Source organism: Erpetoichthys calabaricus, chromosome 1 (genome assembly GCF_900747795.2).
Source record: "Erpetoichthys calabaricus chromosome 1, fErpCal1.3, whole genome shotgun sequence".
NCBI classification, from domain to species: Eukaryota; Metazoa; Chordata; class Cladistia; order Polypteriformes; family Polypteridae; genus Erpetoichthys; species Erpetoichthys calabaricus.
Window position 1 is genome coordinate 103130171 of NC_041394.2, and position 288358 is coordinate 103418528.

The 288358-nt window shown below is 37.9% G+C and overlaps 3 protein-coding genes and 1 long non-coding RNA gene across 4 annotated transcripts; 3 read left to right on the forward strand and 1 right to left on the reverse strand.

Annotated features, from left to right (window-relative positions):
* Positions 1 to 1195: 1195 nt before the first annotated feature.
* On the forward strand, positions 1196 to 38600 carry stard7 (StAR-related lipid transfer (START) domain containing 7). Its single transcript, XM_028804548.2, has 8 exons — positions 1196 to 2462; positions 11190 to 11395; positions 22367 to 22416; positions 28805 to 28915; positions 29400 to 29482; positions 33300 to 33399; positions 34035 to 34119; positions 35960 to 38600. The coding sequence occupies exons 1-8, from the start codon at positions 2047 to 2049 to the stop codon at positions 36130 to 36132; spliced, it is 1224 nt and encodes a 407-aa protein (XP_028660381.1). The 5' UTR covers positions 1196 to 2046; the 3' UTR covers positions 36133 to 38600.
* A 46587-nt stretch (positions 38601 to 85187) lies between these two features.
* ggcx (gamma-glutamyl carboxylase) lies at positions 85188 to 152498 on the forward strand. Its single transcript, XM_051930466.1, has 15 exons — positions 85188 to 85352; positions 89356 to 89586; positions 101731 to 101889; positions 102040 to 102205; positions 107077 to 107155; positions 111630 to 111736; positions 113074 to 113237; positions 121071 to 121375; positions 121608 to 121739; positions 122507 to 122658; positions 123344 to 123513; positions 135091 to 135221; positions 144345 to 144492; positions 149028 to 149223; positions 151657 to 152498. Exons 1-15 carry the CDS (start codon positions 85322 to 85324, stop codon positions 151826 to 151828), a joined length of 2343 nt encoding a protein of 780 aa, XP_051786426.1. The 5' UTR covers positions 85188 to 85321; the 3' UTR covers positions 151829 to 152498.
* Positions 152499 to 156837: 4339 nt separating this feature from the next.
* On the reverse strand, positions 156838 to 227868 carry LOC114654146 (aldo-keto reductase family 1 member D1-like). The gene is made up of 9 exons (XM_028804562.2): positions 227704 to 227868; positions 202710 to 202877; positions 198548 to 198664; positions 185046 to 185123; positions 183470 to 183592; positions 178759 to 178865; positions 171437 to 171602; positions 164221 to 164303; positions 156838 to 157814 (listed from the first exon to the last, which is right to left on the reverse strand). Exons 1-9 carry the CDS (start codon positions 227794 to 227796, stop codon positions 157772 to 157774), a joined length of 978 nt encoding a protein of 325 aa, XP_028660395.1. The 5' UTR covers positions 227797 to 227868; the 3' UTR covers positions 156838 to 157771.
* LOC114654157 (uncharacterized) lies at positions 215474 to 217870 on the forward strand. The gene is made up of 3 exons (XR_003716662.2): positions 215474 to 215825; positions 215917 to 215978; positions 217773 to 217870. It is a non-coding gene; the product is annotated as an uncharacterized LOC114654157 (long non-coding RNA).
* Positions 227869 to 288358: the final 60490 nt, after the last annotated feature.

Below are 288358 nucleotides of genomic sequence, written 5' to 3' on the forward strand. Positions count from 1 at the left end.
ACAGTTTTCTATACTGTATTCAGGTGTTCAAGTGATGATGCCACTCCATGCAAATGGGGTGGCAGAGCGCCATTTACAGCTTCTCCTAAAGCAGGAAAAATGCTAGAGCTGGACGATCTAAGTGTTATCAGACATTGCGTGGATTAGAGATGCTATAACCTACATCTGGGCCCAGGACTGAGTGTTGTGGGTAGCCAAGCACGTGGTGGCCTGGTTTCCCAAATAGACAGACTCTCAAGAGTTACATGGAGATACTATTAGGTAAATGGTGGAGGTTAGTAGCAATCCCAGTGGGAGACAGATTCTTGAAAAAAGGCAAAAAATCCTCATTTGCCTTAATACCGTTGAAACGTTTAATTTTATTGAACTGCTTCCATTAACACTGCCGTGTTTTTATAGTGTTTCTGACCAGTAACTTACATGTCCCTTGTCGGGTTTGGCTAGCTTTAAACGGCAGCCGTTTGAATTCCACCACCGTTCTTTAGGTAGACTTAATTGACAGGCACAGATGGCAACTTGCAGGCTAGCTCCTGGAGCTCCTCGTAAGTACTTGAAGAATAGAACTTACAATTAAACAAGTTTTAGGGATATACTGACAACAAACTGTGGGAATGACACAGCTGACACTGTGATTCAGAGATCCAGGCAAAATAGAAGTGTAACCTGCATGGTTAACCAACGTGTCTAGTATATTATCACAATGACAACTCTGACTCCAACTGCCCTTCTGACAGTATGGTTTCGTAATATTTAATAATGCGTTTTTGCATCCTGTCAAAAGGATAAAAAAAAGGCGTGCAGGTAGGTGCATGTTACAGTGCTTATTAAGTCAAGATAAACATGCACTTGCCAGTGGGTACGCACATTGACCGCTTTTATCAAAAGTAAAGTAACGAAGAAGAGGATAAATCATGATATTCTGATAATCGGAAAACATACAAACATTTCTACAATACAGCTACGTAGAAGTCTTATTGCAGGCAAACGTCCAGACAGACTCTCCTTGACAGATAAGACTTTAACGCCACGTGACGTACTCAAAGCGAAGCGACGCCATAAGCCTCAGCTGAACTTGTGTCTCAGAGAGAGGCGGGCTATAGAAGCATACTGACCAATCACCTGACGATATGGTGTGAAAGGGGATGGACATCCGGGACCTTATAGCCTTTCCTTGGCCGCGAAACAGGGTGTGGGGCGTGTCTTTGGGTCGGTTGTAGCTGCAAGGGACATGTGGGTCCTGTAGCCAGAGAAAGGGAAGTTGTGAGGGAGACTTGGGGGTCAGGGCAACGTATGGGACTGTTTTAGGGGGAGGAAAGTCAGAATTTTGGTTTAGCATAGCACTAAGGGAAACGGTGTGGCAAGAACCGCTTCTTTAAAACTTTTGGTTTTTGCAGTAGGTGACAGGAAGTAGAAGACTGTGATATTAACCATGATATATTTTAGGGAAATGATCAACTGTGCTTAAAGGTGAAGCTTGGCACTGTACTTGCACATTTTGATTTCATCGTTTTGTTGTGCATATGCTGGGCATTAAGTTTTTAGTCGTGCGTTGCGGTTGTGACGCTGTCACCATTGGAGATAAGTAGCGTAAAATTTCATTTGTATTCCTCTCATTTTCGCCCAACGGTGGAGAGATAGAGATTGAGCTAATGATTGCTCGTCCTTGGCACCTTGACGAGTGGCGGGAACGACTGGCAAAGGGAGCAAGCAAGCATAGTGTGAAGTGTAATGTGACAGGGTGCGATCAAGAGCTATTAAGCTCCTTACAGCATTAGCGTCTGTTAATCACTGTTCTTCGCATTGACAGAAATACCACTAACCGTTTATTTGCAAGGAATGCCGAAGACAACGGCAGGATTCTTCCCGTAACCTTGTTATATTAAAGGGTGAACATTTATTATTTACAAGTGGTTAGTTGTACTGTGCGTGATGGTTGTCTAACACCAAATTCAGATTTGGGTGAACTGGTTTTGGCAATTTTTCCATTTGGTTGAATACTTGTTTAAAGGTGTTGTATAATTTGGAAAGCCAAATAAATTTAAAAAGATGATGCAGTGTTTGCAGAGAAAACCTATGCCAGGGCTGTATTCTTGCTTCAGCTCGGTCCGCTTGGCCAGTGGCTTTCCTCCTATAAGGGTAGAGGGTGGGTGGTTGGGCAAAAAGATGGAGACTGCTCTTTTTTGGTTGAAGAAAGGCTTAGGAGTTGGGAGCGAAAAACGAAAGGGAATGGTATCAATCCTAGCCAGTCAGTGTAGTTATGTTACTGGGCAAAGAGTACGACGTGCTTACCAGATCTGCGAACTCTACAGCAGCTTGTACTCTGAGCGCTCAAGGCGTAGTCTAGTGAGTAGTCTGTGGAGAAAATTTCAGAACAGGCATTCCAGGACCTGCAAGCTTGTGGCAGCTTTGGCTGGCGTCTTTATGTGGGAAGAAGAAAGAATCCAGGATGAAGAACTGCAGAGGTAGGGCATTAAAATAAGCGTTTTATTATGTAGAAAATTGTAGAGCCATTGAACTAGTTATCCCAGTTGCGTAGGTTTCAAATACTGTTAAGTCTATCTTTTTGCAATTACTAGATGCAAAGAGGGGGATGAGTTGTGTTGAACTGCAAAAAATTATTTTATTTTTTACTATGATACTACATATCGGGTTTAATTAATATTTTTACTTTCATCAAGCATGCCTAAATACACTGCATATTTTATATTTTATTATTTTAGATACATAATCATAAGGAGTAAAATTTTATTTTATTTTTAATGGATCCTGTCCAAGGATAGTTCCTGCCTTAGCACCAGCTTCCCTACCATCCTGCTCAAAATATAGTGAGCTAAGTAGATGGATGGATAATATTTTATTTCTGTTTTTAGTATTTAAGAAACATAAATCTGTAAAAGGAGAGGAGACCATTCAGTCCATCTACTCCTCTTGTTTAGCTAATAGCTAAGCTGCCCCAGTATCTCATCGAGATTCTTCTTAAAGGTTGTCAAGGTTTATTCTTCAACTACATGTTTCAGTATTTTTTTTCAGAGTCCCACAACTCTATGTGTAATGTGTGCTTCCTGGCTTCAGTCTTAAATGCACTTCCCCTTAATTTCCATTGTTGTCCTTGTATCTGCTTTATCAGTGCCTTTGAGGATTTTAAAAACCTGGATAAAGTTCCCACGAAGTCCCTTCTGCTTGAGACAAATAGTTATAATTCTCTTGAGTCTGTGAGAGTAGGACATATCCTTAAGTAATGGGATACACTTTGTTGCTCTCCTCTGCACAACTTCAAGCTCTGTTATGTGGTGACTAGAACTGCACACAATACCCCAGATCCAGTCTTAGTAGTGCTTTATAAAGTTTGCTCATAACATCCCTTGACTTAAATTCAACAGTTTTTAATGATATTACCTAACATTTTACATGTCTCTTTAATTGCTTCTGTACATTGCTTATTAAATGAAAATGATATATTTACAGTATCATATCTTTGTGTGTTAGAGGAGTGTACACTATTTACATATTCTAATGAGCTTCCTCAATGTCAGGACAAAATTGAATATGTTATAGTGTTAATGTTAGATAGCTCTCATTTCTTGTATATTTCAGAGTAGCGCTTGTTTTCATTGAATAGACCCTTTTGACATTTTGGTTTACTGCTTGTCGATATCACATTCTGCTCGTGAATTTTCTTTTTATGTCAGTGCTATATACAGTACATTCCCTAGACTTCATAGTGCTGAAGTTACTCTCTATACATCTATTTATTTTCTTTATCTGTTTATCCAATGAGGGTCAATTGGTGTGGGACAAAACTTCAGTCAATTGTAGAGCACACTCATAAATGTGCATGAACACTTACTTTATTCATCCAAATTTGTGCAGCCAGCTAACCTAACACACGTCTTAGGGATGTGCTGTTGAACGAAGAGTATCCTTAGAAAAACTTGCACTTACACAGCTCTTTAAGGTGTGTGTTTAATAATTGTTTTTAATTCGTATATGTAATGACTAAAATATTGACCTTTTATGCATTTGCATTTAACTACATTTTTGCTTAACTGATGTTCATGTTGTAAATGTGGAGCTGTATTCATAAATAGGGTTTTTGTGTTTAGTCATGATAGGAATCATGTTTGAATATGTCTTGCTATAGACTGCAGGGGTACCATGTTAGACTGGGTAAACTAAACTTTCTTTTCTCTAGCTTATTTTTTTAAATACTTGGATGCTTCTGAATCAACTGAGAAGTTTAAACCTTCTTGTTAAATTTACTTTCCATGCTTTAAGTTTGAGAGTGTTTAAAGGTACATGCTTATTTCTTCAACTTGGAGCATATTGGGTTGGTGCACAGTTTTAATAATAACCCTGTGTCTGAACTTGAACAGTTTAAGTTTGTCATGTTTACAGAGTGACAGGGTCCTTACTGGGCTCAAATCAGTAGGGTAGGTCTCTATAATAACTTAAAACAGTCAACAAAAAAAATCTCTCATTCATTAAGAAAAGTATAGAAAATTATTTTCAGTGATCAGTAAATTGGTGGCAAGTCTGGGAAGGTCCAGGGGTACTTTCTGAGGAGCAGTCAAGCATGAACCAACATACAAACTTGAAGATAAGGCTTAACTTAAAAAGAACCCTACCAGGGATCTCCACAAAACAATACATTTTTTTATACTCTTTAAAAAGGTTCTGCATATTGTTTTTATGAACAGATGTTTCTGCTAGTAGGAGGCATTGGTAAGTGAAAACAGTTCTGAAGGTGGTGTATATAGAAGTATGCTCATACCGCTCTACTCCATCTTGTGAATGTAAAAGATGTTTCAGTGCAAGTTCTTCTTCTTTCGGCTGCTCCTGTTAGGGGTTGCCACAGTGGATCATTTTCTTCCATATCTTTCTGTCCTCTGCATCTTGCTCTGTTACACCCATCACCTGCATGTCCTCTCTCACCACATCCATAAACCTTCGCTTAGGCCTTCCTCTTTTCCTCTTCCCTAGCAGCTCTATCCTTAGCATCCTTCTCCCAATTTACTCAGCATCTCTCCTCTGCACATGCCCAAACCAATGCAATCTTGCCTCTCTGACTTTGTCTCCCAACCGTCCAACTTGAGCTGACCCTCTAATGTACTCATTTCTAATGCTATCCATCCTCGTCACACCCAGTGCAAATCTTAGCATCTAACTCTGCTACCTCCAGCTCTGTCTCCTGCTTTCTGGTCAGTGCCACCATCTCCAACCCATATAACATAGCTGGTCTCACTACCGTCCTGTAGACCTTCCCTTTCACTCTTGCTGATACCCGTCTGTTACAAATTACTCCTGACACTCTTCTCCACACATTCCACCCTGCCTGCACTCTTTTTCACCTCTCTTCCACAATCCCCATTACTCTGTACTATTGATCCCAAGTATTTAAACACCTCCACCTTCGCCAACTCTGCTCCCTGCATCCTCACAATTCCACTGACCTCCCTCTTATTTACACACATGTATTCTGTCTTGTTCCTACTGACCTTCATTCCTCTCCTCTCCAGAGCATATCTCCACCTCTCCAGGGTCTCCTCAACCTGCTGCCTACTATCGCTACAGATCACAATGTCATCAGCAAACATCATAGTCCACGGGGACTCCTGTCTAATCTCGTCTGTCAACCTGTTTATCACCATTGCAAATAAGAAAGGGCTCTGCTCAGAGCCAATCCCTGATGTAATCCCACCTCCACGTTGAATGCATCTGTCGCTCCTACCACAGACCTCACCACTGTCACACTTCCCTTGTAATATCCTGTACAACTCTTACATACTTCTCTGCCACTCCCGACTTCCTCATACAATACCACAGCTCCTCTCGAGGCACCCTGTCATATGCTTTCTCCAGGTCCACAAAGACACAATGCACCTCCTTCTGGCCACCTATAAACTTCTCCATCAACATCCTCAGAGCAAACATTGCATCTGTGGTGCTCTTTTTTGGCATGAAACCATACTGCTGCTCACTAATGATCACCTCACTTCTTAACCTAGCTTCCACTACTCTTTCCCATAACTTCATGCTGTGGCTCATCAATTTTATTCCCCTGTAATTACTGCAGTCCTGCACATCCCCCTTATTCTTGAATATTGGCACCAGTACACTTCTTCTCCACTCCTCAGGCATCCTCTCACTTTCCAAGATTCCAATAAACAATCTGGTTAAAAACTCCACTGCCATCTCTCCTAAACACCTCCATGCTTCCATAGTTATGTCATCTGGACCAACGACATTTCCATTCTTCATCCTCTTCATAACTGTCCTTACTTCCTCCTTGCTAATCTGTTGCACTTCCTGATTCACTATCTCCACATCATCCAACCTCTTCTCTCTCTCGTTCTCTTCATTCATTAGCCTCTCAAAGTACTCTTTCCATCTGCTCAACACACTTTCCTCGCTTGTGAGTACATTTCCATCTTTATCCTTTATCACCCTAACCTTCTGCACATCTTTCCCAGCTCGGTCCCTCTGTCTAGCCAATCGGTACAGATCCTTTTATCCCTCCTTAGTGTCCAACCTCTCACACAACTCATCATACGCCTTTTCTTTAGCCTTCGCCACCTCTCTCTTCACCTTGCACCTTATCTCCTTGTACTCTTGTCTACTTTCTGCATTTCTCTGACTATCCCACTTCATCTTCACCATTCTCTTCCTCTGTATACTCTCCTGTACTTCCCCATTCCACCACCAGGTATCCTTTTCCTCCTTCCTCTGTCCGGATGTCACACCAAGCACCCTTCTTGCTGTCACCCTTACTACATCTGCTGTAGTTTCCCAACTGTCTGGTAACTCTTTACTGCCACTCAGTGCCTGTCTCACCTCCTCCCTAAACTCAGCCTTGCAGTCTTCCTTTTTCAACTTCCACCATTTGGTCCTTGGCTCTGCCCTCGCTCTCTTCCTCTTCTTGATCTCCAACATCATCCTACAGACCACCATCCTATGCTGCTTAACTACACTTTCCCCTGCCACCACTTTGCAGTCTTCAATCTCCTTCAGATCCTTTCAGTGCAAGTTAAATATATATAAAAAAATGCTATGATTGGAGAACTGCACCTGTGACCCTCCTTGGAACTGTATGTTCCAAGTCACCTCACAGTGGGGCGTGCTAGATACGCCTTTGAAAGGCAAGCAGATTGTTTACTCATCAGATTCTCAAAGCACTAGAGGTGCTGCTTCTTATCTGAAACAGCAATGACTCTAGTTTGATCACTTCCCAAGTGGTCCATCATTTAGAATTCATACTGCAATTCAGAAGCCTGCATCCATTTATCTATGATATTGTTTTGGGTACCCAAAGCTTGTGATCATTGGTGATGAAAGGTACAATAGGTAATTCAAGAGCTTCATTTAAGGACTGCACCACAATATCCACCATCTTTATACTTAAAGAAGATTCTAATGTTTTTAACTCTGTGCCTAGGGTAGTATCCACTGCTTTATTTTTAGTGGGTAAGTTTTCAGGATGAAAGCTTTAATCTGTTATTTGTAAATGCTGGCTTTCATTTTATCCACACTGAATTTGGCTATGAACTTCTGTAGTGAGTGTGGAAGCTCATTGAAATCAAAATAATAAACTCTCCATTCACAAGAGGTACAATGGCCAGATATGTTGACTAAATATAGGTTTAGAGGGTTGTTGTCATCATGTGTACACAGTACAGTGATATTTCTGTTTGCATGTACTAATCAACTTTCTGCCACTACGATTAGTGAGTATAACTACCTTACCTCAGAACTTGTTCTTCTTGCCTTAAATAGCTACAGTACATTTCTTCAAAACCTTTGTTTTCCTTATCTGAAAAATCCCATATACTGGCTAATCTCTACACAGGTTGTTGAGGAACTTGCACAAAATGACTTATCAACCTAAACTTACTAAGTGCACACATGTATACTAAATTGCAAAAGGAAAAGTGGTAGTGGAGGCGAAAAACAAAAACAACGGTGTAACTCAAATTTTACAGAAAATAAAATCTTCAGACCTTTATGAAAATGACAAGATGTAGTAACAACACACAGTTCAATATGTTTTAAATACACTTTTAATGGATTCAACTCAATGAACATGAACAGAACTCTCAATTTTCAAATACAGAGATCAGTCAGTAAGAATAACCCCGAAATCAGGTGCCTTTGGTTCAGCCTGTTAACAGTAGCCTAGGTAAACACCATAAGCCCTATTTAGGACCAGCCAAACTGTAGAAACATATTTGTTTTATTTTTTGGTTTATTTTTGGGGAAGACTGTGAATGATAACTGTGTATGGTGAAATTGCAGCAAAATAAAAAATCCTGATCCTTTAGTTAAAGCATCTTGGGAATTAGGATTTGCATCACTGTTTGACTGTCCCTTCTTTCAGCTTAATTTATCAAGGGAAACCTTGCTGCTTGTGCCAAGGTCTTTACATAAATGCATGATTAATTTAGTAGTATTCATTTGTGGTAGTAGTACTGTTTATATCATGCAGTGCAGTGACTTAAATTTTATTCAGAAAAGACATTAAACAAGTTAATTGGCTGGTGAGACTATTTTAAAATGGGAGTTTACAGCGCCTTTGTCCTAGTCCATTAGCAGATGCTTCCACTAACTAATCAGATAAGAGGTAAAGTAATTCTTTCCTAATCTGATAAGCAGTGCACAAGCACTCTGGAAGATTCTTTTTTTCTGTGTTGAGGGGCCTAGCTTGCATTATTTGGAATCTTTAAAAGAAGTCCTTGTACATAGTCATCATGTGTGGTGTCTACTAGCTTTATTTCTTCGTTACATATAAAGTGTTGCATATGTATTAGTCAGAAAAATTTTCTTAGGGATTCCAACTGTGATTATATATTTCTGTCAGTTAAAAATAATTGGTTTGTATGTTTATAAAGTATCTGTTAGTGGAGTAATATACACAAGAGAAAATATCACCCACTTCACCTTTTATTTTCATAGCAGACAATGGTATATGAAGGATATCTATACACACACAAAACTGTGTGCATACATTTTTGTTTGTAAAAAAAAAAAACCAAAAAAAAAACCAGCATGCCTTTTACCTTTTTAGGTGTGTTTCCATGTAGTGTTCAACACACACAGTACTAGGATCAATATTTGTGCCAGTAGGCATAATACAATTTAGGTCCCAGTGCACTAGTTTTGTTGAAATTTGGCACAGTTATTCTTTAAGTTTTTTTTACATTTCAAAATCTCCCATTGAAAAGCTTTGTCACATTTTTCAAACTTGTCTATCCTAAAACAGAGAAACATTCTGGTCAATTACAGATTATTTAGTGTTTGAAATTTACTTTGAGAGAATTCACTACAACTTATATATTTTGTATATTTTCCTTTTACTCATCCAACAGCTGCTTCTGATGGCAAAAAGGATCCACGAGACGAGGTAGTCAAACACCAGGCTTGGTGTGCATGAACCTCTGCTACACAAGCTCATTCCTCCTTCTGCATGACGTGAACAGTTATGTACACATTATTTACATTGTTACATTAAAAACATCCACAAATCTGCATATTATAAAGATTCAATATTTCTCTGATACTGTAACTTATGGGCAAAACTCCAGACCTGCTCTCCATAGTGGACTGCAGCAGCCATCAATTTTACCTTGACACTTTAACATATTTTAACTGTTCTTTGGGCACATCTTTCAAAAATGTATTTAAAAACAACAAAATAAACTACAGTTAGTCACAGACCCTTCATCACCAACCTCTAACAATAGGATATCAATCAATGCCATTTCTGCATCACTTGAATTGCAGTCTGCTATCTGTGAAAGCTGTTGAGCCACCACAAGCCTATTTGGGCTCCATTTTTAACTACACGATATTGTAAAATTACTGTTAAAACTTACTATATTTTTAATGTAGTCTACTAATGCATGTAATTGCATTCTGTTTTCACCTTTGTATTTGAATATGACTTTCTGTTACAAAAAATTAATAAACAAAAATATAACTGTTTATATACGGTTTCAACTTTCAAATCAGTTAACCAAGACTCCACATGTACTTGAATGTTACCACATACATACATTTTCTAACATCTTAATTTTCTAAATGGATCATAGGACTGGTTTACAGGAAAATATCAGGCATGACAGAAGCATGTTACTCATATGCATTCCTGTATGCTTGCTATTTTGGCATGAATTTCTGAGATAAGACTGAAGGTTAGTTTAATGATGCTTTCACAATGCATACCTGTTGCTGTACTGGAAGGTGCTTGCTTGTTCAAAGGCTGTTTAATATCTAGTGCCTGCTTGACCTCACAGTATTCTATTAGCCGGTTTAAATATTTTTAGCTGATAGAAGGACGTACTAGTTACTAAGAGACTGAAACACCGATGTGTAAAGCCATACAAATTGTACAGACTACTGTAGTTTTTTGTTTATACTATAAAACTGCCTCGCATCACAAAAGTCACTTCAGCATTTAACTCAAAGGTGACTTTAGTTACTGAGGTCTTAGTTAGCAGATGGAAAACTAGTGAGCAGCCTTGTTCTTACTGTATTTTACCCATCCATTTTCAAACCTGTTTAACCCAGTTCACAGTCATGAAATTCTGGGGCTGCTCGAAAATATAAATAAGGTAAGCTGCATAACTTTTCATATTTGTCACCTTGGGATTGTATTCTTACTTTAGCTTGCTTTTGATTTCAGTTAGTTCATCCATATCTATGAATAAATGCATCATAAGCCTACAAACAAGGCACAATGAATTATTTTAATGAACAATAGCAGTTTGGGTATTTTAATTTTTTTTTAGTTGCTTTTATTGGTTCATGAGTACACAACAGATTGACAGCTTTACTGCTTTCCAGAATTGGTTGGAGGCCATTTTTCTACTGTTTGTTTGTTCTGTATAATTACTGAAGCAGGCACTTGATTGAGAGCTGATAATCTACCTGGAAGAAGGTGCCAGTTCATTTAGTCCTGGTGCCTAACTCCTCCACAGGACCTGAGTTAACTCTTAGCTTGATTGCTATATGTATGGAGTTTCCACTTTGCTTGTATGTGCTTATTGTAAAATGTTAGACAATACTTTTAATGTCTATAGGTAAATTGTTGTTGCTTAAGTCCTTTTTGATTGTGAAATTACCTCCTAACCTTTTGTTGTATAAGCTGTAACACTTTGTTTTGATTTTTTTTTTTTTTTTTTTTTTTTTTTAAACAGATGTATGAGAGACATGAAAAACATTGAGCGGTTGAACAAGCTTATGAAGACTGGCCAGCAAGTTCTGGAAATGCCTGACCAACCTAAGTGTGGAGAGTGCAACTCTAGCCTACCTGTGGAGCAACCGTGGGAGATTGTTATGAATCGAAGAAACTTCCTTGTGTGGAGGAGGCCAATCACAGGTAGTCATCTGTATGAATATCGAGGTAAGGTTCTTACTGGCATTGATCTTTTCCCCATAGTTAACTATGAATAGTAATGAGTGAAACAGGCAAGTTTCGATTCACAAAGCTGACACTATGATTCATTTCACAGATGAATTTGCAATCATGAAAATTGCTAAAAAGCTTTTTGGGATTTTAAAGTGTTTTTTTTGCGCTCTGTGAAGCCTCATTCACACTTCCATGTTTACCTGTGTTCTTTGCTGCTGCTGTTTAAAGTATATATCTTGTACCACACCGGTAAAATCAATTTTGTTTGTGCCTCTTGTTGATATCAAAGTGGTATGTTTTTCAAAACTGTGACATACTGAATATATTCTATATGAAAACACAGTAAAACACACTGTCATGCTGCACATAACTATGTTTTACTCAAAGGAAAACTCAATATACGGAAAGTTGCTACAGCCAAAACACTTTTCTATACTGAAAACTAGACACTGACTTATCCTAGTGAAGGATAGTCTCGCTGAGCCAGACATATTACATATACATCTGGAGACAACCATGAGTGAATTCTGCTTGAAACTTGGTGGGAACAATTATTCACTCCCAACTTTTTAATGGGTTGTCCCTAGACTTGTATTCTTTTTTGAGAACCCTGTCTGGACATACAAGACTAAGTTAAGGATATATATATATATATATATTTTTTTTTTTTAAACTAAAGATCTTTATTTAAATACTAATTGATAGGCAGACACGTTGATTTAATGCAGGAAAACACTTCCAAGACAGCAACTAAATGCCTTTCTTCTGGTATGTCAATGGCATGAATTTCTCTGGAAACAAAATGCAATTTTTTTGTGAAGTGAAACAGAGTTTTGCTATGAATTTTTTCACTCATCACTACCTGGGATAGATTACTTTTTCTTATAGGATTTAGCTTTCTGAGTATTAATTATTTTCTATTTCCGGGACATAAACAAATAAGCAAAGAATCATCAGCAGTTCTTAGCATTTTTGGTAAAGGCTGATTAACACTGAGGAAAAATTATTTTTTAGTATTTTATGCTGAGGCTGCTATTAAAATTGCACAATGAAACATGAAGAGAAATATCTTGTTTTGTTCATTCAGCTGCATACTTAATGTGCAATTTTTACTTGTATATTTCTAACTCTTCACTTTGTACAGTGAAGAAAATTATGCTTACATAGTAATACTTAAATTACATTTGTCTAATTTTTATCTGTAAGTTACTAAAGAAGGTTGTTTATTGCAGTGCTTTTTTTAATCCTAAACAGTATTTTGACATGAAACATTTTTGCAGTCTTGGAGCCTTTTGTATCATATTGATGATTTACATTTTGCTTTGTTTTTTTAAATGTGACGTTCCATCTCTGCTTCATTTTTTTTTCTTTCATCAAATATTTGTTTCTGGAGCTTTTCTTGGACATAGCCATATTTATTAGGTACAGCTTGTCCTTCTTTTTCTTTTGGCTGCTCCTGCTAGGGGTCAGCACAGCAGATCATCTTTTCCATATCCTGTCCTCTTGCTCCGTTACACCCACCACCTGCATGTCCTCTCTCACCACATTCATAAACCTCCTCTTGGGTCTTTCTCTTTTCCTCTTTCCTGGCAGCTCCATCCTTAGCATCCTTCTCCCAATATACCCAGCATCTCTCCTCTACACATGTCCAACCCAACACAATACAATCTTGCCTCTCTGACTTTTTCTCCCAACCGTCCTACCTGAGCTGACCCCTCTAATGAACTCTTATTAGTCCTGTCCATCCTTGTCCCACCCAATGCAAATCTTTACATCTTTAACTCTGCCACCTCTAGCTCTGTCTCTTGTTTTTTGGTCAGTGCCACCGTCTCCAACCCATATATCATAGTTATATGGTCTCACTACCGTCTTGTAGACCTTCTCCAGTCTTGCTGGTACCCGTCTGTCAAAAATCACTCCTGACACACTTCTCCACCCACTCCACTCCCCCTGCACTCTCTTCTTCACCTCTCTTCCACACTCCCCGTTACTCTGTACTGTTGATTCCAAGTATTTAAACTCATCCACCTTTGCCAACTTTACTCCCTGCATCATCACCATTCTTCTTACCTCCCTCTCATTCACACACATGTATTCTGTCTTGTTCCTACTGACCTTCATTCCTCTCCTCTCTAGTGCATATCTCCACCTCTCCAGGATCTCCTTGACCTGCTCCCTACTCTCGCTACAGATCACAATGTCATCCATAAACATCATAGTCCACGGGGACTCCTGTCTAATCTAGTCTGTCAACCAATCCATCACCATCAAATAAGAAAGGGCTCAGAGCCGATCCCTGATGTAATCCCACTTCCACCTTGAATGAATCCGTATCTCCTACAGCAGACCTCACCACTGTCACACTTCCCTCGTACATATCCTGTACAACTCTTACTTTCTTCTCTGCCACTCCCGACTTCCTCATACAATACAACAACTCCTCTCTAGGCACCTTGTAACCTGTATGTGTGTGTGCTAAACCATAAATTATGTTGTCTGTTAGGCTTTTTCTCTGAATTCACTGTCGTAATCTTCTTTTTTTATTTATCTGGTTTGTACAACGCTATATACTGTATACCCTGCTGTTCTTTATTATATTCTGTAAGTGCCTTGAGCATGGGAAAGGCGCTATATAAATAAAATATATTATTATTAATGTGCTTTCTCCAGGTCCACAAAGACGCTATGCAACACCTTCTGGCCTTCTCTATACTTCTCAATCAACACTCTCAGACCAAACATTGCATCGGTGGTGCTCTTTCCTGGCATGACCACTGTGCTGCTGTTCGCTAATCATCACCTCCCTTCTTAACCTAGCTTCCACTATTCTTGCCCATAACTTCATGCTTTATCCCTCTGTAGTTACTACAGCTCGGCACATCCCCTTTATTGTTAAAAATCAGTACCACTACACTTATTCTCAAATCCTCGGGCATCCTCTCACTTTCCAAGATTGCATTAAACAATCTGGTTAACAACTCCACTGCCATCTCTCCTAAACACCTCCATGCTTCTACAGGTGTGTCATCTGGACCAGTGACCTTTCCATTCTTCATCCTCTTCATAGCTGTCCTTATTTCCTCTTTGTTAATCTGTTGTATTTCTGATTCATTATCTCCATATCATCCAACCTTCTCTCTCTGTCATTCTCTTCATTCATCAGCCTCTCAGAGTACTCTTTCCATCCGCTCAACACACTCTCCTTGCTTGCAAGTACATTTCCATCTTTATCCTTTATCACCCTAACATGCTGCACATCTTTCCCAGCTCGGTTCTTCTGTCTAGCCAATCGGTACAGGTCCTTTTCTCCCTCCTTAGTGTCCAACCTCTCATACAACTTATCATATGCCTTTTCTTTAGCATTCGCCACCTCTCTCTTCACCTTACGCCTGAACTCCTTGTACTCCTGAGTAATTTCTGCATCTCTCTGACTATCTCAGTTCTTCTTCCCCAGCCTCTTCCTCTATATACTCTCCTGTACTTCCCCATTCCTCCACCAGGTTTCCTTTTCCTCCTTCCTCTGTCCAGATATCACACCAAGTCTGCTTCTTGTTGTCGGATATAGTTGCCCAGCTGTCTGGTAACTCTTCACTGCCACCCAGTGCCTGTCTCACCTCCTCCCTAAACTCAACCTTGCAGCCCTCCTTTTTTCAACTCCCACCATTTGATCCTGGGCTCTGCCCTCACTCTCCTCCTCTTCTTGATCTCCAACGTCATCCTACAGACCACCATCCTATGCTGCCTAACTACGCTTTGGCCTGTCACCACTTTGAAATGTACAATCTCCTTTAGACTGACCCTCGCAATGGATGTAATCTACCTGTGTGCATCTTCCTCCACTCTTGTACGTCACCCTGTGTTCCTCTTTCTTCTTAAAATATGTATTCTCCACAGCCATGCCCATCCTTTTCACAAAATCCACTATCATCTGACTTTCTGCATTCCCCTCCTTGACACTTTACTTACCCATCACCTCCTCATTTCCTCTGTTCTCTTCATCAACATGTCCACTAAAATCAACTCCAATCACTACTCTCTCTCCTTTGGGTGCACTGTCCACCACTTCATCAAACTCACTCCAGAAATCTTCTTTCTCATCCATTGCACACCCAACTTGCATATGCACCAACAGCAGTCATCATTACACCTTCAGTTTCCAGGTTCATAATCATCACTCTGTCCGACACTCTTTTCACCTCCAAAACACTCTTAACATAGTGTTCCTTTAGGATAACCCCTACTCCATTTCTCTTCCCATCCACACCATGGTAAAACAATTTGAACCCACCTCCGATACACCAGGCCTTGCTCCCCTTCCATCTGGTCTCTTGCACACAAAATATATCAACTTTCCTTCTCTCCATCATATCTGCTAACTCTCTCCCTTTACCAATCATACTGCCAACATTCAGGGTTCCAACCCTCACTTCCACTCTCTTTACCTTCCTCCTCTCCTCCTGTCTCCGGACACACCTTCCCTCAATTTCCGCCAGCACCCTGTTGGTTAACAATACTGGTGGTGGCCATTGTTAACCCAGGCCTCAACCGATCCGGAATGGAAATCTGTATTGTTGTCCACATATTGAACTGGCAAAATTTTACACCGGATGCCCTTCCTGACATAACCCTTCCCATTTATCTGGGCTTGAGACCAGCATGAAGAAACACACTGGTTTGTGCATCCCCTGTGGTTGGATTTGGGTTCAGCTTATCCAAGTTGTTTAATCTTCAGTTATACAGATCTGATTGGTTGTTGGCAGTTCTGATAGCTGGTGGTAAGTAAGGACATTATGAGCTAGAGAGGTTTGATGTGTTTTGGTGCAAAATGTGGAAGTTCTGAAAGTTACTGTATTTTTTAAAGGTAGGCATCTTCACAAGCCAGTTTATCCCTTAAGTGTGACACAGATAATCCAGTGCTAATTAAATATATTTATATGTATCCATACCCAAATATGAAACATTTTAAAATCTTAAAATCCACAGATAACTAATGGTAGAAAACTGCATATTGAAATGTATAATGTTTGACACGAGGTTCTTCACACATAGAGTGGTTCCATTAGACAATTTAGTCAGGTCAAAATTACACAACAAAATTGTTGTGGTTCCTGCATTTTTTAAATTAAGTTGTGTTTTGGCATACAAGGTGACTGAGAAGAGTTGAGGAACTTGGTTTTATGAAATACCACCTGCCGGCTGTTGATGAGTATGTCAGTGGCCTTGTGTGTTGTCGCTTGTCTGAGCAGACGATTCTTTATATGGAAATTGATATTGCTAATGGTGACATATAATAATGTATATGTGTGTGTATGCATGTATGTATATTGTTGTCTTACTGGAAAACACATCTTATCCTGAGGTTTCTTGCAGACGGCATTAGGTTTTCCTCAGAATTTTCTGTATTTCGTTGCATTTATTTTATCCTCTACCCTTATAAGACTTCTAAGGCCTGCTGCATAGAAGTATCTCATAGCATGATGCTGCAACTACCATGTTTCACGGTGGAGATGATATGTTGTTGTTAATGCGCAGTGTTTCTCTTACACTAAACATGCTATTTAGTGTGATGGACAAAAAACTTAATTTTGGTCTCGTCTCACCATAAAATCTTCTGACTTCAGAGTCTCCCATATGCCTTTTTGCACACACTAGCTGAGATGTCATGTAACAACATGACATCCTCAATTTATGTAACAACAACTTTATCTTTTCCAATCATCCATAATGTTGTGACAGGTGAAGCACCTAGACAACAGTTGTATGCACAGTCTCTTCATCCTTATCCACTGTAGCATGTAACTCCTTCAGAATTCTCATAAGTCTCTTGGTGGTCTGCTGTACATACTAGCCTAACCTATACGTAGTCTAGCTATGTCATATTAAAGGGGGTGAATACTTAAATGTGTTTTATATACTGTATGTATTTAACATAGACCACTTTACAGAGATCTGTTTTCACTTTGACATTAATGATTTTTTTTTCTTGTTGTTCAGTGTCAAAATAACTCACTGCCATATAGCAATATGTGAAATCTGTTTACAGGCAAGGTATATTTTGACAGAATCAGTAATTATGTTGTGTGTATTAAAACATACATGTTCAGAAGACTGAGGTAATATTATAGTAGATTATAGTAGTTATTGTGATTGAATGGAACTGGATTGTGTAACAGTGTTGGGCAATATGGAAATATGCCTATATCATATGTTATAACATTATTGTCATAAATAGTTTCATAGTTATTTATTTTACATCAGTCCTAAACATAAGGAGAAGTTACTGTACAATGGGGATCTATTAACATGCACAATTGTTCAATATGTGCATGGGTGCAGGTAATGCATACATGCTTTAAATATGTCTTCAAGGTGAAAGGTCTCTGGCATGTTATTTTTAACCGCCAACTCACTAAATATTCCCCATGCCAGGAGAAATCTGAACAATTTTCGTTTTTTTACTTTACATTTATTCAAGCAGTATTTACCTGCTGAAATACCTGCTGAAATGTTTCAAATAAATGGTCAATCAAAGGACGTAGTTTGAACAAATGGTCACGGTTTGGATCTTTCATATCTGGCTCAGATAACGGGCAGCAGTCCAGTTGAGATGCTGGGGATACACCCACTCATCGCCATCATCCGATGCGTCGTCATTCACAGTATCATGCAGCACACGTTGCTGATCATCATTGTCGCTAAAATCTTCTTCAGAACTGCTACAATCATGATCAGAATTATTGTCCAAAATCGCCTGCAAAACCTCACTTTAAGTCAGTTTACGTTTCGCCATATTCACAGCTTTCACTTTCGAATCACATCACGTGATCGGCCAATACAAGTGCAGAGTTGTCGAAATACAACGTAGTAATAATACCCACGCCAAACTGTCAGTTATACTACGCGCCAGGCATTCACATAACCACAGGCAAATGTGCCGGATAATTCCGGCAGTAAGGCGTCAGCAATAAAGCTACGATGCCGGATATATCCGGCAGAGAGCGGTTAAGGCGGTATGTAAGGGAATTTTGGAATTCACGTTCTTAATGACTTGATGTACCTTAGACCCCTCTGTATGAATTACCCAAAATATGAATAGAGAGAGAAATATAAATAAACAACCACACCACAGAAAAAATGCATGTAAAAATTGCTGCTGTTTAAGTGTGTTTTGTTTTTCAGCCATTCATGCCCGCAGTTGTATAGCTTAATTTTTTTTATAGCTAGCCTGTGATTCTTTTTCATGATACATCATTCATCTCTATTCTTTGGAACCTAATTATGTTAAAATAGACCGCATTGGAGGTAATGCTCTGATTAAATTGACAAAAGTTTACTAAGCATCAACTAAATGTGAATTCAGTCTGTCTTTGGCTGTCTCCACACTTACTACATTTTTCTTTAAAAACACAGACATTTGTTTCTGTTTTTGCCTTTTGTCGACACTATCCTGGCATTTCTAACCCCGAAAACGCTCTTGAGAGATGTATACTTATAAAAACGCTGGCTTGGCACTGCATTACAGTGTGGTGGGGAAAAATGTAATTTTGAAAACATATTCTCTAATCATGTTTTTATTGGTTTGTGCTTATTTCGTGGGTCTTTCCCAATTAGATCCTGGTCATTACAACTTCTTATTTCCTGACTGGTCGCCCTTCACAGAAGAAAACCTTACTTCAACATAGAGGATTTGCTTTCCATGGTACTTGTGTCGCTTATCTGTATGCTTTTAAATTGTATTTTGTAGATTGATTTCTGTATGCTGTCCATTTATGAAAGGTAAATAATTTACTGGTTGCTAGAGTTTTGTGATAATTCCTGTGGCTGTTGGCATTACCGTATCCAAGATTTTTGTTGCGATACACGGATGGCTGCTGTAGGTGAATGTCTGCATCAGATGTGTTTTCAATCTGTTTAGTATGGGGTAGAGATACTTTCGTAAATGATGTGAAAATGCTAGTGTGGAAGGAGATTATTCTTGTTTAAAAACACAGTTTTAAATGACAATGTAGTAGTATGGACATAGCATTAATTACCTTTTTAACATATATGAAAGCAGTAACAGTGTTCTCAGACATTCATCTAAGAGTTTCATTGTACCCTGTACACAACAATTCTACTACTTTTTCACACATAGTTGCAACATTATGGATATTTTTGTTATTGAATAAAAGGTGAGTAACATGTGTTTTGTATGGCAAGCAAGGTTGGATTTATATAATTATAGGACTTGGTAATTACTAATATAATTATATATAATTAATTAATAATATAATTATTGGGGGGGGGGGGGTAAACATTAACATTATACAAGTATTGTCTATTATACCTGCCTTGCACTCTCCACCTTGCTTTTTTTTTTTTTTTTTTTTTTTAAACTTGCACTGTGTTTTTATTGCTCTTTAATATTGTTTATCAGTATGCTGCTGCTGGAGTATGTGAATTTCCCCTTGGGGCTTAATCTATCTACTGTGTGTGTGTGTGTATATAATATGCAGTGGAACCTCGGTTTGTGAGCATTATTTGTTCCGGAAATGTGCTCGCAGTCCAAAGCACTCGTATATCAAAGTCAATTTCCCCATAAAAAATAATGGAAACTCAGATGATTAGTTCCACAACCCAAAACTATTCATATAAAAATGATTAATACAAAATATAAAGTAAGAATACATAAAACAAATTAACCTGCACTTTAACTTTGAAAAGAATCATGGCTGGTGTGAGTGAGTTTCTAAACTCTTGTGGGATTCCACCCAACGGGACGACACGCAGAAGAGCGTCCCAAAACAATCGCAGTCTCCCAGCGCTGTAGCAGTTCGCCGTAAAAGCGAATACGAAAAGATCGCGGACATGCTATAAGCACCTGCCGTTGATGGGTGGTACAAGGAACAAGGAACATTATAAATGCACAGGGCACAGTACTACTTGGCCACGGCCCTGCCTGACTGCTGTGTCTGTGTATAGGAGAGTGGCAGATCCCACTACAATAAATAACCACGCTGTTGCTGTTTCAAGCTGAATAAAGCTGGTGTTGCTAAAGTACTGAGACTCAGCTTCGTGTTTTGGGGTGCAAGACAGGGACTCGCACGTCAACGCACACACACACACAGTCACAATGCTGTAGTAAACAGTATACACTCGTACGGATGTTGACTATATGAGTGAGGCACGCCGACTCAGACGGAGAATAGGAGACGATTGCCCACAATCCCATAGCGAGAGAGAAGAACCATCAGCTCAGTTGTGATCACATGATGCTCAGTAGACAAAGCGTATACATACTACTCGTATTGCAAGACCTCGCTTGTTTATCAAGTCAAAATTTATTAAAAATTTTAGCTCATCTTGCAAAACACTTGTAAACCAAGTTACTTGCAAACCGAGGTTCCACTCTATCTATCATATATATATATATAAAATTATTAGATATATCCTGATATGTAAAACCATGGAATTTAAAGAGCGGGATTTACTTATTCATACCTTTATAAATGCAATTGGTGATCAATATGTAATGGATGCATAAGGAATTATAATAAAACTACAATTTAATTTTAACAGCTTTTGTTTTAACGTCTCCACATTTCATCAAGCCATCCATTTTCCATATCCGCTTTTTCCACTACATGTTTTCAGCAGCTAAGTACAGCATTGAGCATTTGGCCGGAATCCACACTAAATGAAAGGCCAGTCTATTACCGGCTACTTAAGCACGTGCATACAACAGTCACTGTTACGGAGACAATTTTGAGGCTACAGTTAACCTCCCATATCTTTCAGAGGAACTGGAAGTCGAGATTTACAATACAGAAAGAATATACAACACACTATATGGGCAGTAGCTGGCTATGCTGGAAATCAAACCCAGGTGTCTGGGACTGTGAAAAGCAGTGCAGTGCCAACCCCTACACCACTTGCAGTTGCAGATGTTGTGAAGTAAACAACATTGTTAATTTAGTAGATGTGAGAACCTGTTATGGACTTTGGACATAACTGTGTATTGTTCTACATGGTGTATGCATAATAGTGAATACTGAGAGTGAATAATGTTTTGATTTCCAAATGTAGATGTGATTATATTTATAAATCACCTACTAAATTGGTTGCAATTTGATAATTTCAGTTTTCTGTATTAAGGGGGAATACAATATAAAATTATCAGGTTCTAACTGTTTATTTAGATTTGGTTAACTCCTGAAAGCAATTAAACCAAACAGAATATTAACCTCTTCTTCTGTTCACTTGTAATTCAGAATATTGAAAAATTTTCCTAGAGTACATTATCCTGTGTTTATACATGTGTTTGATACTACATTACAGCTTAAATGAACACCACGAGATAGGTTGAATATGTTGTTGCTTAGGAGTTTTCCACATGTAGGTAAAAATAGGTAAGCCAGTAAACTAGTGCCAGAACCTAAGTACATTTCTTTATTTTTATTAGTTTCATTCCACTGGACAGAAAACTCATTATAGTATAGATGTCTGTGATTCATTTACAGTAGATTTAAAGGGAAATACTGTAAGGCAGTACGGGCAAACAAATGCACATTTACGGTAGATGCATAATTTTCTTCTTGTGCATTCAAGTGGAGTGTCTTTAACGTTGTGTTGTTTGAATTACCAGAAGATCTAAAAAGGGAAGATAACTATAATATGTTGTTATTTAAAAAAAAAAAAAAGAAAAAAAGAACATTGTTTTGATTCTTGGGCTTGCACGAAGGGTCCACATGAAAATTACAATGCTTCTACAATTAAAATACTGTATATGTAGAATTACACTTGCACAGTTACCTTAATCTTCTAAGGAGAATTGTTTCACTTTCTTGTAAAAATAATATCTTGTGAATAGTTGAAGGGAAATGCTCATTATCATAAAGTTTAGAGATATTTAACATGGAAAATGTGCTATATTTTTGTTCTAGATATGAAAATATAAAAAAAAATCTTTATTCTCTTTTTTTTCAGTTTTAGGATCATATACAGATGTCACGCCCAGACAATTCTTTAATGTGCAGGTAAATTAACATTTTTGTGCCTAGTTAAGGAGGGTGTTTTTGGGAGAGTACATGTAATAGTTTTTTTTATGTTTTTCACAGAAATACATTTTTAGTTCTTGTGAGTACATCAGATTGTTCAAGCAGTTTTGTGCCCAAACTACAACATAGTTGTTGTAGTATGTAATATTACCCTTGTTGTAGGTGTAGGGTGAACATTCCTAAAATTGAAAGGCGCCATCCTTCTCAATCATGAGAGAAGTAGTTAAAACTGTGCATTGTCATGTATTGCTGTGTTTCATAATGTGCAGCATATACATTTTGCTTTTAATATTTTGTAGCATGCTGCATAAGCAGCGTTAAACGAAAAAATATTCATATAATAGAAGATTACTGACAAAGTAGTTCCTTGGGCATTGCAGCATAAAAAAAAGTTGCATCTCTATGTATTCCATTCTTCAATTGCACTATCCAAGGGAGCAATGATGGCGATGTGGCTTCTGTCCACAAAGCTGGCACCTTTAAGGAATCCTTACTTTGCCAGCCAGCTGTCAATGATCTTTTTTTAAGCAATCGGCTTTTGGCATCTTGATGCACTTGGCCTTCACGACATTAAACAGTATGGTGCACACTTCTTGGACTGATTCCCATACATTTGATTTATCTACATCAAATGATTTAGTGACTTGTAACAGGCTGTTGTTGATGGTTACCACACTGTCACGGTTACTTAATTCTGAAATCAGACTGTCCTCTGCAGTCATGCTTTAGAGCAGCTAATCAGATGTTTTCCGTATGGATATCCCGCAAATGTTTTATTGCCACCCAGTGCTAACATATTTTGAAGAACCTCAATTACAATTAATTTGTCATAAAAATACTTTTAACTCATGCTTGAAGAGAAAAGTAGCATGTCATAAAGCACCCACAACTGGGTCAATGTTGCACATTTTTTAGAATAAAATATATCTGACCACCTCCATCATGCTAAAATAGAACACAGATTCACTCAAATAACATGAAATGTGTCTGTAAAGGACTGGGCAAAATTACTGAACTTGAATTTTTAAACGATTTTCCCACCCATTGCCATGTGTTCCAATGGCCAGTTTCCCCCACCTACCACATCAACTGGAATAGCCTGTGATGAATCCACCTATGACCACCAGTATGGGCTGTCCATATCTGAAGGCCAATTAAGGAGAAAACTAAGGAGGTTACACACAGGAAAACCTGCAGGACCAGATGCAGTCATTCCTCAAGTTCTTAAGGGCCTTAGCTGGCCAACTTCGTGGAATCCTCTGTCACCTATTCAGTCTTTTCCTAAGGCTCCAGAAAGTTCAGCAGCTGTGGAAAACATGCTGCAATTTGCCTGTTCCAAATAAGGCAGCCACCTTTTTATCTAATGACTGCAGACTCCAATGTCTCTCATCATGAAAACCTTTGAGAGGGCTGTCCTGGAATATATGAGCCCTCCTGTGGAGACCAACTTTACCCACTGTAGTTTTTCTATTGGGCAAAAATTAGACTGGAGGATGCAATTATCTGTCTTCAGATGTTTCTGCACTTGAGGGGTGTATTAATAACAGTGATGAGACAGAGTATAGGAGTCCAGTGGAAAACTTTATTTCTTGGTGCAGAAAAAAATCATCTGCATGTTTTTTGACTTTCCCCTCACCAAAGAGGCTCTTGGGTCCAGTCACTGTGCAGGGAATGAATTTAGAGGTATTGTACTCCTACAAATACTTGGGGGTCCACATAAATGACATTTTTTTTTCCTTAGGAAGCTACACTCCTTTTAATGTGGGTAGTTACATCCCTATGCTGAGCTGTTCTGGACTGATAATATCACTTCAAGACATGCTTACTGAATCAAATCTAATTAAAAGGGCAGACTCGGTTATGGGACGCACTGTGGACCCCCTGGAGATAGTAAAGGAGGAGAGATTTAAATATAACTGAGTGCCATTACGAACAATGCTACACATCCTCTCTGACACACTAGTACTGTGTGCATTCAGCCAACAAATTGTTTAGCATAAGTCTGTCAAAAAAAGACTACTGGAGCTTCTTTATACCAATGGTAGTACGTCTGCATAATGTGTCACTGTGACTGCCAAGTCAGAAATTTTCTTTCTTTTTAATTTTCTTGTTTTTTAGTCATTCTGGGGTGTGTTCAGACCTGTGTTTTAGTGTGTATCCATCTATCAATGATGTGTAATCATTCAGGTTTTATTCATGAGTATGATGACTGATTACTTACTCTGCACTTTAACGAATTTGTTTACAATAGTCATTCACACCAAGCTGTCTGTACAGCTTTTTGTGATTTTATTGACCGTGCATATTTGGCTGTTTCTTTAATTTACGACTAAAGTGTTTTATATATATATATATATATATATATATATGGTGGGTTGAGAAATATCTTTTTTGATGCACACAGATATGATGCTGTAGAATTAGTTGTGAGTGTGAGCAGTTGCATTAAATTGCTACAGAGAGGACTGTGTGTTGTAAAGTGGAGGGATAGCATGTGCAACTAATGAGAGCAAAAACAATTGTGGATTTGAACCAAAAGTTTTATCGTAATAGGCTAGGTTATTTTTAGGGGAAAACGTTTTCAATGTTTTCTGAAGAGCATGCATGTTTAACACAAGTGGGTCTTCTTTAAATGAAGAGACATGCAAAAACAACATGTCATCAATACATTGATCCTTTTATTGTTTAGCATTTTACATTTCTTGCAGCTGAAGGCAGAAATGAAGCAGCTAAATAAGCAAGTAAATTAATTAGTTAAATACAAAAAATGGTTGGAAAGAAAGTAAGCAGTTATAGAGGGGCCTCAGTCATTGATTTGATCAAAACATTCTGAGCATCCATATTATTAAAACAAAAAATCACAATGCTGCAAACAGGACACAATCCTTTAATTGCATGTTTGGCAAATGTGGTTCAACTTTAATTCTGTGATGATTTTCTGGATTTTATATTTGGCGATGCATAACACGTTTCGCTAATTAGTTATTTATAGTTTGTGTTTTGAAATATTCTGTCCCTCCACGTGTTACACTTAATTTTGAATTTAAGTTCTTGTCTATACTGTGTTAGCTTGTTATTGTGTTTAGCCATCATTCTCTTCTGACTGACTGGGAAAAAGCAGAATGAAAAATATTCGTTATTCTTGACTGATATGTCTACATAATTTAAAGGCTATCCTTTAGAAACCCCATCCAGTAATTAGGCAAACATCCCGTCTTTACCCTGAACACAGAATATTTTTCAGTACAAGTACTGGTATTGTCCATCCATTGTCTCCCGCTTATCCGAGGTCGGGTCGCGGGGGCAGCAGCTTGAGCAGAGATGCCCAGACTTCCCTCTCCCCGGCCACTTCTTCTAGCTCTTCCGGGAGAATCCCAAGGCGTTCCCAGGCCAGTCGAGAGACATAGTCCCTCCAACGTGTCCTGGGTCTTCCCTGGGGCCTCCTCCCGGTTGGACGTGCCCGGAACACCTCACCAGGGAGGCGTCCAGGAGGCATCCTGATCAGATGCCCAAGCCACCTCATCTGACTCCTCTCGATGCGGAGGAGCAGCGGCTCTACTCTGAGCCCCTCCCGGATGACTGAGCTTCTCACCCTATCTTTAAGGGAAAGCCCAGACACCCTGCGGAGGAAACTCATTTCAGCCGCTTGTATTCGCGATCTCGTTCTTTCGGTCACTACCCATAGTTCATGACCATAGGTGAGGGTAGGAACATAGATCGACTGGTAAATTGAGAGCTTTGCCTTGCGGTTCAGCTCCTTTTTCACCACGACAGACCGATGCAGCGCCCGCATTACTGCGGATGCCGCACCGATCCGCCTGTCGATCTCACGCTCCATTCTTCCCTCACTCGTGAACAAGATCCTGAGATACTTGAACTCCTCCACTTGAGGCAGGATCTCGCTACCAACCCTGAGAGGGCACTCCACCCTTTTCCGGCTGAGGACCATGGTCTCGGATTTGGAGGTGCTGATTCTCATCCCAGCTGCTTCACACTCAGCTGCGAACCGATCCAGAGAGAGCTGAAGATCACGGCCTGATGAAGCAAACAGGACAACATCATCTGCAAAAAGCAGCGACCCAATCCTGAGCCCACCAAACCGGACCCCCTCAACGCTCTGGCTGCGCCTAGAAATTCTGTCCATAAAAGTTATGAACAGAATCGGTGACAAAGGGCAGCCCTGGCGGAGTCCAACTCTCACTGGAAACGTACTGGTATTGTATATAATATAATATAATATAATAATACAACCCCAAATCAGAAAAAGTTGGGACAGTGTGGAAAATGTGAATAATAAAAAAAAAAAAAAAAGCAAGTTATAAATTCTCCTCAAATTTTATTTCATTGCAGACAGTATGAACACAAAATAATTCATGTTTTTTTTTGTCAACATCATTTGATTTGTAAATAAATATCCATTCTTGCCATTCAGGCTTGCAACACATTTCAAAAAAAGTTGGGACAGTACAGCATTTACCACTTTGTACAGTTCCCCTGTCTTTTAACAACACTTAAAAGACGTTTAGGCATTGAAGAAATCAAGTGACTAAGTGTTGCAGGTGTTAGTTTGTCCCATTCTTCCTGCAAACAACGTTTTAGGTACGCAACAGTACGGGTCTTCGTTGACGCATTTTTCGTTTCAAAATGCGCCAAACATTCTCTATAGGAGACAAATCAGGGCTGCAGGCAGGCCAGTCAAGCATCCGCACCCTCTTCTTACGCAGCCATGCCTTTGTTATGCACGCAGTATGTGGTTTGGCATTGTCTTGCTGAAATAAGCATGGGCGTCCCTGGAAAAGACGTCGTCTTGAAGGCAGCATTTGTTCCTCCAAAACTGAGATACACTTCTCAGCATTGATGGTGCCATCGCAGAAGTGCAAGTTACCTTTGCCGAAGGCACTGACACAACCCCATACCATGATAGACCCTGGCTTTTGGACTTGTATCTGGTAACAGTCTGGATGGTCCTTTTCCTCTTTGGTCCGCAGCACACGGCGTCCATTTCTTCCAAAAAAGATGTTAAAAACCGATTCGTCTGACCACAATACACGTTTCCACTGCACAGTACAGTTTTAGCTGGCATTTCCTAATGTAACTACGTACTGTAGTGCTTGAGAGTGACTTCCTGAAGTAGTCCTGAGCCCACGCAGTTATATCATTTATTGATGAATGACGGTTTTTAATGCAGTGCCGTCTGAGGGCTCGGGGATCACGGCCATTCAGTTTAGGCTTGCGCCCTTGGCCTTTGCGCACGGTAATTTCTCCAGATTCCCTGATTCATTTTACTATGTTATGCACTGTAGAGGGTGAAATGCCCAAATCTCTTCTTATCTGTCTTTGACAAACGTTTTTCTTCATCATTTCAAAGATTTTTGCTCGCACTTGGTGGCAAACTGGCGATCCTCTGCCCATCTTTGCTCCTAAAGGAGTAGGCCTTTCCTTGATGCTGCTTTTGTACCGAATCATGATTGCAATCACCTGTTAACATCACCAGTTTCAAATCACATCATTATTTAGTTATTATACCTCATTACTACCCCTTAATTGCCCCCATCCCAACTTTTTTTGGAATGTGTTGCAAGCCTGAATGGCAAGAATGGATATTTATTTACAAATCAAATGATGTTGACAAAAAAAACATGAATTATTTTGTGTTCATACTGTCTGCAATGAAATAAAATTTGAGAAGAATTTATAACTTGCTTTTTTCTTTTTTTATTCACATTTTCCACACTGTCTCAACTTTTTCTGATTTGGGGTTGTATATATACTAGCTGAAATACCCAGTGTTGCCCAGGAGGAAAATATAAAGTGGTTTTTAATTGTTTGTGAAAAATATAATTTAAAAAAAAAAAAAACACAACTTTAAAAATAAAAATCATGAAGACTCACTAATGTACTTGTCTTGTGGTCTTGAATGCATGTTATCATCCAGTTGACACTCTGAACCAGCCAACACTATTTAATTTCAAAAGCAACAGGCGGGCGTGGTGGTGCTCAAACATAAAGAATGCTGACAGTCACCTCCAGTTCGCCCACTGGTGGTTGTTCCGAGTGTCAACTGGATGATAATTTGCATACAAGACCGCAAGATCTCCCCCCACCCTACCAAGAAGGGGGTGGGTTAAGGTTGATTTCACCCTACAGTATTTTTAGTCGAATGAGAAACGTGTACCAAGTTTCATGAAAATCGCTCCAGCTGTTCAGAAGTGATATTGGAACATACATACATACACATATATTGACATATATATATATATTTCTGCAAGTTTTATAATTACTGCATTTATAATTTTGTAGAAATTGTTTTTCTTGTTGTAAGTCGTCTATTAAAGTTTTGTCTTTTTCCTGATTTCTCTTTATATAGCTAGATACAGAATACAGAAAAAAATGGGATTCCCTAGTCATTAAACTGGAAGTGGTTGAGCATGATGATGTCACTGGGTCAGAAGTCTTACATTGGGTCACGCATTTTCCTGTAAGATTTTGTTCTTCATTTAACTGTAAAAATCACTGAACTATGGTAGTTTTCAGTTGTGTATTGATAGCACAGTAAAGTAGTTGTACTACAGTTACTATGTTTAAGATTCTGTATTTAAGAAAACTTCTTTAAGAATATTGGTTTCTTATACTGATAAAAGCATACATTATTTATTTGTGTACTATCAGTGGAAAGAAAGTTAAAAGTGGCGAAAGTTAATATAACCTTTGTCTGTAATGCATGACTTGAGCCTTGTTCTGTTTTTCACAAACAGGAACTCTGTTTTGCATTAATGATAACACACATTGTTCCTTTGTGTAAAGTGGGGAATTAATGCTGAAATGTAGTTTTATGACTTTGTAATACAGTAGACCTACAGACACCTATAAGACGTTTTGTCTCTCTACCCCATAGATTAGACAAGGACTCTATAATATTTATTTATTTTTGTCTTTTTTTACTGTTTATTTTGTATTTGTAGTATCCAATGTATTCTCGGGACTATGTCTATGTTCGAAGATACCAGGTAGACTATGAAAACAACTTAATGGTTCTTATATCAAGGTGAGAAGCAATGAAATGTTGATGTTGTCTTTTCAAACCATATACCAGACTTACGTACTTAAAGGGCAAGTTTAATTGTTTGAGATATGAACTCGTGTCAGAATTTGAGTCAGTTTTGTTGCTTGAGTTTTTGTGATTTGTATTTCACCAAAAAAATTTAAAATCAATGTGATGTGAAATGCAGCGATTAATATTATAGATTTTTTTGTGTTATTAACACTTTATTATATGTTAGCATTACATTTTAAACAAAATTTAAAAGCTTTAAAAAAGTTTATGTGGGTTTTTTTTTTGTTTTGTTTTTTTCCTCTTTTATACTCCTGACAGGTGGAATTATGCAATGTCTTTTACAATTTATTTTGAAGAAATGACATTAAAAAATTAGAAATAAGTAACATGTTGCAATTTAATTATCAAATAACATACTCATACTGGAAGTGATGCACTGATAATTATGTAACTTTTCTACATTTCAAGTTCAAATCTGTCCATAATACATTAACATGCAACATGTTGCCAGTCTGCAGCTTTATCACCACCAGGTGTATCATAAAACATAACAGTTGAAAATGTGAGTTCATTTTGAACTAGTAAAGTACTTTGAATGCAAAAATCTTCCTTTCTACATCTACAAAATTATGAAGGACAGTCTTACAATGCTATGAATTTTGTAAAACGCCCCACATAATAAGGAACTGGTAAGAGACATTAAAGAGTGTTTTTTTTTTCTTTTTCAAAGTCATATTTGTACCTATGACTTGAAACACATGGAGACATGAAAATAATCAGTTGTGATATTGAGTCTGCAAAATGATAATAGAGTGAATTTTGAGTCACGTACAGTATAAAGCTCACTAAAAATATTTTTAAAGAGCAAGAAATATAAATCACAAAGAATATAGAAATTGTAACTATATACAGTATTAAAGGGATTCCAGGGTAGGTTAAGCTAAACAACATATTTTTTTCTAATACTATTCTAGTAAGGAAGGTTCAGTTCAATTTTATTTTTATGTGTCCATAGTACAGTGAAATTGTTCATTGCAGGACTACTCATGATTCAAGATTCATTTTATTCATCACATACAGTATTGTACATGTACAATGTGCATTAGAGAAATGATATAAGTAATATATAATGTAGATACAGGTACATAAATAGAGAATATGAATAGGGCATTATATCAATTAGTGATGGCTGAGCAGCAGTGGCATGTCCTGATTAAGAAGTCTTAAGGTCTATGGGTAGAAACTCCTTTTAAATCTCTGTTTTGGGCAAAAGACTGTGGAGACGTCTGCCTGATTTCAGTTGGTTCATGGGGTGTGAAGGATCTTTAATAATTTTGATCGCTCTAGTTCTGTATCTCCTATAGTAAATGTCCTATAGGGGGGCAGAGCACAACTGGTGGGACCCTTTGCTGTTTTAATCACTTTCTGCAGGGCATTACAGTCTTATACAGAGCAGCTGCCATACCAGGATGTGATGCTTTGGATTAGTATGCTTTCTATTGCCCCTGTATATAAAGTATTAAGCAATTAATGGTGACAGTAATAAAATAGGATTTAATGCATTTCAGGTAAAATACACTTTATAAACCTTCAAGAGAGGTAATGGAAAATTAACCAGAAATAGTAAATGAGTAAAATTAAATAAATGGGATGTCTCAAGAAAAAGTGAAAATTATAAATATTGTGTGTTAATGGCACTGTGCCCATTAAAGACTGTCCAAATCTCTTCAATAGTGGTCCCATCAATGTTGGCTGATACAGCTCTGGAGGATGTCACACTGGCCTTGCAAACCACTATAAGGTGTTGGTATTAAAAAAAAAAAATTATCCTAAACCAGCCGAATTATCTATATATATAAAATCCCTTTGTGCGTCCAGGTGTCCGTGTGTGGGTGTCTTTTGGTGAAGTGCGCATGTGCGGGGCACGGTGCGATGCGCGATATTACTGTCAGAGAAAGTTAGAGGCGCTTTACGGAAATGCAACCCAGTATTACTGCGAGAGGAAATTAAAGGTACACAATACAGTGACGCATATTTCAGCCACATACAAGCCAGTATTACTGTCAGAGGAGATTAAAGGCGACGCATATTTCAGCCACATACAAGCCAGTATTACTGTCAGAGGAGATTAAAGGCATATTACCGATGCGCACGCCTGTATTACCGCCAGAGAAAATTAAAGGTATATTACGGACGTACAAGCCAGCAGACGTACAAGCCAGCGGACGTACAAGACGGTATCCTTCAATAAGGGCGCGCACAAAAAGGCGAGCCTCAAAAGGGCGACCTCAATTGGGCGCAGCGAATAAAGGCACGCGTAAATAAAGATCTGCACCATTGTTGCTCTTCACATATTCCAGAGCCATTTGAACTAAATTATCTACGAACGCCTTTATTCACCGCGCTCAATTGAGGTCACCCTTTTGAAGCTCGCCTTTTTGTGTGCGCCCTTATTGAATAGAGCCGTACAAGACAGTATTACTGTCACAGAAAATTAAAGACACACAATACACGGCGGCAGCCCACGAAGAACGGTCAGCTCAGCAAGTAAACATCAACAAAAGAAAGGCTGAAAGAAAGAAAAATACGACCGACAAAAAGAATGAGGTCAAAGTCCCTTGCCATTTAATATAGACTGTTCCTACTAATGTTTATGCACTACTGTTCTAGCGCCCGTTATTGTAACGGGCTAAATGACTAGTCAGTAAATAATTTGATGAAACGCAGCACATTTGCTTTGGAGAAATTCGCTGATCAACACAATAAATATACTAAAATAGCTTAAATAAAGCAAAGAACTTGTTTGTAAGCATTTAGGAAGCCTATTCCAGCAATCTCATTAAGTATCTAGAAACTTCAAATGTGACTTGAGTCTCCCAAAAGGCAAATAAAATGCTTCCTATAAATTATTGGCTAACAAAACTTACCTGAATTGGCTAACAAAATTTTATCTGAATCCTGTGAAAAGTTTTGGAAACTCTATTTTATTTCTGTTTATAAAGGTATTGTTTCTAAGTGACAGCCAGCATGTATTTAGAAGGTGAAATCCTCTAAAACAAACAAGTTGCTGTACCAGCATGATTAAAGTGATCCACAAGGTGATGTTTAAATTGCTTGGATATATTATATTCTTTTATATATATACTATATGGGTTATTTTGTATCACTAGCTGAATTCCTAGAATTGAAATACAAATCCAGCAATGTTATGCTTGCATGTTAGCGTTTTTTCAGATTACTACATGTAGAAAAAACAATACAATAATTGTACTGGAGAATTTACGCTAATATGTGTTACTCGTTCCAGATCACTTTGAGTACCTCTGTTCTAAAGTAAACACATATAACAATTAAAAATGTAGTATTGCTACTGTGCCAAATTTTCAAGGCCTGTCAGTTATTACAGTTAAACTAGTAAAACATGTACAATTGTCCACTCTTAACCATGACATAATATCCCAGTTTCACATTATCTTTATTTTACTCTTAACAATTAAATGAGTTAGCATTTAAATATTACCAAAATGTAAATAAGCACTAGTTTCTCCACCAATGCATCTATGGAAATGTGATTGCAGCAGACTTTATGCTTCATACAGGATTCTTGCCATATCCTAAACAATGTAAAAAAGAGTATTAAATTTGCTTTTATTTTCTTCCTTTTAGTTTTGACTTTTAGCTGCATTCATTATTTTTTTCATCTCCAAGCTTCATGATACACAAGTAAAGTTGCTTGCAACTTTCTATTTAATTATACTTGTCTGTGGCCTTTTGTCTGTACATTTAATTTCTTTCCTACTGCTTGCAGGGCTGTGGAACATCCTGGCTTACCAGAAAGTTCAGAATTTGTACGGGTGAGGTCTTACCAGTCTAAAATGATCATTAGACCACATGCATCCTTTGATGAGGTAAGGGCAGTTTTATTTCTATTAAAGTCACAATTACTGCTTGATTTATAATTATGGTGTTGGTTGTGCAGAGTGTTTTTAAATACTCTGCAGCACAAACATTGATTATAACAGCATTGATTAGTGTTGATGAATAGCTCCAAATAAGTTTGTTTTCAAGATCTCAAAAAAAAAAAAAAAAAATCTGTACGGGGGAAAATAGAACACTCAGTCACGATTTTAGCTTTGCTGTTCAGAAATACATTTGTCTTTGTTGTATATTAATAAGGATTGCCATCTTCCCATGAATTTTGAAAGTTCCCAAGACATGAAACCATATTCTGACTGAAATCCATATAAATGTTGCCCCTCAGGCTGTTTTTCATGCTTAGGCAACCCTAGGATTTATTGGTATATTTAGAAACACTAACATATCCACTCTTGTGAATTTGCATCTTTAGTTTGAAATATTTTCAAAGCCCGGACTTTCATCTTCTTTCATATCCATTAATCATTCAAAGCATAACGATGCTCACTAAAATAAAAGCTTGCTGGCTGCTATATAATTGTAAATCTTATTATTTGTGTTTGACTATTATTTTCTGTAAAGCTTTATTTCTGTAGTTTATAGTAATCTTCTATATTTTATTTCACAGAATGGGTTTGACTATTTGTTAACCTACAGTGATGACCCTCAGACTGTATTTCCACGCTACTGTGTCAGCTGGATGGTTTCTAGTGGTAAATTCAAATATATTCTACTAAAAGATTTTACTAAGTCAAAAAGAAATGCAATTCTTTTTTAACTAATGCATGATCAGCTCTCAGTCTTAAGTTTTCATGCCTGTTTGATTATCTAAAGGTTATTTGAAAGTGCTATTTTTCATTAAAACATTTTGTTGGGAGCATATTTATTAGAGGGTTTTAAATGTAAAGTGTTCATCTTGTAAATATAAGTGTTAAAAGTATTAAATATTCTGTGTTGCTAATAATATTTAGTGAATTTCAGTTTGCAAACAATTTCATTATTAAATCAAGCAATGGTTGTACCAAAATAAGTACTTTATCAGTTACATTATTTTAACTTTATCCTCAAATTAGGAAATAAGGTTTTAAAAACGATTCCTAAAATGGTTAAGTGCATGGCAATTTGTGTTGGCCCTTGCAGCAAATTTTTATCACAATTTCTTTAGTTTTTACTTATAAATTTCCCCATGTGAGTGTAGATGTGTGCAAGTGTGCAAAATAATTGGGTGGTTCCCTGTCCAAAGTACTTCTGTTTTTAGATTATCTCCCAATAATTGTTTGTTGCATACTCATTAATGTAAGCACTTATGATGGCAACAAACAGAGTTTCTGGCCCTGTACTGTTTGGCAGAAGGGAGGAGTGAAGTCTTTAATTGTACTGTTAGCTTTTATAAGACATTGTTCTGTTGTATATGTCCTGAATAGAAGGCAGCTGGGTGTTGGAAAAAATATGTCACATTCTCCATCATCTCCAGTGCTTTACTATTTTGAACCAAATAAGTGCCGCACCAGGGTGTTATGCAGCCAGTGAGGATGGACTCCACTTTATAACTGTAAAAGTCTTGTCATGCAGATGGAGAAATGGGAACTTTCCTCAGATGTCAGAGGAAGTAGAGATGCTGGTGAGCTTTTATAACGAGAGCCAAAATTAGTTGTACCCACTTCAATTTGTCAGGATAGGCACTCCCAAGAAATTTAAAGGTACTTACACTCTGAACAGTATTCCTTCAAATGTAGATGGTACTGTGGTCTACCTTCTGCTTCATGAAGTCTATGATCAGCTTCTTGGTTTTGCTAACATTAAGGATGAGATTGTTGTACTAGCACAACTGAGTCAGAAGGAAGACCTACTCTCTGCAAGCCCTGTCATCAGTGTTGGTGATTAGTCTCATGATGGTGGTGTCATTGGCAAATATAATGATTGAGTTAATAGGAGTGTGGGAGGAGGATCAGCATACTATGCTGTGGAGTGCTGGTGTTGAGAGTTAGAGTGGAGGATGTGATGTTGCCAATCTGCACATGCAGATGTCTCTTTGGAAGTCAAAAATCTACGTGCAAAGGTTGGCCTATTGAGGAGATAGTTGGTCAGCTCTAATGGTACAACAGAATTTCATGCTGAGATGTAATACATAAATAGATAACAAATCTTTTCAGAAACAGCCTGTTTTAAATAGTTTCAGGCACAAAATGTATACATAGGGTCAAAAATTTGGCTTTAGTGTACTTTTTCTAACTGTAAATGGTCATTAAAACAAATTGTAGTGTTTCAAAAGAAAGCAGCCCGTTTTAAAAAGGGAACAAAACTTAGTTCTTTTTTTTTTTCTTTTCCCAACAGCTTACAAACACACAATTTAACACAAACACACTTTGACATTTTCATCATGCTAGACTGTAAAGTGAATGAAAATAATTTTGGTGTATCCCTCATTTTTTGTTGTTTGTTTGAGTCTCCTTGTGTAAGATCTAGACTTACAGTACATACATACATTTTGTGTTTCATTGTGGGTGTGTGTATTTTAATGATGTATTTATTAAAACCTATGATTTTTTTTAGGAATGCCAGACTTTCTAGAGAAGCTTCACACTGCTGCTTTGCGTGCCAAGAACATGGAGATTGAATTGAGAGACTATATTTCAATGAAGCCTGTGGAAAACAAAATGGCATCCAGTGCAGAGCGCATGACTGAGAAGAGTCGTGCAGGTCAGCAGCAAATGGAGTATGCCTAAGAAAGTTTGGAAGAAAATGTATAAAGAAACATGTTAGAGCTACTGCAAGCAAAAAAGAATTCTAAGCCAAAAAAGCAACAATTTTGTGGGAATTTTCCCAATATGTTTGCATAATGCCTTCTTTTTATTGCTGGGAGAAATCGGTGTAGTTTGTAAAGAACTTCTAATGACTACTAATGCTGATTTAACAAACTAAGCAAAGAACTGAGCTCTGACTCCCTTTTCATCTTTTTCTTATTACAAATATGGAACTCTAGATAATGATAATCATAGGATGCTTTCCTCTTCTTTTGCAGTCACCAGCATAGTAAATATTTTTTCCATATGACTGTATGGTAATAACTGTCACATTTTAGAGCTGCATTGGTTATAAATTTCAGATTTTAGTCCTGCCTTAAATCTACATTCCTGTGGCGGCTAGGTTGGAAAAAAAGAAGAAAACCACATGATTGTTGATCATAATGTTACAAATCTGTCCTTAGATTTCTACAGTTATGATAATGTGCACCAGTCCAAACTATTAGAAAAGTCCAAGACATAGATTCCTATTTCTGTTTTTTTTTTTGTTTTTTTTTTTAATGGAATTACTTTTTAAATTTGGTTATTGGTGTCATGTTTTCATTTTATTTGTTCTGTGTAGTTTGAAAAGGAACATATTTGAAACTGAAGTCTTTTTCTGGGAAAAATTCATTAGGATTGTGACTTCAGAAGTGCCATGATTTCACTGGTGCCTACATAATACAATCAAATGCTGTGATGTCTGCAGAATTTGTAAATAAGTATGCAGTCCTGACATTTTGGATTGCAGTGTTTGTAGTGATACTTACTCAGGCTTATTTATATCAAATACAAATATACAGAAGCTTAATGTACCTTTAAATTATATGCACTTCCATTTCTTCTCCTGTTTCACCATGCTGTTAATTCACATGACACCGCAGAGGATGTAGCCAATGTTTACAAAATTTAATTTTCATGACCTGTCATTTAAAAATTGAGTTGCAACTTTCAAACATATGAAATTGTATCTCGGTGTTTAATTCTTCTTTCTCTCACTGTTTATCACATTCTCATTGTCTCAATTTCAATTACTTATTCCCTGTCTTTCTTCTGTTTTTTATTGCTTTTATTCCCCAAGACTTTGCATTGATATCTATTACACATCTGTGTCTCCAATGTTGTTAAAAAAAATACACAATCCTATGATGTATTTCTGTGTTTAAGCTGTCATCATCTACGTTAAAACTATTTTTTTCAGTTTTTAAAAACCTTTTTAGTTAATCAATGATGACCACCTTTTGAACAAAACATTATTTTTTACTTAATCAGTGTTGGCCTGGGGGGTGGGGGGTGGGGGTAGGAAATAAACAGATTGTTAATGTAAAAATAGTTAATTGTATTGTTTGTGTATGCTGTGTAATTTAGCATGGAATGTGGAGTTTAAACTCCTCAGAATCAAGATTGATATTTTTTTACTTTGTCGGACCTCTCGAAATAACAGAAGCTTTTTAACACTGACAGAATGGTCAAACTAGTGATTTCAAACCAGAGCTAATCTTTAAATTAATGTGAGCAACTGTATGCAAATGAAGCAAGTATTTCTTTGTAGTTCGTTAATGCACCTATCATGTGACAATGACTGACTGTTATCTCTCACATTCTATTATACAAAATTAGGAAATGATTCCACAGAACTGAAAACTGTTACATAGTACAATAATTACATGCCTGGCCTTTCTGAAATATTAAAGGTTTATGTGGCCATGCACTTCATAAGTGTTATTTTGTTGTTAAAAAGGGGGGGATTTAGAAACTAAATTGTGTGGATATGCAGCTGTACTGCTTCAGAGAAAAAAATTAATGAGCACAGCTTTCCAGTTTACTTCATAAGTCTAAGCTTGTAGCTCCTGAAGAGGAAATTTTGTAAAAGAATTATGTTTGCACTGTTTTCTGTCCTAAGTGTATGTCAAATTGAACAAGCTATTTGCTAGGTACAGAATTATTGCAGAGTTTGATTTTGTTGCCCTGTTAACACTGACTGTGAACTCTTGCAGCTGACCTGTTTTTGCACTGGAAATGACCGTGTCAGTTAATCTGTGGCAAATTCGAGCCTTTTATATTTTAGATCCATGTAACATTATAGTTGTTTTTGAAAAAGTGTAGACAGTTTATAAAAGGACAGCGATGTGACTGCCTTGTCGTGTTATGTGTAAGTTGGTTTATTGTGAAAGCATTTTTTTACCTCTTTCTTTGATGTAAAAAGATAAGTTAAATTGAGAGGGGTTGTTTATTGTGCTTGTTGCCCAGACTCTCTCTTTATTTGCTCTATCTGAAGTTTGTTTCTTAAGATTGCCTATCCTGCTGCACTATTAGAAGGGTATGATTGTATATTTATTTAAGAAACTGGAATACTGATGGTATGAAGTACAATATGTGCAAATAGTAACAAATAAAGTGAGTGTGTTTTAGATTTTGCTTGTTTTATCATCTTCAAACATGGAAACATCTTGATGTTCAGTATTTTTTTTAATGTAGCACAAGTAAGAAAAGGAAAAAATGTACTACAAGAGAAGGTGACCAAAAAAAAAAACCTGTAATCATGTTTTCCAAACCTTACTATATCAGCTTATTCAGGTTGTTCCAAAGGTTACCAAGTACAAATTTACTGTTTTATGCATAAAGAAACCTACTGGGTCTACTTTAGATCTAATTGTCTCCTTTAAAAAAAGCAACAGAAAACTCAGTACATCCACATTTCATTCATGCTTATGTTGTTGTTTTTAGCACAATTTTAATAAAAACAGAGATTTAACAATGATAGCAGCTGCTGTCTTGGTCATCTATATGTATATAAGTAAATCCAGAAATGTTTTTTTCTACTGGGTGGTTAAATTAATATCCTTTGATTACAAATTGGGAGACACAGAAGACATTCAAACAAGCAGGTCTGTAAAGTGATTATACTTGGAAGCCATTGAAGCATATGGGCCTTAGACTGTGTCCGTATGAAGAAAGGTGAGACTTGGTAGATGATAGCTGTTCTGGGGACTGGCACAGCATCTCACCACCTTAAATTTGGTTCTTCATTTGATTAGAAACTGTGCTTGTAATAGTTTAGATAAGTATGCAAAATTATTTGTTTTTGTATGTATATTGTATGCACTTAATGTATCTGCATATGTTAATGTATACATACATCAAGAAAATTTCTAAAAGTCACTGAAAGAAATCAAAAAAGTGGCTGATACAGATGTTTCTGTCTTAGCTTCTCTTACCTTGTGATATATGAATATGCTATAGTTAATCTTTGAGGTTTCACAGTGATCTTGCTTTGCTAATATAATTGTTCTGAAATTTTTCATGTAGGAAGGCAGAAGTTTCAAGGCAAGATTGTTTTAATCATTTATCATGGCACAGGAGAGTGGCAATATGTTGATAAGCACATTCAGGTAAGAATTTCACTGTAGTCTGTACACATGACCATAGTAAACGTTTAAAACTTTGATGCAAAGAATTAACCCTCTGAAAGAGTATAAAAGTGCTGATTCAGGTTGTAAAACAAGGAAGGCATATAACCTTGTATATGTTGAACTACATATCCATGATGACAGACACCGTGACAATAGTTTAAAAAAAAAAAAAAAAAATCTTAAGTTACATATAGTTTTGTTACGTTTCTTATTGTTTAAAGCTTTTAAAGACTGGCTTGTCAAAGTTAGGGAAGCTTTACTGTCTTGTAGTATATTGTCTGAGTATATTCATGCTGAGGCATTTTGTCTTGTCAACCCCTATTTCTAAAAATTACCACATCATAACAGACTTAATTGTGTAAGGTCTGAATTGGATATTCCTGATTGGAACAGCCAACAGTTTTTATGAGAGTCATTGCTATTTGAATTTATATCCCTTTTGTGGTTTTGATCGTCCACTAGACATGCTGTTCAGTTAAATCTGCAGTTAGTTTGTCCACAGCAAAAACTACAGACTATATATCTTGTCCAGTTACTAAATAGAAGGTGTTTGTTTTCTGCTACTATAACGAACACTGTTTGGTTTTCGTTTAGTTTACATGCTTGCCCAAGATTTGGATTCTTAGTTAAATAGCAAGCAACTTTGAGATACAAATTAAAAGGAAATTTGGCAGCTAAATGCTTCACTTGTGGATAGTGTTATAATATATCTCTGGTCAGTTTTGAATAATAGTCATGTTTCTTTCAAAATATAACAAGTACTAATGTGCTCTGGTCCACGAAAGTTTCAGCAATGTTTTTAAAAAAGGACAATCTACGTCAGGTTGAGGAGCATGAACTGATACAGTGTGTTGCTGCACTCACCACATAAAAAAACAGCTTGAGATCCTAGTTGGCACACCCAGGCAGACACACAGTCCAGTCCCCTCCCAAGAGAAATGACCATCTGCCGCAGCCAGGTGTTACTTGGGTGTCCCCATAGCTTGGTCCAGCCGCTCAGGTTCTCAACAATAAGGATCCTGTGAGCCAGATAACCGTCGGGGAATCGCGTCACATGGCTGTAGTGCCATAACTGATGCTTCCTCACAGTGCGGTTAATATGCCTCATTTGGGACTCTGTGAGCAATCGCTCATTGGACACAAAGTCAAACCAATGGTACCCAAGGATTCTTTGAAGAGAAACAGTACCGAAGGAGTCCAGTCTTTGTCTTAGGTCACTGGATAGCACCGATGTCTCACAACCATATAGGAAAACAGGAAGCACCAGGACTCTAAAGACTTGGACCTTCATCTTTTTGCAAAGATGAAGATAGGAGGATCACACACCCCTTTCCAGTGACCTGACGACCAACCCATGCTCTCCCAGTCCGTCTTCTGACTTCTCACCGGAGACATGAATGTTGCTGCCAAGGTAAGTAAACCTCTTGATGAGGTCGACATTCTCTCTGCAGACAGACACACTGCCAATGGCTGTGCCCAAGAGGCCATTGAAGCCCTGGACCTTAGTTTTCATCCAGGACACTTGCAAGCCCAGACACTCAGACTCCTCACTCACTCTCTTGAGAGCCCTTATCAGAGCCTCCATTGACTCAGTGAAGATCAAAGCATCGTCGGCAAATTCAACAGCAGTGAATCTTTCTTCACCAACAGATGCCCCACAGCAGCTGGCACCCACGACCCTGCCCAACACCCAGTCCATGCAAGCATTGAACAGAGTAGGAACAAGAATTCACCCCTGACGAACTCCAGAGTCAACTGGGAAAAATGCAGAGGATCTGCCTCCACTCTGCACAGCATTCACAGTACCAGTGTACAGGCTGGTCATGATATCCAGCAACTTTGGGGGTATCCAGCAAAATCTCAGGATGGCTTACAGGACAGCTTGATCAGTGGAGTCAAAATGCTTTAAGAAAATCGACAAAGGCTGCAAAAAAACTGCCAATATTCACATCTGTGCTCTCTGAGAACACTCCGTTTCAGAATGTGGTCAATGGTAGACTTCTTGGGCGTAAAACTAGACAGCTCCAGTCAATGGTAGGTGAGCAAGTGATTACAGATCCCATTGAGGATGACCCTAGCAAAAACCTTACCCAGCACTGAGAGCAGCGCTATTCCCCAGTAGTTGCAGCAATCCAGGTGATCACCCTTTGCTATCCAGATAGGGATGACAAGTCTCGTTTTCCAGTCAGTTGGGATGATATCCATTTCACAAATGGAAGCAAAGATTGAAAACATCTCTAGTGTAGATCTGTACATTTCATTTCTTCATTATTTACTCAGTTACTTTAATAAACTGTTAATTTATAATGAACTCACAAAGGTACAAATTGGGCCCAATTACCAGGTGTGTTGTTGGTTTTCTTCTTATTAGTGCCTGATTGTTAATGGGAAGCTAACTAACAAAACAAGAACTGATCAAAACTGGTAGTGCAGCTGTCCAGGAGTTAGGGTAACTGACAATTTGAAATTGGCTCTGTGTGAATGTGAGAGTGGGCCCTGCGATAGACTGGCATCCTGTCTACGATAGCCTTGCACCCTATCTTGTGACAGTGAAGTTGCTTAAGCTTTCATGTGAATGTATTTAGGGATATATGTTTGAATTGTAATTATAGGCATAAACTGGGTCCTAGTTAAGAAAACTGAAAGCTACCAAGATGGATGATCCCTTCTCAAGTCCATTGTGGTTAGAGTTCATGACCAGCATGCATTCTGTGATCCTTTGTTAATTTTGCTGTCCTCCTTGCCTTCGTTCTCCTTATTCCCTTTTGTCTGCTGTCATTTACTTTAATAACCGGCAGTTAAAACATTAAAGCTTACTGGATTTTTCCTCCCTCCTCTCATTCCCATAAATCTCTGATGACTCCACTGGAAGGCAAGCCATGTAGAGGTTTTCAGGACGTCCGTGACTGCGACAAGGGGGGGAGGGGAGGGGAGGGGGGGGGGGGGTTATTGTAGGGGGTGTGCGGGTGTGGAAGAAGCAGTTTGGTAACAAAAGAAGCTAATGATAAATGAAGTTGTGCTGCCCCCTCTGTTCACCTGTATCGTAAATATCTCTCACAAGGGGCGCATGACTCATGCCAGCTGACTGCACAATGGAAGCAGCAGTGCAGCCCTTTGCACCACACTTATAAAGGCAGAATGAATGCTCAATGAAAGTGGGAGCGGAAATGTTTAGCATAGAATTTTTGACTGAATTTGCCTGCTGTCTGATGGGAGTCCTGACATTAAGGATATTTTGTGCTTAAGCCAATCTTTGGCATGCAGGGAACAAGCCACACCCCTAGGCCCGCTGTGACAAAGAAACAGTCTTGACCAAAAACTAACTTAGTTTTCATGAAGATGACAAACAGAACTGGTGGCATATTGGGGGAGAAAAATGTAACAAAGCAACAGTTGGAAGACTACATATACAAGTTTTTATTATTGGATAAAACTAGCATGGATGGTAATGCAAATAGCTATATGTCGTGGCATGGAATCATATAGATGCTGAATAATGTCTGGTGGCATGCCCACCCAGTCACTTTGCATCTACCCCTCCATAGAGGCAGTGGACCTTGTAGGATGTTCTGCACTGTTCTGTTGGAGTGATGTATCCAGTGTTCATATCATATAGGCGTTTCTGCTTAACTACTGGGTCAAGGTCATAGGATAGTGACAAGAACCTTGAATCAAACTCCCCTTGACAAGGAGCATTGGCAGTCCCTCTCCACACTTTGATGCATTCTCTTCTAGTAGTATGCTATTTAATAATGATAAGTTATTTATATAGTGCCTTTCCCATGCTCATGCATGTAGTGGACATCAGCCGCACAGGAGAAATGGGGCTCATTGTCTGAAACTAGTCCAAGCACAGTAAGGAATGGCAAACAGTGTGCAGTCCAGTATTTGCTCTGTATGTTGATCTATGAAGAATGCTGTGGTGTGATGCAAATATAAAGTGCAATATAAATAAAATTTATTATTATTATTATTATTATTGACATAGACACTACAATGGTGTGTCAGATCTGTAAAGGCGATGCTACAGGTCCATCCCAATGAATGCAACATCATTCTATGGCCAATATGCTGGGCTGACTGACCCTTCAGCTTCATACAGACACAACTGTTTCCTTTTAGAACCCTTCAGTTGTTCTTACAGCTGACAAAGCCATTAGCGGTGCATTTTCAGTGAGGTACAGAGACAGTCCAGTCATCCTATGGTCACTGTGATCCCACTCGTCTGGTAATCTTCTTTTGAGGAGGAATGTGATGTTGGAACCCATTAGTAAAAGTTATGAGCATAACAGACACGAATACATTAATTTTTATATTCTCATAAACTGAACCAGGTCTTCTGGGTCCAACTGTTTTTTTTTCCTTCCTCTACCACCCCACATTATATATAGGTACCCTCTCTCTTAGCAAATAACATGTCCGTACAACTCTAAGGCGAGCACTGTCAGTGCATTTATTAAAACTAAAGCCCTAACAATATGAACCGTCATGTTACAGACCATCCTTTTATCAACAAATTTTCCCCATCATTGCACAGATTTTAACAAGGGTAGCATTTTATGGCTGTTCGCAAAATAACTGCCTTTTATTGAAGCAAATGACAGTCTGTTAGAGGAGGATCTGAACTCCATGCTATTTCTTGTGTCTCGGGAGTGAAGGCAGCATTGTGGTGAAGGGTATTGCCAAGCAGTACAGTAGCGTTTGTAGCAGTTGTCTTTGGTTTTGTCATCCTTTTGTTTGTACCATTCAAAAGTGTTTGATTTTTCTGAATGACAGCAAGTAGAGTGCTTATGCTTTCTACCAAATAGTAGACCTAGTTTCGTTTTCCCCTGAAAGTTTGAAAAAGTTTATGCATGTTCAATAGCAGAATGAAGCCTGTAAAACAGTTCACTTATGCATTGAAGTATCAATTTGTTCTATTAATTTTAACAAATGGTGAGTACTTTATATGCAGAAGGATACATTATAAATTATATGTGCATTTATTTCCCAAATTTGCTTATGCAGTTCATGGTTGCTTAGAGCTGTAGCCCATTCTGGTAATAAAGGACACAGTTCATTATGTTGCACATTGATTCACAGACAGTAGGACCAATTTAGCCTTACAAATAAATGAAACCTGCATGTGTGTGGGAAATGGGAGGAATAACCGCAGATACACAGGGAAAACATTCAAACTCTAAATAGATAGTGTTCAGTGATTTGAATCAAGTCTCCTGGAGCTGTTAATATACTCCATGCAGTATATTAAATAAAATGAGTATTCATAAAGCCCTTAAGCACACCATATATTTTTAAGCATATTTATCAACATTAAAGCTGTTTTTATCACACTTTACGTATTTTTTATTATGTAAGAGAGTGAAGAAAATAGTACTTACTGTTCATCATCCAAACAAAATTTACAATCGGGTCAAGTTATGTTCAAGACTTTGAAGATCAATTTATTTTCCCAATCAATAATTTTTTCAGTGGCAATCAAATTCTTTTTGTTTATTTATTGAAGCACACTGTGCTTGTAAAGCTCTGTACTTTTTATCAACCCCACCCATCCACCTTCTTTTTTTCATTTTTCAGTCTAGACATATGCAGAACACTGAATAAAAGCTGCCGCAGTGCTCTATGAAAATACAATATGTCTTCTGCCAGTCAGCCATTTAATTAAATGCACTGCATTGGAGAACTGCATTTCCACTGGCAGGGTTATACTGATGGTAAATGGCTTCTCCTGCAGCTCTCCCTTCTCTTTTGTTCGTTTTCAGGCCGGTCAGTCACTTTGGTCTGACCTAATAAGGCATGTTTTATTTTATTGCAGTGCTCTTTCAGATTGTTGGCAGAGAGAGGACGATGGTAATACAGCAAGAATAGGAACACAGATTCATTACAGTAACTGTATTTATTGGTGGTATGTTACAAGGAATCCTAAGAAAGTGAAAGAGTTTGACTCTCTAGGAGAGGGAAAGGTGAAATTCCATCTGAATGGAAGAAACATTATGACTCCATGGAGCTCAAAAAAACAGTTGGTAATTGACGTTAACAGTAGTGCCTCTGTGAACAAAATTATTTGGTATGAGCATATCCAACTATGGCAGGCATGATGAAAACATTGGACACCTGCCTGCATAAGCCTTTAACTCTCTTCATACTAATTATATTTGGACCGGAATGTCACACCTTATTGTGAATCAAATTTCAGCTGGTAGGCATGATAGCTGACCGTAGAAGTCTATGCATCACTCTCGCTCTGATTCTCAGCTCCCAGGAGTTGGGCTTTGATTATGACATTTAAAGTCAGACTTGGGATTAGTACTATTAACCCCCAATTTAAAGGAGAAACTCCAAACTATGTTGGAATTCTTTCTTAGTCTAACATGTCTTTTTTTGAACAAAGAGGAGTTTTACTGTATACATCATATTAACAAACCTCAAAAGGGAAAAAAAAAAAGTTGTTTTTGAAGGACTGTACCTTACTACTGTCTTTTAGCATCTTTTCTTCATGTCGTAGGATAAACCACAGAAGAAGTCTGAATTAGTGTAAACCACCCTGAATTAGGGTGTTCGTAAGAAATGTACTGATTTACTTCATAAGGTAGAAGTACATAATAAGCAAGGATAGTTAAAATATTTGAAATATTAAAAGGTGCTTTTCAATTTAAATGTTTAAAATTTAAATATTCTTGATTGTAAAAGACATTTATTTTTCACCCTGTGATAGAGGGCTAGATCGCCAGTAAAGGATAAAAAAAATATATTCGTAAATACTGACCTAAAATGACACCCCACATGCTTATGTTTGTAAATTGACAATTTTAACCATCTAGGAGTGGCTCTTTGAGGACTAGGATCACCGGTAAAGAATCAAATATCAAAAATATTAGATTTGTTATCGGCAAACTTGCAATTACATAACATGACATTCCACATGTTTATATTACCAATACCCATTCTCTTTTTTTTTAGCTTTTTGAAAAGTGCCATTTCGACTCCTCATATGTCACTGGGGTTGGTTGATGTGGCACACACAACTTCAAGTCATTCTGATAATTTTTGCCCAGGACACCCTATTGGTTTACTCTTTATCAAAAGGGTGTAATTTCCTGTACAAAATATGGTCCAAAAGTGGTGTAAAAATAAGGGTTTGTTGGGTCTAGAGGTCCAAAAATTGGGGACAACCCCAAAAACTTTGATGTCTTGTATAATTAGATATACAGTGGGGAAAAACATTATTGAATACGTCAACATTTTTCTCAATAAATATATTTCTAATGGGGCTATTGGCACGAAATTTTCACCAAGACGTCAGTAACAACCCAAGTAATCCATACATACAAAGAAATCAAAACACATAAGTCCATAAATTATTTGTAATAAAGTGGAATGACACAGGAATATGCATTGAACACATGTACTGAAATTTATTTCATACTTAGTAGAAAAGGCTTTGTTGGTAATGACGGCTTCAAGACACCTCTTGTATGGAGAAACTAGTCGCACGCATTGCTCAGGTGTGATTTTTGGCCCATTCTTCCACACAAGCCGTCTTCAAATCTTGAAAGGTTCTGGGGGCCTCTTCTGTGAACTCTGATCTTCAGTTCTTTCCATAGACTTTCAATTGGATTCAAGTCGGGTGATTGACTGGGCCATTCTAGCAGCTTTATGTTCTTTCTCTGAAACCAATTGAGAGTTTCCTTGGCTGTGTGTTTGGGATCCTTGTCTTGCTGAAATGTTCACCCTCGTTTCATCTTCAGCATCCTGATAGATGGCAGCAGATTTTTATCAAGAATGTCCCAGTACATTTCTCCATTCATCCTTCTTTCAATTATATGAAGTCTGCCAGTACAGTGGAACCTCGGGTCACAACCGTAATTCGTTCCAAAACTCTGGTCGCAGCCTGATTTGGTCGTGACCCGAAGCAATTTCCCCCCCATAGGATTGTATGTAAATACAATTAATCTGTTCCAGACCATACAAGCTGAATGTAAATATATTTTTTTAAAGATTTTTAAGCACAAAAATAGTTAATTATACCATAGAATGCACAGTGTAATAGTAAACTAAATGTAAAATAATTGAATAACACTGAGAAAACCTTGAACAGAGAAAACTAACCTTGTAAGAGTTCACGCTAATAGCCTTACAGACCGATTGCTGTAAACACTTTTTTTAATGAGTTTTAAACAGGGAAAAAAAAGGAACATTTGAACAAATCCGAACTTTAATAAAAACCAACCATAAACAACCAAGAAAGTAACATTGCAGGAGTTCACGCTAATAGCCTTATGAACCGATCGCTGTAAACACTTTTTTTTTTTTTTTAATGAGTTTTAAGCACAGGGAAAAAAATGAACATTTGAAAAGTCTGTAATTTATACAAAAACTAACCTTGCATGAGTCGAGTTCTGGCATGAAGGAAGTGAGGAGGAACTGGGTGGAGTGGAGATTACAGTTTTTAGGTAAAGTCCCTCTTTACCGGTGCACGTCTGACCGAGAACAATGTACTGTACCGGGTACAGGGAGAGACTGAAGATGTGCGTAAATCACGGGCGCGTACAAACCGGAAGGGAAACGAAATATAGTACAAAGAGTTCACAGCGAATGCACAGGGAGAGTCTGAACATGTGCGGAAATCATTGGCGCGTACGAACCGGAAGGGAAACTGGCTTGTTCGTGACCCGAGTGTGTGGTCGTGAACAGATGCAAAAGTTTGGCAAACTTTTTGGTCATAATCCGATTTTGTACATGTTCAGAGATGTTCGTGACCTGAGGTTCCACTGTTTTTGGGGTGTTGTGCAGTACCATTTCTCCTCCAAACATGGTGTGTGCAATGACATCCAAATTGTTCAATTTTGCTCTCATCTGACCAAACTCTATTCTCCCAGTATTTCACGGGCTTGTCCAAATATTGTGCAGCAAACTTTCAGTGAGCTTCAACATGTTTTTTCTTCAGCGGTGGAGTCTTGTACGGTGAGTGCGCATAGGAGCCATGGCAGTTGAGTGCATTACTTATTGTTGTCTTTGAAATAACTGGACCTGCTAATTCCAGGTCTTTCTGAAGCTCTCTGCGAGTGGTCCTTGGCTCTTGGACAACTGTTCTGATTATTCTTTTGACTCTGTGAGAAATTTTGCGAAGAGCACCTGGTCATGGCCAGTTGATGGTGAAATGATGTTCTTTCCACTTCCGGATTACGGCCCCAGTGGTGTTCACTGGAACATTCAGAAGTTTAGAAATATGTCTGTCACTAATGCCGTTCAGTATGTTTTGCCACAATAAGGTTGTGAAGGTGTTGAGAGAGCTCTTTGCTTTTACCCATCATGAGATGCTTCTTCTGTGACACCCTGGTAATGAGAAACCTTTTTATAGGCCATCAATTCGGACTAAACCAGCTGATATTCATTTGCACTGATAGGGGGCTATCAGGATTGCTTTCTACTGACAGACGTCAGCTGGTTTCTTGGCTTTCAATGCAAAATGTGTTTAATAATTTTTCCCTGTGTCTTTCCACTTTATTACACATAATTTATGGACTTATTTGTTTTGATTTCTTTGTATGTGTGGATTACTTGGGTTGTTGCCAACATTTGGTGAAAATTTCATGTCAATAGCCCCTTTAGAAATATATTTACTGAGAAAAACGTTGACGCATTCAATACTTATTTTCCCCGCTGTAAATACCAGTCAAACAGTATATATATACAGTACAGCAGCTACAACTGGAACATCTGTGGCAATCGAAAGGGGTTGGCGCTGCTACAAGGAATGCAGCTCAGCTGTACCAAAGACTGTGAATGGACCACCGTGCTACAGTGTCTTATTACATTAAAATGAACTGGCCGCTCTGTAAGCATTTGTTTCCAGGGCAGAAAACTGGCACATAAACCACTGTCAAGATATTTTTGCCTTGTTTTCATGTAAAACTGGAACTGATGATTAATTTATTTCAAGCAAAGAAGAAGTAGGTGAAAGATTCCGATATTTCATGTAGATATTTCCGTGAATGATGCATACCAAAATTCAGAAAGGCATTTTTATTGGTGCACAAATTAGCACATTATAAGTGACAAGCAGTTATGCTAGTGGGGCTGGAAGAAATCGCATGGGAGGCATTCAGAGAACTTGTTGAGAATTTTCTTGGCAACTACAAAGCACCAAAACGTAAGCCCAACTGGTTGACAGCATAATTCAAACACACAAAACCAGTTATTGCGACATGTCAGTAAAGATTTATTTTCTGCATTCACACCTGGACTTCATCTCTTTTAATGATGGTGAAGTGTGTGATAAATATAGTGACCGATGTAACACTTCACAACAATGGAAAAAAAAGCCGTATCAGGGCAAAAGGAATCCATCACTGCTAGCAGACTATTGTTGGACACTGAAGCAAACAATATCACATCCCGAGTACAAATAAGAATCGACAGCAAAGTGCTTTAAGGTCCGTTGAATTAATGCAATATCTTATCGTCATTAACACACTAAATTCAATTAAAGTTAAAAATACTACATGATAGAGACAATGTAAAATTATACATGTCTAGCTTGAAACTGCCTATCATAATCACCAATGATTTTTCGGGAAGTAAAAACCAGAGTCTATTCTGATATTATTCAATACAAGTCAGCAATGAATGGGACACCTAAGACACCCATGCACCCATGTTCATGTTTACCAGTCTAATTTAAAATCGCCAACTAACTGAACAGGCATGCCTTTGAGATATCAGAGTGTATTGGGGTTGAAAAAATTGGTGCTTTTTACAATTTGTTAAATAAAACCCATAATAGAATTCCAGGCTTAAATTGGCCACTAATAAAAAAAAAGAACCTCAGCAGGCTAAAGCGCCTTTCATGGACCCCTTAAGGATAAAACGCTTGGCGTAGTTGGTTGAATTCTATATTTTATCCTGAATGTGTCCATGGAAAATAAATGCTAGCACTACCCCACTAAGCTTTACAAAGCCATCTTTTTACATGGTTTTATTCACATAAAAGCTGCATCTTGTCTAAATAATTCTAACATAAATATGAATATTTAACAACCTGTAAAAAGCAAAAATTCTTCACAGAGAGGAAGATGTTATGTATATAAATCTACATGGACACAGTTTTGTGCTAGAGGTGTTGGATATCCAAAAGGTAGATGAACCAGGAGATAGCTTTTGCTAGTTTTTTGGTTTAGGGATTCTAACAGGAGGTCAAAACTAGAAAGAAATAAGCTCTTGCAACACAGCCTAATGTGTTAACAAAACCAAAAGCTTATAGAAATATCCAATAAATTGTTAACCATCCATCCATTTTCCAACCCGCTATATCCTAACACAGGGTCACCAAGAAAAACAAAAAAAGGCATTCGCAAAAATCGTTTAGAAATCTATCCACCAACCTGAATAATAGCCGACTTGCAGTGAATATCGTGCTGATCAAAGGATGTGTCCTTGATGAACACAAAATGACGGTGCCCACTAAAAAGAAAATAGTGTTCTGGTTAATCACAACTAAAACAATAAACTAAAGCAATTAGTCACCAAAAAAAATGAAAATGTAACTGAAATCAGCACAGTTGGATACCAAAGAAACAATTCAAAATCCCAAAGAAAAACTTATTGAACCAATTAAATAGAAACAAAGTTATAGAGTTAATGGTCTCATAGGAAGATTGTTAAAACACTAAAGAGAGTGATCAAGAAAGAACTTCAACTGAAACCATGATGGACATTCCACAGTAGGGATTGTTCAATACAAGCAGAACTCTGACACCTAGGAAGGGAAGCTGTGGAGTTTGTTTCAGTTTGCAAAGAAAAAACGCATAACCAGCCTCACATCTTGCACTAAAAATAGCAAGCAACAAAATATGAGGTGTAGTTTTTATCATGTGCTGTGTCAGTCACAACATTTTTACAGAACCAAATGATGTTACAGATATTAATAATGCCTCACTTTCAGAATTTTCATTGCCAATGTTTACTTGTTAAGATTTACAATGCCAGCCCAACAATTACTTTTTTATATTGACTTTCTTGTTATGGATTTGCTGTGAAAGGAATAGCATCATAACAGAGAAAACATTTTGTTTTAGCTCAACAAGCTAAGTTGATCACATGTCACTCATGTCATGCATATAAATATCACTTGTGACCTGCATAATCAATGGCGTCATTCTCGACAGACCAATTTCAAGGAATTACTCTTGTGAATCTCAATAACCTTATGCATTTGTCAAACTGATTTTCTAATGAAGAATCCTTACACTAATTTTAATTCTTAATTTCTAACTCCATTGTCTTGATCTCAGTTCTTTACCCAATAAATTAATCACATTTAATTCGACTTTTGATAATGATGACGATGGGTACGTCAAGAGTGACATCTGCGGATGCAGACTGCACTCAGACCCTTCTCCATTCTTCAGCTCCAGAGGAAATCACAAGCATTTAACAATGATGAAGATGGTGCTGAGGCCAAATTATTTTTCTTCACCCGTCACATATAAAATGAGGAGTATATCCTGACACAGTTGAAATTGTCAGAGTTCACATGCACAGTCAAACGTATGTGCCCCATCTCAGTTCTTAGAAGAAAAGTGGAGCATGCTGGAAAATGTCCAAAGTTCTGTTCACTGGAGCTAAAAAACGTAACTTCTTCAGGAGTTATCTTGAGTCAGCTGCAGGCATGCGTAGAGTATAAAGATGGATGGAATTGCATTTTACTTTGACAGAACATAGAAATGTAAATATATGGGAACAAATCTGAAACTAAATGCTTACAAGTAAAATATGATAAAAAAAACAGAGTGAGAGAGAGTGATTGAAAGGAACTGAAAAGGAAAACAGTGCACACCGATCCAAAGCGGTTTAAGAAACTAACATTTTTTTTTTATAAAAAAGGGTTTATTACACAGAGACAGGCTATAAACAAAGTATACAAAATCAATAATTATGGAGGAAAAAAAAAGCATACATACCGCAGAATAATCACATGACTGCTAAGATAAAAGACAACTGAATTTCACACCCACTTCCTGCTCACAGAGTGAGAGCCACCATTTGTCATTTGGGGTGATGAAATGAACAGCTCTGTTGGCAAGCATCACAAAGTTTACAGTCATGGGGCTGTTATGAACCGTGTGTGGTGTTTTGTAAAATCTTCTCCATTTCTACTCTGCCATTCAAACAATGAATATGTACATGCACCATGGGGGGGGGGGGAGAGTATGATTTGTAAAATGTTATTTTTAAAATCTTTTAAATTTAATTTTCCACCCTTTTCCAATCTGCCGGACACATTTTCTTTAGCAGCTGTCACTTACCAGACATCTTGTCCCAGGATGGGTTATAAGCTGGTAAAAAATACAGTAGATATTGATGCAACTCAGTCAAGCAACAACTGCTTTTGTGACCAAAACAATACCTAACTAATGAGCTAACTGATTTATTATTTTGAGTAATCTTGAATTATGCAATTTCTGCCATTTTTGTCTTTAATGAGCTGTGTGTTAACCAGTTAAAGCATAATGTAAGCTAAAGGTATTCCACCCCATTGAACATGTGCACATTTCATTGTTCAACAAAATTAAATCTTATTGTGTCTCTTAAGGATGTTATTTCAGTATTCAGAACAAGCAAATTTTGCAGTTCTGAATTAACTTTATTATAAAAAAAACATATATTTTAGAATTCATCCCCATGAAGTCATAATTTGTACACCTACTGTATGGTGTAAACTACAGCTATAAGTTGCTGATTTGGACACTGTAGTTTTTGCCTACTTATTTTTGTGCAGCTGATCAAGTTCCTTAAAGGCATATGAAGAATGTTGGTCATTGGCAATTTAAACTCTGCTGCATAGAGATCACATCATGTGAATTTCCCATTGGGATTAATAAAGTATCTATCTATCTATCTATCTATCTATCTATCTATCTATCTATCTATCTATCTATCTATCTATCTATCTCTATCTATCTATCATTGATATTGTCCCCGTATACAAAAATTGAAATGAGGAATAACCATTTTAAATTTTTGGGTAGTCTTTAACATTTTCGTTAATCACTTTTAATATTTCACCCTTACAGAATTATTAGGACAACTGGTTGCCAGGTATGTCTTCTTGGTCAGGTTTTGTTTTACTGTATCAATAGAAAAAAACAATGTGTATTTTGGGTTTAACCATTGCTTTTCCCTGCCTTTGGAGTTAGAAAATGTAAGCCAACACAAAGAGACCTTTGCATGGAAGAAGTTATGAAGAGAGATTGAAGGAGCTGAAACTTTTCAGTTCAAGCAAATGTTGATTAAAAGCTGACATGATAGAAGTGTTTTAAAATCATGAAGAGATTTAGTACAGTGGATCCCAGCTGTTACTTTAAAATAAATTCTTCAACAAGAACACAGGGGCATGGTTGGAAAGTGAAGGCCAGTTTTTGCACAAATGTTAGAACGTTTTCCTTTACACACAGAGCAACAGACCCATGGAATCAGTTACCAAGTAGGGAGCTTCAAATCGACATGATGTTATTTTGGACAATATGTATATGCACAGGAGCGATGAGCTTGTTAGGCAAAATAACCTGCCCTCATCACAATTGTTTTAAAACAGCAAAACATTTGGAATCCAAAACCTAAGAAAATAAGAACCTAACACAGAAAATAGTACCCAGAAACAGATGCAAGTGTTGAGGGTTTTAATAAATTATATGTTTAGCTAATGCCTTTTGCATTGACTCAAGACGAGACAGTGAGAAATCTGAAAATTCAGACTTCAACTTTTAAACTGTTGCAAATTTTGCAAAATCCAAGTGAAATTCATAATCCTCTGGTTTCAGAACCCCACAATCTATGTAAAACATGTACCCAACAACCATCAAGGGAGCACAAGAAAGTTAAGTGACTTTCTAAGTTGGAGTCGGAGGTGGAGATTTAACCAGAAACCTATACTACAAGTGAAGGAGAATGATGCATTAGACTGGGAAAACTAAAAACCCTGAATCCTTAATGCTATACTATAGAAGCCAACAGAAGGGCACAAACTGCTGATGATCCAAAGAATACCAAAACTATGCAAAAATGTTCAAATTGATCAGGCCATGCTGTATAATCTTTGTCTAACTCCACTTGGTCTCAGTCTCTCCCTAAATACTTGCTGGCAAACTGTACTGAAGAGGTGAAGTGAGATTTTTCACAAATTTCTTTTACTTTGCTACACTCTCATGCTGCACACATTTTATAAGCATGGTGCCTGTACATCTTCTATAATCTTAGCTGTGGAAAACCAAAATTCCTTTACAGTTCTTACAATTTATTTATTGGCTTCTCTCACTAATGGCCCACTTACCTAAAAAGTGAGGTTTTTAGGCAAGCCTTTTTCTCTTTTTTGTAATAGACTTTTAAAATCCTGTAAAACATGACAGTGTTTTTCAACTTTTGTAATAAACTTCTTCAGGATTTTGCCTTGTATAAAATTATAATGTATTGATATCTTCATAATGTAGTTTTAGTTAAAAGCTGTACAGACAAACAGTAATTTGTTAGCAGTAAACGCCTTAATGGCATATACATTAACTGGACTCCATTCAGATGAATATCAGAATTTTAAGATCACGCCTGCACAAGAGCCTATTTAATGTGGCACAACAAAGAGGTGTAAACTTGCAGAATCAGTCATTAACTGGTTTACATTTATAATTTAGAGAATTCTGTGTTTTTATTATAAAACTTACTTTTTAAAGATCAAAAAAAAAAAAAAACCTCAAATGAAAAACATTGTATCCTGCAATAAAATAAAATGTGAAAAAGTCAAAGGGTTTGATTACTGTTTATATAATTTATTAATAGAATATAATAAAACAACATTGTTAGTTTATTGTTTTACTCAGGGTCACGGTGGCGGGGTCTTTCTCTGTCTGCAGCTTTGGTTGCAAAGCAGGGACCCATCTATCACAGGGCACACACATACATGCTACCAGTTTACATATCACCGTTTTCCATACAACATTCAGTTTGAGATGTGGAAAGAAAACTAGCATATTGTTGAAAAGCAACACAGGCACAATAACAGAGCATGATTTGAACCCAGGACACAAGGTCCTTGACGCATTTGTGTTACTAAAATACCCTTCAGTAAATATCCTCCAGTAATTACTGCAGTAGTGCCACAGGATATGAATATAGAAACAAAAAAAAAATTGGACAACAAGTATTAAGTTCATTTGTTTAGCTAATAGCTAAGCTGCCCCAGTATCTCATCCAGATACTTCTTAAAGGTGTCAGAGTTTCTGTTTGTCTCGGTAGTTTGTTCCAATTCCTACAACTCTTTGTGTAAAGAATTGCTTCCTTGCTTTAGTCCCAAATGCATCTGTTAAGCTGAAAGAATTTTGCTGGATCTGCTTTTTCAATGCCTTTGAGAATTCTGAAGACCTGGATTAGGTCCCCACACATGCAGTCTCCTCTGCTCGAGAATAAACAGGTTTAATTTTCCGAGTCTGTCAGAATTGGACAAGTCCTTAAGTCCTGGGATGCACTTGGTTGCTCTCCTCCGCACAGCTTCAGGTGTGTTTAAGTCTTTCTTGTACTGTGGTGACCAGAACTGCACACAGTAATCTCACTAATGTATTATAAAATCTGACCAGACCTATCTGAAAGCATGTTTTTACTTTATGGATTACTGAGTGCGGATTGAAGGGAAAAAGTGGCAAATTTATCTATATTAAATTAAATCTACAACACAATAAAGTATGCTGAAAATACTTTCTGAACCTATTGCATGGCAGACGTATAGACCAAGACCAAATATCTAGGACATTTAACTGGACTGAATAATTTTTTGTGTGTGTAAAATTTTGTAAGTTCTTATTTCTTCACTACATTTTACGTACATTTAATTTTTCCAGAAGATAGATGAAACATTACTAATATATGTTACATTTGCAATTTCAATAAGCAACAATTCTGCTAGATTGGGATGCAGTAGTCTCAAATCCAGAAACCCGCTTGCAATATTCCATTTTTCCCCTTTAAATTTACTTGCGTTCCTTTAATCTATAGAAAATTACTGTTTCTTAAAAGTCATAAATTGCAGCAAAATGGTGCACATGCTCTTAAAAAAAAAGAGAAACTACAGAAGACCTGAAATGCTGCTTTCTTTACAGCAGCTTATTAGGAAAGCAACGTTGCGTCATGTTTTTGAGCAGGCCCTCGACTTAATTGATTTTTTTTTTTTTTTTTTTAAATATCTTGGGTTTTTCTCCTAATTGACTATGAGTCTGTAAAAGGATGGACTGTTTTGTCATTCTACTGCAGAATAAATTATTGATTTTCTTTTGCCTTCACTGCTTTAGAATTGATATTCTACATTATAAAAAAAAGTAAATGTTTCAGTACTTCTCTGCCAAGAAGTTATGCCACAGTGGTTTTCAGGAGGCTAGAAAGCAAAACTTTGGAATATATGTACCACATATTACAGTTTAGAATCAATGAATGTGATTACAGTTAAATATATAAACCCTAAAGCTTCCTCAAAAAGATGACACTTCCTGATCTACAACATAGGACTTTGCTTACATGTTAGACCATCGTCTTTAGAAACAAGAATAAGAGACTGGTTTGTTATACCATGTTTCATTCTGTTCTTTTTAGTTTTCACTGCTTATCATGTTTTCTTTTTTTGGATGGCATGCTTTGTCACAGCACAAGGGACACAGTGTTCATCCCTGTCCCACTTCACACTGTTTTTTTTTTTTTTTTGTGTTCATCCAAGTCTTCTCCAACATTTGGATTTTCTTCCCTATTCTAGAGATTGGCCTTGTGGTAAGAGCTCGGAAGTGTGTGAATGGATCCTGTTAAGGGATGGTACTTTCTTTACTCTTAATGTTGTTGTGGTGTGTTCCAGATGTTTGCAACCATGTAATGAAAAAGGGTTCAGAAAATGGGTTGACGATGGATGATATGATTGGTAGTTCTTTTTGTAAATTTGTTTGAAGCTTTGCTGCTTTTGTTACATTAAGCATATGAGAAGGTTGTGCAAAAGATGGACAGATAAAGACTCCGAAAAAAGTTAAATATTGTATATATTACAGTAGCTACCAGTGGCTATGCAGTTTCCTGCATACTGTAAGCATTGCCTTCTTTACAAAAAAAAAAAGCAAGAATGTAACTACAAACATGCAAACCGCTGGTCTTTCCAAAATCAAGGTTCTAGCCCCAGTAGTTTGCAAGCTACCAGCAGGTTGCTGCGCTGCACTTGCTCAACTCTTAGTGCATGCCATAGCTGCCATTCTTCTTTTTCCTACCATGTAATCTGCTTCTGTAATTTGCTTTATGTTCAGAGGAAGTCACTGCTCTTTATTTTCTTTCTGCTGTATTACCTTTTCAAACTGTTTCCTTATGTAGTCTGAAGTAGGAAAGACACAAATCCCAATAACTTTGGAGAAGTTACTGGCAGCCACATTTTCTGATTCACCAATGCATATCACATCATAAGCTCTCGATAAAGACGATGATCAAGATTCTAGCCCAAGTAGTTTGTGAGTTATCATGTTACAGACTGACATAACCCTTAGTTTTTTCTGTATATATATATATATATATATATATATATATATATATATATATAGACCAAACCAAAAACTAATACCATTCTGTCAAATCAAAGATCAAACCAAGTACAGTATATAAACAGGCCAGTTTCAACGTTAGTGTAGGTTTTCAGATTTTTGTAAGCAGTGTTTGAATAGTGTTTTGCAATTATAAATTTGTATCAAAGGGCATGACATAAGAAAATGGAGATGAAGCCTACTGCAATGATTGATAGTGAATGAGAGCATGCTATGGACTGCCACCAGTACTCTCATTTTACTGGCTTCAGTACACATAGAACATCTTAAGCTTGGATAAGTTGCACCGAATGTTAACATTCACAGTATACAATCCTTTTCTGAACCCTCATCCTCCATGACAGAGTTACAGAGATTAAGGCAGGCAAAACCCCTGATAGAATGTCAAGGCACAGTCATGTAAACACTCCTATTCACTCACAATGGATAGGGAGATGCCAAGTAATATGACGTGTCTTTGGGCGAAGAAACAGGAATAAACAGAAAAAACCCAAGACGTCACAGTGAGAATGTGCAGATTCCACAAATACATTGATCAGGCCAAAAAATGAATCCACTGAGCAGAAGCAATATGGCAGCAGTGCTTACCACTGTACTGTTGTGCTTCCCATTTTTAGTTTTGCAATTTTCTTTAAAAAAGCAAAAAAAAAAAAACACTTCTATCAAAATTGCTTCCTAGTATTCTTGGAGGAATGCTTGAGATGCTATGGCTGGCCATGCAGATAAAGCCTGAAGAAATACAATTCATCATTAAATAACACCGGAGAAACTCAAATGCAATTGGCTAACTAAAACAGTCACTAATTCAGCAATTAGCTAAAAGCCTAAGGCAGCTGCTTCAACACAATGTATAGATTTATTGATGTAAAAAAAAGGCATTTGTAGAATCTGATCTCTGGGTAATGAACCATCCATTTTTTTGCTGAAGTCTCGACCCACACCAGTACTTTTGTGTGCTATCCTTCAAAACTCACCTAAGGACATACCTTCAGGCTGTAATTTTCATTGAAAATTAATGGATTTTTAACTTCGCAAAATGTAAAGAAGGAAAACTGATTGGTTGTGTTATGATTTGAATATATTATTTTCCTTGGTTGTGTTATGATTTGAATATGATATGTTAATTTCTATTTTAATTTGACCATATAAGGTATGCTTATTAGCACATGGAAATAAGAATCTGTACTTTGTACTTGTGACAGTAAAGATAGATTGATAGATTATAATTTATTTGTGCCCAAGGAGAAATTACAATTTTGTAGGACCTCCAAAAATAAATGTTCCTATGTAAACCTTTATTTATATATTAATCATCATTAATTTTTACAATATTACCCAACTAAGAGGTGTAATATGAGTAGTACATAAGTTAGTGCTGCTTCCTCACAGGCATAGACGACTTGGTAATCTGAGTGGAGTTTGCATGTTTCTCTGTTTATGTTAGTTTATAATTTGGCTTCTCTTGTTTTCTTCCAGCATCCATAGGATTTGCATGTTAGGTCAAGTGGAGATTCTAAATATAAATGTGTATGGGTGTGTATGTACTGTATATGCTGTGACAGAACTGGTGGGGTCCTTCCATACTGCTAGAATAACCTCTGGCACCTCACAATTTGAAATGGAATAAGTAGAACAGAAAATGGATGGGTGCATTTATGATAACTGACTTAACAGCTTTCCGCTGGTTTTTACCATGAGTGGTGATATACCAAAGGGTGATTGACATATTGAAAAACGAAGACTAAACTGCAATTCATGTTACCTATGTGGGTTCACCAACATCTATGAGTGAGCCTTCACAAATCTAGATTAACCTTCTTGTCACTTTCACACTGTGAAGGGTTAGATCTCACATTCAAAATCTCATGTGAAAGAGCTTTATATATTACACTTACAAATAGTACCTGACAGCCAGACTTGCATGCCGGCGCCCAGGGCCAACATACTGCTCATTTTTTTTACTAGTCTTTATTTCTTTACTTTTTCTAAAGAGATTTTAATGGCATAAGATCAACGATCCTGTCCCATGTTTCCAGAGAGATTGTTTTTTTTTGTATAACCAAGGATAAATCACTCAGATTTATGAATATTGGGCAGACTGTAAAAACGTCCTGTAAAAGAAACTGGTCTTTCTTTCTACTGACATTAGCTGGTAGACTGTAAAATGATAGACCATTTTTACTACTTGTCAATGCTTTAGGCAATTTTATTTTTTTAATTCAAAAACACTATTAAGTAACTGTTTGCCACCAGTATCAAAATTAATATTTTAATAATGTGCAGATAATCATTACTACATTTGCTTTCAACTGCTTTGAAATCCTAGCTCGATTGCTGTCTGTGTGAAGTTTGCATGTTCCCTTTTCTCTTTGTGTTCACATAGGGTTTCTCCAGGTGCTCCAGGTTGGTGTTTTTGTTTTTTTTTTCTTTGTAATCCTGAGTGATGTACTTGGGTGTCTAGATTGGATTTTTGGGAGTGATTATATTTGTGTGCATGAATGTGCCCTGTGATGGGGAATGAATGGAATGTGGTACCCAGGGTGCCAGGGTAGCCTTCAGTTGTACATCACATTAAAACTGGACTAAGGAGGGTAAGAAAATTAGTGAATAGAACTGATTTAATGATAATAATAATAATTTAACAGATTCATTTTAGATGTACTGTGGCGGGCTGGTGCCCTTCCCGGGGTTTGTTTCCTGCCTTGTGCCCTGTGTTGGCTGGGATTGGCTCCAGCAGACCCCCGTGACCCTGTAGTTAGAATTTACTGTAGCAGGTTGGCTAATGGATGGATGGATTTTAGATGTACTTAACTTACAATTCAACCCAATTTTTATTGTTAAGTTTACTGAATAGAGATATTACACGTTGCTATTAGTAAACTTGGAAACTTGTCAGATAATGAGTTCCTCTCTCAAAAATAAATTGAAGATTAATATGATACAAGGAAATATACCATCTACTCTGTAATAAAACACGAAGGTCTGTGTGTCTGATTGGTCAATTTGGCTTTGGTGGGGAACTGGAGGAAAGAGGAAGTGCGAGACACACAAGAAGGAGTAAGGGCATAGGAAGCATGCCGAGAGAGTCACCTTCAAAGACGGAAAGTATAAAACGTTGAAAATACTGAGAAGCAGCCTTTACAGGAACGGGTGCACAAGAAGAAGTGTTGGTAAAGATAATTTAGTTAAGGTGGCACGCTAAGAGAGTTACCTTCAAAGACAAAAAGTATAAAACTGGACAGGAGATGAGAAAGGCACCTTGAAAATAATGACCGAGTTTGACAAGCAGGCTTTGCAGGAATGCATTCAAAATAGGTAAAGAGAGGTGTAGACACAAGAGATAGCAAACATTTTTAAATTAACTACTTGTCTTTAAAGCTAGTTTTGATTAACTCAGTATATAATCTACTGTGTAGATATTGAACATGGCAGGCAGTCAAATATTGTAACAGGGTTCACCCAACAGCAGAGGGCATATAATACTGAACATAGGGCTATGAACTTCAAGGTGTGTAACTGGAGGCTGTTACAGGGTGGCACTTTGCTCTCATTTGCTGTGTTATATTGTGCTAGAAGCACAGAAGAGGTGTGTCACTCTCATTAGTACCAATGACTAGGTATAAAAAGGGGACTGGATAGTTTGCTAAATCATAGCACTTGTACTGAGGTATGCCAAGTTTAACTTCCTTGCACAGCAGTGCAGGGGCAGTGAGATGAGATTTAGTGGAGTCCCTCCGTGAAAACGGCAATTAAGTTAAAGGGTGCGGTGATGGCTGTAACCACACACTGAAGGTTTAAGGGTCTTTTGGAATCATCAATGATTCTAGTCAGTAGCTTGCAACCAGACATGACCCTTAGGAAGTGGCCACAGGGCCTTAAATTATAAAGTATGAAAGGCAGGTATGTACCTGTCCGAAAAACAAAAGACTGTGGTCAGCCATAAATAGAGATTGACGCAAGAGTAATGTGAGGATCATTGTCATTAGAAACATTCAAACAACCCAGAAAAAATGGAATATTCGCAAACTCAACATTGTTACTATTTAAAAATATGAGCAGAAACGGACTCAATTTAAGAAATTCTTTATTTTCTGTGTATGATTAACCAATTTAATTAATTTAATTTAAAGGATTTCGGGAACTGCCTACTAATTCAGTTTTAATACAGTCTGAAAACATTTAGACCAGACAAATTAGATTTACCCAGATTATCAGCGTTCAAGGCAATAACACAATAAAATATTTATAATTTACAGCACATAATAATGTCTCCAACATATTTAAAAAATACAGCAAATGATTTTTAATTGTAATTACTCAACAGTTTTTAAAAAAAAATGGATAGTGTGGTTTTCAGTGGTGTTCTGACATAAAACCAAACCAGAATTTTTATGCATGTGTACAGACTTCTCTAATGTAAGTATTAACTTACTTAACTAATAATATCAATCCCTCATTTGCTAATGACCAGTGAAACATGCAAATTCATGCATCTTTCATGTCACAAAAAATGTTTAAACAATAGGATGTGGGTGCTTGGTGTGTCTCAACTGGCATCAGATCATTGTGATACTCACTGACATTGTCATAATCTGACAAAATACAGTCATATAGATTTAAATGTTAAGTAAGCTGAGAGCCTCACAACTGTCTGCTGTTCAGGAAAATGTATTAGCAATGAACTGCATAAATTGAAACAACAACACATCAAGTTTAGAATCAAACAGCTCTGAAGTGAAAAAGGACAAGCCACAGTAAAGAAAGAACACACAGACTATACACATACACTGCATGGCCAGGTGTTCTGGTTGGCACAAGGCCATCAAACAATTGAAAAAGCAAATTCTATATATAGTACATACTGTACCTGTTCCATCTGCACCAGGATTCTTCACTTCTTTGAAACAAGAGCATCATATTGCAGGCTTCTGTTTCATGAAATGTCAGGACCACACACAGGTTTCCTTGGTGTCTTTTTCAGATTCAGGGGTGGATGAACGTAAAACACGCAGTGAACAATGCATTCTTGACATTAGTCTCCTTTTTTTTTTTAATTACTCTGGATACTTTTAAGGGTGCAAATGGTATTGGACTTTTTACACCTCTTTGCTGCATGACCACAACTAGGAAAAGCTTGAACTGGCAGTGCAAATGTATTATTAAAAAAAAAACACAACAATAGGTTGTTCTCATTTTAATGCGGATGATGGCCTTATTGTAATTGCAGTTAACCTGTTGCAAAACTGGAAAGTCGCAGTTGCACCTGTCACACAACCCCAGTGGTATAGAGGACACTGCAGGGCCAATTGGTACAGCCCCATCAGCTAGAAACATGCTTGCAACACCAGGTACGAGGAAAATGTTTCTCCATAATTACATTGAGCATATTATAGAAAATGAAAAATCTTTAACAAGACAAGGCTGAGATTTGATATAAACAGTTTAATAATACATTAAATTAGTGAAGGAAGATCAATAATTATTTTGCACAATATCTGGTGGGGCTTTGCTCCACTGGACCTTAATTCAGAAATGTCACTAGTGGTTTTTAAAAACAAAAGCTATTATTCAACTTTCATGGCTTTTGTTTTCGTTGTCCCCAGTCATTCAAGAGAATACAATCCTCATAATTTTATTATTACGGTACTTGACTTTTCATTGTTTCCTTTTAAGCTCTTATTGCTTTATCTGTTTTTTGCTTTTTGTCTGTTGGTAAAAAGATATTTTCACTGTAAGGCAATAGAATTCTTTCATTGTAATTCATTTTACTACAGTTAGGTCCATAAATATTTGGACAGACAACTTTTTTCTAATTTTAGTTCTGTACATTACCAGAATGAATTTTAAATGAAACAACTCAGATGCAGTTGAAGTGCAGACTTTCAGCTTTAATTCAGTGGGGTGAACAAAACGATTGCATAAAAATGTGAGGCAACTAAAGCATTTTTTTTAACACAATCCCTTCATTTCAGGGGCTCAAAAGTAATTGGACAAATTAAATAACTGGAAATAAAATGTTCATTTCTAATACTTGGTTGAAAACCCTTTGCTGGCAATGACAGCCTGAAGTTGAACTCATGGACATCACCAGATGCTGGGTTTCCTCCATTTTAATGCTCTGCCAGGCCTTTACTGCAGCGGCTTTGTTTTGTTTGAGGGCCTTTCTGTCTGTATGTTTAGTCTTCAACAAGTGAAATGCATGCTCAATTGGGTTAAGATCAGGTGACTGACTTGGCCATTCAAGAATTTTCCACTTCTTTGCTTTAATAAACTCCTGGGTTGCTTTGGCTGTATGTTTTGGGTCATTGTCCATCTGTATCATGAAATGCCGCCCAATCAATTTGACTGCATTTAACTGGATTTGAGCAGACAGTATGTCTCTGAACACCTCAGAATTCATTCGGCTGCTTCTGCCCTGTGTCACATCATTAATAAACACTAGTGTCCCAGTGCCACTGGCAGCCATGCACGCCCAAGCCATCACACTGCCTCCACCGTGTTTTACAGATGATGTGGTATGCTTTGGATAATGAGCTGTTCCACGCCTTCTCCATACTTTTTTCTTGCTTTTTGATCTTGGTTTCATCTGTCCAAAGAATGTTTTTCCAGAACTGTGCTGGCTTTTTTAGATGTTCTTTAGCAAAGTCCAATCTAGCCTTTCTATTCATGAGGCTTATGAGTGGCTTGCACCTTGCAGTGCACCCTCTGTATTTACTTTCATGCAGTCTTCTCTTTATGGTAGACTTGGATATCGATACGCCTACCCCCTGGAGAGTGTTGTTCACTTGGTTGGCTGTTGTGAAGGGGTTTCTCTTCACCATGGAAATGATTCTGCGATCATCCACCACTGTTGTCTTCCGTGGAAGTCCAGGTCTTTTTGCGTTGCTGAGTTCACCAGTGCTTGCTTTCTTTCTCAGGATGTACCAAACTGTAGATTTTGCCACTCGTAATATTGTAGCAATTTCTCGGATGGGTTTTTTCTGTTTTCGCAGCTTAAGGATGGCTTCTTTCACCTGCATGGAGAGCTCCTTTGACTGCATGTTGTCTGTTCACAGCAAAATCTTCCACATGCAAGCACCACACCTCAAATCAACTACAGGCTTTTTATCTGTTTAATTGATAATGACATAACAACGTACTTGCCCACACCTGCCCATGAAATAGCCTTTGAGTCAATTGTCCAATTACTTTTGAGCCCCTGAAATGAAGGGATTGTGTTTAAAAAAAAATGCTTTAGTTGCCTCACATTTTTATGCAATCGTTTTGTTCACCCCACTGAATTAAAGCTGAAAGTCTGCACTTCAACTGCATCGGAGTTGTTTCATTTAAAATTCATTGTGGTAATGTACAGAACCAAAATTAGAAAAAAGTTGTCTCTGTCCAAATATTTATGGACCTAACTGTATGTAGCATACTCTATAACTTAAAGCTTCAAATAAACTTCTTTTTCAGTAGGTAATTTTAATGTATTTGTTTATCTTCACCAACAGACCTGAAAAAAATTTTAAATATCGTAACTCAAAAGGTGCAACAACATAGTCCATCATCTGTGTAGAATTTGCTTCTTCTCTCAATATCTGCAGGGTTATTCTGTAAGTACTCACCTTTTTCTTTAACAATAGCAATATGTTGTTCTTCTTTTGAAAAATACATACATGTTGAGGCCTATGAACCCCGAAAAGCCCCACGTTTCATACAAGAGACCTTTTGGATTGGGCACCCAGGGGTACACATTTGTTTACACAATTATTTTTAGACACGATTGTGCCCAAAAACCATGGTTCAAAGTAATCTCAGGTTTATTGGATGAATTTGGTACCAATACAAATAGGCGGTAAGGGGTATACTGAGACACTTCATCCTTGGGCAAGGGGTACGTTATTTGTCACAACCTTTTTATTATATATTGTAATTATCACATTGGATAAGGTGAGATCCTTATCACTAGCATTATTTAATTGTACACTGGGATTGGTAATATGGTGAATCATGCGCCTGTTGGTTTATGTGACTATGAATGTAACTACTATATGGGTGGTGCTATTCTGGTTCCTAATATTCTGTATTTAACAATTATTAACGAATTGTTAAGGAATTATTATTATTATTAATTGTCTTATATTTTATTGATTTAATGCACTCTATAAACGACCACGAGGACACCCCCAAACTACATGGAGAAGAACTTTCGTGCAAGACCTGAAGGCACTGAACACCACAATGGATGATGCTGAAGTACTCGCCCAAGACTGGAACCACTGGAGAACACTTGCTGCCCAATATTCCACATAGCATGGGAGGATCTAAGTCTAAGTAAGTAATACACTGTCAAGGAGTCATCCAACTTTTAACTAGTGGTGTGTCCATATTTTGAGATTTAAGGTAATTCATATCAAGAGGTGTTAGTTTGATATGAAATGCATGGGATTGTCCACATTGTACTGTGACGTGGGGCACTCTGCTTTTCCTTCTATATTCCCAAAGATGACAGATTAAGTTAATTCATATGCTTTCCTGTGTGTGTGTGTGTGTGTTGTGGTGGTGTTTGGGGGGGTTGGGGGCTGCAGTGGATTGGTGTACAGGTCTATTTCCTGCCTTGTGCTCAGTGCTGCTAGGATATGCCCAGCTGTCTGTGACTCAAAAATAGGTTAAAGGGGTTTGGAATGAGACAAGAGCTGAGATGATATAATATAGAGGTTGCACAGTTCTGCAGTAGTTAGTGCTGTTGGACCATAGGTCTTTGTCTTTATGAAGTTGTTATCCTTGTGTCTGTTTGTGTTATCTCTGGGTACTCTGGTTGCTCTACCATATCCTTAAAGATGTGTGGGTTAGGTTATTTGGTGATTCCAAATTCGCTTCATGTGTAATATACAGTGCATCCAGAAAGTATTCACAGCGCATCACTTTTTCCACATTTTGTTATGTTACAGCCTTATTCCAAAATGGATTAAATTCATTTTTTTCCTCAGAATTCTACACACAATACCCCATAATGACAACATGAAAAAAGTTTACTTGAGGTTTTTGCAAATTTATTAAAAATAAAAAAATTGAGAAAGCTACATGTACATAAGTATTCACAGCCTTTGCCGTGAAACTCGAAATTGAGCTCAGGTGCATCCTGTTTCCCCTGATCATCCTTGAGATGTTTCTGCAGCTTAATTGGAGTCCACCTGTGGTAAATTCAGTTGACTGGGCATGATTTGGAAAGAGCACACACCTGTCTATATAAGGTCCCACAGTTGACAGTTCATGTCAGAGCACAAACCAAGCATGAAGTCAAAGGAATTGTCAGTAGATCTCCGAGACAGGATTGTCTCGAGGCACATATCTGGGGAAGGTTACAGAAAAATTTCTGCTGCTTTGAAGGTCCCAATGAGCACAGTGGCCTCCATCATCCGTAAGTGGAAGAAGTTCGAAACCACCAGGACTCTTCCTAGAGCTGGCCGGCCATCTAAACTGAGCTATCGAGGGAGAAGGGCCTTAGTCAGGGAGGTGACCAAGAACCCGATGGTCACTCTGTCAGAGCTCCAGAGGTTCTCTGTGGAGAGAGGAGAACCTTCCAGAAGAACAACCATCTCTGCAGCAATCCACCAATCAGGCCTGTATGGTAGAGTGGCCAGACGGAAGCCACTCCTTAGTAAAAGGCACATGGCAGCCCGCCTGGAGTTTGCCAAAAGGCACCTGAAGGACTCTCAGACCATGAGAAAGAAAATTCTCTGGTCTGATGAGACAAAGATTGAACTCTTTGGTGTGAATGCCAGGCATCACGTTTGGAGGAAACCTGGCACCATCTCTACAGTGAAGCATGGTGGTGGCAGCATCATGCTGTGGGGATGGTTTTCAGCGGCAGGAACTGGCAGACTAGTCAGGATAAAGGGAAAAATGACTGCAGCAATGTACAGAGACATCCTGGATGAAAACCTTCTCCAGAGCGCTCTTGACCTCAGACTGGGGCGACGGTTCATCTTTCAGCAGGACAACGACCCTAAGCACACAGCCAAGATATCAAAGGAGTGGCTTCAGGACAACTCTGTGAATGTCCCTGAGTAGCCCAGCCAGAGCCAGGCTTGAATCTGATTGAACACCTCTGGAGAGATCTTAAAATGGCGGTGCACCGACGCTTCCCATCCAACCTGATGGAGCTTGAGAGGTGCTGCAAAGAGGAATGGGCGAAACTGGCCAAGGATAGGTGTGCCAAGCTTGTGGCATCATATTCAACAAGACTTGAGGCTGTAATTGCTGCCAAAGGTACATCGACAAAGTATTGAGCAAAGGCTGTGAATACTTATGTACATGTGATTTCTCAGTTTTTTTATTTTTAATAAATTTGCAAAAACCTCAAGTAAACTTTTTTTCACATTGTCATTATGGGGTGTTGTGTGCAGAATTCTGAGGAAAAAAATTAATTTAATCCATTTTGGAATAAGGCTGTAACATAACAAAATGTGGAAAAAGTGATGCGCTGTGAATACTTTCTGGATGCACTGTATGTGGGAGAGCCCTGTGGTTGACTGGTGGCTTCTCCAGGGCTGGTTACTGTAATGCTGTGATTGATTACATCTTTGGAGTAAGTGGACCTAAGAATGATATGATATACAGTAATATAATATAATAACCCATCATCTATGAGCTGTTTTGAGAAATAGAGATAAAGATAACAACAATCCCAGATATTGAATCTCCTTTCAAATTATTTTTAACACAGCCATGTTTGGCATTTTTGAATGAGTGTTATATAGAAGAGGGTGGCACAGTGGCTGACAGCTTAGTGTTACTGCCTCAAAACATCAGTGCAATGGGTTGAAATCCTAGCTTTCTTATTTTCCATATTGGTTTTCTCTGGGTTCTCTGCTTTCCTCCTGTATCCCTAAGATGTTCAGTTTAGAGTAAATAGTCCCTTTAAATTGGCCCAGCGCGTTCAAGTGTCCATTAGAATGTATTAGTGCTCAATCCTGGGTTAATTTTTGTCTAGTACTCAATGTTGTCAGGACATTGTGTGACTCCGAATTTGAATAGGCAAAATGAACAAATGAATATCATCTGTGAGAATGAATTATAATTAGAAAATAAGGCCCAAGATTTATAAAAATCTTGAGACCATTGCTAGAAATATGCAGGTCCAAAAAGAGATGGTAGTCTAGCAGGAATTTATAGTGCAATATAAGTAGGGATCTTTCTTTATAAACCCCAAAAAGATAGGCATCATTAAGTCTTAATAGTAACTAAATTCCTTCAGCTTACTTGTGACTGTAAGATAGCTTCAGTAATTTAGACTCCTAGCCCTGAATATACAGTAGTATGTGACTTACAAAAGAATGCAGAAATATGTATTCTTTAAAACTGGTAAGAGTCTAGAGGAGAAGTATAAAAAAAGTAATCCTTTGTCTAGTTAAAATGTTTGATGTGAATTCAGCTTAAATACGCAATCACTGAGAAGTCTCAAGTGCACCATGTAAGCAAAAAACATTCAAAGCAAATAAAAAATATGATAACTGAAAAACACCAACATAGGGAAGTATATAATAAACCAAAACTGTCCAAAGTACAATAATTTTCGCAACCATAATCAAATTTTAGAGCATCAGAACTAAGTAAGTGGATGAGATGAGAGAAACTGTCAGTACGTCAACTGTTGTTTAAGTTGGACTTTATATGAGAGAACCAAAAATAAAATACAGTGTTGCAAACATTTTCCATCAAACCATGACTATAATTTTTAAGAAAGGACATAGGAGATTCTATAATCATTTGAGACCAAAGTTGACAATTTTGGCCTCAAACCTAAGCACTAGGTTTGGCAAAAACACAGTACACCTTTTTGAGATCTTTCCTGAAATGGACGGTGATTGCAATACTGTATAATATTAGAGGGAAGCTTATTTGAATCAGAGCTTAGAATATTTGTCATATTTGTCAAGACAGTTGGAAAAATGGGTTTAATAAAGAAAAGGGATCTCCTGAAGGAAAACCTACAGCCTGCATATTTGATATAGATCAGGAAATAATGATTCTTTCATAGGGACACAAAAAGGTATCTGGACAGGCTTAAACTCCAAGAATAGCCAATGTTTTCGAAATGAAGCTAAATTAAATAAAAATATGCGTTGATGTTGAAATTTGCTGTTTAGTAGTGGCTCCCATTCAGTTAGCCTGATTATTACACATTACACCAAACATAGTAGCTCAGATGTGCAAAACTAGCAAAAACTAAAAGGTGATTTTACCAAATATTAACAACAGTGGGGTGAAAACTTCTGGAATCCATCTAGTTTGTGTTTTTATTTAGGACTTATGTAGAAAGATACCTACAATTTTATTTTCACTTTAATAATATTAAGTTTTTAATACCTAATGTCAAAACACAGAATATAAGGATGAAGAGATTTACCTAATAACAAAACACACAATATGGTATAAGGATGAAGAGATTTACTGGCGCTATATATGTTATTCATATTTTATAGCATCACAATTAGGATGCATTCTCTGTTCATTATTGTGATAATAGAAGAAGTAAGGCGTGTCCAGGGTAGTGAAATGAAATATTATTCAAATACACATATAAAATAATTAAATAAATAATAATACAGAGTCCTTGTTTGGTCGTTAGTATTTCTTGATCCTGCCTTAACACACTTTATAAAATGGGGTAATAAGAGTCGTTTAAGATTTTTTCAGCTCAAAGCAGATAGGTTATAGGAAAAACTTCAGCTAAAATGAAATGGAAATCTGTGCTTTAGTATACAAGCTGCACAGCCTGCCAAAGCCAAATATCTGCAGTCTGTCTTACGCCTATCAGTACCTACAGACATTCTGTAAGCACAGAGTAATGAGAAACATCTCTTTTCAAAGTGAACCACCCAAGTCCTTAATCTAAATGAATCAGGCCTCCCTTTCCTAACTCAGCAGTCTAGGACTTTCTAACTGCGTCACCCACACTTTCTGCCTATCTTACACCATCTCTGCTGTAAAGAGGAAGGTCCCCGCCTGCCAAGATCTCCTGTCTCCTGTAAATTATAGCAGCACTTTAACTAATGAAACAGTTTGAGGCAGACACTAATAAAAACCCATTAAGTGGATAAAGCCATTTCCCCTAATGAAATTAAAGTGTTTCTGCCATGAGCCCACAGAGACAGTGTATTAATATTTATAAAGTGCGGACCCGACTTTACCTCAGCCCCCCCAGGAAGAGAGGGTGAAAGGAGTCTGAAGGCTGAAGGCTCGATCGCTTTTACTTCAGTCCATCCAGAGCGAGGCATGGACAAGAGTCCTGGCAGCTCTGCATTGGGAAGAAATGCAGAAAGCCAAGCTTCGGAAATGCCGATGCCAAACCAGGTTCCTCATAGAAGAAGACTGTGCATGCTTTGATTTTATATATATATATATATGTATATATATATATATATATATATATATTATAGATTTATAATTTTAAAATAATTTTCTTTCTTATCTTAAATAGTGCATTCAATTATTTTTAAGCATTTTGCTCTGTGATAACGCTCTGGCTAACTGATTTCTGAAAATGGCGATCGTTAGATATCTGAACGCCTAAAAGATGGTTTCTTTTTCTGATAAAAAGTATATCATATTATTTATTATTGCTTTTTAAGAATGGGAGAGTAATCATCCTTTATGAACTGAGTTGTACAGATGATTTTTTTTGTTGAAAAAAGGCAACACGGTGAAACAAATTCTAAAGCTTCAGGTGAGTATATTTGGCGTGACTATGTTTATTTCATGGTTATTTGCAACCAAATGCGACAGTGTGATTTCACTGGTCTTGTATGAGGTTGGGTTATGAAGCCATTTCTTGGTACAGAGGTCAAGGAGAGCTAAAGGTGTAATCTGGTTTTCGTTTAATCATTGTAATCATTTGAGATGGGGTATGTTGGAGTAGCACTGTTGGATTAGCAACCATTGGCAAAAAAAGAAATTAATTGTTTCAATTTTTTCATTTCATGAAAGTAGCCTTTTTTATTTTTGTTAAAAAGTAGACATTAAGTTATTATGTGAGATCAAATCTCACTTTATAGAGCTTTGCACGGAAAAATGATTCTCTATATACCGGGGAAAAGGATCAGATATATCTTTGAAAAAGGTTGTCGGCTTCATACTTGGGGTGGGGGCGAACAGCCTTCTTAAACAAGAACAGAATGAGAAGCAGTCTTTGGTAAATGAGTAAATATTGGACATAGTTTATAGGAATAATTAGTCAAAAACTTACTGGAAGAAAATACACAAGTATCTTTTTTCATTCATTTAAATATATCTGTTTTCAAGGTAATGTTAATTATGGAGCTATATGATACTTCCATAAAAGACATTGCAGTGATTCAAAGATGAACTCAAAGAACTGGAGTCCATTATGTAGTAGAGACTAGCAGCAGAGATAGATGGATATGCTAATGAATTTACCCTCAAATATATAGCTACTTTATTTAAAAAAATCTAAGATTTGTTTCTAACATGCCATTGCATTCCAAATACAGATACATAAAAAACTTTTTTAGATACACCTACTAATTTTATAGATTATTTCAATTTTCTTGTAATCATGTTCACTATAATTAGGCAGTTCTTACCTTACTTGCCATGACTTCAAGACTGCCTTTGGCTCCCTGCTAATCTGTATTTGAAAAAAAATGGACTCAGAAAATTGGCAGATTAATTAATATATTTGTACATATATTTATTAATACTAACTACATTCCAGTGAAATTATTTCTCAGAAATTTTCATCAGCAGTCTTTCTTTGTTTATATACATTAATATCTTTGACAAAACCTTGACTTTCTCCCACTTTACTGCTGGAAGGAGAACAGTTCCTCCTTGACTAAAAATTGAATTTAAAATTTTATAACTGAATTGAAGCAATGATTTGATTAGCCTGTGGAACTGGCTCGGTATTCATCCTTTTATATATCTCTAGAGAGAACAAGAGACCCAATGTCCTGTCAAAAATAATTCAGCATTAACGTAATTGGCACAAGTATCCCAAGGGATTTTTGTGTATTTCCAATTCTTTAGCCTGAAAACTATACATTAATTGAACAAAAGTCTCTGATGTAAATGTGTGTCAAGTATCTTTTCCAGACATGGCGTCCACTCATCAAAAGTCATTTAAATAATTTGCAAGTTGAACACACAAATACAGCATTTGATAAATCTAAACGTTTCTAGATTTTATAGAGTTATATATTTTATTTCTGTATTGCTAAGTAAACTCATTATACATTTGCCAAAACAATACCTCAAGGACACATACAAAAATATCTTTCTTGAAGAACGAAATATGAATATCATTTTTGAAATTATTTCGGTCTAGGACAATTACACCAGGCTAGCAATTCTTTCAAATTTCCCTTCTTTAGAAATTTCTGTCCCACAGGTTCCACCATCAAAAGGGCGTTCCCAGCTAGCACTGCAGCAAGGGCAGCGTTTGATGCAACAAATTGCCATGCGCAAAGCAGGTCATTAGTAGGCAGTCACAATGCCCTACACAGCTCATCTAGTAGGAAAACTGGGATGTGTGGACAGTCACGCTCATATAAATTCAGATCAAAAAAGAAAATAAAGAAATTTCTTACAATAGGAGTGTAAAACATAACAGTGATTGGCCACTAACTACAAAATTAATGAAATGAAATTGAAAAACAAAATGTTAGGTACTTATCTGCCGAAGACAGTAATCTACTGTTAAGTAATGCTGAAAAGATGCTTCAGAATAAAGTAAAAAAGTCAAAAATATAATGCACTATAATTTGAACCAGGCTATTTATGATTCACAAAACAGGGTTGTGAAGTCCTAAGAAAAGTCAGAAATCTAAATCTAAAGCAGAAAAAATTAAAGTTAAAGAATTATTATAATCATGTTTTAACGTTACAGTTTTCTTCTCTGCTACATGCTCATTTTCCTTTAGAGCTGTGCATTACTTCTGTATATTTCTAAGATTAATTGGTGAACAACAAATTACAAATGTGAGGAGAAACATATGAAGATTATAAAGGAATATAGGAATACCTTTGACCTCAAAAAAGCACTGATGTAAATGTGTTTTGTCATATTAAGTTGCACTGCCTTATTCAAAGCATATTCAGGTAATTAAAAGATGCACTAAAATAAAGTCAGTAATGCTTTTCTTTAAGAATAATTCACACTTTCTCACTTCTCCAGCACCTATCACTGATTATCTGATATTAATAGTTATTTTCAATGTATCATTATAGTACTGTTGGAGAGCTAACTACTACACTTCCCTTCCCACTTGCTAGAACTGCTGATTGATACAACAGTGCAGATCATCACTTATCGTATGATTTTTTCCTGAGAAAAGGGTGTTTCAATTCTATAAAGCTTAATCAACATTTTTTAGAACAATAGATTAGCAGAAATTTATACTTGGTTTAAAATGCTTGTAGTGACTAAGAGTTGTTCAAGAAAGCTAGAGGTATCTAGAAGATGAGAGTGCTTATGATAACAATTAAGAAATTTCAGATCAATTTTCATGCAAAACAATAATCCACAAGGCATAATTTTAAATAGCATAGAATCTTCCAAGTAAGAAACCACATCCTCTTTGCCTTCTAACGAATAATAACTGAAATATTTTCAGGAGATATACTTTTGGTTGTAACATCTGTGTAGGGCATGGTGATTGTAATAGTGACTTTTTCAATGCCAAACATATTGCATCTTCAAATGTGTTTTTCTTGTTTAATGACATTTTCTTAAACCTGATGTAAACTCGTGCAAATTTTCATATTGTTGGCTTAAAGCATAAAGAATGTGAACTGACAGCTTCCCTATATTAGATAAAGCAATCATTCTTCATAGGTTTATATGAGAGCCTGATGAAGTTTTAAAAAAGCCATGTTTAAAACCTAACAGTGTATTAGTAAAGGACCCTGGTACTATACTTCACAGGCTTCCAACTGGACTCAGCATTGCCTTCTGCCGGACTCTCCATTGTGCTTGATTTAACCATGTGGTTGAATACTATAACCCATGGTTGAGTCAAGCACCTGGGAAAGCCCTTGTGCATCAGCAGCTACTTTGAACATTTACAGTGCTATAAAATCGTCTTTTTCTCTGTCTTGCTAATTTACGTATAATGCAATTTACTGATCTCTGCAAGAATGTCAGAGTGCATCAAAGTACAATGTTCTATGACTTCGAAAAGCAACACATAAAGAGCACCGACAGGGTGAACTCCATAGGGGGCGGAGTAGTGATGCGCACATTTCTGGCAAATATCCCATTATCAGACATCTGCAATGCGGCCATTGTCTATCTTCAACATTATGAGAATGAGAATTTCTTATTTTACTGGCTTTAAGTAAATTTCTCATTTAGAATTTCTTCTAATTCCTGCGACACATAATAAAAAAAAACGTTCAATTTTATGTCTGGATTTTTTTTTCATGTCTCTTCCAGTTTCACTCTGTATGATTGTGGCAGTAATATAGTTGTCACTACATCTGTCATTATGGACTGCGTTAAAAATAAGTGGTTAAATCTAAGTTAATTGAAATAACCACTAATATTTAAATTATAACTGATGAGTTTCATGAAATTAGTAAATAAGAGAAAATGTGCAGGATTAGAATATAATAAGAATGAAACACAATAATGCATTATTGCTAAATTTAGTGAATCATATACATTTTACAATGACCAATTTTGATTTTATATAGGCCTAATGCCTTTTATAATGAACATTACTTCAAGGCACTTTACAAACATATTTTTCCTTGAATATGGGGAGTTACTTGCTTAAGCTCACTTATTGTGCAAGTGGTGAGGCCATATTCTATGTCATAAATCTTCAAGTTAAGGTTTATTGTGTTATTCTTTTAGAATGTTTGATTTATAACAGAACTAATAGTAAATAGGGAGTTGGTTCTCCAATACTATTGTAGAAAAGGCTCCAAAAAAAATTACAAAGATTGTGTTGAATCATCAATGGCGTCTTATTAGGTGGAATTTTGAGCTCTTCATTTTCAGAAAACTGTACAAAATCTCTTTTTTTTCCCTCCAACCAATTTTTTTTCTCCATCTGGGCATTTCCTGTCCTCAGCCAACGTTGATTTAATGGAGAGCTAAAAGGAGTTCAGTTGTGTGGTCCTTCACAGTGCTCTCAGTAATGAGAGAGCTCTTTTCTTCACACTGCACCTACTGTTTAATACTAAATTCAGTCTCAGCACGTCTATATAAAAAGTGCAGTGCTTTGGATGGAACAGCTTGTGTTGTACCATGTGCTCAGCATACTTAAGGATTTTTTCCCTTTTTCATTTGATCTATTGTGTAACTTTTGTCATTTACAATACAGTATACCTTAGTATACAGTATACAGTATATTTGCAAAAAAAAACAGGTATCTAAACAGAACAATTTCTGTCTAAATAATTTTAAAATTGCTGCTGTACTCTTTAGAATTTAAACTATCTGATTTTGTTTGCATAAAGAGTAAGCTTATAAATCAAGCACTATGGTCCAAGCAATTATGTGAAAAGTATTATGTAAAAATGAATTACTCATTCTTTAATCCACATATTATTATGATTGTGTAAACAATGATTATTTAACATGTGCCATAAAGCATATTTGCTTTCAACCATGAAATATATGATTAAAAGGCGACATTAAAATTCATTACTCTCAAAGGACCACAGATTGCAGCTAGAGTTAAATTGGCACACATTTTAGAATCTACTTCTCTATACTATAGAAGACACATTACCTTTAACTTTTGTCAAAACAATAAACTGGAGAAGATTTAAAGACACAAAAATATAAATACACATACTCTTAAACCAGCTTAGTGTAATTTTTGGTTATTGGGGCTGAAACCTATTGAATAAAACAGCAAATAGAAAGTGGAGACATATGAGACTGAGATACACTGAAGCACTGATATCAAGCCCCATTATCTGACAGGTAGAGTGGTTAGGGGGCTGAGAGAGAGCAGATCAACATCTAAGCAAGCAAAGGGATCTCTGACCTTTTAATCTATTTAGTTTGAGTATTTGCTGCCATTTGCTATATCAGCTATGAATATTCCATTTGGCGGAGCAGCTGATTTCTAATTTTGATTACAAAATTGAACTTTACTTTGTAACAGATTTTTTTTCCGATATTTAGGAAAATTTTATCTCGTACAGACTTTGCTTTCACTCCACACATGTACAAATGTGGAGCACTTAGTTTCTATATTACATTTTTCCTCCTGAAATGAAGCTTAGCAAATACCCCTGCCCCACAAAGCCTGATTCTAATAAATAATAATAATAATAATAATAATAAATTACATTTATATAGCACTTTTCTCAGTATTCAAAGCGCTATCCACACAGGGAGGAACCGAGAAGCGAACCCACAATCTTCCACTAAACCCAAGAAAAGGGATTTTGTAGTTTCCTGCTTAAAAGGTGCAAAGAAATTAACTAAACAACTTTTTATCCTTTCAACACACAGGCGTATGCACTGAGTGGCCACTTTATTAGGTAAATTTAATGTATGCTGGGAAGGATCCCTTTATGTCTCTGGGACAGCTTGAATTTTTGAAGGCATGGATTTTGACAAGGTGCTAGAAATGTTCGAGAATTTAAGGTCCATGTTACCTTAAAAGTATCATGCAGATTTTTGGCCACATTGATGTGGCACACTCTCTTTAAACATCTTCTCAGTGGTGCTTTATTAGATTGATATCAGGGCACTGTACAGATTATTGGAGTAAGCTGAAACCATTGTTATGTTCATGGAAATAGCTTAAAACGATGGCTTGGAACATTTTGCTTATCCTTCTGGAGGTATCCATTTCAAAAAGGGTACACTGTAGCCATAAAGAAATGCACATGGTCAACAAAAATCCCTAGGTATGTAGTGTCATTCAACAGATGCTCAGTCAATATTACAAGGCCTAATGTTTGGTACAAAAGTATTTCCCACACCATCACACTACCACCACCAGTCTGTATCACTAACACTAGGCAGGACAGATTTATGTTGTTTTACACCAAACTCTGATCCTACATTATGCATATTGAAGCGGAAGTCAAGATTTGCGAGGCCAGACAAGGTTTTTCCAAAATTCAGCATTCAAGGTTAGTGTTTGCATGCTTGCTGTAGCCTTATTTTTCTGTTCTTAGCTGATATGAGTAGAACCCAGTGCATTCTTTTGCTGCTGTACCCATCCACTTCAAAATCTGACATATTGTATATTAGAAATGTACATTTACACATATTTATATATAGATTTTTTTCTTTTAGTTTGAATAAGTCTGACCTTCTCCTCTGCTTTCTCACATTAACAAGGTATTTTTGTCCACAGAACTTATTTCTGTCTACATTTTGTATGTCACACAATTCTCGTTAAACTCTAGTATTAGATTATAGTTCATGGAAATCTGAGGAAAGCAGCTGTACTTGAAATTCTGGAATCACCACATTGAGATGGGTCTGGCTACAGATATCTACTGTGAAGTTATATCCACTTAGGCACAAACCATTACACTATGGTAAAGGTTACTTGCATCACGTCTTGTAATCCTTAAATATCGCTATGACCGTGTATATATATATATTGAGTTGCAGCCATATTAGTAGCTGCTAAGAAGAGCAGGCATTTTACATTAAAAAGCATATGTAACTAATAAAGTGGCCACTAAGTTTGTATACATAGAAAACTTATCTAGTAGTATAAAACAATATAACAACTTGGGGTAGACTTCATATCTCCATTTGATGTACTTATGGACACATTAGGCTGCTGGGCATTGACAAGCTATATACCAAGTAGGACTGAATGTTTTGCTCATGCACAAAAATGTATGAAAATCTAATTAAACTGAGATGCAGGGCAACCAAAAGTTACTCCAATAATAAAATATGTAAGAGCAGAATTTGCTTTAGGGCAGAGAAGCACTGATACTCACAAAGGAGAACTTTAGATTAAGCCAGTCAGCCTGACAAAATGCTTGTGAACTGGGCATAATGATAATGGCAAACCTCCAGTAAACACAGGGACAGCGCACAAAATGCAAAGCAGAGACAGACTTGAGACCCATGTGTTATGACGCATTAATGTTGTGGCACCGTTTGTTTTCATATAAACGCTTACTTAAATATGTTAGAATTTTTTCTGCATGAAATCTTATTAGAAGTAAAACAACAATGTTAAATATGATTCATAAGACCATTATAATAAAAACAATTAAGCTTATGTTGTGCCAAGCATTTAGTTTTGTAGGACGTGCTGTGGGGTTTTTAACGTTTTTCCTTTTTTTGTCTATGTTTATTAAATTGGCGTGTGACCCACAGCAATTACTGGATAAATCTTTGTGATCAACTGAAAAGTATTCATTCAGCCCTCTCTCTCACACACACACACACTCACATTCACAACTGTAGGGAATAATGAATTATAGTGCTGCATATGTTCCAGCTGACATTAATCAATCTTTGTCTACACTATCACAATTAGCTAACTTGATTTAAAAGATTAATCTTCTAGTCAATATTAAATGTAATTCAATGTAAATGTAATACCTCAAAGTACCCAGGCACTTCATTAATGAAACTAATGGAGAAGACAACATTTATAAAAACAAAACACCCAAGAAAGTGAGAAAATAAGACATAAAAGAAAAACTGCAAACAACAGCTACAGAAACATACTGTTATTGTATCAATTAGATGACAAGAGTTAATATTTTTTGAAACAATATTAAAATGCATATAGTAATTTTATTCAATATTGTTCCATATTTTATTGAAAAGCACAAAATATATTTATGTTCAACTGATCATAAACTGAACACCACCAACACCTTCACCTTTCATTCCTTAATAGAAGCAAGAGTATAATATGATTTGTTTGGATAAGAAATTAAATGAAATGTACATTATGTGTGATTGATCACATCTTCCTAACAACAATGTTATTCCCTTAAGAACAGATTTAAACATTTTGGTGTAAGGAGAAACCTCTATGCTAAAAGTGTAGCACAATAAAGATGCTGGCCAATGTTGATTCCTTCTGTCTCATCTCACAGTTGCTTGACTTTAATAAGACCTCATGATTGGAGATCCTGCTGCATTAAGCTGAATTTGCTGTCATAATTTTGGTACTATTCCAGGACTTTTGGAGCTCTGAAGCATGGAGCATTTTCCAAGTAAAAAAAGTTAAAATGTTTATACTCCTATGAATAGATGCATGTGATCAACAACAAACCCCAGAATTTTTGTATGATTTCAGCATTGTCCTGTCTTCCTCAACAGATCCAATATGAACCACAAAAACATACACTACACTGTTATACCATCATGCATTGTTGGTGCCCCACATGATGGATCAAAGGACACATAGAGTCTCCTTTATCCCAGTTCTCTCATAATCATTAGCCAAATGAGACCGGGATTTGTCAAACTAGCTGATGATTCTATTTCTCCATTATTCAATGTTTGATTATCTTAGCTCACAGAAATTATACCATGATATGTTTTGATAAAAGCGGTGGCTTGTTGGCTTATGACAGGATACAAGTTATGTGTTCTGATGTCCCTTTCAGTACCAATGCTGTACTCGGACATTTCTTGACTAATACTCTGCAAAAACTCATGCCTATGATGTCCATATTGAGAGTTCACAGTGACAGCTTACAATTGCAAATTCCACACTTGGAATCAATTCCAGACCTTTTACCTTCTTAATAGTTAATGAAATAATGAGGGAACTGCTCCCACCTGGCTGTGGAACAGCTTTTCAGTTAAATGTCCAAATACTTTTGATCTCCTGTAAACAGGAAGACCATATATAAAAACGTCTGTCATTCCTAAACTGCTCATGCGATATTTTTGGTAAACCCCTTAGACTTTTTATACTGAAAATCTAAACCTCAATCACATAATGATTACTTTACTTCAAATCCAATGTGGTGTTGTACAGAGTCAAAATTATGAAGATTATGTCACTGTCCAAATACATATTAACCTGATTGCATATGCATGTACTGTACAGTATATACTGTACCAGAGAGACAGATGGCACCAGGAACTGGTGGGAAGTACACATTCCAGACGAAATACTCTTAACTGGCTTGGATACTAAGAAGTCACCGACTAAGGATGAACTCCATAAGAGTAATAATCTCCCAAGCCCCTAGTGAGCAGCACATTATCCCACTGCAATAGTTAAGGTTCACCCAGAGGCTCTTGGAAACTATAGACTCTGTGGGAACAGAGATCACTTGAATGTGCTTCCCAGTAGGCTGGACTGGTGCTAGAAGAATTCTTGGGCCACCACCTCTTCAGTCAGGTGAGTGTGGAGGAGCAAAGGCAAGAACTCACCTTACAGAGAGGAAGAGGAGGCCAATACAGTGATGAAAGAGAAATCTGGGAGAAAGGAGGGAGCATGCTCTAATAAAGTAGTGGGTACTTAGTTTAAAACTGTTTAGATAGGCCCAGAAGGGCATAGTGCTCATTAGTTTATTGACACTTTGCATTGTATGTTGATCTTTCCATTTTACTCACTTGTGTTTATTTGATTTGTGTATAATAAATTACCCTTTTTGAGATTGGCTGGCCTGGTGTCTTTCTGGGGTTCAGGGAACACTCCAGAACACCACCATTTTCTCACTATATACAGTATACAAAAATATATACAGTATATTATATACATTACAGGTGTATTTATTGATTGTGTAAGTTATTTGAAGATTAAGCAGTTTGCAACGTCAATAATAATAACAATATTTTTCATATCTGTGCAATTCAATTCAGTGTTGTAGGGAGCCAGAACCTAACCTGGCATCACTATTCACAGGCAGGAAAAAAACCTGGATAGTACATATCTAAGCACACACGCAACTTGGAAATTCATTGCACAAATCTACAGTTCTCTGTGTGAAGAAAGCTTTACATAATTTATGTACAATTTACCCTTGACTCGTTTCCAACTGTATCCCAGGTTCTTACAGATGAAAGCATTTCAAAGTGACTACTTGCTAGGTGTACTTATAAGTTTCACACTAATCTTATATTTATTTACATTAAATTTCATCTGAAACATACTGTATTTGCCCAAGGCTGAATTCCATCCATGTCTTTCTTAAATGATTCTGCAGACTAAAGGGTATCTGCTGTTCCACCTTGTTTGGTGCCATCTGAAAGCTTAACCAGCTTACAGTCAGTAATAATTGATCATCACCATTATCTTCTAAAATGATAAAATAATTATGATTCTTCAATTAGGGAGGAATGGGTGTAGAAGAGTGTCAGGAGTGATTTGTGACAGACGGATATCAGCAAGAGTGAAAAGGAAGGTCTACAGGACGGTAGTGAGACCAGCTATGTTATATGGGTTGGAGACGCTGGCACTGACCAGAAAGCAGGAGACAGAACTGGAGGTAGCAGAGTTGAAGATGCTAAGATTTGCACTGCGTGTGACGAGGATGGATATGGTTAGAAATGAGTATATTAGAATGGTCAGCTCAAGTTGGACGGTTGGGAGACAAAGTCACAGAGGCAAGATTGCGTTGGTTTGGACATGTGCAGAGGAGAGATGCTGAGTATATTGGGAGAAGGATGTTAAGGATAGAGCGGCCAGGCTAGAGAAAAAGAGGAAGGCCTAAGAGAAGGTTTATGGATGTGGTGAGAGAGGACATCCAGGTGATGGGTGTAACAGAACAAGATACAGAGGACAGAAAGATATGGAAGAAGATGTTCCGCTGTGGCGACCCCTAACGGGAGCAGCTGAAAGAAGAAGAAGAATTTGCACAAACTTTTTCAGTTACCTGCAGCTTTCTACAGTTTTTTTTGAAAACTCATTGCCATGCAAAATATTAGCCAAAATTTAACTGTGAGTTAATATCATAAATACAAAACTAGCAAAACCATACATTACATTAGGAACACCTAATCAGCCAATCATATGGCAGCAGCCCACTGCATAAAATCACGTAGATACAGGTTAGGAGATTTAGTTAATGTTCACATCAAACACCAAAATGTGGAATAAATGTGATTTAGAAAATGGCAGGATTATTTGTGACAGACTGTCTGATTTGTGTATTTCTGTAACTGTTAATCTCTTGGGATTTTCACGCACAACGGGATCTAGAATTTACACAGAATGATGTGAGAAACAAAAAAACATCCAGAGAGTGGCAAGTGCTGCAGAAGGCAACACCTTGTTGATGAGAGAGGTCAGAGTAGAACGGCCAGACTGGTTTGAGTTGACAAAAAGGCAACAGTAACTTAGATAACCACTCTGTGCAACTGTGGTGAGAAGAAAAGCATCATTTTAGAAAGCACAACAGGTTGAACCTTGAGTAGATGGGTTACTACAGCAGAAGACCACGTCAGATTCCACTCTTGTCAATCAAGAGCAGAAAGATGAGGCTGCAGTAGGCACAGGATCAGCAAAACTGGACAGTTGAAGACTGCAAAAACATAATGTGGTGTGATAAATCTCAATTTCTACTGAGACATACACAAATGGTAGTGTCAGAATTTGGCACCAACAACATGAATCCATGCACCCAATTTGCCTTGTGTAAACAGTCCGAGCTGGTATAATGGTGTAGGGAATGTCTTCTTGGCACACTGTGGGCCAGTTAATACCAATCAATCACTGTTTGAATGCCACTGCCTATTTGAGTATTTTTGGTGACTATTTGCATTCCTTCATGGCCACAGTTTACCCATCTTCTAATGGCTACTTTCATCATGATAATGAAACATGTCACAAAGCAAAACCCATCTTAAACTGTTTTCAAGAACATGAAAATGAGTTCAGTGTTCTACAGTGCTGTCCCCAGTCACCGGATCTGAAACCGATAGAACTCGTTTGGGATGTGGTGGAAAGGGAGGTTCACAACATAAATGAGCATTAACAAATCTGCAGAAACTGCATGACGCAATAGTGTCAACATGGTCCAGAATCTCAAAGGGAAACTTGTGGAATGCATGCCACGGAGAATCAAGGCTGTTTTGACCGCTAAAGGACGTCCTACTCAGTATAGAGTTCCTAACAATTTGCTCAGTGATGGCTACAACATTAAATGCAACAACGAAAACGACATTGTACAAGCTAAAATTGAAATGTTTTATTTATAGGTGGATGCACTATTATATGTTTAAGTAACTCTGCAGTGGTACCTGAATGCATAAGCATCCGTTAAAAACTGATTATACAAATTACACGCCTAAGACGAGCGCCCTCTTCTACGCAGTGGTGTGCTGGGGAGGCAGCATTAAGAGGAAAGACGCCTCACGCCTGGACAAACTGGTGAGGAAGGCAAGCTCTATTGTTGGCATGGAGCTGGACAGTTTAACATCTGTGGCAGAGCGAAGGGCGCTCAGCAGGCTCCTATCAATTATGGAGAATCCACTGCATCCACTTAATAGTATCATCTCCAGACAGAAGACCAGCTTCAGCGACAGACTGCTGTCACTGTCCTCCTCCACTGACAGATTGAGGAGATCGTTCCTCCCCCAAACTATGCGACTCTTTAATTCCACCCGGGGGGTAAACGTTAACATTTAACATTATACAAAGTTATTGTCTGTTTTTCACCTGCATTATTATCATTCTTTAATTTAATATTATTTATTGTATCAGTATGCTGCTGCTGAAGAATGTGAATTTCCCATTGGGATTAATAAAGTATCTATCTATCTATCTATCTATCTATCTATCTATCTATCTATCTATCTATCTATCTATCTAAGACATTTAATATATTAAAACAACTGTGTAACAAGTACGAAATATACAACACAGCCACCCAATAAGCGCGCGCTCCGCGTAGTACCGCTTGAGACACACCCACCTACTTTTCCAGTCAGCCAACCAAGAATAATAAACGCCGGCTCCCTCTTTCCTATTGTGCCTCATTTGGTTGCGTCACCTGGACGTGAAGTCCAAATCTTGTAGTCAAGGCCGTATTGCGACATTCCCCGGCTGCTTTTCGGCCTCTCCCAACTGTACATTTCCGGCAGCGGCTTTCAATTTCGGACTGTTTACGTGTCACGTTGCCAGTGTCTGCCTGTGTGTAAGAATCGGCGCGCGCCGGAGTCGAGTGGGAGGCGAAGCTTGTGAGAGGATGGAGTCCGCAGCTCGCGATAGCCCCGCAGGTGAGTACGGCAAGACTGGTAGCAGAATTCCTGTTCATTAAGTGGTGATTGTGGTGCAAATTAACGGACAACTTCATCATACAGTCCTGTCCATGTTTACGTTAATATGTGCCATGTTTGATATACTTTATTTGTGCATTGTATTCTTTATTTTTCTCGGAGGTTGCACTTCGTCCAGTGACGTTTTTAGAAAATGTGTCCAACTTTCAGTACAGTACTTTAATAAAGTACACGGTTATAAATTTCGCATATAGTGAAATTCGCCATATTTTTATGTCCTTTTTATCAGTTTAGCAATTTCTTATTTAATCGGTTGGATGCTAAACTTTCAACCTCATTCTCATAAAAGTAAATTTGCTGGGTTATACCACACGTAAATGTGTATGTTTATTATTATTATTATTATTGCGCTAAATCAGTTAAGTTTGAATTGTACTAACCTGTTATTTCCATCTACCAGTTTTCGGAAGCGTTTATTAAAAAAACATTATTCAAGTGATGCTTAAACTTTTTTTGAGTCACGGACCGCTTTAAGAATCTGATTCAAGCAATGGACCCCCTTCCCCAGAAATATTCACATAAACACAACTTTGCATGGAACGAATATAATGTAGTTTATTTATCGAGATTTGATTGTCTTATGCATATATGACATACACAATGTATTATTAAACATTAAAATAAACAGTGAAAAAAAAAACTCCTTTTTTATGCAAAAAGTGGTGGCCACTCATTATAATTATGAAATACAATCCTCTTGTGCAAATTAAAACAGATCTACTACTACTACGTTTTCAACTACCATTACTAGTACTACTACTAACTACATCTACTCTAAATCAACAGTACCGGGCTGTATAGTGAATATAAATATTAATTTTTATCAGACCCTCACGGACCCCCTGAAACCCATCCGGTCCACGGACCTCAGGTTAAGAACGCCTGCATTAGGCGCAAGGTAGCAGCCAACCCCGACTGTGGTGCCATTCATCCACAGGGCATGCACATACGTCCAGACTCATTCCCACATTTTAATATACTTAACGGTAATTTACAAAAAAAAAAAAAAAACAGAAATCGTGCGAACAACGGCTAGAACGTACCAGCAGAGCACAGACAGCGGCCGAGTCGGGAAGAGACTAGGGGTCAGTGGCATCTCCGCAAGTCCGCAAAATTTCCAGAGCCTCCCGTTGACATTTTAAATCAAATTATTAATGTTTAGCAATCAAATTACATGTCATTTTTGTAAATATGTTTTTTCTCTTGTGAATTTAAAAAATAAAAAGATAGGAACGCTTTAATCGAATTCATGGATTTCTTTTCTGACCAAGTTTCTGCGTTTATGGAGTTTTCACGTTTTCATAAACGCACTAGTTTAATTACTACTCTAAACTGTCCCGGTGTAAATGAGTTTGTATGTGTGTATATAAGTGTTTCCTGGAATTCCGGTATTTTTCCCCAGTGGAGCTGAAATAGTGTTTGTCTAGTTTTTATCCTGTAGTACAGTGGTGTTCAACCTTTAGTCCTCCAAGGTCCCCCAGAGAACCACAAGAATGTCTAATGGGCCCCTACACCGGCCATGTTATTTAACCACTTGTACTTTGGCTGCAGTCTTAAACAAAGGTGCTGTTTTGAACTTAAATTAACTAACAGAAGCAAATTTGCTGTTAAACTGTGTTTTTAAAGCATAATACAAAAATTAGATAGATACTTTATTAATCCCAAGGGAGAATTCACAGTTCACAATTAGAAGCCAATTTAAGAACAGTCTGTGCATATTTATTATAATATATAATATATATATATATATTTTTTTTTTTTTACATCTGTCCGAATTTCTTAATCATATAAAACAAGTTGCCATTTTTGGAGGATAAATAATAACCAGTAATTACCAAAATGCAGCATTTGTCATTACAGATATTTTTGATAAACTTGGCTCTAGTGTTACTTTTTAAATTATACATAGTGTTTCTGAAAATAAAAAAAAAAATTTTAAATACAAAATTACTGACTGCAGACTTCTTTTTTTCCCCATAACTTAATTACAAAGCTACTTAACTCAATTTTATTGTCATTCATTCACATACATAGTATGTGATTGAATGAAATTTCGTTTCTTACAGTCCGCACCCAGTGCTTAGGCATAACAACATATATTTAAGGATCTGTACTGGTATCTGGAAGGTTGCTGGTTCGAATCCCCATTACTATCAAAAAAGGTCCTACTCTGCTGGGCCCTTGAGCCAGTCCCTTAACCTGCAATTGCTCCAGGGGTGCTGTACAATGGCTGACCCTGTGTTCTGACCCCAAGGGGCATGCAAAAACTAACAAATTTCTAATACAAGAAATTGTATAAGGAGAAACAAAGAACTAAACAAAATGACCAAAACCAGAGTAATAATACAATATAACAGGGCAAAAGATGTAGGACTATAAAGCTTGAGCAATGCTTGATATCCGTATTAAAGTGCAAAGTGACAGTACATAATTGGTGGAATGTTATATGGACATGGTAATGGGTGACATGTAAGAGTTCGAAAATCTTGACAGCTTGGGGGAAGAAGCTGTTATAGGACCTGGCTGTGCTGGTTCTAATGCTGTGTTATGTTGTACCTGATGACAAGGGGTCAAAACAATGCATTATCATCTGCATTCAGCTACAGAGTATTTCCATTAGCATCAGTAACATATAACATAAGGAGAAATGCAAATGCATTTCTTCTCCACATACAATAATCAAGTCAACGGAGAAGGCAAAAGCATCATGTAGGGCTGCAGCAGAAGCCAAGTAAGCTGTGCAAGGACCATGACACCTGTGCAGATTTAAAAAGTGAACAGGGTGTGAATAAAGTCGATCTAGCATATCCTTTGTGAGACTGTCACACTTTTGACATCATACTAAAACACTACCTTTCTTCATAGCTGTGTGGGGCCACCTTCCTTTCACCTCTTCTTGATGGATAATTGTGAGTAGCCTGTTCCCCTTCTAACTACAGGTTAGTAGCTTCAGCGATCTGCACTATGTGGATGAACACAAGAGGACACGGGTGACTCATTTTAATAGCAGCTTGATTATATACAGATACAATCCATGAAATGATTGTTAAACTGGTCCTTTGAGAAAAGTGACAGTCTTTGCGCACTGTGTGTAGCGTTTTGTATAATGATGAAGTAGTCCACCTTAAGATAAGTTTGACACAACTACTGTAGTTTGATTTTTAGTGTTTCGAGTGCCGCATATACTCTGATATAAGTCGGGTCTTGAAACCTGAAAAATTGATAATAAAATCAGACCCCGACTTACACACCCGTTCAAAAATGTGACACTTAAATATATATATATATTTTTTATAACATCTTCTTGCTTCCTCCAATCTTGCACCAGTTTCTCAGACACATTGAATTTTGTGTTATCAGCATAGTTACCAATTTCTTTTGACACTTCAACGACTTTTAATTTAAAACCAGCTTCATATTTTCTTCTGATCGAATGCTCCATCATAGATAATGGATGCTCTTATGATAAAGGTGTATGAGGGTGTGAGATACAAAAAACACGAAACAGTGCAAACGTTGCTTAGGAATAGTTTGGGTATTACCGTGTGGTCATGTAGGCAGAATACATAGAAAAAACGGAAGTGTGCTCTGTGGTCACTTTCTCAGGTGGGCGTTAGCATGTCATAATCTCTTGGACCAATATTGTGAGTTTTCTGCATTCGACTTATATGACTGACATCATAAAATACCGGAAATTGTATGGTAAAATCAAGCGCTGACTTATCCACGGGAGAACTTAAACGCGAGTATATAGTGTATTTTGTTTTGCTGCAATATTATGATTATTTTAGTCATCCTAGGCCCCCTTCCCCCCCAAAGGGAAATTTACTGGGGCCCCAAGTGCACAATGGCTTCATGGCTGAGAAACAGTTCTGTAGTAGGCCAAGTGGATTTAAAAACATGAAAAAAGACTTACTTTGTTTTTTTTTTCCTTTTATAATAGTCAAAGAGGCATCATTAATTGATTCCACCACATGTAAGAAGCCTAGTAATAAAAAGAAGAATCCAAAAGGGAAGACCATGATGGCAGCATGGAACAGAAGTGGAGATGAGAGCAGAATGAGGAAACTGTTTGGGTTTGAACTTTGTGACTTGTCCAGCTGGGAGCGGCTCCTACGCCTCTTGAACCGACCTACTGACCCTGCGTCCTTGGGAATGTTTCGATTTCTTTTTGGTAAATACATTTGCCTTCCCTCAGTGTTTCATAATGTTTACTTGTCCCCTGTCTAACTTACTAAACTTCTGTAGGGAGTAGAACTATGTTCTCTGTGTGATGTTTGTTTTCAAGGATGAATAAAGGTATGCATTAGGACCACTTTTTATCTGTATCAGAAATGCCTGTGTAAAAATTTACAAAGGAAAGGTGATATTTAAATGGTCATTAAATACTCTTTACAGTTTTTTTATGTATTTCTTCCTGTATTGGATCCTCAGGTGTCTACCCATAAATGTCTATTTTGTGTTTTTTGCTTTGTTTTAAATCAAATGTGCATGCACAGATTCATTCATGTTCATCATCACCATACTGTAGGAACAAAATCCTGAACAGGTTTACCTTAATAGTGAAGGTTCTGGCATACTTTTTTTCTTTTCTCAATAAATAATATTGTGTAACGTAGTAAAATGACTCTTGGAAAAATAACTGTGGTTATCTATAAATAGGCAAGGAGAATGCACAGACTCTCACAAACAGTCATGTTCATGCCAGAACATTGGGTGGAGATTGTTGAATTGTAGATTATTTAGCCCAAAAATGCACATTTGAATGGACCTTGTGGTATGATTGTGGGTAGGAAGTAATAGTCACCAAATGTCTGGTGAATCTGCAACTACAGCATATCTTTTTTTAACAAGCGTATAAACATTACTTAAAATATTTGCATATTATGCAGAACTGTAGAAGCTGTACTGTGAAAAGCCAGATGAACCACATAGCTGATTCATCATCATCAGAGAATGAAATTAATATTATAAATGATTTATAAGTCTTCTCCTGTTTTAATCTCATTTATTCCTTTAGCTGATTATGTTATAGAATTTATTTTTTAATGATGAAAATTGGCTTCAGTCATTTTAAGTCTTAAGTCATTTTTTTTTTTTTTTGCAAATCGGACTTAGAGGCTAATTCTAACATGGTCAGCTTTGTACTGTGTAGGTATTTTTAAACATTCATGACTCTTACTGTTACAAATTGTGTACAGAATGAATATCTGCATAGAATGTGATAAAAAGTATTTAACAAATACACAGATTATTTAATTTTTTAAAGTGTAGTTTGTACTGAAATATACACTAGCTTTATTACTGTTCCATTCCTTGCGTATGTCAGTTGACAAAAAAAGTTGGAATTTATATCAGACTTCTTTTCTGGTCTGTGTTCACAACTGTCTTGCAAAAAACTAACAATGAAGTACATTTTAGCCTACATGAAAATAATGTGTTCAAGTAATGGTCTCTCAAAGCACTTCATTGTGATTGGAGTGAGTAGTACTGGTCTGTAGTCATTCAGGCAGTACTGAAGTAAAGTAAATGTGTGCAGAGTAAAAGGCAAATTGTAGATGATATTTGACAGAGCTAAGGAAATGTTCAATAAAAGAAAAATGCTGAAAAGCAATGGCAGAACACTTGCATAAACAAAAAAAAAACTTCATGATAAATCCTGTACGTGGTGTAAGGTACAATTTGGATAATCACTGAAATAAAGTGAATTGATAACTATGGTCAGCCATCTATTTTCTAAATGTACACTTTCTAATTCAGGATCATGAGTTATAGTTTACTGTGTCCACAATCCATAAATTAATTTAGAACGTCCAGCCAATCTAACATGCCTGTCAAAGGCAGAACATTTCCTTTACACATGTCTTAGTGAGGAAGGTGCTTCATAACATTGCTAACAATCAAGTTGTTTCCTGGAATGTATTTGGCATTATCTCATTTGATAGATATGATGTGTGCATTGTACATTTTTTTTAGCTGAATGATACCATCCTTTGCACAACATTCTTTCCACAGGATTGTTGAGATTGTAATTGTAATCTTGCTCCCAATGTTGCCTTGCTTCCTTTCCAAATTGAGGTAAGCTGGTAAATTCTGGAAATGTTGCATATATACAGTGGTGTGAAAAACTATTTGCCCCCTTCCTGATTTCTTATTCTTTTGCATGTTTGTCACACAAAATGTTTCTGATCATCAAACACATTTAACCATTAGTCAAATATAAATAACACAAGTAAACACAAAATGCAGTTTGTAAATGGTGGTTTTTATTATTTAGGGAGAAAAAAAAATCCAAACCTACATGGCCCTGTGTGAAAAAGTAATTGCCCCCTGAACCTAATAACTGGTTGGGCCACCCTTAGCAGCAATAACTGCAATCAAGCGTTTGCGATAACTTGCAATGAGTCTATTACAGCGCTCTGGAGGAATTTTGGCCCACTCATCTTTGCAAAATTGTTGTAATTCAGCTTTATTTGAGGGTTTTCTAGCATGAACCGCCTTTTTAAGGTCATGCCATAGCATCTCAATTGGATTCAGGTCAGGACTTTGACTAGGCCACTCCAAAGTCTTCATTTTGTTTTTCTTCAGCCATTCAGAGGTGGATTTGCTGGTGTGTTTTGGGTCATTGTCCTGTTGCAGCACCCAAGATCGCTTCAGCTTGAGTTGACGAACAGATGGCCGGACATTCTCCTTCAGGATTTTTTGGTAGACAGTAGAATTCATGGTTCCATCTATCACAGCAAGCCTTCCAGGTCCTGAAGCAGCAAAACAACCCCAGACCATCACACTACCACCACCATATTTTACTGTTGGTATGATGTTCTTTTTCTGAAATGCTGTGTTCCTTTTACGCCAGATGTAACGGGACATTTGCCTTCCAAAAAGTTCAACTTTTGTCTCATCAGTCCACAAGGTATTTTCCCAAAAGTCTTGGCAATCATTGAGATGTTTCTTAGCAAAATTGAGACGAGCCCTAATGTTCTTTTTGCTTAACAGTGGTTTGCGTCTTGGAAATCTGCCATGCAGGCCGTTTTTGCCCAGTCTCTTTCTTATGGTGGAGTCGTGAACACTGACCTTAATTGAGGCAAGTGAGGCCTGCAGTTCTTTAGACGTTGTCCTGGGGTCTTTTGTGACCTCTCGGATGAGTCGTCTCTGCGCTCTTGGGGTAATTTTGGTCGGCCGGCCACTCCTGGGAAGGTTCACCACTGTTCCATGTTTTTGCCATTTGTGGATAATGGCTCTCACTGTGGTTCGCTGGAGTCCCAAAGCTTTAGAAATGGCTTTATAACCTTTACCAGACTGATAGATCTCAATTACTTCTGTTCTCATTTGTTCCTGAATTTCTTTGGATCTTGGCATGATGTCTAGCTTTTGAGGTGCTTTTGGTCTATTTCTCTGTGTCAGGCAGCTCCTATTTAAGTGATTTCTTGATTGAAACAGGTGTGGCAGTAATCAGGCCTGGGGGTGGCTACGGAAATTGAACTCAGGTGTGATACACCACAGTTAGGTTATTTTTTAACAAGGGGGCAATTACTTTTTCACACAGGGCCATGTAGGTTTGGATTTTTTTTCTCCCTAAATAATAAAAACCATCATTTAAAAACTGCATTTTGTGTTTACTTGTGTTATATTTGACTAATGGTTAAATGTGTTTGATGATCAGAAACATTTTGTGTGACAAACATGCAAAAGAATAAGAAATCAGGAAGGGGGCAAATAGTTTTTCACACCACTGTAGTATCTATATATTGTATTTTAGACTTATGAGTAGAATTTAAAAGCATAAAAGAAAACGTTATTCATTTTTCTGGGCTGAGATGACTCTGCTCTTGTTTTGTCAAATTCAGTAAAATTCAAAGCCTTTTTCATCATAGCTGCTAGCCTGTAGTATGGCAGGTATACTGCTCCACGCAAAAAATCTATAAAGAAAGAAAGCCCCAGCCAGAGAAAGACTTTGTGCATTAGAGCAGCAGTCACTTATACAATATATTTCTGTAACAAATGTCTTCATAAGACTTGTTTGTTGCCTCAGCTGATGTGCCATTATTTTGATTTAAGTTAAAGAGAAAGTGTTTTTCTAGTAGTAAAAGTATCCTGTGGAAAGCAAAACCACTGCCTCTCCAAAAAATATATAGGAACATCCTAAAGCACTCCTTTTAATGCACTGAGTACATGTGGCAGTGATGATTATGGATCATTAATATTTGTTTATTTCCATATTCTACAGTGAAATATTCTGAATGTATAGTATTTATGTAGACAGAGTCATCTAGCCTGAAGTATAATAATTTAACCCATGCACCTGTGATGGGTCCAAACCCATATTAGTTCAGCACAGCAAACTGATATCCCAGTTTAGCTCTGTCAAAACCTTTTTCTTCATGCAGAGAAAGTAAGACCTTTGGAAGTTCAGAATCTGCAGGAGTATATATTCCACTAAACAATAATTAAAAGTTTTATAATAAATGTCTACTTTTAACAAATTCATTTTGAATCATGTGATATTATAGAAGGGACCACTTTTGTTTTTTTAGTTAGTAAATAATTGCAATTTGGTATCCTCATAGAGGAAAACAATATGTGTAGTAATGTAGTTTCTGCATCTGCTACAGTTAATGGTTTGAAATGCAAATTGTATTAGTAGAGCATAATGATTTGAGTTTCAGAGTAAGAGGAGTATGATGAGAGATAACAAAAGTATTATAGTTGCAAGATTTGGAAGAGAACAATAAGTTGTTGTTAAGAAAATAGTCCATTGATGGGTGATGCACTGGCAAAAAAAGAAACATAGTATCAAATATGGGTAGAGAAACCCCCTTATGCCCAACAGGTTGTAATCCTTGAAAGGAGGTGAAATTGTCAAAGTATTTTTAGATGCATATCATAGTTGCCATTGTTGATGACCTGTCTAAAGCAGGATTTAATGCAGAATCAAAAATCTCTATTTTTAGATAATTCAGAATTGAGGCAACTAAGGTTATATTTGCCTTTTTTTGCCAGTTTTTATTTTTATATTTTTTCAGGTATTAATTTTAGTTTTATTTAACCTTCATACCATATTTTTAGTTTTAGTTTAGTCTTTATTTCACAAAGACATTTTTATTTTATTTGTGTATATATTGGTTTCAGTTTTAGCAATTATGGTATGGTTAAAGAAATTTTATCAAGGTTAATTTTGTGTCACAATGAGAGAACAGTAGACTCAATAGGTTTGTAAATAACATTTATTTAATGTCAGTAGACACCTATAGGTTTGTCCTGTTAAAAACCAAACAAAAATAAAACCAGATACAGAATATGACTGACTATGGAAAACACTGCAATTCTACATGCAAAATAGCAATCCAAATTTAAATGGTATAATTGAAACAAAAATGCTGCTTTCTGTTTTGCACAATTTACTAAAGTCCTGCCATAGCAGTGATACAAATGAGAGCCTGACTGTTTGTGTAATTCAATACATCTTTCTATTAATTTCCAAGAAAACTCCAGTGCTCCAGAGAAGTGGTCATAATGTTTTGCAATCCAGATGACAACTGTCCCCAAACTGAGAATATGCCTTCAACAAATGCTTGTGAGGCATGGGCACACACAAGATCCAAAGCCACTGGAGTAGGTTTAGGATACAAACCACTCTGGCTTGCCTGAACAGAACAGATGTGCCTGTAAAAAAACCCCTGCATGACCTCCTCCTGATACTTTGCATTTCAAGTGAAGCACTTTCAGATTACCAAGGCTGGTTTTCTGGGTTTAAGCTAATTATTTTATTAGCTAAGAACTTGAATTTCTGAAGGACTGTGATATTTGCTAAAACAGCTATTGTCTGTGTAGCCTCATCTTGTTGTGCTGTTGTGGTGTAATTGTGTTTCGCTGCCTCCGTGAATATAAGTAACTCTGCTTTTCTTTTCAAAGATAGGGTCAAAGAAACACTTGGATACATTAGACAAGCTGATGCAGGCATTGGATCAGATTTGTCACTCATGGGATATAACAGACATGTAAAATGTTGGTACAAAGACTTGAGAAGAGCTTGTGCCAAATTTTTCTCTCCACTGTGTATAGCAGGGAAGGTATCACCTCTGACAGAGACTGGCTATCTGTTTGAAGCTGATCTATGTGCATGCCAAATGGCTCCAACACTTTAAGTTGGCTTTCCAACTTGACCCAGTCGCTGGTCAATAGTGCATCCATCGTGGCTTCCTCAAGAACCTCATTAAGTGTAGCTTTAGTTTCCAGAAGTCGCTTCAGCATTTTCGGCCACACTTTTAGAAACAGAGGATAATGTTATTCTAATGAGAAGGTAAGGAGTTTAGTAACATGGGTATTTTTTCTTTATATAAACAAATTAATCACTTATTCCCAGTGAATCATAGAATGACTAAATGATCATTTGGTCAAAGTCACTATTACCACTGTGGTGGAAGGATTTTGATTTGTCCAGTTTCACAGTCAGTCATTTTACCTCTGTAACCAATCTCATTTAAACAGTTTTTGAAACTTGTTTAGCATGGTGGGGAATTACAATGTTGTTATTTTTTATATTTTACTAGCTGTGTAAGCCCATTCTGTAAAAAGCCGAGGGTCCTAGAAACTGTTAAAATTGTCAGAAAAAAAAACAAATGTAGAGATGTCAGGTAATTGAAAGGAACTACTCAGGGCATCTCTCTCCTAGGAGGATTCGTTTTGTTGACGTGCTTGCATCGCTTGTGCATTAGTGGTGGGAGGAAAAGTAAAAAGGATACCATTTTGCCGATGTTAGCGGCTAAGCGACATTGTCTTTCTTCTTAGGTTTTGTTTTGCTGACATTCTGGCCTCGCTTGTGTTCTTAGTGGCTAACCGAGATTTCTGTTTCCTCAAAAATAGATCCCTTACCCCGACTCCACCTCTCACTTCCGGGCCAGACAGACACACACACTTCTACATGTAGACGTTTATATATAAGATGATGAAAGTAGTTGTTCTATTAATTTATGTGCACCCCATGATTTTAGTTAGTCACATATAACCACAAAAACTGTGGTCAAAGAATATTGTATTTTTTGCTTTTTAGTGGATTTATAACTAAAGTGAATAAAATCATTTACTTAAATTTTTTTTTATGGTATTTTTTACTTTTAAGTTTTTGAGTATTTTGCAATTTATTTTTCTTTAATCATTTTTCATGAACGGAAAGCTTCTTTAAAAGTATTACATAATATATCTTCTTTTCAGAATTATTTGAATACTAAAAAGAATTATATTTTGGTCTCTATTTTTCTGTTCAGGCTCTTATGGGATTAGTGCTCGGCCCCTGCAAAAAAAAAAGTCGACAGCAGAATGGCAAGCTTACGGCAATAATTCTTCCCCTTGATCATCAAGTCTACTCCTTTGCAAGAGTAAACAAGTAAAGTTGGCATGCATATTTACTCACTCCACTCAATGGAAGAGGCAAGTGGGGGCAATCCGATGCGTCTCTCACTTGTATCCTCCTATATCTCACTATATTATCTCTCTCCGTCATTGCTGCGTGTGCGTTAATTGCAAATGCATAACCATTAATTACGGTGAAATTTGTTATGTAATTGCATCGGTTTTGACAGATTATTGTATTGTTATCGATACTGAACACGTATGCAAAATTTGAAGAAATTTGCATTGCCAAAAGTGGCTTTAAATTAGCTGCACGATTTGACACAGACAAACAGAAGGAGGAGTCAAGTTAAATGAAATCATTTAATGAAAATAGATTACACCTCCTTCTTTACAGATATGACGATAACCGATTTATTTTTTTTTAAATGTTTTATTTCACTTAGTCTTTTAAGCTACTGTTGTAATCATTTTGCATCAGTTTAGTTTTTCATCACAATTTTTTTTTCAGTTTGCCAAAATGTTTTTTCATTAATAGTTTGTGTTCATTTTCATTTTAGTTAATGATTATAACCCTAGGCAACCACTGCAGTTTTTATCATCCAAATTTGGTGTATACACTGCTTGAATTAATTTACTTTAGTTTCTCTACAAGAATTTTTTAGTATCTGTTACCGTCTAACATCATAATCACTACAAAGGGGATTGTTTTGTCAATCAAAATTCACAATTCTCTTGTTACAGAGAAAGACTTGGTCTATTCAATCTCTTTTCAACAAAATTTAAACCTTATCGTTTAAATGAATTTCCTGTAAAACACTGTATTTTACCTCAAATAGCTGACATGTAGAACAGTGTTTCCCTCTTGAGTTCATGACTAAGATCTTTAATGTTCCAGTTCAATACTACATATTTTTTATATTTTAGGGTTCATAGTTAGTACCGCAGTACACTAATATTCAGTTGAAGCTTGGGGGTCCCCTTAAGCACCACTGCTACTGGCCCACTTCAAGCACACCCTGCAAAACCAAAGAAGCGTTACTGTGCTGCCACTTTCCTTATGTGGCACCCAAATCTCACTGCATAGGTTATATAAAATATAACCCCACGTGGATAAGGTCCATGCTGTCCATGACCCTGTCCAGAATAATAGTGTTTGGAAGATGGATGGTGAATTCCATCACACGAATGAGCAGCTTCAAGAAGCCCAAAGTTGCAAAAGAATTCCTACGCAGCCACAGTGAGCAATCATTTCAAAGATAGTGAGCTCCTTAAAAGAGAGATGTAAAGAGTGACAAACCATGGGCACTCAGTCTGAGAGCACCACAGTACCATGGTGATACAAATATACCTGTGCTCTTCCCATTCAAACTTTGTGTGTGATGCACTGATAAGGCTGCCTTTCCTTAGCTACAGTGCACTCCTGCCAAATTGACATAGCACAGAAATCTCACACATCTACGGTTGCAAATCAAATGCAAGTGCCTGGAAGCATCCTTGTGAGGCATGTGAGATTAAAATAAAAGTCACAGCTACAGTTTAGCAAGGAAATTTCTACAAATGTTTGGAGCTAATTGACAGTTTTTACTTGCAGCGATAATGTGTTCAACCAGTCTGCGATGAATGATCTCATTGACCATTGCCTCAGTCCTAAAACCACATGACTTTACGAAAAAGTGTTGAAACGACAATTGCTCTAGTGTTACCATTTGAGAAAATCTATGATTACTTAGCAACAAATTAAGCAACAATCAATAATTTAATCTACAAACAAGCAAGTATTTAAAATAAGGTTAGGTCAAACAAAAATCTGCCTTTTTCTCCAGCAAATTATTTTGTGAACCTATTTATTCTGATATTCAAATACCTTCTGGTAGGCCAGTGTCTATCTCGATAGAATGAAGCTTTCTTCTTTATCTGCAGAGAAAGAAGGAAATCTTGGAAGAAAGTTTTAACATTTGGAATTCGGACGGTGCATCCAACATTTAGTTAGAGCATTTATTGAAAAATATTAAAGTGACTTTGCATTAACTACTAGACTACACATACAAACAGTAGAATATCCAATAGAAATCTACACTGATATTGAAAGCACAAGCAACTTGGGATCACATATAGACTACCTGTAATTTTTTAATAATGTCTTCTGGATATGAATGTACTTATGCCATTTTCCTTTTGCATTTACCCTACCCCCCCCCCCCCCAACTCCTCCCATGTTTTATTCCCTGTTCTCCCCATTTTTTAAAAATAACAAATTGCTAGGAGGAACAAGATGCCAAGCAAACAAAGTACTGCTAGTAATTTGTCTCTACTTCAAGCACTGCTTGCAGGAAAATAGGATTGCAATTGTACTATATGCACAAGATCTAAAATAAACTAATTACACTATATATCAAAGAAGTACATTTTTTAAAATGCTAATGCCATTGTGCTCCAACACCAATCAACACTCATGCGCTTTTTGCAGCATGTCATTGGCATGCATGATACGAAAAGGCAAACTATGCACTATAGCCAAGCCATGGTGAAACACCATGAAGTACGATATTTTTCTATAATGCATGCTGAGTCACTTTTTTTTTTTTTTTTTCTCAGATGGTGGTAGAAAAAGGACCACTGAGGATGCCATGTTTAATTAAGTTAAAGTAATTAACCCATGTAAATTCTTTTTTCACAGTATTATCGGAAGAGCACCTAATTATTCATAATCCACAAACATTTCTCCATTTCTACCCACTAGAGGGGCAATAGTATTGCATCTTGTCCATGTTTTAAATGACAATGTGAACTTTTAAGACATTACACAACCCTATATGGTTTTGTGTTTATATACATCACAACTTGCAGTTCTAGGCAGTTTTCTGGTCTGTGAGAGGATACCGCTTTTCCTAGCTGTTTTTCCTGCAGCAAACTCTGACCTCTGACAGAATCATTTTCTGATAGTTTCTCATAATTATCTATCTCTGTATTAGTCATCATTCAGAATTTGGTAATTGACTGTATTTTTGTAGTGGCTTGTTCTTTTGTGATGCTGCTAAATGAGGGAGTATGTTTTAGTCTATTAAGTTAAAAGATTTAAAAAGAAAAGTGTTGTTTGTAATGTGTCTGTCTCTTCCTAACTCAGGCATGTGGCAAGATGGAAACAGTAGTGTGACTGATCAATAAGAAACGTTGTACTTAATATTTTAATTTCTTGAATCAAAAAGATTGTTTCAAGAATAAAATCTGAGTCGAGATGCATATGCTTCTGCTTTCTGTTCAATGCAGCACCTTAAACCAGAAACTAGAGTAAATTTGATTGCATTTATTCATGAATTTACTATACTTATTTAAATATCTTGAGACATAGCTTTACATAACATTTTTCTGTCTATTATTGTCTCCTAATCTGGATACAGTGCAGGGTGTGATAATCCAGTTTTGAAAGGCAGAATGGTGTGTCAACTGAGTTTTTAGTCTAATACAGTAGAGTCTTGCTTATCCGACATAAATGGGCCGGCAGAACGTCGAATAAGCGAAAATGTCGGATAATGGGAAGTGTTAAGAAAAAACCTATTAAACGTCAAACTATGTTATAATTTTACCCATTACGAGCCTAATACAGTGGAACCTCAGTTCAGGAACATCTCTGAACACATACAAATCGGGTTATGACCAAAAAGTTCACCAAACTTTTGCCTCTGTGCACGACCACACACTCAGTATAGGAACAAGCCAGTTTCCCTTTCGGTTTGTGCGCGCCGATGATTTCTGCATGTGTTCAGTCTCTCCCTGTGCAGCGTTAGAGAGAGAGAGCGCGAGAGAGAGACACAGACAGACACATGCACGCGCAAGAGAGAGAGACACACACACACACGCACGCACGCACATACATGAGACGCACGCATGCACACACACGCACGTACGCGAGAGACGCATGCGCACACACACACGCACGAGAAAGACACACACACACACACGCACGCCAGAGAGGGCCAGCCACATAATCCACTGTAATCATGTTTTACAACAAAACAACAGAAAAATTTAACTGAAAAAATGAACTTAGCAACAAAAAATAGACTACGGTCACGCTCGCAACTTGCAGTTCTTGTTGCCGATTGATGCGTTTTTTTGGTTTTTTTTGCGGTGGGACGTCGGATAATACAGAATGTTGGATAAGCGAGACTCTACTGTATATCTGATTTTAAGCGCAATTCTGTAATTTGTAGTTGAACTTTTCTTGCTTGTTTTAAAAGATAGACCCTGTCATTACTGGCTTAAGATTTGCATATTGGTCATCTGGAGATATTTGTTTATGGTATACATATTGTATTGCTTTTTTTGTAATATTTCTTCCCCTTTTACACTTAGATTGCATTGTGTCTTCTTGTTATGCAGAATTCCAGCGCAAAGTACTCTAAACATTCATTTGTCCAGAATAAAAAATAATTTCTTTCAAACAAGGTTGCGTCACATTGGAGCCCAAAGTACTTCTGGTTTATCTTATTTGTTTCTGGATTGTGTTTTAAGGAAGGCCATTACTTGTGGAAACAGAATGTCTGCCCACATAAATTCCATTCATTCATGGATCAATCTAACAGGGCTGGTGTAATGTGAACCTTGGGGTCCCTATTTGTTTACCACTTTGTTCCAGTCTGTCTGTTTGTGGAGAGCCATGTCTTTTTAGTTTAAAAGTACGAACATTAAAAGAGGCATGAATTGTACATTGATTTACTTCAGATATACAGTAAGTAAAAAATATGGAGGTAATTATTGCTGCTCTAATTGTTTGTTTTTTTGAAGCTCTTGAATTCCTGTCCCCTCTTTTTTAAGTTGGGTCTAATCTCAGAATCTGTGCAATTAAAATAGGACTAAACCCAGAACAACATTGCTTCAACTAGTCACTGCATTTTGATTATTCCATCCATGGCAATAAAAGTAATGGAATGGTTTTCTTTATTGTAATTTTGCTGTTATTTCACAGGAATGCTTATGGTGATTGATATTCCCCAAGAGCGAGGGATGAGCTCTTTGGATTACAAGTACTTGGATGGAATGGATGTATGTCGATTTCCATTGTTTAATTTCCTGAAGCCTCTGCCGATGGATTGGATGTACCTGCTTTATGTTGTTATGTTGTTTGGTAAGAGTGAATACTTTTTCATCAGGTATTTAGATATTGTTTGGTTATGATGTTTATTATATGTTGCAGTGTCTATTTTATAACGTGAAATTTAAATAATGAATCATCAGCAATATATTTACTTTTACAATGTTTTTCATGTTCTTCCAGGAGCACTTGGGATCATGTTGGGCTGCCTTTATCGCATATCCTGTCTGATGTTTATCAGTACCTACTGGTATGTGTTCTTCTTGGACAAAACTACTTGGAACAATCATTCTTACTTATATGGGCTCATTGGATTTCAGCTGACTATCATGGATGCCAATCGATATTGGTAATTTGCTCTTTTTCCTTTCTTTCAGTCTCTTGGTAACCATGGCTAAGCTTATACATTTTAGATAAAGCAAACTATAATTTCCATTTTAAGCTTCAAGCACTGGTATTGTGATGGACAAATATCTAACAGGAATACAGGCAATTAAGGTGTTCCGAAGTCTGCAGGGAGACACATTTCTTCTTATCCTAAGCCAGATACACTTTTATTATTACTGTTATTATTTATTTATTTTTTGAACATATCCGTTTCATTAAAGATGGTGTGTAACTGATTATAGAAAGTATTTCACTTATTCACTTGATCTAGCACCTTATGATTTCTGACTCTTCTCAACAAATAAAAACTGCCATGGATAAAATGATGATTTTAAGACATCCAGCATAATGTGACAAAGGAACTCAAGGGTATTCCAGAAACAGAGTTTGAGGTACTGAATGTTTCCAGCAGTGGCATTGTTGTCCAACTTAAATTGTCTCACCTTGTGTGTGTATGTGCATGCATTCGTGTATGATTTTATAGATAGATAATATTTATATATATATAATATCAGTGCTGGGTGGTATACTGGTTCATACCAAAAAACGTTTTTTATTTTTGTTATGATTTTTTTTTATGATTTTTCTTACACCAGTGTAAATAGCCTAAACAACGTTCATGTGGCACAGTGGGAAACTGTTTAAGGAGGGACCTTTTTCACTACTGCACCGCTAAACATGCATGCAACGGAGTACATGCGTTAGTGGAGGTATTGAACGGTGAAAATGGACAGAGAACATTCTGAAAACGAAGCTGTAATAAAGTTGACAATAAAGACAATAAAGTTGAACATGATGACACAGAACTTTTGCCGAAAAAAGGAGCAGTGTCTGTTGTCTGGAGATACTTTGGTTTTAAAAGGTCGGATGTGGACCATTATGTTCAAATGTGTGAATACTGTTTCTATACTACTGGATAATAATGCAAGCCAAGTTGTACTTGTTTTATTTTATTTTTTTTCAATACTGGGTACTGTGTAATAGTGTGACGACATGTTGAATTTATTCTCGACATTTCCACTTTAATCTCGACACTTATGATGAGAATAAAGTCGACATGTTGACTTTATTCTCGTAATTTGTCATTAAAGTAGAACATTATAAACTAAACTTCATCTTAAAATGAATATTTAATTTACTAGATTTTCTCAAACTCCGTCATAAGTTATGTAGCACATTTAAATGCTTTGTGTTAAGTGTTCCCGAGCCATGTTAATTGTTACGTGCTTCTTAAACTGACTTCCTCTTGCACTAAGAGGAGGTGCAGGCAGCAATCACCACACAGGATGAATTAATTTCCTGATATTCCTGCTCCCTGAACATTTAGAATGCTAAGATAAATACTTGATATCATTTTCATGATGAAATGCATTAAAGCATGTACTAATCATGTGGGTGCACTGCTGCGTTGCAGCAAGGGGGTCCCGGGTGTTCCCTGCCTTGAATTTGCATGTGTTTCTGGTGGGTTTACTCAGCGTGCTTCAGTTTTTTTCAAAGTCATGTAGGATTTGGGGTTTTGTTATGCTATATTGACCCTGCTAGTATATGTATTGCTCATATTCACCCTGTGATGTGCTTGCGCCCTGTTCAGGATTTGCTCCTGCCTCGCACACAATGTTTGCTGGGATGGGTGCAACCCTGAATGGATGGCATAATTAAACATGTATAACGAAGAATTTTTTTTTAAAGTTCTGAACACTCCGTGGTCTAAGTTTATAGCTAGTTTTAATTTCACAAAGACGTTTATCGTGTGGTGATTGGTTATGTGGAAAAGAAAAAGGAAAGATAGGAACTGGGGGTTTGGTACGTCAGACAGAGACAGCACGCGTGCAATAAAGAAAGCCCGCTCAGAAGAACATCCATTGAATGCTGTGTTCATGTCTCCAACCACCAGATCACGAACCCAATATTTACACAATATTTAAGTTAAACGTGAGCAATACCCATACATCCAGTTTTTTGGAGCCTCGTCACACCTGCCATAAAGTTTTCTACACTGAACGTACACCTGGGGACCCCTTACTGTGTCTGTATTTTTTCTTCTTCACCGTGGCCCTAATACGCTTCCGTAGGGTTATACGACAAATACCATTATAAATGCAAGTTGCAGTTTTATTATTTATTTATATAGCTTAGCTTGAAGCAAGGTCCATATTAATGCATTTTGCCTTAATGATGGTTCAGGTGGTAAAGATGTCATCACCAGGTTGCACTTGTTTTATTTTATTTTTATTTGGTGAATACTGTGTAATGCACCTGGGCTTGAAGTCTTGGAAGTAATAGTATTATTACTGGAAGTTGCACTATTATTTATTTTATTGTTATTATTTATCAGTTTAAATATTATGCAGTTTAGTGATGGTAAAGTTGTTTAAAAAGTCACTAACGTGTCCGTGGACAGAAATTGTTAACATTAACAAAGTGTAGTTGGTTTACAAAAAATATTTACATTTATTCCTTTTCTAAGACCTGTTCAGTGCAATACAACTTTTGACCAGCACCTCTGGATATTTTTTTTCTAAATGCCTCTTTGGATGGTTGAAAATATGCTGTCAAAATTTTAGTTTAAGTTGTTTACAAACTTTGTTCAATAAAAAGGCTCTAAATTTTGACTGCATCTGTCATGCAATGTGATTCATTCTCTTCATTAGTGCCACCCCCCTTGAAAACTATCACATTATGGGGCCATGCAAACCTGTATTAATACTTGTGTGCACATTAAAATGTTTTTTGTACAATGTACAATTCTCATGACAGTGGAATAGGTTATTCTTAGCCAATAATTGCAGTGGAAAATGTGGTTAACTTCCACTCATGCATGGGAAAAAAAATACTGTCCAATAACGTAAAACCGGTATAATTTTGAAAAATACCGTGATATAGAATTTTGGTCATACCACCCAGCACTAATCTCTATCTATCTATCTAGATATTGTAACAATAGTGCCTTCTTGCGCCTGAACAGACTCAGACGGAGACACGTATAAAAATCAAATAAATGTTTATTTTTCTTCAGCTGGAGGGCATGTCTTCCCCGTAATCCCTCCAGCCACAACACAGTCCCAAATAAAGCACTAAACACACAAAGTAACACGCCCTTCTGGCACCACCATTCCTCCCTTGAAGCCTCGTCCTCTCCTCCTGACTCTGGGCACTGAGTGGTGGTGGCTGGCCCCTTTTATAGCCCACTGGAAGTGCTCCAGGTGCTTGAGCACCTGGTTCCAATTGCACTTCCGGGTGTGGCTGAAGATTTGTCCAGCAGGGCTCCTGGACCCATGCAGCTCCCCCTGGCGCCCACCCCAGATGCCAACAGGCCTGGGAAGGACTCCATCTCCCATGGAGCCCTGCGGGAAACTGAGGCACCCTCTTCAGCCAGGGAGGCTGCCACCAAGCATCCCAGGGGAGGTATTGAGTAGTCCATGGTTGCTCCCTCGGAACATACGTTGAAGTGGCGTCCCAGCCGGTCATGGGGCCCGGCCGTCTCCCACAATATATAGATAGATAGATATAGATATATCTCTTGTATATAAACGTCTACGCGTGGAAGTGTGTGTGTGTCTGTCCGTCCCAGAAGTGAGAGGTGGAGACGAGGGCAAGGGCTCCAATTCCGAGGATACACAAGCAAGGCGAGCACGTCAGCAAAACGAAACCTCTGAGAAAGACAGTTGCTTAGCCACTAATGCGCAAACGATGCGAGCACATCGGCAAAATGATACCTAGGAGAAAGATGCCTAGAGTAGTACCTGTCATCTCTACATTTCAATTTTTTTCTGACGATTTCAATAGTTTCTACGACCCCATACTTTTTATAGCACAGGCTTACACAGCTAATAAATATCTATCTGTCTGTCTGTCTATCTATATATCTATATCTATATATATATATATATATATATATATATATATAGTGAAAAGGCGCTATATAGGCACCCGACACAGACTGGACATGGAGGCATACATAAGATAAACTTAAATTTTTCTTCGCCTGTGGGTACATGTCTTCCCCGTGTCCCACAGGCAGTACACAGTCCCAAGCTCAGCACACCAAATAAACACCAAGAAAATAACTCTTTCTTCCTCCACCACTCCTCCCAGGCAACCTCATCCTCCTCCTCTCGATTCTGGCTCGTGAGTGGTGGTCGCTGGCTCCTTTTATCAAGCACCCGGAAGTGCTCCAGGTGCTTGATTGGCGACACCCGGCTGCACTTCCGGGTGTGGCGAAATAACTGCCCTGAAGGGCCCAGCAGCTCCTGCTGCAGCACCCCCTGGCAGCTGCCTGCAGAACCCAACAGGGCTGCACCAAACTCCAACCCCCATGAAGCCCTGCGGGAGTCTGAGGCACCGTTGCAACCCAGGGAGGCTGCCATCTAGCGTCCAGGAGGAGGTATTGGGTCTCCGATCCTAGCTCCCCCAGAACATATGCTGTAGGGGCGTCCCGGCCGTAAAAATATATTTCAACCTATCTATGTAAGATTCAAAGTATTGATTATAATTAAGCAAGCACTTATGTGAATGATTGGCTCTTACAATGAGAAATACTATGATGTAGATATTTATATTGTTCTGGATACTACTGCTTTCGTTACACTGTAGCATGTACAGCTAACTGGAGCTGCTGCTGTAAACATCAATTTAGGAAAAACATTAACCGAGTCTGAAATTGAATTGTTCATTATTTTCGCTGGAAACTATTAACTGATTTACCCAGATGAATATTTTCATTTCAATTGGTGATGGAAAATAGTAAATGTATATTGGCTTGTAATCAAATTTAAAATGAGGAAGCTCTTTGTTTAAGTGCCTTTGGAAGTAATCTGCTTTTATTGCTTTCAGGTCAATAGATGGGCTCCTTAATTTAAAAAAAAAGAATGCTCATGTGCCCCTATGGAATTATACAGTACTGAGGGCCCAGGTGAGTCAATGGCTTATTTTATTCCTTCTGAATACCACTCTTTCATTAATATTATTTAGGGCATGTTCCCTTACCTGCACATGTTCTTTAAAAATAACAGGCTGTTTTTACATAATATTAACACATACAAAATCCATTTGATTATTCTTTTCAGCTTTTTTTGTTAAGAGGCTTTGTAGGTTACTTAAAACATTAAGAGGAAGTCACTAAATCTTTCATGATATGTTTTATATCCCATAGTCTAAAACACACAAAGAAGTGGGTGAAATGTTTCTTAACCAGCCATATAAAAATAAGCAGGAAATAAGTAACTTATGTGTTTCCGTTAAAGTTCTATACTTTTGGACAACAAAGTAATATTATGTTCAGCCAGATTTTGGGGGATGGCACCAATTGAAGAGCTCAGTTCCAAAATCAGCTAAGTACAAATGATAAATTTTGGAGATACTGTAAATAGGAAAATCTGGGTCCATAAGCAAATTTTGAAACTAAATCCCTAAAACTATAGCGCTACACTGTTGCAATTAGCAGGTTTTGAAGCTCAAACATATTTTCGGCACATGACCAACTGCATGAAAAGTCACAATCACGTGTTCACTAAATTTTACCAAAAGGTGTAATTAGCAGATTTTGGAACTCACGTCTTCAATTGTAAACCCACAAGAAGGTCTGCTGTCAGTTAGGAGCAGGGTAGTACATGACCCAGAACTAAATGAGAACGATGAGAAGCTCCTAGCATTTTTGGTGAGTCCCAGAAGTTAAGAGGGCACATTGAGACCCTTATATTAATTACAGTGCATCCGGAAAGTATTCACAGCGCATCACTTTTTCCACATTTTGTTATGTTACAGCCTTATTCCAAAATGGATTAAATTCATTTTTTTCCTCAGAATTTTGCACACAACACCCCATAATGACAACGTGAAAAAAGTTTACTTGAGGTTTTTGCAAATTTATTAAAAATAAAAAAACTGAGAAATCACATGTACATAAGTATTCACAGCCTTTGCTCAATACTTTGTCGATGCACCTTTGGCAGCAATTACAGCCTCAAGTCTTGTTGAATATGATGCCACAAGCTTGGCACACCTATCCTTGGCCAGTTTCGCCCATTCCTCTTTGCAGCACCTCTCAAGCTCCATCAGGTTGGATGGGAAGCGTCGGTGCACAGCCATTTTAAGATCTCTCCAGAGATGTTCAATCGGATTCAAGTCTGGGCTGTAGCTGGGCCACTCAAGGACATTCACAGAGTTGTCCTGAAGCCACTTCTTTGATACCTTGGCTGTGTGCTTAGGGTCGTTGTCCTGCTGAAAGATGAACCGTCGCCCCAGTCTGAGGTCAAGAGCACTCTGGAGCAGGTTTTCATCCAGGATGTCTCTGTACATTGCTGCAGTCATCTTTCCCTTTATCCTGACTAGTCTCCCAGTTCCTGCCGCTGAAAAACATCCCCACAGCATGATGCTGCCAAAACCATGCTTCACTGTAGGGATGGTGCCAGGTTTCCTCCAAACGTGATGCCTGGCATTCACACCAAAGAGTTCAATCTTTGTCTCATCAGACCAGAGAATTTTCTTTCTCATGGTCTGAGAGTCCTTCAGGTGGCTTTTGGCAAACTCCAGGCGGGCTGCCATGTGCCTTTTACTAAGGAGTGGCTTCCGTCTGGCCACTCTACCATACAGGCCTGATTGGTGGATTGCTGCAGAGATGGTTGTCCTTCTGGAAGGTTCTCCTCTCACCACAGAGGACATCTGGAGCTCTGATAGAGTGACCGTCGGGTTCTTGGTCACCTCTCTGACTAAGGCCCTTCTCCCTCGATCGCTCAGTTTAGATGGCCGGCCAGCTCTAGGAAGAGTCCTGGTGGTTTCGAACTTCTTCCACTGATGGAGGCCACTGTGCTCATTGGGACCTTCAAAGCAACAGAAATTTTTCTGTAACCTTCCCCAGATTTGTACCTCGAGACAATCCTGTCTCGGTGGTCTACAGACAATTCCTTTGACTTCATGCTTGGTTTGTGCTCTGACATGAACTGTCAACTGTGGGACCTTTATATAGACAGGTGTGTGCCTTTCCAAATCATGTCCAATCAACTGAATTTACCACAGGTGGACTCCAGTTAAGCTGCAGAAACATCTCAACGATGATCAGGGGAAACAGGATGCACCTGAGCTCAATTTCCAGCTTCATGGCAAAGGCTGTGAATACTTATGTACATGTGCTTTCTCAATTTTTTTATTTTTAATAAATTTGCAAAAACCTCAACTAAACTTTTTTCACGTTGTCATCATTGGGTGTTGTGTGTAGAATTCTGAGGAAAAAAATGAATTTAATCCATTTTGGAATAAGGCTGTAACATAACAAAATGTGGAAAAAGTGATGCGCTGTGAATACTTTCCAGATGCACTGTATGTGGGCTACTTGGGTATACTGGGAAGAGACGTTTATCAGAGAATGAAATTCAGCACCCTGTTGAATTAATATTGGTGCAGCATCTCAACCATACATTTCCTTAAATAAATGATAAAGCACACTGCATTTAAGCTAAGCATTACAGTAATACTTGAGTTCTTTTAAAATACCTTTTTTGTGGGGGTGGGGTTTGGGGTGTGAATCATGCATTACTAAAACTAAAGAGTTCAATTAAATGGTTCAGTTTTATGTACTCCGCAAAGAATCATTTGAGGAATGCAGATGAGTTAACTCTGTGTCAATGTAAGCACACACCTGCTGTTTGAAAAGCTACAGGAGTCTGTTAAAATAACTGCTCTTGTTCAAGACCTCATTTATATGCCTTAATGCTTTATTTTGTGACAATCTTGGGCAAACATCAACTGATTAAAGTAAAAATCTCAATGTTAAAGCGATCCTGCCTCTAAGAAAATTAAAGACATATTTCTTGTAAGATGCATTTTCATGCTTTTGAAAAAGTACACCTTGAAATGAATTTTTGTTAATTACGATTGAGGTAAACTTTAAGTTTCATATTTTGTTATACTCTCTTTTTTTTTTTTTTTTTTTTTTTTTTTTTTTTTTTTTTTTTTTTTTGGCACAGGTACGTTCAGTTGTTCTCAACACATTTATTGTTCAAAATATAAACATGGCAAAAAATACATTTGCAACATATGGTGTATTATGCATTTGTCTGTTGCAGAGAAAGAAAGAATGCCATGTTCCTTATAAATGTTAAGACTTAAAGTAACTTAATGGCCAGGGATGCCTGACTTGCTTGTTTGGAGTGTCAGGGAATGCTAGACATGAAATTGGAGGAACTCTTGGCAAAGTTGATTGTCTTAAAGTGAGTTGAGAGTGAATGGCACCTGGAACTTATGGGACTAGGCTGTCCTGTAAATCAAACAGACATTTATTAAGGGAAATAATTGCTGGTGTTGCCCAGAAGTCATCCAGCTAATCACCAGCATGGGGTTTAAAGTCATTGCATGGCAAAGGTACAATTGAGTGTAGAGTTGGGAGGAAGGTTTGGGATGCTGAGATGGAAAGGGCCAGGATCTAGAGCACTGCTTCCCAAAGTGGTCTATACGGACCCCCAGGGGTTGATTTTGACTTGCAGGGGGTCTATGTCAGTGAGAAAAAAAATTGGGGGTGCACGAGATGTAAATGGTGGTCCACGTGAGCGGACACAACATGTAAGAATTTTACTAGGTTCTGATTTGTTTCGTTCCAAATCCAAATATTTACTTGCATTTTGTGTCTTTTCAATAAAGGTATGAATAAAAATTGCACGTTTTTCTTTTTTTACAATTGTCCACTCTACAAAAAACCCTATGAAAGTAAGCAGCACTGTGTCAGTTGCCAAAAACACATTTGAAGTTAATAAGTTTAGGAAAATTCAATATTAGTCAGGCAGGGGGTCTATGAAAAACAAAAAAATTGGTAAGTGGTCTACGGGGCAAAAAAGTTTGGGAACCTCTGATCTAGAGAGTCCGAAGCTGAGGAAGAGAGTGTTTGTTGCTATTTGTCGCTATTTCTGTAGGCAAGTGGACAATGCACTTCATGTGTTGGACAATGGTGATTATTTTGTCTGTTGAGTTGCACTTTCTCCCTTGTAGTTCATATGTAATAAAGGCACTGTTTTGTGGTGTTCTGGGCTTTTCTGATAGTGTTTTGAGTACAGAGATCTGCAGTAAGAGTTGTCTTGTATCGAACAACATAAATCCAATTAATTCTTATAGTACTCCCCTATACCAAACACATTTGATTTCAAAACCACATCTATTCTGAAATCTGTTTATGTATATAAATTTACTTCCATTTTCAGTTGTGATCAATTTCCTGGCCTGTCTTTGTTGTGTTTTGCCTTGAATAATTTTATCATATGTGTGTTAATAAGCAAAATATGAATAGTCTTTGTTATTGTTCTTGCACTGTTTGCTACTTTTTTTAGTGTGCTACTCTTGCTTGACAATCTATCCTTTGAGTAATGGTGTTTCATCTTTTTGTTTTTTCCTTCAACTGATAGATTTTTATTGTCTACTTCATAGCTGGGGTCAAAAAGCTTGACGGAGACTGGGTTGGGGGATACTCAATGAACTATCTATCACAACACTGGCTTTTTGATCCTTTTAGGTAAGTATGATGTGTAAAAAAAATAATCTCTTCATATACAGTATGTGACAGGAATGTGTTGGTATATTTGTGAACGAATAATGCAGTCTCTTTTGCACAATTTCTGATTTCCTCTTCCTTTCTGTGTAAAAGTGTTATTTTTTACAAATTGAACATAGTGCATATATCTTATATAGATATTAGCGTTGGAAAGTATAGAACAATAATTGGATTAAAGACAGTGAACCAAAAGATACAGGAGTCCGTTTATTTCCATTATCCAACTTTTTTTGAACCTCATTTTTCCTGGATAGACTTTCAGACACTTAAAGATTTGTACATGCAAAAATGTATGCCTTGCACGTTTTAGGACAACATATACTAAGAATTGAGCAACCTAATCTTGACTCTGGAAACTTAGTTTAAACTGGAAAATATAAATTGACATAATCAGATTGAGAAGAGCAGAGTTAGGAAATCAACAAGCTTTGCATTGATAACCTATTCGAATCCTGTCTTTGGCTCAGATCCCCTCTTATTTGGACCTTGAGCTCTTTTGTCATAGGGGATACTTATGAACTGTGGAGACATGCAAATGACAGACTTCTCAGCAGCAGGCAAGTTTTGACTGAGAGCAGGCTTAGATGCTTCTGTCTGCAAGTACTTTCTGAAAGCCTGCTGTTGTAAGCGACTCCTGTATAGAAAGAACTTGCAACTCCACTGCAATACTGTGATTACATGTAGTAGCACTGGAGGAAGTCCATAAAAATGAGTCTTGGTAGCCAATAATGGCTCATGAGCCACTTGTCATAAACGAAAAAGTGGAACCAAAGAAAAAGTTCTCTCTGTGTAATGTACCATTGTTGTCTTGTAGTACATGGCTTTTTTACTCTACAAAGATTTTTGTCTGTACTTTACCATATACTGTATGTAATAAGAACACTGCAGTAATTAGTTGTTATCAATGTAAGACCATTGATATTCATCTTATATTTTAGTGAAGTATTATTTGAAATAATGAGACATAGACTGGTAATGCTTAGTGATACTCCAAAACAAGACTAATGTTACACATTGCAGTATTGCATATGCTTTTATTTAAGTGAAATGAAGTATTCTTTCTGTTGCATTCAATAATCTTTCTGCATTATGCTCCTACTGTCCTGAAAAAAAAGCATTAGAACAAACAGCCTGCTACTTGCTCTTCACTGATTTACACTGCTGCCACCTCCAATTAAGCACACTTTGTCAGCAAAGGATGCAGCACATTAAACACCATTTTAACCATCAGTGTCACTTCTGCATCATCCTCTGTAAGCCCCTTCCTTTCTTTATGAATTTTGAAATTAATGTTGCAGGCTGATTTTCACAGATGAGATGACTAGTCTGATTGTCGTTCATGGTGGAGGATTGATCCTTGACTTGACTGCTGGGTACCTACTTTTCTTTGATGCAACACGTCCTATTTCTATTGTCTTTGTTACCTACTTCCATTGCATGAACTCACAGTTGTTCAGTATTGGTAAGTTATATATGTTTGTTATTATGTCTGTGATAATGATTAAAAGTCTCATTCCTGAATGTCCTGTAGCTTTAAAAATAAATATCTCTTAAGAAGTTTTGTTAAATTATGCAAACTCCTGTTTAGTTGCTTAGAGCCTTGATAATATGTCTTTAAGTCATATTTGTAGTAGCACTTAAACCTACATAGAACCTTGGCTTAGGAAAAATGGGATTTGTAGTTTTATAATACATTTTATGAAGACAGGTTGATTCCTTTGAAATAGGTTATGAACATGTAGTGTATGTTCTAAAAGCACATTTTGTGACTATCTATAAAGTAACACACCATATTTATACAGATACTAGCCATGTTAACCTGTCAAAACCAGATATTTGAGTACTGAGAAAAGCGCTATATAAATGTAATGAATTATTATTATTATTAATAGGATATGTTTGACAATATTTGATATATCTTGCTCTATGTGTATTTTCAGCACCTTTCCTCTGTACCCTTGTGTGTCTGAACCTCTCTTGATCAGCACTTTCTCTCTCTCGAGCAAATTCCCATTAAAGCCTGCTTCTCAGACTTGATCATTTTTAGGGGCTTTCCTTACTTCCTGTCTGTTCTTATACTTCCTGTCATTGATGATGACTCTTAAGCATGCCTGTAATAGCTTTACTACTCCTTGTGTGTCTTACACTTGCACTTCACCAAAGCCAAACTGACCAATCACATTGCTCTAAGGCAGCGGGCACACAGGCACACACACGTAGACCTTAACATTTTATTATAAGTAGATGTGTAACACAATAAATAGAGCCCCACGTAGGTTTGACTTTTGTACTTCATCCACAATGATGAAAACCATGACACAAAATGGAAGATTTTTAACTGGTGAACTGCTTATGTGAATTAGAAAAACAGAAGCAGGGTAATAATATATATTGCATGATCCGGGGGAAATCACCTGGGGCCTTATGCACAACACTGAGCGTAGAATTCACACTAAAACATGGCTATGGACAAAAGCGGAAATATGTGTACGCACAAAAAAATCCAGATGCATAACATCCATGTTCTTACACTCCATAAATACCCGTCAGCGTGAAAAGTAACACACGTGCATGCACTTGCTGCCCCACCCCGTCTCCTCCCAGAATTACGCCTCTTTGAATATGCAAATCAATATAAATAGCCCTTAAGACTCAGCGTTCTGTGAAAAGACAATGGCAAAAGCACGGGGGGAAAATAGAAGAATTTCAGCGAATACCAAGTGGAGGCAAGGAAAAACTTACTACTATACTAAACAGTGGTATAAACAACTAAAGGAAGTTGATTGAGTGACATAGAGTGTCGGAGAAACTCGCAAGTTCAGGTTCACAGTCACACAGTGCCCAAAATAAAAAAAGAACTTGTCAGATATCAAAGTCGCCGTGGAAAGGTGACTTGTAGCCCACCGTCAGAGTGTTATATGGAACCGTATTAGGGTACAGAGAAAAGAGAAAAAAAATAGGCCCACTGTGGGGGAAAAAAAAGCTCGAAATGTTAACTTAAGTCTCAAAACTTCCTCTTTAATCATGTAGTTTATTTTGTCATTAGTAGAACATCATAAACTTCATGTTAAAATCGTTTAATTTACTAGTTTCTCAAATACCATCATAGCTAAACTAGCACATTAAATGCTTCGCATTCTATGTGTTTGTCTATGTGCTCTATGTGTGTGAATCACTACGTGCTTAAACGGGCTTTCTCTTCCTCTGACAGGACATAGAATCCATTACATTCATGATATTACAGTTCTCTGAATAATTTAAATACTGAGATGTACAGTGGTGTGAAAAACTATTTGCCCCCTTCCTGATTTCTTATTCTTTTGCATGTTTGTCACACAAAATGTTTCTGATCATCAAACACATTTAACCATTAGTCAAATATAACACAAGTAAACACAAAATGCAGTTTTTAAATGATGGTTTTTATTATTTAGGGAGAAAAAAAATCCAAACCTACATGGCCCTGTGTGAAAAAGTAATTGCCCCCTTGTTAAAAAATAACCTAACTGTGGTGTATCACACCTGAGTTCAATTTCCGTAGCCACCCCCAGGCCTGATTACTGCCACACCTGTTTCAATCAAGAAATCACTTAAATAGGAGCTGCCTGACACAGAGAAGTAGACCAAAAGCACCTCAAAAGCTAGACATCATGCCAAGATCCAAAGAAATTCAGGAACAAATGAGAACAGAAGTAATTGAGATCTATCAGTCTGGTAAAGGTTATAAAGCCATTTCTAAAGCTTTGGGACTCCAGCGAACCACAGTGAGAGCCATTATCCACAAATGGCAAAAACATGGAACAGTGATGAACCTTCCCAGGAGTGGCCGGCCGACCAAAATTACCCCAAGAGCGCAGAGACGACTCATCCGAGAGGTCACAAAAGACCCCAGGACAACGTCTAAAGAACTGCAGGCCTCGCTTGCCTCAATTAAGGTCAGTGTTCACGACTCCACCATAAGAAAGAGACTGGGCAAAAACGGCCTGCATGGCAGATTTCCAAGACGCAAACCACTGTTAAGCAAAAAGAACATTAGGGCTCGTCTCAATTTTGCTAAGAAACATCTCAATGATTGCCAAGACTTTTGGGAAAATACCTTGTGGACTGATGAGACAAAAGTTGAACTTTTTGGAAGGCAAATGTCCCGTTACATCTGGCGTAAAAGGAACACAGCATTTCAGAAAAAGAACATCATACCAACAGTAAAATATGGTGGTGGTAGTGTGATGGTCTGGGGTTGTTTTGCTGCTTCAGGACCTGGAAGGCTTGCTGTGATAGATGGAACCATGAATTCTACTGTCTACCAAAAAATCCTGAAGGAGAATGTCCGGCCATCTGTTCGTCAACTCAAGCTGAAGCGATCTTGGGTGCTGCAACAGGACAATGACCCAAAACACACCAGCAAATCCACCTCTGAATGGCTGAAGAAAAACAAAATGAAGACTTTGGAGTGGCCTAGTCAAAGTCCTGACCTGAATCCAATTGAGATGCTATGGCATGACCTTAAAAAGGCGGTTCATGCTAGAAAACCCTCAAATAAAGCTGAATTACAACAATTTTGCAAAGATGAGTGGGCCAAAATTCCTCCTGAGCGCTGTAATACACTCATTGCAAGTTATCGCAAATGCTTGATTGCAGTTATTGCTGCTAAGGGTGGCCCAACCAGTTATTAGGTTCAGGGGGCAATTACTTTTTCACACAGGGCCATGTAGGTTTGGATTTTTTTTTCTCCCTAAATAATAAAAACCACCATTTACAAACTGCATTTTGTGTTTACTTGTGTTATATTTGACTAATGGTTAAATGTGTTTGATGATCAGAAACATTTTGTGTGACAAACATGCAAAAGAATAAGAAATCAGGAAGGGGGCAAATAGTTTTTCACACCACTGTATACTTGAAATCATTTTCATGATAATAGGAATTAAAGTTTATATTAAACATGGGAACATGGTGGCGCAGTGATAGTAACGAGCTGGCGCCCCTTCCAGAGATTGTTCCTGCCTCCCGCAAGATGCTTGCTACGCTGTGCGTGACCTTCAATGAAATTATTTATTGAAGTAGTACTGTCTCTTTCAAACGTACTAATCCCCAATTCCTGTCATAACCAATCGCCACACAATCGGCTCTTTAATAAATGTCAAGCCATCGATTCTTCAAACTTTTAAGGAACATTGAATTATCTTTGTAGTACGTGTTTAATTTCTCTGTCCATCTATCCATCCACTGTCGCGCCAGCCCCTGCAAGCATACAGCGTGAGGCAGGAACAATGCCTGAACAGAACACCAGCTCATCGCTAGTGCTGCAACACTGTGTCCTCACATGTTTAATTATTAACAATATATATTTTTTTAAATGATGTTAAACGTTTATCTGTATAATCTAATAAACATACTTTGCTGCATTTCATCATAAAAATATCATCATCATACACGCTTTATAAAGTAGCTTAGGTTGTGAAATATTATAACTGAATCGCAAGTTTACAATGAGGTAATTGTACTTGTAAGTACAAACAGTTCTACAAGGAGCATTTGATGGACTGATTGTGTTTAGAGCTCTTGGGATGAAACTGTTTCTGAACCACGAAGTCCCTACAGGAAAGGCTCTGAAGCATTTGCCGTATGGTTGAAGTTCAAATAGACTGTGCGCATGGCTGAGGCAGTGTGTGCTTGATGCTGTATACCGGTAATTCTCTTTCCAATCAGCTGCTGTAGAACTGTGATTCCACACTCAGATACAATGGGATAAATACTCTTGCTATAGTATTTGGAATAGTTTGACCATTCCGTGGACCATTATATTTTTACAGGTTAATTACAATCAGATGCCTTAAACTAATAAACAATATGCGGTTAATTTCAGTGTATTTGATAAAGCTGCGTCAGGGATGTGGATCTAAAAAAGAAAGGGAAACCGCACAGGAACAATAGCACTGCTTTGATGCTGGGTGCCGCCAGTTTGCAAAAACGAGAGGAGAACTTGCTTACGCCAGGGATCGAGCTGCCGTGAAAATGTGCGTGGCTTTACACCAAGTTTAGTTTTTATATATCGTGATGTGAGCATGGAAACGGGTGTATGCACCGTTTATACATGAGGCCCATGGTCATGTTATCCTGATCTGCTTTTAATTAATTTGTGCAACAACAACAAGAACAAAACACTCTAAACAACATGTACCTGTAGCTTGATAAATTTATATAATGAACTGACTGATAAATGGTCATCATTATCACTGAAGTTTTTTTCTTTTAAACCTATTGGTCAACATATTCATCTAGAAGTCATAAGCTAAATATAAATAAAACACATATTTATTCAAATAAAAAAAGAACTGCATTAATTCTATAGCCAAATAATTAAATCTGGAATCCCCGTATTTGCAAATGGAAGCAGTTTACTTTGGGAAGCATGCATTTTTAGTATGCAATTGTCCCAAAAGGCTTTCATCTTGGTAGTAGTTATTATTGGGCCAAAAAAAAAAAACTTCTTGATGTTTCATGTGGGCAATTTTTTTGCTGGTATAGTATTACATATCTGAAAATGTATTGATTTCATACAAGTAGTATACCTGTATTTTAGAAATGGTTACTTAATTTTGGTGCCATACAGCTTTTTTGTTCGTTAAAAAGGCAGACTTAAGAGTGCTGTACAGATGGCCAAATGCAAATGTATCAGCCTTTTTACAGATTTACTAAAGAGTAAATTACTAAGTAAAGACTAAAATAGAACTTTTTTGACTTTCAAGAGAAAGAAAGCAAAAACTCCCAACATTGAATTCTGCTTAAAAATAAAAATAAACCTATAAGGGTTCTTTTTATTTCATTCATTAACTGTCTAGTAGATTGGCCACTTAACCTTGCAATTATCATTCTTATCAAAATTCACACACAGCATGGGGTGCCTGCATACTGGGAATGTGTTGTTTATAGAAATGTAGCACATACTTGAACCTGCATATATACTCCTTCAGTAACCATAGTGAAAATATTAAATAGACAAGAACCCAGACAAATATGGTACAAATTTCAACTCACTTAAGAGAGAAACATTTCTCTCAAAATATACCTTGTAGTATAATCATTTACACATACAAATCGAAGTGGAAGAGAAGCCATCGGAACATTCATTGTTCCTTTCTTCAGGGGGGAATACTTCTACTGCCCTGTCCAGCTGTCCTCGTGTAACGGCCCGTCTCTTGGTATCTCTTCCATGCTCTTGAGACCTTCTTGTGACGGCACATATGCCATCCTGGAGGAGCTGGACTACCTGTGCAACCTGAATTAGTTGTAGGTACAGCCTCATGCTATCAGTAGTGATAAGGAAACTAGAAAAACTATAGAAGAATCGGTCAGAAAGGATTAGGAGAGAGCAATTGTCTGTGGTCACCATCTGCAAAACCAGTCCCTTTTTGGGGATTGCCTTGCTGTTGCCTCTCCAGTGAACCTGTTGTCACTTTCATTTGATTTATAATTGCTTTGAATTGTCAAGAAATGCACTAATATATTTAATCTCAATGCAAATTGTGTTTGATGCAATATATGAATTTAAAATGGAAGAGGATTTTGTCTGGTACAACTTTTACATGAAAGCAACAATGATAGTATTAATTTAAAAGCTGTCTGCCATGGGTTTAATGCATTTGCTTAATGATTTTGTTTCATTCACTCAAGCTGAATCATTGAAAAATTTGTGTCGGATCAAATCTTTAGTAGAAAAATGCATTCTTATCAAATATGTGTTTTGTTTAATTCAGTCTTATCAGATAGAATAGGGAGTATCCTACATATATCTTAATAAACATCAAGTCACAAATCTGTATTAAAACAAGATTTTGAAAGTTAATGTATTTTTTCTTATAATTTCAAACAACACAGCTCTTAAGTCTAAAATATTTTTCTCATTGTTAAAGAGGTTAGAGAGTCTCAGAAATTTTCATTAGTGTATTTTTTATTTCTCTGTGAAGTTTGAAACCATGGCTATGTTAGTACATCTCTATTTATTGTCAAAATGTGGTGCTTTATGATAAATTATCCTGTTGTTGAGATTATGAACACCTGACTGTTTTATTTCCTATCCAACAGTGAGGCCACAATAATGCGCAAATGTGCATCCAATTGCTAAGATGCACGATTTGTAAATGTTTCTAATGAAGAAACTGCTTATTAAATAAAGTACTTAAAATTAAATGGAAAAAAATGAAGATTAAGAGATACTAATTGTTTTATCTTGGTAGAGTCCTATATTACTCTACTTTTCCCTTTTGTACTCTTTTTATTGTGTAGATTTTATTGGAATGCTTCAAATCCCATAGACCTAACACTGTTTATAAGGTATTGCACTTTATAACTTCTCCCTACCTTCCCCTCTACATCTCTAACCTCAGGCAATGTCATAGAGTAAAATGACAAGCAGGAGTTAAATTACAACTTTTAATAATGTATTATTGATAATAATAATAATAATGAAGCAAAGTGCATGTGAATATTGGTAAACATACAACCTGATAAATGCTAGATGTGTAGTTTCAGCCGGCACACAAACTTGTAGTTACTCAAATGGTCAAGTCTTTGTTTCTAGTCCACTTTCTTCAAGACAGGCCGCATGCCTGTCTCAATATGGCTGCCGAGTTGTGCACCTCTTGTTCTTTTCATGGCCATGGTGTGAGGGAGAGAGAGGAAGATGTAAAACGACCAACTTTATACATTTCTATCCAAATCTTTAAGCCAATAGGGCGTCATGGTACAGAATGGCCTCGGATTCAAAACCAATCCCATACAGCCATACTTTACCAATGGGTACACACACTGCCTTTTCACACCTGCCCTTAAGTAGTGGATGCCATTTATTTAGCTGAAGCTTGCCAGCTGTGTAGCTTTGTGGCCATCTTGCAGGGGTTGACTTATAAGACTGTCCTGCACAGAGTCCCTTGCCAAACCAGTTTGAGTCACCCCTTTCCACCATGCAAAAAATTTCAATTTGCTTTGTCTGACTTACAAATAAAGACATACAAAATATCACTCTACCACACTATTCCATTGTGATCCTTATTTTTTCCCAGGAATATAAATTAATCATTGGTGGAATTCTGTTGTCCACCAAGACAACAAAAAAAGGATCAAACCATCTATTTAAATGACACATATCGTAAAAGTCATTAAGTTTAAAATATTAGAACAAAAGCCTGGTATTGCACCATCACTTCACAAAGAGGGCTGCCTATGACCTGTGGTCAGTGTTCTTATTGTTCTGTTAAAGCAAATCCAAAATGTAACATTTTTTTTACCCCTCCAGGAATGTTTCCCTATGCCATGCTTGCCACATCACCACTTTTCTGCTACCCTGACTGGCCTAGACGTTTATTTGCAAAGTTTCCTATCTGCCTAAGTGGAGTACTGCCACCTGTGATGACAAATCTACAAACTAGTGTTTCTTGCCTTTACCCTGAAGTTGAACTGAAAGCGAAAGGGTTAACTGCTGAACAAAACCTGCAAGTCAAGCCCACCAGAGCAAGTCTGCGCCACAAGCTGGGGGCAGTCTTCACAATTATCTATATTGCTGAGCAGTTCTTCTTGCCTTACTCTCATTTCATCACTCAGGTATGAGGATGTGTGTCAGTCTTGCTATAATTCATACATATACACATTAAGATGTTCTTTAGTACATAGTTAAGTATTTGCTTAGAAATGTGAGAAAGTGATGATTGAATATCTCTTGCTTTAGTTAGGATTAAGACTTCAAGCATTTTTCAGTTCTTCTGATTTAACACCTCTTGAATCTCCTTTCTTTATTTTCACAACTCCCAACATTGTGTTTTGACTTTTGCTACAGGGATACAACAACTGGACCAATGGTCTGTATGGTTACTCCTGGGACATGATGGTCCATTCTCGATCTCACCAGCATGTTAAGATCACTTACCGTGATACCAAAACTGGGGATATTGGCTACCTGAACCCAGGGGTAAGCAGATTACAGCATATTTAATATACACTAAATTAAATTTCAGTATACTGTTGGTTCAGCAAAATGTCCAGTGGCCTAATGTATTCAGCGTTATCTTTTTCAGTCTTTTTTGTTTATTTCATATGAGCTGCTAATTTATCTCTCCAGTGTTTAAAATGAGTAAACAGCTGTTTTGAGAGAAGTAGAGCATATGTGGCTGTCTAGTAGTGCTGCACTTAGGTTAGGGGTTGATTGGGAGCTCAGCTGAAGTCATCAGGAAGCACATTAGTTTTACCAGCCTAGAGGCTGTTGTCAGACAGTATCGGGAGAAATTTCTCTCTTCTTCCAAGTGCCAAGGAGCTGATTCTGAAAGTGTCTGCAAATGTTGGACTGGAATTTATTGGTGAGAGTTTGCATAATTATCTTTAAAGCAGTTGTTTGCATACAGGTTGAAGAAAGAAAATGGACTGACTGTATACTTGCAGGCTACAGAAACTGGAGGGGCTTTGTCTTCACTAGGTAGAATATGTAGACTTTGGTGTATTTAAGAGAGGCGGACCATAAGCCATCTACTGTTTCCTAGGAACTGGTCATGTGTAAGCACACTTATGCTTGTATCTTTCATAGGATATATATAACATATGATAAGAAGGTGAGAAAGTTTCACATTCTGAGTTTCCTTTATGGAGGCAGCATTTATGTCAAGGAAATTTGTATCTTGTCATGTGACATTTAGATATGTTATAATCTGACTGTGTTACCCTTTTTCTAATAAAACTTCTTAGGTATTCACCCAGAGTAGACGCTGGAAGGATCATGGTGACATGCTGAAGCAGTATGCTGTATGTCTGAGCCACCAGTTGACAAAGTACAATATATCTGAACCAGAAGTCTATTTTGACATTTGGGTATCTATTAACGAGCGTTTCCAACAGAGGTAAGGCACTACCCTACTACCTGAAAATAAAAGCTTTAGTTAGAAATGGAATATTTCTTGTCTAAGTAATTGGTATTAGATTGGTAAAGTGTGCAGAGAAGACAAGAAAGACCTCACAATTGTGGCACATGTTCAGAAAAAAAACTTTTATACTCTCTAATGAGAAAAAAGGATGAATTTTTCTTGGTACCTCAAAAAAACATTTAAAATACAAGATTGGGATGTTGATTGCTACATCCTGTCATTGAAATGACACACTTTGGTAGGTGTGGATTCAATGGTAAGATTTACATCATCAAGCTTTGGTTAAGAAAAGGGGAAATAACACTTATTTACATTCGTTTTAGGTACATTTTTTTGGTATAAACTGCTAAATTTTATTTCAGTTTTCCAAAGCTGAGTAGGTTAGATTAATTGTTGATACTAAATTGTCCCTGTATTAGTTTGGGAGGGTATATGCATGAATGGGCCACACTGCAGACTGACTGTCCAGAACTGAATCCTGCCTTGTGGTCAGTTCTGCCAGGTTATGTTCTGTCCACCATGACACTGAATTGGAATAAACAAATTTGAAAATGTTAATAACCTTTTGGTAATATTAATGAAATGACCAAAAACTTGTTAGTCCTATTGACCAAATACTGTTATTCTGTTATCTTCTCTTATACAACTCTTCATGTTTTAGGATATTTGACCCTCGTGTGGATATTGTGAAGGCTGACTGGTCACCTTTCAAATCAAACCCTTGGCTTATGCCATTATTAGTTGACCTTTCACCTTGGAGAGCAAAGTTTTCAGAGGTTGAAAACGCACTGGACAATCAAACAGAAGTAGTTTTTATTGCTGACTTTCCAGGTGGGACAGTTTTCTTTGCCTATTCCCTTTGTTATTTCAAATAAAACAAAAAAATGTCAACATGTGGTGACTTATAAAAGTGTTTTGACCCTTATGGGTTAAGCATCTTATTTTAATTAGGTCTTTGTTACAGTTACACACACTAGTAGATTTGGAGAATTTCCAAATTATATGAAAGTGTATGGATCTCCCTCCAAGCAATGTTTACTTAACTCTGAGTGCTGAATATTTTATCCAAAAAACTCAGTTTTTTGAAAAGCACACAAAGCGATGGTTTCATACATACATACATCATCATAAAACATCTGTGGCTGTGTGCTGTTTCTGCTGTCAGTGCCTGTTCGGTGTCCCTGGCAGCAGAGGCTGTTTGGAGGCGAACAGGAATGTATGGTGGGCTGGCTCCCTGGCTGTGTTCATGTGGCAGGTGGGTTGCAGTGGCAGTCGCAGTTTAATGCAATCTGGTTTGTACCTCTTGTCATCGTAAGTAACAGTCTCCCCAGGCAAATGTTGCTGTAGGCGCATCAGCTACATGAACGTGTTTATCACCACAATCAGCTGGGGACCGATCAGATGATGCTGGTACTTCATTTCCATTTTCGATCTCCATCTCCAGATCACTTGCTTCAAAATCAGAGTCTGACAAGTCAGATTCCAATTCAGCGATAATACATAAAACGTCCACGGAGTATTTTGTTTTACGCATTCGCTTTGGTCTCTCACCAGATGTTGATGCCATTTTGGATATTGTTTGCTGTTCACTACTCATGCATGTACAAAGAATCGAGGTCAAATCAATGAAGCTAACCTTCCTTCTAGCAAAGGGAGTCAAACTAAAATGTAATAGTGGATTTTAAAGCAGTTTACAGGTGATTACTGTCCTCTACCCCTGAATTTCGACAAAAGTCGACATCCACCCAGAAAGAGTTAATCATCAGGGAATTGAAGCTGTTTACCACCACCTAGTCACTTCCTTCAAAAACTCTGTATCTGAACAAGAAATACACTTGAGAGAAATGCACTGAGTTGACAGCAATTACTTTGAAATACTTTCTGAGGCCAGTGGCTGAGTGAGCCTTAAAAGTCGAGTAGTCAAACATAATCAAGAGCCCTACTTAATACTGACCTTTATTGGAGGATAGCAATAAAGAAAATATAATCCTAAAGCACAAGTGCAGATTATTATATTGGTAGAAGGAATGTGATTGAATCAATGTAGTGTTGTAGATAGATGAGGGCAAGCAATTGCCCATGCTTCAAGAAGTAGTGTCCCTAAGGTGAAGTATGGTTGCAATACCATCATATCATGGGGATGCATATCATCAGCAGGAATTGGGCAGTTCATTTAAGTTCAAGAAACAATGACTGTAGCACAGCATTGGGGAAAACTGTAAGCTAATACAGACTGTCCAAAAATATTTTTTTCTTTTACTGCTCTGAAAGAAAAATTAACTGCTTGCAAGCTACTAAGGGTTAAAATCCGACAATGCTGTTTTGCTATAACAGAAGGTTATTCATACAGGCGTTTGTCATAAGACAGGGTGCAGTAAGCTGACCTAGGACAACTTCCTCTTTAGGAATGTGTCTGTTAGACATAGGAAAGATGACCCTTCCTTTTTTAGGACCCATTTGATACATACACAAAACAGAAACCGATGGCCAATTTGCGCAATATAATATGAATTGCTTAGACAAATGTAAGTAAGGGGAAGGGGAGGAAGGAAAAAAACTATAAAGCCTACTGAAAAGGGGAATCTGCGCTCTTCTGCCTTGCAACGCATGAATCAGTGTACTCGTCTGTGACTGAATAAAAGCTGATTGGTTGAACTATTCCTGTCTTCCTCGGAAGTTTCTTCCTCACTGCCAAAGACAAATAAAGGTGAAGTTTGTTAGGAACAGTAAGGGTGAACAAAATATTCAGACAGTGAAATAGTAAATGCTCCAGACTATTATTTTTCTGAAGTCTAGATGTGTGAAGAGGTCAATAACATTCAAACAGTAACAGGGACTACCAAGGATATTTGAAGAAGGAGATGTAGTGCATAGATTACAGGCTGGACCAGATGACTCTTTTAGAATATTTAAAGAGGTTAGTGAGTACATATATACTGTATACCATTAATCCTCATTTTTCAAAAATCACTGAATACAGAGGAAATTCCAAAAGATTTTAAACTAGCAAGTATTATTCCATTACAGGAAGTCTCTTACATGTGAACTTTCAAGTTACGAACTTTCAAAGATGCAAATGTGCATATCCAGTAAATTTTAAAATTATTTAAATAAGTGAAAAATGAAATATTATACCATAACTTCAAATTTCGAGGCAGTGTGTAAGTTAGTTTGCGTGTCTGCCACCAGGCGTGCAAAACCAACGCTGTTACTGCTTACATTCTCAGTCACATACATGCATCCTCTACAAGTGGTTGTTTTTTTGGCTGTATCTCTGTTTGCGTCGAGTTAACATGCTTTATTTCAATCCCAAGATGTCTGGAAGTAAGTGTGAAAGCAGTGGTGATGTACAGCTAAGAAGTGCCAGTCGATAACAATGGAAACAAAAGTGAACATAATTGAAAGAGTAGAATGAGGCAAAAAATTGGTCGACATTGCTCGTTTGTATAACATGAACTGTTCATCCATCTGCACGATTCTAAAGAACAAGGACAAGATCATGGAAAATATTTTTGCTACATATGCCAGCTCACTAGCCATAAGCAAGTCTACCGAGATCAGCTGACTGAAGACATGGAAAAAAAAGAACTTGGTTGCTTGTTGTTAAAATGCACTCTAAATCAATATAAAAATACTGTACATAAATAATATGTGGGTCACAGACTTGCACAGGAGAGAAGGTGATTCCAGATTTTTTTAAAAATACCAGCTTTATTGTAATCTCAAAGTTATCCAAATGGGAGCAGTCTCTTCAGCACTCTCAGTAACCCCAGTATGCATGCAGTGACGCTGTTATCATCTTGCAGTCGCTCCTTTCTCAGATTGACAAGTGAGAAACAGCATGTGAATATACGGCCAAGTCAGCAGCTTGTTTTAAAAGTTTCCTGAATCAACTAGTGGGCAACAGACACATTACTCAATGAGTCTCTGAACTTGCAGTTACACCGGTAGCAGACAAGCAATTCCTGCCTGCGTTAAGAGTTTCGGGGCAGAGCACAGTTGGGGGATTGTCGGGGTCTCAAAAATCTCAAATTAAAAATATTAACTTTTCAAAGCTATTTGTACTGTATGTACAGTACAAATATGTTTTTGATATGTGTTGAGGAGAGAGAGTTATGTTAGGTCTGCATACATAATCTCGTTCGCAGAGATTAGCTGATGGAAAACAATCGAAATAAAAAATAGCTTAGAGTTTGTTGTTAAAATGCACTAGAAATCTATAACAAAAAATACAAATTAACTTTTAAAAGTACTTTCTTATGTACAAATAGCTGTACATGTACATGTTTTCAATAGAAGTTGGGGGTTGCATTGTGTTTGTTGGGTGTATTATAAAAAAGACATAGCAGTGCTAGTGGAAGTCCAGAGAAGATGAACTAAGCTGGGTCCTGTAATGTGAAGTATGTTCTATGAAGAGAAATTGAATTTGCTGAACCATTTCCATTTAAGCAAATGAAGAAGGAAGTAGTGTGGTGGATTCCAGAGATTACATTACATTAAGTTCTTCAACACCATGGAGACACAGATGGGAACTTACTAAGAGTAGTGTGATGCTCTGGATGTATAGTATGTAGCTTTGCCATCTCCCTGTTCCTTGGTCAGAGATAGTTATGATATCAAGATGATCACGTGCAATTAGCTCACAAACAAGCAAGATAAATGAAAAGTGTTTAGTGCATTTTATTCCACACAGGCAGTGTCCAAATAAATATGTTCAGTACAGTACTTTAATAGTAGTATAAATAATCCACAAACGCTAGTGCTCATTATGGGATTTAAAATCAGTCAAAAAATAAATCGAAAAGTATGTTAAATTTCAAGAGTAAAACCACATTCTTCCATTAAAGTGCTTTTGTCCCAGCCACCTCACCTGCTTTCTGCTGAGACACCCAAAGCTCAACTCCATTGCCCCAACACCATTTCTTGGCCGTTATTTCTCTTGCTCACCACGGGTCCTCCTCCTGCCCACCTTACCTACCGTCAGCCTCATCAGCTCACACTTCTGATTGAATTCTTAATCCATTAATTTTTCTTCCTTTCCTTCTTTTGCAAGAGAGGTGAGTGGGTGGAGCTCTGTAAGAAATTGGGAATGAGTGTGGCAGAGTCTGAATGTTTGTGAATTTACCATTTTTTTTCCTGCTATTTTGTTATCAATTATTATCCTGCCCCTAACTATTTTCTTTGTGTTAAGTGAGGTTTATACTGAGGAAGGCCAGAATGGCCACCTCAGGGGGTGTCTGTTTTTGAAATCGTGATTCGAAAAGCTCATCCAACAACATGGATTAAAGCTATTGCTGGAAGTGTCCTGTTCTCTGTATCTCTTTATTTGTGAGTTAGGTGTCTGGAATTGTATAGGGTAAATAATATATCATTATTTATTTGGAATACATATGTTTCATGTGTGTTCCGTGACTACAATGATCTGTGTAAATGTAGGATGACAGGAAATGCGAGGCAAAAAATGTTGAACACATAACTAAAACAGAAATTTTTTTCATATTATAGTAATAATTGACAAATTGTTGACATGAAGTGTATAATGTGTGAAGACTGAAGTCCAAATAGCAAATAAACACTTTCATAAAAGGTATAACAAAACAAGTGCACTTTTGTTCAAGAATAGAAATTAAGAAAAAGAAATCATTCAATATGCATGTTACTGGCAATGTATAAAAAGTAAAGCTCAACTCCAAATCAATAGAAAGTAGACCTGTCAGCTTAGCTGGTGCAGAGGTAAGAACTGTTGTCTTATAATCAAAAGGTTGGAGTTTCGGTTCCGGATTCTCCTTACATTTACCGTTTTGAGTAGAGTGTGTTGAAGCAGGCAGACACTGCAAGGGCACCCTCACCCCCAAAGAAAGCACTCGGGAGTTTCAGGAAAGGCAGCAGAATCAGGCTTTATTGTATGGCACACATACATGCTCAACTCGGATGGAACAATGAGCATCCAGCCATAAGCACCTTTTACATTTATTACATTTCTTATCATTTAAGACATTATTTTTCCTCATCTGACTCCTAACAGTCCATTATTCTAATCCTGCCTCAAATTAATTCCACCAATAATTCTTAGTTGAGGGGGTGTCAAACCCCACTCTGTCTATCGTATCTGTTTGATAAGGACTATTCTTGCTTGTTAACATTATTTATAGCCAAAGAGTTTATATTCCCTCTCTAAGTGAGGGGGCCCATCCTTCGGCTCTCTAGCACGTCTGACCTTTGGCTTATGAAATACTGACGTTTTCTAGCTCATACAAAATAACAAAGAATATGTGGACATGAATCTTTTTAATCCTAACACTCACATGTTTAATGTTTAGTATTAAACAACACTTGCTTTTCCATGTGCTTATAATACTTTTCTATAAAAGCTGCTATTACTGTTATTAGCCTGTGTAAATTTATGGTACTTGTAAAAGTTAACACTGAAGGGATAAAAGGAAACATACAAATGCAGCTCAGTCATTTCTTGTTGGTGTCATGTTGAGCAAACACACCGCAGTGCCTATGGTGGATGTTACTTTTCCTCGCTCACGGAAATTCACATCAACATGTCATTTGAAAGATTTTTTTGATCGAAGAGTCCAAGAAGAAAACTTAATAAAAAAAAAATAGTTTAAATTCAGTTTTATTCAATAATCCAAGAATAAAACTGAATCAAAAAAATCGTTCAAATGACTTGATACGAATTTAACTCCCATGTGTGTGAGGAAAAGTAACATCCTTTACAAGTTCCTAAAAATAATACTGGCTGTTACAGACTCATATCAAATATATGTTTTTATTCAATAATAGTAACAATAAGAACAGCTCACTACTCAAAATGGTAAATCTAGGAAGGACCTGGAATCAAACCCACATCCTCTTGATTATGAGTCAGCAGTTCTTACCTCTGCACCATCCAAGCGGTCATGTCAGCATTGTACCCGAACCCAATTTCTTTTCCTTCAGTTACATTCTTGAATAAAAGCACACTTGTTTTGTTATACCTTTTGTGAAAGTGTTTATTTGATATTTGGACTGAAGTCTTGACACATTATACACTTCATGTCAAAATTTTGTCATTAGTACTACAACATGAAAAATGTGTCTGTTTTAGCTATGTGTTCAACATTTCTTGCCTCGCATTTCCTGTCATCCTACATTTACCCAGATTGTTGTAGACACGGAACACACATGAAATGCATGTGTTCCAAATAATTTATTATTTACCCTATACAATTCCAGGCATCTCACACCCAGATAAAGAGCCCTGAGCTGGGAGAAATGTTTGACCGACTTGAGCAGCAGCGGTGGGGAGGATGGGATAGCAGGCTGCTTGTGCTGATCAACACATTTGGAAAACAAAAGACATTAATGGCCGAGAAAGGGTGTGCTTTTTTAAAATGTTGTATCAGAGTGTAACCTGAATGAATGTGTGTTTTTAGGTGGGGATTTTTACATGCACCATTAATGACACCCTAGACAGAAATCATGCAGTTCCCCTCCTGCAATCTGTTAGAGAGCTGGGAGTGCTCATTGAACAATATGAGCTAAAGGAAGTGTGGAGGGCTCTGAATTGGGGCAACAAGTGGGCATAGGTACGAGGTGGCATTCTTTCCCTTACCAGGATCGATCGATTTTATACTTTTGATCATCATTTTAGCCGGTTTACATCCTGTGTCATTTTGCCCACAAGTCTTTCCGATCACACACTGATTGCATGCTTATGTCACCCTTAAAGACAAAGTTCTCACTGGGATTTTAATAGCCTTCTATGTCAGGACTCCCATTTTAAAAATTGTTCTAAATGCTTTTGGACACAGGATTAATCAGTTCTCCTCTGAGTCCTCTCTGAGTGGTGGGATGTTGGTAAAGTGCAAATTCGGCAGTTCTATCAACAGTACATGCTGAATGTCACACTGAGCTTGAATGGTTCTATGAAAGCACTAGAGGAAGACATAGCAGCATTCCAACAGGACTTTGATTCCTCTAGGGGAAGTGAACACTTTAAAATGCTGAAAATGAAAAAAACTGCCCTTACACAACTGACTGTAAAGTCCAGAGCTTGATTTCAAGAGAGAATGAGTTTGATGCTTCAGCCAAGTACTTTTTTTGGGCTGGGAAGAAAACTGGACCAAAGCAGAATGATCCATTGTTTGCCTGATCCCTCTGAAAGTGAATTAAGAAGCTCTTTTCAAATAAGGGCATTTGCTGTTGATTTTTATTCTAAACTTTTTTCATCTGAGCTGATAGACCCGGATAATACTTGTCAGAGTTTTATTAATGGCTGCTGCAGGTGCTAGGGGAAGATTTAATGGTTTTACAGGGAGGGCTTACCCTTGAATAACTCTCATAAGCGATGGCAAGCTGTCCAGTATATAAAGCTCCAGGTATTGATGGGCCTACTGTTGCATTTTACTGGTTCTTTTGCGAGTTGATGGGCCTGTACCTGCTCTCTGTTCTGCAAGAGTGCTTATATAAAAGTTTGCTCCCCCTGAGCTGTAGAAGGGCTGTTGTCACCATCATTCCAAAAAGGTGATCTGTGTAATATTAAAAACTGGAGGCTAGTAGCCTTACCTTGTACCGACTACAACATTTTTTTCTAGAGCATTGTCTATTATACTGAAGGAGGTGTTGAGGCATGTTGTTCAACCTGATCAGAGTTATGGTGTACCCAACTTGTCAATATGTGACGTTTTTTTTTTTTATTAGGGATACATTTAATTTCAGCAAACTGTTTGGATTACATGGCGGTCTAATTTTGTTGGACCAGGAGAAGGCTTTTGATTGGGTGGAGCACCAGTATCTGTGGCGATTACTAATGGGATTTGGATTACTGCCTTTCTTTGTTTCCATGATTCAGGTGCTCCATAGTGATATTCGGGGTATACCGAAAATCAATGGTGGCCTGAGTGCTCCATTTAGCGTGAATAGAGGGATTAGGCAGGGTTGCTCCATGTCAGGCAAGTTTTATGCCTTGTCTATGGAATCCCTGCTTATCAAATTAAGGAGAATAGTGGGTGGATTGTCTGTCCCTGGGTGTACAGTGCCTTTGAAGATCCTGACATATGCAGGTGATCTCATAGTGGTAGTTGCAAAGCTGTGTTGTAGATGGGCTAGTATCTGTGCTGAATGGGTTCCAGAAGGAATCCTCAGCTAAAGTAAATTGGACCAAGAGCTCTGGAGTATTATTGGGAAACTGGATGGGTCCTTTTCCATCATTGCCATCTTGACTGAAATGGATAAGAGATGGAATTACAAACCTAGGAATACATCTGGGAGGAATAAAGAGTTACTATAAGAATTAGGAGAGAGTTGCAAAAAAATGTCAGAAATCAGCTGTAATGATGGAGATGGCTACATCCCCAACTGTCATACAGAGAGTGGATGCTAATCATAAACCGTCTCATTGCATCTGCTGTCTGGCACAGGTTGGCTGCCTGCATCCTCCACATGATTTGATTACTCCAGTGCAAAGGGAGTTGGTTAATTGTTTTTGGAATGGAAAACATTGGCTGAGTCAAGGCATTTTGTACTTGCCCAGGAGTGATGGTGGACAAGGACTGGTGGACATTTGTAGTAGGAAAATGCTTTTTTAAAAGCTGCTCTATGGTCATATGGCTGTGTCCTGGAAGCCAATAGCATGTGCCCTCTTGTGCCAAGTAGGCAACCTGAAATTGGGCAAGCACTTTTCTTAATATACAGTGGTTCCTTCCCTATTGGAAATATTGCAGACATTTACCGAAGTGTGCTGAGAAATTGGAAACAGCTGGACTGACCTATTGAGGAAAGTTCTTTAAATTTATATTGGACTTTAGAATTGCCAGTCATCTCTAACATGGCAGTAGAGCCAATATCTCTGAGACAGTGCCTGATAAATGCTGGTATTTTAAAAATAAAACATATGATTCAACTGCAGCTACTTAGTAGGCTGAGCACAGAGAAGGTGGCTGCAGCTTTAGGTCTGGGCTCTTTGCGAACAGCAGAAAGGTTTTTGTGACAGATTTTTTTGAATATGCCTTCATCAGCTAAGGGCTTGTTGCAAGACTGTTCCAAAGCTACAGATTATTCAGAGCCCTTGTCTGCTTTTCAAATTTATTTTTCCATGCCAGAGAGAACATGATGACGGGGGGTGGTTGAACTGCAGGACACTGAGAAAGACTAAACATCTTCTGTTTGATTCTGCAGAAGGGAAGGTACTATATAAAGTGTGTGTCCTGGTTCGATACCAGTCCCAAATATGCAGATACCCTGATACACCCTGGTGGGATAAACTGGGAGGTGAAGCGTATGTAGGCCCTAATTTGGACAGTCTGTACTAACTAACCACCATTGAATACGAGAACTGGTGATCTGCATTGGAGAGTTGTACACGGGATTGTGACAGTTAATTCTTTTTTGTCTTTAATTAAACCAACATCTCAGAGATGTGTCTTTTTTGCCAACAAACAGAGACAGTTTTCCACTGTTTTCTTTATTGTTTTACAACACAATCTCTTATCTGTACTTGGTTGTGTTTTTAGTATTTTGAGTGTTTGTTTTAAATATCAGGTTTTTATTTATGGCATCACTAACTTGAGAGCAAAAAAGAATGTTAGCAGATTAGCAATTTTTCTTTTATTATGCCAAGCTAAGCTTGCCATTTATGTCACTAGGAATGAAAAGACTAAGAGTGAAGGAAAGTCTGACTTGGTGAGTTTCTTTAGGCCACAATTAAAATGAGATTTTTTTTTATTTAGATTACAAGTTTTATAAGATGACCCACAACTTGCAAACCTTTATACTGTAGAATAATTTTGTATAGCAAATTTAATTTGTAAAATTGTTAACAAGGATTGTGTTTTCCTATTGTGAATTAATTACCGTGAAACTATGGCATAGTACACAGTCATAGGTTACACAAGATGTTCTCTTTTTATGTTTTGATACTTTCTGTATTGATGTTTAATGATTATATAAAAGTATATGTGTGTATGCATGTTCCAGCATCACTTCCGAATGGCTGGAGCAATTTTCATGAAACTTGGTACACATGTAAATTCAACCCTAACCCCCACCCCTTAGGGTGGGGGGTGATCTTGTGGTCTTGTATGCATGTTATCATCCAGTTGACACTTGGAACGACCACCAGAGGGCAAACTGGATGTGACTGCCAGCATTCTTTGTTTGAGCACCACTGCGCATCTGTTGCTTTTGAAATTAAATAGAGTTAGCCGTGTTGGCATCCCAACTTTTGGGACTCATTCTGTCTTTGTGACTCGATCTGCTATATTATATTAAAATGTAATTTTTTTCATTTTCCCCCTGAAATTTGAAACAAATTGATTTTTGTTCAGCCTGTTGTCCTCAGTTGGTGTTCTCAAAACTTGAATGTGTAGTAGGACTTCATTATAAAACAGAATGCCTCGGTCTATATATTTTTTTTTTTTTATGAGCTTGTTAGTTTGCAGTTGCCAGCAGCAATTGAATATTTTTAAAATATCTTTTTTAATACATGGAGCCCCAAAATGTTCTCCAAACCTGTTAGGGGCCACCAATAATATACCCCGACTCATAGCAGGAGTAATGTAAGATTCAGTCTTGGACTTGAAGTGTAGAAAAGTGTGGATACTCGGGTTTGGCCACTGTGTAACCAATGGTTTTGTATGAAATATATATAGTATAGACCTACTCCTGTTCAGACACAATTGAAGAACATTTTGAATTACATTTTATTTAAGAACATTATCTTCTACAAGACTGCTGTGGCCTCAAGCAAGGCCCCTAGCATTGTACTAGGGACCACGGTCCCCCAATTTGAAATCTTGCACTAATGTATATAATGATTCAACTAAAAAAGTGTCCCATCTTTTCTCTTCCCATGCTTGCTTTCAGACAGGTTGTTGACATCTACTTTGCGTAGGTGGATAGATGGACCATTTATCATAAATAAGAAAAAGGAACAGACATTTTAAAATGCTACAGATAGTGACTTGGGTGTGGACTCAAAATCAGTCTACCCATTTTCTAAACATACTGTAACTATTCCATTATATGGCAAAATATGACACAATGCAGGAACCCACTTCGGATAAGGTGGCAAGCCTTTGTAACATTCTTGTATGAATAAACATTCAAACTAACATGGAGCCAGAGTCATTGGTTAAAGTAACATGAACATTTTGAAATACTGTAGGAAATAATACCTGATTTTTCAGGGTTTGTGAAGAAAGATTTGCAGGTATATTTACTGACGTTTTCGGAATTCAGTATTGAAGGTTTATGATACGTCCATAACCAGTGGAAGTTGTACACCCCACACTATGGCTTGATTGTAATATGGTACTGAAATATTAATGCCATACACTGTACTAACAATGTATGTTTTCTTACATACAAAAACACTACAAGGTTATTCTTCTAAATTGCTGATTTTTATTTTTTAAGGACTTTGTTTAGAAAACTTTGTGAGTGAAGATCTAGGCAACACAAGCCTGCATGTGCTTCAAGGAGAAGTAAATGTGGAGATTGTAATGGAAAAAAAGAACTATACACTTAAGAAGGATGAAAAAATGCAGGTAAAACTGTGACACCAGTACACAAATGCCAAAATGTTTGTCAACCATGAGAAGTGAATTGACTTGTCAAAGGGCAGAAAATGCATGTCTTAATATTAGAAACAAATCACCAAAAATGTCATTCTGGTCTTTGAACTCCATACTTAAATACACATATTAATAAAACTATTACAAAGTAAAGTTCATTCATCATTTACATTAATGAGACAGACTGTCATTCACAAGTCTGGTCTAGTATGTTTGTCTCATCCACAGAAAATGTGGTTAAGTTACAACATATCTGGTGAAGCTTGGCGGTGACTCTTGGAAATTCATGGAAATTGTAACAGAACTGAGAAATGACCATTTGGGTTTCAGAGTATACTTGACTTTGACATTGTTCATACACATCCTTGACATGGTGATGTAGTTTAAATTTTGGTGTGTTTTACATGATTCTTTTCCTATTTTTAAGATGTGACAATTTTTTAATAATTGGTCAACTAATGAATCATTGTACATTAACTGTCTGTTTCTGTAGCAAATCAGGGCAGTATGGAATAGAATGATTTGTTTTCCACTAGCAAGTTTTCTGATGTTTTTGTAGGTGTTAATTGCATTGAGAATGTGCAGTGAGACCTGTACAGAGCTATGACTTTCTTTGCCTGTTTACTGGTTAGTTCACTTTAATTTGTATAAAATGATTACATGCTGAAAAGGCAATGTTATAAGGCAAAAAAAAATTTACATTTTGTAAAAGAAAAAAAGAGTTAATTCCATGTGATCCCAAGATTGGATCAAGAAAATTTGGAAAGCTAATGGATGAAAATCAATTAATACATTTAATGCTTACACAGGTGCACAGTAGAATTTATAGTGCATTGTCTATAAATTTCATGGTAGCAGTTGGATGTAATATGAATTAATAAAACACCACATGAAAATGGTATACATTTTAGAACTGTTTGATAGCGTGTAACATCGTACATCTGCTTGTAGTCCCCTTTTTCTGTTCTTTATGTAAGCATATGTTTGAACTAGAGTAAAAATATACGAAAATGACAAGGAAACTTAATTAGGTTTCTGATTTAAAGCACAGATTGTTTTTGCTTTGCAAGTTGCAACTGAAGAGTTTGACCACATACAGTGGTGTGAAAAACTATTTGCCCCCTTCCTGATTTCTTATTCTTTTGCATGTTTGTCACACAAAATGTTTCTGATCATCAAACACATTTAACCATTAGTCAAATATAACACAAGTAAACACAAAATGCAGTTTGTAAATGATGGTATTTATTATTTAGGGAGAAAAAAAAATCCAAACCTACATGGTGCTGTGTGAAAAAGTAATTGCCCCCTGAACCTAATAACTGGTTGGGCCACCCTTAGCAGCAATAACTGCAATCAAGCGTTTGCGATAACTTGCAATGAGTCTTTTACAGCGCTCTGGAGGAATTTTGGCCCACTCATCTTTGCAAAATTGTTGTAATTCAGCTTTATTTGAGGGTTTTCTAGCATGAACCGCCTTTTTAAGGTCATGCCATAGCATCTCAATTGGATTCAGGTCAGGACTTTGACTAGGCCACTCCAAAGTCTTCATTTTGTTTTTCTTCAGCCATTCAGAGGTGGATTTGCTGGTGTGTTTTGGGTCATTGTCCTGTTGCAGCACCCAAGATCGCTTCAGCTTGAGTTGACGAACAGATGGCCGGACATTCTCCTTCAGGATTTTTTGGTAGACAGTAGAATTCATGGTTCCATCTATCACAGCAAGCCTTCCAGGTCCTGAAGCAGCAAAACAACCCCAGACCATCATACTACCACCACCATATTTTACTGTTGGTATGATGTTCTTTTTCTGAAATGCTGTGTTCCTTTTACGCCAGATGTAACGGGACATTTGACTTCCAAAAAGTTCAACTTTTGTCTCATCAGTCCACAAGGTATTTTCCCAAAAGTCTTGGCAATCATTGAGATGTTTCTTAGCAAAATTGAGACGAGCCCTAATGTTCTTTTTGCTTAACAGTGGTTTGCGTCTTGGAAATCTGCCATGCAGGCCGTTTTTGCCCAGTCTCTTTCTTATGGTGGAGTCGTGAACACTGACCTTAATTGAGACAAGTGAGGCCTGCAGTTCTTTAGACGTTGTCCTGGGGTCTTTTGTGACCTCTCGGATGAGTCGTCTCTGCGCTCTTGGGGTAATTTTGGTTGGCCGGCCACTCCTGGGAAGGTTCACCACTGTTCCATGTTTTTGCCATTTGTGGATAATGGCTCTCACTGTGGTTCGCTGGAGTCCCAAAGCTTTAGAAATGGCTTTATAACCTTTACCAGACTGATAGATCTCAATTACTTTTGTTCTCATTTGTTCCTAAATTTCTTTGGATCTTGGCATGATGTCTAGCTTTTGAGGTGCTTTTGGTCTACTTCTCTGTGTCAGGCAGCTCCTATTTAAGTGATTTCTTGATTGAAACAGGTGTGGCAGTAATCAGGCCTGGGGGTGGCTACGGAAATTGAACTCAGGTGTGATACACCACAGTTAGGTTATTTTTTAACAAGGGGGCAATTACATTTTCACACAGGGCCATGTAGGTTTGGATTTTTTTTCTCCCTAAATAATAAACACCATCATTTAAAAACTGCATTTTGTGTTTACTTGTGTTATATTTGACTAATGGTTAAATGTGTTTGATGATCAGAAACATTTTGTGTGACAAACATGCAAAAGAATAAGAAATCAGGAAGGGGGCAAATAGTTTTTCACACCACTGTATACAGTATATCAGTGATAACTTCAGAAACTGTATTCAGCTTTGAGTTACATACAGATATGTTTTAGACACTGGGTTATGGAAAAGTGTGCGGTTGTGCTTGCTGAATATTTACTGCCATGCATTATAATCATATGATTTGATATTGTAAACAAAGTGATTTCCTTGTGTAACAGACATGTGCAGCACACAGCAGTCATATTGTTCTCATGACAGTCAAGTGTTGTGACTTGGGGGTTAGCCAATAATGTGCCGGTATGAACAGCTGGCAGATCAAAAACTATTTTGGATTGAACATTGTCCACTTGTGATAAGGAAGCATGAGCCAAGTGGTCCACAGTGTGATGGACATCATCTAAACAAGAAGATGCTAAAATTACTTAGATACGTTACTATATAATGTATTTTAGCATTAAACATGTCTACTGTGTACACAATTAAAATTCTCATATTATTGTGGGGTGAGTGGAACTCTCCAAGTTTGCTTTTGGATTGGTGTACTCTCACACTATAAGTTTTTAGTACACACACAGAAAGATACATACATAGAGACCCTACTATCCACTAAAGCACCAATTTTGAGCAGGGCCTGCACAGCCTATAACTGCTCAGTACTCCACATAGTAACTAACTAGCTTCAACATAAACAACACACTGGTGTCCCCTAGACTGACCACCTCTCACTACACTGCTTATATTTAGCACATGTACCTGCAGCATTTCCTAAAGTTGCATAACCAGCTGGTGTATATGCAAATTACTTTGCAAGTTTGTTGAATCTTTGCAACAACAGTCTTCCTGCTTAGATGATGAATAAGTTTGGTTAAATCTATTGGTTTACCTCACTGATTTGCTCTGAAGATGAAGATTTTCCAAATCAGTGAGGTTGATTTCTTCATAGGTACCAATTTTTCCCATCTGTTTTCCTATATTAATTGAGGTGCTTTCATACCGTATCTTCTTACAATGCATGACTGTTAATAATGAGGACATCTTGTGGCCAAATTGAAACTAACAGGAATTTTAGAACAGCAATGTTGGTTTACTAATTTAAAATGTTGACGTTTAAGGGGACGTTTGATAACCTGAGAATTTTACTCATCGTCTAATTCTAGAGACCAGAGACTGTAAGTAAAATAGAGCTGTGCAGAGACTGATATGCCAAGATGAGTGGTTTGAAATGGATCCCAGCAGCAATTGGTAACCAGTGGAGTAAGTTCAACAGTAGTGTACTGTAGGAAGTATTAAAAAGTAACAAATTTACATTTCGTTTTGTTACTGTACTTGATAGACACAGCAGGAAGATCCAGGTGAAGTGGTATCAGTGACACTCTTTTTATTAAAAGAAGAGATGGCACTATACATCACTACTCACATTTCGAAGAGCTGTTCAGTATCAGGGATGTGAGACCAAACAGCTTCATTAAGTGATGTTGACTGCACCCTAAAAGCTATTATGTTACCTGCATACAAGAACTCTTCCTCAAATACAGAGTAAATAAATATGGAAGTAAGATTTTTTTTTTTAATTTGCATGGTGTACAGCATAAATTAAAAAAAATACTACAGTTAATTTCACTAAAAAATACCACAGTAAATTTCTGATAACCACTTCTTGTTATGAGTGAAGCTGTGCCCAGTTGTCAAAAAGGATAAGTTAGTTTGACAGGTGACAAAATTTTTAAAAAGGTATTTCCCTTAAGTCCTCAATGTGAGGTACATTTAGCATTTACACTGTTTCTTAAAATGTGTAGTGTGTATTGGTAAGTTGTTGATATTTAAAAATAACTTTCTGTATAAGAGAATAAGAGTGCTTGCAAAATGTTTGGTTTCAAAAAGGTGGATGCTGAGAATGATTGTGTGAGTCCATAGTGCCTGCCTTTCACAGTGCCTTAGAAATCCAAGAATTGGCTACATGAAGGGCTTAACAAAAAAAATTCGGACATGAGCATCAGTAGGCTTTGCACCCTAGGAACCAAGATACTCGAAATATTCTGTAACATTTCAGTAAGTTATTTACTGGTCTGATGCTGATCTATCTGATCATAAAATAGGTCATTATGATAGCAAGAGAAGAATTTATAATTATAGAATTATAGTATTTGAGGGTTCCTCTAAATTGCCTCTTTCTCTTGTACGACTTGGCTCAAAAACTAATCAGCAAATCATTATCTCATAACAGGCTTAAGTTTCGAGTTTATTTTTCCGTACAGCTGTTTTAGCTCTAGAACGTCCTCAAGAAACTGTTACACACAGGCACACACCCATCATTGAGATGATTGTTTTCGGTATTAGGGGAGATAGAAATCTAAAGCATTTTCCCTCCTTCCCCATAGACAATAGATTATGGTGGGGAAGACCACAAAGTAAAAAATTTGATTTGAAGTTATACTGACCACAAACTTGCGATGTACAGTGGTGTGAAAAACTATTTGCCCCCTTCCTGATTTCTTATTCTTTTGCATGTTTGTCACACAAAATGTTTCTGATCATCAAACACATTTAACCATTAGTCAAATATAACACAAGTAAACACAAAATGCAGTTTGTAAATGGTGGTTTTTATTATTTAGGGAGAAAAAAAAATCCAAACCTACATGGCCCTGTGTGAAAAAGTAATTGCCCCCTGAACCTAATAACTGGTTGGGCCACCCTTAGCAGCAATAACTGCAATCAAGCGTTTGCGATAACTTGCAATGAGTCTTATACAGTGCTCTGGAGGAATTTTGGCCCACTCATCTTTGCAAAATTGTTGTAATTCAGCTTTATTTGAGGGTTTTCTAGCATGAACCGCCTTTTTAAGGTCATGCCATAGCATCTCAATTGGATTCAGGTCAGGACTTTGACTAGGCCACTCCAAAGTCTTCATTTTGTTTTTCTTCAGCCATTCAGAGGTGGATTTGCTGGTGTGTTTTGGGTCATTGTCCTGTTGCAGCACCCAAGATCGCTTCAGCTTGAGTTGACGAACAGATGGCCGGACATTCTCCTTCAGGATTTTTTGGTAGACAGTAGAATTCATGGTTCCATCTATCACAGCAAGCCTTCCAGGTCCTGAAGCAGCAAAACAACCCCAGACCATCACACGACCACCACCATATTTTACTGTTGGTATGATGTTCTTTTTCTGAAATGCTGTGTTCCTTTTACGCCAGATGTAACGGGACATTTGCCTTCCAAAAAGTTCAACTTTTGTCTCATCAGTCCACAAGGTATTTTCCCAAAAGTCTTGGCAATCATTGAGATGTTTCTTAGCAAAATTGAGACGAGCCCTAATGTTCTTTTTGCTTAACAGTGGTTTGCGTCTTGGAAATCTGCCATGCAGGCCGTTTTTGCCCAGTCTCTTTCTTATGGTGGAGTCGTGAACACTGACCTTAATTGAGGCAAGTGAGGCCTGCAGTTCTTTAGACGTTGTCCTGGGGTCTTTTGTGACCTCTCGGATGAGTCGTCTCTGCGCTCTTGGGGTAATTTTGGTCGGCCGGCCACTCCTGGGAAGGTTCACCACTGTTCCATGTTTTTGCCATTTGTGGATAATGGCTCTCACTGTGGTTCGCTGGAGTTCCAAAGCTTTAGAAATGGCTTTATAACCTTTACCAGACTGATAGATCTCAATTACTTCTGTTCTCATTTGTTCCTGAATTTCTTTGGATCTTGGCATGATGTCTAGCTTTTGAGGTGCTTTTGGTCTACTTCTCTGTGTCAGGCAGCTCCTATTTAAGTGATTTCTTGATTGAAACAGGTGTGGCAGTAATCAGGCCTGGGGGTGGCTACGGAAATTGAACTCAGGTGTGATACACCACAGTTAGGTTATTTTTTAACAAGGGGGCAATTACTTTTTCACACAGGGCCATGTAGGTTTGGATTTTTTTTCTCCCTAAATAATAAAAACCATCATTTAAAAACTGCATTTTGTGTTTACTTGTGTTATATTTGACTAATGGTTAAATGTGTTTGATGATCAGAAACATTTTGTGTGACAAACATGCAAAAGAATAAGAAATCAGTAAGGGGGCAAATAGTTTTTCACACCACTGTATTTTAATCTCTTATTTCAACTGAACTACAATTGACAAAGTAGGTCTTACGTATTGCCTGATAACTCCTGCAATACCTACCTATATTTTTTTCCCTTTTTCAGCACTAATGTATTTAATTTTACTGTAGGTTGTCAATCAGTGTTCTTTGCCATTTAAAGATAATTAATCAACCGTGGTTTAATTTTTTAAAATTTGCTTCTTTATGCTGGTTCAATGCAGGTTGTACTTGCCTAATGTCAACATGATTCAAAAGTCTTTTGTCTGCTAATGCACTTGATTTGCAAAACTTTTTTTTTTTCTTGAGTCTGTGCTGTCTCAAATTATATTTTATAATGGTAACTACATTTTTGCATGGTCAGGCAAGTAATCAAAATCATTTCTAAATATTAGCAATCAGGCATTTGTTGTCATTTTTTTGGAGGTTACTTCACAGATGTGCATTGTTAGGGTAATAAGTTGAGGTGAGTGTGGTCAATAATGTTTTAATAACAAACTAAATAATACAGTAGCCTTATTGATTTCAAGTTCTAACTAGTATAGTGCATATGTATTATTAAAAATATGTTGACCTGTTTTCTTAAGTTTAAAACTCATTGTGACGAGAGAGAGTATGAAACACTTTGCAGATGGTAAAGGACTCTGTTTCCCACAAGTAGACAATAATAAATACAGTACAGTGTAGCAGGTAAGGTTTTTTTTACTGAGTTCATCCACAGTATATGAAAATAATTTTTGGACAAGATCTAAATAAAGAACAAAGCAGTTTTATTAAATTCATATTTTAATTATCATTGTAAACTTCTGCAAGAATAAACACATTGTCTGCTTCAATAACTTGAAATCTCATTCCAGTGGAGGGGAGTACATTGAACTTTGTGGTTGATGATGAGACACCTTTAATAGAAGTGTACTGAAATAACTACAAGTTGAAAGGAATAAGGCTGCTGTGTACTTTGTTCTGCAATTTTTTTTTTTGTATTTCATAGACATACAGGCTAATTTTTTTTAAGTAACTAAATTGAACTTTTACTTGAATACTCATTTCTGAACGTACTTTTTTACTTTTGCATGAGCAGTTTCCATATTGGATACTTTTACTTGAGTACATTTCTGGGTACATAATAATAGTTCTACTTGAGTAGATTTTTTTTAGCACTCTTTCAAACCCTGACTGTAGGCGAGGTTAGGAAGAGAATACACCACTTGCAGAAGCGAAATAGCCTGAATGAGGAGTTGATTGACATTGGTGGTAAGGCCTGTTTGGATCTTGTGGATTTTGTGAAGATTTACAAAGTAATTTGATTGAAAGAGAAGGAATCATTCAAGGTCATGCTCATGTCTGTGACCATACCCTATATGCTGTGAAGGTAATTTTATTACTGTCTCACCTTTTGCAGAAAGGTCTGTTGATTGAAGAAAAGAACACAAGTACAGGGTTAGGCTTAAAGGGATGTTTGTTTATCCACGGAAAAGATAGTAGAGAAGCAGTTAGTGATTTCGGCTAAGGCCAGTTTGTTGAAAGATTATACTCAAAGATTTGAGCATTGTCAAAATGATGGTGTTTAGAGGAGCTATTAGAAGTTTCAACATAGAACAAATGTGCCTATAGAACAGTTCCTCACACCAGACAAAAGACACTTGCGAATTGTGCATTTCAGTCCATTGCTCCAAGGTTATGGAACAGTCTTACACTGACTTTCAGATCAGCAGAATCTATTGAAATTAAAGCCATACTTACTAATTATTTTCATAACTTTTGTTTTTGTATTTGATTTTAAAATGTGTTTTAGGTACAGCAAAGAGTGGAGGATAATTAAATTTCATCAGAATGATTGAAAATATCTCAATAGAAGGAGCTGTAGATCAGTGAAACCACAGGCACCTATAGCTAACAAAACCTGGTCAAACCTCAGATCTAATGGTACAAACCATTGAACAGGCCATAGAGGTTGACACCGATATTGCTGATTTACTTGGAGAGGAAACAAGCTTTAAGTTAACTACATATTAACTTGCATATGTTTTACTTCTAAATAATCAAGTACATATGATGTAGCATGTGGTATCAACTGTATTGTGAAGTGACTACCTGATGTTTGATTTATTTTTCAAACTACGTTTTTTTTATATATATTTACATGGTCCTAAGGATCTGTCTGAAATGTTTTGCTATTCATTTGGGGTTTTTAGTTTCTTGGATTTGTGTGTTAATAATATTAATGCATAATGGAAAAAAAAACTTTGTATGTCTGTCTCATGTTTTTGGTTATGCAGCCACTTTCTGAATTTTTTTGATTACGTATGGAAATATTGCAAACGATGGTTTTATCTAAGTGAAATTCTTGCAGCTTCCAGCAGGGGAATACCACAAGGTATACACAATATCCCAGGAGCCTTCCTGTTACATGTACATATATGTCAACACAACTGATGTAGCTGTGGAGAAGAAAGTGGCAAAGCTGTTTGAACTACAGGAGCAAGTGAGAAATGGAACAGGTAAGAGAAAATTATTTAAATTAATATTTTATGCTGTCCTGTGGGCTTTTGACTTTGGAAAACAAGAGTTTTCTTCTTTCAGAGTAGCAGCATCATTTTAGTAGTGCTTTTTGGGGGAATTCTAGTCATTTCTTACTTTTATACATGGCCCGTGCAATACAAGTGCTAAGGTTACAGCATATAAAAACTGTTGCCTTTGCATATATTCAGGATATACTGTAATTTTACATTTTTTTCCTAGCGGAATGAATACCACATTATTAATTGCCAGTTTTACACTAAAGTAGTCATTTCTTATAACTTAATAATGGAATTAATGAAAGATGGTTTTATTTGGTAAGCACTGTTGACCATCATCCTATTTATTCTAGTGAATAGCAGTGCAATTTAACCTTGTTTTGCTTGTGATTAATCAAACACATTACCAACAGTCATTAATCCATTATTGTTGCTTTTAGTTCTGTTCTTCTGGTTTCTGTCAGATGCTGGGACAAGTTGGTTAGTTACAACCCAGCTTTAAAAGTTGTAGTCAAACAAAGGCAACAGTATAGATCGTTATTAGGGTTAGAACAGCTGTAGATCCAAGAGTAGAAGTGTGGTTAATAGTTGCTTCAGTCCCAAAATACTTAGACAAGCTAGAGAAACTTGTCAGGTTTATCTGAGAGCTACAGTACCTTTGTTAGTGCTGTGTTATGTCACCAACAGGAACCTCATATATTTGGTCTGTTTAAGACCTTTGTGCAAAGTTCAGCCTTAGATGTAGTAATACTGAACCTACAAAAAATGAAAAATGTAAACAATGAAGTTTTGAGAAAGAATTGATGATTCTGGGGAATAATTAACATGGAACATTTTAATAATCAAAAAAACAAACTATCTTCAACATTTTTTTATTTAACATCACTGTAAAGAACATATCAGAGTTTAGTACGTTTTTCCCCCAAAATAAATTAAGTTGATGGTCTCCTTGGCAGTGTCGTACATTTCAAACAGAAATGTATAGAATTCTCCAAAGTTTTTAACTTTTATTAAACTAATATGAAAAAAACAAATTTCAGTCATTGTTTCAGAAAACGTCTTAATACTTACACAGTCTTATGTGTTATAGAAATTTACTTTGAATTAATTAGACAAAGAAGCTAGAGGACACTATTTCTACCCTTATTTCACTATTTGTGTTTATAAAATTGACTAAATGCAACTCAGGAGCCATAAAACAGGGATAAAATGTCCATCCCAGGAATGTGACATAGCCCCGATTGGAGGGGCCTGTTTCCTCCGTGATCCTTTGAGATGTATTGTCAGGAGGCATGGAAAATGGCCAGATAAATAGGAATCCAAAATTGGAATCCCTAGATGGTTTTCAGTAACTTTTATCAAACATCACCTGGGACAAGAATGCTAGGACACTTTCCTGCAGCCAGGCCAAGTACCTGGTGACAGGGTAACCTATACAGCATAATCAGACTAGACTTAAACAAGCTTTGTGAAACAGATCAAATAATGAAAGCTGCCTCATGGGCCATGGAGCATAACTCCTCTTTTGGAGATGGTATCGTAGGTTGTGTAGGAGGCTGAAAACACTAGTCAGATGTAGTCAAACTTTCTTCTGTACACATCATTGGACTTGGAACAGAACATTTTTACTGAGAGTTTTCTCTCTTGTCTTCTCTTAAAAGAAACCATGAGTGGGTTTGAAGACACTTGCAAGCCTAGAGCTGGGTCATTTGGAGTTTGTACCAGTAAAAGAGATTGTCACCTCAATAAGACCTCAGGTTATAAGAGGAGAATATTATTTACATATCTAACAACTTTGCTGAATACTGTATTTGGTTTTCTTAGGCTTGCTTCCTACAGAGCTAGCCTTTCCTTTAAAGGCAAAATAGGCTCACTCGTTCATTCTAGTCAGGAACCATAGGCAACCATGTACCAGTAGGTCCATAAGTATTTGGACAGTGTCACAATTTTCATAGTTTTGGCATTATACACTACCACTATGAATTTGAAATTAAGCAATTATTATGTGATTGAAGTGTAGACTTTCAGCTTTAATTTATGGGTTTTACTAAAAATATTGTATGAGGTGTTTGGGAATGACAACCATTTTTCTACAAAGCCAACCCCACTTCCAGGGTCTCAAAAGTATTGGACAATTGACTGACAAGCTGTTGTATAGCAAGGTGGGAGCAGTTCACTCATGAATTCATTAAATATTAAGCTAGTAAAAGAGTCTGGAATTGATGCCAGGTGTGGAATTAGCATTTGAAAGCTGTCACTGTGAACTCTCAACATGAGGTCCTTAGAGCTGTTCATGCAAATAAAAATGGCCCAACATTCGGCTGAGAAAACAAAACAAACTCTTTACAGAGATAGAAGAAACACCAGGAGTGGTCAACTCAATCATATGGAACATTCTTAAAAAGAAGGAACACACTAGTGAACTCAGGAACACTAGAAGATCTGGAAAACCACAGAAGTCAACTGTTCTGCTTGATTGCAGAATTCTGTCCTTGGTTATGAAGAACCTCATTACAGCATTTAGCCAAACCAAGAACACTCTCCAGGACAGAAGGTACAATCTACAGTCTACAATCAAGAGATGACTCCATAAAGAGCAAACAACTGGTAAACCTCAAGCATAGGAAGGACAGATTAGACTTAGTCAGAAAACATTTTTAAATGCCAGTCCTGTTCTGGAACATTCTTCTTTGGACAAAGGAAACTAAGATGAATGTATACCAGAATATTGGAAAGAGAAATGTATGGAGAAAAGAATAAACCACTCATGATCTGATGAATACCACATTATCTGTACAACATGGTGGAAGCAAATTTACGGCATAATCATGCATGGCTGCCAATGGAACTCGGTCACTATTGTTTATTGATGATATAACTGCTGGCAAAAGTAGCAGAATGAATTCTGAAGTGTAGAGGGCTATACTGTCTGCTTAGATTCAGACAAATGCTGCACAACTGATAGGATGGAGCTTCACAGTAAAGATGGGCAGTGAGCCAAAACATATGGTGAAAGCAAACCAAGTGCTTTTCAACACAAAGCCCAAGTCAATTAACTGACTTCAACCCAAATGGACATACTCTTTTCCCTTGTTGAAGACAAAACTGATGGCAGAAAGACCAATGAACAAGCAGCAACTGAAGACAGCTGCAATAAAGGTCTGGAAAAATATTACTAGAGTGGAAATCCAGCACCTATTGATGGTCATGGGTTCCAGACTTCTGCCAGTCATTGACTGTAAAGGATTTTCAACACAATATTGAAAAATATCGTTATATTTATTATTATGTTAGTTTGTCCAAATACTTTTGAGCAACTAGAAATGGGGGGCTATGCAAAAAAATGCCTGTCTTTCATAAACAGCTCATACAATATTTTTGGTAAACCCCTTAAGTTAAGGCTAAAAGTCTACACTTCAGTCGCATAATGGTTGCGCTATTTCAGATCCACTGTGGTGGTGTACAGAGCCAAAATTATGAAAATTGTGTCACTGTCAAAATACCTATGGACCTAACTATATCTGCCCATGTAGGGAATGGTGGCATACTACTGTTCAAAATAAGGCTTGTTTGCTTCCATGTACCAGTCTGGAAAAATTGTCATGCCAATCCTCCAGGGTCTCAGTCTTTCTCTGGGTCAGAAACTCTTTAATGTAAGCTATGTTCTCTAACCAGTGGAGGATCAAACATGGTTGAGGTTCTGTTTTTTCCAGGAACCACATTAAGTTTATCATTCCATGACAGTAATTCAACTTCATACTTAAATTTAGCCTTTGACATCCTAATGTTGAAACTGTAAATATATACAAAATCTTCTTAACTTGGACACATTTCACCATGAACTGTAAATACATAGCATGATTCTTAAAGTTTGTGAAATTGTTTGTCTTTATACATACAGTCCCTGCTTTATAATGTTATAGTCTAAGAGGAGGTGATTTCCTGGAACAACCGACTTGATGTGATTCTAGGAACAACAAAACCTCATCAGTCTCTGATCCACCCCTAACCTGTAGTGCTCTAGGAAAGTAATGCAGGCTTTTTTTAAGGGTGCTTTAACCTCATACTCTATAACTGCAGCTTAGTTTTTGAAAAAGAGAAATTTTCTTCCAAGATGTACCTAAAAATGACAGGGGCTTGTTGCCACTTACTGGCCTTGTGTTTGACTTTGATATGCAGGGATGCTCTATGATTTACAGCATGAAGCTCCCTATCTTGGGGATGTCCCCACTGGTATTGACTGTTTGCCTTCTTTGTGACACTCATATCCCTGACAGTCCTTTGCATCATTTCAAGCAAATGGCAACAGTGTAATGGTGCTTCTAGGAGGAAGATACTTTGGTATTGGTATTGAAACAAACATTTCTGTCTAATATTATATAGTGACATGTTTTAATGATTCGTACAAAAAAGTCATTGGTTTTACCTGAGAGCATGTTTCCTAACCTTACTGTCAGATTATTTAGATGATATCTGCCTGTGATGCATTCAGTCTTTTTTTTATTTATTTTATATAGAAACTGAACCAATCCCTCCTGAGCTGCAAAATATATTGAATGGAACAAATGGAGATATCAATGTAACAGACCCAATTCTAAGAGTGTTTCTGCGAAGACAAAGAAGAATGGAGGAAGTTCAGAAAAGACGTAATGCTACAATATTAGAAAAACTGTATCGATTTAGCATTAAGAAATATTACCTTTTTCGGAGGAGGTGGGTGTTAATATAAATACCTCATAATCTTTGTAGCATACAATAATCTAGAAAGCATGTTTCTGTTGTTTCTAAGCTCATGGCAAAGAAAATAATTTTTAAATATTATATGTTTACAATATACATTGTGTGCAGAACCCACTGGTGCTTTCTAAAAGTTTTACGAAAAAAGTTTTAGGATTTTAGTGTATTATTTTCTATGCCCGCTTAATCCTGAGCAGGGTTGTGGTGGGTCTGGAAATCATCCCAGCAAGGCACCTTACCAGCATGTGTTTGGACTCATGCAGACATGTGGAGAACATGCAAACTCCACGCAGAGGGCACCCTAGACAAGAAGCCTGGTCTCCCTACTGTGAGGTAGCAGTACTATCACTGTGGCATCATGCCACCTTCCAGATGTATTATTACAACTAAAGTGTTATCTACTACAGGAATGGCACAGTAGTGCAGCATTATTGCTGGTTTTTCTCACTGGTCAAGAGTCCTAGACACAGTTGTTGTCAGTGTGGAGTTGGCATCTTCTTGATACCATGTGTCTATGTGGGTTTTCTGGTGGAGACTCCAGTATTCTTCCCACATCACCTAAACATGTAGGTTAGGTAAATTGTTGATTGCAAATAAGCCTATATGCATGAGTAATGGTGAACTTTTGTCCTCCCCAGAGATTCCTGCTTTATGCCTAGTGCTGCTAGGATAGGGTCTGGCCCATGCAACTGTATTTGATTAAAAAGATACGAAAATAATATGAAATAAGATGGTTAGCTGATGACTAAATAGAGTGAGAATGTGAGTGTATGTTGGATAGGCTATGGTCTTCCATGACCCTGAATTGGATTATGCAGGTTTGAGTATGTATGTATATTTCTAAATTGGCAAATAATAAGCATAAAAACAATTTTGCAGTTGTATGTTATTAAATCATATTTTAATACTGGAGTGGTTAGGTGGAAGAATTATCCTATGTGAATATGATTTAAGACCTCTTTTGCTTAAGACTAAAAAAGTTATTTTTGGTATTATGTTTTTTTCCTTTTAAATGAAAGCAGCATTGCTTTGATATCTGGTTGCTTAGAGGGAACATATAATGTATGAAAAGAAGAAATTGTTAGATTACACACACATTAATTTACTTAATGTGACTTGTATTGTTGATTAATAGCTGTGTGTTAGTGACATTTGTCACAAATTATAATTGAATGCATGAAATACATTATTCATGACTATCAAATAAAAATGAAGTTCTCCCAGCTTAAGTCTGTTTATCTTGAGTGTGAGGTGCCTGGAGTTGTATTGGGTAAATGATATATCGTTATTTGTAATACATACATTTCATGTGTGTTCCGTGTCTACAATGATCTGTGTAAATGTAGGATGACAGGAAATGCGAGGCAAGAAATGTTGAACACATAACTAAACAGAAACTTTTTCCATGTTATAGTAAAAATTAAAACTATGACGTGAAATGTATAATGTGTGAAGGCTGAAGTTCAAATATCAAATGCCTTCATAAAAGATATAACAAAACAAGTGCGCCTTTATTCAACAATATAACCAAAGAAAAAGAAATTATTCAATTTAAAACCAAAGCCCATTTATCAATTGCATGGGTGGGTTAGAGGTAAGACCGGCAGCCTCTAAATCAAGAGGTTGCGGGTTCAATCCCAGGTCTTCCTGCATTTTCCATTTTGAGTAGTGAGCTGCTAATATTATTACTATTATATAATAAAAATAAGGCTGATACAGATCACCGATTTCATGTTACTTGCTTGGCTGGTTCTGATACCAATTCCAGTAACCCCCACCAAAAAATGTTTTACACTAATCTCCTGCATAACTGCATTTTAAACAAGCTCACTGGTGTCTGTTTTAATTTAAAGGACAAAATAAAGGTCTGAATTCCTTAAAGTAGCTATTGTTGCTGTTTGTCTAGTTACACAGGACGATTTCTCCAATTATTTTTTTAGTTTATTACTCCACTTTCTTTAATGTAAAGTCTAATATACCAGTCGCCTCCCGTTAACTTGATAAAACTAGCTTCCACTTGCTGCTCTTTTTTTACACTGTGGAAAGTTTGCTGCAAAAGCAATAAAAAAAATGTGTGCTGGCTCAACTACCATAATACATTGCATAAGGGAGCATTGCCATTAAATTACTGTAAAGCTTAGAAAAGCAGGGGCTGAAAATATATCTTTTGTGATCAGCCTTTTCACAGATCACTGATCAAGGGTTTTTTTTTTTTTTTCTTTTTCAATTTCAATCTGTGGCTGATTGACTGGAGCATTCCTATTTCTTATTGTAACACAGCTAGCAGTTTTCTGGTAGGCTGCAAGTTGTTGCATTGTTTCATAGTCGGTGTTGTATCAATGTATAATTAACTATTATTTAAGTTTTTCAAAATAAATACCTTTTTATCTTTTTGTGTTTGTTTTTCAGTTTTCTGATGACCGCAATAGCAATGCGAAATCTTGTTTTTGGTTTACCACCCATGGAGCAGTTGACCCAGGAAATTGCTTATGCAAACTTGAAATACACAGATGAACAGGCACAAGGTGAAACACAGAATGTGAACATGCAGAAAACTGAAACCAGCCATGTCGAGCTTTGAAACAAATATTTGCACATGTTGTTTAAATAGGACCAATGGATACAGTTTACAGTGTTATTTGTATAGAAACGCTGCTTAAGCCAGTCTTGCCTCAATCTGTAATTTAACTACCAGTGTGCACCTCATCCTTTATTTTTCTTGACCTAGAACCTTTTTTTCATTCTCGGACATTGTTTGCTGTTCAACATATGGACTGCAATTCCTGTTTCAGGTGAAAGGTCATCTTATTCCTATCTTAATGCTAAATTCAGGAAGATTGACCTGGATTATGTAGCAGATTTTTAATATAATCTGATGAACTGTTTGGATACTCTTACCTCATCACTCGTCTTCACAAACCAGTTAACACAGTTTGGAATCCTGTCAGCATTTTATCATTGCCACAGAAGTACAGGCTGGGAAGTCTATGATGCTTGCAGACCAAACTCCAGTTCTGTGCAAGTCTCCTGATCATCTTCTTCTGAACTTTAAATATTGACACTCACATAGATATGGATTGTAGCAATACAATCCTACATTTTCATTTTGAATGGTTAAAATTATTTGAACTTTTTTTTAGCGTCTCAATCTTACTGAGAGCGTGCATTTTTGTTTTTAAGATATTCGGCAGGTTTTGACAAAATTTGCATTTGTGCTTTTTATTTTTAATAAATGTAGATAATGAACACTTCTTGAGGTCCCATCTTTCAACTTAAATTAAAGAAAATATATATTTTATCTTTGGTTTTATTGATGTTTTATGTTAGTTACTATGTGAAACTTTTATTTTTAATTGTCTTTTACCTTAATGAAATTCATATTTTCATTCAGTAAGGTTTTCTGTGTGATTTGACCAATGGAGTCTGTGAGGCATAAAAAAAAAGACTATAAATAAATATTGTGGGCAAGCCTCTCATGTGCTTCTCTGTGCAGAATGAGAAAACAAGAAACTGAACATATGTTGACTAAATTCATCATTGTTCTGCTGTAAATGTTGTGATAAGAAAAATGGGTGGTGTGGTGGTTAGTGATACTGCTTCACAGCTCCAGTGGCTGGGGTTTGAATCCAAGCCAAGGTACTGCCTATGTGGAGTTTGCATGTTCTTTCAGTGTCTACAGGGATTGTGCTTCAGGTACTCTGTCATCTTCTTGCATTTTAAAGATGTGTATGTTAGGTTGATTGGCACCCCTGAATTGGCTTAATATGGATGTGTGTGCTGGTCTAACAGCCTAATTTTCCAGTGATAGGCATCGGCTCTCCCTTGACCCAGAATTGCATAAGTTGGAAAATGGATGAATGACTACATGGAGGAAACATTAACTGGTTAATAAACACTTAAAGAAGGGTAATGTTTAATGAGCAAGTCAAATCAACTCAAATTTTGAGCATCACACACCACATATTTTTAATGTTTTAAATATTTACCTCCTTTTTTAAGATTTGTCCCAACCTTAGGGCTACCTTTTGTGAAATCAAACCTGATAAAAAATGATTAATTCCAAATTCCCATAAAATAGCCCATGTTGTGTTATTTTCAAATTGCTTCACCTAAGTGCTCAGACTTTGCTCTTGCTTGTCCTTCTATAATTATCTAAAAGTATAGAAGTTATTCATACTCTAACTGGAGACTGCATTGCATTCGTGGGAATAATCTCGTCTCTCTGTCTCACTAAACTCACTTAACTGACAGTTGATTGCTTACAACATTCTGCTCTCAAAGCACGCACAAATCACATCTTTTTAATTTAATGAAGGCAATAGTATAATTTAAGAGGCAATAATGAAAGCCCTTTTCAATCTTGAAATCATAGCAGATTTATCCTGTTTTATTAAGTTAAATCATGCAAGATTTTTAAGTGTTGGGTGCCCACCAACCCTTGCCAAAATTCAAACCCTGGAAGTGTAACAGTAACTGGGAGCTGCTCTGTCCCTCTCTGTTGCTTGCATTTGCCATTCCAGGCCTTTCCCTAAAATTGTGTTTTATTGTTGTCCACTAACACGTACAGTAATTGCACTATATTGTTGAGTATGTCCGACTTAAAATGTTTTTAATAAACAAAAATGTAAAAACTGATTCTTTGAAGAAGTAACTAAAAACACACATATTGCCCCCTGAACACACCTGAATGTTGCATCATGCAAACATTTTTAACCTTGTTTAATTTGCTGTGCACAATAAATCCAACTTTTTAAGTACTTTTAAGGGTATTATTGACCAGTGTAATGACTGACAAAAGTAATAAATGTTTAGGCTTTACAAATTACCAATATTCTGTCACATTATGTAAGAATGTATGAAAATCTCACCAATTAGCAGAACACATAGGCACTTGTCTTCCATTGTGATAATTTGGTTTAAAATAATTGTATATTACATTATTCTTCATCCCTTAACGTCCTGTGTACATTTTTGACTTTATATCAAGATGGCAAACAGGCATATCATCATGTTAAAATGAATTGACCACTGTATAGTCATGGCCAAAAGATTTGAGAATGACACAAGAATTGGGTTTCACAAAGTTTGCTGCTTTGTTTTTTAGATCTTTTTGTCAGATGTTTCAATTGTATATTGAAGTATAATTACAAGCATTTTAATAAATTTCAAAGGCTTTTATTGACAATTACATTAAGTTTATGCAAAGAGTCAATATTTGCAGTGGTGGCCCTTCTTTTTCAAGACCTCTGAAATTCACACTGACATGCTGGCAATCAATTTCTGGGCCAAATCCTGACTGATGGCAGCCCATTCTTGCATAATCAATGCTTGGAGTTTTGAGTTTTTGTTTGTCCACCAGGCTCTTGAGGATTGACCACAAGTTCTCAATGAGCTTAAGGTCTGGGGAGTTTCCTGGCCTGGGTCCCAAAATTTCGATGTTTTGTTCCCTGAGCCATTTAGTTAGCACTTTTGCCTTATGGCACAGTGCTCCATCATGCTGGAAATTGCTCTTGGAGGATGTTCTGTTTTTCTTCAACAAATTTTTTAAAAACTTGTTAGTGGGAGAAGTGTAATAAATGGGTATTGTAATTTGTTCTTTAAGATGCATTACATATTATTTTCTTTATTTACATAAACCTTTGTAAATTTATCTCGCATGTAGAATTTGGTTTGTTATACATTTCATTAAATTCGATAAACTTGATTAATCCCATGGTGAAATTCAGATCTATGCTACTGTATGTTCTGCTTTCAATGTAAGGTTGTTATACTCCCTAATCATGGCACTAGAGAGTGGCACACCCTGGGGATTGGGGTGAAAGGTCATTGCAGAAGAAAAAAAAACGTACAGACCTAGCACACTTCTTTTATAATGGCTGAACCACATAATATTTGTGGGTTTTTTTTTTTCTTCAAAAATATTTCAGTGTTTCTGAGAGTTGTTCAAAAAAAAATTTCAAGATTTTTGCCCACCAGAAGGGAAGAGAAACTGATATTTTCAGTGAATGCATGAAAATACCACTCAGACCAAAGTGGTGATTGAGCCGACTGCCTCGTAGCATCACCCCACACACCGGCCTTGCCTATGAACATATTACGTTTTGTACTCGTTCTTTTAGTTTAAGAGAAAAAGAAAGGAGGAGAAAATGAAGACCAAGGAGTAACATGTATAAATGAACTTTTCCTCTTAAAGATTATGGACTTGTTATTTATTAAAAAGTAAAATCGCCTTCTGCGCCAGTAAAAGTATGCACTCGGTCAATGAAAAAAGTGTTTTTTGTAGTGAGGTACAGCGTGTTGTTACCATTCAGGCCCGGCGTGCTGCGTCACGTACTGCTGCTTGAAGCAGGGTCTGTTTTTGCCGCAGTGGATACGCTTAATCCACATACCTTCCATATTTGCCATACAGGGCTCACGATACAGCACAACGTCGGAATGACTGGCAAAATAATAAATATATCAACTTATTTTTGGAAAAAATAAAAATGATTAACCTAAAATCGATTGAAGCGGACCGAACAGGCATTAAAAAGAAGACACACTCATGAATTCATCACCGTTTGTTTGACCCAAATATATTTCAATTGACTGCTGCTAACTGGCTATTGCTATTGGCAGCTGTGAAATTGAATACAAACCGACACGGTGCTGTTTCGCTCATCTCGTACGATTCCCTGAATACGCTGGCAGTTTTAAAAACGCGGCCTGAAAGGCGCCTTACCCACCCAGTCCAAGTAAACACGTGCATGGCACACATTCAGGGGCGTCATTATGCAGGCACTGTACTTTGTGCCCGACATCTTGCGAACATTCAGAAACACTGGCATGTCTTAATCAAAGATGAATTTTGAAGGATGGACAGCAACATTCTACGGGGGCAAGCTTTCATTGAGGAAGGTAGGTTTGGTTTTAATTGTCGTGTGTGTGTGTGTGTTGAGTGAGCGATTGTTCCTGGAGAACCACACTGACAGCTCCTGCACCTTGTGCTTCAGATTTGACAATACTAACTTGTTCATCCCCGCATATTTGCTATCCTTGTAGAGATTTCTGGGCATTTTCATATGCTCAAAGTATTAACGTTTATAATAATAACAGCCAATCTAATGTAACTTAACAATTGCAATAAAGTTTATTAAGTTTACATGTTGACATATGTATTCCCTGTTCCTTTAAATTGAGATGAATGTGTAGTTTACACGTCATTAATTGAGAGGGGGCGAGACGTTAATGAGCAATCACACAGATAAACCGAGAAAAAACATAAAACTAGATCGAGACTAGCGGCATTTTAGTTAAAATTGGCATTGCTCTTGTTCAGCTGTTCACTGATCTGAGGATCTGCAGCCAGTGCAGCACTGTCTCAGATACCCTGCCCCACAGCTGACATGACTGTGCTTTCGAATGGAGGACTGGCATTGGTCTTCCATTTAGGGTGAATGTTTTAATATTGCCAATTAATATTATTCTGCCCATCAATTTTCTGAATCAAAATTTTCTATTATAGGGATTCATATTTATAAAACCAAATATTTAAAATTGATGTGACCCTCAACAACTTAACATTCATTTACAAAGCTTTTTAAACACAAATTAGTAATAGAAACTCATTTTCTTTATTCAGTATTACAGTCCTGTGCCACAGGTGGAGCCAGAGCTCTTCCTAGCATTAAGTGGGATGCCAGCTCATCTAATCACAAGAAAATGGCACCAGATATGGGGTAAAAAATAATGAGCACTTTAAAAATAAAACAGAATTTGAAAAATGACAGCACAAGAAATTGTCAGTTTTTCTGCTTTTAATTGATTTTCCAAGAAAATATTCAACAATGTTCTGTCCTACACATCTGAGAAGGTTAGAAAAGCACTATATAAATGAAATTATTCTTCTAATTCAATTGAGTTGCTTGCTTTTTATTATTTGCTGACTTGAGTCTGTACAATAAGCATGTTCTATTTAGATATTGCAGTTTTTGCACTTGCTTATTTTAAAGTGAATGTAGGTGACAGAGTACTTAACTAAACTTGGCTATTTAATGGAGAATAATCATTACTAAAATGTCTACATATGTAATGTTTATGGGTTAAAAGGGCTTATTGTTTTCTGATATTTACATTAAATTATAAGGCTGCACAGTAGGCAGAGGCATAATGATGTCACACTTCTAAATCAAGAAATATGGAAAGGCATTTTGTCAAGATAATTTAAACTTAAAAATGTGTTCTAAGATTAAAAATGAAGTATAAATGCATAGTGTATACAGGTTCAGAAAATGTAATAAATGGCTGTATGACAGTGAGATATTACCACATTCACAGTATTCTGCTCTCTAATGATGTGCTGTGAACAAAATCTTTATGAAGCTGACTAGCGTCCTTTGTACATTGTTGATATGATAAAAGTATCATACATGTATACAGAGCATAACATTAATGCACTGCATCTTTTATGTTGTACTTTACTTATCATGGACATGGACAATAAAAATTTTTTCTGTTTTCAAAAGCCTTGTATAAGAAGAAGCTGTTAGAATTCTTCATTAAATGGATATTCCGGGTGATCCTTCCACCTATGGATTGAAAGAATAAAGAAAGAAATTTTAACAATGTACACTGATCATTGATAACGTCGGCTACAGCAGAATATTTAATGAGCACAGATGTAATTGAACCTTAAAAGGAAAACGAACAAAGGGCAATGTGGTAATGGTAAAATGCCAACATTTCAATCAGCAAAATAAACCTTACCAAGTTGACATATTCTCTGGTGCGTCTGATAGACTAACTGAGTAAATTGCTGTTATTTCTAGTGTGGCTTTTGAAAGCTGTGTTCTGAAGAGTATTTTCAGGTAGCTCTATTGATTCTGAGAGGTTCACTGACTTGGCTTATGCAGTCAGGTTGCTCTGAGGCTTCTGAATAATCCATTAAATTCAAATTTTAATTAGCAAATGTAATAGTCAAGAAAACACTTGTAATCCCTAACTGTTATAAAGATAAGTTATCATCACTTTAGCAGGTTGTGTTGATGCTTTGGCTGGAGTGTTGGTTACAGCTGATTTAATAACCTTGCATTTCTCTCACAGATAGTTTATACTTCCACACATCCATTTTTAGACTTGATTTTATCCGTTACAGGTTGCAGGAAGATGTAGCCTGTCCCAGGAATATGTGTAAAGCAGGGACCCATTTTGGATAGAAATATACCCAATTGCAAACACATGCACACTTAGCAACACATTTTACCATATAGAAAAAGAGAACAGATCTAGAAGAACACTGAGAGAGTGTCAAAATCCAGTATCAAACTCAACAGCATTAGTCACTGTACTGCCATGCTGCCCTTGTTGTAAATATAAAATAGGTTTTAATTAGAAAGGAGAAGATCTATGCATTTTAAGTTATGTTTGATCATGATGATCAAACCAGGAACCTATCATGGCAGCATCTGGAGTAAAGCAGGAACCCTGGACAAGATGTCCACATAACCCACCATGATAGTCAAAGAAGATGACTTTTTTTATTATTTGAACATTTTTTTCATAGCATAGTTTTCATTTTAGTTTACACTTAATTTGTCAATGCTGTACCAAATAGGACTTAGAGATTTGGAGTTTGTGAGGGTTGTGACTTTTTCTAGTTCACCGTAGTGGGCTATGGAAATGGAAGAGTTAGCCATCTAACTATATGAGTTTTTTTGCATAAAATGTTAAATGTATTGTAATTTTTAGGTATATTTTCCCTCCTACATAATAATGTAATAAGATGCAAAAATATAAAACAAACATTGACAAAAAATTAATGTAAAAGCACCAGAGATCCAGAGGTCAAATGTGTTCAAACACCACAAAAATAAAGTACTGTACAAATGTCTTAGGCACTTTAGATAGCTCACAGAAATATTTGTCATAGATGGTTACTTAATGTCTTCTGGATTAGCATGCCAATAGAAAATAGCTTATTTTAGAGTTCTAGACATTTCTTTGCAAAAAGTGAAACAATACAATAATATCTGAATGTACTCGAGGAAAGACGCTAACATACTAATAAAGCACTTTACAATTGCGAAATATGAAATCTTCACCTACAAAGCCCAGGGCTTGATTATTCAGATATGACAAACAGATTCTAATGATCAATGACATAATGTGTAGGCTGAACCAGTGATTAACTGAAAGAGAAGCAACTGTGTAGAGGAGATAAAACTGGGCAAGTTGAGGTTACAGTAGATGTAGTGGTTTAACCATCACATCTGGCACAATAAATAAGGTGGTCATCCTGTATCATCAAGGTCTGTCCCAAGCAGAAATTTTGTAAGAGACAGGTGCTTCCAGATGGGCTGTGAAAGCTCTACTGCGGAAGCACAAACAAATGGGCATTGATGAGAACTGGAAGCACAGTGGTTGGCCATGACAACTGAGTGCAGCAAATGACGGATACATCAAGCTTACTTCCCTTCAAAATCAGAAGATGTTCAGCACCACCATCGGCCAAGAACTGACAGAAACTACTAGGACTCTGGTACACCCATCTACAGTCCAGAGAAGTCTTATCTGAAGTGGTGTTTAAGGAAGAGTTGTAATGAAAATCCATTGTTTCGAGGTGGAAATAAAGCCAAAATTCTCACCTATGCATGAAAACACAAGGACAGGGGTGCAGAGAAATGGCAGAAGGTGGTTTGGACTGATGAGTCAAAATATGAAATTTCTTAACTTTAACATAAGGCATTTTGTTTCCCAATGGATTGGAGAACAGTACATGGATTAATGTCTGCAGGAAACAGTGAAACGCTTTGGAGGTTCTTTGCAGGTTTTTCTATAAACGGAGTTAGTCATATGATCAAAATTGAGGGGCTTCACTGCTGAGAAGTACAGGCAGATAATTCTACATCATGCAGTATCATCAAAGAGTTGTCCCAGCTTCATTCTACATGACAATGACCCCAGACACACAGCCAAATTCGTATAAAACTGTCTTGAGTGAAAATAGGGAAAGGAAATCCAGCAACAGATGGTATGGCCCCCACAGAGCCCTGATCTCAACATCTTCAAGCCAGTCTTGAATTATTTGCAGAGACAGAAGAAAGTAAGTCAGCCAAAGTACTGCAGTGGAGCTGTGGGAAATTTTCCAAGAGGCAGAACAACCGACCAGATGAGTACCTTCAGAAAATGCATGCAAGTGAGCCTAAGGGAATTGCTGCTGTTTTTAAGGCAAAGGGTGGTCGCAACAAAATATATTTTTTAAAATATTTTTTTCTGTTTACTGCAGCTTCTAGGCATTTTATTGACTAATAAAATCTATTTATCGCATTACTTTTGAAGGTATTCACCAGTTAACACCATTTTTTCGCAAGTGCCTAAGATTTTTCCACAGTACTGTATATTTAAAGGAAAGTTAATAAAATTAGGTGAAAGTTGAAAAAGAAAATAAAAATTATGAAACATGACACTCATATAAAGCCTATACATAAAACATTACTCTATAGATGCTATCACACCATCATAAAATCACATCTCCCATTTCCTTTTATGTGCTTAGTTTTCCAGTAATTGGTACCATACGCATAAAATGAAAGCCATACTGTAAGAAGAATTTTATAAGGTATACTGGATTACCAAAGTTAATACACACTCCTAATCACAGAGATATTTATTTACATCTTTTTAAAATAAAAATGGAATACTGTACATGGAAATTTTTTTTGAATTGCAATAAAAGCACAGCCACAAAAAAGACATTCACACATTTTAAATTGAATCGCAAATTCACTAAAGTCATGTGTACTAAAAGCATACACATTTTATATTGAATCACATTCTGAAATAGTCATACTCATAAAAAAGGCATCCATTCATTTCTTAAATAGAATGTTTTTAATCACATTGGGCCCTTGCGAGGGGAAAAGAAAAGAGTCACTACATATCTTTATAGGTCCGAAAACATATAGTGAATAGAGGCAATTTTCCACCACATTCAAAGCTGAAAAACCTATTATGTTTTGCTCAGTTTTGAATTATGTAATTTAACATATTGTTGTTAAAATATGTATTTTAAACATTCTGATAATACTTGCAATTACATTTTATTCCTTTATTTTTAATATAACTCATTGTTACAAAAATATTTTATATACAAAAATGTGATCTGACTGAAGTTAGCCAAAGTTAAAAATGCTCCAACTTTCAAAACAGTTAGCCAAGTCCTTGAAGGCTCCTGAATGTTCTGCAATGTGTGCATTTTGTAACTGGTAATAATGCTCAGGAGGTCACAGCAGTGTTGTTTCCTTTGTACAATAAATTAAGTTATTGAAAGGCAGTGAGAATTGTTAGAATGCATTTGTCTTTAGCCAAGCAGTGGGGCCAAGCTGTGTGGGTTAGTGGTCCACGTTTTGCATAAACACAGTGTCAGATGTGTGTCACAAAACAGCTTGTGTTGTAGAAAAAAGGCATTTCATATTTAAAGACGTCCGTTTCTTCAAAACTGCCACTCCTCAGTCACTGGTGAACTTCAGTGTGTAACTAATCACACAGTTGTTTTTGAGTTTTCACACTGATTTTAAGTGAATAATGCGCTATAGACTAGGATAGTTTTGGAAAATGTAAAGAATGTCAGAATAGGAGCAGTGCACAAAAGTAAGTAAACAAACGCCATAGACTAATTGGTGGCAGTATGTCCCATTTGAAAACTAACAGCAATTACTATTAATTGAATATTTTCAGGATTGGATGCCACAATGTTTTCTACCACTAATTTCAATTGTAGGGCTAAAGGCCAAGGTGTCAGAATCAGTAAAAGTGTACCGACACCAACTATGGCTCAATGTAAATTGTAATACAATATGTTAAAATGTCCAGTTTCACATATACTAATTGAATTAAACTATTTTTTCTCCTAGACTGTTCATAAAAATTTGGCTTCTTAATTTTTCACTGTAGGCTTTGTCCTAAATTTAAAATTTGTAAGCCACAACACATTGCTACAGCCTTTAAATTTGAAGTTTAACAGGTTAGAGTGCTGAAAAGAAGCTGACAGTGATGAAATGCTTTGTATCTTGTATATTGTGTGCTTTCAATCATCATAGCACAGTAAATATAGTAGTCTAATTACAAATAGAGTAGTTGGAGGTACTAGAAGTTGAGGAGTCAGAGCTGAAGGTGTGAAGGTTTTGTGTACTGACTCCATAGCCCTGGTAGAGGAAACATTGTGTAATACTTCAGCGTTGTAGCTCATAAAAATGTCCATGTTTCTGTGTTCAAAAAAGGCTATGATGCATTTTAGGTTTTAGTATTTTAACTCTTTGCTATGCTTCTGTTGTACATAAGTATAGTAGTAAAGCTGGTGGTGTGTTGAAGATGAGTGACAAAATGAAGCACAAATCCTTGAACAGACATGAATAGCTAGTCAGTCTGAAAATTTTGAAGGAGCTGTACAAAATAAACAAAATTCTCTGATTGTAGTCATTTATGTCAACGACTTCATCTATATGTTATCATTTTCTTCCTATTGTAAATTCAGTATACAGTCATATGGAAAAGGTTTAGGAACCCCTCTTAATTATTTGGATTTTTGTTTATCATTGGCTGAGCTTTCAAAGTAGCAACTTCCTTTTAATATATGACATGCCTTATGGAAACAGTAGTATTTCAGCAGTGACATTAAGTTTATTGGATTAACAGGAAATATGCAATATGCATCATAACAAAATTAGAAAGGTGCATAAATTTGGGCACCCCAACAGATATATTACATTAATACTTAGTTGAGCCATCCATCCATCCATCCATTTTCCAACCCGCTGAATCCGAACACAGGGTCACGGGGGTCTGCTGGAGCCAATCCCAGCCAACACAGGGCACAAGGCAGGAACCAATCCTGGGCAGGGTGCCAACCCACCGCAGTTAGTTGAGCCTCCTTTTGCAAATATAACAGCCTCTAGACGTCTCCTATAGCCTTTGATGGGTGTCTGGATTCTGGATGGAGGTATTTTTGACAATTCTTCCATACAAAATCTCTCCAGTTCAATTAAATTTGATGGCAGCCGAGCACGGACAGCCTGTTTCAAATCATCCCATAGATTGTCGATGATATTCAAGTCAAAGGACTGTGACGGCCATTCCAGAACATTGTACTTCTCCCTCTGCATGAATGCCTTTGTAGATTTCAAATTGTGTTTTGGTGTCATTGTCTTGTTGGAATATCCAACCCCTGCGTAACTTCAACTTTGTGAACGATGCTTGAACATCGTACTGATTTTGTTTATATTGGGTTGAATTCATCCGACACTCGACTTTAATCGTAATTTCGCTATTCGTAGGAAAATTTTAAACTTGTAGCAGTGTATCAGCAGCAAAAAATATAGGAATAAATTTCATTAGGGTTTCAAAAAAACATTAGGGGGGCGCAATTAAAACTGTTTATGAAAACTCAGGTCGCAAATACTTAAAGGTTGAGAAACGCTGCCCTAAACCATGATACTGAACAATCTTTGTTTTCAGATCTTTTGAGAGTTGCTTTGAGGATCCCATGCTGTCACTCTTCAGAGGAGAGTCAAAGGGAAGCACAACTTGCAATTGACCACCTTAAATACCTTTTCTCATGATTGGACACACCTGTCTATAAAGTTCAAGGGTTAACGAGCTAATCCAACCAATTTGGTGTTGCAAGTAATCAGTATTGAGCAGTTACATGCATTCTAATCAGAAAAATTACAAGGGGACCCAAATTTTTGCACAGCCAGTTTTTCACATTTGATTTAATTTCATACAACTAAATGCTGCTTCACTAAAAATCTTTGTTCGGAAAACACCCCAGTACTCAGATGTTCCTAGGAAATGAAAGACATTCCACTGTTAACTTTTTTTGTTGAAAGTAGAGTAAATTATTATGCAGGTTGAGAGGGGTTCCCAAACTTTTTCATATGACTGTATATCACATTTTCAGAAAATACATTTATTTCATTTTGACTTCTACATACTTACATTAAAAGCTCCACATAGCGTATGTTTTTATTCAGTCCTTCAATAGCTTTCATCTCTTCATCAGACAAGGAGAAATCAAACACCTACAGGAAAACACATATCCTTTTTAACTTCACTGGTTTAAAGTTAAAATAATACTTTATAGACATTTTGCTAATTAAAGTAAAACTTTCAGTAACGACTTATCAGGTAGGACAATATTAAAGACATTGTTATAATAATACAGTTCATCTTCTGCTATTAAAATTGGGGTACAAGAGTCCAGTATTAATGTATGAGTATATGTGTATTTTTGGGGTTTACAGAAATTAGGATTCCGTTTCTTCTATTTTCATATTTTGCTTTAATTTAAAAGTTCGTTTTCATTAACATCTTAGGCCTCTTTATTTGTGTAATGCCATTTTGAAGGTCACGTGACTCATTGTCGCATTGATGATGTAACAGAATCTACAATATAATTATGGTGACAGTTGCAATTTACATTATCCCTTGGTGGATGAAAAACATTTGATTTTCATAGTGATAACTTCATTCCCAAGTGGACCCTATTGTGTGGATTTTGTATTTTGCTTGTGACTCTCTTCTGAATCTGACTTTCAGTATTTATTTTGCCCTTTGTTCTAGTTACTTCTTGTTTTGGTTTGTCTAGTAGTATAACCCTTGCCTGTCTTTTAACCATGATTTCTAGTGGCTCAGTTATTTCTTGGTTGTTTTGTGGTCACAATATTCCTCAGCACTACATGTGTCATAATACAGATTACTAGAAGTGTGGAGCAGTGTGGGGTGGAGATTGTGTGATGTAATATATATCATAACATATGTGTCAAGTGCGCATCAATTTAATCTGTGGGCATCTTATGTGAAAGATGTTTGTTATTACTCTCATTATGGCTACCTTTTATACCCTTTACTGCCTTCAAAACACTTCAAATATGTTGACTATTTTCACAATGAAAATAATAAAGGAAAGCATTCTACATTATTTATGGTGTGATAGTGTAGGTATCATAATTATTCTGGTATCCAACCTGTTAAATCATAAGCTTAGTATTTTTCAATTATTGGAGTAAGGAAGGGTGGTGATGTCATATAGGCAGCACTAAGAGGTCAACCATTAACATGTTGAAAAATGAAAAAGACAGACGTGTGACACAAAGGTGTGTATGATAGGCAACTGAATGTTCTTCAAGGACAAGTTTGGCATTTTTCAAGTCAAAGTTATTTCTTCACTTACTAAATAAAGTCTAATTGCTCTTTATCAATGTACTCCGCAACCTACAGTCTCTTTAGGTTATTTTGGTTTACAATTTAATTATTGTTGACTTTGATTACTTGTTTAATTCCTCGTGGCAGTACTCCAGTTTTGCCTGAATTACATTTTTGTGACTAATCACTTGTTTCTTCCATTTCACGTTGCATTGATTCTCAACGCTTCCATCCCAGACCTTTTATGTGCTCTCTAACTCTTTTACAAATATGAGAAAAAAATGGGAAAAGGCAACATAAGCGAGATGAAACTGTTAATATAAAGGGTGCTTCATTGGTAATTTGGAAATAGTCCAGAAAAATGACGTTGGACTACAATCAGAAACTGTTTATCTGCAAATTTTGTCAAGTGATGAGATGGTAATGCAAGCAACCTCTATTGTCACCTAAAGAAACATGCATAGGAGTATAAGGTAGGTACGGGAATGTGTGGTCTGTAACCTGAAATACAACTTAGCATGTGCAATGTACCCACTTTTTTAAATGTTTACACTAAGCAGCCATTTGAATAAACTTCATACTTTAATGCTTGAATATTTTTAACTTATTTGTATTTTTTTTAAAAGCATATCTGATATTTGAGTTTACCAGAATTTTATTTGATTATTACATATGTATGTCCATATGTCAATGTGGCATTTCAAAAGTGCTAGTGGACAAAAACAATTACTAATGAACAGTTAGTGATAACCTAATAGTTAACTCCAGGCAATGAAAACGTGATATGCAAGTACTATATACCGTATTAATGCATGTGCTTTGAAATTGGAAAAAAAAAAAATTAAATTGCTATATAATATAAATCTAATGACCATCCAAAGTTAAAATTATACCTTGAAATATTGTCCAGATATATGATTAAGACAATATGGTAAATTGAATGTTTGAATTGGTGAGGTCCAGTTTTTTTTTTTTTTTTTTTTTTATTTCATCACCCAAATTCTTTTCACAATTTTTACAATTCTTACTTTTTCCTGCCATCCAGTATGAAGCCAGTAACAGCCTTGCACAAAGTTTCCCTCAAGCCCCTGGTGTTGCATTCAGTTTGAATGTCGGATATCATTTCCTTCTGACACCCATTTCCTGGGGATATTATTTTTAAAAGCATTTCCTTTGCTTCTAAAAATCCCAATTATCGGCTCACCCAGTTTAAATGTATACATTATCTTTATCTTCGCAGTAGATTCAATTGCCTGCGGTGGGTTGGCACCCTGCCCAGGATTGGTTCCTGCCTTGTGCCCTGTGTTGGCTGGGATTGGCTCCAGCAGACCCCCCGTGACCCTGTGTTCGGATTCAGCGGGTTGGAAAATGGATGGATGGATAGATTCAATTGCTGCAAAGTTAATTTGTGCTTCATGCTGAAAATCCCCAGTTTCTTTATCTTTCATATTCTGGAAATTGTCTTTCCTTTAACATCATTCTTCTGGAATTTTAATCAATTTAGATCAATGCATCCTCCAGTCTGTGGTATGAATGCCTTGAGGCCTGTTAGAGAATTGTGTACACTGCAACCATCTAATTGGGTGGTCTTCCTTTTTTTGTTTGTGTCTTTTCCCATGTTAGGATTTTATTTAATTTGTTTCCTGCTTGCATTTTTTACATTGTTTGTAATTCACTACTTTGCAATTTAAACCATCAGGTGTCACTTCTTTATTTCACCTGATTGTTCAGATCTTTGCTGAGGCATTAGCTGTCACTTAATTTTGTTGTTTGACTCCTTTTAAGTGCTATCCTAATTTTCCTTTTCATTTTGTGAGGTTTGTTAGATCCTCAATCGTATTTGGTTTCTGACTTTTGGTTTTTTGGTAATTTTTGAATTTACTTTTGTTTTGCATATTTAATATTGAGTATTGTTGCAAGTGGCTAAAAACCAGGAGATAGTAAATAAAATACATAGAGATAAGAAACATTGCGTAATCAGAATGTCAAAAAATAAACCAAGCAAAGAAAAACCCGGGGACAAAACGAAAATCAAATGTCGAAGATGTGAGAGTCAAAAAAAAAAAAAAAATCCGTCTAGGAGTAAGGTCTACTTGAAATATAAGCTGTCTATGCTTAAAGAGAACAGACATTGTTTTTTCCACGGAGGGATACAGTATACGAAAAATCATTGTGTATTTATTGCATACTCTCTTAGATTTTATGATTGTGACAAATGAGGTCTTGTAATGCTTCCAAATAGTGGTGTGAAAATAATAAAGCAAGACTTGAGCCAAAAACAATCTTTTCAGAATGAAAACAAAATAAAAACAAACCAACAAAAATGTGACCTGCAGGTCCAAAAATACATAAAATCATACAAATAAAATTAATAATATCACAAATATTTCATTAATTTTTCTATTCTTTGAGCTTTTAAATATTTTTTACTGTGGAATTTGTGATCTGCGGTGGGTTGCCACCCTGCCCGGGATTGGTTCCTGCCTTGTGCCCTGTGTTGGCTGGGATTGGCTCCAGCAGACCCCCGTGACCCTGTGTTCGGATTCAGTGGGTTGGATAATGATGGATGGATGGAATTTGTGATTATTTTTGAATTTAGTATTTTTGGAGATCTTTTTTGAATTTGTTGCCTTATTGGACGATTATTTATTTAATGCATTTATTTAGGTACTGGAAGCTGCTTGCCAGCACATACCCTTTGCATTTTTTATCATCTCATTGCTCTCTTAAGGAGTTTTAGCATCACTAGAGTAGTGATTGTGTGACTGTGGCACACTCACTTTCATAGGCTCACCTGCAGCTGGTGCTGAAGCTTGCAATTTGAAAAATGGAGTACCAGCTCAAATTGCTGCTGATTCAAAGCTGATCTCATCCTTGGCCATTGCATGAGTCATCATTTTTCTAAAATTAATGTTTGTTTATTTGGTCCAGGAAAATTTTGTTTTCTTTTTAATGTTCAGACCTTATGCCCTTTCAAGTGTTTAGGTCTTTGGTTTCTTTGTTTTTTAGATTCAAACCACAACAGCTTTCCCCTGCTGTACTATCTGTGCATTGCACTCTGTTTAGGTTTTGTGGCTCTCATTATTTTATTGTACCTGTCTGATCTGGGTTTTTTTTTTTTAATTTTCTCAGCTGCCCCTTAGTCTCTAAATATAATTAAAACATTGTTCGGTTGGGGGTTACAGACCAAACACTGTAATGTTCAATTTCACTTTCTGTTCAAAAGTGTTTGTAAGAGAGTTAAATATGAATTACATTGGCCTATGGTCCCATTTTGTTTTCTTGCTAGGCAAGATGACTAGGAGTGCACAATGCGTGATGTCGTTACTGCAGTGGTATAAAAGCCAGTGTCATGCATTTCCAGTTTGTCCAGGTTTGTGGATATACCCCTATACTTTCAGTATTTGTTAATATTATTATTGCTATTAGCAATCTCCTGGCTATGACCTTGGCTTATTCTTTTAATAACAATTCATTTTCCAATTCCATTCCTATTCAAAACAACTTCTGCCCAATGAAGTCAATCAGTAGCTTTCTGATTTCTTCTTACAGGGGATCTGGAAGTATGCATTGGTGAGAGTGTTCCTTGTTTAAATTTCTAACAAAAAAAATGGTGGACTGCTGTTTCAATAAAATTTGTTCAAAAAATGAAAATGGATCCCAAAACAAAAAAATCTAAATACATAGTCATTGATGTATGTTCTGAACCCTCTTAATCCAATTCAGGATGGGTTTTGGGAACATAAGGTGTCAGAAAGAAACTAATAACGTGTTGTAGGTTAGGCAAATAGTAATTGCACTGTACTCATGGGACAGAAAACTTGAAAATTTGACCATTGGTAAAGGCAAGCAGGAATTTGTATGGGAAGTCTCACAAACATTCCCATTATCTCACAGTGAGCCAATGTGAAAACTGAAATCAACATAGCCCACATATCTTAGGGGTGTGGGAGAAAATTACAGTACATATCGAAAGAACCTATGAACATGTGGTTGAGATGCAAATTCCGTGCAGATGAGATTTAAATGCTATCACCAGGAGCTGTAAAAAGGTAGAGGAGAAAGTTAAATGTAAGCAAAAAAATCAAAGCTAATTTGATTAGCTAACTGCCCATGCAAAAACCGGAAGAACATCCAAACTCTACACAGACATTGACAAGACCAGTAGGTGAACTTAATCTCTTTTTAAGTTAAGTGGTAGCAGTAGTAACCACTGTACCACAATATCTAAAAATAAAAAACAGTAAAATTTTGAGTAATACAAATCCAGTTTCACATACAGATCTACTAAACGGTTAAAATAAGACAATGTAAAAGTGATTATAATGAAAACAATAGTAAATGCAAAACTCTGTTTCATTAAAACACTTGGAGTTGAGAGATGTCAATATTAAATTAGTCCTATCTAAAAACCTTGTGAATCTATGCATCTTTAGGATGCAAGTAATAATGGGTATCAGTTAAGATACATGCCCCACCTCAGTTGTATTTCACTCGTATTGGAGGATTTTTTGCTTTTATTTTTTAGCTTATAATAAATGGGAAAATGTATAAATTATCCATCTATCTGTCCTTTTACCAGCCTACCTAATCCAGTTTTAGGATTGCTAGAAACTGAGTTTATCCCGACAATTTTGGTTACTTACACAAAGATCAGCCTTGGACAAGGCACATTCACACCGGGCCAGTTTAGTGTCTCCATTTAATTTAACCCAAACATCCTTGGGAGTACCAAGAGAAATAACCATGAAGATGTGAGTTGTTACACTGACAGTGACTCATTCAGACCACTCACTATGCCACGATGTCACCCTGTATAATGGTGGTCTCAGACTCCGGTCCTGGAGGGCCACAGTGGCTGCGGGTTTTCCTCCTAACCCTTTTCTTAATTGGTGACCAGTTTTTGCTGCTAATTACCTCCTTTTCTTTTCATTTTAATTGACTTGTTTTTTAAGATCTGTTCCCCTGAACTTCTTCATCGTTCCTCTGAATTGCTTCATTTCTTTTCTTAAATGTCACCCACACATAAATGAAATATGAAATGAGTGAGCCAGCAGAAGACCGACTTAGTCAGGCCCCCAAACTCCAACCAATTTAACTCCAACCAGTTGCTTAATTAGGAGCTGATTCTTGTTGTTAATTAAATAAATAAAGTAAGCAAGTAAATAAAAACACAAAGTTCACTGAAGTAATGAAACATCAGAGTTAAAAGAGGGTGTATATACAGTATATTCTATACAAGGTATATTCCAATTTTGTAACCAGCATGTGCCTGGCTAGCTATTTTTGCTTAAATCTAGATAGTGCATCTCTAATGAGCTGAAAATGTGACCCAGTTTATTTGTAATAGACATAATGGCATAGAGAATCAATCAGTATTTTTTAGTTTACAACTTTCTTCACACAGCTAAAATTTAGTTTACAAAACAAACAAAGGTAATAAAATTAATGGTACCAAGGTAAAATCCATGATTAATTTGATACATGGTAAATTAGACTACAAGTACAGTATGAGATGACCATACATTAGAATAAATAATATAGAAAGCACAGAAGAGTTACATTTAAATGTGTGCACTGTTAGGGCTTCCCAGCCAGACCTGGGGAGAGTCTTCTAAATAGCAGAAGCCACCCATTTAAATGAGAGTTCAATGTGAATAGCACAGCAAACTGCTTGGTATGGGGTTTGATTCCTGGCCGGGATATCATCAGTCTAGACGTTCCACATTCATCACCTATATGCATATTTTTTTTCCGCCTTATTCCAAAGAAAATCTGTTAGATGAATTGGTGACAATAAAACTGGCCTGTTGTGAGAAGATGTGAGTATGTAAATAAGTGTGTTCTGTAACAAAATGGCACCCTGAATAGGACTGATCCCTTACCTCTTCTTGAAAAGAGATTGGATAAATGGACAGGCAAATGCTTTGTTTAGATGACACGCAATTTCAATAATGCTCTACAAAGCAGTAAACAATAAAACTGAACAGAGTTAATTAATAGGACATACCTGAAAGTTTTCTTTCATGCGATCTGGATTGAAGCTCTTTGGAATAACAACAACACGTCGCTGGATATTGAATCGAAGGGCAACTTGAGCGGTTGTCTTATCATATTTTTTTGCAATTGAAGTAAGTAGAGGATCTTCTAACAAAGGTGGGATTTTTAAATTAACCCTATAAAACAATAAATTAGAATGAGCAACATTATAGCATTTGAAATAACATAATAAAGTCATGTAAGTAAACTGTTTATTTCCAGAAAAGTTTAGTCAAACATTTTGTCATGTTCAAATCCATAGAAAGACATTTAAAACTGGTTCTAGAAGGTGCTGCAAAGCTAACATAAAATATTCAGATGGTAGCCGTTGTTATAATAATTTCTGTTTAGAAAATTGGAAAACTTACCAAGTACCAAAGTACCATAGTTTAAAGAATTCTTTTGGTATTTTTCAGGTCTTAAGTTTTTTTCTTCACAATCATTTATCTATCTATCTATCTATCTATCTATCTATCTATCTATCTATCTATCTATCTATCTATCTATCTATCTATCTATCTATCTATCTATCTATCTATCTATCTATCTATCTATCAGGGGTGTCCAACTTTCATCCTGACGGGCCACAGTGGCTGCAGGTTTTCATTCTAGCCATTTTCTCAATTAGTGGCTACTTTTTGCTGCTATTTATTTGCTTTTGCCTTAAATTTAATTGACATCCTATTTAAAACTCTGTCTCCTTATTTATTTCAGTAATGAGATACAAAACGTGTCATCACATGACTAGCTAACCTGTGTCCTTCACACAATATTTGAAAACCAGATGTTAAGATCTCACAAATGTTGATCTTAGAAAAAAGAAAATCAACAGTTTTGGAAATGTCTGCTATGGCAGAATGATAGCACCAGCAGGCCACAGAATTAAAGAAGTTACAGTAGTTTAATAACATGAATCCGCTACTAACAAATTGTTTGGAGTTTGAGGCCATAGCTTAGCTGGACGATCTGTTGGCTCACTTCACATCTCAATTTTGTTTTAGCTGTCATTTAAAGAAAAAAGAAATCACTCAGCGGGACTGAGTTTTAAAATCCAAAGTGAATGAAGGGAAAAGAAAACAATTGTAAGCCAAAATTTGTCACTGATTAAGAAAGTGCCAGGAAGGAATGTTTGCAGCTACTGTGGCCCTCCAGGATTTGAGTTGGACACTCCTGGTATATAACATCACATAAAATTGTGATCTACTTTTATAAATTTTAAACATACCTTGGCTTTTCTAGGGTATGAATGGTACACAAGTCCATAGGTAAATGAAAAAGCCTTAAAACTTACCATATACATACACCTTGAAGCAGCAAGTGTTTTAATTTAAGAAATCATGCCTTCCGTGTTTAGGAGGCATCCTTATAATGAAAGGAAACTATAAATAATTGCTTTATTACAGATTCTTGTAACTATTGTTCTTGAGGTAAGAATACATTTCCTTTTTGCTTCTCTGCTCACAGAAAAGGCAGAGTGTACAGTAGGGCAGACTGAAGAGCCACAAACTAATTATAAATTTTTTTAAAATTCTTCATGAGTTGCTCTTGCTGAGGATATGGTAATAAAAGTAAGGTGTTAAAAATAAGGTGTTTTAGAGAGTAAACTTACAGACACATACCCATCAATCTGTAAATACACGGTGAGACTGTGTAAAACTTTTGTAGTCCCGAGCCTGTGTGTGTGTATGTTCACCCTGTAATGTCCCTGGAATATTCCTGCCTTGTGCCTGATGATTTCTGTAGTAGGCTCCAGCTTCCTCACAATCCTGCCCTCGATAAGGAAGATGGATGGATATACACCCATAATGTCTGTTAATTTCTTGTCACTTGATTACATGCTGTGTGTGTATTCAGTATTGTAGCACCCCTGAGTCTGGACCTCCAGATGGATACGTTCCTCAAGTGCCTGAGATCTGACTGATGGGGCAGGACTACCTGGAGAACCCAGCATAAAAGCAGCTCAGAATTGGCACTTGTTGTGCACTTCAGACGAGTTTCTTGACTGCTGCAGTCCTTTGGCACTGATGCATAGACACGGGTGAGTCTCAGTCGTATACCCTGGCCTTGGAGCCAAGAGAAGAAGGGCATATGAGTTATCTCTGACCCTGGGTGAGCACAGTGAGGCAGAGCCAAGACAGCATGGTGCCAAATATCTGGGCAGCATAATGGAAATAGACATTGAAAAAAACCAGAAGGTCCTTTTGGCAGCCACCTCACCAACGGTCAGTGTAAAATGACTAATTCTATTCCTCCGTCTCCAGCACCATAGATCGTTACAATATTGTCTCTCACTGAAGCACACATGCAAGATCAATCCAGTGGTTGTAGGCAATATCAGTGCAAAATAATGAAATAAGCCTCTCTTTGGTGAAAGAATATAAGCAATCATCAGTGTAACTTTTAGTTCTAGTTGAAAAATACTGAACTTGTCTTTTAACTCAAAAGCAAAAGGCAGCACCAACACTAAAGACAAAACTTGCATCAGAAAATCAAACAATATTCTTAAAGGTATACAGTTTAGGCCGATGAGTAAAAATTATATAAAAAGGAAAAAGTCAGTAAAGTACATCTAGTCATCAGTGAAGCATGTTGTGGCTTAAACATTCATGGCAGCCACTGTTACTGGTTCACTTCATTGAAGACGGGAGTTTTAAGAAGCTGATATGATTATTCCATCCAGCAGTTTAGCAGAAAATGCTTCACACGTGTACAGCAGGACTATAACCCAAATAGAACGAAAGCAACAAAAGAGTTCATCAGAAGAAGATGCTGAAAAGTCAGCCCAGTAGAATTTCAGATTTTAAACTTAAGGGACTAAGCATTTTTTTATTATATATAAAAAGGCTTAATAAGGCCTTTGGGGTGAAAATGTAAAATAACGATAAAATTGATGAACTTCAGGCTTTTTTGATCTTATTGGTAATCTTTTGAATTCCGCATAAAGTGGACTTTTATTTTAAGTTCTTTGTTTCTTAAGATACTTCAAAGCAGTCTTACAAGGTCTGACGGGGTTTTTGATTTTAACAAAATGTTATATTTTAAATTGTATTCATTCAATTTTTGGAGTATTATTTGGTTGAGTGATAAGAAAAAAGTCCTTGCACTAAGTTGACTTCATTACCATTATATATACAGTAGGTTGCATTTTTATTAGAATTGTATGTCTAATTTAGAAAAACTTGACTCGTCATGATTGAGATTTAAAAAAAGGAATAACATCTAGATTTTGTTTGACAAATAGGGTGGAAGCAGCCATCACTACTAGAAAGCAGAAACCTGAGAATCATGCCATGTCCTAGGGCAATGTTTAAGGTCGTTTGCACAGATAAGACTGACTGTATAAAGCAATTAGAAGATCTCCTTGTGTTTCTTTGAAATATTTTTCTCACAGAAAACTTCACTCAGACCATATCTTACTTGTGATCCACACAAAGTCTATGAATTTCTTATGTCTGCATGGATCTTTCACAGTGCACGCTGGTAGTTCTCTCACTCCTTTGTATTTTAGGTTGATTGATATCTCAAAATTCAGTGGGGTGTGTGAGTGTGCCCTAAGTTTAGACATTTGCTTTACCCAGGTCTGATTCCTTATCTTGCACCAAGTGTTGCTGGCATAGGCTCCGGCCTCTGCTGCACAATTGAACTAGATTAAACAGATTAGAAAATAATACCATATGTAAACTAAAACAACACAAATAGAAAATATAGACGCCTTATTAATCCAGAACAGTACAAAATCCTATCAAACACATTTGGAGTGCTAAGGAGATCAGTAACAGTATAATTGCTTAAGCCGTTACAGGTTTGTCTGAACAAAACTGTTATTAGGGATAATAGCTGCTGAACAGAAGACAGTAAAGACAAAAAAGTGGAAATTACAGAGACATGGCCGAAAAAAACGGAATGAGAGGAAAAGGCTACAAGAAGACATAAAATGACTGAGCAAAGACACAAGCTGGTTTACCTGTCTATTATAATATGCTGTCTAATTTTTGTTATGTGCAGTATCATTGTATCTATCATCATTGTATTTGCATATTAGATGCACTATATATATATATATATATATATTGTGGAGACCAGCCTCGACATAGACTGGCAGACACCGATGGTTCAAACACCACAACACGTTTATTCACCATATTTTACAAAAGTCCAATCCCGCACACAACCCACTGCCCCTGCACCACACACCCCTCAGTCCAGGCCTCTCCAATATCCAGCCTTCCTTCACCGCCTCCGCTCCTCTCCTCTGAGGTTCGTCCACTTCCACCTGACTCCGGCTGACGACTGAAGGGAGGCAGCCCCTTTTATGTCCACCCGGACGTGTTCCAGGTGCCCTCTGACGAGCTTCCTGCGGCACTTTCTGGTGTGGCGGAAGTGCTGCATGAGCACCTGGACTACTCCGGGTGTCCCTGGTAATCCTTGACGAAGTACTGACGTCCAGGGCTTCACAATCATCCTGGCGGTGACCACGGGCCCCTATAGGGTTGAGCTTCCATGCTCAATTCCCGTGGACCCCATACAAGCCAAGGCGGCTGCCCTCTTGTGGTCTGGGGGAGGTATAGTCCCTCTCCCGTCCCTTCTAGGCGTGTGTGTCTATCATCATTGATATGTGTGTGTATCAGTGGCAACTGCTCTAAGACTACAAGGGAAGCTCCGCTTCCTCTGCTATGTCAGAAAATAAATGCTCATATATGCACTGTCGTATTTATATTGGTTTTAATAAAAGTGCGCTAGAACGCGTTCAACTTCATGACTAGCTTGTTCAGAATCAGGTATTTATTGTAGATTGTTTGACGCGATTTTCTTGTTATACATTTCCGTGCAGCACAGCGCGTTAAACCCTCCTGAAGCCCAGCTTCACTGGAGCTCTATGGACAAGCACAGAGGAGCTTTTTTCACTGCAGAAAAGCTGGACGGTAATTGGATAAATGCACCAAAATCGTCACTTCCAGGGAAGCTCAGCTTCTCTGGGAGTGAATGGAGCAGTGGGCAGGCCAGGACGCTGGGCTGCTGCATGATGATTGGAGGAGCTGTTTAAAGGGCGGAACCCCTTTTTTGATTGACAGCATTTGAAAGTGTGCTGAAAAGTTATGGCCATTTCTTTGACTCAGGGAGACTGAGATCTGAACTTCAAGTACTATATTCAGATCATGACTTACAGGGGATCAGGGGTAAGCTGTGTGATTTCTTGGTGTTTCTTAAAGACATGGAGTTGGATAGTGCAATGCCTCAGCTATACAAGCTGTTGTCATTAGTGGCAACAATTGGCGCTACATCAGCAGGTGTAGAGAGGAGCTTCTCCTGTTTAAAACGGGTCAAGTCATATACCCGCAACACGATGGGCCAAGATCGTTTGAGCAACCTTGCTCTCCTGGCCATTGAGAGCAAACTGGTTAAGTCCCTGGAAAAGACGGCCAATTGGTACAATAGGGTCACAGACCATTTTCTGCAAAAGAAACGGAGCGCAGAATTTACGTACAAATAACATAATGAATTTTATGATGAAGGCCTAATATGAGCTTCCCCTGTTTCAAAAGCTAGCAGCTGCCACTGGTGTGTATATATGTGTATATATATATATATATATATGTACAGTATGTATAAGTATTTCTATTCTCAAAAAAGTTGGGGAAGTCTTAAACACTTAAATGTTAATTACCACATTTTTTGAATCATTTTTTTGTATCCTCTTCATTTTTCAGCTAACTTTTCCTTAGGGATTAAAAAGGTAGATCGTATTTGATTTGTTACTAGCCATAGGTAAGAAAATAAATGTAAAAATATTTGATACCTTTTTCCCTACATGTACCTTCAGTGCCTTTCATCAGTATTCCCATGTATCTGAACCTTTTCTCACGTGCAAAGCCGGCTTCTCATGCTGTCATTTTAAGGTGCCTTGCTTGTCTCTCATCCTCTTTTTTATACTTTCCATCTGAGGTGACTCTGAGCATGATCCCAGACATGCTGTATATACTGTGTGTGTATATATATATAATAAAATATATTTGTGTGTGTGTGTGTGTGTATATATGTATGTGTATGTATGTGTGTATATATATATATATATATATATATATATATAAAATCTTCATTTGGATCTTGATCTTTGTTTGTCCGCGAATGAATTAGAAGAAGAAGCACTAGATGGCAGTAGAGAGACAGCTAAAACATAGGCATTGCATTAAGAATCTCCTCCAGGCTTATACTACTGAAGACTGTAGTACTCCAGTCACACCTCAAAACACAGACATTCAAACTAAACAAATTGTTGTGCTTTAAATTAACTAATCTTTATATATAATCTTCATTTGGATCTTGATCTTTGTTTGTCTGCGAATTCATGTTCCCCTGACACTGCCTTGGTTGTTACTTTTGTTTACAAACACTGTCAATAGCACTCTTTGTGTTTAGATCTGGGGTCGACACCGTGCTTTGTGTTTAGATCTGGCGTCGACACCTGCTTTGTTGTCGAGACTGTGGTTTTTTGTGTTTCTATCGACCGTCGTTGGCAGCACTTCGTCCAAATCAAATGTTCACCCACTTCTTGGAGTCGGCAGTCAGAGTATATAAGTTGGACACAGTTCTGTGATTTTCCATCAGTCGGCATTTGGAGTTCAAGAAAGAAGCATTGGTTCTTCCTTACTCTTTGGATTGCCACAAAGCAACCTGCGAGATTGGAGAAAGGTTGAGAAGAGATCGTGAGAAGAAACGACAACGTCGTGAAAACGAGACGGACTGTGAACGGAGAGAAGCAGAAATTCTCCTCCACCACCACATAATTACTATTCGGACAGTGATTCCGAGTAGGCCGTTCCTATTGAATCAATGTCCAAGGGTTTTGTTTTGTAATTTTGTTTCCCTTTAAAAAATCATAATGCTGTGCGACGAAGGGCCCAGTTCACAACTGGCAGCCGCATTTAAACAGGGAGCCCTTCACAGACAACTTTAACACGTGCAACGTAGTTGGGCGCACATGGCTAGTATATATGTGATGGATATATATATCCATCTCTGTATGCCTCCTGTGCTTTTACTCCTTCTTATATGTCTCACACTTGCACTTCCTCTTTTGATCGTGTCACCAGAGTCAAATGGATAAATCGCACCAAATACAAATTGACCAATCAGATTGCTTGTAGTCACGCACACAGACCTTAGCATTTTATTACAGAGTAGATTGTGCTAAATTTAATAAGTGTGTTTGAAAGACAATCATGGTGGCTAAGGTTACCATATTTCTGCACAAATTTTAAAGATTAAAAGTATGTGAACAGTTACAGTACATACCAATACTCTCTAGATGTTCCCAGGGGGCTGTATCCCACAATCACTATGTTCTTTTCCCTACAGTATTCCAGGAGCTTGGGTTGAGTAAAATATGGATGGCATTCAACCTACAAAAAAAATCGATTTGTCAACAGGTGGTAGATGGAAGAAATAATCCATTGTTTATAACAAAAACCTAAAATGAAAAATAAAATTTGTAAGATTTATGACTTTTATTAACTTTATTTACGTGCTTTCCACAAGTGTTAAAAGCCTGAACTTGTCCAAATATCCAAATAGGTGATAGTTAGGCTTATCCAGCTCTAAGTGGTACAAATCTTCATCATACAAGCCACCTCAGAAAGTTAAAACAAAAAAGCAGAAGTATCAGTCATTAAAGATGTTGATTCTAAGGCCATAGCCTTAGGAACAGACACAGATACAGTCTGTGAATGTATTCAATGTACTCTTTCTTTAGACAATTACAAGACATTAAATCAGAAAAAATATATAAAGATTTCCTAACCAACTGACAAGATCAACATATGTTGTGGCTTCTCAGCATTAGTAAGGTGTCCTTTGTTATTTTCAGTTATTATTATATTAAATACTTAAACAGGTATAATTTAGTGGAGTCTTAGCCTTTCATTCAGACAGGTGTTTAATTGAAAACACTTTGACTTACCTGTTTTGCTTGCCATTTAGAGCAGGGGTCATCAAATAGATTTGACCAAATCCTTGCCAACCAAATACTTTTTCTGTCACTCTCGGGTGTAATGAAGAACTCCGCCCCGGACTTCTCACAAACGCACAAATAGACGTCTCACACACTTTAACAGACACACTCCCACATTCTCACTTGGATGCTTGGATGCTCCTATCCAATCACCAGCACATTCACCTCACACACAAGTCAGTTCAAACCTATGCAATTTATAACTACACAAGGTGTGGAATTATTGAGTACTTCCAAATAAGCAGGAGCGATCATTTAAATTAGTATTTTTTTTTTCCAATGAAAATCCCCAGTGGTTGTACCCAGTCACTTTGCTTTGACTGATTAGCGAGGATGTAATTTTTAAAATTCATCTTGCAATTTACCTATGAGGACAAGTTAGGTAGCAAAAATAACTTTGTCTAAATGCTTTAAAAGGAAAATTGATATCAAGTATCATTTCAGAAATGAATAATTTGGAAATGCTGTGCTGATCTGTCTGATTTGAAAGAATGTGGACTACTTTACTTATCTTAATATATGTGTTTTAAACTTACTCACTGGTACTTTCTTTTCAGTAACTTAGAATCAATGCTAAAAATAAAAATACAAACATTCCATTTTCAGTGTGCCACATAAATTAGTGAATATCAAGATTGTTCAAGATATTTTAATTTGCAAAAATTCTTTAAAGCTGCTTTTGTAACAACACAAATTTCAAAACTAGGTTTGTCAGAAACTTCACTTTATTACTCTGGAATGTTATTTCTGTGAAATCACATATATTAACTGAATGAAGAAGATAAATCCATGCCTTCAGGATTCCTATTAAACAGCCTTTGTTGTGTTGTTGTCAAGATGTTGCACATACAGTAAGTGATAAGAGTTTGTCATTACTTAGCATTGAACTGGACAGACTATGCCAGTAGTAATTACTCATAACTGAAGGTGGCTTCTTGGTTCTGTCCCAAAAATCTTTTAAAGTTATCTTTATACAAAAGTTTCTTTATCTTTATAAACCCAACAAGCAGCACAAATTTAGTGTTTTACAGTTACAGTATCCTCTTGTAATAGCTCCACTAACTACGAGACTCAGTGATTGTGTGCTCCCGTTAACATATTCAAGATTGTAACAGTACAGGGATCTGTTTTGTGCTTCAAACTAATATCTCCAGAGCCAATGAATGTCTGGCTGATGTGGTTGTTTTAAAACACAAATAAATACATTTCATTCATTGTCTCTACTGTAGACTATCCACATGTACAGATAAGTCGGTTAGAGAATGGATAGATGACAGAACAAGTATAGGATAACCATATCTACCACATTTATTAATGTGAAGTCTCACTTTCTTTATTAACGCTATCTATGGTGCTGTATTAAAAAGTGATATATTTTTCCATAATTTGTACCCCACTTATTCAAATGCAAGTTAAACGATCACAACTCATAGCTGGTCACATCATTGAGCTCTCAAAGCAAACACAAATTATGTATTTTATTCCTGAACTAATTCAATAATAGAAACAATAAAAGCCTGCAATGAAAGAGCAGCATGATTTTAACTTTTATTATGTTAAACCAAGCAAGTTTTTAAAAATAACAGATGCAATACCAGCAATCCCACACTGAAACTGAAGTGGCAAACCTAGAATGAATTGTTTAATTTCACAATGAATTCTTTCTCAGGCCTTGCAAATCTTTTTAACGTGAATTACACTCTGCACCTGCCTGACTTTATGGATTCTGCCATAATTTTTATATAACTGAAAAAAATGTGTTGCATGCAGCTTGCTAGTTAATAATCATATATACCCTAAGTTCTTGTCAATAAGCCGCGGCTTATCTAAGGAAAAAAGTTGTGAAAATGAAAAAATAGAATATCGGCTTATACATAAGTCCGGCTTATACATCCATCGCGGGGGTTGCGTTCCAGAGCCACCCGCGAAATAAGAATATCCGCGAAGTAGAAACCATATGTTTATATGGTTATTTTTATATTGTCATGCTTGGGTCACAGATTTGCGCAGAAACACAGGAGGTTGTAGAGAGACAGGAACGTTATTCAAACACTGCAAACAAACATTTGTCTCTTTTTCAAAAGTTTAAACTGTGCTCCATGACAAGACAGAGATGACAGTTCCGTCTCACAATTAAAAGAATGCAAACATATCTTCCTCTTCAAAGCAGTGAAGCAAACAAATCAATATGTCTGTTTGGCTTTTAAGTATGCGAAGCACCGCGGCACAAAGCTGTTGAAGGCGGCAGCTCACACCCCCTCCGTCAGGAGCAGACAAAGAGAGAGAGGGAGAGTTTGTTTTTCAGTCAAAAATCAATACGTGCCCTTCGAGCTTTTAAGTATGCGAAGCACTGTGCAGCATGTCTTTTCAGGAATCAGCTTTACAAAAGATAGCAACGTGAAGATAATCTTTCAGCATTTTTAGACGAGCGTCCGTATCGTCTAGGTGTGCAAACAGCCCCCCTGCTCAATCCTCCTACGTCAGGATCACAGATAGTCAGCGCAAGAGAGAGAGAACAGTAAGCCGGGTAGCTTCTCAGCCATCTGCCAATAGCGTCCCTTGTATGAAATCAACTGGGCAAACCAACTGAGGAAGCATGTACCAGAAATTAAAAGACCCATTGTCCGCAGAAATCCGCGATATATATTTAAATATGCTTACATATAAAATCACAATTTAAATGACCGCTACGCACTCGTGTTGACTCGGCGACGCCCAGAGCAGAAAGAACGCGCTCCGGCCGCTCCAACCGCGCCATGCGGGGAGTGAGAGAGACGGCAATATCTCACACTCTCTCCCCCCTTAAAGAAATTAAATGGGCGCGAGTGAGACCACTGACCTCCCTCCCTTCTATTAGTTATAGGTTATAGTACGTTCGGCTTATCCATGAGTCCGGCTTATCTATGATACGATTTTATTTTAAAAATTCATATGATTTTTGGTCTCCGGCTAATACATGAGTCCGGCTTATAGACAAGAACTTAGGGTATATATATATATATATATATATATAATAAAATAAATATAGTTATGTTTTTTTGTTATTTTTATTAACACTCCTTATGGTATTGTGAGAGAATACCTTCAGACTTTCAAGTTAAGTACAATAAATGCTGTGCTTTTATAATCCTAATACATGTGTTTGACAGTTTTTATTTTAATTCTCTGCAATCATTTGGAGAATTTATTTTTTAGCCTATAACAGAAATAACATTAAACATTGACCAAAAACTTGCAGTTCTGTAACATGTCAGAGGTGTGGCTCTAAAAATGTTTTCAGTTATTGCAGGTATATAATGTACTTCATCTTAAGAAAAAAATGATTGCTAAGTAATCAAACCATTTGAAATACTTCAGAAACACATTTTTTTTCCATCCCTTCAGCTAACCTAGTGCAGGTTGGGAGCTGGCATTTCAATTAAATAGGAGTAAGCTATTGTTAAAGGAGAACACACTGGTGCAGAATGTTTTGTTTTGTCTGTGTGGTCACTCGTCACTTTACTCAAGCAGCCACTGCAGTCTACCTTTGGCTGTCTTACTTCTGTACGGAAACCTTGTAATCAGATACCATTTCTGAAGTAATGTCAATGTTTACTCATGTAGTATGTTGCGGTCAGATGGCTTTGTATGTAATTAGAAAGGCAAGAAAAGCTCAAAAAGAATTTAAAGGAAAAGAATAGTGAGCCATCAACCCAGTATTCCATAGGTTGTTTGTCCTATATTTTTTGCAAGTAAAGTGGAACATTTTAAAAATTTCAAGGAGTACTGGTAGACTGTTTCAGTATTCTTTTTCAGTATCAGTCATAGGATCTTTGAAAATTCAAAGGAGGGAAGTATTTATTTATTTTTGTGGTTTCGCATTACTTGAAAAGGTAACAATAAGTGAAGGATTTAAAATGTTGTTTTCAAGTTATAAGTATGAACAGAGGAATATGTGCAGAATGTTATCTCGTATTCTGCTGAATTAATAATTAAGCAAAATCAGGAACCAATTACCTGATTAGAGACAGGTTTGTATTTTAATCCAGGCTTGTTCATGATGAGTTCCAGCTGTCGACGGTTAAAGTTTGAAACCCCAATAGATCTGGTCAGCCCCGCATCCACACAGGCTTCCAATGCCTAGAGAATGGATCACAAATGAATACTTCTACAACGTGAGTTAAGGAAAATAAAAACTTTTTTACTGTTCATTATTTAGTTGATGTCTTTACCCACGGATACTTACAAAAATTCATGATGCCTAAAATAAATTTACAACTGAGATTAACAATCACTAGCATTGCTAGAAGTATGCACTGAGTAAAGTTGCTGTTTTATAAGTAGACGCCGCTAATTATTTGGCGCATTGATCTTTCATCAATGTGAATCAGCAGCAACCTGGATTCATCAGACCAACGGATGGGCTTTAATTTCACCCATGCTCAGTTTTTATCTTTAGCACCTTCTTGTTTTTCTCTGATAGTGGGGTCATTTGCTGTAAAAAGCCATCAATGACAAACGAAGATGACTTGTGCTTTATGAATATGTCTCATCACCATTGTCATACACGATTATTATCTGAATGACAGAACTTTATCTGTTCCTCTGTGCATGCTGTGTCAGCCTAGGTTGGCACCTTTTGTCAACACTGTTTTGTGGTCATAGAGTCATAGTTGGTAGAAATTATTTTTGCTTGGTGGTCCTTTCTTGATATACCGCTGACAGTAGTGTGTATAAACCTGCAGCAGTATCCCATTAATAATGCACATACTGTATGTTGCATTCAACTTAATTTAAATCACAAGTACTGCCCATTCTTTCTCTGAACTGCATGAACAAAAAAAGCAATTGTAATCTGCTTTAAATAGCACTTGTCTCACATACGATGGCCTGGCCAATCATACTGTTAGTTAAGTAGGAAAAGTAGGAGCACTTAATGTACTGTAGTAGAGCAGTTAGCTTAAATGACAAAGATTCTGGTTCATGAAATGCACATAAATAATGGAACTTTAACACAATGTTATTTCACCCAAGTGTCTTGTAGCTATGAATGAGAAAAATGTTAAATCTTGTGCTTCTATTGAAAACAGTGATAAAAATGTTTATGATATAATTCAAGCCAGTGGTGACTAACAGCAAAAAACATCCACAAGAAACAAAAAAAAATTCTCATATTACTCATTCTGCATTTTCTAAATAGGTTTATAGGGTTATTATTTCATGTGTAATTAAAAGCTCAAACTAAAATATACATTTTAATTAACATTCTTCCTAATCTGATATTACAATTGGTTAGATAGTGTTCTTGTACTCTTTCAGGTAGAAACAATAATAGCGGTTTCCCATTTCCTATAGAGCTCTAAGTTCAGTGTGTCTGTTTTCTTTCAGAATTATTCTTTAAGTTAGACTTAGCATAGCATAGACATAAGCAAGACATAGCTTTATTTTAAAGTAATCTAACAGCGTGACTTCTTTGATACTTCTTTAATGCCTTGGAGATTTTATTGAGTCATTGTTAATAATACAGGAAAACAGGATACTGTATCTTCAAGCTTTCACCGAATGTACGGTCATCAGAATCATTTCATCTTACCTCCCATGTGGCACACAGGTCTGTTTTATGATAAATGTACTTTCCATTCTCATCTTTTGGATACAATGTGTTTCCTGGCTGTGAAAGATATCAAACAACAAACAAGTAGTATAATACAGGAAGAGATTTTTTAAATCATTTGAAATATTAATGATGCAAACTATAGCATTTTGTGAAATTCTGTAAATATTTATGGGCATTGCAGTGTACACATTACAAAGTATAGTGAATATAATTAAGATGAGTTGTACTCCATGTGGTCCAGTAACTGCCTAGTAAATTAAGGAACTGAGACCAGAAACAAATTGTGGAACAAACAACAACCCTAACCATAAGCACGCAAAGTGAATAAAGATAATTGATAAACAGAAATGTCCAGCATATAAATTGAGTAATAAATAAAGTCTGGGAACATGGGAAAAGGATGCCCTCCTAATTTGACTTCAGATTAAGTGATAAGATTTACCACATGGCTCGAGGAGGCCTCCCAACAGTTGCAGGACTGCTTCCAGAGAACTGACTGGGAGTCCTGGATTACATCAGGTTCTGCACGACAATGTCACCAGGGACAGACGCATTAGGATTTATCCCAACAGGAAGCCCTGGATGACAAGGGAGGTCCAGAGTCTGCTGAAAGCCAGGAATACTGCTTTCAGTTCTGGGGATGGGGCTTTTTACAGTGTAGCCAGAGCAAACCTCAAGAGAGGCATCCGAGAGGCAAGGCAGTGTACAGAAGGAGGATAGAGGACCATCTGAGGAATAACAACACCAGGCAGGTGTGGCAGGGTGTCCAGTACATCACCGGCTACAAATCCATTAACTCCTCGGCCGCTGAGGGAGACACTTCTCTGGCAGAGGAGCTGAACATCTTCTTTGCCCGCTTTGAGGCGACACCAACAGTAACTCCATCACAGCCGCCTGTTCACAACAGCAACATACTCACAGTGGAAGAGTGTGAGGTGAGGTGGGTGATGAGGAAGGCTGCAGGACCCGACGGTGTGGCATGACAGGTGCTGAAAGACTGTGCGGATCTACTGGCCGGAATCTTCACTAAGATTTTCACCCTGTCCCATCCTGCCTTAAGTCCTCCATCATTGTTCCGCTGCCGAAAAAATCCATCACGAACAGCCTGAATGATTTCCGCCCAGTGGCACTCACATCTGTCATCATGAAGTGCTTTGAGAAACTGGTGCGGAATCATATCATCGCATTTCTGCCAGCAGACCTGGACCAATTTCAATTTGCTTACAATGCAAAGAGATCCACGGAGGACGCTGTGGCCACAGCTCTTCATGCTGCCCTGATCCACCTGGAACAGCAGGGGAGTTACGCCAGACTGCTGTTTGTGGACTTCCACTCGGCATTTAACACCATCCTCCCACAACGACTGGTGTCCAAACTGGCAGATATGGGACTTCCATCACTCACCTGCAGTTGGATACTGGACTTCCCGTCTGGTTGCTCCCACACCTCCACTGCTCACAGCCTCAGCACCAGGATGCCGCAGGGTTGTGTGCTCAGCCCGCTACTGTATACCCTCTACACATATGACTGTGTTCCCACACACCACAGCAACAAGATCATAAAGTTTGTGGATGACACGACGGTGGTCGGACTCATCTCTGGCAAGGAGGGTGAGCTGGCATACAGGGATGAGGTGGAGCGACTGTCAGAGTGGTGCAGAGTCAATAACCTGCTCCTCAACACCACAAAAACGAAGCAGCTTCTTATTGACTTTAGAAAAAACACAACTGCCATCCAGCCACTCATCATTGGCAGGGCCTGTTTGGAGAGGGTCCCGGTGTTCAGGTTTCTGGGTAGTGAGCTGGAGGATGACCTGACCTGGAGCGCCAACACCAAGGAGCTGCTGAAGAAGGCGCAGCAGAGACTGTATTTTCTGAGAATCCTCAGAAAGAACCATCTCCCCAAAAATCTGCTCCTTGCCTTTTATCACTGTTCCATCGAGAGTGTGCTCACGTACGGACTGTGTGTGTGGTATGGCAGCTGCACTTCCTCAGAAAGGAAAGCACTCTAAAGGGTTGTCAGGACAGTGGAGAGAACAATTGGTTGTACCCTCCCCACTCTGGAACAGATCTACACCTCCCGATGCCGCAAAAAAGCAATTGACATTTCACAGGATTCATCACATTCCGGTCATTGCATCTTCCAACTTTTGCCATCGGGCAAGAGATACAGAGCTATGAAAACCAGGACAAACCACCTTAAAAACAGCTTTTATCCAAAAGCAATCATGGCCCTGAACTCAGAATAAAACTGCTCCATATCATTCTCCCAATGTGCAATATAGACCTTAAGTCAACAAGTGCAATTTGTATATTTTGTAAAGTACTTTTATTACTATTCAGTTTGTTATTATTTTCTCTCTTCTTGTCTTTTTACCTCTTATGCCTCACACTGAGTCGACTGTACCTTCAGTTTCGTTGTTCCTTTGTAAAAGTGACAATGACAATAGAGATGATCTATTTACAGGGTATCTATCTATCTAGACTGATGTGGCTTCAATGTCCATGGTGGGCAAATCTATGATGAAGGATGTAAAGGTTTCATGCAGTAACCTTAGCAAACAAATAGATACAGGATTACATGAATGATTTACTGAATTAGAATTTATGAAGCCTGTACTAAAAGTAATTAAACTTAGCATCTCAAAGATTTTCTTATGAGTAGAGATGATCTCACACTAGATGAGCTCAAGCAATTTCTTAGATTACTCATTAGGGATTAAAAAAAGCACAGAACTGTTTCAAGAGCAGAGCAATACAAAACAACAAGATGGGGAAACACGGAAACAATTTGTATATCAGATAATGGATCTTTCGCAGTATGTGCTGCTGGTATCACAACAGCATGGAGCGGAATTCAGCTTTGGTACAAGATTAGTCCAGGACATATTCTTTCATAATGTTTATCAAGGGTTGACTGAATAGAACAACAGTATCAGACGAGACATCAAACCATTTCTCACTGACTCGAGGAAATAATTCTAGAAAAGCCCACCTAATTTGACTTCAGGCTAAAATTACGAAGGAGGAAGCAGAGAGGATAAGGTGACTTCAACCTCTGAGTAAACACAGGCCAGTCATTGTAAATTCAGTAGAGGCAAATGACAGTACACAGGCTGATAAGACTATGGTGAATCAAGCAAATTATAGGGTGTGAATGGACAGTGCAGCTATAAAGCAGTTAACAGCTCAAGGGTCTGAACTTCCCAAATGAAGATGTCGAGAATGTGTCGAGCAGTGAAAAAAATGGCGCCCTCACTGTTTCCGCTGTGGTGAGATGGGACACAGAGCTATTGGCTGTACCAACAGATGGGAATCCGGAAACTGGGGACAGCCAGTGCCCAACAGAAGTAACAGGTCCCCACAGACTAAGGTTCCCTCAATGCAACACACCTGTATAATGTCCATCAATAGCTTACCTCTTGAAAAAGACACTTAAGTTGAACACAATGAAAAGGAAAATGCAGAGACCAGCAAGAATAAATGAAACACTAAACTCAGAATCCAATTCCAGTGGGGAAGCTGAAACCTCATATGGCCTCCGCTACTTGCCACACTTTCTACGCATGTCAGATCTGAGGTCACAGAAATTGAGTCATGGTCCAGGCTCAGAGCCCAGACCCAAGAGTTCTACCCTGAACAACAAGAAACACGGCCATCTGACAGAAATCCATAGCAAGAAACATCAGTGGAACAGAGACAAGGACTGAAAATGGATGCCACTGTTGCAGAACCCCAGTGGAGCCCACAAATGGTCATAGGGACCTAGGAATAGAACGACAGAATGATAGAGAGGGAGAAACTTTAAGAAAATCAGTTCCTACTGTCAAGCCCGGAGAGGTCTGGGGCAGCTATCATACCAGGCTTGGATTCTTGGCATAAGTGCAGTTATGCAGAGTCTTATGTATATGTTAGCAAGCCACAAAATATAGTGTATCTAGCATACCCAGGATCTGATTATTATCTAAGATCAGTGGTTGAGACACTATAGGTACTGCATCAAAGACCTAGCCTTTAGAGCAAGATGTCAGGAGACATCTCAAAAAAATTAGAGGAAGGTGTAATGGGATAGAAATTAGTGGGGTTTTTTTTTTTTTTTTTAAAGGACATTTCTGTGTGTTGCTCTTAGGATAAAACATGTAAATAACAAATGTAAAATTCAATAGATGAAGAGGAAATAGACACCCTTTGTTGAGACTGACATGTGACTGACTGATGAAAAGGCAAATTTCCAGAATAATTCCATTACAGATTATTGGTGACAGCCATCTACACAATGTAGATATTTACTAGTCTTGTAAAAGAGTCACCAGCTCTGAAGTTCAACCTGCTTGAATTTGTATCTCATCATCATACAGTATTGTGATAACAGAAGTGTCTACTTCCTTAAAGAATGTTTGTATTTACTTGGTTTGAAAAAGTCATGTGTTCTGGGGACATTGGTCTCAATAGTATTGTTTACCCAATAAAAAAATCTATACTCTATTGTTAAGCAAAGGAAATTGGTACTGTATATACCATTGTTTAACCAATCAACATATTGATCTAGGCTGAAACTGAAGCAGTTATATTCCTTAGGGCAAATCAGAATAAAATCAAGTATGGCCAGAGACTGCTGACTGCCACCTGCTTCTTTTATCCTTTTGGGACCTTAACTGCTGCGGCTACACTCTGTAGCAACAGTGGCTTGTACCTGGCCCAATTTCCCTTAGGCCTAAGGCCAGTTACAGGAACAAGGCTTGAAAGGCAAGACTGACTGTGCAAAAGCTGTAAATAGAGACTAATTATCTGCCTCACACAATGACCATGTAAATACAATTGTAGATGATGGGAGAAACGACGGCAAGATGTGGTTGGAACATGTCCTCTTCTGCCCTGGAGAGTCTCTGAAAGTCAAGGCTCTAAAAAAAGTGGCAGTTACTGTTACACAGTTGCAAAGCCCCAACTCTGACCAGTTAATAAAATTAGTTAAACACACCCTCTTCACATTTAATACTCCGTCCAGAAAACAATGTCCATTGTAGCTTTCAAATGTCAACCTCTTCTTTTGCAACACACTTGCAGCAAGACAAAGCATAACACTTTTTTGATAATAAAAGTATGTGTGAAACAGCTGTCATTTAAAGTTTATTAAAGGATGTTTTTTACATCTTTGTCTAGTCCTATATAATATCTAAATGTGATGCACAGAGAAATTGTGTTATTGTATAAGTAGCTGTTGGTGCAACAAGGGTGATGTGCCTTTTTAACTGTGGTAACATTTCCATGAAAAAGCTATTACACGGTTTTTAGTAAAAACAGTTTTAGGAATTCTGTAGTCATTGTGACTTTATTCAAATTAACAGTTAAAATCCTGTCTGTTCAGTGAAATCAGTCACTAACCAGGTTCATCTTCTTGGACTGTAAGCTTGTAACTATGAAGCAGGCATTCATCATTTGCTACAGTAGAGACACACAGCTGTTTCATAAGTGACTTTGTTGCATTTTTGTTCTTTCATAAGTTGCAGCTTGGAGGCAAATTTGTGTTTAAAAATTTGAAAAAGTGCAAACAAAATAAACCATTTTATATCACAAAACAACTCTTTGAAATTGCACAATGTAATTAAAATTGTTTTGATGGTGCAGATATTACTGGCAGAGACCAGTAATACACACAATGGCCTATTTATGGCACTACTGTAAAGTGTTCAATTCTCTATGTCTGTAGACATTTCTGTTTTGCACTATGTATGTTAGTCCATTCTTCTGCTACTCACTCACTCACTCTCTCACTCATTTATTTGTTTATTTGTTTGTTTATTGTCTTAATATACTTCCCTGCACCTTTGAATTCTGCACTGAGCTCTAACAGTGTACAGTATGTGACAAAGATCTCATATAATCTAATCTGAAATGCGGCTGACTTCATTGCTGTACCTTATTTCTTGCTTCTGGATAATGGGACACTGAACGCTCATTTGGGTTCAGTATGGGAAGTGTGAGAGTCATAGGGGACGCTAAGATCAGTACTTAGGTCATGGTGCAATGCAATTTTTTTTGCTTAAAAAATTAGGTATTGTGATTTATAGTACTTTTTGAAATGTATTTTTCCTCTTTTTATTGGACTAAATTTTAAACCACAGTCCTATAGGCAACCTTGTATCACTTTATTACACACTCAGTTCTGGGTGAGCCATAGAGACAAGACTTTAGATTTATAGTAGAACTGTCAACTTGATTAATGAAACTAAATGTTTTGTTTATTTTTAAATATATACAAATATGCTTTTAAAAAATCTTGGGGCAGCATACATGTCAGAGCAACACATAGCCTATTAACATGCTGTTCTTGCAATAAGCTTTTAAACTTTCATACCCAAGCAAAACTTTTCAAACATTATTTGTTTTGCATTTTCTGTTAATGGATTTTTTTGGCAGTCTGTAAGAATGCCAGACAGGTTTGTGGATAGAATTGTTAAATAATTTTATGAAAAAACAGCTCTCTGTATATGTCATATTAACTATATTTAATAAATTTTTAATGATCATCATTAAGTAGTAAATTATACATTGAAAATTATTCATGCTACAAACTGAAGAATTAAGGGTTATAGTTAGGATCAGAGTCCTATTTTAATTTCTTTTATGCATCCATCCATTCAGGTTTTACACCAAATTTCCCATTAGAAATTTCAGCCGACAACAAATGGCACATCACCCTGTTACAGGCTACACTAAAGCACTCCCTCGTGTACATTCTTTAAATGTGTTCACACAAAGACATATCTGACATGTGGACAAGTACTGGAGTGCCACTGGAGGGGAGGTCACTTACTTGGACATGGGGAAAAACTAGCAGACTTTACTTAGAGAATCACCAGGCCACAAATGGAATCCAGGTTCCCACAGCCTTCGCACAGGTATCACTCATTTCCACTTTGGCACCGTGCTATCCTTTATTTATTTTACACTTTGTTAATGGACTACTCTGGCAGTTGTTTGGTGAAAAAGTTCCTGACTCCACTTTACAAAATATGTAATCCTTTTACAATTAGATTATTAGTAGGAAGTATCAGATGTTATTTTTAGATCCCTATATTGTGGAAAAGCCATAAATTGTAGGAATTGGCTCAGGGGTGCAGCTTAACTTTGGATTAATTCCTCATGCTCTGTAGTCTCGGCTGCATTGTTTGCTGAGCAGCATCTGTTTGGCACAAAACATCTGGTTATTGCCGTAGCTTAGTTCATGAGAGGCAGTGCTCAGTTTGTGCTCGATTTTTATGACCAATTCATCTGATGGGTTTATTAATTTCTGTTCTCAAATCTTGGCTTTATTTCTCATCTTTGGTTTTTGGTCAGCCCTTAAAAATCTGACTTGCCTGACTAAAACCTGAAGTTTGATAGACCAATGAAGATTTTGCTTTTTTTATAAGGTGTCTCTGAATTCTGCGGTGGGTTGGCTCCCTGCCCGGGATTGGTTCTTGCCTTGTGCCCTGTGTTGGCTGGGATTGGCTCCAGCAGACCCCCGTGACCCTGTGTTCGGATTCAGCGGGTTGGAAAATGGATGGATGTCTCTGAATTTTACACCTTACTGCTCAGTGCCGTATTCTGACACAAAAGTCCAAAAGGTAAATGTTACGTAAGATTTTTAGCTGAGGGTGCTGATTACTTTATTATCAAAAGTACACACAAGCAGGGAGTGTTAGATTAACCAGTTCTCAAAGCCATGATATAAATTAACAACCATGGATCTTTAATTCAGTCCCTTTAATGACTAAACCTTCAGTGGTCTACATGAATCCATCTTTGCAATTCATCAGTGTTAATAATGTAGTTTAAACTTACATTTCTGTTGTTGAATACAGGCCTAATTTATAAAGACTGTACATGCACGAAACAAGACAAATGTGTTTATACAACTTCCCAGGCAATTGTCGAGATTTATAAAAGAAAACTTGACAGAGGAAAGTGCATATATTTACAGCAACTTAGACCTATTCTTACAAAACATTTGGGAGAAACTGGGAAATGACGGTAAAGTAGAGAAATGAAGCCAAAAGAGTTAAATGACGACTCCCACGCATAATAATTTATATCACCAAGCTGTTATTATATTGCATGCTATATATTATATTAATAGTATATATATTAAAGCTTAAAAGTGATGATTATGATACACAGAGTGTATTTTAGTTTCCTTTTAACAGAGCCAATGCTACATATTTCCCCTGAAGAACTTTTTTTGGTTTATCTTCAGTTTATATCAATTGCCTGTTGTCACTTCTCAGGGAACTGGCAGATAGGTCATGAAAATCTTGGCCAAACTTCACTCCAGCATGCCTGCTGTGCTGGAAGCCATTAACTGACTGACTGAGGCACTGCATCCTGTTTTCATATGGTGTGGGTGCACATACATAAAACATTATTTATTTTTTAATTTTATTTATTGTAATCACACAACATTCCATACAAATAGATCAATTTTTACAAAAATAGGATTGAAAACAAATCAGCCCATGTTTTTGGCAACATAAAAAGGTAATTTGCTGCAGTGTCCGGTTCTTCTAACGTCATCATAGCAATTTACTGCACTTATGTTGCAATAAGGGCATCTAGCGAGAACAAAGCTGGTTTTGTTGACCATGAGGAGTGACATTCCAATAAAGCAGAAGTCATCTGTAATGCCAAGATGAGACTGACAAATGTTGTGACTTATTTGGCTGGTTTAACCCATGATTATTTTAAGGTAACATAGCATTGATCAGATGACTTACTGATGGTGCTGTATGTGGTGAATGGCTTGTTGGTAAGGTAACTGGTTGAACCTTTAGTGTTTCATGTGGCTTGTACTATTCATTTAAACCTGTCCTGCTAGACGCTCGGTCACTAACGCTTTATACCTTTCCCTGCATGATTTTGCGCTCTCAGCCAGATACTCCCAGATACTGTGTCTCAGGATGTGTCAGGTGGAGGCAGCATCGTGACTGCATATGTAAGAGGTCGATTAGCACGCTCCATATATGGATGTTTCAGGGCGGTGTTCGAGGCAAAAAAAAAAATAAATAAAATATAAGTCTACAGAGATTATTGGAGCCTTGATCCACTGATTATATTAAAATATATACAGTATATAAATCACTAACATGTTTTATATACAGGTGCTGGTCATAAAATTAGAATATCATGACAAAGTTGATTTATTTCAGTAATTCCACTCAAAAAGTGAAACTTGTAGATAAGATTCATTCATTACACACAGACTGATGTATTTCAAATGTTTATTTCTTTTAATGTTGATGATTATAACTGACAATTAATGAAAGTCCAAAATTCAGTATCTCGGAAAATTAGAATATCAATTAAGACGAATGCAAAAAAAAATGTTGGCCAACTGAAAGGTATGAACATGAAAAGTATGAGCATGTACAGCACTCAATATTTAGTTGGGGCTCCTTTGGCCTGGATTACTGCAGCAATGCGGCGTGGCATGGAGTCGATCAGTCTGTGGCACTGCTCAGGTGTTATGAGAGCCCATGTTGCTCTGATAGTGGCCTTCAGCTCTTCTGAATTTTGTTGGGTCTGGCGTATTGCATCTTCCTCTCCTCTTCACAATACCCCATAGATTTTCTATGGGGTTAAGGTCAGGCGAGTTTGCTGGCCAATCAAGAACAGGGATACCATGGTCCTTAAACCAGGAACTGGTAACTTTGGCACTGTGTGCAGGTGCCAGATCCTGTTGGAAAATGAAATCTGCATCTCCATAAAGTTCGTCAGCAGCAAGAAGCATGAAGTGCTCTAAAACTTCCTGGTAGACGGCTGCATTGACCTTGGACCTCAGAAAACACAATGGACCAACACCAGCAGATGACATGGCACCCCAAACCATCACTGACTGTGAAAACTTTACACTGGACCTCACGCAACATGGATTCTGTGCCTCTCCTCTCTTTCTCCAGACTCTGGGACCTTGATTTCCAAAGGAAATGCAAAATTTACTTTCATCAGAGAACATAACTTTGGACCACTCAGCAGCAGTCCAAAGGCGAGACGCTTCTGACGCTGTCTCTTGTTCAAGAGTGGCTTGACACAAGAAATGCGACAGCTGAAACCCATGTCTTGCATACGTCTGTGCGTGGTGGTTCTTGAAGCACTGACTCCAGCTGCAGTCCACTCTTTGTGAATCTCCCCCACATTTTTGAATGGGTTTTGTTAAACAATCATCTCTAGGGTGCGGTTATCCCTATTACTTGTACGCTTTTTTCTACCACATCTTGTCCTTCCCTTCACCTCTCTATTAATGTGCTTGGACACAGAGCTCTGTGAACAGCCAGCCTCTTTAGCAATGACCTTTTGTGTCTTGCCCTCCTTGTGCAAGGTGTCAATGGTCGTCTTTTGGACAACTGTCAAGTCAGCAGTCTTCCTCATGATTGTGTAGCCTACAGAACTAGACTGAGAGACCATTTAAAGGCTTTTGCAGGTGTTTTGAGTTAATTAGCTGATTAGAGTGTGGCACCAGGTGTCTTCAATATTGAACCTTTTCACAATATTCTAATTTTCCGAGATACTGAATTTGGGACTTTCATTAGTTGTCAGTTATAATCATCAAAATTAAAAGAAATAAACATTTGATTAAACATCAGTCTGTGTGTAATGAATGAATCTAATATACAAGTTTCACTTTTTGAATGGAATTACCGAAATAAATCAACTTTGTCATGATATTCTAATTTTATGACCAGCACCTGTATATGTAAGAAAAAGCCATTGTTATACTTTTGAAACTCCCAAGAAAACACTTAATAGAATGCGTGAATATGTGCAGATGCTTAAGGGATTTAATAAACTGTACCACTGGATTAATAAAAGAGGAGATTATTTAAATAATAAGATGATTAACACAATATCACAGGAAAATACTTATGGTTTATGATTGCTCGTATTTCATGAAAAATACTGACATTTATACGTAGAGGTCCATGTAACAGATGGAGTTGCTATTCTTGTTTTTCTGAATACTTATCACTCCAGTTGGAAAGTATGTACTTTCAAGTTCAAATGGAGATAGTTTACTTTACAGTTATTTATTTTTAATTATCCTTAATTCACAAAAAAAAACTTTGCTTATATCTGCCTAAGCTAGCATTTAATCACTAGTACCTATCCAATACACTACTTTGCTAAACATCGTATTAAATTGTAATATTAAAATAAATTAATTAATTACATATATAATGAAATACATTTAAAAATAATACTGCAGGTTAACACTGTTCTCCTGCCAAAATGATTTGAATTCTATAGCACTATCTGAAAAATTTTGAATTAGCTTTTGTATTAATAATTGCCATGGCTGTTTTGAATATTGTATTCTGTTGGTAAAATTGAAATTACAGGCAATTTATTCCAATGCCAGATACACTTCAACAGACTGTCAAAGGGAGACAAAAACACTCAGACAATATTTTCCTTCTTTATGAAGTTTGGAATTTGCTAGAAATAAGTATAGTAGGATAGGCTGTGATGTACTAATGAAGCAAAGGTTTTTTTTAATGCTTGAATGAATGAAAGCCCAGCATTTTGTAGCAGTACAATATGATTGTTCATTTGTTTAAAAAAATCTGCTAATTCAAATATGGAAAACTTCAGGCTTTACATTGAAAGTTGCATATCAATGTATCTTTAGCACGTAGTAGGAAACTGGAATACCTGGGGAAGATGCATACAAACACCAGGAGTACATGTATATCCCCAAACATAGTGACTGGATTTTAACTTGGGGCTCTGCAGCTGTGAGATTGCAAGTGTTAGAAATGTACTTTTCTAACAGTGTGTCAAAATAAAATAGTTGAAACAGATCTTAAATATGATCATAAAAAGAAAAATTGCTTATTAAAACATTAGAACAATCTAGAAAAGAACAGGCCATTCAGCCCAACAAATCTCATGAATTCTATCCACTTAATTCCTCCAAAATAACATCAAATAAAATTTTGATGATACCTAAAGTCCTACTGTCTACCATACTACTTGGTAGTTTATTCCATGTGTGTATGGTTATCTGTGTCAAGGAAAACTTAATGTTTGTGCAAAATCTACCCATAATAAGTTTCCAACACTGTCCCCATGTTCTTCTTGAACTCATTTTAAAATAACAGTCTCGATCCACTGTACTAATTCTCTTCATAATTCTAAACACTTCAAACATGTCTCCTCTTAATCTTCTTTAGCTTAAATTGAAAAGGCTCAGCTCTTTTAATCTTTCCATATAACCCATCCCCTTAGTTGCTCTTCTCTGGATTTTTTCCAGTGCTGTTATGGTTTTATTGTTTTGTTTTTAACAAGGAAAAATGGTAATGGAGGTGTTATCTGTACATTGGTTACATCAAATAAAGGACATATTTTGTGTGTTTACCCACATAGAAGAAATTAACTTAGTGTCACGAACAGTTGGCTGCTTTTCAAACATTAATACCTCATGAGAAGAGAACTTGACGGAAGTAAAAGAAGTATACAGCACAAGAGTTAAAAGGAGACAAGTAAAAGTAAAAAAAGCACTTACAAATCAGAGACTGATTGATGAGATAAAAATGGAACTAAACAAGCGCCAAGTGTAAAATGTTTCACCTAACGTGTTGCTGATACAGATTGATCACAATGTCAACACAATGTGGTAGATGGCCGGGGCCCTTACCTGACTGGGATGCCTCAATAATGGAAGGACCAGGGGAGAAAAATGGCACAGGGCACTACCTCCCTCGGAGTGCTAGGTGGCAGCACCCTGGATTCCCAAAGGGCATGCTGGACTTGGAGTTTGTGAGCTCAGCCCTATTCGGTTCCAGAGGTGCCACCGGGATGTGCTACAGAAATTGGCAAGCCCTATTTTATCGAGCTTCTGGATCATGCTAATGGGCCACCTGCAGTGTTCCCAGGTGCGGCATAAAAGAGACCAGCTCATTTCATTCAGGGAGCCAGAGTTGGTCGGGAGAAGACCAAGCTTGCCAGGAGAAGTGGAGCCAGACTCAGAGAGAAAGCAAGAGAAAGAAGGAGAGAGAGAAGAAAAGTGTGTTTTTGTGCTTACACTGTGCTTTTGTATTGTGCACTGCAGGTGGGAAATATTTTAAAGTGCATCCTACGAAATAATGGCTGTGTGTGTTTCTGGACTTGTGTCTGATGTCTCTCTGTGTTGGGTTAGGGTGGATGGAGTGTCCCCTGTTGGCCACAGCCACCATGTTGAAGAAATTTCCAGGGTCAATGATTTGGGTAAGTGGAAGTCTACAGTAGAAGCGACTTGCATGTTAAATACATACTGTACATTAAATGAAGGAATTATTATATATGTTTTAACCTACTAGGAATGGAGTTCACAGAACATCTAGAGCATGCTGTTAAAGACTTTGACATGTTCTTTCAAAAACATTGGCATTATAGACTTTAATTCGTTTATCTAATGTCCATTTTTATGTCTCTCTTAATATAGAGTTTGCATTATTATTTTGTTACCTTAAAGGCCATTGGAAGTTCTATAATGTAGAGGTCCACATAATCAAGCTGTAAATCTTTCAAAGTTTTTTCCAGTGCTGGTCTTACCAACTCAGGGGATTGAAATGTGTTCCATAACTGAAACAAAGGAAGGAAAGAATAAATAAGTCATTCAAACATTTAATAATTGAAAGTCAAATCAAGTTGGGGAGCATGCACCGGTACAGTGCATTGTCGCACCCACTACACAACAAAACAACTCAGGATCCCGGTTTGCAACCCCCCAGGCAGACACGCGGCCCAGTCCCACCCTCCAGAAATAACCCTCTATCTGTCGCAGCCAGGTGTTACGTGGGTGACTCCTTGGCCTGGTCCAGCCACTCGGGTCCCCAACAATGAGGATCTTACGAGCCAGATCACCCTCTGGGAAACGCGCCACATGGCCATAGTGCTGTAACTAAAGCGCCCTCACAATGCAGGTAATGTGCCTCATTCGGGACTCCATGAGCAACCGCTCATTCGACACAAAGTCAAACCAATGGTACCCAAGGATTCTCCGAAGAGACACAGTACCAAAGGAGTCCAGTCTTCGTCTCAGGTCACTGGATAGCATCCATGTCTCGCAACCATATAGCAAGACAAGAAGCACCAGGACTCTAAAGACTTGGACCTTCGTCCTTTTGCATAGATATCGGGAGCGCCACACACCCCTTTCCCTCATGACCCCCTATGCTCTCCCAATTCATCTACTGACTTCATAGGAAGAGTCACCAGAGACATGAATGTCACTGCCAAGGTAAGTAAACCTCTCGACAAGGTCGACATTCTCTCCGCAAACAGACACACTGCTGATGGCTGTGCCCAAGAGGTCAATAAAGGCCTGGATGTTGGTTTTTATCCAGGACAGTCACAAGCCCAGACATTCAGACTCCTCACTCAGTCTCTTGAGTGCCCCAATCAGAACCTCCATTGACTCCGTGAAGATCACAGCATCATCAGCAAAGTCAAGATCTGTGAATCTTTCTTCACCAACAGGTGCCCCACAGCCTTGCCCAACACCCAGTCCATACAAGCATTGAACAGAGTAGGAGCAAGAACACACCCCTGACAAACCCCAGAATCAACTGGGAAAAACGCAGATGTCCTGCCTCCACTCTGCACAGCACTCACAGTACCAGTGTACAGGCCGGCCATGATGTCCAGCAATCTCGAGGGGATCCCTGAACCCTCAGGATGTCCCACGGGGCAGCTCGATCAACTGAGTCGAACACTTTGCGAAAATCAACAAAGGCTGCAAAGAAATTCTGCCGATATTCACGTTTGTGCTCCATGAGAACCCTCAGTGCCAGGATGCAGTCAATGGTAGACTTCTTAGGCATAAAAGCAGACTGTTCCAGTCAGTGGTAGGTGAGAAAGTGATAATGGATCCTATTGAGGATGACCCTAGCAGGGACCTTACCTGGCACCGAGAGCAGCATTATCCCCCTGTAGTTGCTGCAATTCAGGCGATCACCCTTCCCTTTCCAAATAGGGCCAAGTCCCATTTTCCAGTCAGTTGGGATGATGCCAGTCTCCCAAATGGAAGCAAAGATTGTTTGCAATGCCAGGAGGACAGCCTTACCACCAGCCTGGGGAAGTTCACCCCGAATACCACAGATCCCTGCAGCCTTTCCTCCCCTCAGCTGGTTCACCACCTGTGTAATCTCAGTGAGACTGGGTGGTTCACAGCTAGTTGGAGGATCAGCCTCAAGGACTGTGGACCAAGAGATATCCAACGTCCTAGCCGGAGGATTAGCTTTGAACAACTGCTCAAAATAGTCAGCCCAGCGGGTCATAACTGCAGTGTCATCAGCCGCCCTGACTGCAACTCTCTAAGGAACAGGTTTGGATGTACGTAATGCTTCGATTCCTCTGTAAGCAGGACGTGATGTCGCTAGACCACAGATGGTGTGTCACTTGCTCAAAGATTCCTCTAACGAACGCCTCCTTTTATGCCCTCAGAACCCACACAGCCGTCCTTCTCAGTTCCCGGTATAGACCAGGGTTGCCATTGAGCCATGTGCTGCGACTCCTCGATGATATCCAGGGTGCCCTGCGAGATGAAACACCTCCTTCTAGGAACACCAGTAACATCAAAACAATCCTCAGTAACCTTCAGGGTCTTGTCACGGAAGGTCTCCCACATCACAGTAGGATTGGCAGTCGTACCCAAATCTGCAAGTTCCTGACACAAACTGTGTGCAAACTCATTAGAAACAGCCTGATCTTAGAACCTGGCCAAGTCCAGGCTCATTTTCCTAGTAGGTGGTAACCTAATGGACCTAAGCTGGATCCTAAGAGTAGCAACAACAAGTCTGTGGTCAGAATTCACAAACTGGGCACTTCTGTAGACCCTGCAGTTTTGTAAGAGCCTCCAGCGTCTGCTCACAAGGATGTGATCGATCTCCTTCGCCGCACCACCAGCATTGGAGTACCAAGTCCAACGATGCGGTTTTGGGTGCTGGAACCAGGATCCAGAGATTCGCAGCTCCTGACCTTTTGCAAAGTCAAGGAACATGGAGCCACTTTCACCACGGTCACCAGACCCTTGGAGACCCAGACAATCTTCATAGCCAGCCCTGTCAGTGCCAGTGGCTGCATTGAAGTCACCCATAACCAGAGGAGTGTCGCCTTGTGGGCACCCATCAACCACCAAGCGAAGCTGCGAATAAAAAGTCTGCCTCGCCGAGACATCACTCGCCGCGGTCTGGGCATACACTGAGACAACAGACAAGGCACACAGGGAGTGCCATAATCTGAGTCTCATAATACGCTTGTTGAAAGGTGTGACATCGGACACCATCAGAAGAAGCCAGTCCGCTACAGCAACAGCTACTCCCCGAGTATGACAGCCATCAGACCGACCAGACCAATGAAAGGTGTATCCACCTACAGAGATCTGGCCAGTCCCCAGTCTGCGCACCTCAGAGAGTGCCACCACTGAAATGTGGAGTTTATGCAGCTCCTCTGATAGCAGAGGAAGATGATCATCTTGCCGAAGAGACAAGACATTCCATGCGCCCACCCGTATGGGCCGCCTCAAATTGGGACCCGAGTGCTGCCGTGCAGTAGGCGATGCCTCAGCACCACACCAGTTTCAATCGAAAACAGACCGGACCCTATTGGCTCTCCAACGGTTTCGACTCTTCCGGGGATGGGGCTCCCGAGGGCTTTCTCCCATCCCCTTTATGATGCGAGCAGCCTTCCTATGGGCGGCTGCAGCAGAGCCACTCCCACGGAGAGCAAAAAGGAGTCTTTTCTGTAGTCTCGGAGCTTTGTGAAGTTTTTTTTTACGGTGCCTGGCATGCCAATCCTGCCACCAAACCCCATGATTTCCCTGCAAGTTGGAGAACCGCTTGCAGGGCCGGATGCAGTTTAACGTCATACCCAGGACAAATAATTGAAAGAAGATGCAAGTTTTCTTGGCCTCAGAAAGAATTTCATATGCAAAATTATCTTGTACTTAATTAGACCACCATCTTTGACATCACCTCCAACTACCACACTGGGATGTATACAGCAGCTAAATACATATGAACATGTGAGCCCTGTGATGGGCTGGCATCCCATTCAGTTTGGTTCCTGCCTTGCACTCAAATCTACAAAGACAGGCTCTGGGATTGTATAACCCTGAACTGGGCAAAGCAGGTACAAAAAATGTCTGAATGGTATTGTATGTTTTTTTTATTGTGTCAGTCTTTAAATTCTCATGCAGGCTTTTATTTAATTTTTACAGAAATCCAAAAATAGGGATGTTTTCTTTATCTCCCTTGGTAAGTTTTATACTAATTTTTTATCTGAAATGTTTTCGTTATTTGATTCTTTGACAGACAGTTGTGAAGCATCTGATGGTGGATTTAGTTCACTTTCCTCTATATTTTTATATGTATCTATTTCCCTTGGACTCCTCTGTCTTGTACAAATGTTGTGTGTGCAGAGCACCAGCCAAGAAAAATACATCATCAATACTTTCTGTTCTAAAGCCTGTCAGCCTGTTGTGAGCAAGTGTAGGTTTTTGTACAAGTATGCCCTGTGATAAACTCATTCCTCATTCTGACAATGATTACAGGGTAGTTTCTGATCCCAAACATGGCCCTAAGGCAGATAAAATGGTAACAAGAAGTTAATTAATTTTTATTTTTACCTTGCCACAGTAATATATATCTTCCCGCTTCACCTTCCCTTCAGCAACACTTTCCCGAATGGCTTGTCCAACCTCATGCTCATTATAATACAGCAAAGCTCCATCAATGTGACGATACCCAATTTCAATGGCCAGCTTTACTGCCTTGTAGCAAGTTCCCTTTGGAGTCTGTGCGGAAAAAAGACAAAACAGTTATTAAGTGTAATAAAAGAAAGCAAAATATTGCAGCTAGTAAATACATACAATGGGTATCTTGATTCATATCCAGAAAGTTGCAGCAGCTGCAGGTTTTCACTAAGTCACTTCTTAATAATTGGTATCTATAATGTATTGAGATTACCGGTAATTACTACTTTGCACCAAGGGTCCTAAACAAGGGCGGCACAATGGCGCAGTCGGTGGTGCTGCTGCCTCGCAGTTAGGTGACCCAGGTTCGCTTCCCGGGTCCTCCCTGCGTGGAGTTTGCATGTTCTCTCCGTGTCAGCGTGGGTTTCCTCCGGGTACTCCTGTTTCCTCCCACAGTCCAAAGACATGCAGGTTAGGTGCATTGGTGATTCTAAATTGTCCCTAGTGTGTGTGTGTGTGTGTGTGTGTGCCCTGCGGTGGGCTGGCACCCTGCCCGGGGTTTGTTTCCTGCCTTGTGCCCTGTGTTGGCTGGGATTGGCTCCAGCAGACCCGTGACCCTGTAGTTAGGATATAGCGGGTTGGATAATGGATGGATGGATGGTCCTAAACAAGTCACATAGTGTTATGTTTGGCTTCATTAACCTTTAGTTAACTTGATTTTGTTTCAGTATTTTTTTTAACTGTTCTTCTGAAACTTTCAATTGATTTTTAAGAATGTTGGGTCTGACAAGATCTTAAATTATGGTTTCACTTCTCCTAAACAGACATGGTGACATGGTGTTCTGCCAAGAAATGGAAAAAAGGCAGAGGAGAAGCCTTAGAAATATCAGAAGATGGTTAGACATTTGTGCAGATGTCAAAGAAGTCTGAGATCAATAGAAAACCTTGACAACAAATCCTGACACATTAAGCAAAGTCAAAGTATCACATGAAAATCTAAAGCCCTAAAGGTACTTTCAACCCACTCCTAGCATCATGACAGTTTTATTTTCTTAGAGAATCCAAAATCTTTACTGTCATCTTAAAAACCCTCAACCGAGCCACGTTGCTGTTAACAAAATTAATGAAATGGCACTACCCACAATTAAACAAAAATGGCAAACAAAATGGTGGAATTAAAAAAACTAATAACAGATAAAGCAAACATAAATGAAACTTTCTAATTCTACAGTATATTTAATGCTCTTATTTTGCCTTGTTTGACATTCTTAACATTTTAGGTTTCCCCTTCTAAGAGCATCATAATGAACATGCTTCATCAGACCAAAGCATATTAATACTTCTTGGTCCTTCACTTTCTTTGAAATAAATGAATACTATTTTGCTGAATACACACCTCTGTCCCAACTCTTTTGGAGTGTGTTGCAGCCATCAAATTCTAAACTTGTTTATGTTTAACAAATAGAATTAAGTTTGTCAGTGAAAACACTGGAAATCTATCCTTTGTCTTTTTGCCTGTTAAATAAAGGTTCAAGTGAATTACCAGATTACAGATTTTAGTTTTTATTGCATTTTTAGAATGTGTCCCAACTTTTTTGGAAATGATGTTTGTTGAACCCACATAGTACATGGCCTTTGACATCCAGAACTTCTTCCAAAAGCATCAGGTGCAAAGCAGGAGCCATCTATGGATAAGACGCCAGACCATTATATGCCATGCTCACTCCTGTACTTCACGTACAGGGACCAGGGTGGGGGGGGATTTTAATTCAGTACTCGGGTACAGTGAGGCACAATCATATCATCAGTGAGGCCATACTTGGGGGAAAAAAAAAACCAAAAGAAAACCCACCCATTTCCTTCCCCAAGTAGTCTTTGGGTTCTGTTTTGGTCCCCTTTAAATTGGTATTTAGGATCTGAGGAGTCATTTAGCTGGCTCTGGCTAACAGGTATAATTTAAAAGCATCTAATAAGCCAAGAACAACAAAGATACACCAGTCTTGTTATGTCAGTCTCTCTTTCATGATTAATGGATCTGAAACAAGTCTCCAAGACCACACTGCCTTGACTAATATTTCTCAAGAAAACAATATCTAATCTAAACATTTCCACATTAGTGCAGTAATATGACTCCACCAAATTAGTTTACTCTTTAAGGTGGCACACCATCCCCAACCTGGCTGAACAAGACTAAGAAATTTGGACATTGCTTCACAAGTGAAAACAATTTAGATCAGCTAACATCACATTATAATGTGACCTTGAGAGATACTCTGGACGCAGTGGCTCCCCTTAAAACAAAAGTGATCAAAGCACATAGAAGCTCTCCCTGGTTTAATGAGAACACTCAAGCTGTTAAATTAGTGTTGAAAACTGGAGCGCAGATGGAGAACAACAAAGCTACATGTCTTTCAAATTGCATGGACAGAAAGTGTTAAAAAATATAAAAAAAGCTATCTTTAAAGCTTGCTCAAAATACTATTCTACAATAATAGATAGCAATAATAAAAATCCTCAGGTACTGTTTAGAACAGTTGCTACATGAACAAATGGGAATTCAGATCTACAGTACAAAATATCAACAGATATTAGCAGTACAGACTTTATGAACTTCTTCAATGAGAAAATTAAAAATATAAGATCAGAGATCTCAGCATCACAGAACAAACCGCATACTAGCTTAGCATACCCTGTCTCACATTGCATTCAGCACTTTAGTAATTTTAATCCTGTAACTGAGCAGAAAGTCTTAACTTTAATTTCTAAAATGAAACCCAATACTTGTTCCCTAGATCCAGTGCCAACAAAAATAGTAAAAAGTGCAATGGATGTTCTTGCAGCACCTATTCTAAACATTATCAATAGTTCATTATTACATGGCAGAGTACCGGATCCACGAAAAGTGTCAGTCATTAAACCATTACTTAAAAAGTCAGATCTAGACCCACGCATCCTAAATAATTATAGGTCTATTTAAAATTTACCCTTTCACTCTAAAATACTAGAAAAAGTACTCGCCAGTCAGCTTCAGTCACACCTTACGCATTACAATTTGTTTGAGAAATTCCAGTCTGGTTTCCGCACTGGTCATAGTTCAGAAAAGGCACTTACGCGGGTTGTAAATGACATTATGATATGCTCTGATGAAGGAAACTCCACTGTAATTATGTTGTTAGACTTAAGCGCAGCATTTGACACCATTGACCATTCTATTTTACTGCAAAGGCTAGAAAATTTACTTCTTACTTATCAAATCAATTCCAATATGTACAGAAATGTGCTGACAGTACTCCATCATTATACACAGAAGTTCAATATGGTGTCCCACAGGGCTCAGTACTGGGACCTTTACTGTTTTCACTTTACATGCTTCCACTGGGATCTATCATTAGGAAACATAATGTTAATTTTCACTCATATGCAGATGACACCCAGTTATACCTTTCATTTAAATCAGATGAAGTTTCTCCGATGTCTTTAATTAGTTGTGTTAGTGAATTAAAGGAGTGGATGGATGAGAACTACTTGTCTTTAAACACAGATAAAACAGAAATGTTGGAGGGAATGATGCTGATCACAACAATATGTCATCCTCATTTAACTCAGTTGGAATCCCCATTAATTTTACTGAATCAGCCCGCAATCTAGGAGTTATCTTTGACTCTAGCATGTTATTGAAAGCGCATATTACAAAGTTGTCCAAATCATGTTTCTTCCATCTTAAAAATGTTGGGAAATTAAGGCACTTTCTAAATAAACAGGATTCTGAGAAATTAATTCATGCATTTATTTCTAGTAGGATTGACTACTGCAATGCAGTGTTCACTGGATGTTCAAACTGTTCTTTATACAGCCTCCAGTTAATCCAAAATGCGGCTGCAAGACTTATTACAAGAACAAGAAAATACGAACACATAACTCCAGTTCTTAAATCCTTACACTGGCTCCCGGTAAAGTTTAGGGCAGATTTCAAAATCCTCCTTTTAACATATAAAGCATTAAATGGCCAAGGTCCGGCTCACTTGTCTGAACTTATCATGACTTACAAACCAGAGCGCACATTAAGATCTCAAGATGCCGGTCTGCTTATGATTCCAAGGATTAATAAAATAACAGTGGGAGGTCGAACTTTTAGTTACAGGGCCCCTAAACTGTGGAATGGTCTGCCTGCTACTATAAGAGATGCCCCTTCGGTCTCAGCTTTTAAATCCCGGCTGAAGACTCACTACTTCAGTTTAGTATATCCTGACTAGAGCTGCTGATTAACTGTACAGACTGCATCTCTGTTGCTAGTCCTTAGCACTAAAACATAAGTAACATGACAATTGTTATTTATTATTAACTCCCTCCTATTCTGTTTCTCTTCTTGGTACTCAAACGTGGCACTTGGTTCCATGGCCCACCTGCTAAGTTGTTTTGCCTGCCTAAGGTAAAGTCATCCCTGATGGAGGATCGCAGGAATCGTGGGGTAGAGGGGTCCTTTCATTGGATTGGCTGGCCTAGCGCTGTTTCAGCTGTGGAATGGCCAAATGGGGGAGTCAGCTTGATGGCTGAGGTCTCCAGGACTCGAAACAAATCCAAATCATATTATGTGATCATCTACTATTAAATTCTGCTCCATACGTGTAAAATTTTTATTTTTATACTGTATTGATGCATTTGTTCTGTTCTGTGTATTGTATTGTATTGACCCCCTTCTTTTTGACACCCACTGCACGCCCAACCTACCTGGAAAGGGGTCTCTTTTTGAACTGCCTTTCCCAAGGTTTCTTCCATTTTTTCCCTCCAAGGGTTTTATTGTGAGCTTTTCCTTGTCTTCTTAGAGAGTCAAGGCTAGGGGGCTGCCAAGAGGCAGGGCCTGTTAAAGCCCATTGCGGCACTTCTTGTGTGATTTTTGGGCTATACAAAAATAAATTGTATTGTAATTGTAGAAGTATTTACTGACGTCTTCATTTATGCAACAGAAGATTTACTTAACCAAGGTTATTATAGTCTGATATTTTAACTGCCCAGTTTTAATCATAACACACTGCAAAGATGGTGAAGACTGCCCATGTGATTCCTGGAAGTGAACCCAACAATCCATAGTAATTTCACAATAATGAGGGGAACATAAATACCTAAAAGCTATGACAGGCATCCTGAACCTGTAATGTCCTGTATCTTTAAACTCAAAAGCCTCTGGACACCTGCGTACTTCATATTAAACTTTTGTTTACGGTCCTTGTTACTGTTGTGATAAAAGTTTCCACCATTAAATTATTTTTTTCTCTTTTTTTGTATGATGTTGCATTGACAATAAACTTTCAATCTCAAACTTTCAGCTACCAAGAAAAGCTCATTTAACAACTCAAACTGGATTAACTAGTAGGACAACCCAAGAATTCCTTATGAAGGCCATCGACATGCCAAAGCCACTCTTGAGTTTTTTCAGTGCACATTCAATCAAGTTTGCATTGTTATGAAACAGACGTTTGGGTGCTGAACTTTAAACCTCAAAGTTGCTGGTTCAGTTCCCACATCTGATTCACTGTGTGATGCAGATAAACTCCATTAACTTTCCAATAAGACATTTGTTAAAAATACTTAATGAATTTATAATATGTACTGCCCTTGCAAGTAGCCCTGGGTAACTATCTTTTGTAATTAACGCTCACTCTAGGCCTGTCTGTAATGAGGCCTCACCAATCAAAAAGATTTTACACGTGCCAAACTGAAATTGTTGACCTTTTTATGCAGTCCGCCAAGATGATTGTGTTTTATTCTGACTTGATACTGTAACGTCCACAGACCTTCCACCCAGGGACTCAACATTGCTATCAGACTTACCTTTGTTTTCTGTTATCTTTACATTTACCTTGGCTCAGTGGAAAGGTTCAAAGGTTGGACAGCTTCAAGGACTTCCAAGAAAGAAACCATGAAACAAAGGCACAGGTCCAGAAGGGCGTGGAAGTTCCTCATTTTATCATCTTATCCAAGCATTCCTCGAACCAATTGCCCAACAAACATCACTCTTCTTCTTCTTCTGTCTCTCTCTCTCTCTTTCTCTCTTAATGTAAACAGACCAGTCCAGCATGTTCTGGGCTATATAAATGACAATCTGCTTCCTCTAATCATGTCTTCTAGTCGGGATAGTTAAATTTCAAAAGGTATTTTTCATTGCTCACTTATTCTCTCATATTCCAAAGACAAAAACATTTTTACATGGTGTAGGTATGCACGAAAAAATTTTGTGTAAATATATCAAAAAATCATATCTCTTCCATAACTGGTTAAAAGATAAACACAATTACATACAGATTGATAATATTTGCTGCACACCACATCACAAAGAAGTGTCCCAGCATGAGTGTGTCCTGATTAAAGACTGCTTCCTGCCTTGTGCTCCTGATGCCAGGCTAGGCCCATTGACTTTAAACTATGTACATAAGCAAATTTTTATCTTCTTTCCAAAGAATCTCATGATGGTGTTCAGGGTATACGGGTTCTAATCAAAGCCTCTTTTAAGTATTATATGGGGAAATTCACAGATAAATGTCTAACCATTTCAGGACACAAATATTTTGCATTATAGGGATGGGTAGGAAGCTTGTGGAACAAGGCTTGAACCAACTGGGCATGGTACACCAGCCCTTTACTTGGTCACACTTATAAACACTTGGACAAATATGCAACTAACTTGCAGGTATTTAGAAGGTGGATGGAAATGAAGTAGCCAGAAAAGAACTATGCACACAAACAATGTGCAAACTGCATAAAAACTTTGACAAATAATGGTGATTTAAGTTAGATTGCTGGAACTGTGAGGGATCAGTGCTGGGCAAATGTCCTGGCGGCCAGATAGCAATGATGTGCCAGAAAAAGAGCTGCTTTCTGATAAGATCAATGTGAAAAATGTGTTTTTAGGCAGAAGATCTTGCACATAACTGAAGCTTATTTTCTAGAGCTCTGTTCTAAAGTGAATACCTTCATTAAACTTTACTACAGTACATTATAGTCTGGTTCCTAATGTATTATTTAATAGCAGGGACACAAGTGAGTAACAAGTTGAAAACAGTAAGTCAACAAGACAGGTGGCAGCCTTGGGCTTTATAGTCTGTGCATTGGCTGACCTTTTAACTTGGAGATTTTTATTAGTCTGATATTTTTTAGCACTCTGTTTCATCCTTGCCTTTATGATAGCAATCTACTAATAACAGAGTGATTATAACTAAAGGATGCTGGTTGTTACTGAACTCCAAGTTTGACATAAAAAAATCTGTTTTGGCTCAGACTTAAATTTTGAGTGGTGTGGGGGCACAGATGTGAAAATATTGCGTAATGCTACATGACTTTTCTGTTGAGAGTAATGAATCATTTGCCATAATGATTTTAATTGTCACTCCCTTACACCCCCACACTTTCCATCTGTACAATTGCCATAACAAATAAGATAATATCAGTCAATCTATTTCCTGAACTAACCATTTTGCAACACATTGTTAAAATGAAGGCCTCTGTCTGTGTAGAGGTTTGCATAACCCCAACACTCCTTCCCTTTGTCTGGAGATTTTTTGTTGGTTCAAAAATGTATGAAGGTTGAGTAAATTAGCAACTAACTTGTCCCAGTAGTAAGAAGCATGACTGCATATGTTAGCATGCCCAGTGATGGACTGATGTTTGGTCCAGAACTTTTTTCTATGGCCACAATAGACACTAGCACACCCTAAAATGGGTTACAAAAATGAATATATGTATAAACTAAAGATTTCCACCAGTAAGTGTTAAATGCATAAAATCTCAAAGCCACTGAATCCAAATCAGTTTTGCTGCTGGAGGCCATCTTGACAAAACTAAGCACAAGGGAAGAACAAATGAGTTCATCATAGGGCACACATGCACGCATATACACACACCCACCCATTCACAATGGGGCCAAATTAGAGTTACCAATCTAACCAGACCATTTTGGGGGTTTGTGAGAAGAAAACTTAAGTACTTAGAGAAAGGCACAGTCATACAGTTGTGCCCTTCTTACTAACCTTTGACAAGACCCTGAGATCAGTGCCCTCTATGTTAAACAAAGTCACTGAAAAGCTACCCACCATCAGTGAACTTTGGGATGTTAACTTGATCCTGATAGTAAACTGAAATGTGCACCACTTTGAAGTTCAAGGGAGTCCCAGTAATCAGATAAAGGAGTCCACATGTCAGCGAACTAAACAAACATTTATTTTTATAGCACCCTTCACACCAAACTCTTGACATTGAAGATGACCTACTTGAAGGTTTTCGAATGCTGTTTCTTTCCTAGTGTATAGTATACAGTCATATGAAAACGTTTGGGAACCCCTCTCAGCCCGCATAATAATTTACTTTCAACAAAAAAGATAACAGTCTTTCATTTCCTAGGAACATCTAAGTACTGGGGCGTTTTCTGAACAAAGGTTTCTAGTGAAGCAGTATTTAGTTGTATGAAATTAAATCAAATGTGAAAAACTGTCTGTGCAAAAATTTGGGTCCCCTTGTAATTTTGCTGATTTTAATGCATGTCACTGCTCAATACTGATTACTTGCAACACCAAATTGGTTGGATTAGCTCGTTAAGTCTGGAACTTCATAGACAGGTGTGTCCAATCATGAGAAAAGGTATTTAAGGTGGTCAATTGTAAGTTGTGCTTCCCTTTCACTCTCCTCTGAAGAGTGACAGCATGGGATCCTCACAGCAGCTCTCAAAAGATCTGCAAACAAAGATTGTTCAGTATCAAGTTTTAGGGGAAGGCTACAAAAAGCTATCTCAGAGGTTTAAACCGTCAGTTTCAACTGTAAGGAATGGAATCAGGAAATGGAAGGCCACCGGCACAGTTGCTGTTAAACCCAGCAGGTCTGGCAGGCCAAGAAAAATACAGGAGCGGCATATGCGCAGGATTGTGAGAATGGTTACAGACAACCCACAGATCACCTCCAAAGACCTGCAAGACCATCTTTCTGCAGATGGTGTATCTGTACATCGCTCTACAATTCAGCGCAATTTGCACAAAGAACATCTGTTTGGCAGGGTGATGAGAAAGAAGCCCTTTCTGCACTCACGCCACAAACAGAGTCGCTTTACAACGAGACAAGCCAGATTCATTTTGGAACAAAGAGCTTTGGACTGATGAGACAAAAACTGAGTTATTTGGTCAAAACAAAAAGCGCTTTGCATGGCGGAAGAACACCGCATTCCAAGAAAAACACCTGCTACCTACTGTCAAATTTGGTGGAGGTTCCATCATGCTGTGGGGCTGTGTGGCTGTGTGGCTAGGTCAGGGACTGGGGCCTTTGTTAAAGTTGAGGGTCGGATGAATTCAACCCAATATCAACAAATTCTTCAGGATAATGTTCAAACATCAGTCACAAAGTTGAAGTTATGCAGGGGTAGGATATTTCAACAAGACAATCACCCAAAACACAGTTCGAAATCTACAAAGGCATTCATGCAGAGGGAGAAGTACAATGTTCTGGAATAGCCGTCACAGTCCCCTGACTTGAATATCATCGAAAATCTATGGGACGATTTGAAGCAGGTTGTCCATGCTTGGCTGCCATCAAATTTAACTGAACTGGAGAGATTTTGTATGGAAGAATGGTCAAAAATATCTCCATCCAGAATCCAGACACCCATCAAAGGCTATAGGAGTCGTCTAGAGGCTGTTATATTTGCAAAAGGAGGCTCAACTAAGTATTGATATAATATTTCCGTTGGGGTGCCCAAATGTATGCACCTGTCTAATTTTGTTATGATGCATATTGCATATTTTCTGTTAATCCAATAAACTTAAAGTCACTGCTGAAATACTACTGTTTCCATAAGGCATGTCATATATTAAAAGGCAGTTGCTACTTTGAAAGCTCAGCCAATGATAAACAAAAATCCAAAGAATTAAGCTAGGTTCCCAAACTTTTTCATATGACCATATATAAACACAGGGAACTCCAGTTTCTGTACTACATCTTGCCTGAAGAACTGGCCTGTGCTGCCTCAAAAGCTTGCATATTGTAATCTGTTCAGTTAGCCAATCAAAGAGGTCATTTTGCTTTACTGCTCATTGCATCCATAATGGCTAACACTGTACATCACCCTGCTACTACGGACATACAAGACACCGAAATGTACCGCCACGACATGGAAATGAAGACTGGTGGAAGAAACTGGCACACCTGCACAGTAACATCATCTTAACGAAATGCAAAAAGGAACATTTTATCTTGATTGGTACTCTACAGAAATACAAAAAAGGGATTTGACAAAGTACAACACGTTAAGACAAATTAATAACATGTATTTTCAAAGCAAGCACAAATGAAATTGAGCTGCAGATTTTTAGGATTGGTACACCATTACTAGTTCCCAGTTCATTGGATTCTCCTCGGGGTACACAACATTACACTTAAAACAAAATGGGTTCAAACACGGGACTTTACAAACAGGGCAGAGTAATTATATGCTGAGGTCATCCAGGGCCGGCCCTAACAATTGCGGGGCCCTATTCGAAACGGATTGCACGGGGCCCAGTCGGGGTAGGGATAAGGATAATAAGTGAAAATTAAGATTTTGTATTAGAAAATAAATTCGTCTTTGCATTTTATTCATTCTTTACTAAGTACAAAATCACGATCAAATTAACTTTACTTTATGAGCCTTGCGTGTAGTGAAGTCATACAGTATATCATCAAAATTTTGTTTCCTACATAGATCACGCTCAATAGCAAGAATTGCCAAATTGTTCAATCTATCTTCGTGAATTGTTGACCTCAAGTAATTCTTGATTAGTTTGAGGCGCGAGAAGCTTCTTTCACCAGATGCCACAGTTAAAAAAATGAAAAATGAACAAAATAAAGTATTTACTGATTTATTACGTCGTTATTGCATTTGATTACGTGATTTAACGTTTGAACGACAATTTGCATTTGATTATGTCACGTTTGCATTTGATTACGAGTAAATAAAATTTAAAAAAATACCTTAAGTCTACCAATTTAGGGGAACTTGAGGTAAGATGAACCACTTTTTAAAATTCCTTGTCAAATCCACATTTTTTGCTTTTTACCAGTAATTTTCAGTCAAATTATTGTTAATGATCTGCATATGCATGCGCTTGTCGCTTAGGGATGAATCGGTACGTTCTGAGCAAGTGTTTGTGAAAAAAATTTTTTTTTATCTTACCCCTACTACAGGCAAGATGAAACAATCGTTTGGGTAGACGAATCACATTATTTTATTTTGTAAAACTATCTTAAACATTTGAAATGAGAGACTATTCATAAAACAAATTGTATAAAGATACAAGTTAACGTGCCGATGATTCTATGGCTGACTGTTAACATAGGGTGGGTTATCAATGTACAGGATCTTCGAATTTTATACAACGCTTGTTTCTGAGGAACAAGCTTTACTCACCGGTGAAAAAATCTTCGTCTGGCAGAAAAGAGAAAATTTAAACCACTGCCGGTAAATTTCAAACTATTCATCCAAAAAATCGATAACATCATCTCCATAAATAGCTCCTCCTATTTGATTGGTTTCACTGAGCTGAGCCATCATAAGGTTAAGAACGGTGTCTGTTTCATCTTACCCCAAGTTCCCCTAAATGACGAGTTTAGAGATAAAGCACCCGAGCAGCTACAATTTTTTTTCAATTTTATTTACTTGTCGTAATCACTTGAAACAACGACGTAATAGATAAAAAACACTGTAAAAACATAAAAACAGAATAAACACGCTGACCTATACATGATTATAAGTTATAATGGTTTAATTTAATAATTTACACCTAGAATTAGCGCGGGGCCTATGAAAGTGCGGGGCCCACTGCGGCCGCATAGGTTGCAGTGGCCTAAGACCGGCCCTGAGGTCATCCATTTTAGGTATACCTTATCTATCGCATTGCTACGTGGAACCAAAGCTTATCACAGAACACACAAGTCCAATTTATTTAGCATGCAGATAATGTGCGCGGTGACGCAGTGAGTCGTGTCGCGAGAAGGGTATTGCTGCAGACCAGAGACATTATGGGCAGATCTGAAGGCGGGATAACTATGAATCAAATTCGACTACAGCAAATCATATTGTGCTAATTCAGAACTTCGACGAATGAGATTATTGTTACTCTATGACAATCAAAAACTCACCTGTCCAATTATCAACGTTTAAAGTTGTCTATCAAGTGTAACTTTAACCAAACGTTTCACAGTTCGTAATCTATACCTCTTTGAGGTTCCGCCTTATAGATTTTCCTCTTAAATAACCTGCCGTTGTACCAAGCGACGAAACTCCATTAAATGAAAGGAGACAAAAAAGAAGCTGCAGCAGTGAAACTCCATTAGACAAACGAAGAACAAGCAACGAAACTAATTGCTCGTATTTTTGACAATGTAAGTGTGCTTCGAAATGAAAACGTTTGAAATTTGCACAGTTTTTTTCGTATTTTTAGTAACCTTGTTTTGCATGGTTATGTTTGTACTGTGAACCTTTACGTTTCTATGAATAATCATTTTTGCTGTAGTAACTGATTTATATTCAGTGCTTGAAGTGGACCGGCACTCAGGGGTACCAGCAACTCTTCAAATTCCACAAGGCAAGTTTCACGAGAACTCCTTGACTGTGCATGGAAAACGAAAAAAAACATCTAGGAAACGCCTGATCAGTTATTCTGTCATGAAGCAGGCTAATGATAAAGTTCAGATTGACTACAGTGGTGCATGATATTACCTTTTTTCTTTTCAGTTTAGTTCCTTATGTTGGAGTAATGTGTCTAAATTGTAATACCAAATAATCTGTGATGTTTTTGTTCCGTCAATTTTAATTGAATTTCATGGTAGTTTTGTGCAGATGATGCCTGCCATTTCTAAATAGTTAAAGACTTTCCTGCAATGGGCAGTGCGCCACTTAATTGTATGTGACTCAGACTGACAGTTGCGATGTTCAAAGAGCCTTTTCAATTTAATTACAACTGACATTTATATCTTTTTCCTTTCAGCCAGCTTGCTACAAGAATATCTTCTGGAAATTGGATGTTGATGAAAAATCAGGTAAATTGCAAACAACCATTTCTTAAACTTGTAATTCACTTGTGTTTGACTTTCACGTGTGTCTTTTTTATTCTTTCCTTTCTTTTCCTAGAACATCCCTGCTGGTTCAGTAGACTGTGGAATAGACATGTTGATGGTATTTGAATATTAACTGTAAGCTTTTTATGTAATTTTACATTTGTGTTTAGATTGTGTAGGATTTCAGTACTTTTTCTCTTATTCTCTATCAGTATGCTGTTTATCTGACCATGGAGGAACCCTTTGATTTTACTGTCAGTCTTTTAATGATGCTGATAATATATAGATTTTTTTCTTCATGTGTGGCATACATTTAATTGTGGCATTTATTTAACGTGCCCTCCACTATAAATGACACCCATTATAAAAATGTTAATTTTAGAAATATTTATTTCTTAATGAGGGCTTTGTTTTTCTTTGAATGAAATTGTTTCAATTAAAAGTCAGATATTTCTAATTTTTTCCGTGCAAGATGACATTTCTTCAGCAGATTTTTTTTCTAACCCTTCTTACTAATTTACACAAAGGGGTGCCAATAATAGTGGAGAGCACTGAATTTATCCTTTTTATCTTAGGATGATGGGCGGCATGGTGGCGCATTGGGTAGCGCTGCTGCCTCACATTTGGGAGACCTGCGGACCTGGGTTCACTTCCCGGGCCCTCCCTGCGTGGAGTTTGCATGTCCTCCCCGTGTCTGCGTGGGTTTCCTCCGGGCGCTCCGGTTTCCTCCCATAGTCCAAAGACATGCAGTTTAGGTGGATTGGTGATTCTAAATTGGCTCTGGTGTGTGCTTGGTGTGTGGGTGTGTTTGTGTGTGTCCTGCAGTGGGTTGGCACCCTGCCCGGGATTGGTTCCTGCCCTGTGTTGGCTGGGATTGGCTCCAGCAGACCCCCGTAACCCTGTGTTTGGATTCAGCGGGTTGGAAAATGGATGGATGGATGGATCTTAGGATGACATGCCTGTGACTTGTACAGGGTGGCCCACGAAAAAGTAGCCCGCCTTCCTGCCAGAGTGGCGCGCCGAGTGAATCCTTCCCCGTAGCACCTTGTCAACCCAACCCTTCCACCGAGTTTATTGGGGGACGCCGCGTTGGCAGCTTGCGTCACACTTCCCCGCCCCCGGGTCCTGTTAGTCTGGGGAAACGGCGACAAAGGAGGCATCATATTGCCGGGTTGAAGGAACAGTAGAGGTGCAAACGTGAGTACGAGCGGAGCGACATGTATCCCATTCCACAAAGAATCGCAATAGTGGAGGCGTACGTTCTCACGGGTTCCATTAAGGAAACGCGGGACATTTTTGCTGCAAAGTTTCCTGCCGCTGGTGTCCCAGCAAAGCGCGCAATACAGAAGTTCTTTCTTTCTTTACGGAAGGCCGCCAGTAATACTATACTAACGTGGGCTACTTTTTCGTGGGCCACCCTGTATATTACTTTAGGTAGTGTTCAGATTGGTGTATTCATAATACTCTGAAATAATTGATGCATTCTAAAAAAACTATTGAGATAACCATGAACGAGAGTTTTTGTAATGAACCACAGAGTAATTTTAACAGTGTCCACTTTTATGAGAAAACAGGAATGTTCAGACCAAAACCAGATAGCTTGCACAACACAAACACTACATAAGACAATTTGATGTATTTATTTGTGTGTGTCCACCGTGTAGGACAGCAGGCTGGCTGTGTGGCTGCAGAAGGGCAGTTGACTCCAGAACAAGGGGTTCGAGTTTTTGTGGCTGCAGAGATCAGCAGGGCCTCAAGGAGGACTCAACATGAAAAACTGTTGGGAGTTCTTCATAAAGGGCCATTGAGCAGATGATCACTTGCTGGTAACTTAGTTCAGATAACAAGTAAAACTTTGTTATTGTAATCTGTAGCAAAGAGCTATGATGACTTTATAGCACCAAACTCTTTGATTTGCGTGTCCAACAGGCTGTTGTATCTGAAAAGGTGTCATCCAAATGGTTTAAAAATGATGAAGATCCTAAAGGTCACCGGGTAATGACCTCTATACAATAGAAGATGAGGAGCTGACAACTACCTGATGAAGTGCTGTCAAGAGCTGTAGGCACTTTTGAAAAGATCAACAGAGTTCACATCATTCTGGATGTGCTGATGCCAGAGGCTCATTTGGCTTCAGTGAATCTCTGATGAATACTGAAAGTGTCTCTGTGAGTAAGAAGCAGAAGGCCTGCTCATTGATGGCCCAGCAGACAGTGAGTGGTACGTCATGTGGAGATGGGGAGCAGACGGTCCTTTCTTTTTATTTTCAGCACCATTATTCTGTTAATCAGAATACCATTTTACTTGTAGTGAATTTAGACAAGAATATAAACTAAATACATATAAATGTAAATATACAGTATGTTTAAAGTGAAATTTAAAATATGCATTAATACACTTTTTTAGCATTGGTAAAAGTAAATCTTTTTTTTTTTTTGAAGTGAGTGAAGAGTTTGACAACCTTCTGCTTCAGCTGTTGCAGTACAAGGACAGACAGCATCACGGAGGCGTTTCAGCTTGGGATTCCATCTCAACGCCTCCTCTAATAAACATGTCACTTGCTTTATTTGTTTTTGGCCTTTTTTATTTCTGAGTGTTAAACTGACTGTGCATAATAGAGTTGTGTATATTTGATTTAACTATTGATGTAAATAATAAAGGACTTTGTTATTTAAGTTCTGTATATTTGTATAAATTGTCTGTGTATCTGTTTTAGCCAATTCATGCCATCTGCATTTTTTTTCTTGAATTTCCATAACTGTGTTGTACAGTTTTATTACTTTTTTAAATATTACAAGCAAACATGTCTATCCCCATTAAATATTTATATATACAGTAGACCCCCACAAAGTCACGGTTCAGAGTTCGCAGCCTCAGTCATTCACGGATTTTTCCTTAGAACCTAACTAATAATTGTTAGCGGAAACCACAAATATCCTCCGCAATTTTTATGGCTTTTTTGGTGGCAATAGTGTACTGTAGAGAGAACAGGAAGCAGCTGTAGAGAAAACCAACTTGGGATGGTGAAAGTAGCCAATAGAATTTGAAACTGCAACTCCCAGCAGTCCCTGAAGTGGCTTTGATTGGTCTTCTGCTGAGGGTGTTGGGGCTGTTGAGGTCAAAGGATTTCAGCGCAACTTTTAAAAAGGGGGCTGGTGACCAAAAGCAACAACAAAAAAAAAATTTTGTAATTTGTGTTTCAAGTTACTGTCTGTCTGCCTTCTGTTGGGTTACCTGTACTTATTCATTTTGTCCTGGATTGTCTGCCTGTGTACACGAGGATTGTAAGTGGATTCATGGCCATCCTGCAAAGAAAGGAGCGCTCCTGAACCCGTCCACCCGTCTTCACCATTCAGGAACTACCAGTACGACTATCTGTACATTCCCATTCAACGTGCGAATCTTTGGACTATCTATTTTCATCATTACATTTCATCCGTTGCCGTTTTTCATGAACTTTTTCATGATTTACTGTGTGTGTTTTGTTTGTGCTTTGTTGTATTTGATGTGTAATCGCCGTAAGGGGAACAGGGTTGGTGCTCATGTAACCTGTATGTGTGTGTGTGTGCTAGACCATCAATTATGTTGTCTGTTAGGCTTTTTTTCCTCTGAACTCACTGTCGTAATCTTCTTTATTTATTTATCTGGTTTGTACAATGCTATATACTGTATACCTTGCCGTTCTTTCTTATATTATGTAAGTGCCTTGAGCATGGGAAAGGCACTATGTAAATAAAATGTATTATTATTATTTTATCATTGTTTTCTTATTTCATTTGTTTTCATTACATTCTTTATTTGCTGTTTGATTACCGGTTTCCTTTGTTTTTGTCTCTTGTTTGTTTGTGCGCGCGTTGGGTCAAGGCCGGAATCTCCACCATGAAAATAAATAAATCACCGTCTTCTTGATTGCCGCTTCTCGCGCTACGCTTACTTAAAAGCCTGAACGTACCTGTCCTTTTTGACTGATTGCTTTCTTTCTCTCTCCTCCCCCAGACATTCTCCTATGATGTTTGTCTATTGTTTAATCGTTAACTAACTGCATGCTGGGCACCTTTTACTTCTGAAAGTGACATGTTTCTTTGAAGTGTTTGAATAAAGTTCAGGGGCCTCATGTATAACGCTGTGCGTAGAACTCACACTATAACATGGCGTAAGCACAAAAGCGGGAATGTGCGTACGCACAGAAAAATCCAGATGCAGGAATCTGTACGTACGCAAAATTTCACGTTCTTCCACTACATAAATCCCAATCAGCGTGAAAAGTAACGCACGTGCACGCGCCTTCTGTCCCACCCCAACTCCTCCCAGAATTACGCCTCTTTGAATATGCAAATCAATATAAATAGCCTTCTGAGAAAAGACAATGGGAAAAGCACAGGGGAAAATATAAGAATTTCAGCGAATACCAAGTGGAGGCAAAGGAAAAACGTACTATTTGTTGGTTTAAACAGTGGTATAATCGAGTGACAGAGTGTCGGAGAAACTCGAAAGATCAAGTTCACAAAGTCGCACAGTGCCCGAAATAAAAAAGAAATCACATATCAAAGTCACCGTGAAAAGGCGACTCGTAACCCACCGTCTGAGTGTCATATGAAAGCTTATTAGGGTACAGACAAAAAAAATTGGCACACAGTGGGAAAAAAGCACGAAATGTCAACTTTAATCTCAAAATTTCCACTTTACTCACGTAGTTTATTTTGTCATTAAAGTAGAACATCATAAACTTCATCTTAAAATCGTTTATTTTACTAGTTTCTCAAGTAGCACGTTAAATGCTTTGTTCTGTATTTGATCTTCTATGTGCTCTATGTGTGTGAATCACTACGTGCTTCCGTTCTTTCTCTTTCTCCGACAGGACACAGAATCCATTACATTCGTGATATTACAGCTCTCTGAATAATTAAAATACTGAGATGTATACGTGATATCATTTTCATGATGATAGCAATGAAAGCATGTTATTAAACATGGGAACACGGTGGTGCGACCTTCGATGAAATAATTTATTACAGAAGTACTGTCTCTTTCAAATGTACTTTTCTTTCTCCAAATACCCAATTGCCACACAATCAGCTGTGTAATAGACGTTAAGCCATCTGAAAGCTTAGAATGTCGATTCTTCAAAACTTTTAAGGAACATTGAAATATCTTCGTAGTACATGTCTAATTATGCTATTCGTCTATCCTTCCAGTGTCGCGTCAGCACCAGCAATAATACAGCGCAAGGCAGGAGCTATCCGTGAACCAGCTATCCGTGAACCAGCTATACGCTGCGGCACCGTGTCCTCACATGTTTAATTATTAACAATGCAGATTATTTAAATGAAGTTAAAGTTTTATCTGTATACTATAAGCAACATATTTTGCTGCATTTCATCTTAAAAATGATATTGTCATCATACGCGCTTTATAAAGTAGCGCAGGTTGTGCAATATTATAACTATAGTGTAAGTTTACAGTGAGGTCATTGTACTTATAAGTACAAACAGTTCTACAAGGAGCACTTGATGGACTGATTGAGTGCGTTTATAGTTCTTGGGATGAAACTGTTTCTGAAACGCGAGGTCCGTACAGGAAAGGCTTTGACGCTTTTTGCTGTGGTTGAGGTAGTGTGTACTTGAAACTGTATACCGATAATTCTCTTTCCGATCAGCTGCTGCTGTGATTCACACTCAGATACAGTGATATAAATACTTCGAGTGGTGCAGTGAGAGTAATATGGAAAAAGATGATCTGCAGTGGCAACCCTTAACGGGAGCAGCTGAAAGAAGAAGAAGATGCAGTGAGAGTAACAACGCTAAAGCAGTTATGGTATTTGGAATACTATGGCTATTCCCTGGCCCATTATATTGCTGCAGGTTAATTACAATCAGATGCATTACACTAATAAACAATATGCAGTTAGTTTCAGTGTATTTATAAAGCCGCGTCAGGAATGTGGAGCTAAGAAAGAAAGGGTGACCACACAGGAACAGTAGCACTGCTTTGACGCTGGGTGCCGCCAGTCTGCAAAACCGAGCGGAGAAATTGCGTACGCCAGGGTATGAGTTACCGTGGAAATGTGCATGGCTTTACGCCAAGTTTAGGTTTTATACATCGCGATTTGAGCGTGGAAACGTTCGTACGCAACATTTCTGTGCGTACGCACCGTTTATACATGAGGCCCCAGGTCTCTACAATCTCTTGTGTTTATGTGCAATTCTGTGACCCAAGCTGCACTAAGACTAGCCTGCAAGCTTCGGCGCTTACCTCTGTCTGCTTGCGTGCAGCCAGTTTAAGCGCAGTTGGCTCAATGATTTACATCCATGGCGTCAGTTGCACTTTGTACATATTGTTCCAGTAGTTTTTAAAATAGTTTTTTTACAGTTCATTAGCAGTGTATAAAATGATCAGTGCTGCAGTAATTGTGATGCTCTTTGCATGAAAAAAAAGTGTTCTGTTAAAATTTTACTTTTTCTTTGTTAATTGTGACGTTTTTTTGTGCAGCAAAAAAGTATTTTGCGTCCAGGGATGCCTTAACCCCAAGTATCTGACAGTTTAACAGTTAAAGCCTGAAGATGCTGCCGAAACACCCTGCACCGTCTAAGGCTTCTGGTAATGAAAACGCGCTTGCATGAATTAGTATACTGTATATAGCAGTAACCTCAGTATTTTACATTCTAGTACTGTGGGAGACATAGCAGTACAGTATACAGGTTTACCTTTACACTCTTTATTTTGAGGTAATGTATTAAGCGGAGTTTGAAATTAAATTAAAGTGTTTTGGGGGCATATAGGGTTTAAACTATGTAAATAGGCATTTTTTTAACCACATCCAAAATTTGCGGTTTTTCACAATTCGCGGGTGCTCTAGGAACGTAACCCCCACGAATTTTGGGGGTGTACTGTAATATATAGAAGCGGGCGTGCTTCAGTAAATTCCCAATCAGTCTGTTTGGTAGAATGCACAAAGAAGATTAATTTTTCTTTCAGTTCAACTGACCCATCATTATTGTTAATTGTAAATATTTCTTGAAATGGTTGTACAGTTTTTATACTGAATAATTATTAATAAAATTTTGTTTTTGGTAGTGACAATACTGAATGTTTTAATTTGTGCTAGCCCAATCAGCTCGTGTATTAACACAACTAGAACTGATAGATTTGAGCAGAGCCTTCACTTGTATCAACACCGTCTACAAATGGCACTTTGCTAGACTCGCCGGTAATCCCACAGTTTGGAAACTGAGCATCCTGATCGAGGATTTGCTGTTCACTTACAAACATAGTCTACAACAATAAGGGTCTTACTTATATTTACTTAGGAGTCACATTTTCAATTAAACTTGCATTGTCTTAAACTGAAAATGCAGCTTTCTAAGTTGTTGACATTAAGTGTGTCTGTGTATATGCTCAACATAAAGTAAAGGAACACTTTGAAAACACATGAGATCTCAATGGGGAAAAAATCCTGCTGGATATCTGGACTGATATGGTGATGTGTTTGGAACGAAAGGATGGAAATGAAAATGATCAACCTACAGAGAGAGGGCTGAATTCAAAGACACCCCGAAAATCAAAGAGAAAAAAATGATGTAACAGGCATCAGGCTAGTCAATTTTGCCAAAATTTAATTGCAGCAACTCCAAATCGTACTCAGTAGTTTATATGGCCCCCACGTGCTTGTATGCATGCCTGACAATGTCTGGGCATGCTTCTAATGAGACGACGGATGGTGTCCTGGGGGATCTCCTCTCAGATCTGGACCAGAGCATCACTGAGCTCCTGGACAGTCTGAGGTGCAACCTGGTGGCGTCAGATGGACTGAAACATAATGTCCCACCCAGAGATGTTCTATTGGATTGAGTTCAGGTGAGTGAGCATGGGAGCCAGTCAATGGTATCAGTTTCTTTATCCTCTCGCCACATGAGGCCGGGCATTGTCATGCACCAGGAGGAACCAGCATAGGGTCTGACAATGGGTCCAAGAATTTCATCCCAATATCTAATGGCAGTCAAGGTGCCATTGTCTACTCTGTAGAGGTCTGTGCGTCCCTCCATAGATATGCCTCCCCAGACCATCACTGACCCACCACCAAACCAGTCATGCTGAACGATGTTACAGGCAACATAACGTTCTCCAGACCTTTTCACGTCTGTCACATGTGCCCAGGGTGAACCTGCTCTCATCTGTGAAAAGCACAGGGCGCCAGTGGTGGACCTGCCAACTCTGGTACTCTATGGCAAATGCCAATCGAGCTCCACAGTGCCCACTAGAGGATATTGGGCCCTCAGGCCACCCTCATGAAGTCTGTTTCTGATTGTTTGCTCAGAGACATTCACACCAGTGGCCTGCCTGCTGGGGCAGATACCGGAGGGTCCTGCTGATGGGTTAAGGACCTTCTACGAGGGGCCCTGTCCAGCTCTCCTAGAGTAACTGCCTGTCTGTCTCCTGGAATCTCCTCCATGCCCTTGAGACTGTTCTGGGAGATACAGCAAACCTTCTGGTAATGGCACGTGGTATTGATGTGCCATTCTGGAGAAGTTGGGCTACCTGTGCCAGCTCTGTAGGGTCCAGGTATGGCCTCATGCTACCAGTAGTGACACTGACCTTAGCCAAATGCAAAACGAGTGACAAAACAGATGAGGAGGGAAAAATGTCAGTGGTCCCCCCTCCACCTGTTAAACCATTCATTCCTGTTTTGCGAGTCTTCACATTGTTGGCCCTCTAGTGCACCAAAGCAGCTGAAACTGATGAACAAGTCCCTCTGCTACTTAACTGACCAGATCAATAGCCTAGAAGTTTCATTGACTTGATACTGTACTCTCATTCAAAAGGGTTCCTTTAATTTTTTGAGCAGTATTATATATATATATATATATATATATATATATATACATATACATATACATATACATATACAGGTATATCCTATAGAAAACTACATTGATGTAAACCAGTTTTTCAGTATAAACCTATGACAAACAAGAAAAAAAAAAAAAAAGCCTTACCAGAAATATCATTACCAAAATAAATTCCCAGGTGTTCAGATTGAATGATTTCATGGTTAAGATTAGACAGACTCAGTGTAGTGTGTGCTAAATGACCAGTAAAGTGGAGTCGTTTACAGCTGTACAGGTTGTTATGTCAGGGCCATACTGGAGTATACAGACTCTGTATGCTATTAATATGCTGTTTGCTTGGATAGTTATATAGGATGATGCCCAGCTGAAATATCTGCCATCTCTATGTTGTTACCAGTCGTGATGCTGAAGCACATCAGTGCCCGCTGTACAGATGGACTCCTGGCCTCCTCCTCCAGTCTCAGAGACCCTAAAGACAGACTGATGTGTTTAGCAGACCACTAGGACCTGATGGAGTCAAATGGAGGCTAAATGAGATATGAACAAACATCAAGTTTTAATCACTAAATGTAACTTTTGCATAAGTAATTTGTATAATTATAAACATATATTTGATGGTCTTAAAGAGGTATTTAAAATCCCAAAAGTAATAAAGATCCAATTAAGTCAAATAATTGAATACCCTGATTAACAGGTGCACAGTCACAAAAACTGTAAAATTATTACTCTTTTTAAGGCATAATATTTGCTCTTCACAGATCGTTTAACATAGTAAACTTCATTATAAAAATAATAATAATTGAAATGTGACTATTAGCACTATGATAACTGTGTTTCTTACATTTAACATTGATAACATGTAGAGACAGCCAATGGATTCTTTAAAGTCACAATTGTATTGCCAGCTTCCTTAACGTTGTCTGCTCCCTGATACCTGAACGTGACAGTGTCAAGTATGTGATTTGTAATATTCTGTAATCATAATACAGCTAAAAAAAAATAAACTTGAATACGAGATCCACAGGCAAGAAACTCAGTAGAGATGCTGGTATGTTGAGAATAGACATGGAGAATATCTGACACACATTAGCAAACAAAGAACAGAGGCTGATCTGCTGGCAGAAGGGGCTATAATGGAATATTAGAAATAAATAAATAAATGTTGATAAATAGTAATGCAAGTAATCAAACATGTTTTATTGTTGTGTATTACAGAAGTAAAGATTTAATTCTGACAGTTTATTCAACGTTTAAAATTGTAATACGTTTATAGCCCGTCTTTAAGGTGACTTGTTAAGTATAGGCGACTATTTCATTTGGACATTCGAGTAAATAACAACAGTCAAACATTTGTTTTAATCTGACTGACTCAATCAAGTAGAACCCACACTTAAGTCTACGTCAGTCCATTAAAATTTGTATTGTTATGGTCATTTAAATTTTCTTCAGACGTTGTTCAGTAACGATAAATATCTCATATCCAAACTTTTATTATCATTACTTTTTCAGAACCGCTAATCATAAATGACGGTGGTAAAAATACACTGCAGTCTTAATAATGCACTCGACAGAGTGCTATAGTGTAAGATATTGGCACTAGTAGACTATCGTCGCAGATGTATTTTACGAATATACACTCCGTCTCTTATAGTCACTTTATCTTGACCATCCACCTTTAGAAATTACTCCCACCTTTCTTTTTACGTATCCATAAAGGCAATTGGCTAAAGTGGAACATGAATGACAAATACCACCGATTGGCAATTTGTTAAATAAAAAGGTGCTTGACCGCGATGTTTAAATTTGCGATTGGCTGATCTTGCCTGACGTACGCAAATTTAATATTTGATTGGCTGAAGTCGAAAATGATATCCACGCCCATTTTATTCCGGTCTTCGGCAATATCTACATGCGTGCAGCTGGCTCGCAAATCCAGCACTCTCGGTTTAAAGTACGTGGCTGCTCGAGGCTTGCGCGTTTTTTTAACCGTTTAATTCCAGAGTCCGCTGGGAATAAATGTAGAGAGTGTAAGATTAAGGAAATGTGGGTACATATGTGTGAACGTGTTAAAAGCCTGGCATCAGCGTTTTGGACGGACTGAAGACGCGACAAACCAGCTTTACTTATTAAGCAGGTAAAGATGGATTTGCAATAATCCAGACGTGATTAGATGAAATCATGGTTAAACATTTCCCTTTCAGCCCTGGCAACAACAGATCTCCACTTGGATACGTTTCTTAAATGAAAATAACGACTGAGGGCGCAATGACAGAGTGAGTTGTGTCGCTGGCAAATCCAGCACTCGGTTTAAAGACCCTGGCTGCTCAATGGGTTCGCTTTCAACTCAGGCTTATTTAATTACACCGAATGGACACAATGTAAGCGTGTGTGTTACCGTGTGTATGTTTTTCAAATAATTAGATCATTCTGAAAGGACACGCTTAAATCGACTGTGTAAGATATTGTGCTATTGACTGAGGTGTCTGCTGCCTTACGTCCAATGCTGTCGCGCTAAACTCCAAGCCGCCGGAACTCTGAGGTGGATCTATAGGGCTGCATAAAGTTATCGATACGTAACGACTGCGCAGTTAAACCCCAGATGTGGATAATATCGAAATCAACAGAGAAAGGAACACGAATCTGGGTCCTTGAAGCAGCGCTAATCTTGGCTATCCAACATTTTGAACACCAGAATGCGGGTGGAATGGGCATGTACAAAAGGAAACCGCATGAGCCGAGGAACCGCACGTTACACCCAGCAAAGCCTCATGCGGGGCTGATGTTGGAGCCTCCTGTACTTAAGGAGAAAACACAAGTTAATGTAACCCCACATTCTTATTAACTAAGCTTACCGTGCGCTAATGCATTCGGATCCAGTCACTGAGATAAAAGGAGCGAAGCGCGTTATCGCGTTTCACTTAAAATGTCGACTAAGCCTAAAACTACCCAACACAGTTTAGACCCTTCATCTCTTTCTGACAACTAAAGAAAAAACCTGAGCGATCGGCGCTGACCTTTTTGGGATCCGCATATGTGCCCAGACCAATAAGCGGCATACGTCTGCCATCACTCAGTTGGATGCAGTGGCTGTTAGCTGTCATGGCCATGATGCTTTCTTCTTAGTTAGAAGTACTAACTAGACGATCTCCAGATGCTTTAAGGACTGGGTGGATCGTTAGCATATTACAAAACGAACCCCTTGATTTGCTGTCAAAACGCGGCATACTCGGGAAACTCCGCCTTACTAGAATTCGAGGGATGTACATTAATGTTTAACTCGGTGCTTTCTTGAAAAGGAGGCTGCCATAGTGGTTCTTTAAAGCGATGCCATAGGGGAACAATTTTTTGTTCCCTAAAGAACCTTCCACATGAAAGTTACAGACTTTATTTTTTTAGATTTGTAACAGGGTCCGTGACAATCTGTGAATAGATGATAAGAAATTCGTGAAATACATATGGGTTACCGATTTTAAAAGGAATGTGCTGCAATCAACAACACGGGTTTAGTCCGTGTTTTCTTGACATGATGTAGCCTGCTAAGTTGGCCAAAAGGCTTCTGTTAGGAATCCTTTCAAAAGTGAAAAGCACCGTTTTGTTTTGAAGAGAAGTCTTCCCAGAATTAAAACAGTTCTTTGTCAGGCAAAGGTTTTATGGGAACCACGAACCCAGTAAAATGCCCTTACAGAAGCAATATTTTTCAAAGTGTAATTCTGCCCTAAAATTTGATTCTCCCTTTTTTGACACTTCCTCACTTCATTTCCCGTTCATCTTGGGGAATTCTCTAGTACAGGACTTAGAAGTGGTAAATTGTGTGCCACTCTCGATCAGGGGCTACAAGGTTTATGTTCAAATTAACTTTCTAATCAGCGATCAAATCCTGCATTTCAGCTGTCTCTTATATTAAATCCTAGCTATGCTACCTGTGAAACAAGAAAAACCAGCCATACGAACAACACAAAACTGGTGCAAGGAAAGTGTAGAGGAACTGCAGGAATGCTTCTCCAGTACAAATTGGGATGTGCTGACATCCTCACAGTCACTGAATGAGGCCACCTATACTGTCAGCGAATATATTCAATTCTGTGAGTCCATGATCATTAACAAAAAATCTGTCAAGTTGTACCCAAACAGTAAGCCATGGATCACTAAAGAGGTTAAAGCATTACTATTGAAAAAGCAACATGCACATCAAGAAAACAAGTTAGAAGATAAGCGAATTTTACAGCAAAGAATTAACAGGTTAATTAAACAAAATAAACAGATGTATGGGGAAAAAATCAAGAGGTGGTTCAATGATAACAATCCAAAGCAGGTCTGGAAGGGACTAAAAACAATTACAGGACTGGGCCCTAAAATGAATGTGGATTTTCCAGCTGACAAAGACCACAAGCTTTTAGCTGATGAACTAAAGAACTTTTATGCCAGATTTGAAACAAGTGATTTCAGCACCCAAAATACAGAAATAAAGGAGACGCTTTATAAAAACACCAGGTATTCTGCTGTGATTGGGTTCAGTTTAACTGAAGTGGAGAAAGGCTTGCGGAAGGCCAAAACAAACAGTGCAGTGGGACCAGACGGCATATCAGGTCGGCTCTTAAAGTCTTGCTCTAAGCAGATCTCCCCCGTTTTTCATTTGCTTTTTAACTGGTCTCTGACCTGTGGTATTGTACCAGATCTGTGGAAACAATCAATCATTACCCCTGTATCTAAGGTTTCTAGGCCAAGCTGTTTAAATGATTACAGACCAGTGGCACTTACATCTATTCCAATGAAATGCTTTGAACACTTGGTGAAAAGCATTTTAATGACAGAGACAAAGTCTTTTCAAGACAACAATCAATTTGCTTATTGTGCAAACAGAAGTGTGGAAGATGCTCTGCTTGTCATCTTACATCAAATCTACACCTTTCTTGATCAGCCTGGTTCATATGTCAGAGCACTATTTTTGGATTTTTCTTCAGCTTTCAATACTATACAGCCTCATATACTGATTGGGAAATTAAACAGTATGAATGTAAACCCATTTATTACACTATGGATTCAGAACTTTCTTTTAAATCATTCACAGACAGTTGAAGTTCAGGACACTTTTTCAAAAGCTCTTCATTCAAACACAGAAAGTCCGCAGGGGTGTGTCTTATCACCATTACTGTTTACTCTGTACACAAGTGACCTGAGACAGAATAATGACCACTGCTCCATTATCAAGTATGCGGGTGACACCATGATCATAGGACGCATATCTGGGGAGGATGAAAGCCACTATCTAAATCAAGTGGACTGTATGGTAAACTGGTGCAATAAAAACTCTCTCACTCTGAATGTAAAAAAGACCAAAGAAATGATATTTGATTTTAAGAGACAGAAATCTGTATGTTCACCTATTGTAGTTCTGGGAGAGGAGGTAGAAATAGTGAATGAATATAAATACTTAGGAATTTACCTAGATAACAATCTTAACTGGAATACAAATACAAAAAAAATATTTTCTAAATGCAACCAGCGCTTATTTCTCCTCCATAAACTCAAAACTATTTAAAGTAGACAAGGACCTCATGTTGTCCTTCTATCGTAGTATGATCCAGTCTATGATCACTTTCAGTTTCATTGCCTGGTTTAATAGTCTGACAAACCAAAACTCAAAAAAGCTCCAGCAGATTATACGAAGTATGCAGCTAAAGTTATTGGGGCTGATGTAGATGATTTGACTAGTGTGTGTCAGAGGGCAATGCTAAAGAAACTGGAAATCATCTCAACTGATGACAGACATCCATTACATGTAGAACTAAACTTCAGTAAATCAGGAAGGATAGTTGCTTTGAAAACCCACACAAATCGCTCCAGAAACTCCATTCTTCCTAGTGTCATACGACTTTTCAATAAGAAATATCGGAGATAATGTTTAAGGTTTTGATATATATCCTGTTACATATTTATACCAAAAAAAAAAAGGTTTTATCTAACTGCCTTACCTTAACCTTTCTTATTTCTATTTGTCTGTTTTACTTCATTCTGTCTGTTACCTGTTATTAGATGCAACTGAGAAGGCAAATTTCATGTTTTCCTGTGTAAACATGACTAAATAAAGAAACCTAACCTAACCTAAGACAGACTCAAATTTAAGTACTCAGTGTAGACCTTGTGGTAACATTTGCAGTGCACCATACAATATATATGCAATTTGGAATAGTATTTATAAAGGAAGTATTAATATTTGTGATGTGGCATCGCTTGGAATGACAAGTGCGATGCATGTCTCTGTTATACGCCATTTGGTATGGGATTTGTAAAAGCAGTGTTAATGTTTCTGATGCACCATCTACTGACTATGAACTAGCCACAAGTATTGAACACTCACCAATACTGGACACAAACTGTCCATCAAGCCATCATCTAAATTTGCTTTATCCAATACTAACCTGTCAGATGTCATCCAGATTTTCTAGTGAAGATTTTGGCTCTTATTTGGAAATATTGTGATGCAGTGGTTAACACTGCTGTCTCCGGCTGTGTGGAGTTTTCTGGAATTTCTCTTTTGCCTTCCACATTACAAAGATGAGCACATTTGGTTACCTGAAAATTGCAGGATATAGTATGGGCGAGTCATTATTGTTATGGACTGGTGTGCCCTTTGCATGCACTCCATGTTTAGATGATCATTTTTGGTTCCTCGCAACTTGGTTTAGATAATGAATGAACTTACATAGCATTGTGTTAGCAGTTGCCTGATGTTGAGCACATATATGGAAGTGACAGTGAAGGAGCTGCTCCTCCTCAACATTTTAGTCTACTTTACACCTGTGTCTTCTTGTTTGTAATTTTCATTGTTTGGGTTCAATTAAGGCAGTAAATGCACTAAAAGCTCCAAAAAATATTTTTTGGTTTAAGTTTATCTGCTTATCTGTATACAAGTAAATAAATGCACAGTGTTTTTGCTTGCAAAGTAAAAAGAGCCATTTCGTATAAGGAATAGGTATGAAATGGTTAATCAAACAATTGTACCAATCTAACAAAAATGAAAACAGATTAAAGTAGCAAAAAAGCAAAACTTGCAGAACAAATAAGAATATTTCACAATATATTTCCTAAACTAACCATTTTGCAACTGCATCAAAGTGTTAAAATGAAGGCCACTGTTCCTGAATAACCACAACATTTGCCCAGTTCTGAGTATTTTCTGTGGATTCAAATATTGGTGAAGGTTGTGCAAATTAGAAACTGTACCTTTGCCCAGTTTTAAGAGTGACTGTGTATGTTTGTATGCCCAGTGTCGGCCTGATGTCTGATCCAACATTGGCTTCTGTGGCTGGTTAGGCACCAGTACACCCTACAGCGGTTAAAAATAAATGGATGGATAGATCAAAAATCTCCACTTGTATACCTACATCATTATTACATACATTAAATCAAAAAGCCATTAAGTCGTCAGTTTTGTGGTGTGAGGCTATCTTGACAAACCTGAGCACAAGGCAGCAACAACCCCCGTACAGCATGCGAGTCTGTCGCCGGCAGGCAAGGAGTGTAGGTGTGGCGACTGGCCGATCACCTCAGGCGACTCGTTAGTCATGGCGGGATTTTCATGTAACATGTTTAACATTATGATAAAACAAAAAAAATGGTAGGTGTGAACCTAAAGAATTAGACGCATTCTATGTCTTATTTATTTACAACTTTCGAAAATGATGAGAAATAATTTAATTTTTAAAGGTTCGAATTTGACATAACAGAGTTCGCCGCAGTTCGACACACTGCAAGCGTCCGAGCATCAAAACGGCGCGTGCGCATTTCGAATCCACATCCCAGTCCCGGTATATTGGCATTCATCTTCTTGATATCATCCCGAATCTGTAAAATTAATATGAAGCAATTCCTCACACGGGTGCGGCCGAGTACCCATGAATAACAGCTGCATGCTGACTTCAAATTCTTTATAGCCCACGACGTCTGCCAATTGATAGCACACATTGGCCAGCGTGTAAAGATACTTTCGATTGGTCGATCACTGATGAATGTGTCTGTCAGAAAATTGCAGAAACACCCTTTTCAAAAATTACACATTTGAGGCGTGACATTTCGGAAAACACGTAGAAACTGCTTTTTTCACATTTCTATAAAAAGAATCAGATTTATGTCACGAATGAAAATTACAGCAAAATTAGACGGCAATATGTTTGATAATAATACTGCATACCTCGGTATTTAATCCATCAATATGCAAAGTGGCAGAGAAGAATGGATAGGATATGTACGAGGGAAGTGTGACAGTGGTGAGGTCTGCGGTAGGAGTGACGGATGCATTCAAGGTGTAGGTGGGATTACATCAGTGATCGGCTCTGAGCCCTTTCTTATTTGCAATGGTGATGGACAGGTTGACAGACGAGATTAGACAGGACTCCCCGTGGACTATGATGTTTGCTGTTGACATTATGATCTGTAGCGATAGTAGGGAGCAGGTTGAGGAGACCCTGGAGAGGTGGGGATATGCTCTAGAGAGGAGAGGGATGAAGGTCAGCAGGAACAAGACAGAATACATGTGTGTAAATAAGAGGGAGGTCAGTGGAATGGTGAGGATGCAGAGAGTAGAGTTGGCGAAGGTGGATGAGTTTAAATACTTGGGATCAACAGTACAGAGTAATGGGGATTGTGGAAGAGAGAGTGCAGGCAGGGTGGAATGGGTGGAGAAGAGTGTCAGGAGTGATTTGTGACAGACGGGTACCAGCAAGAGTGAAAGGGAAGGTCTACAGAACGGTAGTGAGACCAGCTATGTTACATGGGTTGGAGATGGTGGCACTGACCAGAAAGCAGGAGACAGAGCTGGAGGTAGCAGAGTTAAAGATGCTAAGATTTGCACTGGGTGTGACGAGGATGGATAGGATTAGAAATGAGGACATTAGAGGGTCAGCTCAAGTTGGACAGTTGGGAGACAAAGTCAGAGAGGCGAGATTGTGCAGAGGAAAGATGCTGTGTATATTGGGAGAAGGATGCTAAGGATAGAGCTTCCAGGGAAGAGGAAAAGATGAAGGCCTAAGAGAAGGTTTATGGATGTGGTGAGAGAAGACATGCAGGTGATGGGGGTAACAGAACAAGATGCAGAGGACAGAAAGATATGAAAAAAGATGATCCGCTGTGGCAACACCTAACGGGAGCAGCCTAATGATGAAGAAGAAGAAGAAGATGTTCGCACTGCGCCTTTTAGTGGACGGAGTAAGAAACAACCAAAGGAGTTCAGACAAATGTGCAGAACGAGTTTCAGATTAAACATTTCCATAATGTTTATTTGCCTTTAATTGTTGTAAAGCTAATCTTCTTTTATTGTTTATATATATATATATATATATATATATATATATATATATATATATATATATATATATATATATATATATATATATATATATATATATATTACAAATGTACGATATGTATTTATTTATTTGGTCCGTCGGAGGGAAAGCACTGCATCGCGATGTCTATAATAATACGTAGTATATGTGAATTATACATAATAAGGCAAAATCTCGGGCTATGTGTGTGTTGGGGTTGGGTGGGGATGCGGGGGTCAACAGGCGGCAAAAATGCACTTTACCACAGGTGGCATTATTTCATCCGCCGGTCCTGAACGGAGGACTCGCACGCTCATGCACACACACACACACACACACACACACACACACACTAACCCATTGACAATGGAGCAAATTAGGGTAACCGATCTAAGCAGCCCATTTTGTTGGGTATGTTAGAAGAAATTTTGAGCACTTAGAGGAAGGCACAGCCATACAATTGTGCCCTTCTGACCAACCTTTGTGACGAGATACTGAGATCAGTGCTCTCTGTGTTAAACAAACTCACTGAAACGTTATCCACCAGCAGTGAACATTGAGATGTTACTTTAACCCGATAGTAAACCGAAACGTGTCCTGCTTTGAAGCTCAAGGGAGTCCCGGTAATCAGTAAAGAATTGCACACGTCAGCTAGCTAAGCAAACATTCGTTTTTATTGCACCGTTCACACCAAACTCTTTATGGTTCTGTCAATGAATAAAATGATTTCCCAAAGTACAACACGTTGAAGCAAATTCATAAGAATTTTCAAAGCATCCGCAAATGCAATTGAGCTGCAGGTTATCTAGACTGGTTCACCATTACGAATTCTTAGTTCACTGGACTCTCCTCACAGTACACGAAATCAGACTTATAATAAAATGGGTTCAAACGCGGCACTTTACAAACAGGTCAGATGAATTATATACAGTTTAATTTACATGCACCATATTACGTATACCTTAGCTATCGCAGTTTTACGCAGAACCAAAACTTGTCACAGGACACACAACTCCAGTTTACTATTTGCGCGGTGACGCAGTGAGTCTTGTCGCTGCAGGTTTAAAGTCCGTGGCTGCTCGATGCGTGCACGTTCTTATTTGATTAATTTAAATGGACACTCCGTAAGCGAGTGTGTTACAGTGTGTATGTTTGTAAGGATATTTGATCATTCTTAATAGACACTCTGAAATCACCGTGTAAACAGCCGTGCGATTGACTAGGGTGGCTCCTGCCTTGCGTCCAAAGCTGTCGCACTAAGCTCCAAGCCGCAGGAACTCTACGGTGTATCTGTGGAGCTGCATAAAGTTATCGACAAGTAACGACTACGCAGTTAAACCGCACATGTGGAGAATATCAAAATCAACAATGAAAGGAACACGCACCCCATATAACCTTAACTGTCCAGCATTTTGAAAAGCAGACTGCAGGCGGAATGGACTTGCGCAAAAAGCAACCGCATTGCTCTTAGAAAGCACAACCAGCGCGGCACACCTCACATTACTGTACGACAAGACAAAGAGCGAGGAGCCGGTTGTTTAAAAGCATAAGTCGAGGAAACGCACGTTACACCCAGAAAAGCCTCATATGGGGCTGATGTAGGAGCTTGCTGTTCCTAAGATGAAAACACGATAAAATTTATGTAATCTCACATTTATATGAACCAAGCCTAGTGTGCGCCGATGCATTCGGAGCGAGTCAGTGCTATAAACGAAGCGAAACGCGTTATCGTATTTAACTGTGGAATAAACTGAGTGATCGGCGCTGACATCTTGGGGATCCGCAAACACTCAAATAAAGGTACCAAAGTGGTTCTTCAGAGCAGTGCTATAGAAACCATATAAAGGTTTCATAAAGAACCTTTATTTATTTAAATCCAGAATAGATGTTATAAATAACCATGAGCAGAGATTTGTGAAGATGTAATGTAATGTATGATGTATGATGATTACATCTTGCCTGAAGAAGGGGCCTGAGTTGCCTCGAAAGCTTGCATATTATAATCTTTTTAGTTAGCCAATAAAAGGTGTCATTTTGCTTGGCTTTTCTCTACATTCATAATGACAAACACGGTACAACACCCTAGTACTAATGTAATCAGTTGAAATGCAATGCATGACCTACAATGGTGAAAAGGTAAGCAGTAAACTACCAGAAGTTTAAATTTAAAGTTTAGATTAGCAAAAACTGAAAAAAAATATCAGAATATTACAAATGGGCCTCAACCTACAGTTCTTCTGCAGCAATTAAAGTAAATTCAGCCTTGCAAGTTGAAGCAAACAATTTGCACAGGTGTCCCAACTGTTGATTACTTAAAAACCCTCTGTCTGTCAGAGCAGAGTTGGAAGAGACTGTGTTACTTCATCCTCTGAAGTACTACTTGGACAATAGTCCAGTGATAATGGCAAGAAAATGGCAATTAACAAATGAAATGAGAGAGAATTAATATGCTTAGGCATTTCATTTAGAAAAATTGCAAAAAAAAAAAAAAAAATCTTAAAGTGTCAGTGAGTATGGTGTCCTACAACGCCCAGAGGCAATTGGAAACTGGAAGACACTCTGGTAGGAAGAGATCTGGCAGACCCAAAGTCACAACCTAATCTGCAGACAGGTTTCTGAGGGTCACCAGCTTAGATTAAAGGCACCTCACAGCACAACAGCTACAAGCACAGCTTAACAGTGGTTGAAAAAAGCAAGTCTTAGTTTCTACTGTGAAGAGGAGACTTTCTTCCAGTCTGCAGTAGTCCACAGCCAATATTTCAAGGTTCTATTTTGTCCTTTAAGGAATAGCTTTCTTTCTGTTAATTGCTCTTTCAAATCTGCAGCACAAAGTCTCCTCTTCACAGTAGAAACTGAAACGTGATTTACATGTGTCTGCTGAATAATTCATTGATTGAAAGTCTTCAGTGTTAGTGTATCAGAGAGAGAATGTGCAACATTGTTCATAATGGTACTCAGGTTTGTTTAAATTCTCTCCTTCGCTGCTACCTCCAAGGGGTCTGGAGTGTGTCCCATTACTAAGTCTGCCCTTTTAATTATCTTGTTGATGCAGTGGGCCTCTCTTGAAGTGATGTTTCCAGCCCAGAATGCCACAACATAGATAATCACACTGGCCATCCCAGAGTTATAGAAGATGTGAAGGATGTCATTGCCCACATGACAATTTTTATCAATTGCTTAGACACATTTCTTAAAAATAAGGTCCATTTCCTAAAACTCCCCAAACTTAAAACTTCCACATCAAAGCCAAAATGCATCTACTCAAAACCATTTAATCTTACATCAAAACCAAACTTTGCCTTCAGACATCATACAGAAGCCCTCAAAACACATACAGTACAACACAGACTTACATCATGCTGAAATCAATTCAAAACACTACTGTAAAAAACTGTTACTGCAATGAGTAATGTTACTTAGGCCTCCCACTACTTTACATAATGAACACTATATAAGCAACAAATGTACATCATTGAAGAAATTTTCTAAAAAACATTTATCCTTTAATGAACAGCACAATACATAAAGTATTGGGAAGGTAAACAAAATTCTGTTCAGCTGCAGGATTTTTTCTCTGGTCAGGGTCAAGCCAGAGAATCTCATCAACATCACATGCAATGTGAGCCCTGGCCAGGCAGAGGGGCAAAAAAAACTTAAATGCCTTATCCAACATGTAAGCCTCAACTGTGATGTCCAAATATGCTTCCACCATGGCCTGGAGGAGGTGATGTGACAATGCAGGTTCACTCCATGCTCCCATCTGACTTCTGGGAGCTCTTGAACCTGACACCGCCGGTAATGTCACAGATGAGCTAGGCAGTGAGGCACAACAAAGCAATGGGTTGGTGCAAAAAGTGCAAAAGTGCTTTTATTTAAAATCAACAAACAAAAACAAAGTGTCCAAATTAAAGTGCAGTGCATCAAAAATCTTTAAATAAATAATCCATTAAAACAGAGGTGAATCCGTGGAGGTTAAAATCCAATAAATACATCCTTTTAAAAAAACAATGAGGTTAAAATAACAGCTGGAAGCAGTCTTTCTTTTAAAAAAAATCCAGTGCATACCTTAACCCGGGTACTCCCCTGCTTCTCCCTTCCAGGCCCCACAACAAGGGAGTCGCCCTACCAGCAAAATCCAGCTCCTTCAATACGAGTCTGGCAGCCCTCCGATCCCTGGCTACGTCAAGCTCCAGTCAGACCTAGACTTGTGTTTCTACCCCCAGCAGCCAGGGCAGGGCGCTCACACAGGGGCTCAACATGCCCAAAGCCTCCACAACTGCCAATGCCTTCTTGGCCTTATGCGGCGAGCCGTTCATGAAAAGCTCAGCAGGAGTGACCCAATCCATCCACCCTGGGTGTCGGCCAAACATTCTCTCAGGGCCCTCCTTCCAGCTGCCTGCCTTTGCTCAAATGAGCCTGCTGTCGCTCACTTGCTCGCACCGGGTCCCCACTTCTCCAGCCTTCCTCTCCCTTAATCTCTGTCCTTCTCTCTTAACTTTTCTCTCCCCTCCTAGCCCCCTCACACTTCTATTTATTACAGGGATGTGGATCAGATGTGGCAATTAGCAGCTCCAGGCACCAATTACGGATTAGTGCAGACGACTCCTCATCTGTGCACTTTAGTGAGGACCGTCCGCATCACGCATTACCCAGGAACCGCTCCGGCCACACATACCGCGCCCCCTCTCTAAGCTGCGAATGTATTTATTTAAAAAGTGGCCTTTTTGACGTGAGCTGTGGACCCACTACACCACAGGTGAATGTAAACGTAGGGGTCTTGATCATAGACTTTCCATCACCATGCTGAAAAAAACTCCTCTATAGAGTTTAGGAAAGGAGAATATGCAGGCAGAAAGATGTTGCTGAATCTGGGGTTGTTGGTGAACCAGTCATGAACCAGAGCATCCTGGTGGAAACTGATATTGTCCCAAATTAAAACGTAGCATGGCTGCTCTGATTGTCCCAGCTCCCTCTGGTTGAGGTGGCATAAATGATCTCGGAGACCATTGAGGAAAGCTATGTGATGGATGGCCAGGACCATTACCCGGGCTGGAACGCCGGCTGAGTGGAAGGACCAAGGGAGAGAACCTCTTTGGGACAGTATCCTCCTAAAGACGTTAGAGGGCAGCCCCCCAGGTTGCTACTGCGCCACAGATCCCTGCAGGGCATGCCGGGAATTGTAATTTGGAGCAGCCCTATTGGGCTCTGTGCCACCAGGAGGTGCTGCAGCTACAGCTCAACTTTTGGGGCATCACTTCCACCACACCCGGAAGTACAGCTAGAAGAAGGTCAAGAAACTCCTGGAGCACTTCTGGGTGCACTATAAAAGGAGCCGCTTCACAATCATTCAGAGACCCAGAGTTGGGATGAGGAGTGGAGATAGAGAGAGAGAAAGAAAGAGGAAGAAAAGGATTGTGTTATATATATATTTGGGACTTTGTACTGTGCTGTGTAGTGGGGAGCAAAAAGAAAAAGGCTTCCCCACTTAAATAAAGTTGTGTTGTCTGGCAAGCTTTGTGTCTCAGCCTGTGTGTGCCGGGGTTTGGGAAGCGGTACACCCAATGGTGGTCCACAACTAGTAAAAGCTTGGTGTTGTATCGACCAAGGATGGCATGCCAGTGGAGGACCCCTCGGTGTCTGAATGCAGCACCCGTCACATTCCGCCTTTGCTGGCGAAGGACATCACAATGGCCCGTTGGCCACTTATGTTCCTCTCCCTCCTCCTTTTAGTGATGTTGGAGCCTGCCTCATCAACAAAGATGAACCTATGAGGAGTGTGTCATGCTTCTATTTCAAAGGTTCTCTACAAAAGATGACATGCACTATTGTAAATGACTACTCTGAAACACACTGCTAGAAAACACAAAAAGGAGGCCATAGAGTTTGTTCTATAATGTATATAGTAGTGCGCTACACACAGTATGAAAAAATCATGCCTGAATATATTCCAGATGTTTGTTTTCAAAAGTAACATGATAAGCTTGTTTCATCATCAACCTGTTCTTTCAAGGAATGTTGTCAAAAGTGGAAATGCTGACTTCATCATTCCTGTGGAAGGTTTCTTGGTCCTCAATAACCCTCTGTTGTATCTCCCAGAAGTGAATTGTGTTGTTGGCTATAACTATATTGATCATCGCCCTCTCTTGCTCTTCAGAAAATTGGGTTCTTCTGCCTCCACCAGGTGGTCATCTCTCTGTTCCAGAAAACAAAATACTGCAAGTACTAACTATAAACCCATGGATTTTACAGTAGAAACATACAGTAACTATGTAAAATGGTTCAGTAATTCAGTGCATTTCAGACAGCATACAGTCCATCAGAACATATACTGTAGGTCCAATACATGTTGGTGTTGTATGGAACAGTGTGAAGTACTCCAAAGCTACAGTAAAGAGCGGTTTGTAAGTGACCTACCTATTTTACTGACTGAAGGTTTGTATTATAGAAGCTACTGTGAAGAGGTTCAGGTTTGGTTGCACTCTTTTGCACAGCTTCTACCATCGACATCCCATGCACAAGGACATAGTCAGCAAGGGTGGCACAAATCTCATTTGAAACCATTTTTCTCCTTGCTCTTGCTCTTATTCTTCCTTACCCTCTTCCACCTCCTTTCCTGTGTCCTCTTCTTCATCTTTCTTCCTGTGGTGGTTTGTTCCAAACCAAGTGATCTGACCCGTGGCCTTTTTACATTATCTGTCCAAAGACTATGATTGGTGTGTGAACAATTTTGACTTGTAGTGTTTACACCTGGGGAATTGTGTGCTAAATGTATTCCAGCCGTGCTGACTTGAGTTAATGATATTGAAGTCAGTGCTTTGTAAATGAGTATGTAGTGAAGTCAATGATACATGAAGTCATTTGTATGTAGAGTTTTGCACAAAAAGTGAAATGAATCTTAATCATGTGTCAGAAACAGAGGAACAGTGCTTATAGGTTCGGGAAATGAGTTTGAATTTTGGTAGATGGTGGTATGGTTTTGGATTTTTAGTTAATACTTTTGGTAATAGTGTGTAAGAGATCAAGAAAAACTGTAAAGAGAATCTGCAATGTCCCATCTTATATAGTTCCTCAATGTTACTAGACCAGTCCAGTCTGTCATTGATATGGACCCCCAAGTCTCTGTAATATTACACTACCGTCACATCAACTCCCTTAATAGGGCTTGGACACAGAAGCTCTTTCTATGGTGAAAGTCAATAACCATTTCCTTGGTTTGCTGATGTTAATTTCTGTACCAAGAAACAAACTTCTCCACCTAATTCCTATACTCTTTTTCATCACCCTTGTCAATACACCCCATTAGCACAGGATCATCTGAGGAATTCTGCAGGTGGCCTGATCTGGTGTTATACTGGTGTTATATATGAGGTGTAGAGAGTTCCTTGTGGTGCACCAATGTTGTTCACATCCATATCACAGACACCATCTGTGAGCCTCACCAACTGTGTTTATCCAGGACACCATAGGCTCATCCATCTGCATATCCCTTAGCTTACCCCTTAATAGGCATGACTGGATGGTACTGCAAGCACAGAAGTAGTCAAAAAAAACTTTACTTTTACGGTGATGCTAGTTTTGTGCAGATGGAAGTAATACTTGTGGAGCAAATAAATTAATTCTTGTCCAATAGGCAAACTTGTGTAGGTCTAGGTAGTCTTTCACTTATATAGTCCAGGACTAGCCTCTCAAAGGACTTCATGTTGTGGAACATATGTTCCATTGGTCAGTAGTCATTAGGTGAAGAAGTCTCTGCCTTCTTTGTGACTGGAACAATATAGCAGTATTTTCTGGAACCTTAGTGACAGAATGAACAGGTGACAGAGGACACAACAAAGTTGGTCAGTACAGGCCATAAGAACTCAAAAAACAGACTACATCTGGTCCCACAGCTTTCCCTCTGTGTAGCCTCCTCAGTTGTCTCCTCACTTGGTCATCAGTTATGGACAGCCGGAACTGGACTCATCACTGGCAATACCAGCCAAAGCGGTAATAGTTGTTGTTGTAGTAGGGATGGAGTTGGAGGGCTTGCCATTGGAAGAAGGTGGTAGTGGTGGAGGGAGGGAAAATTTATTAAAAAATAGCTTCAGGACTTTACCTTTGTCCACCTTCCCTTATAGCATGTCAGCTCTGTATTGCTCTTCAATCACATCTTTATTGCGTCATTTCAAATCCATTATGGTGGCAGACAGAAGCAAAATTATGAAAATTGTGCCACTGTCTAAATACCTATGGACCTAACTGTACATTAAATATGAGTTTTATGTATAGTGTTTCAATTGCCATTTTGTCCATTTTAGTTCCTTGTAGATTTTTGTTTTTTTATGTTGAAAGCTAATCTGTTATTAATAAAATCCTTCATGCTTTTTTAGCCTTGAGCACACCTGTGCACTGGGGTCAGGGGTCTTGGCACCAGAGAGCAGCAGCCTAGGGGCACCACGGCCTGGAGCTCATGTAAGCACATGCAAGCGTGCATGAACATGCTTTCATTTGCAAGGTGAGGCCCTCCACCCCAGTCCCACTGCTTGATTTCATATACCAATATGAATGTGCTCCTATCTCAAAGGCGGAGCATCCACCCACCACTTCCTAGAGGTGCCATGTACCCTTCAGCCAGTCCTGCATGCACACATACACTCTCTGGCCACCTTTTTAGGTATGCCTGGCAGCACACATGGCAACAACTCAATGCATTTAGGCATGCAGACATTGTCAAGACAACCGAGCATCAGAATGGGGAAGAAAGGTGATTTAAGTGACTTTGAGTGTGGCATGGTTGCTGGTGCCAGATGGACTGGACAGAGTTTTTCTGAAACTGCTGATCTACTGGGATTTTCACACACAAGCATCTCTAGGGTTACAGAGAATGGTCAGAAAAAGGGAAAATATCCAGTGATATCCAGTGATGCTTTCAACTTTTTTTGTGAGTGGCAGTTCTCTGGGCGTAAATGCATTGATAATGCCAGAGTTCAGAGGAGAATGGCTAGACTGGTTCAAGCTAACAGAAAGGCAACAGTAACTCAAATAACCACTTGTTACAACCAAAGTATGCAGAATAGAGCATCTTTCAAAGTACAACATGTTGAACCTTGAAGCAGATGGGCTACAGCAGCAGGAGACAACAACAGGTGCCACTCCATCCATCCATTCATTTTCCAACCCGCTGAATCCGAACACAGGGTCACGGGGGTCTGCTGGAGCCAATCCCAGCCAACACAGGGCACAAGGCAGGGAACCAATCCAAGGCAGGGTGCCAACCCACCACAGGACACACACAAACACACCCACACACCAAGCACACACTAGGGCCAATTTAGAATCACCAATCCACCTAACCTGCATGTCTTTGGACTGTGGGAGGAAACCGGAGCGCCCGGAGGAAACCCACGCAGACATGGGGAGAACATGCAAACTCCACGCAGGGCGGACCCGGGAAGCGAACCCAGGTCCCCAGGTCTCCCAACTGCGAGGCAGCAGCGCTACCACTGCGCCACCGTGCCGCCCTATCAGCTAATTACAGGCAACTTAGGAAACAATTCACGTGGGCTCACCAAAATTGAACAATAGAAGGTTGGAAAAACATTGCCTGGTCGAGTGAGTCACAATTTCCTGCTGTATCCATTCTGCCTTGCATAAACAGTTCAGGCTGGTGGTGGTGGTGATGTAATGGTCCACCCATCCATCCATTATCCAACCCACTATATCCTAACTACAGGGTCACGGGGGTCTGCTGGAGCCAATCCCAGCCAACACAGGGTGCAAGGCAGGAGACAAACCGCAGGCAGGGGGCCAGCCCACCACAGTGATGTAATGGTGTGAGGGATATTTTCTTGGCACACTTTGTACCCCTTAATACCAATTAATTTAGGTATTTCACCCTCAATATTGCATATTATGATTTAAAAAATCAAAGAATCTCTAGAGAGATTTCTGTGCATAAAGGACAAGAACTCAAGCCTAAGCTTAAGCAGATGGCACTACATCAATGAGTGGTATAACCACATGGGCTTATGAATACTTTGGCAAACCTTTATTAAGTAAAACAAGTACAGGTGATTGAAGTCAGGGCCTCTATCAACAGCCACAGAAACAAATCCTGAACAAGAGGCCAGCCAAAACCTGCCTCAGCAAGGATAGCAGGAGGAGATGTGGGAAAAAGTACCACTTGAATTATTCAAGGGATGTAATTATAGTGGAAGGACAAAGGGAAGTGCACAATAAAAGAATGCACAGCCGTGTAACTGCTGTCAGTAGGACACTGCTATTGAGGCCCTTGTAGGCTTGTCTGGCCCTTTGGTTAAAAATAGGGCAGCAGCCTGGCAGGGATACCTCGGGCCACCAGAGAGAGCTCTAGGTAGACAACACAAGAGCTTGGCCTGACCTGGAAGCACTAAAGAGACTTGGGATAACCTCAGAAGTAGTTCAGGGTTTGGGTATAAAAGACATCAGTGGCCATTGCCTCAGTGAACATGGAATTGGGTGGGGTGTGGATGAAAGTTCACTTGGCAGGAGCAAGGAGAAGATGAGTGATGCAAAATGTAACAACAAAGACCAGGTACTACTGCAAATCTTGAGATGTGTTTACAAGAAGAATGAGACAAAAATTTTACCTGAAACTCTCAATAAATTTGTGTCTGCACTTAAACATTAAGAGCTGTAAGAAGGAAAGGCAATGTTACAAAGTGGTAAATTCTTTATTGTCCAAACGTTTTTGGAAAATGTTGTCAGTATCAACATTAAAATTAGTGATTTTTTTTATAAGTTGTAACATCACAAAATGGGCTGTTATACTGTTTTCAGTTTAAATATCATTTATTACCATTTACTAATGACTACTTTCTGTTTTTATTTGCATTTTCCAAACTGTCCCAGCTTTTTCTGAGTAGGGTATCTATCTATCTATCTATCTATCTATCTATCTATCTATCTATCTATCTATCTATCTATCTATCTATCTATCTATCTATCTATCTATCTATCTATCTATCTATCTATCTATCTATCTATCTCTTCTTCCCTACCAATAGACCTTTGCTTCTTGCCCCCAATCTCCATGAAAAATATTGTCAGGAGGTAGCTTTTCTCATTCTGAGTTTATTTCCAGGGACATTGGTGGCCACCAAAACTACTGTCCTTTCAGCTCAAAGCATCTTTTTGTGTCCCATTATGCCCTGACAGCTCTGAGGAGTCTCTAAAGACAGCAGAACTCCACGTACTGTCCTATGTACCATCTCTTATGTGAGATGATTCTTTAGTCACTGGTCAACTTCATAAAGTTTTATGGCTTTCCACCCAGTTGGCCAAGGCTCTGTGTCTTTTCAAAATCAAGTTTAAGACATACTGAACAAAAAGAATTCTTCCAGAACTTGTTGTCCTTTGAAAATTCCACATCAAGGGCACACTACACAAGGGGCCTTCCACACGCTTCAAATAGCTTCCAATGCCGGTATGTAGTGCTAACTAGTTGTCAGTCTTTCTTTCTTTCTTTCTTTCTTTCTTTCTTTCTTTCTTTCTTTCTTTCTTTCTTTCTTTCTTTCTTTCTTTCTTTCTTTCGACATTATTTAACCTCTTCTTTGTTGAATGCCACCCTTGCATTTGGCAGTCCCTCAAAAAAGAGCAACTCAGACTGGCAGGGTCAGTTTCACTGAACGAATTAAAAGAAAAAAAATAGAAATAAAAGGGTAATTCAGGGCATAAATTGTTATCCAGGTAAGGAATCAAGGAACAAAGAAAGGAAACAAGAATTTGAAAACAGACAAACAAAATCACAATTTACAGCCAGTCTTTATCTTATAAATGTAAACAATTCACAAGCCTACCTTAAACAACAAGGTTGCTGTGATATCACATATGTTGTTATAATAAACTTCACAAAATGGCACCTATAATACTGTACAAGAGGGTAAAAATTTAATTAAAACAAATGAGACAAAATTTACTTTAATTTTGATATAAACAGATGTTACAGTATGTCAGTAATATAAGCAGGAGGCTGAAATGCATCATTATATGTTTGGGAGGCTGCTTTGGTTTTGTTTAATGGAGGTGGGGAAAACTAAAATGAAAAAAGAGATCATATGTGCTCCTATGTCAGATGTAAGGGTTCATAGTACAAAATTCTGCTTTCAGGTATCCAGTTCCATCTGTGTTGGCATTCTTAAAAGTAAGCGTCTTTGTATAGGTATTTTCTGAATGTGCAGCTCTCATTTCAACAACAACAACTACAACATTTATTTATATAGCACATTTTCATACAAAAAAGTAGCTCAAAGTGCTTTACATAATGAAGAAAATAAAAAATAAAAGGCAAAGTAAGAAATTAAAATAAGACAACATTAGTTAACATAGAATAAGAGTAAGGTCCGATGGCCAGGGAGGACAGAAAAACAAAACAAAACTCCAGACGGCTGGAGAAAAAAATAAAATCTGCAGGGGTTCCAGGCCACGAGACCGCCCAGTCCCCTCTGGGCATTCTACCTAACATAAATGAAACAGTCCTTTTTGTATTTAGGGTTCCCACTGGAAGGACTTGATGATGATGGTCATGCAGACTTCTGGCTTTTAATCCAGCAATGTTGGAACATCATGATGCTTTGAGTAGATGGTGGTGGCGCAAGCCGCCACCATAAAGAAACCAGAAAAAGAAACAGAAGAGAGAGTAGGGGTTAGTATGGATTTTAGAGCCACCATGAATAGTTATTATAATGAATTGGATATACATAGTATCAGGATTAAATGAAAGTGAAGTTATGAGAAAGCCATATTAAAATAATGTGTTTTCAGCAGTTTTTTGACGTGCGTCACTGTATTAGCCAGGCGAATTCCTATTGGCAGGCTATTCCAGATTTTAGGTGCATAACAGCAGAAGGCCACCTCACCACTTCTTTTAAGTTTTGCTCTTGGAATTCTAAGCAGACACTCATTTGAGGATCTAAGGTTACTATTTGGAATATAAGACGTCAGACATTCCGATATATAAGCCGGGGCGAGATTATTTAAGGCTTTATAAACCATAAGCAGAATTTTAAAGTCAATTCTGAATGACACAGGTAACCAGTGTAGTGACATCAAAACTGGAGAGATGTGCTCGGATTTTCTTTTCCTAGTTAGGATTCTAGCAGCTGCATTCTGCACTAGTTGCAAATGATTTATGTCTTTTTTGGGTATTCCTGAGAGGAGTGCATTACAGTAATCTAGTCGACTGAAAACAAAAGCGTGAACTAATTTCTCAGCATCTTTCAATGATATAAGAGGTCTAACTTTTGCTATGTTTCTTAAGTGAAAAAATGCTGTCCTAGTGATCAGATTAATATGTGATTTAAAATTCAGATTACAGTCAACAGTTACCCCTAAGCTTTTTACCTCCGTCTTGACTTTTAATCCTAATGCATCAAGTTTATTTCTAATTATCTCATTGTATATACTGTATATTCTGCCGTTCTTTATTATATTCTGTAAGTGCCTTGAGCATGGGAAAGGCGCTATATAAATAAAATGTATTATTATTATTATTATTATCCATTATTGCCAATCACTAAAATTTCACTAAAAAATTACTAAAATAAAAGTTACAAATGTACCCTTCTATTCTCATCGTCCCATTGAAGGTCACTGTGGTTTCAATTTTAAATACTCTTGCCTGTAAAACAAATTTTATAGTATCTTGTACAAATTATTTTGTCATTGTTGTAAATTGGTTGCAGCTCCTTTTCTTTAAAATGTTTACATTTAATCGAATAAAAAGCCAATTTCACGTTAGATGATATCTTTGCTGCTTTCCAAATGATGTTTTGGCAGTGTCCTAAATTGTGAAAAAAAATTGGTTTTAACCTAAAGCCTGTAAATAGAAATTGTAGTGGGGTTTTATGTGCCACAGCATAAAAATGTCATCTCTGACCCTTCTGTTGTTCTCCTTAATATCCCGCAACTTGATACACTGAGAATTCTGCTCTGGCATTGTTCCAATGCGTTATGTACTTCCTATTGTTATTCGTGGCATTGTTTTTGAATCCTTTGATGTTGTTTTACTTTCACAGCTAAAACGTACCATTGACACACTTAGACCTACCTTTTGTCCTCTTAATGTTGTTCCACCACACCTCTTCCTAAAAGCTTTTGATATCTTGGGTCCAGCATTGTTAGTGAGGGGGTTGTGCCCTCATTTTTTAAACATGCAGTGGTGCGACCCTGTCTTAAAAAGGCAGAATTAGATCCTGGTGTGTTACGTAATAACTCTTTGCATTTATATAGCGCTTTTCTCACTATTCAAAGCGCTCAGCAAGTGCTGGTTAAGGGCCCTGCTTATGGGCCCAACAGTGCAGAGTCCCTTTTGGCATTTACGGGATTCGAACCGGCAACCTTCCGATTGCCAGTGCAGATCCCTAGCCTCAGACCCTCCACTCCGCCTATTTTTTTTGCCTGATTTTCCAATTGCCATTTTTGGTGAAAATACTAGAAAGAATTATTTATAATCAATTGCTTGATCATCTTAACTCCAATAGTTTATTTGAGATCTACCAATCTGGCTTTAGGCGTTTTAGTAGTGTTGAGACTGCCCTCCTGAAAGTATTTAATGACATCTCTCTTATTACCAACTCGGGTGGGGCAGCAGTCCTTGTCCTCCTTGACCTTGCTGCAGCTTTTGGCACTATTGACATTGACATCTTGCTGCTGTGTCTTGAGCATTTGGTGGGGCTTAAAGGGGCTGCTCTTAACTGATTCAGGTTATATCTTACTGGTAGACACTTTTCAGTGACTTTCAATTCCTCTTTTTCGTCTCCTGTTCCTGTTAAATGTGGGATCCATTCTTAGGGATCCATTCTGGGTCCTATTTTATTTTCTATTTATCTTCATCCTGTAGGAGCTACTGTATTAAGTTTAATGTTTCTTTTCATTGTTAGGCTGATGACACACAAGTCCATATTCCTGTGAGTGACTCTGCAATGAATAGGCTACACAAATGTCTTGTAGAACTAAGATCCAGGATGGCTGACAATTTTCTCGATTTTAATCAAAATAAAACGGAAGTGTTGATAGCTGGTCCTCCTGCTAAATCTCAAACTGGTTTTGAACTCCTTAGCATTTTTGCGGACTTTTGCAAACCCCATTTTTTCGGAATCTTGGGGTTATTTTTGATAATAACCTCTCTTTTGAGAAACAGATAAATTCTGGTTGGTCTCGTCCGTTTATAGGAGATGGATGTCTGAAGCAGAGCTCCGCTAGCAGCGGCTTTATTTTCCCACGTATTTCACATTATTTAGAGGTATCCTGTATTTAACCCGACCAAGCAACTTCCACTACAATATACAAGCATGAGTAACAAGAAGAAAAGTCAGAAAGAACCGGAAAAGAAACTTAAAGCTGCATCAAAGTCTGGACAGACTTCCGGCCTGAGTGCAAGTGCAAGGTATGGCCTCACGGAGACTGACCTGGAACAGGCAGACGAATGCGCAGAATTCCTGGGACCCCGCTCCATTGTATCGTCTCCAGTCGAGAGTGAAAATGGGAGCGAAGGTGCAAGTGATACAGGTCGCGATGGATCGCCGATTTCTGAGGATCATTCGAGACTAGAAAAGGCCCTGCAGGATGTGCCCTCATCTACTCATCGTGAGCCTGCAGCATCTGCTGTAACAGGAGCTGCATTTCCACTCACGGAGCACGAAAGCCGAAGCGAACTGTCCGAACTGAAAGAGATGATCGGTACACTGGCCACTGCCATGGTTACGGCCATGAATGAGCTTAAGAAAGATAACGAGAATGATCTTAAGAAGGTGACCATTGAGCTCAAGAAGGATAACAAAGATAAGGAAATGCGTCTATTTAAACGTTTTGACGTGAACTTTATAGGCATGTTGGAGAAATTAGTGGAACACATCGAAGAAACTAATTCCAAACTGAAAATGCTTGCTGACCAGATTAATGACGTTTCAGTTCAGCTGGAAGACGTTAAGCAGGGACTCACGGCTCGAGTTGAAACAGCGGAAAAACTGGCGTCTAACGCCGATGAAAAAGCCACAGCTGCGAATTCCGAATGCAAAAAACTTGGAGACAGACTTGCAGCCCTGGAGGATGGGTGCAGAAGAAATAATATAAGAATTGAGGGTATACCTGAGAAACGAGAAAGCTCAAGCCCAGTGAAATTTGCAGTAGAATTACTGTCTAAAATAATTGGAGATGACTTTAAACTCGACATTGAGATAGCCACGGCTTATCGCACAAACAGACCAAGCACCTTTAAACCTAGGTCTTTTATTGTCCGCTTCGAGCGACTACGATGTAAGCTTGATGTGATGGCACTTCTCAGACACAAGCAAGAGATTATATTCGAAAATAATCTTATTCGTATTTTCCCCCGACTTCTCACCATCAACAGCTGCAAAACGCACAGCCTACATTGACATTAAAAAGTTGCTACGGAAAGCCGATATCAAATACAGCCTCTTGTATCCCGCCAAACTGAAAGTGGAAGTTCAAGATCAATATTATATTTTCCTAAGCAAAGAAGAAGCTGAAAAGGAACTAAAGAAGCTGTTTCCGACACTTTTTTGAAAGTTAATAAGGAGCCGTATTCTATCAAGGCACGGGAAGGACCTATGATCTGCTCTCTGGATCCATGTTTAAAGAGACTGGTATCATAATTATATATCCTTTTCTTTATCTGGACTTTATATGTTTATGTTTTAATCAGAGTTATAGAGTTATAGAGTTATAGACGTGAGTGTGAAAATGTGGAAGTAATTAAAGTAGGATTCGTTTTTTTCTTTTTTTTTTTTATTCTACTATACCTTAAAGTAGACTGTTTAACATCATACTCTTGGTTTATTGCTTTTTCTACTATTTATACTATTACCATTATACTATTACAGAAGGAATTACCAGGTTTATCCTAGACTAGTTTTTTTAAAATCATTCCCAGGGTTGATTCTTTTTTTTTTTTTTTTTTTTTTTTTAATCTTAATATCATAACTTAAAAGCGCTGAAGATTATTTTAAGCTTAAATACTGTTAATGAGAATATTTTCGGCAGATAGTATTAAGAATTTAGCTGCAAAAGATATCTCTGTTTTAATTCTCTAACGCCGCTGCAGGGTGGGGTTTGTTTTGTTTTGGACGTGCTCTGTCTCTTCGTATGTCAGAGGACTGGTGACATCACGAAGTGGGATCTAGCCTCATGTGGGGAGGCAAAATGGGGGGGGTGGGGGGATAAAGGGGGGAGAGAAGGAGAGCAGGTTATATCTAATCTATTCTTGTAATCCTTATAATTATAAATATCAATGCAACAATAGGCTAAAATGCAATAACTCATGGGGAATCTTGAAACTAAGATTAAAACTGCTATATTACCAATTAAAACTATAAAATGACATTAAAAACTCAGAATCAATGTCTCCATGATGGGACAGTTAACTTTGTGAGCTGGAATGTTAAAGGCCTGAATCACGAATTAAAGAGAAAGAAAGTATGCTCTCACCTAACAGGCTTAAACGCTAAAATAGTATTTTTACAGGAGACCCACTTACTAACCAAGGATCAGTTCTGACTACAAAAAGACTGGACTGGCCAAATGTTCCATTCTAGCTTTATAAAGAAAACTAGAGGGCTGGGAATTCTCATACATAGAACAGTTCCATTTGTAGCATCAGATGTAGTGTCGGACCCTGAAGGGAGATATGTGATGGTCATGGGCAACTTATATAACAGTAAAATGATTCTGATAAATGTTTATGCACCCAATGTTGATGATAAGGAATTCATGCAAAATCTATTTGCATCCATTCCCAATGTGAACACTCATAAAATTATAATGGCTGGGGACTTTAATTGTGTTTTAAATCCACTCTTAGATAGGACTCCTGTGACAGGGGGGACGACATCTAATACTGCAAAGATAATTACACAGTTTTTAAATGATCACAACTTATCAGACCCCTGGAGGTTTCTTAACCCAAACTCAAGAATATATTCATTCTACTCACCAGTGCATTATAGCTACTCAAGAATTGATTATTTTTTTATAGATAATAATTTCCTGCCTACAATTAAATCATGCAAATACGACACAATTATTATCTCTGACCATGCCCCTCTAGTCTTGGAGCTAAAATCAATAAGCCCCTCGTACTCACCTCGCAGATGGCGTCTTAACCCTCTTTTATTGGCAGACGAGAACTGCACAGAATTTATATCCAAACAAATCAGCTTCTTCCTAGAGACAAACACGTCCACAGAGGTTTCTGCAGGAACACTCTGGGAAACTCTAAAGGCCTTCTTAAGAGGACAGATTATTTCATATCTTTCCCACAGAAATAAATTAGAAACCAAGAAAGTGTCAGAGCTAAGAAATGAAATTACTAGAATAGATGAAGAACAAGCCAGGCGTCCAAATGAAGTTCTCCACAGGAAAAGGCAGGCCCTGCATACAGAACTTAACATCTTAACAACTAAAGAAACTGAACAACTTATTTATACGTCTAGACAGCATTACTATGAACACGGAGAAAAAGCAAATAAGCTTTTAGCTCAACAAATTCACAAACAAGAAGTTCACAATGCAATACCAGTAATCACCAACAAGAATGGAGAAGAAATCATCGACCATAATAAAATAATGCACACATTTAGAGATTACTATAAGTCTTTATATTCTACTGAGCCCAAAGAAGACAACACACAATCTAATGCATTTCTGGATACATCACAGATACCACAAATAGATGCTTTAAGTGCTGAGGAACTGGATAAACCTCTAACGCTAACAGAATTACTAGACGCTATAAAGTCACTACAAAGCGGGAAATCATCAGGCCCTGATGGTTACCCCGTAGAATTTTATAAGAAATTCTCCACTTAGCTAGCTCCCCTCTTATTGGAAACATTTACAGAAGCTAGAGAGAACCAAATACTACCTCAAACATTTCGACAAGCATTAATCACCGTCTTTCCTAAACAAAATAAGGACTTGTTACAATGTGCATCATACAGACCAATTTCACTCCTGAATAATGATGTTAAGATACTCTCAAAAATCCTAGCTAGAAGGATGGAGAAAGTGCTGCCCTCGGTAATATCACAAGATCAAACTGGATTTATTAAAGGCTGACACCTATCTTCAAATCTCCGACGCTTGTTAATCTATACATATTAATAAAAGGCAAAGCCCTCACTGACTCACTGACTGACTGACTGACTGACTGACTGACTGACTGACTGACTCATCACTAATTCTCGAACTTCCCATGTAGGTGGAAGGCTGAAATTTGGCAGGCTCATTCCTTACAGCTTACTTACAAAAGTTAGGCAGGTTTCATTTCGAAATTCTACGCGTAATGGTCATAACTGGAACATATTTTTTGTCCATATACTCTAATGGAGGAGGCGGAGTCACGTATCGCGTCATCACGCCTCCTACGTAATCACGTGAACTAAAAACAAGGAAGAGATTTACAGCACGAGTCAAACGCGGGAACGAAGGTAAATGACGTTAATTTTTGACTGTCTTTTAATACTGTGTAAGCATACATATTAACACATGTGCAATTAAACGTGTGCATTTACGGATTGATTTCTCAGGCTTAAAAGCTCGCCTTTTATCAAACGCGGGAACAAAGGTAACTGACGTTGTTCACTGTCTTTTAATACTGTGTAACCATACATATTAACACATGTGCAATTAAACGTGTGCATTTACGGGGTGATTTCTCAGGCTTAAAAGCTCGCCTTTTACTAAAAACGTAAATGCAAAACTATTTTCAATCATTCTATGATCTGCTTCTCACAACTGAAGGCACCGTGGCTGATGGTAAATGACGTTAATTTTTGAGTGTCTTTTAATACTGTGTAAGCATACATATTAACACGTGCAATTAAACGTGTGCATTTACGGGGTGATTTCTCAGGCTTAAAAGCTCGCCTTTTACTAAAAAGGTAAATGCAAAACTATTTTCAATCATTCTATGATCTGCTTCTCACAACTGAAGGCACCGTGGCTGATGTTACGTCACTTGCTGTCCAACCATAAGCGTTACCTGGTAGGTAACCGGACACTCACTTCACTCCCTTACGGGAATCGAACCTCTGAGGTTTTCTTTTGTTCTTAATTAAAATTTAAAAGCAATACTTCACCGCTGCTAAGCCCCTCTAGCGCTGACGTCCGAGGTTCGATTACCGTAAGCAAGTGGAGTGAGTGTGTAATTACATTCACGGCATTCGTAGTCTGATTCACAATCTGATTGTATGGGTGGTTACCTACCAGGTAACGCTTATACTTGGCCACCAAGTCAGGTCGAAGTGATCACTCGAGTAAAGGCAGCTTCACAAAAAAACAGATCCTTAACAAACTGTTATTAGTATATTTTCCCTCAATTTAAAAACGTTTTATTTTCTTCTTAATAAAAATTTAAAAGCGGTACTTTGCCGGTGCGAAGCGCGGGGATTTGACCGACTGACACATACAGACATATTCATGAGTGCAGGTACTTCGGAAAGAAAGCACCGTGTAAACCTAAAGTTTAAATTAAGTTCATAGACCTACAAAAGGTTGCCATTCATTTGAGGCAAGATTGCTTTTCTTCTGTACAACTATACGTTGCATTCTCAAGAGTGTGCTTGCACGGCTTCGGATATAGATATATATATATATATGTATGTCTATATATAAATATGTAAGCTTATAAGTACTGCCTTACTTCTCTTTAAGAAAGGAAGATGTAATGATACTTGATTTGAACGATTCCATGTCTTCCTGGGTTTGCGTAGCTTATTGTCAATATCTTTACACCTGTTTTTAACACTTATTTACTGAAACGGGCTTTCACGAAAAAAGTTAGGGCTTTGCTACAGGATACACCCTCCACAAGTTAAGCAAGTAAAAATAAAATATATATTTCTGTTTTATTTAAACCTTTTAACTTCGTATGCATAGCCCCATTTGGCTGTTTAATTTTTTTTTTCTTTCTTCAGTAATATTTAATCTCCTTAAAGAAAAAGAACATATCCATTTTACATTTTTTGTATCTCTTTAGTAATATTTTAGTGTAAAATATAACCAGTATTTAAACCTTTTATGTTACTTTATACATTTATTTTACACAATGTTGAAAAATTAATAAGAAAGCTACATATTTTGGCAGCTGCTGCTTTCATTTTCAATGAAATGTAAAAAGCTCTCCAAGAGAAAACGTCAATGAAGAAGAAACAGTTTGCACTATCTAAAAATCAGAAACCCTCATTTATAAAAGTTTGCTGCAGATGACTTAACTGAAAATAAATGAATAGTTCCTATGTGTATAATACATATTTATCTATTTTACTTATGCCTTTATTCCACCAACTTACAACATCTCAGGTACAATTTGTTACATTACTTTTGTTTTTTGCAGCACAGGCAGGTGAAGTGACTTCCTCAGGGTCACACAGTGGTGTCAGTACCAGGATTTGAACTGACAAGCTCCGGGTTTACTGAAATATTACTGAACAAAGAAAAAAAACGAAAACGGGCAAATACAGCTATGCATACAGATGTCCATCTGTCCATTATCCAACCTGCCATATCCTAAATACAGGAGCCAATAAGTACATATGTATATATACAGTATATATATATATATATATATATATATGTGTGAATGTATGTATGTATATATGTATGTCTATATATATATATATATATGTAGATATGTAAATTTGTATATGTATATATATGTTTATGTGTATGTGTATATACGTATGTATATGTAGATATGTATATATATATATATATATGTATATATATGTTTATGTGTGTGTGTGTGTATATTATATATATAAAAGACAGCAACACTCATAACAATGACAACACAATTACATTGACAATCATGTTACGTTATTTTTAAAATGTTTCCTTTTTTTTTTTTCATAACCTCTTTAACACACTACTTCTCCACTGCGAAGCGCGGGTATTTTGCTAGTGTTATATATTCACCAGAAAAATCAAACACCCCAGAGATATTACTATCATTAGACGCAGAAAAAGCCTTTGATATGATTGAATGGAACTACCTTTTCACTGCATTGGAGAAATTTGGGTTTGGCCCGAATATTTGTGCATGGATCAAACTACTGTATACCAATCCAGAAGCTTCAGTTTGTATTAATAACATTTGCTCAGACTGCTTTAAACTAGAACGTGGTACCAGACAAGGATGTCCCTTGTCGCCACTGTTGTTTGCAATCGCTATTGAACCACTGGCGGTTCACTGCCGAAATTCTTATCAGATAAAGGGGATTGTCAGAGAAGGACTGGAACAGAAAATTTCTCTATATGCAGATGATATGGTCTTATATATATCAGACCCAGAAAACACTGTCCCTGCTGTTTTAACAGCACTAACAGAATTTCAAAAGATATCTGGTCTTAGAATTAATCTGAATAAAAGTATACTCTTTCCAGTGAATTCACAAGCATTTAATATTAGATTAGACACCCTACCTTTTACCATAGCAGATCAGTTTAAATACCTAGGGGTAAATATCACAAGTAAACATAAAGCACTTTATCAATAAAATTTTGGCGTCTGTGTGGAAAAAATTAAGCAAGACTTGCATAGATGGTCAACCCTTCATCTCACTCTAGCCAGAAGAATTAACATTGTTAAGATGAATATCCTTCCTAAACTTCTCTTTTTATTTCAAAACATTCCAATATATATCAATAAATCGTTTTTTAAACAGTTAGATTCAACAATAACCTCATTCATTTGGAACTCAAAACACTCACGTATATGAAGAGCGACCCTACAAAGACCTCAGGCAGAAGGTGGCATGGCTTTACCTAATTTTCAGTTTTATTACTGGGCAGCAAACATACAAGCCATAAAAACCTGGACACAAATAAATGAACATACACAGGCTTGGTCCGCAATAGAAGTAAAATCCTGTAGTACTTCTTTATATTCCCTGCTCTGCTCTCCAATAAATGAAAGTTATCGCAAATATACTAATAACCCAACTGTGCTTTACTCACTCAGAATATGGAACCAAATTAGAAAGCATTTAAAGATGGAAAATCTTTTATCAGTGGCACCTCTGCAAGAGAACCACTTCTTTCAACCTTCGCAAACATATCCAGTTTTTAATACCTGGAAAAGTTTTGGGATTAAAATGCTCAGAGATCTTTATATAGACAACATACTAACATCTTTTGAACAATTACGTTCAAAATTCAACCTCCCAGCTACACATTTCTTTCACTATCTTCAAATTAGAAATTTTGTTAAACAGAAATTGCCCGATTTCCCCCACCTTGCACCCTCCACAATGCTGGAAAAAATACTGCTCAAATTCGAGGAAATGAACACTATTTCCGCAATATATAAAATCTTATTAGAGTCCCTACCTTTCAAAGATCCAAGAGGACATTGGGAAGAAGATCTCTTAATCAATATATCAGAAAAGGAGTGGAAGGTAGCAAAGCAGAGAATTCACTCGAGCTCCATATGCGCAAAGCATAGAATTATTCAACTAAAAATTATATATTGAGCTCATCTGTCTCGCTTAAAACTGTCCAAAATGTTTCCAGGACAAGATCCAACCTGCGAACGCTGCAACCAAGCTCCTGCCTCACTGGGTCACATGTTTTGGGCCTGCACCAAACTAACATCATTTTGGACAAAAATTTTTAAGTGCCTTTCAGACAGCCTTAGTATCACAATCCCTCCTAACCCATTAACAGCTGTGTTCGCTGTTCTTCCAGATGGACTTGAATTGGAGAAGGACAAGCAAACGGTGATTGCATTCACTACACTTTTGGCATGCAGACTTATTTTGTTAAATTGGAAGAATCCTAATTCTCCTCTTATAAGTCAGTGGGAAACCGATGTTTTATATTATTTGAAATTGGAAAAAATCAAATTCTCAGTTAGAGGATCTGTACAAAATTTTTTCAAAACATGGCAGGATTTAATCAATATTATTTTAGAATAAGAGAAATAACTATTACCGCATTTAACTCCCTTCTCCATCTCTTATTTACATAGATATTTACTTCTCCCTTTCTTTTGTTTAATGTTGCCTTATTAAAAAGCCTTAAGCAATTTTCCTTTAGATAAGCTCTCCTTCTCAGGGGTGGGGTTTGATTTGTCTTCAAATTTGTTGGGTTATAAATTGATCTGTTTGTATGGAATGATTACAATGAAAATTAATAAAATAAAAAAATAAAAATTCTGGGGTCAAGAGTTGCGATTTCCAGCTTCATCTTTTAATCAAGGTTAAGCCTTTCTTATTTCCCAGGGATCTTGAAAAAGTCATTCATGCTTTCAACTTTTCTCAGCTTGATTACTGCAATTTGTTGTATTCTGGGATCAGCAAATCCCTGATACTCAGGTTGCAGTTAGTCCAGATTTCTGCCGGAAGGAGCTTCTGGGCAACTAACCCTTTACACAAACTACCAGAGCATAGACTATTGTTTAAACCCAAGTGGTAATTTGTTTTGTTTGATTTCTGAGTCTTTGTTTGTATTGGACCAACAATAGATAGATAGATAGATAGATAGATAGATAGATAGATAGATAGATAGATAGATAGATAGATAGATAGATAGATAGATAGATAGATAGATAGATAGATAGATAGATAGATAGATAGATAGATAGATAGATAGATAGATAGATAGATACTTTATTAATCCCAAGGGGAAATTCACATAAACTAAATATTCATAATAACTAAATGGGATGACTTGGTTGGTGACCCAAATTATTCCCATTGTCTGTTCTGTCTTTCTGTACTTGGCCACACCGTCAAGATCATAAAAAAAGGGCCACATTATACAATCTAATTAATAATTCATAGTGAGGATTAGATCATATTTATTAAGAATTACATTTATTAATTGGTTTCAGTGAACATCTTTCAGGTTTCTGTGAAGTATGTATCATTTACTACATTCATCCTTAAGCATGGGAAAGGTGCTATATAAATAAAATGTATTATCACTATTATTATTATTATTATTCCATATGGAAGCACCCAGTTACTATCATGCTAGAGGTGCTGAAACACTAGTTGGAAATTGTTTACATGTAAATGCAATGAAGCAAATGTCTTTCTACATAACTCTTTAATTATGGGATATGCTGTATAAGAAGGCTTTTCAGCAAGCTTGCACCGAAGAAAACAAAAGCTATAGCATTGATAGACATGTGAATCTTCCAACAAACATACAGTACATGGAACATCCAACATATTAAGATATACATATGGAGCCACCAAAAGGCGAAGTAGCAAATTATGCTGGTGTTGTTAAAGTTCAGCAGGAATGTGGAATAAATCAATGAATTAGAATAGTGGTGAGAGAGGTAAGAAAGGAAGCCTGAAGTATCTTGCATGCCTGTGCAAAGACTTCACTTTTGTTTTCTAGATCTTATCCAAGCAGAGTTTTAAATAAATATTTACTTCAAGGTGCACTAGAAATATGTGATAAAATAAATGAAATGGGTACACCACATAAGAACATAACAAAAATAAACCTAAAGTGTACTAAATTTTGACATTCCATGCAGAAAAGTTAGCACTGTTTTGATATGCAGCCAGTTACATAACCTTCCTGTTATTTTACTTTTTATCTTATTTTATGTCATCATTAAATTGACATTTTGACTGTTTGTCTTTTGACCTGCCATTTGGATTTTCTGTCTAATCCTGTTGTCCTTGCTTTTAAAATTCAGTCCATGACCTCCATCTCTTTTTGAATTATGTTTGTGTCTTGTGAAGTTTAAATACTTTAAGCTTGATTATTTTTGTTACTGAATATAACTTTCTGTCTTTGTCATTGCAGACTGTTAATAAAACAATACTTGTTTTACAATCTCACTAGGCCTTGGTTCAAAGTCAGCTCACTCCAGTCTACCACACCAACCAGAATTTATGATCCCAACTGCACTCTACATGGCGCTTATCGAAATCAGCTGCTTTTTTTGCCGAAAACTCAGCACCAAGGGGCTGCACAATGTGTGCCCCCACTTCTGTGAGTGTGGCTTGCTGGTACATGTGTAACAAAATGATAGTAGATAGTATGGTAATACAGTAATTTTTTTCTTTTCCACGGACACTATTTTATAAACTAAAATTGCTTTCTTAATAGGAAGTGGTATTTGCCTATACGTATATTTTATGTCACCAAAAAATCAAGATGATCAGACAAATTCTTCCTTATAACACCTGTCTCTGCACATTATCATTACATTATTCAACTAAGAAAAATATGACAACCTTTGAAATTCTAACCACACAAAGAAGAATAATCAAACAATGTATTAAACTCAGAGCATCAATAATGTCCACCTTCCACAAAGATGCTGCATCCTTCACAGAGTACCACAGACTCATCTAATGGAGAAGTGGAACTAAATTCACAGCATCAATTACAATCTTTTTCACTGACCACACATCATCAGAAAATATGTTTGCTATGATCATTGTCTTGGGCAGCCTAGACTTCTTTAGATTAGCAATGATATACTTCATAGATGTGTTCCTCTTCTCATTTGGAGCTGATGAGAACTAGATAGCATGAAGCAATGGTACAAACCAGGCAGTATTTCTCATGTGGCACACATCCAGAAAAGCAGATGTCATAATGTGTTGACCCTTTTGCTTGTGACTGCCATTTTCTTCTGCAACTTTTTTCTAGCATTTATGTCCGCATCAAGTTTTCATATCAAAAACAATTTGACTAAAGGAAGCCATTAAGTCCAGAACAGGCCAACAATCTCAATTTACTTACAATTTTCAAAAGTATCAAACAGTGATTTGAAAGCCTCTAAAGTACTACCATCTACCTCATGGCTTTGGAAAATATTCTATGTGTCTTTACAAAAATTGTATATGTGAAGAAAACAATTCTAACAGTTTTGAGAAATTTCTTGTTCAAGAACTCAATTTCATGTAAATGCTGGAATGTTTCCCATCTATACCCATCCATTATGTTAAATTCTTAGAGGCTCATTTTTGGAGAACATTTGTCATGGTGCCTGTTAACTTTGTTTGCTTAAATTATAAAGTTTAATTTCATTCAATTTTTCCTCATAGCACATAGTTTGCCTTTGTGGAATCAAAATGATGGGCCATCTTTGGACTTCCTCTTGCACTGATATGTCTTTTAAGTAAAATGAAGACCAAAACTGTACACAGTATTCCAGATGTGGTCTAACAAGTGTGTTATACAGCTTATGCATAACCTGTTTTGATTTAAACTTGACACAACATACTAAATAATGTAACTCAACATCCTTAGTCTTCTGGACATTGTCTGGCCTATGACAAGTCCAGTATAACACTCAAGTCTTTCTCAAAATGCTCAAGATAGAATTTTGTCCAGCTCCAGGTCCCACTTTGCAAAACAAACAAAATGGAGGGATTGAAATTGCAAAGAAATTAATTCAATAATAAACACTAGCGCCATGGATAATTGCAATGTACACTTCATCTCAAATGAAACTGCAGCTTATCCTTATAGATGGATATTTTTCTAAATTTCACAGAAATAAGAAAACAGACAAAAATATACTGTAAGGCCTCTTGATTAGGTACACCTAATTTATTCATGACAATGACTGTTCAGCTAGTGATTGTGTTTCATGTGTACTGAATTCTGTTTAAAGCAGGTAAGAAGGGATTAGTCGTTTGTGTGTGTGCCTGGGTGTGATTCAGAGGGATGATGGAAAGACTAAAGATTTAAGGGGCTTTGAATGTACCATAAAGGTGTGTGGAAGATGCGCTGGCATGAGTTTACCAGGAAGATTGACCCAGTTGGGGTCTACATATACAGAAATGTTACAAGTGCATTTAGAATGTACAACCACTCATAAAACATGTAGGCAAAGGTGATCCTCTGATTGGAAACAGCCCAGTGATGAAACGGTCCAACAGAGGCTGACACCACTTATGTAGAGAAACCATCAGTTAACTAACAACACTACAACAGAGAAGCCAAAAAGAGTTCAAGCCTCCTTGCACTTTCTCACAAATGGAATTTGGTAAAAATATATAAGAATTCCACATGCATCACAGCAAAAATCAATATGTGGTAACAACAGGACAAGAAACACACACATTTTGATCACTGGAGAATCCAAAAATGTCACTTGGTCCGAAGATTCTTGGATATTACTTATTGCCTCTGAAATTAATCTTAGTATGCACTTCAGGAGAGGTCATCAACCTGAAGCTAAGCATGTTCAGGCCGCCCAGTACTTGGATGGGAAAGTTTGGGTTGCTGCTGGAAGAAATGTTGGTGAGGCGAGCAGGGGGCACTTACCCTGTGGTCTGTATATGGATTTCCAAAGCCCCAGTACATTGACGGGGACACTGTGCTGTAAACATGGCGCTTTTCTTTGGATGAGATGTAAAACCAATGTCCTGAGTCTCGGTGCTTATAAAAGATCCCTGGTCATTCTTTGTAAACAGCAGGGTGTATCCCAATGTCCACCACGGCCTAGTCATTCTGACCCCTAATCATCCCCTATCTCTAACTGGCTCTCTCTTTCACCACTTCACCACCTACCAGCTAATGTGTCAGTACTGGCACAAAATGGCTACCATCGCATTATCCAGGTGGCTGCTACATGTTATTGGTGGTTGAAGTGGCTCCCCACTCACTGAATAGCTTTGAGTGCTATATAAATGTAAAGAATTATTATTATTATTAATTTTGTGGGTTCATCCTACTGGGTGTGAATACAACAGTGTGATGAAGAGTAATGGTATGGCACAATTTGTTCCTCTTAAAATCAGTACAGCAATATTATACAATGTGTGAACATTATTGCAGTTCAGATACAATCCTTTCTGACAGAGGTGCCCCCATCAGCAAATGACTGTTCGGGTAGTGTAATGCTGCATGCTGCAAGGCAAGGAAAGTCCTGGAACTGCTCCAGAAATGTCAAACTTAATTTCACTTATTAAAGCAGCTGTCAAAAATACGCTAGTTCCCCAAATCTGTCTTTTATTTTTTTTTTCACTTATGATGTTTGTTTTTTTTCCCTTTTTCCTAAATGTTATCTGTCTGTATTTAACTTGTTTGCTTTTATGACATTAAAATATTTAATTGTTTAATTTCTGTTTTGTATGATAGGTATTTTCTGCAAAAAAGTAAATTAAAATTAAGATACCTCATTTTTTAATTTCATTTTCAAAGTCTAAGTGCAAGAATGCTGCAAACATTAACAATAAAATAAAATAGCACCATTTCTAATTTCATTTTCAACGTTTACACACATGAATGCTGCAAAAATTAAAATACAAAATGAAATAATACCATTTGCCACTGACTGTTTGCATGTTCAAAACTTGAAAATGAAAATGCAAATTGGAAAATGAAAATTCAGTGAGCAGCATCTGGCACCAGTGCTTATTTGCATTTTACTTTTCATTTTTGCAGCTTCATTGCTGTTTCGGCAGAAAATGAATTTGCAAATGGTGTCATTTCATTTTATTCTTAATTTTTGCAACATTCTTGCATGTAGATTTTGAAAATGAAATTGCAAAAGAGAGATCACATTTTCATTTTAGTCAGTCAGTCAGTCATTTTATAATTTTAATTTTCATTTCATTTCTTGCAGTAGATACCTCACATACTTTTGGTTATAAAGCTTATTTTATTCTTTTTTCCTTATTTTGTAATAGTTATTTTTTGTACCCACCTTGCCTTTTAATTGTAGGGCCCCCCAATCCTGCAGGTATGCCGCTATTAGGGCAGGTACCCACGACTGGGCTTTGAGCCCTACTCTGATTGCTGGGGCTTTGAGAATTTTCTGTCTGCCCTCAGCTCCACTCTAGTAATGAGTAAATGTATGAAATTTGTTTTTATTTGCTTAAGCCTTCTCCCTTCTATAGAAGAATTGCTCTGACTATTTAGATTAGCTTTTAGGATGTAGTAGTTTTTGTTGGGGGCTTTTTTTCCTCATTTCGGAGGTAAAGCTTTTGTTAGAAGAAATACTCATTTTGGTTATTGAGAGCTTTTGAGGCTGTTTTGTAGTGGGGGTTTCTCCTTAATATATAAATTTGTAAGTTATTGGGAAAATTTCTTAGTGTGGATAGTTAGCAATTTGTAGAAATCTTAGTCGGTACAAGTAATTGAATTTTAGTTCCTTTCCTTTTTGTTCTAGGGCTTAAAAGATATTATTACTATTCCAAAAGTGGTTGATGTTTCTTTCTTTTTAGTTAAAAATATTTAGTCTTGTTAATCTTTGACTTGTTTGGTTTTGTCTCAGTTACATTTCATCATTGTGCCACCACTCCACGTAATTAAATAAAAAAAACTTAATTAAATGTTTTTTTAATTATGGAATTAAATGCTTTGAGATGTTACTATCCTTTTCCATTCAATTTGGTTCCCATCACAACAGTAACCTGTGAGAGGCATTACACTGGGACTGGCACCCCAGCTGGAGTTGTACCAGGATCCTAATGCTAGTATAATGAAAGGAGAGGGGAGGACAGTTGGTTTTGGGCATTGCCTTCCCCATCATACCAGATGGCAGTCCCCAGGGCAATGACACTGCTTTGGATTCCACAGGGCACATTAGGACCTGTAATTCTTTGCCAAATCCCTGTATGGTTCTGTGGTTGCAACCAGGAGGCGCTGAGGGGACTAGTGAGCCCTACTTGGTTGAAAGTCAAAAATGCTTCCGAATTACAGTCTCAGGACACTGGAAGTGTTCCTGGGTATTACATAAAAGGCGCTGCCAGCCTCAACACAGAGAGCCAGTGTCAGGAGGAGGAAGACAAAGCTTGCCAGGAGTAGTGGAGAGAAGAGAAGGATAGAGAGACAACAGAGAGATAACAGTGTTGTGGAGAGAATTAGAGTTGCAGTTGTGGATGTGCTGTGGGAAACACTTTATTGTTAAGAACTTCATGCAATAAAAACCCTTTTGTTCATAGAAAACTTGTGTCCGAACCTATTGTATCAGAAGTTTGGGAAGCTGCAGCTCTCCATGGGGATCATGAACCTCATTTAGTCATGAGATCAAAGTCCAAGCAAATATCTTTGAGATAAGCTAGAGAAACTGTTTTGAGAAAAACAATTTCCCACCAACTATTTTGGAAAAATGCTGGCACACAAAGGAGTAAACTTTGACAAACATCAGGGTGGCACACTTCTGATAATTTGTTGAGGTCTTGTGTCAGGCAAATTTGGAAGGCTAAACAATGAACTCATTCATAATAAAGTGGCCACATATTAAACAATAATGTATATAAAAATAGATTAAAAAATAGATCAACTTTCTTGTTGACCAGGACACTTGTTGCATAAACAGATTTTCTCTCAGATGCAAATTAGTTAGCTATCCTTAAGAAGTCAGACAGATGGTAATTCATGAAGCATGTCCAGTTTTGGGAAAACATTTCCCCCTATTTCTGTTAAGTCATGTCCCATAGTAAACAAACGGCATAAGTTCAAAAGATGAAATAGTGCCCAGGAGACAAAAATACAAAAATATGTCTTTCATATTCACACTAGCAGCAGTAGGTGGAGTACAGTATTATGTTGAATGAATTGGTCAGAAGCCACTCTTTATATGCTTAAAATAATGAGGCACTCAAAACATTTGTTGGTGGATGATTCTACGTTTAGGGACCCTGTAACTAAAAGTTTTATTCTCCATGGTAATTATGGTAACACTTATCTCCCCGTGTCTACGTGGGTTTCCTCTGGGTGCTCCGGTTTCCTCCCACAGTCCAAAGACATGCAGGTTAGGTGTGTGGGTGTGTGTGTGTGTGTGTGCCCTGGGATTTGTTCCTGCCTTGCGCCCTGTGTTGGCTGGGATTGGCTCCAGCAGGCCCCCATGACCCTGTGTTAGGATATAGCGGGTTGGATGATGACTGACTGACTGACTGACTTACAATGTTAAAGTAGAATTCATTTTTTGATTACTTGTACTGTATATACTGTAAATGCTATGACAGATCCATGGTATGATTTAGAGAAATATTTGATATGCCTTAGTAATAAAGACTCACAGATTTTAAGTTTGCTTATTATTGGTATATGTCTTAGTGTTTCCATAATGAGAAATGTTGGAGTTATGAAGCCTTATAAAGCTGAATAAAGTTAATGTTTAAAGTAATCTAAAATATTAACACAAACTCATACATCATATATAACAGATAAATTCCTAGCAGTTTAAAGTCTGAGTATCCTGTTACTGACATTCAAAATTTTTTTGTAGTAAAAAAAAAACCAAACAAACAAACAGACTTTAATTATAAGAAAATTACACACTATAAACCCTTTGAAAAGATGATGTGGATCATCAGAAAACAATTTAAAATGTAAATACATATCTGTAAAAATTAAAAAAAAAACTTCATAATAATTCTACAATATATTGTAAGAGGCACCTAGCTGTCAGGAGGACCGGGGCATCACGAAGATGGCACAGAGTAGAGGTAGGTTGCAATAACAACCTACAGGCAAAATAAATGCCAGTGTAGAAACACTGGAGCCACTAGGGGTTGTAATTCCTGTCTATGTGCTGCACAATTTTGAAACACAATAGGCTGGGACATTGGCATGAAACAGAAGTGGCTTGAAGCAAAACATGCAATGCTCCCCCATGACAGTGGGGAGCATTTGACACAGGTAGTGTCAGGGATGAGTCTCTTCGGGTAAAGTAAGGAGGGGACACTAAAGGAGACAACACCTTTTGGCCACTAGAGGGCACATGTTCCAAAAGAGAATGTGTGTGACCATACTGTCCCTCTGACAAGGCTGCTTGGGTGCTGCCTTGAAGATCTGGCCTTCCATGGCCAATGGAAGGTCCAGGGGGCTGTTGAGGGAATTCTAGCCTCAGGTCTCAGGAGCAAATTGAAAGCAGTTACTGACCCCGGCAGGTTGTTTTAAACTTCCTTTCCCCATGAGGACCTCTAAGAGCAGAGTAGGTTGAGTGGTATACTGGTACTAAAAAAATACCAGAAGAATTAATATTTAAAGCAGTACAGTACCAGCATTTAGTTAATTTCAGTATCAGAAATAAAAGGTAATTTTTATACACCTTTTGCACAGCTGTTTATTGGCAATCACAACTGCCCCAATACTGGTACTGAGTCCCAAAAGATGGTAACGATATCAAAAACAACATTTTAATACTAATCCAACAGACGTCAGTCAGTCAGCAGGTGGGAGGAAGAGAGGCCATGGTCTCTGAGAGTGATGAGAGATAAAGGGAGAACGTTGTGGTGGCACTGTGGTTCACAAAGGGGTATGCCAGCCAACTCGACAGACAGTCTGAGATCTGTTTAGACAGGCCCAGAAGAGCAGCAGTTTTTTTGTCTTGTACTCAATGTATTTTTACTTTGATTTATTCCATTTTGTGTGTCCTTTGCTATGTGTATTGTGTTTAGAATGCTGTAGTTATGTTTCTTTCACCTTCTTGGTATTTTCTGGGTTTGGAGGGCTGCGCTTGAAAAATGCATTTAAAAAATATACATATGCATGTGAAAAAGAAGATGCAAACCTAAACAAATTAGTTGAAGAAAATGATGCAGATTATTTTTTTTAAAACAGCTACATTTTTATATACCCATAATCCATCCATCCATTTTCCAACCCGCTGAATCCAAACACAGGGTCACGGGGGTCTGCTGGAGCCAATCCCAGCCAACACAGGGCACAAGGCAGGAACCAATCCTGGGCAGGGTGCCAACCCACCGCAGGACACACACAAACACACCCACACACCAAGTGCCAATTTAGAATCGCCAATCCACCTAACCTGCATGTCTTTGGACTGTGGGAGGAAACCCACGCAGACACGGGGAGAACATGCAAACTCCACGTAGGGAGGACCCGGGAAGCGAACCCGGGTCTCCAAGTCTCCCACCTGCGAGGCAGCAGCGCTACCCACTGCGCCACCGTGCCGCCCCATACCTATAATATAACATTATATATTGAGATTCACTAAGAATATGTACATTAAGAAATAAGTATTAAAAAGTAGTTTACTGTGGCAATAGGATGTCTGTGCAACACTAACCTTTTTAATCTTCATACCTTGAAATTTTACTTCCCACACTGGAAGGAAATCTACTTTGTTTCACATAAGATATGTAGACTTACACTTATAATCTTCTTTTCAGCTTAAAGTTTTCTTTACAAAGTAACTATTTTAACACTTATTTTAAAAACATATTTATTTGGTGTCCCCTTCTGGACTGAAAAAGTAATGTTCTGTAAGCTCAGGCCTCAAACAGTCAGCATGGCACAACTAATGTGGGTGGAGTGCTTACATAAACACCAATGCCAGTGAGGAGCCAACTGGAAACACTTCATGCTAGGAAATTTGGAAGAAAGAGGAAATAAAATTGGCATTTGTGGCTGTTTAGCACGAAAAGTGACATAAGTAAAATGCGTAGATGTGAAAATAAAATGGAAAAATCAGATGCCTAAAATTCCTATGATCCTCTTCAGTGATCCAAACACTTTGAATCTTTTGCTAATAGTGGTTAGGTCCAATATTAATACTCCAGTAAAATACAGTATATAGAGCTGCAACACAGTATTGCAGAACTTTCATTGTGAAATCTCGCCCATCATTTCACACAGTAAAAAGTAGCTCGCAGAGTAATTACATCTCAGCTATACAAGATCAATAATCAAATTTATTTTAAATGTAAGTTGTTCATTTGTTGTTTCCAGCCTCAATCGTTATTCCAGTTTATTTTCAGAAAATGGGCAAAAGTCTCCATAACTACATGCTTAATCATACCTGGGAATTTGTTGCAACACAAATCACATTGTTGTTTGAGTGGTTCTGTGTTCATATGCATCCAGCAGGGGGCACATGCTCCCTGGGAATGTGCTCTTTTAGAATTACAGCTCATGCTTGAACCTAGACATTTCTTTTCCCAGTAACCACATTGGAAATATTAAACCAAGAAAATAAAAGCATGTATTTAACTTGCTTTAAAGTGCAATAATCACTCCTATATATATATATTATATAATAACAGCTGAAGAGAATGCATTGAACAATACAATTGTCTTGCTAGTCTTTGCTGGGATCTTAGACAATTGTATGTCCATCTTCAGAGGAATCAGAGATCCAATGTGACGTCTTCTGTCAATTCATTTTAGCAGACTTACAATAACATTTAAGTCTCTTTGTACTTGTTTGTACATCCTTTGGTTTCAAAAATAAGAACCCATAATCTTCTGACTAGTGGTATTGTTAAGGGGGCTTCTGGGGCTTTGGCCCTTGATCTTCGAGAGACATCCTCCTCTCCTGTTCAATGCAGTTTGTTTATAGCCCCTTCCTCATTTCTCCAATTTGATAATGGCTACCAATTGCGCAAAAATGCGATCGAAGAAGCCCCCCGTTCATCAGGGTGCTAGGGCTAAGCCCCCTGTAACTGCACTAACCACTGCCAAACATGGAATCTACTTTCTTCTAACAGAGTAATGCCTTTTATTAGCAACAGTGCAACCACTGACCATCTATTGACCATTACCAAACAAGGAGTGCAGTACAGCCTTTTAATGCCCTTCCTGAGCTTCTCCATTTGTCTCTCTCTGTCTCACTTTCTTTCTGTGTCATTCCACTTCAAATTCTTAAATTACTTTAGTTACCTTTTTAGTGCCTCAGTTATCATGTCTTTACTATATACAGGAGACAGTGACACATACAGTATATCATTTAGTTCTTGTTTTTTTTTTTAACCTTTGGCCACAGATGGCTTGGGCTTTCTTCTAACCGATTTAGCACATTCTTTGAGTTTTTGTCTGATCAGATATGTGCTTTAAGTTTCTTCTGCCAAAATGGACAGTGCACCTGTTCCAATCACTAACCTTTTTTAATGTTCCTTTTTACAGTCTTCACATTGTAACAGCTTCCTGGAAATATTATTTTGCTTTTAGCAAATCTTATTTATACACTGGAATACAATATATGGAGGAAATGTATGCATGTATGTATGTACAGTATGTATACTAAACATAAGCGTATTAAAAGATAATAAGACTCCTGGGTTACAGTATTGATTTGATCACTAATGTTTTTTCATTGGTAGCAGTAGTAAATTTCCTACATACTATAATCAGCTTTTATATTATGTGTCATTTTCTTACCATAGTTAAGCTGGCTAGAAATTTCACTTTAACTATTCTATACAATTTAATTGAATTAAATTAATTCTTTTATGTGCTCCCCATGATCTTATTTTTAGCCACATATGACCAACAAAATCTTAGTACAAGAAAAATAATGACTTTTTTCCTTAGGGTCTTGATCATCTTGAGCATATAAGACTTAAAAGACTCATCTACATTCAATGAAATTCTTAAAGTGAGGTCTATGATTATAGTGAAGTCTTTTAATTATTTGCTTGCTTCACCATGGGAGAGATGCAGTAAGTAAGGGATGGAAAAAATAATGCAAATTAAATACATGTTTTTATGGGAGTTGTCATCTTTTCCTCACTGTCCTTTAGCAGGCTTACATATTTCTAAATGTATCCTTAATTTGTATACTTTTCTCACAGTGTCTTTACTCATCCAAACAGGTAAAGACAAATGTCGTTTTATTTCTTGGAAACTGATTCTTTTTATTTTCCAGGCATTTCCCAGAAGTGTCTAATATGTTTTAGACTGTTAGAATAATGTGCATGTGTCGATGTCAACGTTGTCACATCAAAGTAACTTATCAAACCTCCAACTGCCACAACATATATTTCATCACAGCAACACATCAAACACTGATAGCTCCTTCCCCCATAAAATAATTATGTTCATATTCACAAACCACAGTAACATTTCAGAATTTAACATGTTGTAATTCCAAACATAGCAAGATCAAACAATACACCAGCTGCCATGAAAAGGCTGTGTTCATAGACAATAAGATTGCACTAAATGTGGCTTTGCTACAAAGGGCAATAAAGGCAAAACAATTTCTGATTAATCATTACCATAAATAAAAAATGTGTTAAAAATTGATTATATGAAAATTAAAGATAATCTTCAAAGGTTGGTTTTTGACCAATAGGTCATATGAAAGATCATATAGACAGCACTGGATAATAATAATAACCAATAATAATATTTAATCTTCATCATTGTGCACCAAAATTATAACAGCTGTATACTATGCCATGCATACAGTATTGGTTTACCATTCTGTAGCTGCGTGAACTCTGAAGATCTGCTCTTTAGATAACGGCTTCAATCCTAAATTCTTTGAAAAGATTTCTTTTTTTTTTGCAACTTTAATTCTGCTACTTTTTGTGCTTCACTAACTAGTCTGCTGCAAAAATAATATATATATGTGTGTGTGTGTATTTTTGTTTATTTCAGAAAGACCACTTGCATTATTTGGACTAGGTGAAATTCATCCTGTAATTACATTACTAAAGCAGGAATCTAAACTACTAAATGTTTAATCAAACAACCATCAGCACAATAAAACTCAGTCAGGGTAATGCCAGAATAATCAACAGAACTCCTACCTGGAGACAGGGTTAATGTACAGAGTATGCCAGTGTTACTTTTTTCTTTTTTAAAGTTGTATTTTCTTATTTATATTTCATAAACCTATTTCAAGCACTGGCCCTCTGGGTTGTTTCACTAAGTAAAGTGATGTTTTTACTTTATTGAGCTTTCTTTCTAAAGATAACACTTTTTTTACCCAATGTTTCCCTTATTTGGTGTTAGAAGCCAAGGGAATAATTTAATTTATTTGCTGCCTTCTGTGTATCAGCCTAAATGTCCTCCTACACCAAACATCTTGGAAAAATTGTCTCCCATTTCAAATTTGGCCAAATCAAAAAGATAAGATGTCAGGAAAACATATTTCTTCCTTATTTAGCAAAAAAATGTATAGCCACACAATCTAAGGAAAAAAATCTTTTTTCTGTTAGTCCCATTTGAGTATGTCCTTTACTATTTTTTTCTTGGAGCTAAACTAGACCCCTTTCAACTGACAGGTGCCTATCTTAACAACTAATGTCTTGCAACAAAATTACATTTGTATATGTTTTGTATCAAAACAGGAGTAAAAATGCATTCTGACCTAAGATCCTGTCTACATGCAGGCATTGTTCTGTTTTTAAATTATTCTGTTCAATATGTCCACTTAGCTTCACTCATTACAATTCATCACAGATGCTGTCACATCACTAGGTGAATTTCTGTTCCCACTGAAGAAAGAAACAGACCAACAGCATGCATCACACTTTCTAACCTTGTTCATATTGATTTAGATCTACTGAGTCCAGAGGCAGATAGCAAAGGAAAACAACACATGCTAAACTCAACACTACATCTTCACAGCTCCTTTATGTGTGCTCATCGGCCCAACTGGAAACACACAGCTATTAGTCAATCTCCAGACAGGGGTATGCAGTAAGATAGCATAAAAAGGAGGAGAGCAACAAAAAAAAGGTTCAAACGGAGATAAGTACCATTTATCAATTAAACAAGAACACAAGGTACCAAGACGGCACAGCAGTTAGTGGTGTTTACCTTTGCATCCACTGTTTTGGACTCCCTGTTTGAGTGAGAAGGATTTATGATTAACTGGCACCCATCCTCTGCCCAATGCTGTTCGGATAGGATATTAAAAAATTGATCCAGTTGGTTTGAGAATATCTTGTTTAATAAAAAACACAAGGATTAAAACAAAAACTGTAATATTGAAGAAATAGCTAAAGTCTTTCAAATACTACTACCTAAACTTCCTAAGCGCAAAAATACAAATTACATTATTTTCCTGGGTCATACAACAGTTAACCCACCATTCACTTGCAAACATGATTACTGACTGTGCTACAGATAGGAATACACAATTTTAAAAATATTACCATGCAATCTACATTAAACTCCTCACACTATAAAATATTAGCTCTACTCTGTGCTCTGCAAAACATAGTGCTCCCATATGTTCTCCAAAAACGTTTCATTTATATCAAAATTTCCAGTCCTGGTGAACTAACAATAGCATAAGAAGTTAGCATGCTGGCCAGCAGGCTTGCAATGGCTGAAATAGGTTTCACAGATTATCCCAATCCAAGTAATGTGATGTAAAAAATTGCATTGATTGATATACTATTGTTAGTAGCTGCTGCTACTCTAAATCGGTCAAGAAAAAGTAAGTGTGAGTTTGTGTGTCTGTATGAGTATCCAGTGCCAGACTGGTGGCATTGTTTCACCACAGTAGTCAGGTAAACATTTTGGTGCATATTATGCTCAGCAATGTATTTTCCCACATCTATTGCAGCAAAAGCATTGTTCATCTATATTGAAATCTTTATATGTTCATCCACTTAAAAAAGGCCGAATATCACACTCCACACAGACAGTGACAAGGTCATCAAAGATACTGGGGCTATCAATCAAAAACACTACCTAAATTTTGGTTAACTCAAGTGGGAGTACATAAAAAATTTATCTTCTTGGTGTCTAAGCACTAACAGCCATTGACTGCCTTTTAGTGTACTATAAGAAAATCAAAATCAAGGAAATAAACCAGACATTTATTTGAATTAAACAGTGGGTGGCTACATCTAAATTAATATAATCTAAAAGAATAAAATATTTAGATGACTTTATCTGATGTACAATCAAGATACTTGCATACATGAATCATCTATAGCATCATAACTATTAAAAGGAGATCTCCTTAGATATCCCCGGTGAGCCTGAATGGAATGGCTTTACCGTTTTCGAGCATTAACGTATTATTTAATGCACATATTTTACGTAATTGTTAATATCAAAATGCTAAAAAAAAAAAGCATGCAACGAGCAAATTGGGAATCACAGTGGCACAGTGGGTAGCACTTCTAGTGTACAGATTCATATCCTATGTTCAAATTCCGCTCCAAGATGCTGTATATACCTACTGTACACCTTCTCCCTGTGTCAATACAGGTATTCAGTTTTTCTTCCCATGTTCCAAGGGTGTGATTTTCAGGTGAATTTGTGATGCAAAATTGGCATAAGTGTGCAAGTTCAAGGCTGATTCCTGCCTTACCTCCAACCCCTCACAACTCCAAAGTTGGTTTGAGAATTACATGGTTTGCCAATGTCTTTAGATTGTTGAAACAAATCCACATAAAGACAGAAACTACTGTATAATTAAAAAAAATGTAAGATGCTAATGTTGTTATTCAAAACCAAGCATGTTGTTTGCTATTATGGCAACACTCAGTGAGAAGCACTTAGAATAATTATTTTATCTAACTTTAGGATCTTGGGTTCCTAGAGCAACCACACAGGCAACATTCTCCTTTCATCAGTGAAATATGGCAAACTGGCATTTCTCTTCTCCAGACTTGTTTTATATTCCCATGAGAAGATATGATTGAAAAGTTCAGTTTCTTTTCACTATTGTGTTGACACTCATTTACCTAATATACTCATCTGAACACACATTATGTATCTTAGTTAAAGTGGTAAGACATCTCTAGGCCAGTTTAGGCCTCAGCCTAACCTAGTTTTCTCTGGGCTGTGCCAAGTACACTCTGGGACTCCTATTCTGAATATTGTTTGCTTCTTTTGGGAGCTTTTATACCCTAAGCTATACTTTGGGTTCATTTGTCATAATTAGTTATATTTATTTTTGATTTGTATCATTATAACACCACCATTCTGATAGCACTATTGTTGGTTCCCACTGCTAAGACTATCCAGGAGTGGGAATGACCATTAGAGGTTGTGGTCTGTAAATCACGTCACAATGAGATAAAAGGTTATCCAGGGTATGCCTCCCAATCCAACTACACGGATCCTTCAAACCTTCTTGAAACATTTTCTTTGTTTTGTTTCTCTGGTTTTTGAACTCACTGCACTCCTTCTGATTTTGTTTTGTGATTCTTGGTTTAGGTTATTGATAGTTGTTCTCCTATTTCTGAACCTTGCTATATTTTTTTTGACTACATCCTTGTCTTCCAGTCACCCTCTGAAGCCTTGTGCCTGCTGGGCACAACAATTACCTGTAGACAACCTGTATAACACAAGGAGAATTTACAAACACCACAGAAACAGTGACTGGATTTGGATTTGAACCTAGATTTTGGAACAGTGAATAGGCACCCAAGTTTTATGGTCCGTTAGATATTGTTATTTTTAATTGTAATTAACTATATTCAAAACGATGTTGTACTTAAAGTCATGTACACGTAACATATGTTTTAATATGATACATTTATTGCTTTTATTCACTGATATTGACAATGACATCCATGTATCCAACCATTTTTCAAACCTCAAAAGTATTTTTTTGCAGAAATTATTTTTTTAATATTGTAGAAGTCATAGTTTAATTGTGCTAAAAAAGAAATAAAGAAGCCAGTTACTATTTGTGTATTGTTATTAATTTGGCTTGTTCTTTCTATGTATTGTTATATAATATTATGTTTTTTAATTAATTCACATTTTTCTATTATATTGATACAACAATGTACAGTAGTTGTTTCCTGTGTTTGCTGCCCTGTCGTCTTTATGTAGAACCTAAGGGGGCAGTGCCTCCTAATGATGCTAGCTGGGGAATGCCCATAACAGTTTAAACAGATAAGCTGCTTGCATTGAGGTTGATTCCTGGCTTTTGGATTATGTATTTATTCTGTATTGTATATCCTAGTTCTGACCCCTGCTATTGTTTAAGGTTTAAGTTACTGTTTCTGATTTTTTTTTATTTTACTTCTGTAAACTTTCACATTTGCTTGTTGGCAAACCTACTTTTGTTCTATTTTGGCTGCAGCTTTTGCCCTCTGTACAGTTCTTTCAAATCCCCTAACAAATATTTAAATGTTTATTTTTTGTGATCAAATTTTTATTGATAACAAGAAAAGGAAATACAGCCAAAGAAAGCCAACAGAAATAACTGGTTTTAAGCTATATAAGAACAAACACAACAACCTCATCCCCCACAGGCACCCACCCCACCCCACCTGAGACTGCTATTTAAACAAAAGCACAAAAATAGAAAAAAGAATTGGCTAGTAAACTGGCACACACACCACACAGGAGTGTAGAACGAAGTAAACAAACAAACAAAAAAATCATGAGGAAAGCTGTACACAAGAAAACTGCATCATGGAGCAACCCCCAACCAGCTCTTTACTAACTGAATAGCGTGAAGCCAGTTGCAGATAGTAGAGCCAGAAGAGTTATTGATCCGAGATGCAGAAAGTTCAAAAAGGACAAGATTGTAAAAGGAAGATAGTAGGAGAGACAAGGGCAGAAGATTTCCAGCAAGAGGCTAACAGCAATTTAGTTGCAACGATCACAGTCATTAACAACCTCTGCTGGGAGAGAGAAAGACAGAGTGAGGGAAGGGAAGAAAGGTAGGAGGAGAACTTGAGGGAACGAAGAAATGGGGAAAGAAAGAATTGTAGAGAGGGATTCTGCTACATATCGCCAGAGGGCTGCAGCTGGAGGGCATCCCCATCTTTTGAAAGATAGTTTTCCAGCACAATGCAGAGGATGGGGACAAATCTGTTAGCCAATTAGACATGATTGGGAGAGTTTTGAGGGATGCTTTATGGAGAAGGGAATAGAGACCAGATACTGGTTTGGAATTATGAGAAAGGGATAAAGAAAATGAGAATAGATGAGGCATTGGAAGAGGGGAAGATAGGGGGACTCCACATGTCCTGAGTACAGACCTCAGCTGCAAATAGAAAAATAGGAGGTAGAAGGGATAGGATGCCTGGATTGAAGAGAATGGAATGTATCCAGTCCTGACTCATTAAATACTGTATATCTCCTAGCACAAATATACCAGACTGACACCAAGGAGAAGATGAAACTGGACAGCCTCCGATATTTAGGGCAGAATTATGAATAAAGGAGTGTGGAGGTGCCATCTTGGCAGCAGACCCATCAATTTTTCAACCATTCTCCACGTCTGAAGAGCATAAGAGACAATGGGGCCAACAGTAGGAGAAAGGGACTTTATTTTATTGGAAAGAACTGGAAATGAAGTTGTGCAATGGGGGGAAATATATTTTGAATCTATGGACAACTAGGAAGGAGGATACTGGGGAGAGCAGACCCAGTTCCAGACTGGCCTTATAGTATAGCCAAGGTGGTACAGCTCAGAATCATGGAGGGAGACACCACCGTCTGAGCTATCACAGATCAAAGTGGAGTGTTTAATAGATGGTCTCTTGTGATTCCAAAGGAATGAAGACACCAGTGACTTAACAGTTTGCCAGAACTTAGGTGGGGGAGAGATAGGGAGCACAGCGCTAACAAAATTAATTCTGGGGAGCAAATTCATTTTAATAATTGGCAATCTGGATTGGAATGAAAAAGGAATGTGGGACCTACAAGAAATGGATTCTCCGACACCCTTCAGAACATGGCGAAAGTTGACAGCTGCAAGCTCCTGGACCCCAGCATTGATGTCCAATCCCAGGTTTCTGGAAGACACTGTTCGAGGAATGAATGTGAGAAATGTAGAGAGATGACAGGTACAGTTTAGTGGGGAAAGAACAGATTTAGATCAATCAATCTTATAACTAGGCAAGGCTTCATAGACATTAAAGAGATCAATGACATGGGGAAGATCAGCAGGGCATTGCCAAGGTAGAGAAGAACATCGTGTGCATATAATGAAACTTTTTAGGGTATATCTTTAATCAACACCGGACTGATATTGTCTGAGTTGCAGAGAGTTACTGCCAAAGACTCAAATGAAAGAATAAAGAGAAGTGAGGAAAGAGGACAGCCCCGTCTGGATCCTTGAAGAGAGAGGTGAATAAAGGGTCTGAACCATGTTTATAAAGGCTGGGAAAAAGCCCATTCTAGCAAGGACCTTCCACAGAAAGGTCCAGTTCATCCTGTCAAATGCCTTCTCTGCATCTGGGGAAAAAATGTCAGAAGGAGAGAAAATAGTAGAGGCAACATGGAAAACATGAAGCAAGTGCCGAACATTGTCAGCCGCATGGCAGGACTTAATAAAGCCAGTTTGATCAGGATGAATCAGTTTAGTGATCACCACCTACCTTTGTCAGCAGCTTCACATTGGAATTCATCAATGATAGTGGCCAATAACTAGAATAATCAGTGGGATCCTTACCCTGTTTAAGCAAAAGGGTAATCAGAGACAAATTAAGTAAAGGGTTAAGGTGAGATGACGAAAGAGCAAAGTAAGCATCTGGAAGAGTGGGACTGAGTGCTGCTTCCAAAAAGCAGAAAAGAGCTCAGGGGGCAATCCATCAGGCCCGTGAGATTTCCCAGAGATCATAGAGTCCAGGGCTTCGTTTAGTTCATTAAGTGATAGGGGACAATCCAGAGCAGAGGCTTCTGACTCTGAAAGCTCAGAGAGGGGTAGAGATTTTAGAAATGAGTCCACATACTGTAGGCAGGATCAGAGGGAAAGGATGAAGAAAATAGATCAGAATAGAACTGAAAAAAACACTTATTAATTTTGCCAAGGTTTGTAGTGAGACCCCCACTGCTTGGTTTTTATGGCCAAAATCATAGCAAAGGAGTCACATTTGTGAAGCCTGAGGGTCAGAAGTTTACTGGGTCTGGACCTGGAAACATAGTAGTGTGCCCTGGTGCAGTGAACCCAACATTCTGCACGACGCAACAGCAAAGCATTCAGTTCTGCCCTAGTACTAGCAATGAGAGCTTCATGGTCTTTGTCCACCACACGGGGGTGAGAGCTCTCTAAAAGCAAGAGATAGTTTTCCATATTGGAGATCTTTTAGTGAGATTCGTGGGCCAAGACACTGGCAAATGTAATAGTAGCATCACGAAGGAAACCTTTAACAGTCATTCAGCAAAAGGCAGAGTCTTGAGTTGACCCAGCATTGATAGAAATAAATTCATCAAGCTTGCAAGCCAAATAAGCAATACGTTTAGGGTTCTGAAGCAGTGATGTATTAAATTTCCATCATGGTGCCTGGGAGACCAGAGAGGGCAAAGACATACTGTATGTAACACAGCACACTTATGATCAGAAATGTGGGAGGAGAGGAGATTAGCATTAGTAGCAGCAGAAGCTAGACAGCGAGAAACAAAAATGTAATCTATGTGAGACTGAGACTTGAAGTGATGAGAGAAAATGGAGTACTCTTTAACAGAGGGGTTAATTAAATGATATGAGTCAACCGTTAAGATCAGCAACAAATTTACACAAACTGCGAGTTGAAGGAGGGAGCCGATGTCCCAGGAGAGAAGGAGATTTATCCAGGACTGGGTGAAGCACAGCATTGGCATCTGTGCCAATAACAAACTCAAAGTCATGGTGTGTAAGAATCTGACTAGCAAAATCCTGGAAGAAGGTGCTATGAAATGGTGTGGGAGCGTACACTGCAATAAATCAAATCCTCCTGCCATCAAGCTGTACCTGTCATTAGAATCACATCCAGACCCCAGAACCTTAAGCTGAAGGGATCACCTGACAAGTATCACAACTCCACACTTACGGGAGGGGGCAAATGGCAATGAGACAACTATGTAACATTTGGAGGCAGTCTGCATCACATCACGCTTTAATAAATGCATCTCAAGTAAGAAAGTGATATCAATGCGGTATCTATGTAAAATGTCAGTCACAGAAGACCTTTTTTCAAGTGTTGACAAGGTTGTTACATTCCAAGAAGCTATATTTAATTTAACCATGGTCTGAAATAAAGCGAACAGTAAAGGCAGAAAGGAAGAAAAACAGAAAGATGTGCCAAACGAAACATGCGCATCCCAGAGGAAGAGCGCATCTGTCATTCACCCGCGAACACAGAATGTATGTCTCAGCAAACCATAAAACAAAAAACATCATAAAACCGGTAACCCCATGCTCTGGGTAACCACCACCTCAGCAAATAAGTAAAAGTCAACTAACAGCAGAACCTCAACTAGGCAAACTTCACACTGGTGTCGGTCAGAAAAGTCGTGGCGACAACCCAATGGAGAAATAAAGAGTGCAGACCTCCTTTGAAGCACAAACCGTCTGGTTTTTAATATAACCATTTAAAAACTAACATACTTTTCTTTTACAAAAAGTAAAATATTAAACAATGTATGGCTCTGCGCATCATCAGCCTGCCAATGTGTCTGTAAGCAGAATATGCAGCTCAGCTGTAAGTAACCCAGTGTTTATAATGGTGAAAGCAGCATGTCCTCATTAACCTTGACAAGTGTTATAAATGATGATATTATTTATTGCATTTGCCATATTGTGTCCTGAATCTGGGAAAGATCTAACACTTATTTTCTTTGTGTGAACACCTAGAACTTAGTAGTACACACTCCAGTATCCCAGACTCACTTAAGTATGCTTTTGCCCTTCTTTGTTTCCTCTTTGCTTGACTGTAACCTACCTCACTTTTGCTTCAATGCCTCTGCTATTAAAAGATGCAATTGCCAGTACATGAACTCTGTATTTATAAATCCTCATTGTACGCGTCATCAGAGGCACAAAATAAAGAGGGCCAGCAAAGAAGTGGTCCAAAATCCCTTTAACTTACTTCTGTCAGAGGTCACTTTGTTATTACACTTAATTTGATTCAGTTGTGCAAGTATGATTCGTAGAACTGACTCGCAAATTGATGAAGATGCTGTATTAAAATCTTGCTTTCTCTGTAAAGTGCATTATGATTAGGGGTAAGGTTGTTAATCTAGGAGGTGGAGAGTTCAAGAAAGACAAAATTATAGAGTAAAGACTAACCCCACTAAAGTAGTGGCACTGCAAGGAAATATCAAACAGGAAGCTAACAGTAACTTAGCTGAAGGCCAATAGCTTAGTGGCCATTAGCAACATGCATCATATGATCCACATTGTGATGGATGGCCGGCTAAATATTCCGGCCCACACCTCCAGGCCGCCAGGTGGAGCCCTCCCAACAGCATGGAGGTTCCCCGAATTCCAGCAGGGCTTTATGGACCTTGTAGTTTGTATACACAGCCCTGCTGGATACCATGGGGACCACCGGGAGCCGCTGTAGGGAGGCTTTCAGACTGCTACATGCCTTATAACCCGGAAGTGCGTCATGATCACATGACCAGAAGGAACGACGTGCTTCCGGGTTGAAGAAAAGGACTTTTACTTTGACCCGGAAGTAATGAGGACTTGTGGATTGTTGGACAGGAACCACTTCCGGGTCAGGGGGTATAAAAGGACTGTGGGAAAGCCCAGACACTGAGCTGAGCTAGGAGGAAGGGTGGCTAAGTGTCTGGGAGAGGAGGAGAGAGAATTGTGCAGAGAGAGAATTGTGTAGAGAGAGAATTGATATTTATAGGAGTAGTGTGGAGTGGAGGGTGCTTAGTGCATGTAATAATAATAAAAAGAATAATAGTTGTACTTTTACCTGGTGTTTGGCGTGGTACCTGAGGGTTCAAGGGAGCTCTAGCGCCCCCTACTGTTACAACATCAAATATTTAAGTGTTAAAGGAATGCAATAGTGAACCCTAGTGCAGTGAACATTAAACTCAGCATGACAGCACAGCATTTAACTTAGTCCTACAGCTAACAATGATAATTTCATGCCATTGGTCCACCACCTGGTGATGCCAGGTCTCTAAGTTTAATGATACAATATTCAAGATCAAAAATATTTTCATGATATTCACAATCCAAGCCTCTGGTGAAAACAATAATAACATCACAAATTAAACCTTTAATGTTCTTCCAGAAGAAATAGACCCATCATGAATTAAAATAAATTCCTCAAGCTCAGGGAGCAAGTAAGCAATAATTTCAGGGTTCCAGAACAGAGACATATTAAATTTCCATCACAATGCCCAAGAAAACAAAGACCACATAAACATCAGACGCACAGGGGTAGGAGGAAAGGAAACAAGCATTTGTAACAAAAAGTGATAAGGAGTGAAGAACAAAAATGTAATCTGTATGAGACAGGGACTTAGAACAAGAAGAAAAGGGGAGTATTTACTTTAACTAATTTCTATATCATTTATTTAGATTAAAAAAGCAGCAGACCCAGTACAAATACCATATGGACTGTTTTTTGTGCTTAAACCAGCTATGCATCCATAAGCGCAAAGCTTCCTGAATCCCTGTTTATTGTAGCTTTATGACTAGTCTCTCATAGTATACCACATCAAAAGATTTGTAAAAGTCTAACCCCATGTTGACAGTCCTATAACACATCTCCCCTGGACTGCCTGCTCTCTGCCTTATCTCTTTTTTTTTGTTTCCATTAGCTTTCAGGTGTGCATTATATTACCAGAACTAGCCTTTCAATGGTTAGAGTTTGTATAATCATGCATTTTTAAGAAGGGTACAGATTCACTCCCTGCCTTCTAGTCTTAGATAATTTCTTCATAATTAGTGATTTCATAAAAGTACATATTAATATATATTGTGGTCTGCAGGGGATACTCCAGCTCCCCAAACCTGACATAGATAGACCCAGACACAAGTTCAGTAACACACAGACTTTTGTTTGGATGTGGGAAACTCTTCCCCAAGCTTTTCCAACACAAGCACAGTATAAAGTACAGTTCAGTAAGCACAAAGGAGTACTTAGACTTCGTTCTGTGTCTTCCCTTTCTAGAATATATCTGTCCGCCTCCACTCGTCCTCCAGCAAGCTTCATCACCTTCCTCCCAACTCTGGCCATTGGAGCAGTGGCAGATGGCTCCTTTTATGCTGCACCTAGGAGTACTTCTGCTGGCCTGTTAGCGTGGTCTGGAAGCACTTTTGGGTGAGGCAGAATGCCAACAAAGTAGGGCTCCGCAATCCCCACAGCACTCCCTGGGAACATACACTGAACCCAACAGGGCTTAGTAGCAGGTCTCCATCTCCCATGGTGCCCTGTGGAAATTCAATACACTGCTGAAATCCAGGGGGGCTGACATCTAGTGATCTGGGGGGAGGTAATGCCCTGAGCACAGTTTCTCCCTTCCCTCCCATCCTTCCATTTCACAGGTGTCCTGGTCATTCGCCACAATATTTATATGTATATATATATATATATAATATATATATATATATACACATACACACTCATCAGCCACTTTATTAGGTACACATTTTTTAACTGCTTATTAACGCAAATATCTAATCAGCTAATCATGTGGCAGCAACCCAATGCATTTAGGCCTGTGAAAACACTCATTGATTATGTCCCTCAACGCCACTCCCTGCACTGCATTCTTTTTTGGACTTTTATAATTTATATTTGAACAATTAAAATTATGCACTCCTATAACAATTGTCTCTAAGAATGCCTTTTTAATATTTGCATAATATTTAACAACACTCTCAAGCAAGCAACAGTACAAAAAACAAAATATAGAGTTTTACACATCTATTCCTGTCACACTCCTATCCTGACCCAAATATCCTTTGCTGGATTGCAAGTTTAGTTTTTCCAGTGTAGTGAAATTCTGGCCAACACGTACTGAATTAATGGAGCCAGCCCTGTCCTATCTTAAGTACAGTGGATTCGCAGAGGTTTGCAAATTTATTAAAAACCAAAAACATAAATTTTTCATATTCATTTATAAATATTCAGACCCTTAATTCAGTGCTTTGCAGAAGCCCCATTGGGTAAGTCTCTACAAGATTTGCACACCTGGATTTAGGCAGTATATCCTATTCTCCCTGGCAGATCCTCTTAAGCTTTGTTAGATTGGATGGCAAGCATCTCTAAATGACCAGGTCAGGTATCTCTACACATGTTCTATGGGATTTAAGTCTGGACTTTGGCTGGGCAACTAAAGGACAGTCAAACTTGTCCCACAGCCACTCCAGCATTGTTTCACCTATATGCTTTGGCTCATTATCATGCTGAAAGGTGATAGTCTGAGGTTGTGTGCACCCAGGAGGTTTTCTTCAAGAACCACTGTGTATATGACTGCATTCATCCTTTCCTCCACTCTGACCAGTCTCCCTCTTCATGCTGCAGAGAAGCACCCCCATAGCAAGATGCTGCCATTACCAAGCTTTACTGTACAGATGGTATTAGAAAGGCAATTAGCAGTCCCTGGTCTTTACCAGACATAGTACAAAGAATCCTGCCCATTGAGTTTGAATTTTGTCTCATCAGATCAGAGAATCATTTTTCCTCTTGCTCTGAGAGAACTTTAAATGCTGTTTAGCAAGCTTTTACTCAAGAATGGTTTCCATCTAGCCACTCTACCATAACCGCCTGATTGATGGAGTACTGCTGAGATGGTTATCCTTCCTACAGGTTCTCCTATCTCAGCAGAGGACTTCTGAGGCTGTTTTAGACTGACCATTGGGTTCTTGGTCACCTCCCTAACCAAGGCCCTTCTTGCCTGGTCACTTAGTTTGGCCAGATGGCCAACTTTAGGTAAAGTCCAAGTGGTTCCAAACTTCTTCAATTTCCACAATTATTGAGGCCACTGCACACCTAGGAACACTCAAATCCCTAGACATTGTTTTTTATCCTAATCCTGATCAGTGCCTCACCACAATTTGATTGTGATGGTCTATACCGAGTTCCTTGGAAATCACGGTTTGATTTTTGTCCAGACATGCAGTGTGAATTGTGGTTCCTTGTAGCAGTGTGCCTTTCGGAACTATTTCCAATAAATTCAATTTACCACAGGTGGACTCCAAACAACTTCTAGACACATCTCAAGGGTAATTAAAGCAAACACAATTTGGTGTGCCAGAGCAAAAGGTCTGAACTCTATAAATGATAGATTTAAGCTTTTCATTTTTAGTAAATGTGCAAACCTGTTTGAAAACATGTTTTCACTTTGTCATTATGTGTTGGATGAGAGACCATCTACGGAAAAGCCTGTGTTACTGCTGAAAGTGGTGTTGATGAAGCCATCAGGGGACGCAAACCTTGTGGTCTATGTGCAGATCCCAAACCTCCAATGTAATGACAAGGACACTGTGCTATAAAAATTGCCCATGTGCTTCACATGAGATATAAAACTGAGGTCCTGAACCTCTGTGGCCGTATAAGATCCCTGGGAATCTTTCAAAAATAGTAAGGTGTTTCCTAATCTTTTCTTCTTTTGGCTGCTTCTGTTAGGGGTTGCCACAGTGGATCATCTTTTTCCATATCTTTCTGTCCTCTGCATCTTGCTCTGTTACACCCATCACCTGCATGTCCTCTCTCACCGCATCCATGAACCTTCTCTTAGGCCTTCCTCTTTTCCTCTTGACTGGCAGCTCTATCCTTAGCATCCTTCTCCCAATATACCCAGCTCTGTCTGCTGCTCTCTGGTCAGTGCCACCATCTACAATCCATATAGCATAGCTGGTCTCACTACCATCCTGTAGACCTTCCCTTTCACTCTTGCTGGTACCCGTCTGTCACAAATCACTCTTGACACTCTTCTCCACCCATTCCACCCTGCCTGCACTCTCTTTTTCAGCTCTCTTCCTCAATCCCCATTTCTCTGTACTGTTGATCCCAAGTATTTAAACTCATCCACCTTTGCCGACTCTACTCCCTGCATCCTCACCATTGTGCTGACCACCCTCTCACATATACACACACATATTCTGTCTTGTTCCTACTGACCTTCATTCCTCTCCTCTCCAGAGCATATCTCCACCTCTCCAGGGTCTCCTCAACCTGCTTCCTACTCTCACTACAGATCACAATGTCATCAGCAAACATCATAGTCCACGGGGACTCCTATCTAATCTCGTCTGTCAATCTGAAGTAATCCCACTCCTACTGAAGACCTCACCACTGTCACACTTCCCTCATATATCTTGTACAACTTTTACATACTTCTCTGCCACTCCTGACTTCCTCATACAATACCACAACTCCTCTCGATACACCCTGTCATTTGCTTTTCTCCAGGTCCACAAAGATGTAATGCAACTCCTGGCCTTCTCTATACTTCTCCATCAACACCCTCAGAGCAAACATCACATCTGCGGTGCTCTTTCCTGGCAGTAAACCATACTGCTGCTCACTAATCATCACCTCCCTTCTTAACCTAGCTTCCACTACTCTCCTTGTACTCTTGCCTACTTTTTGCATCTCTCTGAATATTCCACTTCTTCTTCGCCAACATCTTCCTCTGTATGCTCTCCTCTAGTTCCCTATTCCACCACCAGATTTCCTTTTCCTCCATCCTCTGCCCAGATGTCACACCAAGTGCCCTTCTTGTTGTCACCCTTACTACTTCTTATATAGTTTCACAACTGTCTGGTAACTCTTCACTGCCACCCAGTGCCTGTCTTACCTCCTCCCTGAACTCAACCTTGAAGTCTTCTTTTTTCAACTTCCACCATTTGATCTTTGGCTCTTCCCTCACTCTCCTCCTCTTCTTGATCTCCAACGTCATCCTACAGGCCACCATCCTATGCTGCCTAACTACACTTTCCCCTGCCACCACTTTTAGTGGTATCTTCAGATTGACCCTCCTGCATAGGATGTAATCTACTTGTGTGCATCATCCTACACTCTTGTACATCACCCTATGTTCCTCTCTCATCTTAAAATACATATTCACCACAGCCATGCCCATCGTTTCACAAAATCCACTATCATCTGACCTTCTTCATTCCTCTCCTTGACACCATACCTACCCATCACCTCCTCATCTCCTCTCCAATCAGCACTCTCTGTCCCTTGGGTACAGTCTCCACTACTTCACTCAACTCACTCCAGAAATCTTCTTTCCCATCCGTCGCACACTCAACTTGCAGGGCATATGCACTAACAACATTCATTATCACACCTTCAATTTCCAGCTTCATAATCATCACTCTGTCTGACACTCTTTTCACCTCCAAAACACTCTTGACATACTGTTACTTCAGAATAATCCCTACCCCATTTTTCCTCCCATCTACACCATGACAGAACAATTTGAATCCACCTCTGATCCACTTGGCCTTACTCCTCTTCCATTTAGTCTCTTATATGCACAATACATATATCAACCTTCCTTCTCTCCATCACATCAGCTAACTCTCTCCCCTTACCAGTTATACTGCCAACATTCAAAGTTCCTACCCTCAGTTCAACTCTCTTTACCTTCTTCCTCTCTTCCTGCCTCTGGACATGTCTCCCTCCCTCGTCTTCTCCTTCTTTGGCCAACAGTAGCCCAATTTCCACCAGCACCCTCTTGGCTAACAGTACTGGTGGCAGCCCTTGTTTAGCTGGGCCTCAATCGATTCAGTATGGAAATCTGTATTTTTGTCCGCATATTGATCTGCAAAGGTTTACACCAGATGCCCTTCCTGACATAATCCTCCCCATTTATAAGGGCTTGGGACCGGCACGAAGAAGCACACTGGTTTGTGCTTCCCATGTGGCTGGGTTAGTAAGGTGTTTCCTGATGCCCTGACTAAATTACTCACCATGGTCTTGTCAATATGGCCCCCTAATCATTCCCTGTTCTTTATTGGCTAACTCTGTCTCTCACCCCATTCACCATCTAACAGATAATATGTGGTGAGTTTACTGGTGCAAGAATGGCTGACATTGCATTATCCAGGTGGATCCTACACATTGGTGGTAGTTTAAAAGAATCCTAACTGTCCATCTAAAACACTTTGAGTAAGTTAGAAAAGCGCTATATAAATGTAATTATTTATTAATTGTTATTATTAATATTGAGTGTAGATTGATGGGCAAAAATGGCAAATACATCCTTTCTAAAACTGAATTTATGGCACAATAGAGTGTGAAGAAAGTGCAGGGGTCTGAATACTTTCTGAATCCACTGTATGTATAGCCACCACTCCACTTTTTTCAAACGGCCCATCTTTTCTAAATACTGAAATACTGTAAGTAACTAATAATAGAAATTGTTGTCCTAAAGATTCAACTGGGTTTCTTTCACAATAACACTGTGTTGAGGTGTAGCTATCAATTGCTCAATTGCATTTGTCAAATTTTTATCACTTCTACTATTAAGACATAAACATTTTAGCTTGATTATGCATTTGTTTTATTCTCTTTGTTATTAATGTTCATATCTACAGAAATCCACTTATTCTGATTTAGAGTCACAAGTGATGCAAGACTGGAAAACAACCCTGGACAGGGTGCCAGTTCATCACTGGAGGGACTCCCACATATCCACACTCATTTTACTCAAACTGGGGCTAATTTTGTGTCACAAATAAACCTAATCTGCTTGTCTTTGGGGATGTGGGAGAGACACTGAAAGCTTTCTAGATGTGAGGGAAACACGCATATCGCATATTCCTCACTGATTGGAGGATTCAGACCCAGCATACTGGACCTGTGAAGCAAAAGTGCGGCTCTAGCAGTGTTCATATTGTATTTAGTATGCTAAATTGTAAAGCTAGCTTAATCTAAGATCCCTGCTTCAGGCTGGTTTTGCTTGGCATACTGAGGCATATGACCTTTAAAATGCAAAACCATGTCCAATCATACAGCACGAATGGGTTATTAGACACAATATAGTATTCAGCAAAAAGGAAGTC

Excerpts from the sequence above, each read along its gene's own strand:
- stard7 (XM_028804548.2), top strand. The coding sequence starts at position 2,047 with ATGATGCAGTGTTTGCAGAGAAAACCTATGCCAGGGCTGTATTCTTGC. Across the intron at positions 22,417-28,804 it reads GACAATTCTTTAATGTGCAG|CTAGATACAGAATACAGAAA; the intron begins GTAAATTAACAT and ends CTCTTTATATAG. Across the intron at positions 28,916-29,399 it reads ATTGGGTCACGCATTTTCCT|TATCCAATGTATTCTCGGGA; the intron begins GTAAGATTTTGT and ends TTGTATTTGTAG.
- ggcx (XM_051930466.1), top strand. The coding sequence starts at position 85,322 with ATGGAGTCCGCAGCTCGCGATAGCCCCGCAG. Across the intron at positions 123,514-135,090 it reads TTTTATTGCTGACTTTCCAG|GACTTTGTTTAGAAAACTTT; the intron begins GTGGGACAGTTT and ends TTATTTTTTAAG. Across the intron at positions 135,222-144,344 it reads AGAAGGATGAAAAAATGCAG|CTTCCAGCAGGGGAATACCA; the intron begins GTAAAACTGTGA and ends AAATTCTTGCAG.
- LOC114654146 (XM_028804562.2), bottom strand. The coding sequence starts at position 227,796 with ATGGCCATGACAGCTAACAGCCACTGCATCCAACTGAGTGATGGCAGA. Across the intron at positions 183,593-185,045 it reads ACCTGTGTGCCACATGGGAG|GCATTGGAAGCCTGTGTGGA; the intron begins GTAAGATGAAAT and ends TCCATTCTCTAG. Across the intron at positions 171,603-178,758 it reads GGAACATCTAGAGAGTATTG|GGTTAATTTAAAAATCCCAC; the intron begins GTATGTACTGTA and ends ATTGTTTTATAG.